The sequence below is a fragment of the Eulemur rufifrons genome, chromosome 1 (assembly GCF_041146395.1).
Source record: "Eulemur rufifrons isolate Redbay chromosome 1, OSU_ERuf_1, whole genome shotgun sequence".
NCBI lineage: Eukaryota > Metazoa > Chordata > Mammalia > Primates > Lemuridae > Eulemur > Eulemur rufifrons.
In genome coordinates, this window is record NC_090983.1 from 39,136,808 (window position 1) to 39,380,600 (window position 243,793).

The window sequence follows — 243,793 nt, forward strand, 5'->3', positions numbered from 1 at the left end:
AGAGCTTTCTCACAAAATTCTTATTAGTAATAAATTCCCTTTGCTACCACGATGACCTCATAGTTTTAAATGTTCAGTTATTTTTTTCAGCCAACTTTGGATGTGTTCTGAAGGTTTTATCTGAGCTCTTTTTTTTCCAGATACTGTACTCCTCTGGTTGACATTTGCATAGTCATTTGCATAATGTTATTCCTGATAAAGCTCTGGTTCTCTGAAGAAGAAAATTAGCAATTATTATTTTGCCACGGAATGAATGATAGCTCAGAATGTTAGCTACCAACCTCGTTTAAAAAACTTTTGAAACAGGGCATAAAAATAATATGAAGACATGTAGGATTAAAAAAATTACCATCCCATCAAGCGCAGCACAGACTCCTCTTTCAGTGATCAACGGTGTCCAAGGAAGGTCTGGAGGGAGGGGTGGAGGGGCCGAGTTGTCAGTTGCTAGAAAAGCAAAAGGAGCAGGCAGATTATTCCGAGCAAACCATTTAATGAGGGCTTTGTGAGCGTGGAGGACTGCCATGCTGTATGACAGCTGGCACTTAAGAGTCTCATTATTAAGGCAACGTAATTCTGTCCATCTGTGAGCTCAGAAAAAGGGCAGTAATGGCCCACTATGGCCCAGAGCAACACTTGGCTCTAATTACAATTTCCCCTTATTGAAAGACACTATATACATATATGCTACACACACCCATACGCACACCCATTGTCATTTAGAGACAAGGGAGGAGTTTTTATAATCTCAACCCTTCTTTTAAATGACTCCACATCTTCTCTTGGTCATTAAGAAAGGCCCCTCTTGTTCCTGAGCAAGTGCCCAGCTGCGCTTCCTCCCCAGGGTTACGGTAACAGCAAATCAAGTCACGTCAGTAGCAGGGCTGCCGCAGACGACGGGGTGAGGGAGAGGGCTTCCAGCAAAAGCTAATCGGTATCATCTCACACATCCAAAATATTAAACAACCTTAGCATTTTTCAGTGGGTTGAAAAGGCCAAGGGTCACCAATGCTGATTTATTTATGGGGTGATAGCAAACTCTGTAATAAGAGGACTCTTAAAAATAAATTTGAATTTTGTCTTATAACTGAAGTTGCAGAATATTTAGAACGTGAAATGAAAAGAAAAAAATCTGTAATTCCATTACCCAGAGATAATAATACCTTGATAATGACAACCTTTTAGTTTATGTGATATATATATATATTTGTTGAATATATACCAGTATGATACTGGTTTATAACCTGCTTTTTTCCATATAATAATATTCTGCTGATATATTTTCCTTGTTATTCAATATTAGACAATACAACATGATTTTTAATGGCTGCCTAATATTTCAATTGTAAGAATGTACCACCTTTCATTTAACTAGCCCCCTGACATTGGATTTTTAGGTTGTTTCAGGGTTTTTTGCTGTTATGTGAACTCTTTCTTAAACATAAAAAGGAATGATCAGCCAGCCACCTGGTAGTAGTCATACTTCTAGTATCTCATTGATTGAAGAAATTTCTAGAAACAAACACCTACTATTAATTTAGCAATGCTTTTCAAAAGATTATTTAATTGATTACAATAGCATCTATGCACATTTAACAAGTAGTCCCACATCCAGAGGTATAAAACCTGTTCAGTGCCCATATGCTTCCTTCATACCCTGTGAAATTATGGAGGCTCTCTGGGGGTCTCTGGCTCACAGAGGGGAAAGATTTGGTTACAATACTCATCTGGGAAGGATGTTCCATGAAGAGGTACAGAGAGGCGGGCATTAACATTTCCTCAGATTTTAGAACCACATTGATATTGGCCCCTTCAAATGAAAGGCAGGCATTAATTGGTTGTCAGAGGTCTGTATCTGTTTTATACAATGTTTAAGAAAATTCCAGACTTCAGAGTTAGAAATTGCAATTTTGAACTGGACACATCATATATAAGAAGGAAATGGGAGAAGAGAGTCTTAAGCCCTGGTTATAAGCCAAGTGCCCAGCTTGATGCTTTCACATGTATTATCACAGGGCCATGCATCTATTTGTATGAACAGCTGATGTTCAAGGTCAATATTTTGCATTAAAAAAACTAAAAAGTTTGTGCCTACCAGGAAAATTCATCTATAGCCAATTTTGAAAAAATAAAGAAGTAGGCTAGCCTCATAAGGCAGACTCGTAACCTGCATCCTAACTCTTACTTCCAAGAGGCAGAGAATGATGTAAAGGGAAGAGGAAAATCAATTTTGGAGAAGGAAAACAACCACACAAATCTGTTTTCATTGTCCACACCATTTAAACTCGGCTCATTACATTTATTTTGAGGTTTCAGCACATTTTATGCGATTTTACTACTTAAAATTCAACAGGACAACTCATTGACTATTTCAGCACTTAGTTATTTATAGGTACACAATAAAAATTAAGTACTTGTCCAAACCTACACAAATGAATTTGTAACAATTGCACAAATATCTTTCATTATCATCCAAAGTAGCAGGCCTATAAAATTTCATTATATGTTTTTTGAATTGGAATAGAATACAATTCATGATAAAGTTTTTAAGAATTCATATTTAGATAAAATATATTTTCAAAAACATAAAAATGCTTATATTTGAAAAAAAAAGTACATAAACTATGTCCAGTGTCATTGCATTTATTTTTCATTATAGCAGTGCAACCCCAGGTGTTTGTTGATATCTCCTGCTTTTAAGATTTAACTAAAATTGGTTTTGCCCCTTTCCAAATCCCATGGGGAGCTTGAGGCCATCTCCAAAATTCCCGTGCCTGCTGGGGTCTACTTTATCACCACCACTTGTGGTAGCAGGTTTCTTCTATTAAACTCGACTTCATGCAAATGTCACCATGCACGGTGCTTTTCAGATCTCTCTCCGCACCAATGCAGATGTGCAATTCAGCCATTTTTATTTTCCCCAAACACTTACACAAGGCATTAGGGTACAAGGCGAGACAACACAGATTTGGGGCAACCAAAGAGGGTAATATATATAATATATCAGCAACACAAGTTCAAATGAAGTTGCTTGTGAAAGTCCTTTGACTGCCCTGCCATAGAGATTTCTCATATTTAATTCAGGCAGTAGCTTCCTACCTGACAGTTCTTCTCTCTTCTCATTTCCTCTCTTTCCTCCCCTCTCTTCTCTTCCCAAAGCTGCACTCCTGTTCCTTTCACGTGGACGGTAATTTCACTGTCTATGTGCTGTTTCCTTCTAATGTGCCCTGAAGCCTCATTATCTGTATACTAGAGACTTATTAAGCACTTTTCCTAAACAACTACAACTACAATTTCATTCTGCCACCTTCCTCTCTCCCCACACAGCGCACACACACGCATGTAAATACACACATAGTGTGGTATATATTAAAATTTTTTTATTATATAAAATTACTTTTATAGTCAGAGAACATCATTTAAAACCTATTTTCAAATAAAAACTTCATGGCCCTTCTTCTTTTTGTTGGTCTAGAAACTGCTGGCAAAGTTGCTTGGTGAATATCCATTGTTAGAATGAATGTAAAGTGTCAGTTATAAACACTATTTATTCTTTATAATTCCCTAATGTCAAGAGAGTCAAACTCTTCATAAGATTTCTTTCTTCTTCTTCATCTTCTTTTTAAATAAGAGGAGTTTCACTCAAAGTGCCTATAGGTGTTGGGTGTGGTTATTTCTGCCAAGTTACATTCCAAATGGTTGAGATGGGGTCTGGACTATAAATAGGATCCTTAAAAAAATATGGCTTTCAAAAAAGAACACACATGTACATGTACTCACGTATTCCAAACCACATGTAGCAGGCATTTTTGGTTGCTAACACAACAGCCATCCTCCCTTCACCCTTTTTAAAACAATGGCAGAGTCCCTATTTTATTCCTGAGGCTACCCCTTTCTCATGTCCTTCAAGGGTAAATCTTGATTGGTCTAAGCCAATTGTGGTGGTACAATTTCCCTTGCTAGTGCATTTTAAGCATGGGCATGTGATCCAGTTCTTGCCAATAAGCTATGAGCAAATATCTACGGCAGGGCTTAGAAAGTGGTTTCTTCACTAAACAGAAAAGCCCAAAGAAGAGAGAATCCCTTTTTCTGCTGGATGTTTTCATGTGTGCAAATAACACGTGGAGCTACAGCAGCCATATTGTGACTATGAGTACAGCAAGCTAGGATGAGACTGACAAAAGGAGATAGCAGAGTGAAAACATAGGGAAGAAACCTGAATCCTTGATGACATCATTTTATCTTTGAATTAATCAATCTTTGAGCTGCCTCAGCACTTATTTTTCTTCGAAAAAATAAATTTCCCCCCTTATTAAGTCAGTTGAGTTTGGATATTTTGGCTTCTTGTGCCCAAACATCCTGGTATGCTGTGTTCAGCCATTGACTAAAACTAAACCCCTTTGAACACAATATCTACAATGGATCAGTGTGAGCTGCTATCACAGGGGCTGTCATTTTCATCTGCATGCTTAAAGATACCTGGCCTCATTCACCAGCCACTCTAGAATTGTTGGGTGTTTACAGTGCCTTCCTGGCAATTAATAACAGCTGTTTTGGCTCAGAAACATCACTACTATACTCTATGTGGTTTTGTTTTGTTTTGTTTTTTTCTCGATTGTACCAGACAGTTTCAGGAAGAAGAAGAGTGCTACAGAGGAGATGTGTTGGTAACATCACAGGAATGGCTCGCCTAGCCTCAGGGCCAAATTTATGGGGAAAAGAATCACCAAGGCAATCAAGGTTCTGCAATTTGATGGAGGTCACCAACAGTGGCCATTTATTCTGTCTCTTGTATGCAGACCTAAATTCAATTCAAAGATAGCAGAATGACATTTTCTAAGAAATTGACAAAGACGCCATAGTGAATATTTAAAAGACTGACTTGTTTCAAAAGAGCCTCTGTTACGCTACTCTTTCTTACTGTCCAGCCCCAGGGGTTTCCGGATCAGCAATGCAGCTTTGTCACATCATGTTCATGCTGGTTTGTAATATCTGTCTCACTAGCACCCGGCAATCAATGGTGTGGGTGTAGCCAGAAGCGGTAATGAGCAACCATGACATAAGGCACCTTCCCACCTCCTGACTGCAGGGCCCCAGGTCCCCTCTTGTGGCATGAGTAATGTCTCCCTGTTATTAATCAAAAGTATCCCCTGTTTCAAAGTTGAATTTATCCTTGCAAATAATTATAAAATATGATCTACCCTACATTATTTACAAGCCGATTATCCTTCAAAATATTACAGAAGGAAAAAAAAACCCTCTATGGATTATTTACATATCTCTCAGCTCATCTCGTGAAGGGCAAAATTTGGGAGAGCAATTTAATGTGTGCTTCTGTTAGTCTTTGTTCCTAAGTCTCCATTTAGGATCATTGACATTAATCCAATTTAAACCTCAGCAACTGATTGTGTGACCTTAACCTCTTTAAGCTCCCAAGTAAAATTAGACTAATAATTTTATTGCCAAGAGTAAGTGAAGCGCTTGGCCTAATGCTTGGCAAAAAGCAAGTGATCAATAAATATTAACTATTGTTGTCTTGTGTCATTGTTGCTAACAAAGTTCCTTGCAGAAGGAACTTTGAAGTCTCGCCAAAGAGACATAAATTTAGTTTTATCATGGTCCTTCTTTACCTTCCTTAACCATAAAATGGAAAAGAAATTCAGCTTCATATTAAAGAATTAAGAGATTTTAAACTAATGCTAAATCTTTAAGCACTAAATTTCACTGACACAATTTTTGTACTATAAAGTGTTAGATTTAAAGTTTATTTCAAAATATTTGTTCAGTTCAGAAAAGTAAAGCTTTTTTTGATAATTATAGCATGCTTCCTTTTCTTATGCAAAGAAAGACAAGGGAAAAACACGCAACAATGAGACCCCATAAGTTTCACTCTTATTTTACTAAATAGCGTACAAGCAAGAGGTGAAATTAATTCCACAAGGGGGAGACAGGTTCATGCTAAATTTCCTCAGGGAAAGCCAACAACAACAACAAAAAAAAAGAGTAAAACTATGATTCTGTTCAAGGACTTCCTGAAATTTCCAAAAAAAATTTAGGTTTAGTCATTTTCTTAAAAGGGGTCAGTATGTATGCTCTTCCCGTTATATCTCACACTCGATAGGCTATTACCGAGAAGGGTCCTGTCCAAAGAGAGCCAGGAATTGAAACCTGGTTTCCAAGTGGACCTTTCAACGAAGGCCTTTGCTCCTCCAATTTGACATGTGACACTGGGTCCCACCAACCATCCCTTTCTGCTGGCAGCCCGCGTCTGTTTCTTTCCTTCATTCGTGGTCTCCCTAGGATAGCCGGCCTCCTCTCCTTCACCGTGGGGCCGGGGGACACGGCCAGCAGAAGGGAAGAAGGGAAGCCTCCGCTGCTCTGTCCCTGTGGGACTCCCGGCTGGCGAGGGGGCACAGAGACCCCGAGCTCAGGACTTGGAGGAGGAGATACCTGAGTGAAGCAGGATCCCGGGGCGATGAGCAGCAATATCCGCTCCGGCTCAGGCTCAGCCTGCCTGTTTGACCTGCGTCCCCCCTAGCTCTGATGGGCTTTGCTCCTTCGCGCCTTAGTGTGGGTGCGCTTCCCCGCGTAGGACAGCACTAGTTTGGGGTTCATCCCCAACGGTTCCCAGAAACCTCCCGGCTTCAGGCTGCTGCCCTGTGTGCGTCCCTGCTGAAGGACGGCGAGTCGCGTCCTGGGAAGGAGCCTTCCCGACTCAGCCACTTCCTAGGTGTGGGATTTTGGCCTCGGATGCACCATTTGTTCTGTGGGGATTGTAACACTAAGTCTGCAGAGTATCACAAGGATTAAATGAGGTCAGACAAGTCAGCGATTTTCAAATCGTGCCCCAAAGAAACCAAAGAGTCTGGAAGGACATAATTTGGAGGGGGCTCCAGCAATCATATACCACCCTCTTCACACGCACGTGCACACGCTCCAACCAGAGTAGCTGGTTGGCCTTGCATAGACGAGCTTGACTCTCTCTGGATAAGAAGCCCCCTCTTCCTTCACGTGTGCTCACACGCCGACGTGCTTTAGGGCTGGGGTTTCTAGTCACCTGCCTCCACGGAGCCATTTGCAAGCCGGGCTTCCCCGGAGCTGCGCGGGAGTTCGGATCCCCCCAGCTTCACGCCTACCCCACCCCGCCCCTTAACCAGACAGGGCAGCTCCACTTCTGCAGTCTTGTATAATATTATGTGATTCTGAGTAACACTGGAAGGCAGGGAGCAGTCTAACGCTCTCGGATGGTTTGAGAAGCCCCTGGCGGAGCCCATCTGGAAACACTCGGACGGGATGAGCAGTAGAGGTGGGGCACGGTGCCCAAAAGGCCTGGGGCTGTGAGCAAGAATTGGGTGGGGCTGGGGCTTGCTAGCACAGGGGCTCAGAACACTTCTCAGTCCCAATACTTACCACTTGCCAATTGCCCGAGACTGCTTTCTTTCTTGGCTTCTGCTGGCTTCAACAAGAAGAAGCTGTTAGGCTTGAGCGGGAACATCATGAGGAGTGGGAGCGGGACAGGGGTACAGCCCGCTGGTGTGAACGGTCTGTGCCACTGTGAATGACAGAGGCTCCTCCCCCACTGTGAAACACAGCGCACTCCACATTCACGTTCCACATGTTCCCATGAGTATGCCTTGATCAGTGGGCACACACTTGGTGTGATAAAGCTTGCTCTACCTCGAGGTATTCTTAGTGAGTAGTAATTAATTTTGCCTTTTCTATCTGTAACTTTTCTGTTATTTATTTTGATTTTAACTTTTAAAAAAAATTTTCAGAATATTATGGGGGTACAAGTGTTTTGGTTACATAGATTGCTTTTGTACTGCTTGAGTCAAAGTTATAAGTGTGCCCATCACCCAGATAGTGTACATTATATCCATTAGGTATGATTTCACCTCTCCCCCTCCCCCACCTGCATGATTTCCTTCGAATTTTACTTCAATAGGTGCACTCATCAATAGGTGCACATGAGTGCTTTTCGGTTAGTTCCAATTTAATAGTGAGTACCCGTGGTGTTTGTTTTTCCATTCTTTAGGTATTTCACTTAGGAGAATGGTCTCCAGTTTCATCCAGATTGTTGCAAAAGGTATTAATTCGTTTTTTATGGCTGTGTAGTACTTCATGGTGTACATATACCACATTTTATTAATCCATTCATGAATTGATGGGCACTTGGGTTGATTCCACATCTTTGCGATTGTGAATTGTACCACAATAAACATTCTAGTGCAGGTTTCTTTTTGATAAAATGACTTCTTTTCCTTTGGGTAACATTTTGATTTAAATTGTTTAATTTGTCACCCAAAATATAGAATTATGTCACTCAAAAGGAAAAAGCAACCCAAGTGACCATCAACAGATAAGTGATAAACAAAATGTGTTTATACACATACATACAATGTTGTGTTATTCAGCTTTAAAAAGGAAGGAAATTGTGACATATGCTACAACATTAATAAACCTTGAGGATATTATGGTAAGTGAATAAGGCAGTCACAAAAGGACAAATACAGTATGATTACATTTATGTGAAGTACCCAGAGTGGTCAAATTGATACAGACAGGAAGTAGGACGATTGTTTCCAGGGTTTGGGAAGAGAAAGGAATGGGGAGTTAGTGTTTAATGGGTGCAGAGTTTCAGCTTTGGAAGATAAATAAACCTCTGGAGATGGAAGGTGGTGATGGTTACACAACGATGTGAATGTACTTTAATACTGAACTGTATACTTAAAAATGGTTAGAATGGCAAATTTTACACTATGAATATTTTACTACAGTAAAAGTTTTTTAAATGTTTGGTTATGAAATATTTCAAACACACAGAAAAGTACATAAAATTACAGCCACTGATATAAGCCCCTGGATTTAATGAACACATTTTGCCATGTTTGCTTCTCTTTTTTGAAGAAATAAATCATCACAGATGCAGCTAAACCTTCCCTCCTCACTCCATTCATTGCATTCCTCTTTCTCCTCCTTCCTATGTATAATATATTTTAATATTTTACTATATGAGAACATGTAATATTGTTTTGTGTGATGTTTAAATCAGACAAAGGATAATGGCTTTTGCAACTTGCTTTTTTTTACCCATTTTTTGGAGTTTTTTCCACGTTGATCTGTGTAGTCCATTCATTTTTAAGTCCTGAATATTATTCCATTGTTTGAAACCCCTATTGATGGATATTTAGGTTGCTTCTACCTTTCTGCAGTCACTACATGCGCTGCAGTGAATAGCCTATCCTGTGCCTGTCACCCTGAATGCATGTATAAGAGTGTCTCTGGTGCACAGTTCTGCAGTGGAAACTTTGGGTCGTAAAGGATGCAAATTTTCCACCTCACTGGAAATTGTCAAGTAGATCTTTGAAGTGGTTGCACAATTTGAATTCCCACCTTCACTGAAAAACTTCTTGTTTCCCCCGTTGCCCTCACCAAAATTTGGTATTATTACTTCTTTCCCCAAAAACTAATGGGTGTGAAGTGATATCTCATTGTGAATTTAATTTGCATTTCCCCTCTGCCCAAATAAGTGAGAGTGAACAAGTTTTCACAATTTTACTGCACATTCTAGTTTTTTTCTTTGATAAATTGCCAGCTTTTTATATGTCATAGTTTCCAGAAGGGCAAGGATAGTCCATATTATTCATAGTTGTAAACTCATTATCTAGCCCAACGCCTGGCACGTAACAGGTAGGCATAAGCATGTGCTAAATGAATGAATTGCCAGACACTCTGAGAAGTGCTAGGTAAAAATATTATTTAAAAATCTTTAATGACAGTAAGTGCTATAATTACTCCTGACCTTGTGGTTCATGGAGGTTAAATAATTTGCCAAGGCTGCATAGTTAATACATGGTGGAACCTGGATTCAAACCCTGGTCTGTCTCATGCCAGATCTCACACCCTTAATATTATACTACAACATCCTCCCTCCCCTTGAAACTCAGCTGAGAGACAACAATAATGAACAAATGCATTAAGAATCCTTGATGCTGTTAACAAGTCTTTGTTATAACTTAGCTACTTTATCTTGATTAAATCTCTCAAGAAAATAAAAATGTGTTTCAACGTCTGAAAGTACATTTGCTTTTGGAAAGTATCAAAGGATTTTATTAATTTGGAGGCCATGTACCAGGAGGGAAAAAAATACCCCCATTTAAAACAAAAGCTGGTGCCGGCTGCTGCTGCTTCTAGATAGTTTATATCTGCAGCCCATACATTTCACCTAGACAGGAAGCTTACACACCCAACTGCCTATGAAATAGCTCTTCATGATGTCTAAAAGACATGTCAAATTCCTCTCTCCAAAATCCAACTCTAGTCACCACCTCCCCTGAATCTCTTCCATCCCCAGTATTCTCATCCCAATTGATGACAGCTCCATCCTTCCAGTTGCTCAGAATAAAAACCCTGGAGGCATCTTTACCGTGTTCTTCCTTTCCCAGCTCACATCTGTCCCCTCAGCATATCATGCAGGCTCTCCCCTCACAACATATGCAAAATGCAACCACTGCTCACCACCGTCCACTTCATCGCTCTCGTCTTAGCACCTTTGTCTCTGCATTAGTTTCCTAACAGGAGTCCCTGCTTCTTTCTTTGCCTCCAACCATCTATTCGCAACACAGCAGTCAGAGTCATCCTCTTAAAACTCAGATCCTGGTCCTCCTCTTCTAAAAAGCCCACAATGGCTCTCCATTTCATTCAATCTGAAAGCTAGAATCCTTACAATGGCCACAGGCTCCACATAATCGAGCTCCCCCTTCCTTCCCTGAGCTCAACTCCTGCCACCCTCCCCTCACTTGCTCCTCTCTGGCCACAATGACCTCCTTGCTGCCCCTTGCTTGGGGGACTCCTGCCTTGGGGCCTTCGAGAAGGCTTGGAGAGCCGCTCCCCCGATTGCCACACAGCTCTTTTCCGCTCCTTCTTCAGGTCTTTGCTGGGACCTCACTTTTTCAAGAAGTTCATCGTAAGCTCCCCATTAAATACATAACTTGATTCTCCCTTCAATTCCAAACTCTGTACTCCTAAATCCTCTGCTCTAATATTTCTCTTTTCCATGTCACTTATCACATTCTCGTGTGACATATATTAATACCGTGTATTTAATTAATAATGACTGTCTCCCCCCACTAGAATAATAAGCTCCTTGAGGGCAAGGATAATTTTTGCTTTGTTCACTGATGTACCCCAATCAGCTAGAACAGTGTTTGGCATCCAGTTAATGCCAAACTATCTGAATGAATGAATACCGTTTGCCTACCCTAGAGCCGCTCTCCTCATCTCTTTCTTTCTAAGAAAATCTGTCTTAATGGAGAGAATATACCATCCCTAGAGAACAAATCACAGTCTCTACCAATAACTGGTCTTGAGGTAGGCATGTAGCCCCATTTTTGGAAATCTAAAAGTTACATTTCAAAGACTCTTTTGCAGCTAGAATAGAGGCATATGACCTTAGTTTTATCAAATGGATATAATGCTATTGAACTTGGATCATGTAAGTGGGCACTATGGCTGATATCCTGGCATCCATGGGGATGAAGGAATCTGATTCTTATGGCTCATCGGTGGTGGGGTTCTGAAATCATAGCTGCTGCAAGGTAGGTGGCAGTCTCAGGCACGCTTCCTCTCTAACAGCCCTATATCTTGGTTGGGCATCGCCCCTACTGGCATTGTCCCTCACTGTGCTGTTCCTGATTAGAAAGACTATTTTCTGGCTTTCCAAGAAATTCTATGAACTATGTACTCTTCTTTAATATATTCTTTTCATTTCAAATAACTAGAGTGGATTGAGATATCTGTAACTAAGAAATGCGACTGATACAGGCTTTTCTTTGTTTCTCGCCTTACTGCTTTTCCTCCTATGAACACTGTTTTGTAAGGCTGTCATTTCCAGTGATGTAGCAGCATCTTGTAACCATGAGGTAATGTGCTTGAGGAAGAGAGTTGGACTCTCAGGTTGGTGCCACTGAAGACATCATTAAATCTTCCAATTAGCCTGAGGACTCATTACCTCTAGGCTTCTTGCAACATGATAATCAGTGTCATAGTGATTTAGCAAACAGTGTATTTTCTGGTATTTCAGTGGAACACATACCGTTATAAGTTGTACGTAGTCTTTAGTCCTATAGAAGATCTTTTTGTGCTTTTGTTTTGGTTTTGATTGGAAAAAGGAAGGACCCCTAAGCATGCCCTGAATGTATAAGAATGGGATAGAAAGAGCACTGGATTTATCCGCCTAATGGAGGTAGAAGGACTTGGCATTTCTGTGGATATCTCGGAGTAAGAAGTGAGACATATGTGCAGATTCTAGAGAGAGAAAGAAGTCACTTCTGCCCAGTTTGTAGCACGCTGGGAAGAGCACACTCCCACCATAACAATAAGAAAAAACTGAATAAGCCACAAAAAATCATAATTTTCTTGAACCCAGCTGAGGACACAGAGAAACCGATAAACCTAAAATCTAAGGAAAGACAGGCCCCTTCAAGGAGATGAGATGCAAGCACTGGCTCAAGACAGCAAGGAGGAGACACGGGATACCACACACACAGGTAAGGGGAATTCAGCTAAAGCGTTTGAGTTGCAAAGTGCCGATTATGATTCCCAGGGATACCACAAACACAAAGGAAGATTGTACCCACACACAGGCTCTTCTCCACAAACCCCCACATCACACCAGGTACTCATAAGAAAGACTGAAGGTAGGCGGGGAACTGAGCAAGCCTCATTTGGGTGTGGGTGTCTCGAGGACAGGAGTGGCTGCCACAGTGGGAAAATCACAAACCCTGCCTGGACCCAGCTCCCCTGTGGAAAAAAAGTCCTAAGCTGCTGGGTGAATAGAAGAAACCTTATTACTCCCAGAGCACAGAAAATAGAAAGGAAAGGAACACTTCCCAAATAATTTTATGAGATAAGCATTACCCAATACCAAAATCAGACAAAGATATCACGACAAAAGGAAGTTATAGGCCAATACCGCACATGAGTATAGATGTACAAATCTTCAAATCAATATTAGACAATTGAATCCAGAAATAAGAATAGCACAGTATATGAAGCGGGGTTTATCCCAGGAATATAATGTTGTTTCAATATTTGAAAATCAGTAATGTTATTCACCATATCAAAAGACCAAAACAGGAAAACTGCATGATCCTTTCAATAGATTCAGGAAACGCATTTGACAGTATTTAACATCTATTCATGTTAAAATTCAAGGGAACTTTCTGGATTTGATAAAGGACATCACATCTATTTAAAAATCTATAGCTAACATGATACCTAGTGGTGCCTGACTAAATGCTTTCCCTCTGAGATGAAGAGGCAAGGATATTTGCTCCCATCACTCCTATCAACATTCTACTGGAGGATTTAACTAGCATAATAAGACAAGGAAAAAAATAGCATACAGGTTGGCAAGGAAAAAATAAAGCTATTGCTATCTGCAGACATTTTTCTCTACTTAGAAAATCCCAAAGTCTCCAAATATGAACTAGAAGTAATGAGTGAGTTTAGCAGGTTTGTACAAGGTCAATATATAAAAAATCAATAGTATTTCTTAGCAATGAACAATTGGAAATTGATAATGAATGAGTGTAGCAAAGTTGAAGGATACAAGGTAAATACATAAAAATCAATTTTATTTTTATACAATTAACAATTGGAAATTTTATTTTTTAAATGTACCATTTATAATAGCATTAAAAACATGAAATAGGTACAAATTTAACTAAATATGTGGAATATATGTATACTGAAATTACAAAGCACCGATGAAAGAAACCAAAGACCTAAGTAAATGGAGAGATTTTCTGTGCTCAGAGAGCCAATGACTCAACACTGTTGTTAATTCTCCCCAAATTGATCTAAAGATTCAACTTAAATCAAAATCACAACAGGATATTTTATAGAAAATGTACAAGCTGATATTAAAATTTACATGGAAAAGCCAAGAAGTTAGAATAGCCAAAACAATTTTGAAAAAGAACAAAGTTGTGAAGTCTTAATCTACCTGATTTTAAGACTTTCTATGAAACAAAATTAATATAAACTATGTGGTATTAGTGAAAGCAGACATCAACAGAACAGAACAGAATAAAGAGTTCAGAAATAGAGCCATACATATATGGTCAATTGATTTTTGGCAAAGATTCCAAGGTAATTTTACAGAGAAAGGATAATATTTTCAACAAATTATGATGGACCAATCTTACATTCTATGGGAAAAAATAAACCTTGACATATAACTCACACCATATACAAAAGTGGATTTAAAGATAAATATTAAAACTGAAACTACAAACTTTATAGGAGAAAATATTTATCACTTTGAGTTAGGCAAAACATCTTTAGATACCACAGTAAAACCATAATCCATAAAAGAAAAAATAGATTATAATTAATCAAAATGTAAAACTTTTGCTCTTTGAGATACACAATTAAGGAAATGAATCAACAAGAACAGACTGGGAGAAATATTTAAAAAACACATGTCAGAGGAAGTATTTATACCTAGAATTTATAATGAACCCTCAAAACTCAATAATAAGAAAACAAACCACCCAATTTATTTTAAAATGGGCAATGCGATTGGTTACCCATAAAAAGAATACTTCCTTCCAGTTTCTGGTCATGCTATCTAAAGCCCATTCCTCCCCTGAATAACTCCTAGGCCTATTGCAAGAAGCCCTTCCTATGTTTCCCTGGCCTCCCCACTGTCACTGGCCATTGGTCCTCCTGCCTCCTGCTAGTCTCAGCCATGCCACTTTTTCCCCTAAACTCTAGTAGGTCTTGGACTGGATAAATGGAAGGATGGTCCATGAAGCCTCAAGCGTCTGCCAAACTCCTTCCAAGGGAAGCAACCCCAACCAATGTCCCTGCTTTCTCTTGCTATTCCCCACCTGATATACTTGAAGTGAAACCAATACTTCTTCCCTTGTCTCAGTTGATTGGTATAAAGACCAGTGCTCTTGATGAGGGTCTTAACGTGAGCTGGACCATGAAGACCAACTACCCAAAGATAGCTCCTTACTAAGGTAGTCTTGGCAAGATGACCCAACTAAATCCTCCTTGGTTAGAAAGCAAAATGAGCCAAATAAGCAGAGAAAGGAGAGCCACTGGACCTTAGCAGTTCACTTGAACTGCTTCTTATGAATGTGTATTGAAGAAATGGAAGCTGGGTGACATTCCCATATTTCCTTGTAATAAAACTGCATGTCTAATATGGAAAAAAAAATAAGCAAAAGATTTGAACCAACACTTCACCAAAGAAGACACATGGGTGGCACATAAACACATGAAAAGATGTGCAACAGTATTGGTCATTAGGGAAAGGCAAATGAAAACCACAATGAGATACCACTACACCTTCTTTAGAATTGCTGTTAAAAAAAAAACTGACAATATCAATTGCTGATGAGGATGTAGATCAAATGAAAATTTCATACATTGCTGGTGGGAATCCAATATGGCACAACCACTATTAAAAGCTGTTTGTCAGTTTCCTATAAAGTTAAGCATACACTTACTTCATGTTTCAGCAATTTCATTCCTAGATATTTAGTCAAGAGAAATGAAAACTTATGCTTACACAAAAACTAGTATGCATATGTTTATAGTGGTTTTATTCATATATACTAAAAATAAGAAACAGTTCAAATGTCTTTCAACTAGCAAATGGATGAAAAAAAAAAAAGAAAGAAAAGACTATGGTATGTCCATATAATGCAATACTATTCAGCAATAAGAATGAACAAATCATGCAACAATATGAAATGAGTCTCAAATTCATTATGCTAAGTAAATGAAACTTATACTGTATGATTCCTTCTTACTCCTTTTTATGACATTCTCAAAAAGGCAAAAATATAGGAATGGAAAACAGATCAGTGGTAGCCAACGGGTGGGGGTGAAGTGAGTGAGTGACTAGAAAGGAGCACAGGGGAATTTAGGGGGGGTGATGGAAATGTTCTGTGCCTTGATTGTGGTGATGGTTATACAAATGTAGCATTTGTCAAAAATTCATAAAACTTCTGTACACTAAAAGGGTGTATTTTACCATATATAAACTATACCTGACGTTAAAAAGAAAGAGAGAGGAAGGAAGAGGAGGAGGAGAGGGAGGTGAAAGAGGAGGAGAAGATGATGGTGACAGGTAATCCAGGACTTTGCGGAGATTAGAAATCCTCCAAGATCAAATGGCTAAGACATTTTAAGAAAGTGATGTCTAAATTTCATTTCCATCCTTGGCTACCCCAACCCTTAAAAAAATGTCTTTTACCCAAACAGCATAGTGAGAAATTCAGCAACAGAATGAAGTCCAATGTAGCAGCCTTGCCTGCATCACTGCTACACTAAGGCCAGTAATAAGAACAGGACATCAGAATCCACCGGGCACCGGGATTCAGGTAATTGGGGGTCTAAGCGGGAGTTACAGCCAGGGGACATCAGAAAAGTGGGCTGGTTTGGACTGACCCTTGAGTAGAAATGGGATAATCTCCTCTTTTCTCCAAAGCTAGCAGAGAAGATAACCCTTGAATGGATATAGGAAGACTTGGATTATAATTCTCAAAAAACAATCCAGAAATGCAAATGTTTTCCTCTATTACATACCATCAAGTTGAATTAAATTAACTTTTCACAATGGAAGTATAAACACAGCCCTAATTCAAGAATTCACTTATTGTTTTCCGGCATCATGAATTATCACCACTACAGCAGGTTGGTTAAACCTTTGTTCGACTTAAAGTTACACGAATATCAAAATCAATCTTTCCGTGGACTGCTAACAAATATGATGTCAATACTTTTAGCTCATTTTATATAAAATGAATGACATCTTTTGATTTTTTTTTTTAACAATGTAAGATTCGACTTAGACAGGAATTCTAATGCTGATCTTTAGAAAAACTTTCTTATAAATCAGTTAGGTTCAGGATTTTATTTGATTTAGGTCAGCTTTTCATAAACAGGTACCCTAAGGATAACTAGTTCTATTCATAAGCTTAAAAAGAGAGAGTAGCAGCTTGGTCAAGTCAGTTTAGAAAATGTAGCACGGCATTTCCCCTGGGTGCTCATGGTGCACGTCAGTATGTTAGACACTCCCAGAAACCTTTCAGTGGGGAAGCTTGTTTAACTGTGTTCTCTCTAGCAGATCGTGAGCACCATGTTGGCTGGGACCAGGTAGATTTTGCTCAGTGCCCCGTATTCCTGACACAAGGAGACACTCTGTAACTTTTTTTTTTTTTTCAACTTGAATGAAGCCAGTATTTCCCACACTTTTTTTGACCAGAGAATTCTTTCTTGCTGTAACATCTGTTAACAGCCTGCATATCAGTGTTGTCAGGAATTGCTGATTTAGCTATTTGAAAACATTAAAATCAATGCACAATTTAAAAGAAAAATTTACTTTGTCCAAAAAGAATAAAAAACAGGAAATTTTTATCAAAAACACTTGATGTCCTAACTGGCAGATGTAGTCACATCCTTCCTCGTCCGTTTAGTGTTCAGCTAGAATGTGGTGCGTTAAACAGGTTTTGAATTGGGGAGCTTTTCTTTCTCAGGCATCAGGAAGTTCATTCAAATGATATTATGACTTTTCACCACTGTCAGTTCACGTTTTTAAATGACAGGGGGAAAATAATAATGTGAGAAGCTACAAATTATGTATTTTCTAGGGGTTGGAAAAGTTCAGTTAATCATAGTCCTTTTAAGATTGATTTTCACAACTTATCTGATCCCAGAATGGTCTGGAAATAGGAACTGTCAAAATAGATTAAGGAAGCCAGTCTTCAGCTCTGTAGATCAATTAGTCAACAGGATACCAAAAGTCTTGTAGTGCAGCTCAGGTTTTTTGGGGGAGATAGGAGAGGGTTGAGCGGGGAGCAGATGGTGTTGCAAAGGCTTAGGAAAGGCATTGGGATGACAGAGCATTGTCTCCCGCTAGGATATACGGCTCTCAGGTTTTCCCCACCCCCCTCACTGTCCTTTGCTGTCAGAGTTAGGAACATTCTTGCTTTCACCTGAGGAATCTTACAGGGAGGTGCTGACACATATATTGGCCTGCACAGAATGAGAACACTTCCTGGTTCCTCCTTTGCCACATGGGTTTCGCTGTGGATTGCCAAAAGCAGGGAGAGGCAAGTGAATGGGACTGCCCCAGGCTCACTGTTCCTGGAGACCAGGGATCAGTCAGGGGAACAGAGTCACCATAGGTTAAAGGATTGATTTCCTGTAGGAATTAGGGCTTTCACAGGGTGAGAGGAGCTGGGCCAGGGTGAGTGGGAGGATGAGAGAAGGCGCTACCAACTGAGTCACACAGAGGAGTCAATCCCATTCCATGGACTGAAGTGGGATGGAGAAGGGGAGGCTCACAGAGAGGTCTGGGGGAACCTCTTGCCTCTCCTGCCTCTGTGGGTCAGCAGAGCAGGTGGGCTGGAAGAACTAGATGCAGAGCAGAGTGAGGACAAGTTTTGTCTGCCTGTCACCACATATGACCCCGAAAAGAACCTTCAGAATGTAGTGGCCATTGCCTCTCTTCCTCCTTTGAAATCTCACACAAATTCCATTCTGGCCAACTCTAACCCAACTCCTGCAAGGAAAGGGATTTTGCAAAACAAAGTTCCCAGCTCAGACAAGTTGACACAGCACAATCCACCGCACGGAATCTGTGCACTGCGCAGGCTGAAGACATGCAACGTGCATGAAGCCCCTCTGGCAGAAAGATCAGTCCAGGTCAAGCTCCAAATAGCTCCACAAGCTTCTCTGCTTGTCGGTCTTTGTGGCTCCTGTTTTTTCCAGGATGGCACTGAAGACATTGTCTTTGCCCAGTGGCGCTGAGCATCAGAATATTGCCAAACCTCAACAAGTTTCAATAAAGTATGATTTGCAAAAGAATATTCTATCCTCTCCAAATACTCTACTTCCAACTACCAGATGGCCCACCTTGTAGCTTCCATGGCAAAAGCTCTAGACTCACAGTCGTCAGCTCAGGCCTTGACTAGCAAATTATGTAACTTCAAGTAAATTACCTGGTCTTTCTGCCTCAGTTTCTCTATCTCCCATTTGAGAAGATGGAGAAGATTATTCCAGAGGAAATTTCTAGTTCAAACATTATATAACGCTACAACTGTGGAAACCTGGTCTGGAGAGGCGAGTGTGCCATTTCATGCAGAGAATAAAAATCCACCAAAGAAAACCTTGAGCATGAGGAAAAGCCAAGGCAGGAGTCATCTTTTCTCATTAGCAGCACCGGATTCCGCCACCTCAGCTGGATGCTGTTTAGTCATCTACACTAATAACCTCCGTTCCCAGCTCCAAGCTGCTGCCCGGGCCTAGGCTGAAGTCTCTGTGGTTATGAGTCACAAACTCCTAGAGCCAGGAATCGAAACGAGACCGCAAAAGGCAATTTGCCTTCCATAGCTGGCTTCCTAAGGACTGGTTTCTTCCCAGAGAGAAAGGGGTGGTTTATGAAATATCACATAGTATTTCCTCATAAGCTCATGGATCCAGAAATGAATTCCTAATTCTCCAATTGGAAAAAGCTAGATTTTTGGTTTTAGTTCTTATTATCTGTCACTAGATCCGCAGCTTCTCGTGGGACATTAGGTCTTAGCAAATGCCAACGCTGAACAGAACACAAACATTGATACAGTCTGCTCCTATCTGGGAAGTGAGATGAGGCTACTTGTCCTTTTGGCATTTCCCCTTGCTAAATTTTAAGACATGGGCTCAAAACGAGGTTTTGCACTATCTGCAAACTCTAAGGGCCATGCTTCACCCCTACAGGTTTGCTCGCACTAGCTCCTCGCTGACAGCTCTCTCCCCGCCGCTGCTGTGTGAGAGATCAGGAAGGAGGCGCTGCCAGCTCTGCTTGGACAGTACTGCACCCAGGTCAGCCTGCACTCCCTAATCTCAAAGTGTGAGAGGCAACAATGCAGTTTGCAGGCTGTAAAGAGAGCTTTGGACAGAGAGGATCAAAGGTTGGACAGAAATGGAAATCCAAGTGGTGTCTTCCACACAGCCAGCACAATGGCCCCAGGGCATGGGGAGAAGGAGCTGCGTGGACAGTGTCACTTCCAGGATTTGGCCAAGGGATATAAAGGGCAAGGCTGAGGGTGGGAGTGTGATCCTGGGAACCCAAAATCAGTGCATGAGAGGATGGAAGCACAGAAAAGAATGAGGGAGGAGGCCAAAGAGAAGTGAGGAAGACCACAAGGAAGCTGGACGTGATTTAAAGATACAGAAGATATTACGTGAGTGATGCTCTTGCTCGAAGCCTGGAACATACTGTTTCTTCTAAGACATCCCAAGGGAAGGGGACAGAAGGGGGATGGTTTATTCAGAGCATCCATTTCCCTTTCAGCTTCCCTGGGGAGGTAACATTTGTGCTGATCTGAAAGGCTGAGTTGGCGTGAGTTAGTGATACCACACCCTGCGAAGCCAGAGTCCAGGACCCAAGCCTGGCCTCACTGCTTGCTAGTTGTGTCTATTTAGGCCTTGCCGTGCCTCAGTTTCCTCACTTATAAAGTTCATTCATGCAACAAATCTTTGCTGAGCATTGCGATGTACCAAGCAGCATTATGGTGAATAAAACAAACAGAAATCCCTTCTCCCTGTAGCTTACCTTCTAGTGGATGAGAATAATAATAATAGTGCCCACCTCATGGGGTTGTCATGAGGACTAAGCAGTGAATACACATCAAGCACATAAAACAGCCCATAATAAATGCTCAAGAAATGCTGGCTGTTATTATGATGAGGTGGGCAGCAAAGGTGAGGGGTTTCAGTCAGAGGCGGGAAAAGATGCAGTAAGTATAGAAATGGCAAGACGTTAATTATGGCCACGGTGGACACCTGGAGAAAGATAAAGTTGGGTGGCTGATTTAGGGGTGACGGTTCCCTGACCCCTCAGCCACTCCTTTCATATCTTGAGAGGCGTTAGGGTTCAGGCTCTGGAGTTGGAATCTCAGCTCAGTTGCTCACCAACTTGCTTAGTTATGTGACTTTAGGTAAGTGACTGGAGCTCTCTGTGCCTGTTTCCTCACCTATAAATGTTGAGACCCACTTCACAAAGTCAAGGAGAAGATTAAGTGAGTTAATCCCTGTTAAGCTCTTAGAACCCACTGTCTATTCAATTCAGGAAGCATTTAATACACCTAAGCTGCAATGAATCATCCTCATGATTATTTCTGTCATCTTCCCCAACTCTCTAGTCTAAGCATATGCACTACGATAATATTTTATTCTTGTTCTTTGCCTTTCTGTCCATCCCCAGCGGAAGTTGCCAGGAAGCTCTGCTCTTCCTTGCGTTGGGCCTTTCCAATACTTCCTTCCTCTCCTAGGGATCCCTTTCTCATCTAGGCCCTTGCTCTTTGATCCAAGGATAGGGCAGCACATTCCCAGTTGGCTTTTTTTTTTCCTTAAGCCGTCTTTTACCTCAGTCTGTTTTTCACAAAGATGCCAGAATAATCTTTCTCAAAGAGAATTGTCCACATGTTCAGGAATCTATATCGTCTATTGCACATCTTAGCCTTATTTTGGCTTTCGAAGTCATTTCATTAGCTCTACCACCCCTAACCACCACCACACTGTCCTACATCCCCCAAGCCCCAGGGTGGCTAGCTCAGGTGCAAGGTGGGAAAAGGTACCTTGTCCTCAAGACATTTGACTGCCATCTGCAGCAAAACTGTTGCTATCAGCCAGGGTCTCATTGGGAAACAGATGGTGTGTTTAAATTGGGTAATTTAAGGACAGTTTAATAAAATAAACTATTTACAAAGCTATGGGCAGGATTTAGAGAAACAAATATAGTACCTCGGAACTTGTAACAGTTGGAAGCCATTATCACCCACTAGGCATGAGGGTTCAAGGGCAGGGCACAATTACCACAATCTGAGAAAGGGAGCTGTATGGAAAGGTTTGTTGGACAAGAACTGTGACCTTCAGCAGAGGGATGTGGCCAACCCACCGTGACCCAGTAAAGAGAGAATTAGGGGAAGAAATACTCCCACTTCACATTCCTTTTGCCCTCTCATCTTCTCTGAATCCAATCAGAAGCCAGAGAGCAAGGCAGCACACAGGGAAACTCCTTGGGACACAGAGAAAGGTGAAGCATAAAGAGAGGACCAGAAGGAATAAATAGGAGACGCTCAGCATAATTGTAATAATAAATGAAAATCTGTGATGAGCCTATTGTTGGACAATGAACAACCTGCACAAACAGATACAGCAGCCTTGCCCCTGCACTGTAACCATGATTACTTTTACCTCCACCCACAATTACACTCCCACCCCCCATCTTCACCACCAAGGCCTGTATTTGAGCCAAAGATACCTTTGTGCAAATTAGAAAAAGACACCCCCTTCTCAAAATACTTGACTTTCACTGGCAAATTATTAGAACATACTGAGTTTATTAGGATAAGACATCTTATAGGCATCTGTCAGAAAGTATTTATTACTATCAAGACACAAATCTACTATGGCTACAATGTGAACAAAAAACTCATGACTTCAGGGTGGTAGCTGAGGAGTTCTAAAGACCCACTTGCCTAAGAAACAAGCAAAACTGGTAGAAACTATTAAAAAACATTTAAAGTCCTAAGAACACATAGCAAATGAAGAAAAAATTATTTTTAAAAATATACTAAAATTTGATTTCAAAAACATAGGGATTCTTGACATTTGAGCCATGGCCAACAAGCTCTCCTACCCCTCCTGCCCCTTGTAGCTCAGCTTGACCAAAGTGCCACTCTGGGCAGGTGTGGCCAAGAAGATGTAGCCTCCTCTCCCCTCAACCCCAGGGTTACTGTATCTACTAGATAGGGCAAGCCACAACACATCTGATCCCTCTAATCCTGAGTTGAAAGGCTAAATTCCTGGTGAATGCAGCTCCTGGGACTCTCTTCTGTCACCCAGTCACCACTCATAGGACAGAGGATCTTACTCTCACCCTAGTTTGCACAGGTTCTACTCTGGAAGATGCAAGCCGAGAAGACCAGAGGCTGTCACCCCATCCAGGGCCCAGAATAGTTGCTTAGAGATTTTAAACAGGAGAAGAGGAAGTCCATAAGAAAGGGAGCTCTTAGCAATCCCCAAGAAATTGACTTTATATGAAACAAAGTATAGGGAAAACAATAGCTCTTTTTAATTACGAGTAACAAGCTAAAGATACAGACCACCTAGTTCACCAGAGAGGACCAGGGAAGGAGATAGCTATGAAGAGCCCTTCTAGAGTCATTTTTAAAAACTCAAAAACTATCTTCGCAAAAGCATCTGAATTTAATTGGATCAAACTGCTGAGCAATTTATGTACCAGAGCATTGTCATAAAACAATAGAGCAATCAGCCAGTAATTAATGGAGTCTAACAGCTGAATATAACATCAATTGAGGCAGACTACACAGAGATCTGGGAAAGAGACAAAGAAAGTCTTGCTAAAACCACTGTCACCCCAAGGTGATTGTGTACGCATCCTAGACAGCACCCTCCAAGGAGCAACACCAAAGGCTCCCCACTGTAAGGGAAATAGACTGCACTAAAATAGCCTAGCTAACTTACTCAACAAATAAGCAAAAGCAAGCCCCAGAGATGAGGGAGGGAAATTGATATCCAGAGTTGCCACAGCGTGTAACCTAAAATAATTTTCAACAAAAAATTACAAGACAGGCAAAGAAAGAGGAAAGTGTGACTCATGTGCAGGCAAGAGAAAGTCCCGTGATAGGGCTCAGATGTTGTATTTAATAGACAAAGACTTCAAAGTAATCATTAGAAAAATGTTCAAAGAACTAAAGCAAGCCATGCTTAAAGAAGTCAAGGTAGGTAAGATAATAATGTTTCATCAAATCAAGAATATAAATAAAGAGACAAAAATTATATAAAAAAAGAACTAAATGGAAATTCTGGAGTTGAAAAGTATAGTAACTGAAGCAAAAAATTCATGTAGAGGGGCTTAGTAGATTTGAGCTGGTAGAAGAAATAATCAGCAAACTTGAAGATAGATGGATAAAGATTGCACAATCTAAAGAACAGAGAAAAGATTAAATGAAGAGAAATGAATAGAGTCTTAGAAAAATTTGAGACACCTTTAAGTGCACCAACACATATGGATGTTCCAGAAAGAAAGGAAAGAGAAAGGAGCGGGGAAAAAATATTCTTGGAAATAGTGGCTGAAAACTTCCCAATATGAATGTCACCACTTTAGATGCAATTCTTTTTGTGTGGCACACAACCTCCACAGCTATACGTAGTATTCCTGAGTTCACCACCACCACCGCCATCTGTGCATCCCTTTTTCTTTTTCAAGAGAGCAGTTCTGCACTAGCCAGGTGAGTCTCCACACTGTCACCTAAACTTGCTCTAGTCATTCTAGTCCACATGTCTTTTCTCTGACATCTTTTATTTCTGATTTACCTTTTTGGTTTCTTTTATCAGCATAAACCCATCATTTTTCCCAAGCCTCCCTAGTTTATGTATTTTTATCTAATTGCTTATATTGCTTACATGTTTCCTGATGGCTGTTCTATCATTTTAATTATCCAAATAATGTTCATTGAATGCCCATTATGTTTCAGGCATTGTACTAGGCATAGCAAAGAACAAGACAAAGACCCTGCCCTCATTATTCTACACACAAGTAAACCAATAAATAGAATAATTTTTGATAGCAATAGATGCTATGTAGACTGTAAAGGAGGGTGACAGAGATTACTTAGAAGAAGAGGGCTATTTTACATAGTATCTGGAGAGGCTTCACTGACATGTGAGCAGAGACTGCATGTGGACAAGGAGCCAGCCAGGTGAGAATATGGAGAAAGAGCTTTCCAGGCAGGGGAAACAGCAGAGGTGAAGGTTTGAGGGAGGAGCATTCATGATGGGTCTGAAGCAGAGTGAGGAGGACAGTGTGATTGGAGAGTAGCAAGCCAGCAGGAAAAGGGGAGGAGATGGAGTTGGAGGAGTGGCGGGGCCGCCATCGTGCAGGGCCACATTGATGTGCCTTGTTTCCCCTTGGGATGTCAGTCTGGGAGTGCCAGACACTGGCCACTTCCTGAAATACCCAAGTCCTGCCTCATTCCCTACCCAGGGTCTATCTGTCCAGTGAAAGAGGGACAGTTTCCATCCTCAGGCCTCAGAGTCCCTGTTCTTGAAACTGAGGACTGTTAGAGCCAGGAGTGAGTGCCAGCTTCCCCCGGGCACAGGGAGAATGGTAACAGGGGCTAGACATCAGCAGTGGTCCACGCAGAATGGCAGGACCCCCAGTAAGCTGACAGCTAGAATACATTTATTGTAATATTATTTACCACACACCTAACTGGTGTCAAGTCCTTTATATACACAATGCCATTTAAACTTGACCACAACCTGTGAAGGCGGGGCAGGGAAAACATGGGAAGGGACAAGAAGGGAAGTCCCCCCAGGGTGCTGAGAGTACCCTCAAGCTGCAGAATCTTGGCTGAGGTATATCTGGCAGGAAAGCCCCAGGAGCATATAAAATCTTAAACCCTTTGATCAGTGGCTTTTCTGAAAACCAGCCCTCCCTCTGCCTGCCCGAAGTGTGGAGGTTTGAGAAGTCTTATTAAAGGCCTTTCAAAAAAGCTCCATGTTGTGGAGCATCTGCTTCTGGTGTGTGAGAGATTACACAGTGAGTGATCTTGGCCAGGGGACCTAGCCAGCTCCAGGCTCCACTGGGGAGACGGGACTTCAAAAGGGAGGCACTCAATTAAGGAAACAGCCTTTCCTGGATGTGGCTCTGAATCTCATTTCCAGCAAAAGCTCCTCTGGTTAATGATAAGAAGCCCCAGATAAGAGCCTGCTTGTCGCCTGAATGGCTTCCTTCCTGAGCAAGGGGAAAAAAGGAAAGAAAAAGATTAGCACAGGCATCAGGCTCCTAATTTAGCTTCCCTTCTGGTAAAAGAAATAAATAAATAGGCAACAAAGAGCCTTTTACCATCCGAGGCTGTTTGGATTTCTCTTCTTGCACTGCCCCATTCAGGGTGTGTTTTGTTTTGTTAAGGTTGACCCTCTGCATTGTGGGGCATTGTGTCCTTTTTCTATAGAACGCACTTAATGGATTAAATCTGCACCGAGTCAGTGGCAACCAGACATCCATTAGAGAGGTCTATTTACATGCAGCCCCTTCTGCAGTTTTTGAAAAGCACAGATTTTAAAAAAAATGCTGGAAAATACGATCATTAGAGTCCTTTGTGCCTGTCGGCCCCCACCTCTTTACAACCCTCCATCTGCTGGGGGGAGGGGAAGGCACTGCGTAAGGTTGTGTGGATGGAACCTTGGAAGGCTGGGGTGGCTTCTGGGTGAAAAGGACAGTCAATACCAGGGAAGCGAAGCATACAAGCCTCCTGGTTCTCAATGGCTTTCCATTCCTGCCACTGATGTCATCCTTGTGAGTTCATGGATATTGCTCTGAACAATCCGATTTAGAACAACTTTGAAAATTTTTTACAAAAAGCAAGATGACCTCATTTAAAATTTGAGAGTCAACCCTATACTTAACATCAGTGGAGTCCTGGGCCAGACAGTAGCTGACAGAATGCTTCAGGAATTTTACATCTCCTATTCTGGATAGGATTTGCATGGGTGAATTTTCAAAGAAATGACTATGTTATTATTTGTAACCTTTTAAAATCTACACATAGAGGACTCTGTCTTTTGCTTTTAGTGCGCTTTGTGATCTCTGTTGTTGTTGTTGCTCTTGTTGTTGTTAAATTTTTAGGGACAGAGTCTTGCTTGTCACCCAGGCTAGAGTGCAGTGGCACAATCATAACTCCCTGCAGCCTCGAACTCCTAGGCTCAAGTGATCCTCCCACCCCAGCCTTCAAAGTAGCTGGGACTACAGGCCAATGCCACCATGCCCAGCTAATTTCTTTTTATTTTTTTGTAGAGAGAGGGTCTTACTATATTGCCCAGGCTGGCCTCAAACTTTTGGCCTCAAGTGATCCTCCCTGCCTCCGCCTCCAAAGTGCTGAGATTACAGGCATGAGCCACCATACCTGACTTACTTTGTTATCTTTATATGTTTAACATTGTGTAGACACATCTCTACACAATGGAGAAGGCTGGTCACGAACACTGAGTTAATGTCTTTTCTAGGTCACATTCATTATGAATACCGAAATAGGATATTTGTCTGATTTACAGAAATCACACACCTGAGAGAGAATGCTAAATCAAGGTTCTCATCTCAAATCACTTTTTAAAGTAGAAAGGTTTAAGTATTATAAAATATACAATTAATAAAAATTCAAAAAGCTTTTGTTAAGTTGTGTTGACAGCCTAAGGCAAAATGAAAATCTATTCAATTCAATAAATATTTATTGACTAACTATGCTAGATGCTTCTGGGAATATTAAGATAAATTTAACATGAATGAATGTCAAGTCCTCCATTTAGGTTCAATCAATTGTATAAACTCACAATACAGGTAGATGGATGAATTAATAAGGAGTTCACTCGAAAAAGACCTTGAACCTATGAGGTGACTGGAAAATAGCTCCTGAAGCCTTGGGCTGCACCTATTGAGGTACAATATCTAGATAAAAAGGGATATTTTCTCAGTCTCGTGCCTGGTGGGAGCATGGGCTTGAGTATTACATGCATTCTGGGCATTACAGTACTCTGTGCTATGTTTTGAAGAGGACTTTGACAAAGTAGAATCTAAGCAAAGGAAGCCACACGTGTGGTCAAGGGTCTTGGAAAACATGTCACATGAGGAACAGTTGAGGGAATGGAGACTGTTTACCTTAAAAAGATCAAGTTTAGGGAAGATTTGCAATCGTAGAATTGTAGAGTGAGAATGACCTACTCTACACCTCTTACCTAAGCCCCATCCTTTACAGATGAGAAAACAGTCCCCCAAAAGGGAAATGCCTTGCTGGTCTCCATCCACAGTCTTGCCTATGCCTGGCAGTTTTATTCCTGTAGTACCAGTGCTCATTATATAGCTCAGTTTGTGCTTCTGGTCAGTTGGTCAATTTTTGTCATCAGAAGGATGAGCCTTCCCTGCCCTTAAAACTGTTTGTGTTGGAAAGAGGAGGCCAAGAGTTCTTCTTCCTTCATCCTTTGCCTGGCAAATTCCTGCTCATCCTTCAAGACAGCTCACATATTATCTTGTCTCTGAGCCCTGACTTCCAGTCCTCCATTGAAAATTAATTATTCTCTCCCATCATTTCCCACAGCTTTCTGAAAATATCTCACTGTAGCATCTTTCTTATTGAATTGTAATTGTCTATTACATGGATGTCCATCCTCCCACTAGCTCTGAGCATCTGGTCCAGCATGACTGAAAATGTCCTCAGTGATATATTAAAATAAAAGACATGCAAATTGTAGCACAGTTTTACACATATGAAATTGTTAAGATACACATAAATACTATAATCAATAAGTATGGTACATCACCTTATGAGGACCTGAAGTTTGCATGTGAAAGTAGGTGTCAGAATGGTTGTAGTGGTGATATTGTGAAGTGGTAAAATAGGGTTATCTGAAAAAGAACGGAATGTTGTAACAGACGTGCCTGGGTGTGGCTTCATAGTTCTCCCATCAAATCGGCACTGAACATCACAGTTAAGTGATCTCTCTCAGCCTTGAATCCTGGGGCGGGTTTTTCTTCCTTTGAAACATAGATTCTCCAAGGTATGCATTTGTCATAGTTACCTATTTCATCAAAATTGCAAATTTGGTCCAATGTATAGCCATCTTCATTAATTTCTGCATTGCTGGAAATTCTTCTGCAGCTTCTCGTGTGCCTGACAGCTGGAGGCTTTAGAAATTGCAGCCATGTTTGAAATCACTAACCCAGGCATTAGTCGCATGAAAAGAAGTCATTTCTGAAGGACTAGAGGATTGGTGATTTCCATTTGAGTTCTTTGTGTACAGATTGTGCTTTCTCATGAGAAAGGCTGTTTCTGATTTTTTTCACTATTTAGTCTTTAATCCACATATTCAATTATCTTTCCCATTTCTTCTGTATCTTTCGGCCTTGTTCTATTGACCTCACAGTACTCAAAGTTGTTCGAAGCATAGATTTTTTTAAATCTTATTTTTGTAGCATTGTCTGTCATTGTCTGCAAGGTGGATTCTTTTATGTCTGTTGCTCAGGAGATGTCATGTACAGCAAATCCTTGTTTTGCATGACCCAATGTCGACAGAAACTCATATCAGAACTTTGTCCTTGCTAAGATATGTCAGTTACCACAAAACCATGCAAAGGAAGTACATGATTCCTTCCAATCTGCATAAGTTTCAATGAACATGGTACTGTGCAAAGCAAGATTGCCTGTATTCTCTCTCTCTTTTTTTTTTTTTTTTAAAAAAGCACATTATTTCAAGTTTCTCCTCAATACTTAACTATTTGTCCTTTTGCATGCACTGCTTAGTGTTTTTGAAGTAGGACACCTACACATGTTTGGGATGTAAAATGAATGTATAATATAGAAAAGTTCACAAGGGTGAAAGAATAGCCAAACCCAACCTTACAGCATAACACACAATGTGAACTGAGATAGTAATAGATGTTTTGTGCACAGGAGCATTTTGTGTATCCCTATGTGGCTCAGTGGGGTGCACTCTTCTGCACTCACCTAGTGTTTCTTATCAACGAAACTGTGTAAAGCAAAGGTGAAATTAGTGTTATGCTCAAATTATTCCCTAATATATCAATCGTGTTGGAACAAATTCGCAATTTAAAAATAATTGTTATAGCAGAACTGTGTTGAATTTGAGATGCCTATTGTCATGCAAATGGAGGCATTGAATAGGCATTTGTCTAGAATTCAAGGAAGAGATCAAAGCTGGGAGTATAAATTAAAGAGCCATCAGTTTATACACATATTTAGATCCACAAAAATCATCCAGGGATGGAGTATAGATGGAGAAGAGACTCAGACTGAGTTACTCCAACTTTTAGGGGTTAGAGAGAGAAGGAGCAACTAGCAAAGGAGCCCGAGAGAGGGTAGCCTGAGATGTAGGAGTTAAGACTGAAGATTGTTCTAGAAACAAAGGCATTAAGGTGTTTCAAGGAGAAAGGAACGATCAGCTTTGTTAAATGCTACTAAGTCAAACAAGGTGAGGACGGAAAATTGATAATTGGATTTAGCCATGCAGAGGTCATTGGTTACCTTTAAAATAAAAGTTTTGGTGGAGTTACAGGAGCAAAAGTTTGATTGATTGCAGAGGGTTCAAGAGAGAAAGGAAGGAGAGAAATTGCAGACAGTATAGGTAACTACATCAAGGAGAGCAGAGAATTGGGGAAACAACCGACATGGGATATGGTGTCAAAAGAGATTTGTTTCGTTTTGTTTTTAGAGATAGGAGAAAGCATAGCAGACTTGTATGGTGTTGGAAATGTTAATAGTAAGGGTCAAGGGAAAAATTGATGATGCCCTGAGGAGAGGAAAGAATCGTAGGAGGTCAGCCGTTCAGTGAATGAGAGGGATGGATGGGATCCAGGGCCCGAGTGGAGGAGTTGGCTGCGCATAGGAGTGAGGACAGCTGGTCCATGGTGAGGAGAGGGAAGGCGGAGAAAGGAGGCGCAGGGCTGGGCAGGTATGTCTGTAGGTGGCAGGAGCCCCTCATAGCTTCTTTTTTATCAGTAAAATAAGAAGCAAGTTCATCAACTGAGAAAAGATTTGGAGGGCAGGGGAATTGGGGAGAGGTATGAAAGTATGAAACAGATTTCTAGGAAGTTGGAATAAACTACGGAAATGTAGTAAGATGGCAGCAGTAGGGACCCAGCAGAAATTAGCGTCCATGAGAGGATAAATGAGGTGATCAGGTATGTGGAATAGTGCCTGGTACATCGTAATAGCTCAATCACTGGTAGCCATTTATTATTATTATTATTATTATATCACATTCTTTACTCTTAGGAGATTCTAAGAAATCTTAAAAGGGAGGAGGGAGATTCAACACTGAACTAATGTAGCTTCTTACAAAAATTTTCCATTACCATTTCCCACCACGAGCCCTTGCTTTTAACTAGATCGGGGTTTAGTCTGACTGATTTAGTCACTTGCTGCTGTGCAGACTGTGCAGGCTGTGCTGTGCTGCTGTGCACAATTCTGGGGGTGCCATTCGCGTTCAGTGGGACTCAGGTTGAGCTTCCATTGCACCCTCTGTCCCTGGCAACAGTAGTCGATCTCATGGTAGACACGTGAGCCAATCAGATTCTTTCCCTATGTTGCTACGTGGAGTTGAGAGAGTTTTCTTCCTCTTGGGTTGCCTAAGCTGGGGGAGGCTGTATATCATTGTCTAGCAAGTGCTTTCAACTGATTTTTTGTGTATCTCCAACTAATGCTCTCCTTTGCTTCTTTAGAACATACTGAACGATGCCCACAGCACTTTGAATACTCACTGTTTCTAGGGTACTCTCTTGTTTTCCTAATTCTGCTCCTACTAATTGAGTTACATACATAGCAAGAATCAACTGCATTTGTTGCCAAACCTGTTTAGGATCCTGGTCTTTACTTATAATTACATAACATGATATTTGCAGTGTAAATCAAAGATAGATGAGTGTGTAAAGAGAGTTGTGCCTATGAAAATAAAGTCAAATGCTTTGGAAAGACTTGATAAAAGCAGAGTATTACACAGTAATTATTACAGTATTATTGTGATCACTTTAAGTGTGGGCAAGAAAACCTTAAAAGATTGAAAAAATTAGCCAGGCATGGCAGTGCACACCTGTAGTCCCAGCCACTCGGGAGGCTGATGGCTTGAGCCCAGGGTTCGAGGCTGCAGTGCGCTATGAGCAGCCTTGGCAACATAGCAAGACTCCATCTCTTACGGGAAAAAAAAAAAGAATTTTAAAAAATCATAAAAATTTATATTTAAAAGCATCAGTAAGTTCTCCCTCCACTATAAAGAAACCAAAACTAAATATCATAGACAATATATATATGGAATGGTTTATGTAAGAAAGACAACTCAGAACTCTATTCAGAGAGAATTTGGTTCTTCATTAAAAGATTAGGGAACATACGTACATTAAAATGTTTTTGACTAAAATAAAATGTTTAAGATATGTACATATCATTTTTATGATTTTATGCTTTAATCAACTTTTTTAATTCACCTACCAACTCTCAGTCCTGCTCCCATAAGATAAGAATGATCCTATGGCAGCTCTTAATAGCTGTATGTTCCAAATTCACTAAGAGGCCAAATAGGGACAGTGGAGGGTCCCAATAAATAAATGTCACCCCAGGGCCGGCACTGGATCAGTCTAGAGTTAGGATTCACAGGTCGTACAGACAAACAGCAGCAGTAGAGGTGACCACTGATCCTGGGGGAGAGGCTTTCTGCTGTCTGCTTGATTTTATGCTGCTAATAGGGCCCGAGTAGCCTCAGGCCTCAAGCTGCTACCCAGAGGCAGAAGGATGTAAGAAGCCTCAAGGTGAATCTTGCCCCAATTCCAGAAAGAGCTAGAGATGCTGAGATTAATTCACATTGTGAGATTTTAACATTAATTTTTTCGCATGTAGGCCAGGCTTGTTAAACAAAATTATTTGAAGTAGGAAAACAAAATACCCTCCGTTTTGGAAAAATTATACCAGGCATGATTCATGACCTAGAGACTTTTTCTGTACTTAAAAACAAAACTATATATACTCAATGCCAGTGGGCCCAGGAAAGGATTTTAATCCCTATTCAAATGCCACATCAAAAAAGCAAACCTCACACACCCACCTTGTACTTAATCCTGTATGATCATAGGTTTTAAAGTTCTCATCACTTTTATTAAAAGTCAAAGGCCTATTTTATGTATCTTGAGAATTGTGCCAGAAAGTTAGATTGATCACTGGTACAACCAAAGTTTAACTGAATTCTTTGCTATATTCGGGGTTAAGTCACCATGGTTTTATGAGGCTTTCTTAGGCAATCTGATTACCCTTAGGTAAAATTATACTTGGCAATCAACTGTTACTTTTCTGAAGACATCTACTTGCTATACAGCAGAATTAGATAGTAATTCTGGAAGCTGAATTTTTGTATTTCATTAAGCAATTTTGCAATCAAATGTTCCATTTGCTTGGACAGATACTAACCTACTGAGCCTCCAATGTTATTAATACCTGTTTAGTACACTGGCTTATATTTGCTTAGGGCTCTGTGCAATCAATTTCTCCATCTATAGAAGACAGTAATTATAATAAATATGTAGAAGGATCTGAAAGCATAACAAAGTCCCTCCAGTGTATTTGGATTTGCACCTCAATGGAAATCTGACCTCATAGTTCCAAAGACAAGTGACAAGTTCAATCCCAGGAAGCTTCCTAGTGATCTTAAAATTACAATTGAATGTTTTTGGGAGCAATTAAGTTGTAATCTTTCATTCATTCATTGGTTTTCTCCCTTCAACATCAAACATATCTGAAGGTTTTACGTGGCAGATATAAAGATGAGATAGGACATGCTTATATGAAAACTTAGAACAAGAGCTCAATTACTTTATAAAAAACAAGTAGCAACAAGGCAATCCATTTCTAGTTGCCAGCCAAGAGGTGTTGTACAATAAGTGTCATGAATTAAAAGGAGAAATGGATCCTCATAAGTTAGTGTGCCGGATGATCTCCAGGAAAAGTTAGGACTTGAGCAGGGTCCTGAAGAGTACACTAGAATCAGGCAGGTACAGGCATAGGATGCTTCAGGGAAAGGGGAGAACAAGGCATGGGGTGGTAGACATGACCATGCCTGTTAGGGAATATAGACTAGTTTAGCTCTCTGGCACAGAAGGCTTGAGAAAGGTAGCTGTTAGTGACTGAACTGGTTTGCATATGGTAGGTACCTACTATATTTTTGTTTAACTTACTTGAAGGCACAGTGGAGGAGAGCCTTGAATGCCAGCTTTCAGGTCATGGAAAGTCTTTGACATCTCTTGAGGAGGGGCCTGGCAGGATGGAATTACGTCAACAGGAATAACATAACATAAGTCTGGATTGGGCCAATCCATGCATTAGCCCCAGCCATTGGTTCAGGAAAGTGGAATCCAAATTTATCCATGCAAAGTGAATCCATAGATTTCTACATGATGTCTGGGAGAAACATAGGCCTCTGTTGTGACAAAATTCTGGGCAATGAGATATAAGTTGAAGTTTCAGAGTGGGACTTCCAAGAAAACTCCCTAAAAGGTCAGACGCTACAGGTATGTACCTTTTATGACTCTTTCTGCTTTTCCCTTCATTCCTAAAAAGTGGAAGTGCAGGCTGGAGCCAAGAAAGAAGGGCCAGGAGACTTACTGGGACCTCGGCCTTGATGATGTTGAGCTACCCAACCAATACCAGCAAATATTTACCCACTTCTTACTTATTACAAGAGAAAACTAATGCCTGTCTTGTTAAAGCCACTGTTATTTGGATTTTGTGTCACAGACAGCTAATCCAACCTCTGCTCACTTCTCAACCTTAATTCTCCAATCTCTTTGCCCCCCTCTCAGTCCTTCATCCTGCTCTTGTACTTTCTGCTCTAGCAGCAGCAAACTACTTTCAATTCTGTCAACAGCCATACATTCTCACCCACACGACTTTTATATGCTATTCCCTTATCTCCTCTCTCACCCGCAAACTCTTCTCCTGGTTAATTGCTATTCAGCATTTAGGTCTCATCAGAGATGGTATAATACTTCTTCCTTGGAGATGTCATTTTCCCACCCTCTCCCCCCCAGCCCCCCATCTGGATATAAAGCCTTCCTGTCTATTCCAAAGCATGTGTTACTCTCCATAAGAAAAGCAATACATCAAAGGGGCTCTTCTGAGAATGCCAAGGCTTCAATATGCTCAACATATGGGAAAAGCACAGTGAGGTAGCAAGGTGTACACATCCAGGTTAGCTGTCTAGTTTCAGTCTTCCCCAGACAGCCTCGCTGCCTGACAACCCAGCAGAGATCATGGGAAGTGCTGGATTCCATTACTCCCAAGAGATGATCTTTTACCCAATAGAGTGGAGAACAAAAAATGGAGCAAGTTCATTCTCATCCTTTACCATGCTGATCTGATAGTCCATTCAAACCACAGGCAGGCTCGGCTAACATGCTGTGATATAAAAGAGCCAGCAGATGCTGCTGTCAATTTTATTCTGGTTTCCAACCTTCATAGCAATTTATTTTTCACTTAGACAAGAAGCAGTTGTGGGTGGATCATTTTTCTCTACCTTGCATTTTTTTCCCTTTCTCTTCTCTGAACAGTGGTCAGCCCTATTCTTATAGTCTCCAGGAAGGTTTGTAGCAGGGCTGGAACAGAAGTAGCCTACAAGAAGGTCTGGCTTTGTCAGATCTTCCTTTGTCTTCCTTAAGGAAGAGCTCCATCTCCTCTCTTCCTCTTTCTGCCCAGACCAGAAGAGGATCTCCTGTCCTGTTTGTGTGGAGAAAAATAAGGAGAAAATGGGAGAGAGAAAGTGAGTGGGAATGAGATGGAGACAGAGTTGAAGTCAGAGAGTGAGAGCCAGGAGCAGAGGGCAACAGTGCTGCCCTTTCCAGAAGCTCTAAGGGAAAATGGCAGCATATGCATCTGGGAAGAGATCACATGTTTCTGTGCAAACATCCCCCACCCCAGGCGTGGCTTGGAAACAGCAAAGAGCCACCAGGCCTGCAGGCCTTGTGCAGACAAGAACAATGGACATCATTGTGGCAGTGTGTATGGATGAACAGAAGCTGTTCTCCTGCCCTCCCACCTCTCCTTCCTGAGGTCTTAGAACTTCATGGTATCAAAGATCTCTGGCATCTACACTGCAAAGATGGAGGAGAAGCACAGGAAAGATGAAGGTTGTCAGGACAATTTCACATGGTTGTGTTGGTTGTGTCCTGCAAAAAAGTACATGGCCAAGGGATGGGAATACAGGGTGGGTGAAATCCAGTGTGTTCTCTTGCTCGGAGCCCTGCACCTAGGGGAAGAAGCTTTATGTAATTTGCCCACCCAGGCTGGGTTTTGTGATTCTACTACCTGGAAGAGGTGCTTTTGGGAACTCATGTGCTAGTGGAGCCCTAAAAGTTAATTACTCCTACCCAACCACAGTCAGAATTTTTTTTTTTTTTTTTAGAAATAGAGTCATACTATGTTCCCCAGGCTGATCTCAAACTCCTGGCCTCAAGGAATTCTCCCACCTCAGCCTCCCAAAGTGCTGGGATAATAGGCATGAGCCAACACACCCAGTCCAGAGTTAGAAAGTAACTTAAGTTATAGACAAGTTCTATTTTTCACACCTGAATTGTGAATGAGATCCATATCCACTACATAATATTTGCCAGGCCTACCTGATGGATTGCTGAGAAAATCAAATGAGATAATGTATGTAAAGAAACTGCTTGAAGACTGGTGAAATGCATACAAATTTATGACATTATCAACAGCTTTGAGCTTTTGGGCCAGAACACATCCTTTTGTGTAGGATTTATAAGTATAAAACATTAAATTGTTCTTGGTTGCACTTTACTCAGAAGTGAGAAAGGCTAAGCCTACAAAACTGCTTATGCACTTTACTTATGCCATTGCAATTTTGGCTCGTGGAATTGTCATTCTAGCCCCTTAGATCATTTATTTGTTTAACAAAGACAATGCATGTTCTATGTACTACTAAATAAACATTGATGTTCATGGCACTAAACTTAAAAATATAAAGTACCCTGAAACTTTATTAAATCATTCTCAGAGGACTCAGAAAAGCAAACTTTCGCAACACCAAAATAACTTCCTTTGCTGGAACACCAGAACAGGTTTAAAAGGAAAATATTGTATGAATATAAAACTAAATGGTTTTGCCCTACATTGTCACAGTAAGTTGAACCATATCCATAGAGCTGTACACAGGAACTCTATTTTTGGAATGGAATCCAATAAAACTTCTATTTTGACTTCATAAAGATCTTTCTCTGTTTTCCATTCCTACCTCGTTTTATTTTTTAAGCTGTAACTAAAATTAGTAAAAAATTTTTTGAGACATGTAAATTCATTTAGAAAGTAGTTCTGCTGTACAATATTTTTTTGGTATCAATTTCAGTGAACTCACTCTCTCCCCTTATTCTTTTGTTAAAGATGATGGAAGCTGGTAGGAGGAAGAACTTGGGGGTAGGGGGGTGTTTGGAGCCTTAGGACGGGCCGTGACAGGAAGTCCCAGTGGAGCAGCCCGCAGCTACAGGAAGTGAGGAGCCTTTCTTCCCAGAGTCTTCTGCAGCTGTGTGGATTCAGGAGGCCACATTCCTGAGCCGACCTCCACTTAGTAACTCTAACCAACAAGGCTCCAAACTTTGTCCCCAAAGTTGTAAGAATATTTTCTGATTTTAAAAGAAGTTTGACTTCTCACCAATGAGAAGCCAGCCTCTGTGTGGGCTCCACCCCCTGAAGAGCCTTGGGGTCTCCTCTCCTTGAGCAAACTGTCGCCTGGGCCTGTTCCCAGGCACAAGGTGGAAGGGCTTGGTGAAACTAACCAATCTTAAAAGAAAGAATAGTGAACCAAAAGTCTGGCAGATTTTACACATTCTTACCATCTGCCATGTTCTCTTAGTAAAAGTTTACTGTCTCAGGGGATTCCAAACAGGTTTGATAAAAATTTGTATTAGTAATAGTAATAAAAAAAATGTTAACTGGTTAGAGGAAGCAGAAGTTATTGGCCTAGAGGCTGGAGATACGTGTGTGCCTATATATAAAACACATGTTTTATATATATATATATAAATATATCATTTTAGAACATGACTTTCTAATATCCAGAGTGGGATAAAATGCCCTAGCAAGATATGTTTACCTTTGACCTTCAGATAACAGATGTGATTTCAAGCCTTTTTTAACAGGTGATATACCTTTAAACAGAAAGAAACATGCTAAGTTGGAAAAGAATTTTTTCAGTGGTGGAAATGGGATGCTCTCAAAACTATTGCCTTTGTTTCCAACTTTACAGTGCTGAACTGCCAAATATATTAGGGCCTTCAGGGAAACCATAAAAACTCATCATTTAAAGGCACATTAATTCTTCTAGGTCACTGGGTGTCATTAAGTAAATTACTGGTTCAAAACATCTTAAGATGCCTTTGGGGCCTGAAAGGATATATGCTGTTGTCAGAGAAGCACCAGAACCCCTGGATGGTTGGCCATCTTTCCGTCCTCCCTGGAAATATCAGGATCAATCTATTTTAAACCCATGTTTAATGCCAGGAGGTTGCTGTGTATCCATGCCAGGAGCCAGCTTTTGCTGAATTGCAACTGTGTACTTTGTAAGGGCTTGATACAACTGACTCTTCACCCTGAAATACTCCTAACATTAGACCAGATTTCTCAAACTTTTTTTCTTTATTGCTCTCCTAGGGAGCCCTTTTAGACATTTTTTTTTTTTTTTCCAATCACGAGCCCCTCCCCAGGAATTTAAATACTAAGGAGTAAGACTTTGTTGGGTAGGGTAGAGCCATAGACCATTGTAATATTTAAGTTACTGACCTTGTTGAAAGCGTGTGCATTAGACCAGGGCTTCTCAGCCTTGGCACTATTGGCATCTGGGGTCTGATCATTCTTTGCTATGGGTGCTGACCACACACAGTGAGATGTTCATAGCAGGATATTTAGAGCAACCCTGGCCTCTACACCCTAGACACCAGTGGCACCCTCTCCTGAGCTGTGACAACCAAAAATATCTCCAGACATTGCCAAATGTCCTTTGGGAGACAAAATTGCCCCTATTTAAGGACCACTGAATCAGATATGTAAACAAGAAAGAGGTACATCAAAGTGTCGGAAAATTCAGAATAGCATTTTTGACAAACTGCAGGAAAGGCAAATTTTAAATGTGAACTAAGGGAAAGGCTAGGAAAGAGAAGGTGAAAAGCAGAGGACAGTACTGTGGCCAGAAGAGTGAAGTGAGAAAGCGGGAAAGGCCACGCTGTGTGGGGGCAGGGGGAGGCGATGGCTGGGAAATCAGGCGCCGACCTCACTCTGCCCTCGGGGCTCCCACCACGTTGTGGGCCTGATGGCAATTTGTTTGCTTATGTTTCATTTATAACTCTGTGGATTGTTTTCTTGACTTTTAATCATCTGCTCTGCCTCTTTTAGTGGCAGATCCCTAGGGAAGTATTGGCAGTGCTTGTCCCGGGCTGAGCTGCTAGGCACTCAGGCCTCAGGTCTAGCTGGAGTCACCTGAGTGGGTGAGAACTTCGACTTCCTTGCCAATCCCTTTTGTAATCAGTAGCACTCATCCCTTCTTGATTGATTCTCAACAAGTGAAGATACGATCTAGACCAGTCATATGCAAACAGCCCCACCCTGCACCCACCCACACCCACACACACACACACACACACAGAGTATGATTGGGCTTTAATCTGTTTGATGGGTGTTTGTAAGATTTTATTTGAAGAAAAAAATCCTACACTTAAAATAAAAACATTTGGGGACTGTTGTAACATCCTAGAACCTAATTTTGCATGTAGTACTGAGAAAAGAACTAAAGGTATCAGAACAAACACAAATAAAATACTGAACATCAGCCTTATTACATCTTATCCCAAGGAGCCCTGTGGATCTGAGGGACCCCATTTGAAAACCAGCAATCAAGATGGTTTTGTTGTTAGGGACCCTCTATACTGATGACAGACCCGCCCAAGGATGGGCATCAATGACTTCGCATCACCTGTAACAGCCCTATACAGATGGGCATGATTCGATTTCACCTCTACCTGTAAAAGCTGGGGAAGACTGAGAAGATTTAGGAAAGTACAGCAGAAATGGGTAAAAATAAGAATCAGAAGAAAAAGATTAAAGAATGTTAATTTTTTTCTTAAAAGGGAAAGGCCAAGAGATGATTTAATGTAGAAAAGGAAGAAGATGGTTAATAGTTTAAGGGCTTTCTAGTTATAATGAATCTTACAGACAGTTAACCTTTATAGTAAATGAGAGTGGAAGGCTACTATTTGGCCCCTAGTAGTCATTCTTCCCCTTCTTCCCTGGTAATAAAATTTGCATCTGGGCTGATAGCCATGCAAAATAAATACTACATTTTCTAGTCACCTTGTATGTGGCCCTTTATCTAAGTTCTGATTCTGAGGATAAATGTTTTTGAGATCCTTTATTCTTAGCTTCTGTCCTTTTTGCTGCTGGCTAGAGAGTAGACATAGTAGCTGAATTAGAAGCAACCTTATTGGACTTCATGTGACCTTGGAAATGAAGGCTACTAAGGACAGAATCACAAGATGAAAGGAATCTTGGTCCCTACAGGCTTGGAGTGCCAAAGTCACTCTGGACCAACCTCCAGACATACAGATGAGAGATAAAGAAACTTTTATCTCGTTTGAGCCTTTATTATTTGGGATTTTTCTGTCACTCTTACTTTACCTAATCCCAACTCATGAATTTAGATAATGGCCATTATCCTCCTCTCCAGATGAGAAAATTGAAGCTCCAAGTTACTAAGTAACACAAACCCATGCAACTAACAAATGAACACCAAAGTCCATGTGCTTTGCAGTATACTGTGTTTAAATTACTGTGTAAATTTAGAACTAGATGATAGAATGACACTTACTATTGCTGTTCTCCATTTCTGGGACAAATAGAACATAGATTATCTTACAGTAAGAGTTTGGTAAACCTGTCTTATCACCTGATTCCTAATTAGAAGAAGCCACGCTCCATCAGTGAATATGTATCTAGGTTAAAGTACAGACCTGTGTGAGAAAGAGGATGATCCAAAGTTATTCAGTCTTCATTGCCCAAATGTCCCATGAGCATCTCCTAACCGCCAGGCACTGTTCTGGCACTGGGGAGACAGCAATGAACAAAATAAACAAAAACTTCTGCCCTCATATGGCTCATTTTTTTTCCAGTAGAAGGAGACAGACAATAAATAAAATGATAGTAGATTGATATTTTAGGTGGTAGTAAGTGTTGTGAAGAAAACTAAAGCAAAGAAGGGAGTTAAGGAATACCAGCATTAGTAGCGATGGTAGTGGGGGGCGGAGCAGGAGTTGCACTGAAAACGGAATGTTCAGGGAAGGCCTCGCTGGGAAGGTGACATTTGAACCAAGACCTAAAGTTGGTGAAGGAGTGAGTAAGGTGGATATGTGAAGGAAGAGCATTTTAGGCAGGTGGAACAGCCAGGACTAAGGCCCTGGGACAGGAGTGTGCCTGCTGTATGTTAGCATAACAAGGAAGCAGGGCATGAGATCTGAAAATGGTCAGAAAGATAGTGATGGCAAAGGGCTTTGCAGGTCATTGGAAAGAACTTGGCTTTTACTCTGAATGAGGCGAGAAATAGAGGGTTCTGATCAGAAAAGGCAACTGATTGTACTTAAATATTACAAGGAGACTGCCATGTAGAAAATGGACAAAGAAGCAAGAGTGGCTGCAAGAAGAGTTGGGCAGCTACTGCAATGCTCTAGGTGGGAAATGATGGCAGATTCTGGTTCTAGGAATGGCAGAATAACAAGTATCAGACTAAACCTCTCACAGAGAACAATTATAAACTCTGGACAAAATATATTGTTTTAAAAAATTTAAGGCACTGTAAAGTTACCAAAGCAGGAATAAACTGCAAAAAATTCAACCCTTAAAAGAAAGGAACTATGCCAAGTATAATTGTGGATTGTCACTGGATGGCAAGCTTCAGTCCATATGGCAGCTGGAGCTCACTCAGAAAGGACAGTCTTACTGACTTCAGGAGACAGAGCACAAAGTTCTGGGATGGTAAGAGCAAATGAAAATTGAGCAGAGAAATCTTAGAAAAAACATAATCGAGTGGGGGTCCCAAAAATCTGCATATAAATTCCATGCAACTTCTTGGATGATCCCTGAACTATAAAAACATCAGGCAGATTCAAAGATCCATGGAAAACAGTAAATAAAAAAGCCATGACAGGCCGGGTGCTGTGGCTCACACCTATAATCCTAGCACTCTGGGAAGCCAAGGTGGGAGGATTACTTGAGCTCAGGAGTTTGAGACCAGGCTGAGCAAGAGAGAGACCCCATCTCTATTAAAAATAGAAAAATTAGCCGGGCATCGTGGCACCTGCCTGTAGTCCCAGCCACTCTAGAGGCTGAGGCAGTAGGATTGCTTGAGCCCAGGAGTTTGAGGTTGCTGTGAGCTAGGCTGATGCCATGGCACTCTACTCAGGGCAACAGACTGAGACTCGGTCTTAAAAAACCCAACCAACCAAACAAAAGAAAACCCATGACAACTGACTAGAGATTTTAACTATTACTCACAGAAGCAGGGGAGGGCAGAATTTGAAGTTCAAGTTCAGGTAGGTTAATTGTCTGTTCAAATAACTGGATAACAGAATCCAAGAATCTTCACCACATATAATCCCCAATGTCTAGTAAGCAATCCAAATTACTAGACGTGTGAAGAAACAGAAAAATGTGATTCACACTCAAGAAAAAAAGTAAAAAATAGAAACTTTGATTCTAATATGACCAGATATTAAAATTAACAGTCCAGAGCTTTAAAGCAGTTCTGATAAACGTGCAGAAGGACTTAAAGTAAAATGTAGTCATAATTATTGGTGACTCTAAACAGAGAAATGGAAACTACAAAAAAGGAGAAAGTTTTAGAATTGAAAATTACATCTCAAAAAAAAATTCATTAAGATGGAGTTAAAAATAAACTGGAGATAGAAGAAGGAAGTTTGTCAGTGAACTTCAAGATAGATCAATAGAAATGATCCAATCCATGGGACAGATAGAAAAAAGCATTTGCTTTTTTTAATGACTAGAGTTTAAGGGACTTATGAGACAATATCAAGCAGTATAATATCTATGTATTTAAAGTTATGGAAGGAGAAGAGAGAGAGTGTAGATCAGTAGACCTGCACTACTAAAATAACAAGAGAAGGTTTTTGTCAGACTGAAGGGAAGTGACACCAGATGGAAATACAGACTTACAGGAAGGAATGAAGAGCACTGAAATAGTAAATATGTTGGTAAAAAATTTTTTAAAGCTTTTTTTCTCCTACTTATTCTAAAGATTGCTCACTTTTTAGAGTAAAGGATATAATATTGCATTATTATATTATGGGGTTTATAACATATGTAGATATAAAATACTTGAGAATGATAACCCGAAGACAGAAGGAGGTGATTGAACGTAGACTGCTGTAAGGCTCTTACATTTTACCTAAAGCTGTATAATGTTAACTCTAAATAGATTGATAATTTAAGGATACGTATTGTAATTACCAGAGTAACCTCTAAAAAAATACAAAGATGTATAACGAAAGAGCCAATAGAGGCATTGAATGGGAATACTAAAATATATCTGATTAACCACCTTCCTCCCTCCAAAAAAGGCAGGAAAAGTAGAACTGAGGGGAGGGTGTTTGGAAATACAAATCGGACAAATAGAAAACAACTATCAAAAATGGTGGAACTAAGTTCGACCTTATCAATAAATATGTTAAACGTAAAATGATGTAAATAAACTAAATACTCCAATAAAAGGTGGGATATAGTCAGACTAGAAAAAAGGCAAGACTGCACGTGTGTTGTTTATAAGAGACACACTATAAAGACACAGATAAGCTGAAAGTAAAAGAATGGAAAAGGTATACTATGCAAATTGTAAGCATGCGAAAATCAGAGTGTGTATATTAATATCAGACATTGGGGTCCTCTATTAATACATAGGGATATTACCAGAGACAAAGCCTGTCATAATGATAAAACAAAGTCATCACAAAGGCATAATCATAAATGCATATGCACTTAATAACAGAGCTCCAAAATGCATGAAGCAAAAACTTATAGAACTTAAGGAAGAAATAGAAAAACCTTCAATCAGAATTGGGGCTTTTAACAATCCCTTTTCAGTAACCACAGAGCAACCAGAGCAGCTAGAACAACAACAACAACAAAAATTAATAAGAGTATAGACGATCTGAACAACCCTATCAACAACCTAACCTCATTGATGTTTATAGAACACTACGTCCAACAATTCCAGAATATGCACTTTCCTCAAGTGTACTTGGAACACTCACCAAGAGAGAACTTATGCTGGGCCATAAGCTAAATATCAGTGTACTTCATAGCACTGAAATCCTACAGAGTATGTTTCTGATCACATGTAATTAAATTAGAAATTAATAACAGTAAGATACTTAGAAAAGCCCCAAATATTTGGAAAATGTGCAATATAATTATAAATAACATGTGGGTCTAACAAGTTATTACAGGAGAAATTAGAAAATATTTCAAACTGAATGATAAGAAAATATATTTGTGGGATGCATCTCAGTCAGTTCTTAAAGGAAATTTATAGCTATAGCTGCTTATATTAAAAAAAGACAACAGATTTAAAATCAGTGCTCTAAGCTCTACATTAAGAAGACAGAGAAATAAAAGCAAATTAAACTGAAAGCATAAGAAAGGAAATAATAAAAAGTAGAAATCAATGAAATAGAAAATGGATTAAAAATAAAGAAAATCAGCAAAGCCAAAATATGATTCTTGAAAGAATTGATGAAATGTTAAAAAACCTTTGCAAAAGTGATTGAGAAAAAGAGAGCAAACAAATTACCAATATCAGTATGGAAATGTACTTTATTAAGGGATAAAAAGGGCATATTATAAATAACTCTATGACAATACCCTCAACCACTTAGGAGACATGATCAAATTCTTTCAAAAACAACTTTCAAAAACTGACAAGAGTAAAATAGAAAATAGCCCATAACTACCTACTGAACTCATTTCCCAAATATTCCCACAACAGAAACTGTAGTCCTCAATGGTTTTACAACTGAAATTTAGTAAACATTTAAAATAAATAATACCAATCCAACACTAACTCTTACAGAAAACAGAGAGAGAGGGAACACTTCTCAGCTCATTTTATGAGGCCAGTATAACTCTGCTAAGAAACCATCATAAGAAGAGAAAATTACAGAACAATATCTTTCATGAACACAAGAAAATTCCTTACAAAAGAGTAGGAAATCAAACCCAGCAATACATAAAAAGAATAATACTTCATGACCAAATGGGGTCTATCCCAGGAATATAAAGTTGGTTTAACATTCAAAAATCATGTACTATAATTAACAGAATTAAAAATTAGAATTAAGGAGAAACATATATCATGTTAATCGACAGAGAAAAAGCATCAATAAATTCAAAACCCATTCATGATTTTTTATAAAAATCAACAAACTTGGAATGTAAGGAATCTTCTCAGTTTGATAAGGGGCATCTACAAAGAAAAATCTACAGGTAACATCATACTTTATGATATATTAACGTTTTCCCTCTAGGATCAGGAACAAAGCAAGGTTTTTCATTCTTGCTTCTATTTAATATTTAACATTGACTAGAGGGTTTAGCCAATTTAATCAGAGAAATAAAAGTCATAAATATTGGAAATTCAGAAGTAAAACTCTCTATTCACAGATAATATGATTATTTATGTAGATAATCCTAAGGAATTTATGTAGCAGACATACCCTAAGGCAAGGGTCCCCAACCTATGGTGAGTTATATAATTATTTCATTATATATTACAATGTAATAATGATAATAGAAATAAAGTACATAATAAGTGTAATGCACTTGAATTGTTCCCAAACCATCCCCCTATCTCTTCTCCCCTCCCCCCATCTCCACCCCCCCCCCCCCCCCCCCCCGTCCATAGAAAAATTGTCTTCTGTGAAAACAGTCCCTGGTACCAAAAAAGTTGGGGACCACTGCCCTAAGATACCCCAGTGAGTTATAATCCTTTTATAATCCCCTCCTCTTGGCTATGTCGAACCTGCAATTTGCTTTAGAATTATGGCAAAGGTGCTGAATCACTTCTGTGATTATGCTACATTAGATAAGACTGTCTCAGCAGAATGCAGGGAGAGGTTCTCCTACTGGTCTCCAAGAAATAGACCACCATGTCCTGAGAAGCCGATGAGAATGCCACATGGAAGAAACAGAGCAGCCTCAAGGTGCTGAGAGCAGCCCCTGGAGGACAGACAACCAGCAAGAAAACAGAGACCACAGTCCTACAATTACAAGGACTAAATTCTGCCAACACTCACACGAGTTCAGAAGAGGCCCCCAGCTCTAGAAAGGAACACACCACAGCTGACACCTTGAGTGCAACCTTGCAAGACCCTCATCAGAGGGCTCAGCTAAGCCATGCCCAGATGCGTAAACCATGGAAACCGTGGGATAACACATATGCCTTGTTTTAAGCTACCAAGTTTGTCGTTATTTGCTATGCAATAATACAAAATTCATGTAGTAACTATGAGAATTAATATGTGAATTTTGCAAGGTTACAGGATTACCAAGTCAATATACAAAAATTAATTGTATTTCTATACACTAGTTGCAAATAACTGAAAAACAAAATTTTAAGAATTCCGTTTAGAATATCCTCAAAAACTGTAAAATCATTTTAAATAATTTTGTTTAAATATGTGAGATTTCTATACCCAAAACTACAAAACCTGGCTGGGAGAAATTGAAGAAGACCTAAGTCAATGGAGAAACATACCATGTCGACAACTTGGGAATGAGTTCTCTTGCCCACCATTTTCTTGCAATGTAAGATGTGCTGCACTTCCTGGAATTCCCCTTTAAAACAGAGGCATTTCCCCAGCTGCTTGGAGTATTGGCAGGTGATGGTCCTCAGCTGACCATCTTTCTTGGAATTGCTCTCAGCTGATGACGGCCCTTGCCGATTGTGCCTCCAGGGTGGGGAGAGGCTTTTTTCAATGAATGGTGCATGCAGGGATAAACGGTCATAGCCCCCTTCCCTTAAGGTGGGACAACTTTGAAGGGCCCATCCCAGCTTCAGAGCTCTTTGTAGAATGAGCTGAGGCCCTTGTTGCAACTGTGTTGTAGTTCAACATCCCCCTCTGCCTGTTGCAATTCTGCTTCCCTCACCCCTCACAGGTATTTCTAAAAGCACTCCTCAATAAACTGCTTCCAAATCTCAGAGTCTTAGCATCTGTTTCCTGGGACCATGACCTAATGCATTACCTAAATTGATCCATAGATTTAAATGCAATTCCAAGCAAAATCCCACAAAATTATTTTCTAGAAATAGGTAAGTTGATTATAAAATGTATAGAAAATGTGAAAGACCTAGAAGAGTCCAAGTAGTCTTAAAAAATATAGGCAAAGATAGAGAACACACACAATCTAATTTCAAATCTCACTAAAATTAAAGGAATCAAGTAATGCAATATTGGCATAAGGCTGTATAAGTAAATCAGTGGAACAGAATAGAGAGTCCAGAAATAACCCAATATGGTCAATTGATTTTTGACATGGGCACCAGTGTGACAATTTAATGGAGAAATACAAGTCTTTTCAACACATGGTGCTGGTACAATTGGATAACTATATAGAAAAAATGAATCTCAACTCCTTTATACCACATACAAGAATTAATTTGAGATGAATTATAGACCTTAATGTAAGATACTAAAAAATTTCTAGATAAAAAACAAAATAGAATATTTTTACAACCTTAGAGTAGGCAAAGATTTCTCAGAGAGGACACAAAATGCATCAAACATAAAAAGAAAACCTGATAAATTGAACTTCATTAAAATTAAAAACTTCTTACCAAAAATCAGCATTAAGAAAATAAAAAGGCAAGCCATCAGATAGAGAAAATATTTGCCATACATATATCTGACAAAGAACTTCAATCCAGAATGCACAGAAACTCCTACAAATCAATAATAAAAACACAAAAAACTCAGTGAAAATAATGAGCAAAATATCTGGGCAGACCTTCATAAAGGTATACAAATGGCCAATAAGAACACGAAAAGATGATCAATAGCATTTGTCATCAGGGACATGTTTATTTAAACCACAATGATAACTCCAAAATTCGGGGCCAAAGCAATTGGAAGGAAGAAGTAACTATTTATTGGGATGGGAAAATGGTGGGTGGAGAAAGTTTGTGGAGGTGGAAATCAGGAATCTGATCTGGGACATAGTAAGTTTGAGACATATGTTAGCCAGCCAAATAGAGCTGTTCAGTAGGCCACTGGAATATATGTTTGGAGTTTGGGGGAGAAGTCTGGGCTACAAATATAACTTTGGTAGTCATCAGTTTATTTAAAGCCATGAGATGATGTAGGGAATTAACATAGAAGATTGGATTCTGAAACATTCTTGATGAAGACCTTCCCCTTCTAAATCTATAAATGGCATGTAAATCCGCAGTCTGTATTTAGCTATTTGCATACTCATGGGGAGTTCACTATGTTCCCCTGTCTAATTTATTCACTTAAACTTTATAATACAAGCATTTATTGAATATCTTCAGTGTGCAGGGCCCTGTCTCCATGTGTCTATCACGCAAGAACCAACATGTCTCAAAGATTCCACCTAGGTGATATGAATTAGTAGGGAGCATAAATAAACAATCTAGAGTCATGTATCTTGTCATGCTGCCTAACTGATTCACAGAAATTTATTGCCCTGATAAATTGCAAAGATGTTTTAGGTAATATTGAGCAACGCCTTTGCAAGAGAAAACACATAGCTCTATTTTCTCACCACTTCTGGGAGATCAAGGGACAAAGTTTATCACTGTTTTGTTTACTGGTTTTTTAAAAATAAATCTGCTGTTCATGAAAGGTTACAATAAATTGAAGAAAACTTAACCCAAAATCCTCTAGAAGTGAGTTTTCTAGGTCAAATCAACCCACGACCTCTGTGAGGCATTGCCTTCCCAAACTAAACAGTTATGGAAAAATTTACTCAGTCTTTTGGTTGTTTTGTCTTCTTTATTTTCATGTTGCTTTTTAAATTTTATTGTAAAATAAAACACTAATATGGAAAACCACACAAATCAAATGTATGGCTTAATGAATTATTATAAGGCAAACACCTCCAAGATCATGAAACAGAACTTTCCCAATCACCCTGCAGTCCCTTTGATGTGCCCAGCCCCAATCACAGCCCCTCCTTTCTCCATGAATAACCTCTATCCTGACTTGTTCCTTTTGTCTCTGTATTTCCTGCAAATTGGAAGTTGAATCCAGAGACCAGGTCAGACTCAGGTTCCATCGCCTTGACAACCCCCTAGGTGCTGTTTTTGGAGACCACTGGGAACGTAATACCTAGTGGTCTCTCCTTTTGTGATTTTAGAAACTGTTGATACTTAATGCCTATAGCTACTGAATGGAGGTTGCAAAATGGTAATATTCTAATTCTATCACTTCGTTTTCCTTTATTAGTTAGAATACTTTCACAAAGAGATGCTTCCACTTATCCACTGTTTGGTTACACAGTGAAATAGTTCATATAGGAAAGGGAGGATAAATGTTTGGTTCTTTAGCTCTGTTTACCAAAATAATGATTTGGTTTTCTATCAATCCTCCAAAAGTAGTAATTACTTTTCATATCAGTATGAAATTGTGAATTTAAACGTAGTTGATGAATTTCAATCCATTGCAATTATCATTACTAACTCAAACTTTCCATCTCTGGCCAATGGGAACCTCTTCAAGTTGACTCCTAAGTCCTTTAGACATGACCCCAGTAGTCTTTGATAGCTTCCTTGCCATTTGATATGACAAAATGTTCCAGAGTCTTCTTGTTTATTTCCTGCATTACACCTGGAATCAGCAATTTTTCCAAAGAGAACTGGTACCTTGTAGTGATGAATGGTATTGCAAGACCACAATCTGGATGGCAGATGTGCTCATTGCTACTGTGAAGGTTGTTATTTCTAGATCTTTTCAGTGGACATATCTGGTAATAAAATAAGATAAAGAACCTCATGGGTTTATATTGATACTTCCCATTCAGTTTTGAGATCACAGAGATTTTACTTAACATCTTCTCTACTACTTAAGTATCACCTTTCTGCTATACCAAGAATCCTGTTTCTCAAGGGACAAAGGAGAATGGTAGAGTTGAATATCTCATAACTATTCATTTGTTTTATTCCATATCATATACATAAGTCTCAGAAGAGCAATATTAAGACTAAAACCAATATGATCAATGAAATTATTCTCCCCCTTTCTATTTTAAACAGTTGTACAATATCAACACTATCAGAGGATATAGCCTTAAGCATTCTTTCTTAGCTCTCACTTAATCATAGTTCTAGGGAACCTATGTACTTCACCAACCTATGTAGCTCACCAACAGTCCTTATATTATGATATTTGTCTAGTTATTTTATCTGAATCTCATTTTTTTAGAGATTTCTCAGGAAGTGTTCATGGGAACAGTATTCCCTAAGTTCCATCTGTGCCCATTATACTTGAAAGTTTCGTGCTAGATATAAAATCTTATTCACACTTGTTTTCTTGAGGATCTTAAATATGTTAATCTCTATTTTATTGCATAGAGTATTAGTGTCAAAAAGTATAATAATCTAATTTTCTTTTCCTTATAAATCACACACTCCTTTTTTCTAGGTATCAAGGAATGTCTTCTTTTTTTTTTAAGTTGCGTGATTCGACTAGAATATATCTTGGTATTGGTCATTCTGGGTCAATATTCTCAGGGTAGATGATGTGCTTTTTCAATATTTAGTTTCAAATCTTTTTAAAATTTATTTTCAGGAAAGTTCTCAAATTATCTGTATGTTCTATCTTCTCTGCTTATCTTCAATATTTATCATCGTCTCTCAAATCCTTTGTCTTTCTTCATTTCCTTTTTCTTGTTTAGTTTTAAAATATTTTATATTTTAATTTTTTTCATTTTTAAATAATTTCATACTGGCAAAAAACGTTGTAAAAAACAGTACAAAGAATTCTGGTCTACTGTTTACCTAGTTTCCCCAAATGTTAACATCTTACATAAACATAGTACATTTTATCAAACTCAGGAAATTAACACAGATGTAACTCTATTATCTAATCTACAGAACTTATTCAAATTTTAACTGTTTGATTAGTGTCTTTTTTAAAATCAGAATTTAGTCCAACATTATACGTTGTATTTAGTTGTCTGTCTTTTTAGTCTCCTTTAACTCTGAACAGTTACTCCATCTTTCCTTGTGCGTATTTTGAAAATTGTTGGCTAGTGATTTTGCAGACGTCCCTCCCATTTGGGTTATCTGCTGTTTCCTCATGATTAAGTTTAGGTCAGGATTTCTCAATTTATTTGACATTTTGGACTTGGTAATTCTTTGTTGTAGAAGGCTGTCTTCTGCATTGTATTTATTGTACATTTAACAGCATCCTTGGCCGTCACCCACTCAAGGTCAATAGCACTCTTCTAGTCTTGACTTTCAAAAATGTCTCTAGATGCAGGTGGGAAAGGGGAGGAGGAGATGGGTAAGCTCACACCTAACAGGTGCGGTGCATGTTGTTTAGGGGATCGGCACACTTGTAGCTCTGACTCGGGTGTTGCAAAGGCAATTTATGTAACCAAAGCATTTGTGTACCCCTGTAAATATTCTGAAATAAAACAAAAACAAAATGTCTCTAGACATTTCAAATCTCCTGAGTGTGGGAGGAAATTAATCCTAGGATATGTATTTTGGGCAAGAATACTACAGAAGCAATATGTGTCCTCCTGATAGCATTGTATCAGGAGGCACAATTTGTTCCATTACTGGTAATGTTAACTTTTGATCACTTGATTAAAGTGGTCCTACCAGATTTCTCCACTTAAATTTAACGTTTTTTTCCTGTATAAATAATGTGTCATGTAAGACTATACAAATATATTCTGCTTCTTACTGTGCGTTCACCTACTAATTTTGGCATCCATTGATGATTTTTGCATGAAACAGCTATTACTGTAGTTTTTGCCAATAATTCCTTCTACATTTATCACTTATACAGTCATGTGCCACATGATGACGTTTTGCTCAACAACAGACTACATACACAATAGTGGTCCCATAAGATTATAATTCTATATCTTTACTGTATGTGTATCTATGTTTAGATACACAAATACCATTGTGTTACAATTGCCTACAGTATTCAGTACAGGTGTGTAGCCTAGGAACACTAGGCTATACTGTCTGGGTTTGCGTAAGTACACGTTATGTTTGCACAGCAATGAAATTGCCTAAGGATGCATTTCTCAGAACATATCCCTATCGTGAAGTGACACATAGTTGTACTTCTGTGTTAGGAAAGTCTTCCCTTTTCTTCCATTTATCTCTTCATTTGATTATGTATTTATATTAGTATGAACTCATGCATTCTCATTTTATGTTTATAATCCATTACTGTACTATCATTATTCATTTTGTTGCTCAAATTGTCCAAGATATGGTCATTGGGAGGCCCTTAAAATTGACTTTTTTTTTAAAACTTTGCTCATTTTACTGATGTGTAAAATGCAACCTAAGTGTAAAATAAGACAAGTTCTCCATCCTTCATCAGATTGCTGCACCCGAGTCTCCCACGTGGACATTCTGGACCTGCCCTGCGGCCAGGCTACCAGGTTCAGACTTTATTAGTAGATGATGGTGATGATTTTTTTCCATCAGGACAAACCAAAACAAACAAAAAAAGCCAGGAATGAGTTGATCAGGTCTGCAAATAAGAAAACTTCACTGTGACAGCTTGAAGTTTGGAAACTGGAGACGGGTAAGGCAGTGAGCACAGAAGGGGGAGGTGTTTTAAGAGGAGGGAGGTGCTACAGTTCAGATGTGAAAAGAGAGATCTGTGTAAAATATCTCAATAATTTTTTACATTGATTTCATGTTCAAATGAGAAGATTTTGGATATATGGATCAAATAAAATATATTAAATATATTATTGAAATTAATTTCACTTTATTCTTTTTACTTTTTTAATGTGGTCATTAGAAAATTTAAAATTACATATATGAATTGCATTCATGGCTTACATTATATATATATATATATATATATATATTTTTTTTTTTTTTTTTTTTTTTGAGACAGAGTCTAGTCACCTGGGCTAGAGTGCCGTGGTGTCAGCCTAGCTCACAGCAACCTGAAACTCCTGGGCTCAAGCAATCCTCCTGCCTCAGCCTCCCGAGTAGCTGGGACTACAGGCATGCGCCACCATGCCCAGCTAATTTTTTTTCTATATATTTTTAGTTGTCCAGCTAATTTCTTTCTATTTTTTTTAGTAGAGACGGGGTCTCACTCTTGCTCAGGCTGGTCTCGAACTCCCGATCCCAAACAATCCACCCGCCTCGGCCTCCCAGAGTGCTAGGATTACAGGCGTGAGCCACCCCGCCTGGCCGGCTTACCTTATATTTCTATTGGACAGTGTTGGTGTATATATATATATATATATATATATAGCATTTTTTGTGATTAATTTATCAATATTAATGTACATTTTAAAATTTTATTTAAAAATTTAAGTTGACTTTTTTTAAGGGCTATCTGGAGCATCGTTAAGAGTTCAGAAAAACAAAAATTACAATGAAAAAACATATGGGTAGTGAAAGGGTTATAAGAACAGGGAATCAGCACTTTGTGTCCAAAAACTTTAGCAATTTTCCCAGCTCGCTGAATTGTGGGAACTCAGCTTTTCCAGCGAATAAATATCCTATTTTTAACATTTTTATTATACAATTTGTCACAGGCTGTCTCATGAGAGTATCAACAATCAGTTTCAAACAGAATCCAACCACAAGCATTTCTCCACATGTGACTCGGAACATCTGGCCTGCTGGAGTCCTCCTTCACGTCAGGCGGTGCCGGCAGTCTGACTTTGAGTCCCCCACGCCTCACTCTTTGTCATACTTCCCACACTGGAAACAAGGCGGGGGGACACCAGCTTTAAGAGGCCAGCCTTCGGCAGGTCTGAGTCCTCGGCTTCTACTCCTCCTCACGTACACTGCACACCCTTCTCATGGAGGCAGGCGGTGCATTCCATGGCTATCACTGACTCCATGATTTATGTGGCATTTTCCCTAATGGGTTGAGATGAAAGCTTTGGTCTAGGAAAAAAACCAAAAAATCAGTCAGCACCTCCAAGCTGAAGAGATTGTAATACCTGCACTGAGCAGAATGCTTCAAGGAGGCTCACGTTCTTAAGAAGCACAGCGCTGCCGTGTTGCCCATACCTTCACATAATGAATAAAAGGTTTATGACTGGAAAAATGAAGAAAGGCAAATGTGCTCATTCAGCTGGGGTGATCGCAGCAATGAAAGACGCCGAGAGAGGGCGATCTAGTGGGACATGAGAATTATGCAAAGGGACCCCCACAGTCTTACCTCCCCTCTCAGCAATGCCACTCTTTTTGAAAAGTCAGAAACCGCACTTTAAAAATTCACTGATATTGTTGGCTACCTGAAAAAGCTCCGTGGTAAATTCTTTCCGAAGGGGAAGAGAAATCCTTAATGAAGTGAAAACTGTCCCTAAATTACGTTTCACAAGTGCAGGTGTCAATACCAGTTTTTCTTTAAATGAGGGGTACATGCAGAAGAGTCTCGTTCATATAAGAGGTAGACTCTTCAGAACAGCATCTGTTTAGTAAATAAATGCTTGTTTGACACTTTGGCTCTCCCATGTTCAGTAGGAAGACACACTACACCTCTCACCATTCCGTGATTCACATAGTTGTACGCTTAGGTGCTCTTGGCTACGATAACAAGATGCATAATAAAACATCTGTCTCAGCAGAAAATGGATTTTGTCTTTAAAAGGATCATTATCAACATATGTGAAAATATTTAAGCAGAATTAATATGAATAAAAAATTAACTGGAAGATTAAATGTATTTGAATGAATATATGCCATTTTTTCATTATCAAAATCAATGTACTTGTTGCATTTTGCCACACTCATAATTGTATAAAATAAATGACAGAGAAGATAGTGAAAGTTTCAACTTAAGTTAGGTCCAGTTTAGAGTCACTGCTACCATAACTTTAATTAAAGTCTTTTAACTTCAATGACAATGTAATATGTAGCATATGTACATATCGTGTACATAAGGCACAATTTTGATTTCCAGGAGTTTGTGGGGAATATTATACACTTTTATGTCATTACCTAGTTTTTATAATATTCCTTTCTGTGAGTATTTAATGGATAAATGAATAAATGAACGAATGAAAGGGAAGCAATAATGTAAGAAGATGAAGAAAATAAAAGAAATTCTGCAAAAGTAACATAGTATTTATATTGGGAAGACTTTCTCATAATACACCTTTTAATTTTAATACCTAACAAGAATTCATGTGACTTGTTGAAAAGGTTTGCCCACCTTTTCTAGTTGGTAAATAGTCTTCCACATCAACAGAGGTGACAGCTGTTTGTTTGTTTGGTTTTTTCCTTTGGAAGAGGAGAAGCCTGAGGGATGGGCAGCCCCTAAACTGGGAAGGAGACAGAACTGACACACTGCAGGGCCATGGTCAAGTTCTCTTTCTTGATAATGATGTTGGGCGATTGAGTAGATGAAATATTTATTTACATCTTTTTTTTTTTTTTAAAGAGCTAGGTTATTAACACTCTGCAATTCTTCTTTCAACAGTTCATTGGGTTTTGTCTATGCTGAAATTCCCTTTATGCAGATAGGCTGTATTTCAAGAGTTTATTTTTTTGTTAGAGACCATGAATATCTTTTTCCATAAAAATTGTTCTAAAAGGTGGTTGGATCCCTATGCTCATCCCCAAAGCCTATTCATGTCCTGTGGTTTTGAAACACCTCATGTTTGCAGTGACACATAATTGAAAATAATACTACTTGTCATTGAGAGAGAAATAACTAATATTTTATTTATAAAGTAAAATAAGAAATATTTCCACTTGAAAACTGGCACTTCAGGAGAAGTTTACACTAGAAAAAGATGAGGAGATAGACTATATGTATTTTTAAGGACTTTAGAGTTTGAGCATACTTTTTTTTCTAATTTCAGTTAAAATGCTTTTTCTTTTATTTCGATGAGGATAATTTGATGTAATCATCAATTAGAATGTAACCTGCAGGAGCCCAGGGACTTGTCAATTTTATTTGCCATTATTTCCTCAGCACCTAGAACAGTATCTGACAGAGATCAATATTAATTGCATTCATTCATTCAATAATTTTGCAAATACCTATTGAGTGTCTGCCACTACATAGAAAAATTGGAATAGAAAAAAAGAAGTTGTGAAAAACCGAAGTCTCTACCTTCGTGGAGTTACCCTTTTGTAGGGGGGGAGAGAAAATCATAAAAGAATCTCAGTAATGAATGCAAACATTTAAAAAAGTTAGCTAAGTGCTCTAAAGCTGTGGTCCCAAACCCCGGGGCTGCAGACTGGTACTGGTCCGTGGCCTGTCAGGAACTGGGCTGTACAGCAGGATATGAGTGGCAGCGAGTTAGAGAAGATTCATCCGGATTTACAGCAACTCCCCATCCCTCGGGTCACTGTATAAGCTCCCCCTCCTGTCAGAGCAGCAATGGCATTAGATTTTCACAGGCGCGCAAACCCTACTGTAAACTGCACGTTCGAGGGATCTGGGTTGCGCACTCCCTATGAGAATCTAACGCCTGATGAGCTAGATGGAGCTGTGGCAGTGATGCTAGCTCTGGGGAGCAGCTGCAAATACAGATTATCGTTAGCAGAGAGGTTTGACTGCACAGTAAATGTAATGTGCTTGAATCATCATGAAACAATTCTCCCCAAGTCTATGGAAAAATTGTCTTCCGTGAAACCAGTCCCTGGTGCTAAAAAGGTTTAGAGTCTAAAGGAAAGTTATTTCACCATGATTAGCACATTTTGGTTCAAAGATTGCATGAAGTTGAAGAAACATAATTCTCCTATGGAGGGGCGAGAGGGAAGGAGGTTATACGAGTGTGCACGTACAGAACAGTGTGAGCTTTCCAGAGAGGCAGCGATTGCAGCTGAGAGAACAGCAAGCAGGAATGGAGTGCCAATTGCTGTCATGTACGACGCCCCCGCGTGGGGCTGGAGTGAAAATCAGTGGTGGTGGGGGTGGCGGAGATGTCCTCCCAGGGCAGGCAGCCATGCCATCCAGAGTGGTCAGCAGGCATGGAATGGAAGGGGGTGGTGAAGGCAGTTTCATTCAAATACGCAAGATGTTTCATGACTTAGAAAGTTCCCATGTTGAGTCTTTCCAAAAAGTTAATTTTAAAATTTAGAGAAATAACTTTTGATTTAAAAAAACTATTTTTATAATTGAGTTCTAGAAAACTAATTGGAAAGATAAATGTAAGGAATAATCAAACACTATTTATCCATTAGAGAGTATGTTAAGACATGCAGCTTGAGCAGCCTCTTTGCCATTGCAGAATATTTCCTCTCACTTATAGTCTCCGGCCCAACCCCCCATGCTTTGCCCTGCCTTGCGTGCTGCTCTGTACACACAGCTTGGCCATATCCCTGTCTCCACCAGGTCATCCTCAGTTCTGCCATCTCTCTCCCCCTACTTCGCCATCAATCTGGCAGACAGGCCTAGAGCCACAAAGGGTAACACCAGTCCACTCAGCGGAGAGCAATGGAGCATTTTCCTGATGGCATGAAAGGAAGCTACATGTCTCCAGTAGCAGGGAAGGAATTAACAGTGACCCCTGGGGGCCTGACATCTGGGACTTTGCTTGGTTGAGTTGGTGGATACAATCCAAGCTGGCATCATGGAACTCTATTTTGTTCTTTTTGCTTTTTTCAAATTTTAACCCAAGTGTTATGATATTTGAGGGACAGGGCATATTATTTTTAAGGAGGGTAGAAAAATGCAGCATTATGTTGCAAAACAGTTACAAAAATATCTCCAGTACTTCCTGATTAGATGCATCACAGATGGGGAGGTCCAGTCCGCCTGTTTGCAAGATGAGGTTAAAGTTCAAGAAAATAAGCACATAGGGAGGTTTTATGTTTCTCTTCTTTTTAACCATATACCCACGTACATATGCATACAGGCATGTTCTCACACGCACACCATCTTTGGAACTAAGGATTCTGGGCACTTTTTATTTTGGAAAACAACTTAGCCACAAGAGACACTGAATCATATATACATATAGTTTCACAGAATAAAATACGTTTGATTGTTTTAAATATCCGTCCGTTAGTCTCAAGCAAATGGAAATCATAGCGATAGTACTGCTAAGGCAAGAAAGGCCCCATATCTAACATTTAAATGGAAATAAGGCGTCCCATGTTGAATGAGTGACAGAAATAGGTCTATATAGTTAGCTTCTTTAGCATCAATGTTTTAAAGGGGAACAGTAGTAAATGATTCCCTTACAAATCTTAAATGAAGCATAAGTAAAACTCTGCAGATGCAATTGTTTCTCTTTACGGTCCAAAGCACCAGCTGTGTAGGTTCAAGGGCCATTTGGAGCTCGGGTGGCAGCTTGCCAGTGGGTCCCGTCTCTATCAGCTGTCATTCACACCAAGTGCTGGAGGACATGCTTAAGATGCTAAAATCACTGCTCTCTTCGTCCCAGCTCCAGCAGTCGAAAAAATATTTTCAATCTGTAGCCATTTTTGTAGAAAACCTATCTGATCACGATTCTAATTTTCTTCTGCAACAGAATTATTTTATTAGTGGGTCTAGAAAATAAGAGGGAGGTAACAGAAAAATTAATAGCCTACTTAAAAAAAACCGTCCATGCCTGTGCTGTACAGAATATACTTATCAACAACAAAATCTATCCCCAGGGATAAGCATGCCTTTTTTAGGCACATTCTCAAAAGTTTAGGATTTTTGTAAATTTTCTTTCTCATCATTCCACTTTTTCTCCCAATAGCTTGTTTTTTGTTTTTCTCTAACTGGAAGTGGCTTCCAATATGTCAGCTCCCCCAGAAGTGAAGAACTCCAGGCTGTCACATTGACAAGCATCGTGTTCCATTCTGGAGGCTGCATTTTAGGAGAGACACTGACTACCCTGAGTGCAGGCCAGCTAGGGCCTGGATTCATATCGTACATGGAGAAGAAATAGAGGGTATCAAGCCTATGCTTTCTGAACAGGATGTGGTTGTCATGTTCAAGAGAGTGACCCACCAGAGTGGCCTCAGAAAAGAACCAAGGCAGAAGTCACAGTTGCAGTTTTCATACCGTTCTTCAATCAAATTTTCATTGGTGACACATTTTACCGTGTGCAATTTTAGTGTTAATTAAATATTGCGTTACTAATTTTTCATGAGAAAACTATGAGTAACACCCCTCACATATGTGATTGCTTCAGGGTCAAACACCAATGCCAGTAATTTGGGTTCCTACATAGCATTTGTCCTGAGACGCTTGAGGGGTGGAGAGACAAGGGCAAAGTGAGCATTAACCAAGGTGTATCCTTGATCAACAAGCTTCTACTGAAGCATGTGCTGCAAAGGCTGTGTGTGTGTGTATAAACCAAGAGTCAGATCTAATGACACTAACTCTAGAAGTAACTTCCAATCTACTCCAAAATGTTCTCCCCAAAAGATAAATGATGCTAAGGCCCTCGAGTCTCAGCAGTACAAATCTGTACAAATACCCATCATTACGTTGTTTATCAGAGGTAGCTGGCATTGGCTTACTTCAGCCTCATGAAACCTAATTTGTTTCTCTTAACCTTCCTATTAAATAAATGGTATGTGTTGCGAGCAGCCACAATTGTTCTAAAAACAAAACAAAACAACATGCAGTGCCTCGTTCTTAGACAGACTTAAACATTATTTTGAAAGTGAGTACACAGGCACTATCAATTTAAAATAACAATTTTCCCCAAGAGCTGAAATATCTGAATTCCCTATGTCTTTTCAGGCAGTTGGCGGTCTCTGTTCCTTCCTCTTCCCTTTGGAAGAAATCAGGAGAGTACATAGAACCTCAACTTGTCTGAAAAAGCATTGAATCTAAGAAAGGGCCATCTGAAATAAGGCCTGGCTTACCTGACAAATCATTCTTCTACATGCGTTAAGTTAAATAAGCAGGAGGCCACTAACCTGAGGGTGTCTCTGGACTTTGAGTTCCTACACATGGAACTGCAGCCTAACCGTAGAATGGAAACAAACTAAAACTTAGGAGTTTAATAAACAGCCGAATTTCAGCCAATCACAGGCTACCAACTCATCACATCGTGTCCAAATAAGGCGATGCCTCGCTGTAGCCAATCAGGTGATCTCTCTACTTTGCTTTTGCATCCAGTCTGTAAATTCTCGCTTCTTACACTGCTGAGTGGAGCTCTTTGACCCTATTCTGATTGAGTGCTGCCTGACTAAGCAATTGTTCTTTGTTCAAATAAAACTCTGCTAAATTTAATTTGTCTAAAGTTTTCTTCTAATACCTGCAATGGGCTTCCCTCTTCCTTGGACATCTATGCCGGTTCTTCCACAAAAAGGGGGTCCTGTGGACTCAAGTAATAATTTCATGGAGGAGGGGAAGACACAATGTGTTTCTGAAATGGGTGACCACGCTGCATGATAGTTTATACTTGGGACATGAAGATAAAATTTTGTTTTGGAATATGCACCATCTTAATTAGCTTAGAGATAACTCTTATAATACCAGAAAAAATAAAGACCAGGGAAAAACTTATTTAATTATCATATCAATGTTACTTTACTCAGGAAAGACCCACAAGAGAGAAAGTTTCTTTCTGAAACATTTTTTGGAGCTTCAAGAACTGCAAAACACAAATCTGCTGTGCCCAATACCTGCCAGAGGGATGGTCCACAGGAATGGAAGGTGAGCCCCATAAACAGGTGTTACAGAAAGGCATAGGTGTGGGTCCGGGGGAGGGGAGTGGGAATTGAATTACTGTAAATAAGTATCTTTGGGAAAATCAGGCTTGAAGATTCAACTGGATGACTTTGGTGAACAAGGACAATGAAAGCTTCATGTTTAAGGGGACTAGAATGCTCAGGAAGGGCAGAGGGTTAGATATGGAAAAGAAGTTATGTTTCTGTCTGCTCTATTTATTGAACAATTTACTATGCGTCAGGCACTACCAATTTTGGCTTCCACACTGAGGTACCATCTTTCCTGTACTTTTTTTTTTAATTGCAGCATCTTACATTAATATCCACCACTATAAATTCATAAATGAAAACTCAAGAGTTGGGGCATATTTTCCTAATCCTCCTAGGGGAGCTTGTAGGAGTGGAAAAACAAGAAGAAATAGATTGTAGTCTAGACCTGTCAGTAACCATAAAATCTTGGACTCATCATTGAATCTTTCTGGGCCCCAATTTTTCTTATCTTTAAAGTGAAGAGATTGGAAAGTATAGATTGGCAATTTCCAGATTTTGGAGTTTTTGTTAAGTTCACGTGAACCAAGTATATTGTCTGTTGACTGTATTAAATAAGACTTGTAAACATATGTAATGCCATTTTCCAAACCTATTTAGATGTGCTATAAGAAAATGCAAATTTACTTGTCTTCAACTTTAAACATTATGTATTTGGCCCAATTAAAAGATGCAAAAAGCATGACTACCACTACATAGGTGTTAATGAAGAAATTAAAAATGGGTCTTCATACTAGAAATTATTGGGAATCACCCAACTATATGAGATTGATAATCTCTTAAAATTCTGTTTCATTGATATTCTTGAAACCCTAAGTGTAAAGGGAAAATATTCTTTTTAGACAAACATCAAAAGTGCTTTCTTTTACTAGTACAGTCTTCGGCATCCAGATGCTAAATCAAGATGGCAATCTCTGAGACACTCTTGATGTACCTTTATTTGAGCGGCAGAATAGGGTTTCTGCCAAGCCATCAACTGGCATTTCTGGCTAATGACACATATTTGGCAAGGCCGGTTGAGATGAAGAGCAAAATTGCTCATTCAGGGATCTAATTTAGGTCTAAAAGCATTCCATTAGCTCAATGGAAAGAACAAATGGTGATGCAGTTATTGGAAAATGAGCGACTTGATCACTCGAAATAGGACTTGATGGCAAAATTAGAAGAATTTAAATCTCTACACTCAACATAAAGTAGTTCCTATTACTAGAATGTACCATGTCTCAGCAGAAAATATAATGAAATCCCAAAGGGATTTCCCCAAAGATGATGTATTCAAAGACGGGTTTGCTTTGGGAGGCCAGTGGAAACCATGTGACTAATGATTACTTACTACAATGCAAGATGTGTAGAGCAGACCCGTATCCATTTTCCTAATTTGCCACATGTGCTCTTCAGAAATGACAGGGATACGAATGGTGTGTCCGCATTTATACCTATCAAATCACACTTCTGAAATAAATTTTTCAAACAAACTTTGCCTGTGTGTCTGGTTGGTTTGGGGACAATTCAAGACACAACACATGGCATCTTCATCTGTGGGGCTTTTTTTTAGTGAAAAGAACAAATCAGTGGGTGGATTTCCTTCCCTTTTAATAATGTTCCAGCAACAGCTCCCAAGTGCTTTTCATTTAATGTTACCAGATCCCATTTCTTTTTCAGATCCAAGTCCAATTTGTGCTAGGAAGTAAAGACAGCTGTTGCCAAATAGCCTCTGAGATGATCAGAAAGACTAGATGCCAACTATTACCATTTCCTGGATCTCTACATTAATTTGTTCATAACAATACAAACACAAGAACTTTTGCCGCATTTATATTCAAAGTCACAATAAAGTGAAGGTATGTTCCAACAAAGACACCTAGGCACCTATGAATATCTTCCCTTTTATTTTTGTTTATAGTTACCCAAAGGCTATAAAATAATGCTTGAGATAATAGTAAGTTTTCTCTCCTGTGTACATGGCATGATCTCAATACTGCCAGGCTTGGCCATCTGAGTAGAAAGTTATTTGATTTTCTCCCATCAGAAAATATTAGGTAGTTTTACATGAAAGAGCGCTCTGCCCCAACTAGTAGATAAAGCTCTATCCTCTAAGAGCTTCTATTCTAAAAGCTGTTGTTATCAAACTCCAGAAAATCCATTTTCACTCATTTTAGGGGCTGTATCAAGGAGAATGAGTCTTGATTGATGCTCTGGTTAAATATGTCACTGTCCCATTCCAAAAGTTTGGATTTAAGAGACAACAGAATGGCAATATTACCACACTAGTTATATTGCTGAATAAACAAAGAAGGTAAATTTGGAGCTAAGGACTACTTTCAGGTTCTAGAAGACTGGGGGAAAATTTTTACTTCCTGACGTGTAATGCCTTAACAACTCTCCTCACCTCCTTTCAGTATATGAGTTTAGATGGATACAGAACTTATTCATTTCCTATTTGACTTTTCCAAGCAATTGATTCTTATTGGTATATAGAAAATGAGTAAATTAAACATATTTTCCTTTGACTATAATTTGCCCCTCATGAAAAAAAAATATGATGTATATATGCCTTTATTGCTGCTAAAACAGTTCATCTGCCTTTTTGGTACTATTCCTCCCTGTCAATTAAAATCCCAATTTCAGGAAAGCTGAGCTGGCAAAGATTATTTTTAAAAAGGCAATTCTGAATTTAACTAGCTCAGAGCTGCACACAAAAAAAATGGATTGGGTGATTACCGGGAAATAATTTAGTACATCTTTTTTTAATTAAAAAAAATGTGGAGGGTATAGAAAAGCCAAACAAAGATATGGACTCCACCTCTGGTGCCATCTGGCCTCATCTATAAACTATTATCATTGTGTAAGATAACCAACTGTAATATTTAAAGAATTAGAAAAACCCTCAGAGGTCTCTCATCAATCCAAGAGAGGGAAACAGGCAGTCTCACCTAAAAACTAAGAAAACATTCACATGCACTTACATAAGACAGTAATTTTAGGAAGACATTATGGAAAATTTAAAAGGAGGATGACTAGTAATATGGATAAAAACCACTGAGTCAATGGAAAACCAAAATATCACACAGAATGAGAAGTTCTTAATTTACTTCAAGGAAATATCTAGTATTTTCCCCGTATGATCCAATTAGGAACTCCCATGCTCAAATCCCTGTGGCTAAAGGGAAGAGCTTATTTTATGTTCCTAATTTAAGAACTCCGATGAACTATCACTGTTCCACATATCTGAAAGTGCATATTTATTAGTTTTAATGCTTTCCCCCGACTCTTATCACCAAAGCTTACAACCTGTCACTAGGAGTTATGAATTTCACTTTTAAGCCACTATGCCAACATATTTCAAAGCTACAATAATGAACACAGTTCAGTGTTGACACAAAGATAGATAAACAATGCAACAGAAGACAGAAACTACAAACAGTGCAGTGGGGCCAGGTTGGGCCTTCGCAGTAAAAGGTGCTGGGCTCGCTGGTTATCCACACAGGGAAAACATAAATCTTGATCCCTTAGGCCATTAAAAAAAAGCAACTCCATATGAACTGAAAATCTACACGTGAAAGGTAAAACAATAAAGCTTCTACAAGAAAACATAGGCATATATCCTTCATAACCTTGGGTAAGCAAATATTTCTTAAACAGGAAGCAAAATGTACTAACCATAAAGGAAAGAATTGATAAACTGTACACTAAAATAGAATTTCTGTTCATCAAAAGACACTAAGAAGAGAAGAAAAAAGGTAACCACACACTGTGAGAAGATACTTGCCACTCACATAAAGATCTCATATTCGAAATATATGTAGAACTACAAATCAAAAAGAAAAAATAGACAACAGAAAAATTGGCAAAATACTTCAGCTGACACTTCATAAAAGGTGGTATCCAAACAGCCAATACTGAAAAGGTGATTGAGCTCATTTAATCATTGGGAAAATAAAAATTAAGGCTAAGATCCACCAGAAAGATCAGCATTTAAGACTGACAACAGCAGGTACGGCAAGGATGTAGAGCAACTGCAACTCTCAGACACTGCTGATGGAGCATCAATGGTACAGCTCCCTTGGAAGCCACCTGGATAGAATCTGCTAAGACTGAACATAAGCGTATCCTGTGATCTAGCAGTTCTGCCTACATACATTCACCAAAAGACATGTACCAGAACGTCTGTTGCAGCACTATGTACAATAGCCACATGGCCATCAACAGCTACAAGGATCACAAAATGGCAGTCTGTGCACATGATGAATTATTACACAGCCAGGAGGATGAACAAACTTAGCTATGTGCAAAAATATGAATGAATTTCACAATGTTGAACACATTGTTGAATGAAAGCCAGGCAGAAGACTACATATTGTATGATTCCACTTACATAAAGTTTTAAAATGGGCACAATTAATATATGGTACTAGAAAACAAGATCAAAGTTACTTTTGTAGGGGATTATGACTGGGATGGAGAAGGGAGCTTCTGGCTGCTATCTTTGGGGTGCCTCTTGTATTGGGTGCTAGTTATTAATACATGGATGGATTCACTTCCATGTACACATTTCTGATGTGTATGTCATTATAAGGTTTATTTTTAAAGAGAATATGCCAGTTCTATCTATCAGTGAGCCCATTTCCCACCCCCCTCCAAAAAAAGAGAAGAAAAGAAAAATAAAGTTGGGGTGAATATAATTGAAATCAGGTAGCTGGTTTATCTTTCCTTCTCTCAGTACTGCCAGGCCTTTGGGTGAATATGTCATTAAATTCTGTTCCCCATTCTCTTTTTAAAACACTGAGAAGTTGAGACTATTTTCCTTGGTTGTAAAGTTAGATTTCTGTTGAATTTTATGGAACTTCGCACAGGGGATCTGGCCACCATGCCAGTGAGAAAAAAGTTAATGAGGAAGAGATTGTGGCGTATGCTGTACTGTGATTAATTCCAGATTTTGAAAATAATCTTCAAACCAAAGAAAAAGGCAAACATTCCAAGGTTTGGAAGAAACCAACTCAAAACAATTAATTTTCTCTCGTGTGGCTATTGAAATAGAAGCTGATGAGACCAGAGAGCAAGTGCGAGCTCATCAATGTCACGGCTTCCTAGGGTTTAGCTGACAAAAACCTGAGAATCAAAGAGCACATAATAGAATTATTAAAACGAGATACAAAGAAAGAGCTCCTCCAATGATAATAACCTAAAGGAAAACCTTCAAATGGATAATGAAAGCTTACAGCTGTTTTTCTCACCAGGAGGAAAGAAAAGCTGAAGAAGGACTGCCCTTCATTCTATTCCCTGTTACCCTCTACCCTTGTGCCTCTAATTGTTTTAGAATTTGAGTGCCACAGTATTCATGGAAAACAATGCCCAGCTTAAAAACAAAGCCCCTTAATACAATGCGTTAATGAATTTACTAAATCCTTCCCCAGCAACATACACCATTTAAAAAAGTACTTACTATTTGAAGATTCCAAGAAGTCTAAGAAATACCTTACCTATTATATGAAAAACAACAGATAAGAAAAAAAAAAGTTTATCTTTTGTATTTGGCTTAAAAGAATTTTAAATCATGTTCTCATTATCATAATTATATTCAATTACATGAACTTGAGAGTTCTCAGCATATTAATTGAAATGGTGTAATAATAAAACAGTTCATTCTCTTAGATCTCAGCCAAATCCTCAATATTGAAGATGTGCTTATGATTCTCAGAACTCTTACCCTGCTTCTTCACCGTTACAGACACATCCCATCGCCCCTGGAGTATGAGCAAAGGTTTTCCTACTTGAGCTGAAGACCTTACATCTGAGTTCTGGGTCCCAGTTATTATTCCAAGGGTGTGAGATACAAAACCGTAACCAGTTATTATAGGATAACTATTCCCATATTCCTTTCTTGTCCTGGGGTAGATGGATACCAAAGTCAAGAACAACTACATCAATCACACTGCATACCTTGGCAACTACCGTGGTCTGATTTTTGGTGCTCATTATCTGTTTACTTTTTTCAAGTGTAACATCTGTTAGTCATTCCAGGGACTGGGCAACCTTCTAAGTGATGGCTGAGAACAAGTTAGGGCTGTGTGGCTAGGCCAGAATATACAGGAATTCTGGAGTGCCACCAATACTTCAACTCTCCATTGCAGGACAGTGACAGAAACCCAAAGACAAAGGAGTCTCAGTTGCTTGCCCATTGTAATAGGGTGATGCTATAGTTACCTGCAACCTCTAGTCAGGCATTGACGTGGTGAGCAACACTGGCTGTTGTGGCCAACAATGCCGTGTACAGCCAGAGAGAAGCTCTAGACCAGTGGTTCTCATACTTGGGCGTGAATCAGAATCACCAGAGGGGACTTCTTAGACGTAGACTGCTGTGCACAGCTACAGAGAAGTGCTAGTATTTTTCTTAATAGTTCTCAAACTTTAATGTGTGTGAATCATGGAGATTTTCTTGAAAATGACTGTTTTTAAACTCTATTCTGGAAATTCTCATTCAGTTGGTACAGGGGATGGCCCAGGAATTGGCATGGGTTTTTTGTTTGTTTTTTTTAACATTATCATTTTTTTAAACAAGCTTTCCTTGTGGTTTTGACACAAATTGACGCTTGGTGACATTTTGGAAAATACTCCTCTATAGTGGGTCACCTGGGCCGTGGGGGCTCTCTCCTCATTTCTAGTGTGGTCAAGTTATTCATATTACTGCTCTCCCTAGTGGGGAATGTGAAGCGCTTTCACCTTGGGACGCAAGGAAGCTTTCTGGCTGAAGTTCAGCAAAACTATCCCACCAAGTAAAGTCTCAACTCATGTATACTGAGTTCCGTGATCAGAATCGTTGAACACTTCAGTGGCAAGGCTGTAAGTGCTGGACGAAGAGGACGACCTTCCCCGACAGAGGAGGACCGTTCTGTGGTCAAGGGTATATGAGTAGCTGCGCTCCCCAGCTAGAACCTCCAAATAAGCTCTCAAAAGCAACTACAAACAATGGTTAACTTTTTGGGGGATGGGTGGGAATTGAGAGATGGGTGAATGATAAGAGAATTTGTATTCTACACCTTCTTATACTTGTATGTTGAACAATGTGAATGTATTACATATTTTAAAAAACATTTAAAAAACCCCACTCAGTCCCAAATTCTACTCACCTGTATTAATCTACCACTTGAGGCATATGGCGGAGAAGAATGAAAGTAATTATATCCTCTACCTGTACCAATAAACACAAAGTACAAAAAGGAAAAGAAAATCCCCAGGAAATATTTTCAATGAATGTTTTGGTTTATAAAAAGATAAGTGAAATTCAGTTTCACAGAGAACATATAATGTTTGGATTGCAAAACCTTTCTGTGTGATGATACATTGACACACAACATACAAAAGTAGCTCGACATACAAAAATACAGCTGAGATCCAGCAAATGGCACCAAATTTAGAACAATTTTATTATTTAACATAATACCAATGTATATACATTATCCTCCCAAATAAGAAACAATTTGATTCCAAAGTTTAAAATGCAGTTTCCAAAATGAATTCTTATTGTAAATTTGAAGAAAGAAAGAAAGCCCTGCAAATTACACAAACCTAATTTTGATCCTTGACTAAAATATGCACCCTGTACCAATCACCTTTCTCATACAAAAATGTATATTATAAATAAAACTTTCAAAAAAGATCTTGGATGTTTTATTGCACATCATACAGAATGTTTACCACTATCTGAAAGGCTTTTAGCCCTTTGCTGTGTTAGCTGTTTAAAATATCTACTCAAACTTGGGTGAAAACAATCCTCTGCAGGTATTAGTGTACCTAGGATCATATATGATGTTTGCCAGAAACAGGAACATCTACTCTTACTGCACCACTTCTGTCACTTCTTCTAAAATAAGAATGACTTCTGTTTCCTACTGTTTAAAAATAATTACAGGAGATCTAAACAGATTAAAAGTCCTGTTCAAATGTCATTTTTCTTTTTTTCAAACAGAAACCACATGGAGAGGGGTTTTACTTAGTCATACATTTCTACTCCCTCCTAGGACCAGCCCTTCTTGAAGCACACATTGTTAAAGATCATACTACAGAGTTCCTAATAATGCTGTCCACCATGAACAGTTATTGTTTTGGTCTCAACATTTTCAAACCTTCTTAGCGGTTGTTAAACCAGCACAAACCAGCCAGAATGGAATGGCCTTAAAAACAAAAAGGTTCCCTAGTAAGTTTCCATACCATCTAGCACAGTGCCTAGCACACAGTAGGCATTGAATAAATATTTGATGAATGCATGTACTATCTTTTAAGACCATTTCCTACACTTATATGTATTAATGATTTATGAGTAATATGTTGACTTAGGGTACACAGATCTAACATCATGACTAAACAAAGAACACATATGACATGAAAACAGACACTGTTAGTTTCTACAATCCTGCTCCAGGACAGAATGTGTATTTGAAAGGTTAAAACTATTCCAATAATAAAAATTGATTAGTCAAATATTTTTATTTCACCAAAGGACTCTTAACAGTTAGCCTTTGGCCATTCCCAAACATACCATGAACCCCAAACAAAACAAAACAAAACCAAATTGCACCATTACAAAGAAACAAGTCCATGAAAGTAGAGAGGAGGCGCTAGTTAAGGGACAGCAACTTCAAGCAGACGGTTGTTTTTTCGTTTGCAGGTTGGGACACTCCCATTTTTCTGGTTGCCCTGAATAAACTTCACACAAACTTTGTCTTGTCTGAACTGTACCAGGAACCTAGGAGAAAAGAATAAAACAAATGAAAGAAAAGTATGCACAAAATAGTGATTACAGTAACACTAGCTTTTATATTTTAATAGACATTGATCTTGACAAGTACAGGCTGAGCATCCTTAACTTATCCAAAAATCCCAAATCTGAAATTTTTTGAGCACCAACATGAAGCTCAAAGGAAATGCTTGCTTGAGTGTTTCGAATTTCAGATTTTTGGATTGATGCTGAACCAGTTAAGTATAATGCAAATAATAGTTATGTGCTGCATAAAGACATTTTGGTCAACTATGGACCTCACATACAATGGTGGTCTCATAAGATTATGATGCAGCTGAAAAATTCCTTTCACCTATTGACTGTGCAGCTATCCCAGTGTTGTAGAGCAATACACTGCTCACATGTTTGTGGTGATGCTGGTGTAAACAAACCTCCTTGGCTGCCAGTCATATAAAAATATAGCATATACAATTATGCACAGTACATAATACTTGACAATGATAATGAACGACTATGTTACTGGTTTATGTATTTACTATACTATACTCTTGTCATTTTGGAGTATACTCCTTCTACTTATTAAAAAAAAAGTTAACTGTAAACCAGGCTCAGGCAGGTCCTCCAGGAGCTATTCCAGAAGAAGGCATTGTCATCATAGGACATGACAGCTCCATATGTGTTACTACCCCTGAAGACCTTCCCAGGGGGACAAGATATGGAGGTGGAGGACAGTGATATTGCTGATCCTAACCCCGTGTACACCTAGGCTAATGTGTGTGTGTCTGTGTCTTAGTTTTTAACAAAAAAGTAAAAAATAAAAAAATTACAAATAAAAAAGAGATTATAGAGTAAGGATATAAAGAAAGAAAATATTTTTGTACAGCTATACAATGCATTTGTGTTTTAAGTGTTATTATAATACAAAGCAGTCAAAAAGTTAAAAAAAATTAAAAAGTTTATAGAGTAAAAAAGTTACAGTGAGCTAAGGTTAATTTATTATTGAAGAAAGAAAAATATTTTCATTATAAATTTAGCGTAGCCTAAGTGTCCAGTGTTTATTAAAGTCTACAGCAGTGTAGAATAGTGTCCTAGGCCTTCACATTCACTCACCACTCACTCACAGACTCACACAGAGCAACTTTCAGTCCTGCAAGTTCCATTCATGGTAAGTGTCCTAGACAGGTGTACCATTTTTTATCTTTGATACCATATTTTTACTGTACCTTTTCTATGTTTAGATACACAAATACTTATCATTGTGTTACACCTGCTCACAGAACAGCAATACGCTGTACAGGTTTGTAGCCTAGGAGCAATAGGCTATACCATATAGCCCTGGTGTGTGATAAGGTATAGCAACTATGTTTGTGTAAGTACATTCTATGATGTTCACAAAATGATGAAATTGCCTAATGATGTCTTTCTCAGAACATATCCCTGTCATTAAATGACTTGTGACTGTATTCCAAAATCTGAAAAAACCCGAAATCTGAAACACTTCTGGTCCCAACCATTCCAAATAAGGGGGACTCAATCTCTATCACCCCTTCCCGTTAGCACTTCTTACACTGAATTATATCACTGCATATTATTTCTTGTAGTTAGCTATCATTTAGCCCTAAGTAAACTGAGGTTTATTATCTCATCATATTCCAATAAAGTAAGAAAAGCTAAAAATAATTATTTCCATGTTTCAAATGGGAAGACCAACATGTTATATTTCCATTTTTCTCCATTTTTGCATGGCAAAAATACAAATTGGGACGAGATCCCATTGCATTATCAAGAAACTGAGAAAATAAAGAATTTCAGAAAAGAAGCCATCGGAGGCCCTCTAGATGATAGTTTCTAAACACTCGTTACTCATACTTCCTACATAATTTTTGTCACATCTGTATTAATATGCTAATAGTTATCTCTAAATAAATATATTTCAAAATTATAGTAGCCTACAGAATAAGGATAAAATCATGAATTTGATCTTCCATGTATTTTTTTAATACCTATTAAAATATTTATATAAAATTATAAATATATTTACAAATCCATCTAAAACCATCTCTTATACCACAGTGGCACATGACACATAGAGGGAAACCATATCTTAGTCCAGATCTTTCCTTTCACAGACCAGCAGGGGCCAAGTGGCTGTCCACAGATTATTCTTCCCCCTCCCCCGCGCTGGTGCTGTGAGGGGCACCCAGCTGTGTGCAGCCGGATCCCTGCCCTGAAGGGCAGCTTCACTGGGTGGGCACAAAAGTTGCATGGCTGGGCCAGAAACCAGGTCTTCCCATCTTAAAACTGGTGATCTTTTCTTTGCGGCCGCCACAATCAGCATAATGTTACGCCATTTTCCATATGTTTCTCGGAGAACAGTTTTCTGAGTTAATGGCACATTATTAAATGAGTCAACCTAACCTCCACCGACTGACCACTGACTTGGCTGACATCCATAGCAACAGCAAGGATCTAAACAGCTCTGCTCTTTATACGTCAGTTTCAGTTTCAAGGTCTGAAGAGGCCATCTTTTGCAAATGTTATCTACTGTGGTGAAACCTAACATACGAACTAATTCATGAGTTGTTTTATAAGGATAGTACTTCTGATCTTTTAAATGGGTTGTTTCTTTTTAACTCAAAAGTACTGGGGAAAAAAAAAAAAACAGCTATAGTTCCAGATTAGCCAATCTGAGATACGCCTCTGGCATGCATACTTACATCTACGTGCCTCAAAGAAAGAAACATCTTTCAAGTTTAACACAAATTCACACATTTAAAAAATACTCTTACATTTTAATTTTCAAAGACCATTTGTAGTGTAATAAATGTACAGGAACTTCTTTCTCCAATAACTTTAGCATCCATTAATTATCTCCATATTTACAAATCATGATCAAGATTCATGCTAGAAACAACAAGAGCTAAAATGTACTGAGTGTTTACCATTACACACTGCTCTTGGCCATTTACACATATTATTAGCTCAGCTTTAAGACAATCCTAGGAGGTTAAGTACTCTTATTTATCCCTATTATTTATCACTACTATTTCACAGAAGAGAACTGAAAATCGTCCTCCAGCAAATAATAACATAGACGTATTATTTCATAGCATTAATACCAGTTAGAATTTCAAAGTAAAAGGAACACAGACTAGTTGCTTGTATTTAAATTATTCAGAAAAACAATTGTATAACTTAAATGATATATATATGTGTGCAGGGGGGAGTACCTATATATATACATGTGTATATACATATATTTAAAATGTTTAATAGAAAAAATTCACTTTATGAATATGTTCTGAGAAAGGCATCATTAGGCAATTTCATCATTGTGCAGACATCATAGAGTGTACTTACACAAACCTAGATGGTGTAGCCTACTACACACCTAGGCTGTATGGTACAGCCCATTACTCCTAGCCTACAAACCTGTACAGTATGTGACTGTACTTTATACTGTAGGTACTATAACACAAGGGTAAGTATTTGTATATCTGAACATAATGAAACATAGAAAAGGTACAGTAAAAATATGGTGTAAAAGATTAAAAAATTGTATACTCATATAGAACACTTAACCATGAATGGAGCTTGCAAGACCGGAAGTTGCTCTGTGTGAGTCCGTGAGTGAGCGGTGAGTGAGTGTGAAGGCCTGTATGCTATTGCAGATTTTATAAACACTGTATACTTAGGCTACACTAAATTTAAAAAAAATATTTTTCTTTCTTCAATAATAAATTAACTTTAGCTCACTATAATTTTTATACTTTATAAACTTTTTAATTTTTTAACTTTTTGACTTTTTTGGATTAACACTTAGCTTAAAACAAACACATTGTACAGCCGTACAAAGATATTTTCTTTCTTTATATTCTTACTCTATAAGCTTTTTTCTATTTTTAATATTTTATGTTTTAAACTTTTTTGTTAAAAACTAAGACACACACACACACACACACACACACGCACACCCCTTAGTCTAGGCCTAGCCAGGGTCAGGGCTGTCCCCATCACTGTCTTCCACATCCACAGCTTGTCCCACTGGAATATCCTCAGGGGCAATAACAGTGTGGAGCTGTCATCCCCTAGGATAACATGCCTTCTTTCGAAATACCTCCTGAAGGACCTGCCTGAGGCTGTTGTATAGTAAACTTTTTTTTATATATAGAAATAAATATAATAATGAAATAAAATAATGATAAAAAGTAGAGTATAGTAAATACATAAACCAGTAACATTGTGGTTTATTATCATTGTCAAATATGTACTGTACGTAATTACATGTGCTATACTTTTATATGACCAGCAGCGCAGTAGATTGTCTACACCAGCATCGCCACAAACATGTGAGTGATACCCTGCACTATGACATTGTGACAGCTACAATGTCACTAGGTGATAGGAATTTATCAGCTTCATTATAATCGTACAGGACCACTGTTGTACATGTGGTCCATTGCTGACTGAAACATCATTATGCAGTGTATGACTGTATTATACATCTTGCAGGTTATCCTTAAAATGTAATCTATTTACAGATTGAACAGTCTGGAAGTTTAAGGAGTGGAATTACAAGGCAGTTGAGTCTCTCAACGAATTAAATTCTCACTTCTGCATGTACAGGTTAAAACTGCACTGAAGAATAAACAAAACTTTGACTCTCTTCCCATGACATCCAGTTTATCCATAATGATTACAGAAACTGGGTTTGTTAGGGTAACTACCACTTCTGAAAAGGACACCTCAAAGAGGGGTTAGTCACTGAACTGCATGCAGTTTTCAATACTGGTTCTACACAGCTGGCAGTGAAATGGAGTGAAGCCATTCAGGGAAGACGTACACAGGCACAGGCACCTCTGCCTACGAGCTCCCTGGGGTTACGGAACAGAGGCTGCTCTGGAAACCTCCTCTCCAGGCTTCCAGTGCCACCTGGGAAGGGATCCATGGGTGCTACGCAAGGTTCCATCAGCTGTTTGACTTTTATGAGACCAATCGATAATTAGGAAGTGGAGAAGGAAAAGTATTATAAAGCTATCAAATGTTTGTTTTCTTCAAATGGCCCACTGTAAATCTTCATTCAGACAACTAATTTACTGAAGGCTTATTTCACCCAGAATATCACATGCCCTCTGTGATGGGGCAGGGTCCCTGCATTGTTTCCGAGGCTGCATGCCCTGAGCACAAGTGCTGAGAGCCACTGGAGGGGTTCTGTGGTTGACTGCATTTAGGGAACACAGCACACGCTATCCTCCCAAATCCCCCCCAGAGAGTCACAGTGTGCCACAAGATTTTACAGGCTCCGAGAAGTGCTGTAGTAAAGATTTTAAATTTCCACCAGAGAGCATGTTTTTCACAATGCATCGTTATTAATGTCCTGTTAGAGTAGTGTTCTTAGAATATCAGTTTGGGATATGCTTAAAAGTAGCAATCCTTTGTGGCCTGGATTTTGGTGTGATTTCTTTTCCCTATAAAGATGACCTTACTAATGTAGTGGGCCAACTATGATGCCGCTTCATCCAGCCATACACACACACACACACATACACCCCCACCCCGAGAAGCTTCTGCACCTGAAATACATATAATCTTCCCATGATGAGTGGGAATTAGCAGTCCCACCAAAGCCCATTATCCCAAATTATGAAACATTTCAACTAAAGGGATTTGAAAGCTCTAACAGGCCCTAACATGTTAAAACCTTAATTAACTGGAACCCAACCAACCATTATCTTTTTTCCTAATATTCTTTGTTTTATGAGAAAGGCCTCATTAACAAGAGAAGTTATTTAGTCCAAATAGCAATTTCCAATGTAGAGTATACGTAAAGCCCAATCTCCTACCCAATCTAAGCAACATTCTTAGTGTTCAATGAGAATTTAAGATAAGCCTTTAGCACTGCAGATCCTAACACATCAAAGAGAGTTTGACTTACAGAGGGACAAAAATGAATATGAATTTATTTTAGAAAGACTTTTAGGAAAAGATGAAACAGAACAGACTTTTTAAAACTAGAAAATAAGATCATTTCCTGAGCAATCTGGTTTATACAAATTTTTACTACCCATGCTTAGAAGTATATAAGCAGGTAGTAAACAATTTATTAAAAGGTAACTAATTAAGCATCAATCAATCTAATAACTCAACTCATCCAGACAACTCATAGATAGATTCACTAAATGGGAAGATGCCCCAACCTGTATGCAAATAATCAGCCTCTATAATCAGAACCTTAACAGGAAGTTAAAAAAGTGAATTTCAAATTTATATACGTCTTAGCACTATTCAATATGGAATCCTTATGAATAACTGTAGATATCCATGTGTGAAAAGAAAAGGTCATTTCAAATCTAGCCATTTGGAACACTACAATGTCAGGTATCTGAAGGCAGGGACGTGGTCAGTGGCATTCACTGTCCATTTATCACGTAGAACAGCTACTGGACACATACCTGGGACTTAACAACTACTTGCTGTGTTACGGAATGAAATCAAAGATCTGAAATCAATGAAACCATAAAGCTGAAAGTGAAAAGGCACATTCAAACAGTAATGAACATACTCATCGGAAATTTCAATATTGAGCTTCTGTTTGGTTTGGCTGAGAGTCGTGCGATAGAGCTTGGTGGCCATTTCAATCAGATGGTCACTGCTGAAGAGAAAGTCTCCTTTACTGGCTGCTTCTGAGCCCTAAAAGGACAAACCAAGAGGTAGACTATCATAATTAAAGACACCTTGGGAGGTAAACGCTCACAGGCTTGGCCAAGAATGTATTTACAGTCTCTCTAAAACTTCAGACACTGGAGTCCATTCTCCCAAAGTAAACAATAATGACAAGAGCAGTCTTTCTTCCAACTTGCTCAGAGCACCTCATAACGTCTCCTAACCCCTTGTTATCCAAAGCTGGTCGATGGACCAGAAGCACCACCTGCGTCGCCTGGGAGCTTGTTAGAAAAGCAGACTCTCAGGCCCTACAGCAGCCCCACCGAGTGTGAATCCCTGACAAGATCCCCGGGTGATGTGTTCATACACTCAGGTTCAGAGAGTGCTGACCTCACCTGCGACTCATTCTGGAGGAGATGGCTGAAAAACTCCTCAGTGGTTTGGTTAAAAAAATAAAAAATAGGCCGGGCGCGGTGGCTCACGCCTGTAATCCTAGCACTCTGGGAGGCCGAGGCGGGTGGATTGCTCGAGGTCAGGAGTTCGAGACCAGCCTGAGCAAGAGTGAGACCCCGTCTCTACTAAAAATAGAAAGAAATTATATGGACAACTAAAATATATATATACAAAAAAATGAGCCGGGCATGGTGGCACATGCCTGTAGTCCCAGCTACTCGGGAGGCTGAGGCAGGAGGATCGCTTAAGCCCAGGAGTTTGAGGTTGCTGTGAGCTAGACTGATGCCACGGCACTCACTCTAGCCCGGGCAACAGAGTGAGACTCTGTCTCAAAAAAAAAAAAAAATAAATAAAAAAAATAAAAAAAAAATAAAAAATAAAAAAAATAACAACAACACTTCCACCAAATATCCTAGGGCAGAGGCTCTAAACCTTAGCTACACAAGGGAGTCACTTGGAGGAGTCTGCAAAAAATCTGACGCTTCTGCCCCATTCTGAGAAATTCTGATTTAACTGTACTAGAAACATGGCCTGGGCATCAGCATTTTTAACATTCCCAAGCTGTTAAAATGTGTAATTTTAACACACTGAGGTTGAGAATTACTGTTCTAGGATTTGATATGCCCCCTTTAAGGTAAGATCCACAGTGGGGAAAACAGACTGAGGTAAGTTTTTAAGATTTTTCTAAGTTTAGAGTCAGCCAGAGAGTGGCACTATTAGCTAGACACATATGCCTAAATATGATTAATATTTCCTAACACTTGTTTATTCAGTGACTAAGTGTTATGTGACAGGCAGTGTCCATACAGTATCTTACTTAATCCTATGACAATGCTATGAAGTAGGTACTATTATTATCCCCATTTTACAGATATGCACACAAAAGTTAAATGACTTAAATGACTTGGCCAATGTCATTATAAAGTTAGTGAGACCAATTCCAGAGCCTACACTTAACCACTTCATTCAAGTCAGGAGGTCCTGGTTAAGCTAAAGGCAACAAACATCAAAAAAATCTTTAGGTCAAAATTAGTCTTCCTCGTTAGTATAGTGGTGAGTATCCCCGCCTGTCAAAATTATTAGGCTATTATTTTATTATGGTTGTATCCTTTAATACAAACCCCCAAATTAAAGATGAACAAGAAGACATTTACTAAGTTGACACAAACAAGAAACGACAGGAGAAAACATAATTTAAAACATCTTAATATTTTTATGTGTTAGTCTCAAAAAGCCAAGTGAACAAGTCAACAAAAGTGATTACATTTATTCAACTATTGAAAAACCAAGCCTGAGATCTCACATAGGGGCGAATATAGCCAAAATTTGTAAATCAGCGAGGAGGTTATATAGACTTCAGGCAATAGGATTAGTCAGATGTGGAAATTTTTAAACCAATGCCCAAGAGGTTGGACAAATGCAGAAATCTTTCAGTCAAGTCACTAGTTGAAACTTTACCTCTTTGAGGTGCACAGCGAAGAAGCCATCATTTTGTGAGCTCATTGACACCTTGGTCACATCCACCAAGGGAACCTCAGACTTGATTTGTCCAGACTTTTGATCAGCAAGAAGGAGATTATTATTTGTTAAGAGGAAAATCCGGGATGTACTCTAAAACAAAGCAAAGAAGGATGTAAAACAATGATCAAAAATATCCAAAAATGATCCATGAATTTAAAGCATTATTTATTTGCAGAAATGTATATTTTATTCTAATATCTTTCAACAAGCACACCTATGTTAACCAAGAACACACTAAAAAAACATAGATAATATATTTTAATTTATAAAAATTTCAGAAAACATGCAAAATCCTACCTAAGCTTAAAGGTAAGGGGAAATAGCACCCCCCTCACAGTTATCTCTACCAAGAACATGAAATGCAAATTTTAACATTTAGAAAACTAAGGATTACTGTCCCAACCAACAAACACTTCTTAACAGTCTTCAGGGTTAGCATTTTTACCTTCCCATTAGCACGGTTAATTTTGTTCACAACTTCAGCAATGATGATCTTTTCTTCAATGGCATCTTTGAGTTTCTTATACTTGGGGTTCTTGTTGATTTCCAGGTAAGCCCCTTGGAATGGCTGCCCAACACTAAAGGAAAAAATTCCTGCACGTTAGAAACCATTTCAAACGGAAGTACTACTGGGAAAGGGAAACAGGTCAGCCGATTCTAAGGAGTAGCTGATAACTTCATAAAAAGTTATTTCAATTTATTTTACATATTACATTTTTACCTATTCTAAATATAAGTTAGAAAAGAAACTATAAACCTATTTTAAATATATTATTGATGTGATCATGGCATTTGGTAGGTAGGACTTTGATAACGATCTTATCACATGGAACAATCAGAACAGAAATCACTCACAAGAACAAAAGCTAAGACTCAAATGCATAGCCTCATATGAAAGAAAAGGCAATTTCTTCTAATCTCTTAATATAAAGCTAACAGCTGCCCACAAAGGATTTACTAACGCCTTCAAACAATATGTGGCAATGAAAAAAAGAGCTGAAATCATTACCATCACCTGCTCCAAAGAAAAATTTCATTTTCTTGCAGAGAATAAAAAAATCAGTAGGCTTTCTGGGAAAGAATGGATCCAGGGCAATCACTTTAGAAAAAAACTAGAGAGCGTTTACTGTTACCATGTAATCCTGGTTCTAAATAGTCAATACAGCTGGTCCCCAACCTACCATGGTTCAACTTATGATTTTCAACTTTACAATGGTGTCCGTATAACCCCAATGTTTTTAACTTTCTGTATTCCATAAACTACATGAGCTATTCAATACTTTATTGTGTTGGATGATTTTGCCCAACTGTAGACTAATGTAAGTGTTCTGAGCATGTTTAAGGTAGGCAGGGTAGGTTAGGTGTATTAAATGCATTTTCAATTTATGATATTTTCAACTTCGATGAATTTACCAGGGTATAACCCCATCAGAAGTCAAGGATCATCTGTATACCAGAAGGGAATCAAGCCTCTCCTCCTAGGATATGTCTCTAAAGGGACAGAAATAACTGCAGCCAACATTCAGAATCAGAGCAGGTTTTTTTTCCCCAACAAATTCTCTCCAAGAGGCCTAACTGTGCCCTTATCATTAAGATGCTGATTTCCCTAAATACTCATGGGGGGACTCTCTTAGGAGAGCATTAAAGACACCAAGAAAAAACTGCTGCTTCAAGCGATCTACAAGCTTTATTTTGAGCTACAAAGATCTGGCAATTTGCAAATATGACTTTAAATGCTTGTGTTGTGGGTGGAGGATTAGGGAAGAAAAATCCACGTAGGTGGTCAATGTTTCACAGCTCCCAGGATGTAAAAGGCCGACTGACTCCCATAAGAGCTGCCACTTTCCAGAGTGGTGGGAGGGTAAATTATTCCACCTCCCTCGCTGCTGTGGGGTGAGTGTGGACACCATCCCTGAAAACTGATAAAACTACCCAAAAAGGACTTGGCCTGAAGTTAACTTTTAAAAATTCATATTCAAATGTATTTTAAATAATAAAAAATGCTAACAGCCTTTTAATTTGTTTCTTCAAAAATGTATTTTCCAGCCTGCAGTTTCTGAAGAGTCACGTGCAGGGAATGTTCATTAAGAAGGCTACTCTCTAATTTTAAAATGTATAAAGAAAAAGTTCAATAAAATTAGTTGCTGAAGCAAGCATATAGACAATTTTCCTGTTCGAATGTGTTTTATGTAATAGGCACTTTGGACAACTTTAGACTTAGCTACTGTGTTTGCCTTAAGGGAATAAAGCAGCCAAATCAGCCAACCCAGGAAACTGTGCAATTTAAAGTACTTAAACCCAATGAGTCTGGCAACTTATGTTCACTTAAACCTTTAAAAGGGAGCTCTTTCAAATGTGCGTGGAGATACAGAGAATATAAATATAACATATGTAATAAATGTGAATATACTTAGCATATAATACATTGTTGTTTCTAGGCCATTCTTTGGGAGAAGCTAAAAGTTGTTATAGATTTGGCTTGAAATTGTACAATCTACTTTTTATAATAAAATAAAAAATAAATAAATTAAAAAAATAAAAATTTATAAATATTGAATGAAAAGGGATAGAAATTCTGCAGGGACACGATGAATGTAGGAGATGTAAGAATACTCAGATAAGTAGTCTTTACCAAGGACTTCACTTGTTAAACTTGTGACTGGTGTTCCTTCTTGTTCTGAGTACGTGGTGTTCACAGTAAAGGAACTGAACTTGCTGCACAGGCCCCTGAAGCCATGTCCAGTGAGTCAGCAGACCAAAGGGCACCACGGACCAGGGCTTAAGCACACTCAAAGGTACTCCACTGGCTCACTCTTTCATTGACCTTACAAATGAACTTCTCACCTGGCTTGTTAAGGCAGGGAGACTAGAATGGCAATTAGAGTATACCACCCACAAAAATTTGGCTGGTCTTCGAAAACTATGAAAAACTAACAGGAATTTACAATGCAAATTTATCTTAATAGCCTACACAATTTTTATTTTAAATGACTTCTATTTATTTAATAAAGTATTCAAGCTAATGTCAATGAAGTAAAACCAACAATGGCAACTTCATTTCATTAAAGTATGCTAAGGAAGCCACTGCTCGAATGTGTTACATGTATTCATATCCAGCTAATTATATTATAAAAAGACTCACAAAATCACTCATTTAAGACTGAAATCAAACTCTACCAGAAGAGACCTATAAATATATTCGAGAAACTTTTAAATTACTGACTTTGAGGGGTAAAGCAAAGACATAATACCTGGATGGGTATAAAGCCTTCTTGTCTTTGAAGAGTTCACTGGCTTCTAGTTTCTCTTCATAAATAAGTTTCTGCTGGTCTGTGAATTGGTCCCTGTATTTTTTACACTGTGTGATATAAGAAGAACAAAACAAAGCATTACTTATATAAATAAATCATTACTCATTGTTAAATATACTAAGCCAATTTAACAGCAACAAGGATAAGACTGAAGGTGTACAAAATATTCACTTAAAAGGCCAAAAACTTTTTGCCTTTGTTGGTTTTAAAAAGTTCATCTTGGAAAATGTCATGAAGACTATTATTTGTATGCAGAATTTGGGATGCTTCTTACCAGGGCCTAGCTGGCCTGGGCCCTGCAAGGAGGACTACTATTTCCTCCTACTGTGATGTCCGTCCCTGCAGATCACCTAGTCCTGAGGCTGTCGCTCTTCTAGAGAGACTCATAGTAAAAATCACTGTGCACCACAACCCAGTGCACACGTTTCCACACACACATACAGACAATTTACATAAAAGCTTCTCAAAACAATACCTATCCTCTCTACATGTCGTGCGTGCTGCTGTTTTCTATTCTATTTCCTTTATAAACGCTGGCAGTGATCTACTAAATTGATTTCATGACTCACAAATATGCTATGACCTATAGTTTGAAAACCACCGCTCCCAATCCGCCCCCCCCCCCCACACTACCATTTTGCAATGTGGACATGGAATCTTAGAAATCCCACCTCGCTGTGATTCTGAGGCTGCAATGAGAGGAGACAGGGATGGCCAGAGGAGCTGGGCCAGGTTTTTTATTAATAGATAAGCGTTCCAAGACATTCAGTTACAGGTGGGGCCGAGCACCACCGAAATAACTGCAGGAAGAAATGTTAGGCAGCACAGACCCCAGCATCAGCAGCTCCCCAGCTTTATTTCTGGAAATAGTTTCTGTGTCAGATTCAAAAGGGGAGACAAACAATGGAGAGGCTGGTGAATCTGGCCAGACTGGCTCATGGTTACGGGACAAAACCCAGAATCCAGTTCCATATGTTGTGCTGGTATCACTCATCGTACTAATTAGCGATAACGTCACTCCACACATACGTGGTTCGGATACACAAAGAACAAGCCCACACTCCTGGGCAGGAAAGAGCTTCCTGGAAGATGTACCCACTGATCATTCATTTAGTAAATACCAGCCCTTCCATCTAATGGTTTTATTACATCTGATAACCATATATATTTAGCATTTCACATATCAACTGACTAAGTTATTGAAATACAGTCACCATCTCTACAAATGCCCCATGCTGGGCAGTGTTCTCCTGTAAAATAAAGAGATCTAAAATAAAACCAGCATAAAACAGATTGTCAGCTTCCCTTTACTTCAGGTAGAAGAAGTTTTAATGTCTTTTAGGGACTTTAAAGGCCTTTTTCCCAGTCCATCAAAGTGTGTGAGTGTTCACATGTATATCTGATGAGTATATGTTCAATAAATCTGATAAAGTAAATAATTGGTAGAATTTCTTTATGTCACTTGAAGGTGTTCCTATCGTATTCCTTCTGATAAAGACAGGAACAAACAAACAAAAACTGAACTAGGTGAAAGCCACGGGAACCGGAATGGACAGGCAAAGCGGGCGTGCGCTTTGCTTTCCAACCAGGCGGAGAGGCAGCCGCGCGGCTGACGCAGGACTCTCACAGAAAGTCACACATGGTGTGTGGCTCAAAATTACCAAAGTTCTCAAGTAATTCTCTTCAAGGCAAAGCAAGAATGTGTTCAAAATTTGATTTTACATAAGAGTTCTCAAACACTCAAAATATATGATAAGAAGTCTCTGGAAAAAAAATATGACTTTTTTTTTTTACCCTCCACAAGTGGAAAATCCTTTTTAGCTCCTTGTGAGTAGAATCTAAGAACAGATAAGGTCTTGATGGCCAATTCTTGTCTATTGGAGATAACGAAGGCATCTTATTTTTCATTTCTAAGAAGTATTTTTGCACCTGTATTGGGTTTGACAGAAAATACAAGAAAATGAGGAAAATATACCAGAAAAGACATTGCTTTACATATACTATGATCAATCTTTAGTGGAATTTATCAGGTTTTACTCCATAAAATTTTCTTTCTTTCTTTTCTTTTTTCCTGTAGCAACAGGGTCTGGCTATGTTGCCCAGGCTGGTCTTTAACTCCTGAACTCAAGTGATCCTCCTGCCTTGGCCTCCCACAATACTAGGATTACAGGCATGAGCCACTATGCCAGGCCAAGTCCATAAAACTTTGTAACTCATCTAGGAAGTCTCTATTCCACTCTTTCATACTGGTTGGGGAAATATGAGCTCCACCAAATGGTTAAAAGAAGAACACTAACACTCATATTAACACTAATACTAATACCAGCTAATACTATAGAGCTGTATTGTCCAAAAGGTAGCCACAAGTCACATGGCCTATTTATATTTAAATTTTAAGTAAATACAATTAAATAAAATAAAAAATCCAGTCACATTGGTTACATTTCAAGTACTCAATAACCACATGAGCTAGTGACTGCTCTATTGTTATGGGACATTTTTATCACTGCAGAAAGTTCTATCGGACAGGGTTGCTCGAGAGTACTTAATGTGCGCCAGGCAGTGAAAGAGCTTTGTATCATCACTCCATTTTAATCCTCACACCAATCAGCTCTATGAGGTTAGTGCTATTATTATTTCCATTTTACAGATGAAAAACAAGGCTCACAGAAGTAACTTGCTCAAGTCACAAATCTATAAGCAGCAGTGCAGGCTGGCTGCAGAGTTTGCAGTCTGTTCACCATCACACATACTTCTCTGGAAGACAGAGAACTCCAAATCCATGCTGGCAGAGTTGCACAGCCTTTCTTTCTTTCACCCTCTATGCACTAACTTGGTTGCCAGCCTTGCCCTGCTGCTGCTCATGGCTGCAAGTTTAATAGGGCAAGACCCTGGCTTACTTGGGTTCACTTTCCCCAAAGTTCTCTCTCTGTCAAACAAGGAAAACGTTTTATTAATCATGTACAGGCCAATAACAACTCTTTCTGACACAATTTTACCTGAATTTGCTGGGAGAGGATAAAAAAAGATTACTAACTCTCAGCATCACGGTTATGATTTAATCATTATCCAAAAATGTCACTTTTGTCAATTAAAGAAAGACACATTTTATTGAGGTGATGCTATTAAGTACTTTAATAATGCTAATTAATCATATACAGAAAGTGTTCACTTACAATTCTCTGAAGTGTAAACTCATAGATTTTCTTTCCGGCATTGGCTCTGAAGAATTTCCTGTACTCCCTACGTACCTTTAGAAAGAAGAGGCAGATTATAGTGGTTAACATGTGGCTGGCGCGTGTCCATAACGATACATCTCTCTCAAAAATGACAATGAAAATGTGTAGGACAAGTAAATTTACAAGTGTTCTCTCCAGATTTAATAATATAATGGAAGCACATTCACACAGTGGCTCTTAAGTCAGAGAGAAAGAAATTGAGAAACGTAAAGTGAGAACACCATAATGAATTGATGTTTTAAATCCTCTTAGTGGTTTTCGAAGAACTTGATGATTTGACTAGAAACATTTTAAAGGCACAGCTGCAAACTCATCACAAATTAAAATACATTTCAGAAAATACTATCTAAGGTAATTTTCCCTTCAGATTGCTTTTTAAAAGCAAAAAAAAAAAAAAGTCCGAAGAACTGTACTGCGGTTTCCAAAAGCCTTTCATATGAAGACAGGACGTTAGCATCACACATTGAGAACTGAATGTGGCTATGAATAAGAATTTTAAAAGAAGCTTTTAAACTACCATTATCTTCCATTTGATTGCATTAATTTTTCTCTCTTAACTCTACTCCCACCAAACTTTATACTTAATGCTATCACGGAACTTAAAACATCATATATAGTTTTACTTCGCATACTTTTTCCTTGCTACGCTGTCATATTTACTTCATATACTGATAATGTTTAATCAACAACAGTAATTAAATGAAGTATTTGCTGAATAAAAGATACAGTAACATTCTGAAATCGAAGGAAAAATATTTTAAACATTTATCACCATCCCACTATAAATGGGAAAGTCAGAATTTAGCAAAATATTAGCCTATTTGAATAATTCAGACATTATATATCTTTTCCTTTTTTTATCTTCAGTTTTCTGGGTTTAACTGCATATGCTCAAAATATTTCTACATTAGGGGTTGAAAGGTAACAACCTATTACTCAAATTCCGTTTGTAGATAAATGTTTTATATGTATATTTTTAAGCTAAGAACTTAATAGTCGGGTTCTGACTGCTCCACTGACCAGCTCTTCTCTCCCTCCCTTGGGCCTCCCTATTCCCTGAGACACAACAGCATTAAAATTAGGCCAGTTAATAACCCTATAATGATCTCTTAGCGTTCAAGTGAAAAGAAGAGTTGCATGTCTTTCACTTTAAATCAAAAGCTAGAAATGATTAAGCTTCATGTGGAAGGCATGACAAAAGCCGGATAGGCCAAATGCTAGGCCTCTTGCGTCAAACAGTTAGCCAAGTTGGAATGCAAAGGAAACCGTTCTTGAAGGAAACTCAAAGTGCTACTCCAGTGAACACGTGAATGATAAGAAAGTGAAACAGCCTTATTGCTGATATGGAGAAAGTTTGAGTGGTCTGGACAGAAGATCAAACCACCTACAATATTCCCTTATGCCAAGGCCTAACCCAGAGTAAGGCCCTAATTCTCTTCAATTCTATTAACGCTGAGAGAGGTGAGGAAGCTGCAGAAGAAAAGTTTAAAGCTAGCACAGGTTGGTTCGTGAGGTTTAAGAAAAGAAGCCGTCCCTATAACATAAAATTGCAAGGTAAAGCAGCAAGTAATGTAGAGGCTACAGCAAGTTATTTAGAAGCTCTAGCTAAGATCACTGATGAAGGTAGGTACATTAAACAACAGATTTTCAATGTAGATGAAACAGCCTTTTATCGGAAGACGATTCCCTCTTGGACTTTAATAGCTAAAGAGGAGAAGCCAATGCCTAGCTTCAAAGCTTCAAAGGACAGGCTGACTCCACTGCTAGAGGCTAATGCCACTGATACCTTTAAGTTGAAGCCAATGCTCGTTTACCATTCTGAAAATCCTAAGGCCTTTAAGAATTATGCTAAGTCTACTCTGCCTGGGCCTCTATAAATGGAACAACAAAGCCTGGATGACAGCACATCTGTTTACAGCATGATTTACTGACTATTTTTAGCCTACTGTTAAGACCTACTGCTCAGAAAAAAAGATTTTTTTCAAAATGTTACTGCTCATTGACAATGCAACCTAGTCACCCAACAGCTCTGACAGAGATGTACAAGAAGCTTAACAATTGTTTTCAGGCCTGCAACATCTATTTTGCAGCCCATGGATCAAGGAGTAATTTTGACTTTGAAGTCTTATTATTTAAGAAATACGTGTTGTAAGGCTATAGGTGCCACAGACAGTGATTTCTCTGATGGATCTAGGCAAAGTAAATTGAAAACTTTCTGGAAAGGATTCACCATTCTAGATGCCCTTAAGAACCTAAGTGATTCATGGAAGGAGGTCGAACTGGCAACATATGAATAGGAGTTTGGAAGAGGTTGATTCCAACCCTCAGGGATGACTTTGAGGGGCTCAAGACTTCAGTGGGGAAAGTAACCACAGATGTGGTAGAAACAGCAAGAGAACTAGAATTAGAAGTGGAGCCTAAAGATGTGCCTGAATTGCTGCAATCTCATGATAAAACTTGAATGGATCAGAAGCTGCTTCTTAGGGATGAGGAAAGTGGTTTCTACTCCTGGTGAAGATGTTATGAACACCGTTGAAATAACAACAAAGGATTCAGAATATTCCATAAACTTAGTTGATAATGCAGGAACAGAGTTTGAGAGGATTGACTTTAATTTTGAAAAAAGTTCTACTGTGGGTAAAATGCTGTCAAACAGCATCACACACTACAGAGAAATCTTTAGTGACAGGAAAAGTCAATCAATGTGGCAAACCTCATTGTCTTATTTTAAGAAATCGCCACAGCCACCTCAACTTTCAGCATCCACCACCCTGATCAGTCAGCAGAAATCAACATAGAGGCAAGACCCTCCACCAGCAAAAAGATTACAACTCACTGAAGGTTCAGATGATCACTAGCATATTTTTTAGCAATAAAGTATTTTTTCATTAAGGTATATACATTGGCTTTTTAGATATAAACCTACTGCACACTTAATAGACTATAGTATAGCATAAACATAACTTTCATACGCACTGGGAAACCAAAAAATTTCTGTGACTCACTTTATTGCAATATTTGCTTTACCGCAGTGGTCTGGAACTGAACCTGCAATACCTCTGACGTATGCCTGTATTCATATGCTGGTTACAGTTTATCATTTCTCTTCTAGCCACAAAGTTGTTAGATTCACAAACACTTTGAATCTCAAACTTATAAAGTTAGAAAGGACAAGAAGAAAAATGTTACCTGTTAATTGGCTCCTGAAATTATAATAGCATAATAGTAGACAAGTTAAAGTGCAGTTACATGAGACCATGTCCTTAAAAGTAAACTCAAAGTCCTAACCGTATTTAGTCGAGCCTCAGTATAACTGAGCTCATAGCTACGTGTTTTTTGATACACCACAGGGCAGGTCGTTTCTTCCGAATACAACTATATACAGTAAGAGCCCAGCCCAGTGACAATATGCTGACATATATAATGGTGCCCTTCTTGGGCACCAGGAGTTCTAAAGGGTCCGTTGCACTTTGTAATCATTTCTGCAAAAAAAAAAAATCAAATCATTTCAAAGGGCAAAACTATCACTCATAATAACATAATTCTCATAATTCTCTTTTGGGAAAAACAAGTATAAAACTATTGTATTTTTGGACTTCAAATGAGTTGAATCTTATTTCATAACAATAATAATGGCAACATATTCAAATAATGCTGTTTTCTTGGAAACTGGGGAAAAAAGTTATGTCTAGAGGAAGCCCTATTAACTTCTGCTAAAATAACATTTACCTACAAACTAAATTTGCTTTGTAGGTTGCTAGTGCACATCCCTAATGTAAAGACATTTTGAAATCATATGCAGTTAAACCCAGAAAACTGTAGATAAACATATTACTGATGGAAATCATTATAGAGAGTAAAAATCCTTACTTGATGTTGTTTTTTTCCTTTCTTTCATGAAAATCAGAATGCAAATTAGAAGATGTGAATAAAATGGGAAAATGTTTACTTTTGTTTGGCTTTTAAAAAAACAGTTATAGAATTTGTTAAGAATTCTTCAGATAGAACATTTGTTAAAATTCATATTTAAGTTACTTCTTAATTATTTCAAATATTACTTGATGAATATTCAGTATAATCAAAAAGGATAATTTACTAGAAGTTTATAGGCTCAACTTGCAGGAAAAAATGCAGATTGTTCAAAGCAGAATTCAGGGATATTTCTAATAGTTGTTCAGATTCAGAATCAATGATTTCTCACATAATATTCAAATATTTAGAATTTTTAGAATGTCATAGGATTAAAAATAAAAATAATAATGAGGAATAGTGTCAAAAAGGGACCTAATTATCCCCAAAAGGCAATAGAGATGGCTCCTTATGATGATTAGTTATTGAATATTTCAGGAAGATCAAATCTTTATATTGTCTGAAGATTTTTCAGAGCTCAGAGTCTTATTCTAAAGGTTTCCAGAGCTCAGAGTCATATTTACTTATATGTACTACTGCTCACATAAGTGTATCCTACTAGTAAACACCACTTTGAAATATGCCCTGTCTTAATCACAAGGCATTTGAATTTAAAGTTCTCTTTAACCTGAATGATCCACTGATCTCTGACTACGGTCTCATTCATTATAATCCATAAGTTTACTGATGCAAACTCCTTTGGTTTTTACGCTGAACAATTAGAATCATGTTGCTTTGAAGAAAGCACCATTCCAGCCAGCCATCATTGGAGCAGAATAGGCAGATACAGGAAAACAAAAGCCTGGCATCACCAGGCTGGCCACTGTGGGTGTAGGTCGGCTTCTAGCTCAACTATTGTCACTCTGTCTCACGGATTAGGAAAAAAAACAACTGTACACTCAAAAAGATAACATAAAATAAAACTTGGACAACATCATATTGTTATTACTTTACACCTATTATTTAAAGAAACAGAAATCACAATAACATCAGAAAAAATATTAGTGCACAGGTTTCTTCTCAAAAAGAAACAAAATTAGGCAAGGTGACATTCTACATGTGCAGACCATCAGCAAGCATAATCAATAGTTTTCTCGGGGTTAGTAGGTGCTAGGCTTTATGGATTTCACCCTGGACAGAAAGAAGTGGTTGAGGAAGTACCTTCAGTCCAAGCCAGTAAGCCCAAATGACAGCAACTGCATGCTTACGCCTAGCCTCCTCCTTCAAGCGTTTCAATTCCCTTCGAGCCTAGAACGTTTTAGATAGTAAATAAAAGAGACAGCCCAATGCAGACAGCACACCAAACAGAAGAGCCAATTTACGAATAAGGATTCCAGAATGACAGAGGAACAGTGCATAATCATTTATACCCGAGAACAGTGTCAGCTGGTGCAGCGCTTGTATTTTCAGTGCATTGAGGTTCTGTTCCAGAGAAGGGCAATCTGTGCGGTGTACCCAGGGTAACCACCTCCTGCCCCTTTGCTTCCATTCTTGTCCTTTCTTCTCTCCTGTTCTCTCTCCCTCTTTGCTCCCTTCTCCACACCCTCTCCCTCCCTCCCTATCAGACTTGGAACTCTGAGGGGCAGGACTAATGATTCCACTAGACCTCCCTTCGCTGACAGCACATGGGGCTTAAGAAGCTATGCACTCCTGTCTGAGTTCATTCATTTGGACGGATGAAAAGCCAACTGTTGTGAACAACCATTTAGAACACTGGAAGCAATAAGGTTGTTTTTCTGAAGTGCAAACAAAACCCAAAACTAACAAAACTCAAAAATTCTTTCCAGTTAAAAAATGGGAAGTAACCATGTATAAAAATCCCAATTTTACCTAAGGCCCCAAACAGGGAAATAATATACTGAGGATTGAAGCAAGACAAAAAGTAAAACACAACTTTCAGGTTTAAAAAATTACTCTCAGGGAAAAATTAATCTTAGGCATGCTATTTTAAAAGACAGAAATAGGCATTCATTTTTCAATATATTATAGTGCTACGAGTGGGAAATGAGCTCACTGAATGGAGAAATCCCAGCAATAACTGTCTCAGAGTCCTTGTGCCTCTGGGAGGACTTTCCCCTCGGTTGACTAAAGGAACTAGTTTGTGCTTCGCCGACTTTCAGGGAAAACATAAATGAACAACTTTGGTCAATTTTTGGCAAATTAAGCTCTTTATGCAGGCAAATATTGACTTTTCTCGTTTTTTCTCATAACATAGGCTTACAATGTTGACAAGGTACACTTAAAAACACAGGACTCTGTTGATATTTGTGTTTCTAACTGGAATACACATTTTTAGCAAAGATGACCTTTGATTTTCTAAGTAACGAAAACATCTAAAAATCTCGTCCCTTGGGGTATGTGAAATGTTCACAGAGCCCACGGCTATGCCTGGGGATTAGTGAGAGTATTTCAGGAGGCCTTTGTTTCTGAAAACAAACAGCTGATGCTGAAATTCCTGCAATTCTTCAGTGGCAATTATAGCTAGCTTTGCATGAACATGGTTTTCTGTTAAATCACAGATGATAATTCTTTGCACATGTAATATTTTGCTTGTAATAATCAATAGCTGCCATGGTGAGGCAAAAAAACAATTTCATTAATGGATTAGTTTTTTTAAGGCATGTGTTAAAGGTATTTGCATTGTCAAAATATTGCAGAGAACTGATTCAAGCCCACATCTTAATATTCCCAACATGCCCTCTCCCCAGTATCCCTAAATAACTGCTAGCATATATGGGGTGGGGGAGAAACTAAACATGCATGTTACTTAAGAATTTTTAAAAAAAGAGCAACTATACTAGTGCCTGATTAGTAAGCAATTAGTTTTTTTGGCCTACAGATGCCTAAGCTTCCTAGGCACACTACTGATACTAACATCTCCAGGTTTATTCAATCTGGCTGCTAGGACATGCACCAGTGTGAGCCACTATTCATGTAGTCATTCACCCCCTGATATGCTAGAGATAAAGATGGATTACGGCAGAATTCCAAGACGGAGTGTTGGGATGTGTGCATCAAGTACCTTAGATCCAAGCCAGTAAGCCCAAATAACTGCAATAGCATGTTTATTCCTAGCCTCCTCCTTCAGCCGTCTCAGTTCCCTTCGCGCCTGTGATGCATGTGAAAAGGAGTTACAGAAAAGTTTAAGGCAGGAAAGGTTACTGCTGGTTCCCAATGGAGCAAGAAAAAGAAAGACACCGGTCACCACCAAATGGTAAATGCAAAAGTGTGTGCCACCACCCCACACCAAAACGTTGGAAAGAGCAGGAGGCAGATGCGTGCTCAGTAGCTTAAGCCAGTGAAACGTTTTCTGCCCCCGAAGCCGAGGCTCCGTGGTTGTACGCGATGTCACTCCCGACCCACCACTGTCCTCAGGGGGTCTGGCTTACCTGGGTCCCGTGCCAGTACGCTGCGATGGTCGTGACTGCCTCCTGACAGCGCTTTTGATGCTTCAGTTCCCGCAGGATTTTTCGAGCCTAAGGCGCAGAATCACCCAAAAAAGAGAATGTTAAAGAAAGTGGAATTCATAGTGACTTGGAAAAAAGACCTGAGAGATGGCAGTCCCAACACTATGCTCCACTTTAAAGAGAAGATGTAGGTGCCCAGCTCAACACTTGCTGACAAGGTGGTCAAGCATGACAGTGTAAGTCCCACTCCAGACTGGGACAGCAGCCTCCCGTGCCCTCATAGGCAACAGGAAAAATCTGACCACAGCAACGCCAGCTGGGGCACACCAACGGGAGGGAACAGTTCTCAGAATGTGGACGGAGGATTTCCAGTGATCCTCCAAAGTCCACTGTATCTCTTCTGTCATTACGGTCTGGACTATAACTGTAGCTGTCCTTTTTAAGGAAAAGAGATTTGTAAACATTTGCTAAAACAAAATGATTTAACTGATCTAAAACCAGTGGCTCCTTCCAGTAGTTACTGGAAACCGATTTTATGGGGGCCGAGAGGACACCTGGTTTGGTAGTGGACTTTGGTTCCCGCCTCTGAAGTCTCTGACCTATACACTGGACCAGGGTGCAGGCCCAGTCAGATCAGGCAAGAACCCGCAGGCAGCAGTTTCATGTACTCTACATGCCTGGACTTGTGTTTTGGCATCTGCCATGGGACAACCCCTGAGCCCTTGGGTTGTCCAGGGCCCAGGCAAAGGTCAACCAATGCCACTGGACGCCCGGCCCACCCTCGACCCTCCGAAGGGGCTGCAGTCCTGGCCACTACCTTGAAGTATGCCTTCTGCATCCAGACCACTGCACAAAATCTCCTAATGGCAAAGTGGTCAGAACAGGCCCTGAAGTACCTTTGACCTAGAGCAAGGGTCAGGGAACCTTTTCCATAAGGTGCCAGAAGGTAAATACTTTTGGCTTTATAGGTTATGCAGTCGGTCTCTACCACAACTACCTGACTTTGCTACTGCAGCACTAGAGTAGCCAGACAATCTGTGGAATAAATGAAGGTGGTTGTCTCCTGATAAAACTTTACGTACACTGAAATCTGTATTTCATGTAATTTTCACATCAAGAACTCTTCTTTTGCTTCTTTTTTTTAACAATAGTTTAAAAATATAAAAACCATTCTTAGCTTGCAGGTTGTATGATAACAGGCAGCAAGGCTAGATTGGGCCTGTGGGCCATAGTTCACTGAGCCCCAAACCAAGCCTTAGCAGGAAGGACCTGAAACCAGGTCCCCCACTGTGACCGCTTCCCCAGCCTCCCACCATTAGACCTGGCCAGAACTCAGATCTTTCAGTCATTATGGGGCAGCCCACAGGATGGTCGCCGGGAAGTTATGGAAGTCACTGGCTGGGGGTGCTGAAGCAATGTCAGTCTGGAAGGACTTGCAGGTGTGAAGCAAGGGCCGTGGGACAGCCTTCTGGACTACAGCTTCTCTTGCAAACACGGGGCAAGGGGATACTGAAATCACGTACAGTATTATTTCAAGGACTTCCTGCTTAGAGAACAAAGCTCTTAAAAAGAAAGCTGGTTACAAGGAAGCAGCCAAGACGTGGTCACCAGGGTCCCCACTTGGCTCATAATATTTACTCTTTCCATCTGACTGTTTCCAGGGGAGGCAGGAGACGGAGGAGCCCTCCCCTGCAGGGCGAGCCTGAAGACATCATCCTTTGTGAAGAACCCAAAAGCCCCAGATAAATAAAGCACACTTATTTTAAACTCACCTTCCAACCCCGGATATAAGACTGAATCACCAAGGCAGAACTCTTTATCTGCTGATACCTCTTTAGTTGCTGTAGGACAAAAGGGGACAATGTTGGATACGTTGTAGTTACATATTGTAATGTGGACAGTACAAGGATTGATAAAAGCTATTTGCTCACTTAGTGCAACTGACTTGTGACCATCCACATACCTTCTGGAAACCAATATGCAAAGAAACCAAAATATGAAACAGTCCAGAATGATCACAGTTACTCCAAGGTATGCTTCGAGGATGCTGAATATAATAATTTCTAAACGGCTCAGGACCCAGCATTATTATCATCTGTTCTTCGTGTTATGCTGTTATAATACAGGGCAGCAGATCCTTGGTAAATGCACATTGAATGAACACACACTGAGTTCTGCAACGGCTTTTGAGTGTTCTCACTTCTTTCTGCCATTTCTCACTACGCTACTTACTGGGCCCACCTCTAACCTTCCCAGTTTCTTTTAGGTTTGCTGTTTTTACTCTGCCTCAAGCTGAGAAATTGGCTAAAAATGTAAATAAACTGATATAAATCAAATAAGTATTAAACATATTGAGTTCCTACTCTACATAAGGCATTTTCATAAAACCATGGGGTTATGACAAGCATCTGACTCCATCCCTGCCCTCAAGGACTTGCAGGGGACACAAGCCAACAGTGTAGACAGTGCCCTAGCTCGGGTGCAGCAGGCGCTGCTTCCAGGTGGGGTGGGTTAGAGAAAACCCAGTGAGGTCCAGGCTTGGGCTCCACAAGCTCGACACCCAGAGGCCTCTCTTACTCTAGGGCTGATGCCTCGGAGGGTGGAGGCCGTCAGAACACTCTCCTTCGAAAAGAGAGCTCTTACAGGACTCAGTCTGCCATATACACTGGAACGTGGGCATCTACGATGAAAATACACAGCATTTCATGGTACTAAAGTGACGCTGTGAATCTCTCGCTTTGGGAGTGCTAGATGGCCCAGCTCCCACTCTGAGGTGCCAGAGAGGCCTGCCAGGATTCTGGAACAGCAGAGGTCACGGAGGGTGATTTCCCAATAGACAGGCAGCAGAACAAAAGAGGATGCCAGGGAGAAAAGCCAGAGGACCCCGAGACCCGCACAAGTCACCTGTCTTCTCTGGGCCTCAGTTTCCTCCCTCAGCTGCCAAATGAGGAGCTGGGAAATCGCTAAGATTCCTCCCAGAGTAACATTCCACAGATGTGTGAACAAGCCACACCTACAATATCTGACCACCTCTTCTGACATCCATTTGGTACCTCTGTTTTCTTTTTAAATTCTTAAATGGCTTGAAAATAACTATATCTCATTTGAAAATTCATCTGTAGGAGTGATGAAATATCACAAAATACGGAAAAATAATCAGTACCTGAAAATTATTCAGAAAATCTTTGAGTTATTTAGCTGAGGGAAAATAGTGAGTTTAATCACTGGCTTGAGTAACATGTAGTTAACTAGTTGAAGTATTTAGTTCAAATTTTGAAAGAGCTATAACACTAGAGTGAGGTTAACGCTTCTCTAAAAACTGGGCCATTATTTGTTTCCATTCTCCAGTTAATGCCGCTCATAACTCCTACCATTGTGAGTTAATGACATATGGACCCGTTTTTTCATCTGGTGATAAAAAGCTCTATATTGGGAGGGGGAGTACAAACACTTTGCTTTGCCTGTTCCTTCTCAACCCTCTGATCAAACTGCCCCTCCCAGAAGGTCGTCCTCCACCATCCTATCTGAAGGTATAGCCTGTCTCCCCATTATTCTTTTTAAAATTATTTTATTATTTTCATTTTTAAAACTGTTTTCCTTTTTTTTTTTCTCTTTTTCAGAGATGGGGTCTCACTCTGTCACCCAGCCTGAAGTGCAGTGGCACAATCATAGCTCACTGTAGCCTCCAATGCCTGGGCTCAAGCGATCCTCCCACCTCAGCCTCCCAAGTAGCTGGGACGATAGGGACGCACCACTGGGCCCGGCTAATTTTTTTTTTTTTTTTATAGAGATGAGGTCTTGCTATGTTGCCTAGGCTGGAGATTTTCTTAATAACCTCAAAATAAGAAATGATAAAAAGGGCTCCTTAAAGACTATTTGTTGGTCTTCCCTCTCTCAGGCAAATAGAAAACAGAGCATCATGAATCCACAGCAGAATAAAGGAGCACTGCTATGTGCACAGAGGAGAATCCACTGCCACCAGGCTGAGTGACAACAGCCTCTGTGCCTTTACAGAACACATACGAATGACCATTATTCATGTGGCTGGACAGGTTCATACTTTAAGACTTATACTGCTGGTTATACTCTTTTAACTAGAGTAATTTTAAAGATGCTCTTTGAAAGACAAAGCCAATTTTCTTTAATGATTTCAGTATCTCATTCATTTCTAAAGCTTGGAAATACTACACTAAACTGTATTATGTGAGAATAGGTCAGCATAAATTATTCTTGATTATACATTGCCTTATAGCAAAACATCTCTATGGCTGAGAAAGACGAAGCATATGATTAAAAAAAGAAAAAGAAGTGAGTGCAAATTTAATTCATATTCCAACTCACTCTGCAGTAAAACAAAAGCGCAGAATGAAAAGCTCCCGAAGCACTATTCTTGTCACTAAAATGTATTCCATGAGAACACAACCCAGTTCATGCTAGCTTAGGGGCAAACCTTCAGGCTTCTCTCAAACCTGTGGTATGCCTCCAGCAAAACATTACCACCAAGTTAAGAAGGAAATTCCAGAAAGAAATTCCACATTAATAAACATACTACATTATTGAATCTTTTCCCATAGATAATATGGCCAGATACCTGAGGGCTAAAGAGAATCTAATCCTTTAATCAAAACCAGAATTCTACTAAAACACGGCATTCGCTTTCTGGATTTAAAGCCATTTTCAATACTGTCATTATAAATGGAGAACAGTCAACTGTTCTGGAAAATGGACCCAAAGATAGTCAAAAGGTTAAATGACATTGTCCCTTCCAACAGGATGACCAAATTGAAGATGCAAATTTCCCACTATATATATTTAGATCAGTGGGAGGCAATGTGGTGTAGCAAACTTGAGCTCTGAAATTGTCTTGGATTCAAATCCCAGCTCTGCCACTTACAGCTGTGTGGCCGTGGGGGACAAGTTACTTAACAGCTCAGTACCTTAGTTTTCTCATCTTTACAAATAGAACCATAAGAGCACCTATCTATCTCATGAGGTTGCTGGGAGAATTAAATATGTAAAAATTACGTACGTAGTAAGTACATAGCAAATGCTGGCAAATTAGCATCGTTATTACAAATTAAAAGTGACCGGGACTCGTACCGCGTATCTCCTGTACCAGGCAGCAATCACGATCTGGCTTTTCTTCATTAGCAGGAAGTGTGTGCGGCATTTCCACCCCCGATAAATCTTCTGAATGAGCGTGGCCAAGTCCTCGAGCCTTTGCTTCCTCAAGTCTTCTAATTTGAAAAGCTAATAAGAAATGTTAGATGGATTTATCAATAATCCCCCAAAACTTTACAGCATAGGAATTTTCATGAAGTAAAATGCCACAATGTTGGAGACAACCACATTGAGGAAAAAAAAATTGAATAATCATATTAATTATACACGAGATGGATAACAGCCCATGAGAAAATGATTTTGATGAAGTCATGAAAAATGCACAATTTTTATTCCAGTGATGCAGAATTTATAACAAATCAGAGAGAGGCTGAAGGGAGCTTAAGTCTACCTTCACACTGTCTACAAGGATGCAAATTACTAACGGAAAGCAGATGCTGGCAAATTTTCTCTCTTAAACAATTTAAATACTAATGCATTCCCAAATCTCTAAATTTCCAAATGACCAATCAACTGCTATACTAATATACTTCATGCTCATCTATTCATTTACATAAAGGTTCCCTTAGGGTTCTATGAGGTAGAATTTCATTTTATTTTTTGGGGGACAGGGTCTTGCTGTGTTGCCCAGGCTGGAATGCAGCAGCGTGATCATTCCTGCAGCCTCGAACTCCTGGGATCAAATGATCCTCCCACTTCAGCCTCCCAAGTAGCTGGGACTATAGGCACACACAACCACACCCAGCTAATTTATTTTTATTTTTATTTTTTGTAGACACAGGGTCTCACTATGTTGCCCAGGCTGGTCTTGAACTCCTGGCCTCAAGTGATCCTCCCATCTTAGCCTCCCAAGGTGCTGGGATTACAGGTGTGAGCTACTGTGCCTGGCCTAAGAGGTAAAATTTTAAAAGCGTTCTTTTTAACTTTAAAAAAATTTTCATTTGAGTACCTTCAAGTATCTCTAAATAAGAGGGCTACAGTTCCTAAAATTATTGCATAATTCAGATGTTACAAATACAGACTGAATTTTCCCCTAGTTGGTATGAATTCAGGAGATTTTATTGTTGTAGTAAGAGTTTCTTTATAATTTCTTAAGTGTTGTACAATCTATCAGACCAAAGACTGAGAGTTCATAAAAATTACATGTTTTTCCACTATCCCTCATTTGCTCCATCCTCTTGGACGTTTGCAGATGAACACAAGACTGTGGCATTTGTGGCACCATCTCGGGTAATGTTACAAAGTTAAATATCTTTTAAGAACTTGCCTATATGATTCTAACTTAAGTTCAGAGTGTGCAAGTTTTGGTTACATACTGTTCTTGGGTTTCGGATGAAGATCTTTGATCTACCAAAGGAGTATTCTTCCACAGGAATCTCTAATTCATTAAACAGGACCTCCACACCAGACCTTAAAAAAATAAAAACAGTTTTCTGAGTTACAAAAATAGTTTTATCTTAGCTTATGTCATGATATCAGGTTCTCTGTGGTATAAAAAATAGCTTCATTTCCAAGTATAACTGCTTTTTCAGTAATAATCCTTTTATCAAAGAATTTTCAAAACTGAATTCCATAAATGAAACCAAACCTGGTAAACACTAAAAAGGCAAATTTGGGTTCAGAACTATGTATTCTAAGAAAACATGGTATTAAAGCCAATTTCTTGATTGCACTAGCAGAGACAATAACACTTCTATCAAATATATCCATAATGATGTACCAACCAGGGACACTCAGAACCCACTCAGTTAATTCTTGAAAACATTGTAGACATTGTTCCTGCCCCTGAGGGTGTGCTAAGTGCCAGCCCAGTGGGATGCGGAAGAACGTGAGCCATACATGGTGGGAGCAAGGCCTGGACCTGGCTCTGACCTGCACATCCTGGACCCTGGCTTTCTAAAATGAAACCTCGCTCCACCACCTATGGACTAGGTGGCAGGCAGGGAGTAAGTACGTGTTCCGTATTATGGTGCACGTTTTCCATAACACCCTGGAAATCAGCAGTGGGAACTGAAACAGTACCCAGATCCAACATTATTAGGTATTAGAGACCACACCATATGTCTGGAGTTTCTATATCTTCTTATTACGCAGAACGAATGTCTTAATACTGTTGATGTTCCTGAGAAAGGCCAGGTCCACTGAGAATGTGGAGGCAACACAAGCACAGTGAAATGAAAATCCCTAAGTTCCTGCCCAGGCCCATGAAACATGCACGTTAGCCCTCCTGTAGTATTCTGGAGAGAGCTTCCGCAGCCCGCAGAGGGCAAGGAAGGTCACTGCACAGGCAAGGCCTGATTTCTCTCCTGCAGTGGCAGCACGAACGTTCTTTCTGCACATGGAGAGCTCACAGGGCATGGGGACACTCCTTGGATGGGCCTGCAGTGTCCAGCACTGAGCTGGGACTGAATGGGTCAGACAATTCAGGGCAGACCAGCTGAAAGCTGTATGGCCCGATCTTCAATCCAGCTTTCCCAGCAACAGCGCTGACCCTGTGAATCCCATCTGCTCCTGCCACCTAATTCTCAACTAGCGCAGACCTGGGCAAACAGGGAGACCTTCACCCCCCCCCCCCCACCGACTCTCTCTGGGGGTAAATTCCTCATGGGAAAAGTGGCAAGCTGAGAATGGCAATTCCGTGCCTCTAACTTTGCCCTTCTAGGATTCTACACAAATATATATATGTCAACTACAAAACGCCTCCTACGAATTTACCATGGGCATATTTTAACAATTGTATTGACACACAAGTTCCAAGTGTGGATTCTGTAAGTCCTATTTTGGCATTAAGAAAATTGAGACCTCGACAATTAATCAAGAATTAGCACAAAATGGTACCGTGATAGAAAAGGGTCCAAGACAGAGGTTACACCCAATTTTTCATAGAATTCTGGTTTACCTAACATCATACGGGGAAAAAGCGTGTTATTTGTATACTTTAAATATTCATTAGTAGGTGTGGTCAATGGATTTCTTACCTTGCTGGTCCTTTCCAGTGGGGCCACGTTTGCTTACACAGCATTTTGTACCGTTCCAGGCAAGGCTCGTAGGCCTGCCTGAAGGCGTAGCCGGCCCTCCTCACTCGGACATTCTCCAAGAGGCCCAGGTACCTGATCTGATGACATACCAGAGCCTCGCTGAAGATGTGTGCTGCTTTTTTATCATTCGGTTTGATACACCTAAGAGATTACAAAGATTTTGGGTTTTAAACTCTGCCTCTTAAGGATTTAACTGCCTATATTTTACAAAGTATTATATATGATTGTTTCATGGTACAATAATATGTTCTTCCTGGGAAACCTAGTCATTTCTTTTGAAATGATTTCAAATCATTTTACGAGAACCTAAAAATAAATATAATACTGCATATACAGCGGTCACAAAAAAGAAAAAACTACCACTATAGGTGACAACATGCATGAGAATCATTAACATTTCATTGGGTGAAAAAAGTGTCAGAAGAGTACATGTGTGATTCCATTGATAGTTCAAGCAAAGCTAATCTGTGTTTAGAAACCAGTATTGCTGTGCCCTCTGGGGAGAGGTAGTGGTGGGGACAGACATGGAAACAGCACAAGGGAACTTTTTGGGATGATGGAAATGTTTTACATCTTGGTCTGGATGGGGTAACACAAGTGTATACCTATGTAAAAATTCAACAAGCTGCACATTTAAGGTTCATATCCTTTACTATATATATAAAATACCTCAATAAAAAGATAAAAATCGTTGTTGCTTCCCTAGGTCTGTTCTTTTTAATCAGGGTACTTTGCTGCCCAGGGAAGATTACATTTCCCAGCCTCCTTTGCAAGTAGGTGTGGCCATGCCAGCAAATTCTGACCACTATTGGGATCAGAAAGGAAGTAAGGTCTGTAGATTATGGTCTGTGTCCTTAAAGGAAAAGATGGGCTCTCCCCCGGTCTTGTTTAGTTTACTGCTGGCTGCAAATGTTGACATGGTGGACAGCCATCTTTGACCACGCAGATGAAGAAAACAGCTGAGAAATGGCAGAGCCACAGAATAAAAGAAGCTGTCTGATTAGCTCTGGAGTCCTTACATTTGGAAGTTATGTAAGAAATAAATGTCAATCTTGTTTAAGTCATTGTTGGTTTTGGATCATATTACAGTAATCCCTGTGCCCTAAGTAATAGGACGGTTAAACACTTATGATTACGGCTGCCTGACTACAAGTGTCAAATAAGATATATGGACAATATCATCTTATCTATTAATAGTTTGGCCTTGGTGTTATGCTTTTTGTTTTACCATTTATAAAAATAATGTCCACGCTTTGGGTTAAACAAAGATAGACAGATAGATCAATGGAACAGCCTAGTGAGTTCAGACCCCTACATATACATTCAACTGATGCTAAAGGCACCAAAGCAAATAAATGAAAAAATAGATTATATTCTTTTCAGTATATAGTGGCAGAGCAACAGGATATCCACATGCAGGAAAAATAGACCTAAATATGAAATCTGAAATTACAAAGCTCTAGAAGAAAATATGACAATATATTCACAACCTTGGGGTCTATTAATTAACATTTCTTAGGAAGACATAAAAACCACGAAAATGGAGGGAAATAAAAGAACTTTTTGAGGTGATAGAAATGTTTTATGTCTTGACCTGGGTGGTGGCTACCAAAAAGTATATGTAATCATTAAAAAATTAATTGAACTGTTCATCTAAGATCTGTGCATATCGCTTCATGTAAATGATACCTCAATAAAATATAGTAAAATGCAAAAAAAATTCACTCAGTTGAGATAACAAGAGCAACTAATCACAGAAAGTTTCCTAGGTTTTTTTTTTTTTTTTTTTTTAAAGAGACAGGGTATCATTCTATCAACCAGGCTAGAGTGCAGTGGCATGATCATAACTCACTGCAGCCCAAACTCCTGGGCTTCAAGCAATCCTCCTGCCTCAGCCACCCAAGTAGCTGGTACTACAGGCACACACCACCCCCTCAGCTAATTCTTTTTATTTTTTGTAGAGATGGGGTCTTGCTATGTTGCCCAGGCTGGTCTCAAACTCCTGGGCTCAAGTGATCCCCCTGCCTTGGCCTCCCAAAGTGCTGGGATTATAGGCATGAGCCACCATGCCCAGATGGTCTTGGCTTTTTTTATTTTTTGAAACTAGAATCTTCTCCCAATATATGTTCTAATCTGACTGCAATCAAATCTGGAGATTTTGGCTACTTATATTTCTACTAATATAAATATCAGGTAAACAAGCCAAGCACAGAAATGTTCTCCACTCTAGTTTCCTCCTAACTGAATCTTCAAAGACAACTATAGAAAGTATTTGTGGGCATGGGTGTGCTATCTGAAATCTGACCCATCAGACACATATCTTCTATGATCTAGCTCCCCAAATACACACAACAAACTGTAATACTAGTTGGTCTTTACTGAATTTTAAGATAGTTATACCTAAGATGCTCTAGAAGTAGGAAAAAAAAAAAAGACCAGAGATTTTTAAAGAAGATCTTTCTATTGTTTTTAAAACATTCGGATTGCTTTTAGAAATCATTGCCTTCTCCAGGCCTACACGTGTCACAGGGAAGAAAGAGGTGCATGTCCCCTAACAAGCACCAGAGTTGCAACTAAAGCTCCACTTGTTTCAGTGCTCTCCTCTAAATTAATGTAACAAGAATTCAAAATGAAGCCAACAAAAGAGTTTTCTGCAAAACCCTGCTCAGAAAAAACATTTATATTTTGTTTCTTAATGTGTCGTTAAAAAAAATATTAAACACACAGAAAGTTGAAAACCCCTAGATGCCAAAGACTGAGTTTCATTAAGTATCATTATCATCCCCCCAACTTTTTTTTTCTTCATTTTTTTTTTTTAACTTTCTTATTTTGAGGGAAAGGACAGTGGAGAATTTTTTTAAGCCAACCCCAGATATTATTTCATCTGTAAGTACATCGGGTATCCTCTGCTTGAGCTACACTCAGATTTAAGCAAACAGGAACATGATATTCCTTCGGAGCGCTCTCACATTTGAACTGTCAGAGAATTTTATATGCCAGAAATACCTAATGTAGTTTGGGTTCTTGGTCTGTAGGTTTTTCATCAGAGTGGCCACGGATGCCTTGAACTGAGAGCCTGCAGTCGGAGGCCTTTTCAGGTTGATCTTGGTGGGATTCCCTTCGGGGAACAAAGACTTGATGAGGGCGTGGCTGGCCTTCCACATAGCCTGGGATAGGTCTCGATAGAGGAGGTCGTTGTTTTTGTCAACAAATCCTTCCACCTGGTACAGCACCTATGAGCAGCACACAGAACTCAACACTGGCACACTGCACGCTATAATGTCAAACAACTGTTAAAAATATTCCAACGCTATCCACACTGCAGCCTCTTCCCTCACCACCAAAAAGTCCCCGACACATTAGTCACACTCTATATCGAATTCACCTCCAAGTTTAAATTCCATCTGTCTAAATCACAGAAGAGATCAAAATAAATTCTATTACCATTCAGGATTTGCAAGAATAAACTCCAAAAATGTTATCATAACATTTTCAAAGGATTTGAGATTTTTTTGGTGTCTGAACATATTTTGAGGTTTTACTTTTATTTTTTAGTTCTCATGTGCCAATTCTAGTCTGTTTAAAAGCAGACAGGGGAAAACAGAAATAACACTAAGATTTTCATAGACATCCTGAAGCAGCAGAGAAACAGATCAGAGATGTATCTTCTAATAATCTAAGCTAATTAAAAAAAGAAGTACCAAGCTTTAATATTTTGAAATTAAAGATAATTCATATGACACATACTTAATTTTTATAAATACATAATTAAAATTTTTTCCCTTTGAAGTTTACAATCTTTTAAGAAAGGAAGTATTAACTATAATCAATATTTTAGGATTCTAAGTATCATTATATTTTAATTATCAATTAATCTATTATCAAGATTGTTTTTAACATTTTCTTTATATAAGATGATATGAAATTAATTTCCCCAAATGGTAACCATGTAAGTTCTTTCTTAAAAAAGTAATATTTCCCCCAGTATCATTTCAAAATTTCAATCTAAGAATTTATTATTTTTGCTAAATGGCTTGTACTTTTAAAACCTTATTGTAAGTCTTTGGTGACATCTAATTTTTACTGGCAAATCTCCTTTAATAATATTGAGAGATATTTTTTATAGGATAGCATATAGCTTGAAAATAATAAAATCAATTTTTAAAAATATATTTGGACTTTTCATTAAGTTCACTGGCTTTGCTTTCAGTTCTCCATATTAGTGAGATTTTGCTCCCCATGGCCCAGATTCTATTTCTATTGAACACTTATTGAGTCAACTATGTCAGCAGTGCAATTCGTCCTCACAACTCAGCATTATCACTGAGGACGCCCATCTCTCGGGCACCGCCTCCTCGCAGGAAGGGCTCAGCAGGCCTGGCTCTGGGCTGGTGCTCACGGCTGCCCCATACCTTGCCAGCATAATGCTGGATTCGGAAGCAGCTGTGAGGCAGCGTCGTGTCGTTGAGGAACCGAGAGCACTTGCTCATCCTGCTCTCGAAGTGCTGGTGGGTGGCGCAGACCTGGTTCAGCTTTTCTAGGAAGGTCTCGTCAGTGACCGTGCCAGGCCTCAGGCACTCTTCATCCAGCATGGCCAGGATTCCGTTTGTGTTCTGGGAGAAAGGAAATAAAAAAGTCACCTTCCTTCCTCACCGTATTGTTTTAGTAGTTATTCCTAATTACACCATCAAACACAATTAACTTAGTCATAAGAAAATTCTGCTCAGTTACAACGAAAAGCAGGGAATCAAAAACAAATAACAAAAGCCACAGGAAGTAGCTTTTTTCCCAAGTGTCCCCAGGTGTGTGTGTGGCGGGGGCGAGGAATGTGTCTGTCTCAGTCTCTCCCCACCCACAGAACAGGACGCGGGAGTGACCTCAGCCACCTGAGCCAGCTGATGACTGAAATTCATACTATTATAAAAAGTTAAACTGCAAAGATTCAAAACCAAATCTAAAAGCCAGAAACCAATGTGACAATACAGCCTCTATAACATGTTACAAATCACAAAGCAGTCTCCTAAGTCCATTATTTGAGTCACAGCTTAAGAAAGAAATTGGTTTTGTTTCCAAATTCTTCATGTGTTCAAAATAAAGTTTATTTTCTAGTGAAAAAAAGCTGTGATTTGGAGTACTGCTCTTAATGATCATTGCAATCAAACTGTTTCCAAGAATACCTCTTTAGAATAGCATGCCTGTTTTATATAGAAAAACATAAGTGAAAATTTATTTGTTGCACGTTCAGATCCTGTGATCATATTTATTCCAAGAGCAGTCAGCCCTAAACTGAATCAGAAATCAGGAAGCTTTTACTTTGCTAAATCATGGCTGAGGTTCCTTGGATTGCCCCTACAAGCTCACAAGTCTTAATTCCAAAAACAATCCACTCCACTGACCATCAACCCCACCCACTTCCACCAGGGCCAAGTCCCCTGTTCCTCTCCCCTTTTACTCACAAAGCCATGACATCCTCTGACCAGCAGTTACTTATTCCACACAAAACCCAGGGGAAGTGTGGACTCTCAGGAATCAAGTGTGTTCATAACATCCCCAGAATAAACTTTATTGTTTAATGATGCTGGAAGGAAACATTTCCTTTATGTACCCAGGCTCCTATGTGAACATGAGTTTCTTCAATCATGTGTGCAAGGGGATTTTTGGCTGAGATAATCTAGCTGAATTAAGTATATTACCACTGTTCTTTCCCTTCTCCTCTTCTTAAGGGAGAATAATTAAATGCAATGTTATGTTTATAAAGGAAAACATACTAGTCAAGAATTTTGAAAATTAAAGTTCGTACAGCAAATTACCTTCTTCACAAAATTTACCAGGAAATCCACTGATTTTCTGGATTTCAGACTACAGTTTTAAATTGCTTATGTGGAATGTTAGTCTTCCCATTTCAACACTGTTCAGATTTTCTAAAACAAAGTTTAATTTTTATTGAAAAAGAGTGATGATTTAGAATATTGCTTTTAATGTACAATTTATTCAAAGATGCAACTTTCAGGAGTATCTTGAATATTGAAGAAAAAAATAATGGCTAATTAAGTCATTTCCAAAAGGGCTTGTTAAAGATGAAAAGAAAATGGTCTGCTATACATTCAGGGCCTGTGACGGTACTCCCGAAACACAGCATTCCCCTACCGCTGACTGCTAAAAAGACTGTAGGACGATGACGTTTACACATTGTCTCAAATTACTTTATCAAGGTCAGAAGCACTAGTAATCCTAAGCATAACATAACAGTTTCCTGGTTTTCACACACAAATCAGTCTTCCAACAATTAATTCATTTATGATAAACTACAGAATACGATCTAAAAACAAAAATCTTAGATGCAGAAGCTTACTAAAAATTATCCAATAATTTTTCATTCTTTAAGCTTTTTCACATACACACACGGATTCGGGTCATCTGAAAACTTCCAGGGTCCTTGGCCACCTGCAGTCACACACGCAGTACCCTCTGCAACGGTCTCGGAATCAGTGCTCGGTCGGTACCTGAGCCACTTCTGGGGTCCCACTTAATTCAGCTCCAGAGATGGTCCCTTTATCCCTTTTTATCTTAATGTAGACAGTATGTTAAGAGGTCACTAGAGTTTTAAAAATGAAATGGGTATTCTGATTTGGCAAAACACTGGGTGGCTGCTCAGAGCCTACTCTCGCCAAGTGCCCACGTTCCCAGGAGCCACGGATTGGACCTGGCTCCAACTGCACAAAAAAGGCCGGTGTATTTAAAGGCCTGGTGTCTGAAGGTCATAAAAGGGCTCTGTAATATGGCAACAGGCTGGTCCTGGGGGACCCAGACTAAGTATCAAAATGTCCAGCTGTTTATACATGTGTTCGAGAACTGTATATGATCTCTTAGGGCTACAATAAAGTCTCCAGAACCCTGTAGTCCCTTAAAAAAAAAAGTGTAAAACAGTGATAATACTAATGCTTAAAAATTGAAGGCTGTGAGAATATTTATAATTAGTGAATTATATTACTAAAAAGACATTCTTTAGAAAACTGTACCTAAGTACTCACATTTTCTATTAGGTCACATATGATAGCATTATTGAAGTAGTCAATGTGAGTCCACTCTATGTCCTAAAATATAAAACAGAACAAAATCAAATCACATATGATAAAGCCACAATACCACCATCCATAAAACACACTTTGCCTATCTTATCATATCTCACTTCTTCTCCGAATTTATTTCCTTTATAGAATCAATGCTGCAAATGTCATACTCAGTTCCCAAAACTTTCTTAATGCAGCAACCCACTGCTGACATAATCTGATTGAAGTGCATGCCCTTGACCTATTCTGAAACTGTCTCCCATTCCACTCTCCCATCTGTAGCAATTTCCCATGCACTTCACTGGCCCTGGGCCAAATATTTACTCAACAGGCCCTTGGGTCAATATTACTTTGTGTATACTTACAGTGTTTATAAGGAAATAAGTTAGAACTTGATCCCAAGAATTTAAGGCCCAGATTTTTCTGTTCTTAGTTTGTAATCACAAGGAAAAAATTAATTTTAGAGTCAATCTTATGTTGCAGGGAAGTTAACTATTTCAAGTGTTAAAAAAAAAAGCCCTGTGTCAAGACTAAGTATTCACATGTTCAACATAAGGAAAGACAAGAAAACCTATCCACCGGTTTTAATGCTAGCTACAAAGCCAAATCTGTAAGGCCAAATGTAATCATTCTGTGTCTGCTTACACTTTGTCTATAAGTATAAACATTTATTTTTCTTCTAAGGGGAGAGAATTTAATTCATACAGCAATCTAGGAATCTTCCTATATACTCTTAGAAGTGTTTTAGACAATCTGTACAAACTGTTTTAAGTTACACATCAAAGTTTGGGCATTCTCTATGATGAAAAGACAGGAAGAGAATGAATCTTGCTTTTAGGATGTTTATGTTACAAAAAAGTGCCAGACAAGTATAAAACATTCCTAAAGCATCAGGCATTCTAAAATCAAGATGAAATATTTATGATTTAGCTTTAGAATAAATGGGTTGTTTTACTAAGTCACTGGGGATAATAATCACATTAGAAAAATCTACATTGAAAAACAAAAGAAAAGAAGATTCTGTGTCCTTAACAGCTTAAAATGACACTAAAGAAAATGAAAAAAAAAAATAGGCAATATCATTACTAAAATATTAAAGAAATAAATGAAAAGGAAACAAAAATATAGGCCATAAAATAATCCCTCCCTTTTATTTTTTTAAAATAAATAATTTTATACCTGGAAAAAGACTGGCTATTTAAAAAAGGAAAGGGTGAAAGCCAAGTATGTGTTTTAAAAAATGCAAGGACTTTGTAAACATTAATTCTGGTTATTTCTGAATTACATTAAATGAGGTAATTCATACAAAGCACTGAATACAATACCTTGTATGTAGCAAGCATGCAATAAATGTTACCTATTTTATTATAAATTTTGAAAAGCAATGCTTTTGATTGAGATTGAGCAAAGTCTCAAAATATTTTCAAATCTCCTTATAGTGATACTATTTCTGGTATACAGTTCTTTAAGTTTTGGCCAATGCATAGTATCATGTAACCACCACCATAATTAGTCCCCAAAATTCCCTTGTGCTGTTCTTTGCAGTCATAACCCTTCCACGACTGCTATATGGGACTATTTATTTTCTTTCTTTTATTTTTTTGAGACAGGGTCTCACTATGTTGCCCAGGCTGGTCTCAAATTTCTGGGCTCAAGCAATCCTCCCATCCCAGCCTCCCAAGTAGCTGGGATTACAGCCGTGCATCACTGCACCTGGCTTCAGACTATTTTCTTAACACACTGTTATTTTTCATCATTATGGTGGAATCCAATGAGATTAGAGGCTGCCAACTGATATTTATTGAGCATCTGCTATGTGCTAGGCATCATTCTAGGCACTAGTGGCACAGTAAAAAAGAAAATCCCACTTAGCTTAGACGTCATACCAAGCAAATTTTAAAAAACCACAATCTGACTAAACTTAGATAAACCTGATTCCAGGGTCATGTTTAGACCATCTTCTGAATCTGGAATTTACATTATGAGTAACAAAGGACCAACATTTTGAAAAAGCATTTCAACATTACCTCCCGTATATACTCCTCTTGCTCTTCTTTAAGGGTAAGTTCAATGAAGATCTGTTGTAGCTTCTCATTACAATAATTAATAATGAACTGCTCAAAGCTGTTGTCCTGGATGAAGAAAATGAAAAAAGCCTTATAAATCATGTCGCTAGTTCTCCCATAACAATGACACTCAAACATCTCAATCCATGAGAAATGCCACACATGGTCTTTCAGCTTTAACTGCGGCCCAGCACACGGCTCCTAGGACAGACGCTTGCCCACTGCAGCACTCGAGGAATATGCCTCACGAGAAAGTGAATGGCGTATACACAAATGATGCAGCATTTGAAGGATGAAGATTTTTAGTTGACGGAGAAACACCCCACACATGGTTAAAAAAAAAATTTCCCTGAAGGATCAGCAAAGACACAGTGACATTTACAATTTCTATCACCAAGTCCTCAATCTTGCATTCTCAGGTGAAACTTTAGAGCTCAAGAAAGTGCTTCTGACCTGACCTCTTATCCCCCTCCACCCCCTGCCAGGGTCAGATCCCCCACTCTGACTCCTACGCCCCAGCCCTTTTTATAAAACATGTTCTATGAACATGTGTGTATGTGAGTGTACACATGTGTTGATTAGTTCCATACTCCTCTGCCTCACTAGGCCGTACCTTCCTTAAGGGCAAGGCAACCACCTTCTCTCGTCCACTGTATTCCTCGGCCTCACACAGCACCTCACACCTAGCCAGTACTCAGTATGAACTGGACGAGTGAACCAACGAATGAAGTTCCTACCAAATAGAGACCCGAGGGAATTAAACCATCAAAATCATCCCCCTAGATAGAAACGGTCTCTCTTCTCAGAAGGCCCAACACCCTTGATCACTTGTAGGTATCAGCAGTTTCCCCTTCTTACTAGGGTTATTTATCTCTTACGAATTCTCTGAGGGAAGCTCCACGCCGAAATCATTTCTGAACAATCCACAGGGCTTAGTGTATCGCTGTACATATTGAGGGCACAAAGCACATGTCTGTTGGGTGAATACATCTCACCAGGAAACACACCTTCCAGGAAGAGGTACATCTAGTACTAAAACTTGTTATTTTCACCTCTGTCTCTCCCTTTTGCCAAGTGGGAGAAAGGGACAGAATGACTCTTCTCCCACTGAGGTGGCCGGTCCTGGTCTAAGGAGCAAGGAGGGTCCCCATGCAATGGTGTAACTGAAGCTGGCTGCTCCTCGTGGATACGCAGAGCAACAGGCCTTCAGGTCTCTCCGTAAAGGGCAAAACGGAAGACGTCATAGAGTTTTCTGAAAGTTGATCTTTTAAAACCAACTTTGATCCTACTTGGGAAAATTTTTAAATGATACATCATTTATGATGCAACATCTGACCACATTTTCTCCTGGGAGTCCGCTAAGGCTTTCTAATCACCAGTGATGAACTGATCAGAGGAAGTTTTTAACTCTAAACTACAGGTGACACGTGTGAATACACTACCACTGACTTAACTTGTTAGTGCTAAATCTAGTCCGGGATAAAAGGTTGTTGGTTTTTTTTAAATTCTGAAGGTTCCTACAAAAGGGCAAACATTTATTTTCAATACTTCCAACAAATATGATCTGAGACACAAAGGGTGTTCCTCAGTACTCATTTTCACACAAATTTTTTAAAACCCTGTGCTCAAATCCTCAGAGCTAAGGATTGTGATTAGAAACGGAAGTCAGTCTGGCATAGATGCCTTATTATTATTATAATTAGCATAAAGACATTTCATACATGAGAAAGTCTAGCTTTTTGGTTTGTTAAAACATGTCCTTATATAATGCAACTACCACAAACGAAAAACTTACAAACAAAATTAAATTTTTAATGGCTTACAAGAACAGATCTTTGGTTTGTTTTAGAAAACAAACTCATGGTGTAAATCTTTTCTGTTATTTGGTAAGTCTGTGCCCATGGAGCAATTTCAACCCAATTATGCTAAATCATCAAGTGGCAATTAATGAGGAGAAGGAAGGGGAAAGCAACTAGTGTCCTCAGACACACTGGTGGCCATGAACAGCTTGAAGTACACTTCTAAAACAGGACTATGAAACACACAAGCAGATTAAGAAATAAGAGGCAAAGCTTCACAATTGTAACACAACTCAAGGAATAAGTCAAAGCTAAATTAAATTTGTCTTTAACCTTTAAAAATTCCTATGAATTCTATATTTCATATCCACACAGTTAATCAACAACCATTTACTGCAAAACTCACACAGCTAGAGAAGCTATCAACACAGGAGCATGCAACAGACCGGCACTGCAAACAGTTCATACTTACTGCATTCTGGTGCAAAAAGGGACAGATTACACGAAATGCAGTCAGTTCTTAATTAGCAATGAACTTCTAAAAGTAAACACTTATTGATAGTTATTCATTGTCACAAATGACAGCTTTTACCATTTAAGCTATAGTTTTAATTGGTATAACACATTAGATTAAGACACATGTCCAATCAATTCAAAAGACAGGACCACAATACCTACATTATGTATCTCAATTGTGGTTCTGCTAGGGGAGAGCTATCCAGGACAAAAATGCTTGGACTGAAATAATGATAAATCATGTAACTCAACTGAAGCCTTAAGGCTTCAGAATCTAATGCTTCTAATTCTAAATTATCAGGAAAAAGAAAATGTACATGACATTTATCCAAGGCCAACATCCACCGAGTCAGCGGCAGACCAGGTATGGTGGCTCATGCCTGTAATCCTAGCACTTTGAAAGGCTGAGGCGGGAAGATCGCTTGAGGCCAGGAGTTCAAGACCAGCCTGAGCAAGAGTGAGACCTCATCTCTATAAGAAATACAAAAATCAGCTGGGCACAGTGGCACGTGCCTGTAGTCCCAGCTACTTGGGAGGCTGAGGCAGGAGGATCACTCGAGCCCAGGAGTTTGAGGGTGTAGTGAGCTACAATGATGCCACTGCACTTTAGCCTGGACAACAGAGCAAGACCCTGTCTCAACAAAAAAAAAAAAAAGAGAGTGAGTCAGAGTTAGTTGGCAGATCACCGAATAGTGAAGAGATCCAGCAAGATCCATAAGTACCTCCTCTTTTCCGCCCCAGTGACCCAGTCCTGTGCAGTACTGTACTAAAACCTCTCCTTCAAAAATAAACAGGGTGGCAAGGAGAGAGTGTTCTCCTGGGGATGGTCAAAGAACAAAAACTTGACTCTCCAACCTTATTCTAATGCTAAAATTTAAAAAACAAAAAACCCCCAAACAGAATAGCACAATCATCAATGTAGAAATTAACTTACTTTCCCATAGAAATCAGCATCTATTGTAAACAACCTCCAAAGCCTCCAAAACATGTCAGGAATCACCAGTGTGCTAATTACTGCTGACAGTGAAGGCTAAAGATACATCTTTTGTGATCTAAGTTGTTGGCAATGTTCAAATTTGGAGGGAAATGGGACTTTACACATGATTTAAAATAACTTGCAAAAATTTAGTGAACAAACAATAACTTGCAGAAAATCAAGGAACAGCCTGGAGTTCATAGAACTCCAACTTATATAGGTCCAACACCTAGTTCCATTTATATAGGTATTAAATTAACACCAGGTTGTTCAACTTTGGTCCCCTTCCCCTTCATAAATTAGATAAACTGTGTCTAGAAATCATCACATAAATATGAAGGCCCCAGAGCAACTTTATATTTGGAGACTTTCTTTAGTTTGTCAAGAACTGTGTGAGTAGCCAGCAGTCCCTGGGCTGGGCAGCTCGCCCATGTGTGGGTCTCATGAATCAAAGACTCCAAGGAGGAAGTGGGCAGAAGCTTGTCCTCATGAATGACTCATCGCTGTCTCCAGTTTTCTACCCATGCTCCATGCATGCAATTTTTCTCTACTGTCTTAGTCACATTTATCCCTAAAGACTGAGGGATAAAAAGAAAACTTTAAGAAGCATCTTCAAACAAGTATGTCCTGGGATCTCTACGATACAATCCCTCTGAATGCAGCCCCGGCTGCTTAGAGAACACAGGTAAACAACAAGGTGTCCGGGTTCTCTGCTATTCTATTTCACAGTATATTTTGCCAACTGTAGATTGGGATAGTGAGCACTTACTATGTTTAGAAGGATATAATATACGCAAATTTGAAACTCTAGGGCTTCTTTCAAAGATTCTAGACTTTGAGTTCATCCTTTCAACATCAAAGAAACAGAAAATCATACTCCCCATAGAGTTTATAACCGGTTTATACTCACAAGTATCAATCACAAACTTTGCATGTGGAATGATTTTGAAAGATGTATCAAAAATACTGGCCTATTTATATATTCTCTTCAGCAACAGAGGAGGCTAATGGTATTTTCTACTCTTTAAGGAACACATATTTTTAAAACTCTTACACATTTAAACAATAAATACTGGAAGGAAGATAGCAAATACAGGAGGCAGCTCTATCCCCTCTGTATTTGGGATGGTGAGGTGAGGAGTGTGCAAGTGAATATTAGCATCACAAACAGTGAGCAATTCAAACACAAAGACCATGACTTATTTAAGCAAAAAGTACTGTTAATTATATAAAATGTTATACTTCAGCACTTTCATTTGAAGTCAAATTTTGGATATGACATGTCGGACTGGGTTTCCAAATTTTACATACAATGAAGTCTCTTGCATAATAGATGAAACAATAAATTCATAAATGAGATAAACTAATTTATCTATTTACAGTGAGTCATTGGGAGACTATTTACAGTGAGAAATTGGGCTATATTACTGCTGTAAAACGTGCTGTTGGTCCTAACAAAGATTTATTTGGTGTGAGGCCTTTGGCAGCCCCAGATTATAATGCCGTTCCTGCAAAAAAATACAATGTACTTAACCACAATCCATTTTTAAATATCACGATGTCAAGAAACAGGCTCCAAATCAAGAACTGATTTTTTTTCAGAAAGTAAACTTTTAAAAAATCCTCAAAACATATGAGAAAAATATTTAACATTAAGTATTCTACTCTTTTTAGATATTTATAAAATTGAAAGACTGCCTTAAGTTTTAGGAAAATTCTCTTTAAATATATAACATTTTTCTTCTAGGTATATATGCAAATATAGCAAATTTTAAGAAAAACATCCAATGTTATAGTGCTCAAATGTTTTTTTAAATAGGCTTTCATTTAAAAAGTTAGAGCAAGAGTAATGATGTGCATATATATTATGAACCACAGTTAACAGCGCCATTTTCGTTTTTAAATCTACTTTAAATTATTTCCTTTTTCTTTAACTATAAGTTCTCTAGCACATGAAGAACAAAATTGAAGACCAAAAACTAGCAGAGAAGGTGTTGACTATCATCAGAATTAAAAACAATTTAGAAAACAAATCCAATGATCAATGTACTAGGCTACATTGATTCTTGTGCAAGAGTTAGATTATTTTATTTGAAACAAGTATTTCCTCTAGCCTGTCCCATTCTTACTATATATGGGTCACTTTCAATAAGGTGTATAAAGGCACAGTTAAAAATAACTGGCACTTTGCCTGTAGGAAACTAGCTCAATTGTATGAAAAGTGAAATAATCAGCCACCACTGCCTGCTTTGGGCTACCGAACACGAATGATTAATTAGATTATGCTAGTAAACCACCTGCCAACTTTAAGATCTACCGGATAAGTACTTAGAAAAAGAGCTGAATCAATGGAGATTGCTCAACTTACTTTTGAATATTTAATATCTTTTTAAAAAAGAATAGCATTTGTTCTTTTAAGGAGATGCAACAAATACTTCTTAGAAAACATAAACCACGTTCTCAGATACAAGAATGGTGCGGAATTAGAGTATTTGGATTATAATTTTCTTCCTTAGGAAATTGGGACTTATGTTCTACTAGGATTTACAGCTAGATTTTTTTTCCCCTCTATGAATTTAATTCATATCACCTTATTTTTGGTGTCAATGTTCCACTCATCTGTTTTCCAAATTGACATCAGATCATATGCGGCCAGCAAGACAGAGCTTATTCACCCAGCTGGTACTGGAATGTTTTGCAGTCAAATCCATGTGTCATCATCCCATGGTTTAATGCATCAATTTCCCTCTTCCGTTTAGAGACGGACCAAAGGGAATGAAAGGCTTCCACCAGCTCAGCTAAAAAGCATTTTCATGGAGACTCTCAGTGGGGTCACGAGGCAGAATTAGACACATTAAAAAAAAAAAAACGTTCTGGCCCTTTATGGCCCAGTTTTTAAAGTGATGCCCAGGGTATTCTAAAAGGCAGAACTCTTAAATACTACAGCTAATTTTCACTGAAGAACACAGAAAAAAAAATGAACTTTATTTATATATCAGTTTATTTTCACTTGGGTGGAAAATATCATTTTTGCATTGATGTGGATCTGAATATTTTTCTATACCCTGACCCCTTGTACTTCAGCTTGCCGTACTTTTAAGTCCTTAATTATCTTGGTTTCCTAATGTTCAATATTATGCACTTCCTGACGTTTCCATGAGCTCTAACATTGCTGAGAATCCAGGAAAATGTAGGCTTGCATCTGGAGTGTGGATGTGAATAATTTATTAAGAGAAGAGACAAAAACTTTGTAATTCTATGTCAAGAAGTAAAAGTATCTAAAAAAGCACTTAACCAAATCTCTATTCTGACTTCCCCAAATAAATGTATTTACAAAATAAATAATAAACAGGGTATTAAAATCAAAATGCTTGAAGATTAATCTGAGATTAGGAAAATGGAGAGAATAACTAATTATAATGAAAAAACAGATCTTAATTCTCTCAAGGAACTGGGCAGGGGTGGGGGAAGAAAAACAAAGCAGTTACTGCATAGAGAAGGAAAATTAACTTTTAATGATGTTATGGCCATTTTAAGGTTTGCTATAGACATATAACTGACTGGATCTGGCCTTGGCTGAAAGCTTTGTTTATAAAGAATAAAAATGTAACTTGTTTGGTTTTAAGTTTATTATTTATGCACACATTAGATTTCTATATAGATGAACAGCAGGTAAGGCTCGATTTTGTGCAAGAGGTCAAACAGCATGAACACCACATATATTTGCAGTTTACAGTTCACTCTGAAATTTTTATCTAGTAGAGCATTTGGTCTCAACCGTGACTGCACACTGAGATCACCTTGGAACTTTAAAAATACTGCTGCGGGGGCCCCACCCCCAGAGATCCTGATATAATTAGTCTGGGTACAGCCTAGACATCTGAATTTTCAAAAGCTTCCCAGGTGATTCCAATGTGCAGCTAAGTGCAAACTTCTGAAGTAGAGTATTCCTCTGAAGAAAGGGAGAAAAGTATTTAGAAATATATTGAAGTCTCTAGTGGTAACAGTGTTGAGAAAAATGATGGTATAACTTGCAGAAGGAAGACATGTTCAGCAAGATAGGCTTGGAGAGAAAGCTGAATTGACCATATGTGAAAAATATTCCTGGATTGCTGAAGGGTATTTCACCCAGTGCTAAGTTTAAGGATGTTTTACCCAGGAACATCCAACTTCTATTCTGATTAGGTCTGTAGCAAACGTACTTTGAAAAGCAATCTAGTTTCCCGATTAGACCTTCCTCCCCAATAGGATGTATCACTGCAGCAACACGCTCTCAATCTTAAGGCCAAGCCTGTAAGCTCCAGGCAGACAAGGAACACCTCTGCTTTCTCCTGGTATCTTGTAAATAATAAATACTTGACTCAAATTGTTCATGAGGCATAACCCAGTTTCCTTAGAGTGCTGTATGGGTTCCTTTCCCATGGCTAATTAGATCTTAGGACCTACTGGAAGAGGAAGCTAAGTGGATATCCCAGCATGATACCATTATCCTATTTTTAAAAGTTTCCATGTATTATGACATGACATTAAGCACCTGCCCACTGTCTTAAAATCAATGTCTTTTTCTGGCAAAATTAAAATAAAATCAGTTTCTTTTCTTTTAGAAATATCATTGAATTCTATTCTAACTTTCTAGTGAAATCTCTGCTTACCATCTGCCCTGCTCATGAAACCATTTAAATCTAGATCAGCAATGTGCCAGGTAAGAAATATTCTTCCCTGCCAACTATAAAGAATGACTTTGACATTCTGTCCATTTAGCAACAGTGACCTGAGGTCTTGCTAGAAATAAATTAATTTGGGCAGAGTGATTTCTGAGTATACTCAAGCAATTCTCCTAACTCACAAACCTCAAATTCTTCTCTTTTACTGAAAGACTGGCAGCTTTCCTTTGCAGATTCTGCTAAAGGGGCAGCAGTACAAGCAGACTTTGTGCTGAAGAGCTGTGTGCTGGGGGCATGATGATGGACAGCTGCCAGCACACACGCGTCCATCTGGGAAGGCTCCCGATGCTGGCCAGGAGCTTGGAGTGATGACAAGGGCAGGGAGATGGGGGAGTCAGAGACCTATCACATGTTTGGTTTTCTCCTTATTTCCAGATATTGGGGAACCTGTTAGTTTGGGGGAGAAATGTAAAGACATGGTCTTGGTCTCACCCCTTGTAGGAAAGAAAAGCCATAAATGAAAACATTAGGGGCCCAGGGTTTAGGTCCTGGGCCCGCCACTATGTAGCCGTGTAACTTGGGGGCGTTACATGAACTTCAGGGCCTCGCTTTCTGATCTGTAAAATGGGAATAATACTAACAGCTACTTTGTGAGTTTCTTTTGTGAAAATTAAATCAGACCATACACACAACACTTATCATAATGCTTGCATACACTCAGTCCTTGATAAGTATTTACCACTAGCTACTAAATATGAAACATGACTGAGGGAGAACATACTATTATAAAAATGACTGTTATAAGAAAAAGTTATAAAAATGACTGGTATATGTTTTCTAGAAAGGTCAGCTGGAGAGAATACTCTGATGCTTTCTCTGTGATTCCGTGACCCTAATCTTCTGGAACATGTACATTCTTTGTGTGGTCATTCTGGGCCTAGTTACGTAAAGAAATTCACAAATCATTACTTGGGGAGAATGAAGAAAGAGGAGCCTGGTCTACTTGTTATTTCCAGGAAGCAAACTAAAATACCACTCCTAAAAGCAAGAATAAGTGTTTTAATAGGTCCTTAAAACTGCTTCTAAATGTCAAAGTTAGCAAGAAGGTGGAAAGGAAATTCTAACTTAAGTGTATGTTTAAATATTTAATTTGTAGCAAGACAGAATCACTTTTAAAAATTCACTATGAACTTCAGCAGAAAGTATGTCACCTTCTGCAGCAGAATTCATTATCACAAGATCACAGGTGGATGAGACCTGGAGGAGACTGAATGACTCGCCTAATCCAGACCCTGTGTCCCTGAGTCTGGCGGATGAAATGACCAGCTGGGTGAAGCCAGGACCCACATCTGGCCATCCCCTCCCTGGCTTTTCCCCTGGCACCAGCCTGCCTCACTTGCCAAGCAACCTACAAATGGGAAAATGACCACAGGCATAATCATGTAGCTCATGAGAAGCTTCACAATACAAACTGTAAATTTGCAATTTTAGAAGTACTAAGACAAGAAGTTCTTTTAAAACAGCACTGTCCATGGCTCTCAGCACTTAACACACAAACACACACACATACAACCAAATTTTGTTACATCTGCACAAAAGCTTATTTGTAGATTCAAAGTTATACTTATAACAAATGTCTATCAAATACAGGACTTAATTTCTAACTGTTATGCTTTACTAAAAGTGCTAGCAAGAAATTTTTTAAATCTTACCTCAAAAATTTCAAAGCCATAAATGTCCAGAACACCCATAACCTTCTTTCTCACTTTTGTTTGTGCCTTAAAAAAAGTTTCAAATTAATGGGTTAATTTAGGCATAAAATATAACATCACAAGCATCCAAGCAGCATAGACATATATTACAGGTTAACTGTGTTTCTTAACTAGAAGAATAACCGTAATTTGCTTGGTTTTATTTTAAACTTATGAGACGGGCTATTGGTATGGAATCTTTTAAAAATTTTACTAATTGGTGACTTATTCCAAGAAAGCATTAGTCTTAATTATTTAAAAAAAAAAAAAAATCACTGAATCTTACAAGAGGTAGGGCCTTTCAAAATCACCTAGTTCAACATCTCCATTTTAATGCAGAACACATTAACCTAGAGAGGTAAAGTGACCTTTTCAGCCGAATGTGTACAACTAGTTAGCAGATGAGCCAGACCAGGGATGCTGATTCTCTGAGTAACTTCACAGAAACTATTAGACTATTCACAGTGAGAGACAACACATACAGCAAAACAAAATAAACAAAATCCCTGACCAATTTCAATCTTAAGGTAAATTCTCTTTAAGGAATAACCTTTATACGTGGTAATAAATTACCTATTTACAAAATTAAACTTTCTTCAACTTAATGTTTATACTGTGAATATGATTTATTACAGCCAATTTCTTTGCTTATAGAGATGAAGTACCTTAATGCTTTCATTGATTCGATTTACCAACCATGAAAACAACCTGCTGTAGAGGTTTTTAGCCAGAGCGTCCCGGGCATAATAAGCCTATTAAAAAGAGAAAGAAAAACTTAATACCTGCAATTGCCACAATGCTTAATTTCAGTAAAATAAGGCAGATATATATATTTAAATATTTAAAGCCCTTTTATTTCAATTTCTTATCAGAACCAGTTTTTATTATACTCTGGATAAACAGCAAGCCTTTAACTGAATTAGGCAAATTGTTTACACACAGTTATATTTTTTCACATAGCAGGAAACTAATTCTAAATATTGCAAAAGCTTTCACCACAAAGATATTCATCTCAATGTTATGGAACAGAGAGAAATCAGAGGCAATTTAGAAGTCCAACAACAGAAGGTAGTAAAATACCCACTGAAAGGAATGTTACGTAGTCATCAAAGAATGATGGCTATGAAAATTAGGTAATGAAATGGAAATGCTTATGTTATGTGAAAACTAAAAAACTGTATACTTAATTCAATAACAACTACTTTTTTAAAGCCATACACATAGGAAAGGAAGCTCAAAGGAAATACATTAAAATGGCTTTGACTGATGGAATCTGTAAAATTTTTTGTCTTCATTCAACCTTTTGAGTATTTAAAAAAATTTTCCACAATGAGTTCTTAGAAGTTGTAGTATGAAATAAACCCATTTTATGTGCTTATTTATTTATTTTTAAAGCTGTCCAGAGCTACTGGACCAGAAGAAGCAGAAGACACGTATGTCTCAGTGACTCTTGGCTTGGAATGCAATGGCTGCAGAAGCGAGGTGTGGACGGGAGAAGCTAACAGCCCTCGGTATGCCAGGTGTCCCTGGTGCACAGTGAGTACCAACCAGATGTTTAATCCCAGCCCTTCTGGGGAGAGATGAGTGTCAGCAACATAAGAAGGAACCGGCCTTGGGAAGGGAAAGCTCGAGGTTATATTGCTGTTTTTAACATGCTGGCCAGATGTATATATTTTGCTGCTTGTAAGCAGAAAGTCAGGTATTACTGTCAAAATATAGAAGCATTTTTTTTATTTTATAAAAACACAACTTGTTAGATTAGGTAGGAATACCTTTCCCACATTTCTTCCTGAATGAGTGTAACGACTTTAACAACACATTCGCTTCCCTGGCAACATATCACAGCTGGAAAGAGCAACTTTTCCCTTCATCTGACACTTCTGCGCTAATCCCAAACTTTCCTCCCCCAACCTCAGAGAGTTACTCCAATCAGGCTTTGAAAATATGCCTAGGAGTTGGCAAAAAAATGGGAGGGAGTGACTCCAGAGTAGAAAATGCATATAAAATGCTAAAACAGGAAAAGCAGCCAAAATATAATTTAGATGCACATCCTTTCCCCAATACTCTTTAATCTAGTTTTTACTTTCTTAAAATAGGTAATTTAAGTGTTTAGAACAGTGCCTGGCTGAGAGTCTATAAATATATTGATATTATGACTTTTTAAATATCCTTTTCCTCTACTACTACTTCACAAGCCCTTTCCCTTTTCTGCTTGTAAATTCAAGTTATCTCAAAACACACAATCTTAAAACACCATGTATTTGTAAATAAACCCTTTTTCGTCTTAATGTCATCCAGCTTTTTTAGTTGTATGCTATCTGCTTCCAACAAACCACCATTTCAATATGCAACTGAACTGACAATGATAACTTATTCTGGTAAATTACTTTATATTTTTTAAAGTGTATTCTGAGCAAATATTAATCTTCTTTGCTTCCTTCAAACAAATTCTTTCTTATGCCAAGGGGTATCAAACTTAAATGCTTCCAGGGACTGTGTGATAGAAAAGAACAGAAAATAGTGGCTTCGTAGTGGTTAGAGGATGTATTCCAGGTTAAAGACACATTCAAAATTTAAAAAGCAAACAAACAAAACCAAAGAAAAAACTACTCTTTAGTCAAATAAAATATGCCTATCAAGCTATATCTGACCCCAGGGGCTGCCAATCCCTAACTTCTTGAGCCTGATTCATGCTACCTAATCTCCACAATAGTATCCTATAAAGCAGTAAGGGTAAGAATATTTACTCCCATTTAAGGATCTCTAATAAGGTGTGGAGAAATGAGGGAAGACACCAGGTGCACTGATTCACCACCTCGGTTTCCAAGCACACTATGAAAAGACTGCATTTCTGTAGTTGCCTAAAGCTCATAGAGGTAAATCCCAGATGGAATCTATTTCAGAGATGGCTGGGATCAGGGGTGGCCCAGGACGGTATGTGCATGGCCCACTATGCACAGACATGGTGCCTACCCTCCAGGAGCTTAGAGTGGAGTTGGGGAGATCAAACAAACACAAATGGCATAATCAGAGGGCAGGTACCAAACTTGGAAGAAAAGGGAGTTCAGAGAAGGTGGTCTCAGGGAGCCTATTTGATCAAAGAAGTCTCCTTGGGTGGGGTGCAATTGGGTGGACCATTTGGACACGCAGAAGGAATGAGCAATGGCATGGGGGGGTGATGGGCAAGCAGGAGCAAAGGCACCAGGCAAAAATAAGCATAGCATTTAGAGAACTAGCAAGGCATAAACTGAGATAAGCTGTGTAAGGTCAGATTACAGAGGGCCTTGGAAGCCAAGGACAGAGTATGTAGTAGAAGCTGAATGATAACCTCCCTCTTGAGTTTCCATTATTATAATATTCATTCTATCTGGGGAAAGATCTAAATGCCTTGGGAAAATGAGGCATGGGGCAATAAAAATGATACTGGGCCCAAGAATTGAAGCTATGAGGAAAAGCTAATAAAACAAATCACTTCTCACAGAATCAAAACCTACTGGGCAATAAGATAGGCAGAACCAGATGCCTGAACACTACCTTAAAAAAAAGAACTTGATGAAAGAGCTGAATAATTGAGGAGCTGAATTGCCAAATTCTTTTATTCCAAAGGCTAAAAAAATATGGAAAAGTTTTAACTAGTGATGTGACTAAAATAAGCTTATAAAGTAAGAGGTACCTGGGCCTGGTTTCCACAAAGGATGATTAAAAATGCAAGAGTAAAACACAATTTTAAAAAGACCCCATATATATATACTCCTAAAAAGCCTTTATAAACAACACACATTTTTCATAGTGATACTATATACTTAACAAGTCCCACTCTGGCTATTGAAAACTCTGCGGTTCTCAAAATGTGATCCTGGACCAAGAGCAGCAGCAGTGTCACCTTTAAACTTATTAGAAATACGAATTCTTCAGTCCCCCCTCAGACCCACTGAATCAAACACACCGGAGGTGCGGTCTGCAAACTGCGCTTAACAAGCCAGTCCTCTGGGGGACTGATGCGCACTCGAATTTGAAAACCACTACTGCAGGCTTTCCGCTCTCTGACTCCAGACTTCACCTTTCCAGCAACACTGCTTTGAATCCCTTCAACTTCTCTAAAGCTGTAGCCAAGCTTGACCAATCCTTTTCCTGAAACGTACTCCAAACCTGTATTTTCTCACAGTTTTTTTTTTTTGACATGCCCTTTCGCCCATTCTTTACACATGTGAACCCTTCAGTCTTGTCCATGAAGTCTTCCTTAATCCCTTATTTCCCTGTTAATGGTCTCCGTCGGGGCTTGTGCTGTGCAGGCTCTCGGCACCATTTTCTTGATGCAGTCAGTCGCTCCCCATCTGACTTTGAGTGAGTCAGGTGGACTTGTACAGAGTGACAGCAGCAGCAGTCATTTAGGAGGAAGGACACATAATGGTTACAGCTAGGAAAGGACTGCTACAGACTGAATTTCCATAAAAGTTACAGTATTTGCCACAGCCAAATTAACTTACTAAAATAAGAAAGCAACACTGAAAGAAAGCTAAGGACATGCAGGCATTCTTGGGTTAGTAGGAAAGACCAGTTCAGATCAACAGAGAGAAAGCCACCCTACTGTCTTCCAAAGGCTTAACGATAGTTACAAGGAGGATGAGACAAAAGAATACCGCAGGACAAAGTAGACCTGAGTGGGAAAGGTCCTAAATGAGTCATTTTATTCTAGCCCAAATCAGCATTGATGGGTGGGAAAATGTCGAAGCCATAGGGTTAGACAAAGGGTTTACATTGAATGGGGCTCCAGAAGCCACCCGGGTACACAAGCACGCATCCATCCAACATCCATCCATTTAACCTGAAGCAGAAGGGGAGAAGACAGCTCAGATTTGTGTCTTAGAAAGACTTCACTGGCCTCAGTATGGACGTTAGAGGGGGAACAATTCAGAAAGCAGGGAGGCCAATTGGGCCACTTGACCACAAAGCTGGCTTCTCCCACTGTCTTCTCCAAATCACTAAATGGCAACTCCACGTTTCCAGTTGGTTGGGCCAAAAGCACTGAAATCACCCTTGACTCTTCTTCCTCTTCTACCACACGTCAAGCCTTCAGCAAGTCCTATTGCCTCTACCTTCAAATAATATCCAGAATGTGACCACTTCTCAATGACTGCATTGTGACCACCGGGTTCAAGCCACCATCATGTCTGGGTTAATGCATGTCTCCTCAAAGGTCCCCCACATTCACCCCTCCTTCCCCTACCCTCTGCTCTCCAGACTGCAGCCAGAGCAGCCCTTTGAAATACAAGGCATCTCACTCCTCTCCTGCTCAAAACCCTCCAGTGGTTTCCCACCTCACTCTGACCCTCCTTCCCTGCTCCTATGGATGTCCATTACTCTGCTCTACTTTTTCTCTTTGCCCGCTGCCCTTACCACCTACTAGCTTGCTACATCATTTATTTATTGTCTAGTTCCCCCTGCCAGAATTTTAAGCTCCATGGCAGTAAGGATCCCTATCTGTTTAGTTTACCGCTGTGTCCCCAATGCCTAAAACAATGCCTGGAATATAGCATGAAAGTTGAGATCATAGCCTGCAAAATAAAATTCTTGTTTATACTTATATAAAAATAGCACAGACTTTTAAAAAAACTTTCTTTTACAAATTATGTGTCACCCACCTGAGCCACGTTCAACGTAGTTGAAACTTTCTCCTGCTTGGCCTCAACTGTTCGGAAACTGAATGCCCGTTCTAGAACTGACTGATCGATGCCAGTCAACTCACAAATTTCTTTTAACTCTGTAGGGAGAGGGGGATGGACACAAAAAGTGACTGTCTATGTGTTGCAACTAGTCATTTTCAAGGCTCAGGTTGTTCTTTCTAAATCACATTCAAACTGGACAGTATAAAATGCGTAAATCAGAAAACTTAAAACTTAGCTGCAATTATATTTCAGCTCAGTTTCACTAGAAAACTTTTTTGTAACTAATGCAAAGCAAAAGTTTCACTTCTGGATTAAAAACTGGGTAGACGTTTAAAGCAAGTTTCCTAAACCAAATTGATTCTCCACTGACTTACCATTTTTATCTTTGATTTTGCTCTCATCTAAACCATTCACTCGAGATTCAGGCTTGAACTCGATGTTCCCCAGTTTCAACACTGCCGCCACGACCTCCAAGACAGACTCAGCTTCGTGGTCCATAAAGCCCACAATCTGCATGGCATTCTGGGAGAGAAAGAAAAGCACCTGTTTTCTTTTTGCATTTCTTTTTTTTAATGAATCATATTACAGAGATTTATTTCTGGGAGGAAAAAAAAAAAAACCCTTAAAAGATAAAGCTATATCTAGGTCAGTGGCTTCAAGCTGTGATTCCGGGAGCCCTAGGGGTACCCTGCGTGCTGTGGCAGAGGATCATGCAAAGAAGCCAGAAGGAAGGGGAGGCTGGGCACAGAGCCTTGGGTCCTCATTCCCACTTCAGCCACGGCGGCTCACTTTATGTGTCTTTTTACACAGGGGCTCTGCTACTAGAAACAAAACCAGACAAAAAGCTTTCATAATCCCCTACAAAGAAAACCTCCTCACTTATTTCATATATCAGAAAAATTGTGGTTTGCAAAGGGGAAGTGCCCAGTCCAAGGCACTGTGGGTAACAGGAGGCATTCATTCATTCATTCATTCACAAATGTTTTCTGGAGTGCCAGCTATGTGCCAGGCAAAGGGCTTATAAAACTGATCTTGGACTCAAGTCTTAACCAAAATCATGTCTAGGAAATCAACAGATTATTGTTTCCATATGAGGATGTTTATACAGTTTTAAAAAATGACATAGTCTAAGAGATACTTCCTCTTTGAGAACAGCTGGCTTCTTTTCCGTTTAAATGACTAGGCTACATAGCAATGGGAGTAATGTAAGATTATTTTTGTTGTTATGGAAAATTTCAAACACATACAAAAGTAGAGAGAGCAGCAAGAGAACCCTCACGTCCTTTTCCCTCACGCTCGATGATTAACTGATACCAGCCTTGTTTTATCTATAATCCAACCTCCTCTCCCTCGCTCCCCCACCACCACAGCTGTCTCATTGGGAAGTAAATCCCAGTCACCACATCACGTCATAACAGGAGTGATTTCGAAAGTGTGTGCCACATAAAGACCGAAGACAGAGCACAGTATGATTTAAAATCATTTCCTTTCTAATGAACGTGGAATGCTAATCATTCTGGTTTATGTATGAGTTTTCTAAAACTGCATAAAAACAAGATTTTCTGTCTTAAAAACTGTTTTGATTTAACATGATCCAAGGGCAGTTTTCACACTTGGAAATGAATTTGGCTATAAAAACGTTTGGAATTTAAACATTAAAAGAGTCAAACCCCAGGATAATATAATAAGAAAGCTCCTTTTGATAAAGGGTAAAATTGCATGCTCTCATAAAAGCAAAGCCTTCACAATCTTGTGTGATTTTTCAGCTAATAAAAAAATCAAGCTAATAAAAATATAATAAATTATTGTATAATTCTAAAACCTTAGGGAACATGAGTTACACTTTAAAGAAAACTCAGAATTGTTACCAGTTTCCACTGAGCAACAGAGTGGCGTCCAATTTAAAGCTTAAGGAAAGCGTTATATCTTACCCGCACGGTCCTGAAATTTGCGGCATCGTCCACTCCATTAACTTTAGCTGAGTCCAGACTCAGGTAGTTGTATCTGCTGAAATCCCGCTCGAGTTTAAGTTTATCTGTTGAATCATAAACACAGATTGATAAGTCACTTCAATAAATCTAATCATCTTTAATATCTCATTCCTATCTCATTCACGCAGATAAAAATGGGTAAATTCACACCTAATGTGTACAATGCACACTATCGGAGGATGGGCACACTTAAAACATTGACTCAAACTGTACAAAAGCAAGACATGTAACCAAAACGTTTGTACCCCCATAATATTCTGAAACTTAAAAAAAAAAATGACTTTCATACTGAGTACTGAATCAAAAGAAAAATTGATCCCCAAATATTAATAACAGCATTTTCTTAAAATCATTTTTATCATCATTGTACATTATTACAAACTCCGGTTTTTTTATAATTTTTATACTTTTTTTTGGGTAAGTCCTTTCCCATATTTCTATAATATAAAATACCTTCAGTGTACTATTTCATCATAACATATGATGTCTGCCTAGCGAATCCCTCAACATCGGTATTTGAGTTCTCTCTAGTTTATAATTAATAAATAAAGGGCAGTGATAAATGTCTTTATACAAATGGTTTTTTGGATTCATTTCAATTATTTTGTTGGGATATATTCCAAAAAGTGGTGTGACTGGGTGGTAGGCTCTGATCATTTTGTGACTCTTATTTTGGATTGCCAATTAGTCCCCCAGGAGGAGGTCCTCACTTTGAAGTGACTTCCATAGCACAAAGTAGATCAGTGACAATTCTGCTAACTTTATCCTTTTCAATATTTTACTAATACATGTAGAGTAGCTACTTCAGTGCTGTTTTAATTTGCATTTATTATTAGTGAGGATGATTTTTCCCGATTGTTGCTGACCTTCCAAACTCTTCTTGTTTGAACTATTAAATATTTGCTCAGTACTTTTCATCACTTGGCTATTGGTTATTGGCTACTGAATACTATCCTTGTGGACTTAGATACTAATTCTTTAAAATATCCAAAGGACAGATTTTTATATCTTGTGTCAGTTGCAAATGTCTTCTCCAGTATTTTAAAATCCTCACCAAGCAATTTGTTTTTATATAATTGTACTCATTTACTGCTCCCTGCTAGTATTCTTTCTCTGGATGGAATAATTATATTCTTCTATTTTATTTTTTAAATTTATGATTAGTACCTCCACTAATATCTAGCTCTTCCAACCCACCTGAGCCATATGGCACAGTATCTGGTAAAGTATATGGACACAAAGAAAATGCTCAGGTGTGGTAGAAGCAAACACATCATGTTCCTCGCTCCAACCAGAGTCATGGAACAGTCTTAAGAAGGAAAGGGCAAAGCCCATGGAGCACACTTTAAAGAAAATGCTTTAGAAAATGCTGTGACGCCAAAAATTAAAACACAGAAACAGGGACTTACTAAGGAGCTCTTCAGAGGCACCAGAAAGCAGCTGATAGAACACATGGAAGTTTCTTTCACCTCTTGGTTGTTTAACAACCCGAGATTTCTCTAGAAGATCTAAAGAGAAAAAGAATTAAATCATAGTATAGTATTCGTTTCACTTTCAAACCTACCAGACTTTTCTTTCTCCCTCTTGCTTTCTTTTTCATTTTCTATTCTGCATTAATAAAATAAAATAATAAAAGAAGCTACATTTTCAGTTCTACTTTCAGGAATAAGCACAACTCTAATGAAAAATCACCAAATTAATAAACAAGCTAGGTTCTTTTAAAAAAATGAATATGTAAAATAAGTTCCATTCAACATGCTGATTAAAGATAATATAGTTTTGGGTTTGTTTTTTGTTTGTTTGTTTGTTTAGACAGGGTCTCACTCTGTCATCAGGACTATAGTACAGTGGCATCATAGCTCACAGCAACCTCACACTCCTGGGCTTGAGTAGTCCTTCTGTCTCAGCCTCCCAAGTAGCCGGGACTACAGGCATGCACCACCACATTGGGCTAATTATTTTATTTTTTGTAGAGATGGGGTCTCGCTTTTGCTCAGGCAGATAAGAGTTTTTGTACCAATATTCTTTTGATTTTTCATGATGGCAAATTCTTCAAAATGTAACATGGCAAATTTAAGCAATAAAATACAACCATTCAGTTATGAATCCACTTAATAATTATAATGATAAAAGAATAAGTGAACACTTTTGAGATCTTATGTGCTAAGTGCTTTATAGACATTATCTCATTGAATCTCTCCAACCATTTTATAAGGTATCATTTTACAGCTTAAAACACTGGCAGTACAAGAGTATAAGTAACGCAGTAGCTGGTGGAACTAGGATTTGAAATCAGGCCATCTGATCCAAGTGAACATTCCACCTCATCCCCAAATGCCCCGTGACCTGGGAGAAGGAAAGCAGATTTTCGAGATATGTTGGAAGTCTCAGAGAATGAAAGACAGTTCTCAATTAATGGAATTTAATGTTATTTGGTAGTATACTTTCATTGACGCCAGATCATTTTAGGAAGGAAGGAAGGAAAGAAGGGAGGGAGGGAGGAAGGAAGTCTTAGCAGTATACAGCAGATAATAAAGTATGATGGAAGAAGGTATTTCCTGCCTGGAGTCCTGCTTCTCACTGACCAGTGATACAAAAGACTGTGCAGGCCTAGGCCAACTTCAGCTATAAAATTCCAAATCAGTAATGCCATTACTGAGCATTAATAACTAATTCTAGAGAATACATACATTTGATTTCCAATCAAGTTGAAATCTAAAAATACTAAAAAGGGTGGGTAAGGGAGAGAAGGATATTCAACCTCTCTAGGAATGATCATTGAACTTTAAAATGCGTATTTCTGGAACCTACACCAGCATTTGTGGAGGCACCTAGGTAGAGTTAAAGAATATATATTTGATGAATGAGAAGTCCTGGGGTGCTCCAAATACATAAGGTTGTTTATAAGAATAAAGAGATGGATTATAAGAAAACATAAAATTAAGCCAACTAAAAAAAGAAACAAAATATATAAATACAAAAATTATTAGAAACAAGATGCTGTGAATTTTTTATCTTCATCTCCAGCTCTCATATGATTGGGAAGACGGCCCATGTCCTAAAATCATAGATGGAGAATAATAAAGACTTCATGTTTAAAAAAAAAGAAAGAAAATGAGAATTGAAAAGCACAAGTGGGATATAACCTAGGGAAAAAAGGATTGTGTAATATTCCCTCTCTCTAAAGAACTGAATGTTTCCATCAATTAGTAAGTAAATACTGACAGGCAGAGCAGAAGACACTAGATAGGTAACGACCAAAAGGCAGTATGATTTTACTTATCATGTGACTGAGCTTCTATGGGATCCTACAATAGTTTTAGAAGAAAAAACCCACAGGGCGTGGCAGATTCTTCACTGAGAAGCTAATCCTCATAGGAAATTCCTCAAGTCTACAAGAAAGTAACTTGACTACATAAAAAATATAGACAAATGCTACAGCTTACTTCATCTATTCATGCACAAATTCCTTCAATCCACTCACTCCCTGCTCACCCACTATGTGCCAGGAACTACTGGGAACGAGCCCAGCACCGACTGTAAACACAAAGCCCTTCCTCTTGGCTGAAATGTGACTCCTGGTGACTCTCGCCACCCAAACCAACAGCAGCAGCTCTCTCCAAGGTGAAACGTCCAGGCCCTTAGGTGTGAGGAAGAGGTGAGCCGCTCCCCTCTCACCTTATAGCAGCAGCACCTTATAATGATGACAAATACTTGTTTGGAAGCACTTACACAATCACATTCCAAAAGAAATCGGTGGTAGTTCAAGACATGAAATAATACAAATGAAATAATGAAATGAAATGAAATGATTCAAAATGCATGTGACAAGGCTACCCTGTGCGACAGCCACACACTGGCTGGCTAATGGTTGGCCCGTTGTGAACGAATGTTCGAAGACACCAGAGAGTGCCGAATGGCAAAGCTGTAAGATCCAGCAGATCACCACCACCAAGTTAAAGATTAATACTCACTTGCGCACCATGTGAAAAGGAATGTGGGCTGAATGAACTTCTTGAACCACACACGCTGATATGATCAGCGATGACTACCATATTCAAATATGAAACATAATACTGTGAGTGTTTAAAAGGAAAGGTGCAAAGGGGAACTTCTACTGACCTTCTGCTATGCATTCGGTGCTTTTCATCTGTTATCATATTCAACCCTGAACACCTCCCCCAAGTTTGGTTTTATAATCTCTTATTTTACAGATGAGAAAATGAGGCTCACATCACACTCTTGGTAAGTGATGGAGTCAGAATTCAAAGCACTGGGCAACTAGAGTTATCGTACCTATATTCTATTAATTTCCAGCAAAAATGAATGAAAAATCCTTAAGTACTTGGAAATGCTGTACTTTATATAAGTTGCATAAAATACACGACTTCATCTTAGCAACTCAATCACAAAATGAGGAAACTTTTATTACAAAGCACTTGAAGGTTTTACCACTTACAATGCTTACTATATTACCCCAGAGCCCCCTATGGCAGTTTGTTTATGACTTTTCTCATAAGTCACAAGCTTCTAGGTAGAAAAGTAATCAAGGGAAAAATGTTTGCCCCGAAATAATTTACTAATGCTTAAAATCATTCTCTATTGGATTTTTTACTCTAAAGTGTGTATGCACCAACACAATGTAACAGCATGAAGCCGTATCAAATAATTACTCAAAGTAGAGAACATAAATTCGATTCTCTACGGGGACTCACCACCTGACCATTTTAATTTACTTAAATGTGCCCCTGACTTAAGTCAAAGCAGAGCACTGACACAGCCTTCTCTTCTGCCCTAGGTACTTCTACCACCTCTGGTTGAGCCTCTGCTAATGAGATTTAGTAAAGAAGAGTTGATACTAGATGTCAGATCTTTAGTGCAGAAGAGATATGCCAGATATTCCAATGTAGCTACTCCCCTTCTCAAGATACAAATTTAAGTTTATATTAAATTTAATATAAATTTCCATTTTAAGGAAAAAGGTCAATGTATTAAAGCCATTGTAAAGGGGAAATTAAGGGGGCAGGGACAAAGAAACAATGGAATCAGAGCTTGCCCACCCACCTACCCCACCACGTCACGGTCACCTATGAACACAAAGAGCCAGGCCATCATTTAGGGGCTTTCTTTTTTTTTTTTTTTTTTTTTGTTGAGACAGAGTCTCACTGTGTTGCCCAGGCTAGAGTGAGTGCCGTGGCATCAGCTTAGCTCACAGCAACCTCAGACTCCTCGGCTTAAGCGATCCTACTGCCTCAGCCTCCCGAGTAGCTGGGACTACAGGCGTACGCCACTATGCCCGGCTAATTTTTTCTATATAGATTTTTAGTTGTCCATATAATGTCTTTCTATTTTTAGTAGAGACGGGGTCTCGCTCTTGCTCAGGCTGGTCTCGAACTCCTGACCTCGAGCGACCCACCCGCCTCGGCCTCCCAGAGTGCTAGGATTACAGGCGTGAGCCACCGCGCCCGGCCTAGGGGCTTTCTTAGTTTTGCCTAATTACCAGCTAGTTTTGGACATGTCTGTGTGCCCGAGCATGTCATAGGCCAACCTCCCCAGGGCACAAGATGTGAAAAAAAGAAAATGTCCACCATGGTTGCATCTGCTAGAGGTTGAAGTTTTTTGAGAGGCAAAGGAATAAAATGACAAGTAATGCTAGGGAAGAAAAAAGAAAAGATCACATTACAGACTTTGTAATATAACAGAGGAAGAATTAGATAGTCTGATAAAAGTTTCTTTATTTTATGTATGATCTCTCTGGGAAAAAGAAGTGTTCCAAGTTCTTAATTAAGGCTTAAGAAAGAATCACCTTAGTTTTAGTTTTGCCAGTGAGGTCAGAAAGATAACAAAGGCCTGACTGAACGCCCATGACTCAGAACACTGACCGTCCCACGCAGACCCTGTGCCACCTCTCCAACTGCTCCAAGATGAACATCATGAAAAAGGCGTCCCAGTGGCATTTAGGCTCTTCCAATGAATTTATGCCTCTTCATTAAAGCAAACGGATACATTAAACAACAAGCATGAGCCTGTGATCTAAGTAACTATAATTTATCTACCTTTTTGTTCGTCCTACATAATCATCTCCAAAGAAACAGTATCAAATAACCAGTGAATGAATGGGCATAACTTACGGTATTTTCAACGGAAAATTCTGACTATGGACTTCTGTTTACTTATCTATTGGGGCATATATTTTAAAATCAACTCTATAGTTTTTCTGGAAATAGACAACATAATCCTCCATACTGACAATTAGGAAGGTTTACTAATGACAAATTTTAAACATTAAAAAGATGGGGTAAGTGTCTTCTCACAAATTATTCATTCACTGTGCACACGTATTACGGTAAAAGAAACCAGATGTGAATGCTGACCTCGGGCTTTCTATCGGCCCTGGTCTTATGCAGATCTCCATCTATGAGCAAGTTACAGGCTCTTAGAGATCTAAAACATCTGGCATGCTATGACATTCAAATTCTTCCCCCACCTCCATTGTACTCTGTGGCATTTTAAGAAATCAGCTTGGCCAGGCACAGTGGCTCACGCCCGTAATCCTAACACTGGGAAGATCGCTTGAGGTCAGGAGTTCGAGACCAGCCTGAGCAAGAGCAAGACCCCATCTCTACTGAAAATAGAAAAAATTAGCCAAGTGTCATGGTCATGTGCGTCTGCAGTCCCAGCTATTTGGGAGGCTAAGACAGGAGGATTGCTTGAGCCCAGGAGTGTGAGGTTGCTGTGAGCAAGGCTGATGCCACGGCACTCTAGCCCGGGCAACAGAGGGAGACTCTGTCTCAAAAAAAAAAAAAAATCAGCTTAAGGTTTTCACTCAAAAATTAGAATCCTGAAGTTAGAAAATCAGCACTAAAGATAGCTGTACATGTGGCAAAAAAAGTTCTGAAAGGATTTTTGGTATTTGTACATGAAAAATTAACTTGGACTTTAAAGTACTAAGAAAAACTTGGCTTATCATCTACTTAATTAACTACTGTTTTTTATTGGGATTTGGTTATGTATTTATAGTATATATGTATCTTCACAACAGACTTTTCTGATGCAAATTCAGTGTTTAATAATTAAAAATTTACTTACGAATATATCTGAATCTAAAATTCTAGACCCAACCCTGAAATAAAATTAATGAAATATCTAGTCTTTAATATTTTATTTTAATATAATATACTAATAAGTACAGATTCATTCCTTAATCTGTGGTTAATTTAGAGATAGCTGAATGTCTGGCTGCTTCTATATTTATATATAGTCTCATTTCATGATAAACATGTAGTTTTTTTAAGGTAGACATATTTTTGTAAAAAGAACACCAAAGTAAAACTGAGACGAAGGAAAGCATCTACTTTTATATAAAGCCATCCATTACCAAGTAACAGAATTGCTCTTTTGAAATTTCAGTTTTATTGCTATAGATACTTCACAACCAATGATTGATTATTTCTGTCTTCTTCAGGAGCTTTAAAATTCAAAATGTTAAAGAAAAACCTGGCCTTGCATTATAAACTACGTAATGTACTGCCTTAGTTTTTGATTTGCGATGCTACAGAAGACAGATTAAAAACAGAATGTTACTGAGGAACATTCACTAGCCATTGAGAACTGACTCATGTACAGGTCTCCAGCTACACCTCAGTACATATAATACAGTCCCAGAAAACAGACCAGAGCTGCCTTTAGGAAGTGCTATAACAAACACTTTCACTCCTAGTCAATGCCTTGCCATCAATAAAATCAAAGATATGACATAAAGGAAGAACAAAGCTGTAAACCTCAAACAATTTTAAATGAATAAAATTACGTTCCATATCCTGCAAAATGGCATGACTATACCACACATATGGATTAAACAGTATGCCAAGAGATAGATGGCATATAAAAGTACAAAAAAAAAAAAAAAAAAGTAAGAGAAAAGCAATTCAGTGAAGAGGTCATTGTTTCCTCCTGCTTTACCTTTCCACGTGGAAAGATCTCCATAGAGTAACCCCCCAGCCCCCGTAGAGTAACCCCCCAGCCCCCGTTAGCCCCTCGCTCACTCCTCCCCAGGGCAGGGCGGAGGACCTAGCTGAGGAGTGAGGTGTGCAGAAGGGCATGCACAGGGTGCTCAGCCCTGCGGGGTTCCCCACACCGGGCTCCACTCCGCAGTGCTGCGAGACAGACGGGCCACGCACACAAGGAGCGGCCAGTGGCTGCTGCGTGCCGTGCCGGCAGTGACTGCTAACCGCCAGCCTGCCACGGCTACTGGCACACCTGCTCGGGTGGTAAACCAAAAGCCACTTTCTTCAACCTTGCGTTTGACAGCAATAAAGCTGCTTCCTCTCCAACTTGATACTCATGCCCATTCTTCATTTGTTTCCAAACTGGCTGAGGGAAAGGATATACTATCTATCAGATCCCTGTATTACTTTTTGTAGCATAACAAATCACCCCAAAACTCAGTAGCTTGAAACAATACTATTTATTAGCTCATAATCCTGAGAGTCAACTGGGTCGTTCTGGTCTGAGCCAGCCTGGCTGATCTCTGCTGGGCTTGCTCACGATGGGCAGGCTGCCGGTGGCGGGGCTGGCAGCTGGCTGGTCTAAAATGTCCTCACCCATATGTCTGGCAGTTCACTCCATGTGTCTCTCATCACCCAGCAGACTACCCAGGCTCATTAACATGGTGGCAACAGCGAGTCCCCAAGAGCAGCAAGGGTTCTAACTCCAATACGCAAACAATTCTCAAGTCTCTAGTTGTGCTATATTTGCTAATTGTTCCATCAGCCCAAAAGAATCTCCTGGCCAAGCCTTGAGTTCCTGAGAAAGGAGACTGCACAGGGTGTGGACGCAGGATAAGGGATTATTGTGGCCATTTCTGGAAATAATCTATCAGACTGTGTCTATTAAAATGAAATGGTCACAAATTCTTTGACGCTCTTCCCGTTGAGAGGTGTCCCCTACCCCTGAAACTGGGCAAGCCTGTGCCCTCTTCTATGTAACAGAGGACAGCAGAAGTGACGTGCCACGTGATTTCCCAGGCTACTTCAGGCTTCCTCCCCGTCCTCTTGGAACACTGGCTACGAGGGTGCTCCCTCTCGGAACATGTCTCCCTCTCAGACCCTAGCCACCATGCTGGGAAAGCCCACCTGTGTTTTACCCTGCTAAGTTGTTGGCTGGGGGTAGGGGGATGTTAGGCAGCAAGAATAACCAGACACACAACAATCACAATGTTTGACTGTCTTCATCATTCACAAATCATATTTTTATCAAGTTAAGTCAGTAACAGATGAAGTTTAAATGTTGATAATTTTGTTTGCCTTTTGGGGATATTTAGAAAAACTATTTAAAGTGATCTGCATAGAATAGTAAGAACAAATAATCCAATAAAGCAGAAGCTTTATTTCTCAACAAAATTCTCACTGTGCATAATTACTTATGTGATCATTAACAAATTAATTCAACAAATATAAATTGGGTGTTAGACACTATTTTAGTTGCTGGTCATTCACCAATGAACCAGACTAAGGCTCTGTCTTTATACAGTGTATATTTGGGCTAGAGACGATAAACAAAAAAAGAATATAACAGTGAAAAAAAGCAAGCATTTATTGAGTGCTTACTATATGCCAGGCACCATTACAGGTGCTTTAGATACTAATAAATTCTTTATATGTCACTACAACCTATGAGATCAGTACTATTATTTATTCTTATTTCAAAATGAAGGGAATTAAGTAACTTGCTGTCTTTTTGCTTAGACATTGGAAACCACATGATAAACTAGTAAGAGGTGCAAAATTGGGCTCATGGATAATGCCCCAAATAATAAACCAGGAAAAGATAAGGCCTGCCTATATTTAACCAATTCCATCCTCATCTCTAGCATTTATACACCTACTGTGTGTCCAATATTACACTAGGCTCTTGACACGCTACTGTGAACAGGACAGCCACGTCTCTCGTCCCTGGTTTATGCAAGTATATGCACACCTCAAATCGTAGTTTTTTTCACAGTGTATGTTTCTCTGTGCTATTCTTTTAGAAGACAGAATCCCGTGGGACTTGTACCACATTTTCTCCACCAGTCTAAATTGCTCCCAAGCACCACAGATATAAGAAGGCACATGTGACTATTAATACCTGCAACACATTTCTAAAAGTTTCCAGTTCATAACATTAGATCCAAAATCCTTAAATACAAATGTATAAATATTATGAGACCAATAAGCTTAACAAAGTAGGGGAAATATTATTTCACATCAGCCAAACATTTGAATGTGCTTCCATATTTTATCTTCTCCACTGAAGCAAATGTTTGCCATCTTCTATTTTAGTAAAATCTCTCTTCAGTGACACTAACCTCAGGGATACATAGCTTTCAAGTGAGTTTCAAACCTAAATTTTATAGCATATCTCTCTTACAAAATGAGAGAGAAGTTACTGGGCTTTCTTTTCCACTTCCTGGGAAGACAATTCGCTTGAGTGACCTTGTGCCTGCTTCCAGGTAATAATTTTAGCCAATAACAATCTATGCTTTTACTAGGCGGCTGCTGGAAATAGAGGCAAAATAAACTTCCTACAAAATGGCAAATCTCTTCTCCTTTCTGGGCTACAAGAAGCTAACTTTTAGCAGCTTGGGGAGAATACAAGTGGGTTTTACTCATTGCTTTAAATCCCCATAAGCCAGAAGGCAACTCCCAATGACCACCTATGAGTCAGTCCTCTAGCTATACAGGATTAAATTTCCTGCTCTTACCACTAATGTACTCCTTTCCTCTCCAAAGCAAAGGGTACTCTTAAATACCAGGGTGTTCCCACTACCACAAATTTCATTGTGGGAACAAATGGTAACAAACACCATATGAAATCCATTCATGAAGATATATTAATTCTAATTGGAAAAGGACTGAGTGTTTAATATTTATTCTCCATGGATACCGAAAGCATCAGGGGACATGAAGATACTTTTGTTTAGAACTTAAACTTCAAAATTTACATCCAAAGTTATTTTTCTAATACTTATAATAAAGTAATCCTGAATTATTTTCCTAGAATCCTCAAGAGTAATATTGATTAAACCATTCCAGAATGTTTAGGTATAAATTCTACAATGAGAAACAATAGTAAGCTTATCCCATTTCAAAAACAGTTTTATTAATTAATAACTCAAGTTAATTTGTCTTGTCATAAGAAAGCACTAAAGATGCATGAATAGCTTTCGGAATAAAAGTTAATCACTCCTTAAAATGGTGCTGTTAAAACTGAGGCACACCTCTTCCTAGACGGCACTCATCAGGGTTTGCCGAACAGGTTTGGCAGGGGTTATACTCATTTCCCTTTGGTTACAGCATACGTGGTCTGCACGAGTAGTTTTGCTTCCATATTTGGGATATAAAATCACTTAACCTAAGTGGCACTACCCTACTGGATTTCATTTCACATCAAACTTTCTCTTCAAGACATTTCTCTAATTATTATACATTTTTACAAATACGGATAATCCCAACACATGGCATACAAAAGTGTGTAGTCGGGCCAACTAAAATGGAAAATTAAATTATTTAAGAACTACAGAATGCTGGAAATGGGAAGAACCATAGAATTCATCCAATTCAATTCCATTGTTTCAAAGATGAAGAAACTCTAGCCCTAGAAGGTTATGCTATGAATCATGATTCATTTTTTCTTTAAAATCAGCTGCATAGTTTGCCTAAATTACTTAAAACAATAATTTTCAAATGGCACTCCTCTGGTTCTAGGGCCGGTTAGGAAGATCTCAAGGGTCCCAGAGGGCACAGGGGTTCTGAACTGCCCACCTCCTCCTCAACTAGACCAGGTCTCATTTTACCCGTTTCATCTTTGGGGTTCAGCATAACATTTCATTTGAAGAAGAAATGCCACTTTTATAAAAAAGACTAATGAGCACACTTGAGATACTTTGGTCAACTCTGTCGTTTTTTTCTAGTCCAAACTTAGACTTTTTATTCTTTCTTTTTTTTACTTCAAAATATTAAAGAGGTAGGAATGTTTTTTGCTATATGGATACACTGTACAATGCTGAAGTCTGGGCTTTCAGTGTGAGCTAAACAACAGGTACACACAGGCACAAAGATTTTTTTCTTTCTAACAATCCCAATGGTGCCATGGGATGGTGAGACAGCAAGGGCAGCAGAGGTTCAGTACTGAGGCCCTCAAAGAACCCAGAGACCTCAGCAGGACAACCAGACTATGGCTGGGGATGCACAAAACCCTGAGTCATCACCTTAAATGTTCCAAACTAATCACAATGAAATCAACAGGAGCAGAGACCTCAGGGTAGTGCTGTGGGTACTGCAGCTCCACAGCACTGACCACAGCGCCGTATTTGTGACAGACACGGACAACCTCACGTTGCACTGTCATACCCACTTTAGAAAACTGTGGGTCTAGGGCTATTGTAAGCAGACCTCACCTGATTACGTTCGTTTTATTTTTTTTTACCTTTCACAGAGAACATTTCATTTCAACAGTCACAAATCATGTCTAAAGGAGGCTAATAAATCCGTGTTTTACCTAACAAGTGTATCACATTTGAATTACCTAAATACACTGGAAGAGAAACAAAATTTTGCAAAATAAAATTTGAAGTACAGGTCTATTCCTTTTATTAGATAAATGTTGCCCCAAAAGTTTTTAATTTAAAATTGATGATTTATATTTTGTTTTAATCATAGAATAAACATTTGATTAAAGAAAATAACCCTTGGAGGATCTTTTTCACATTGTATTGACTTTAAAGACTTACAGAATATGAAAAACAGTTGGACAAATACTTATTTCTTTATCAGACTTCTAAAATGTTTTTCAAAGGTAGAGATTTCAAGTGATCTTTAAAAAGATTTTTAATTACATTATATTACAAAGCAAGCTGGCATGCAAAGGTTAAAAGCCTAAATGTAAGACAAGGAAACATATTCTTATACCTATCTCTTAAGGGCCCAAGTATCTAAAATATTCCGCTATTCTGCTACAAATATATGTTTTACTCTTCTGAACTTCTTTGCAAAGCTTCGAGTAAAATACTCACAGTTACTTATTACTCCTCCCAGTGGATCACCTTTAAAGTCAAATTCAATATCCATATATTTGCCCTGCGAAAAAAAGATATTGTGAGTTTTCAAGTTCCATGTACTTGAAGCATTCTGTCCATGTACTTCTTAGATAATAGCATACTAAGCCCTTATTTTAATGCATTTGTTCAAATGTAATTAAGAAAAATACAGTTTATATAACCATGATGCAAAACATTATGCCCCCATAAATAATGCAACTAAATGCCCCATTAGTTCAAAGTGAATACAGCCTGTTGCTGATTTAAGAATAGATCTTCTCAGCCATCATGTGGTTCCACTTCAGATATGTGTTTCAAACTTCTGAAGGGTGTGTGTGCTCAATTCAAGAACAAAAAATGGGAAAAATAAGTAGTCCTGGTATATGCACTGTTTGGGAAGATAAATTATTTCATTTTTTTAATAGGCAAAATATGTTTTAAGCCATTCCTAGACATTCCAAACATATTAGACAGCGGATGAAATGCAATGTTCAGAGACGCTTTTGTATGTACTCAAAGCAAATACACAATTTTATGGTGTGACCAGCCCAGAATCACTTATCATTATTACATTTTTTGGCTTTTGAGCTAGATTATACACCCATATATAACCCAGGTTCATATTACACTTTATAGATGGTATCTTAAACACAAAGAAACACACACAGAGTTTAATACTGTGATTTTTAAAGAATTGGTCTATAATTGCCTAGTTAAAGAGTAACAAGTATAACAGAAAAACCCTGACAGCTGTTTCTTGTTCGGAAAAGGGTGTGTCGATCTAATAAGTAAAGTCTTAGGTTTTGCTTCATGCCCTGAGAATTACTTTAACTCTTTCTAATTTTCCAAATGATGGTAAGGAAGAAGAAACGTGATCCCAAGGAACTCAGTCAATAATGCAACTTGTGACTTTTTATTAGCTTATATGCATACTCCCTTCACCTTCTCCTGTTTCACTGTCATGGGTCATCTACCCTTTAAGTCTGTACTTATTCATAAGCAATTGTCCATTGAGCACTTCCTTGATGCTGAAGTGGGCACAGGGAAAGCAACGCACAGCTCCTGGCTTTGAGGAGCTTACTGTCTAGTGAGGAATTGAGACAGGTCAGCAGGACATTCCAGGGTGGGAGGATACATCCTAGAGTGGGTCTGGGTGCTATGCACAAAGAAACAGGGACGAAGGGAGAACGGGGAGTTGGTCCCCCACTTAAATGCAAAGTGTCAGGAGAGGTGAGGCAGCAGGCCTAAGAACTGGCATCTGTGAGGATGGTGAGTGGGGAAACATGGCTGGAGAGGGAAACCGGAACCCCTCACGACTTTGAGACATTCTTCTTGCGGCAAAGCCATGTCCTTAAAGGCTCCTAAACAAGGATGCCATGATCAGACCTGCCATCTACAAGACCACCCTGTCCAGTGTGGAACGGACGGGAAAGGAGCAAGACCAGATGTAGCAGACAGGAGGTGGCTACAGTGATTAGAGGAGAGATGTTGGTGGCTTTAAGTAGGAGTCATAAAAGAGAGAAGTAAACAAAGTTGAGAGCTACTGAGAGAGTCTCAGTGACAGGCCTGGGTTGGGATAGGAGATGAGAGAGGATAAAAAGTCCAGGAATGTGGCCCAGGCAACCGAGCGGTTAGGGAGGCCCTCCATGGTGGTGGCGGACACAGGAGGAGAAGCAGCAACAGAGGAAAGGGGGGGAGGAACGGTGGCTCTGTCCAGGGAGCTAGCAGCTGACCACGTAGGACAAGGTCATTTTGACAGGTGGTGGTCCCTGGCACAGGAGGCGACAGGACCTAGGGCACAGGTGCAGGGACTTGTGAGACCCATGACAGGAGGGAGTGTATGTAGACATATGTCCAGGTGAGGCAGCAGGAAGCGGGAGTAACTCAGTGTGATGATGATGATGATTTCTGTGAAGGGATAGGAGGTTTGAAGAGAGCAGAATAAACACTGAAGAGAATGGAACAGGAAGCCAACCCAGGCTAAACCGAGCAGTGGCCCCGAGGACGCAGCTGGCGGTGGAACAACACTTCCCGTTCAGCCACTTCCTGATGACTTGCAAAAAGCCTGCTTTTTTCTGATCATGTCACTAGGTCCATTCAGAAATAACCAGTGGCTCCCAACACCTATGACATTACCCTGTGCCCAGGAGCCTGACACTCAAAGCCCTCTGGCCTTGCCCCGTGTTCCCAGCTGTTGTCCTGCGGCTCCCTTCACAGCCTCTGGCCCAGCAGCCATGAGCTCTGGCACAGACAAGCCCATGTGGTCTCTCTCCTGGCTTCCTCGTGCTGTAACGCCAGGTCCTCCCCCTTGCCACGCTATTTTGGCACATTTAAATCTTACAGGCCCCCTCAGGACTATGCCCTGCGCCAGACTCCTCCAGCTTCTCTTTTCTGAACATGCATAAAACTTCGCCTATACTTTTCATGAAGAACTTACTATTTTATGTGTTGTGTTATAATTATTTTCAGACACATCCAATTTTTCTAACTGGTCTATAAGCTTCTTAAAAATAGGTATTCATTCATCAATAAATACTTTCTGAGCGTCCACTATGGTGCCAGGCACTGTTCTAGCTACTGAGGCCACCACAGTGCACAGGAAGGCCAGGCACTCGCTCCCGTGGCCCCTACTGGTGTCTGGGGTCAATGATCACAAAGCAAGTAAATATAGTCATTCCAGAGACTGATACATGCCTTAAAAAAATAAAAACTGGATGAAGTCAGAGTCTACGAACAGCGAAACAGAAGAGGCATTTGAGGGCAGACATAACGGTATGAGACACTTCGAGCCACGCAAGGATCTGGGGCCAGAGCGCAGCAAGTGAGAGGAAGCTCCTGGAGGCTGAGGCAGAGTGAAGGAGGGCAAGGAACAAAGATGGGGTCCTGGAAGACCAAGCCCCGGCTCATGCAGGGCCCAGCAGGCCCCGGAAGGAGTTTGAATTGTATTCTAGGAGCATGCAGGAGCCACGGGGGCCTTTCAGCAATGCAGGGATGGGACTTAAGTACAGGTCCCTCCGCTGCTGGTGGGGAAAGAATGCAGGCTGCAAGGGGAAATGCAGGAAGACCTATATTTATGTTAAAAAACAATAGTTTTTAAACCAATGAATAAATTTTGCGGGCATTTTTATTCTTATTGAATGAGGTTTGGTAATGAAATTTTTCCAACCCTATAGGTTCTGTCTTACACTCTCTGGTGCCTTGCTCAGGTCTTTGCACATAGTAGATGCTCAACACATTACCCACCCCCCCAAAGCCTTGGTTGAGAACAGTGATTTTAAAAGCCTTAAAATGCTTTTTGTCTTTTGTTGTTTTTTTTTTTTCAAAAACAGTAGGCCCCGGCCGGGCGCGGTGGCTCACGCCTGTAATCCTAGCACTCTGGGAGGCCGAGGCGGGTGGATTGCTCAAGGTCAGGAGTTCGAGACCAGCCTGAGCGAGACCCCGTCTCTACTAAAAATAGAAAGACATTATATGGACAACTAAAAATCTATATAGAAAAAATTAGCCGGGCATAGTGGCGCATGCCTGTAGTCCCAGCTACTCGGGAGGCTGAGGCAGTAGGATCGCTTAAGCCGAGGAGTCTGAGGTTGCTGTGAGCTAAGCTGATGCCACGGCACTCACTCTAGCCTGGGCAACAAAGTGAGACTCTGTCTCAACAACAAAAAAAAAAAAAAAAAAAAAAACAGTAGGCCCCTTTCTTAAAAGAAGCTCAGTATGTCAAACTAGAGATGTCATGATAGGAGGGGGACACTTTGAGGATCCTCCATGGGACCACCGGTCCCCAGTGTCAGCTACGATGAGCTTGCATCCAGAGTAACATAGCAGGTCCGTCAGATTCTCAGTAAAGAAACTCATTCTAGGTTAACCAAAGACAGTGAAGGAACAGCAAATTCCCTGGAGCACAAGTATATAGTACATAAACCACTGTTATGTACAGTAGTAACTTTAAATACTGTAGAGTCCTACTATAAAATTATAACATATATTTGGGTATATTACTAGTCAAGTCACAGACCACAAAGCAGAGAAATTGCTAAAAATTGGGCATGAAATGATTTAGCCCATAATCAGGCATTAATCTCATATCCTAATACTGGTGTTGTAATAGGATTTCTCTAAAGTTACTTAATAAGCCAAATCACCTGCCAAGCCTTTCACTTGATTTCAAATATCACTAAGTAGTAATGACCTTTTAAGCAATATGATTTTCTGCATTTTTATGGTCTATAAACTAAATATATTTGCAAATATTTTTTTTTAAAAGTGTGTGTGCATATAATTTGCAGACAGCAAAAATAAACTCTCTATCAGCAAAAATAAAATCTCTATCACATAAAGAAGCTTCATCATTGGAATTACTTCTCTCTGCCCACACTTCGCTTCTAATTCTATTTATGTAATGAGATTAGCTGTGTTACCACAACAGGAAAAGGCATGGATCAAATCGGTTACAACTTAAGGGGCTAATCTGATGGAAAAAATTCACAGCCTTGGAATTAGGAGGCTCATTTAGCCTTTCACTTTCTAAGCTATTAGAACCATCTCCTCCTGAAGTCATTCTCTTGCCTTAACCCTAATGAGGAAAAAGCCAAAAGGGATCTCAAAGAGGAAAGGGGAGAAAAGTCAGGAAGAGTCTCGGGTAGGGAGGCATAAAGGATCATTGAATATGGTGATGGCACAAGTAACGCATGTGATAAGACAGCTCATAAAGTAAACAATCTTTTTATTATAAAAATGTATAAACTTAATTAAACTACAGGAAAAAAAGAATCAACCAACTTCAAAACATGACCATCATGCTCAATTCCTCCCGCAGCTGCATCTGGGCAGCGTTTGTGTCTTTGTAAAGGCCAGAGGCACCAAATAACATGGCCCAGCTGGAGGCATCCACGCAATGTGAGGGCACATGCCCGAGAGTGGTGGGTGGGGGTGAGGCTGGAAAGGTGGGACAGGCCAGGTCCCTTGTCAGTGGAAGCAGCATTTTTCAACTCAACCAAACTCAAAACACCAATCAGCTTCAGTTTTTACTACTTAGTTCTATTCCCCGCAACCCCCACCTCCACCCCTCCACCCCTCCACCCCTGCTCCAGACCATCCTGCATTTGTTGCCAAACCTACTGATTTTACCTCTATAAAGATTCAGAATACATCCCATCCTTCCTGGGCCCTCTAAATAAGGCACAAGGGCTACAGAGTATACAAACTTGACACCCAGTTTATCTTTCTTTTTACTTAATTTGTGATTCTTAATTATGACTTCTAAATACCAACACCCTGATGAGAAATGAGTTACTCCAAATAGCCTCATTTAAATTGCTTATGGAATTTTATGGTAGAAGAAAACGTCAAGAAAACATGATAAAAATAGCTTGTTACTCCAAAAAGAACTAAAAAGGAAAATTCCAGAAAGCAAAAGAGACCTGATAGAACTTTCAGTGTCCAATAGAGATGATGTTCTTATTTTAAAAATGTGTGTATTAAGAAATATTAAATGCCTACTGGTTGTTTAAACATACGTGAGCTAAATATTAGTGTTAACACTTATGCTTATACAAATACTTACAAATCTAGAGGAGTTGTCATTCCTTACGGTTTTGGCATTTCCAAAAGCTAGTAGGAAAGAAACAGATGCATGGTTAAAGTTGACAGAAAAAATAACTTCAAGCAGAGAAATAAAGCAGATACAGTATTTGACATCTATAATTTCTGCAAACTACAACTTGTAGCAATGACATTTCGTCCAAAAATTCTACAGAAATACACTTACCAAAGTCTTAATCAGCTGCTAAAGCTTCCATATCTTATTTTAAGTTCACAGAAAAAGAGTCATCCCTATGATTCATGGAATTTTTTCAACCATTACTGTAAACTTAATCTTATCTAATTCGATACCTCTCAACACTTTTGGATAGTAGTCAATCAGTCCAGTGGCCAGCAAGCAAAGCTTCTATGCTCTTACACCATTATCATCAGTGAATGGGTTATTTCAGAGATTACTGAGTGTTATCAAAAGCTTTCTGGAACTTGAGGAAGTTTCCAGATCATGGAAACAGCATGTGAAATTTTAAATTGTTTAATTAATTTTAAAATAAGGCTACTTAAATGTGATTATTATGTAACTCTGAAATACAAAAAGAATGGAAACAAAAGTTGTTTCCAATAGGCTGAAAATGCTACAGAGTTTCATCAGTTTATGTGCATCAGACCTAAGTGAAATTTTCCAGAAAATAAAGAAAACCAAATTGGCTCATCATGCAAAAGCTATTCCGATCTTAGCTGCTTCCAGGAGACAAATCCCCCACGGGACTCCCTTTTAAATGAGGGCACATAAGAACCACAGAGTTGACACTGCCCCAGGCACAGAGTAGGCCTGTTTAACACAGGTAAGAGGCACAGGCTCAAAAAGTAAAAGGGCTGTTTCACCAATATTCACCAAGCCTGTGTACAAGAGAGGGGCAAATTAATCTAGGCCGAGGTAGTAGGGTTCAGGAGTATAACCATAAATTGTATAAGCAGAGGTGATCCCTATTGGGGGCTCTGATCCCTGTTGGGGGCTCTGCAAGCCCAGCCTGGATGTAAAGCCCACCTGTACCTTCTCAAACTTTAATGTCCAAACCAATCACTTGAGGATCTTACTAAAGCACAAACTCGGGTGTAATGAGTCTGGGACAGGCAAGAGATTTTCCATTTCTACCAAGTCCCCCACTCACCCAGACTGTTACTAGGATGTAGGGGCCACATTGTAGCTACCAAAGAATGCATGACGATGGAGTAAACAGAAATGACTCTTTGGATTAAAGGGTAGGCATCGAATCTCTGGAAGCCTCCATAACTTCTTCAAATTAAACGGGGAGAAGAGCATTAGAGTAATAAGCACTCACATGAGAACTAAGGGCCAAAAGCTGGTCTGAGTTTTGAAAGCAGTCACCTGATCAAAGAGTGAGGGTGCGGTGCTTATATAGAAGTTAATTTTACTCAGCAGCCAAGCCCGATGCGTTATATTTTGCATTAGGTGGCTTTTTTATGTTTTTTTACTTAAAAGACATAGTTGGCTCAAGTTCAGCTACAGCAAAACTTACAAAGTCAACACAGGGAAAGTTCTCTGCATCCGAGATGCTGCTTGGGCCGAGCAAGGTTCGGTAGGTCTCGACACCAAATTCTCTCTCCAGCAGAAAATATGCTGAGATGCTGCATTGAATGAGGAAAACTGCACACTAAAAATGCTCAAAAAGGATGCCTGCTGGGGAGGTCCCCACCCTTATCCCATGTCCACCACCAGCTAAAAGGCTTTCATAAATGCAACCTTGATGATGGCGTGCACCAACCTAGTTATGACATTTCTTGTGTTTTCATAGGCTAGTCCTTTGTGGTGGGTGTGAACAGGCCAGGCTGCCAAGTTAGCTAACTTGGACAACCCCAAAGTCCAGTTAGAGATGCTGGTGCATAAAGGACGGCTTATTGTGGCTTGAAGGTCAGGGGCAAGTGAAGGAATTGCTTCAAAAACACTTTATTTGGGGCACCATTTGCAAGCCATAAACCATCTTTTCATCAAACAAATCTGAGTTGCACATTACTAAACACAACCTTAAACACTAAAGCCTTTTATTATGAGCCACAGAATCAAAGACAAGAGGTCCATTATAGAACACTTGAGACACATTCCTCAATTGTTTTTTTTTAAGTTCATTGTTCTAAACATTCATTTACAGTAGCAGCTCCAGTTAAAGAGTAAAGCATTCCCATAAAAGATACTACATGCCCACAAGGAGACATTTCTTCCGTCTCCTGCACTGGAGCCTAGTTTCAAATACCACTGAATAAAGAGGCAGATTCTAATCACAGATGCAAGCGACAGCATTCCACAGCATTTCGCCTGTGCATCGCGGCATTCTTAAAATAAGCATATACAGAAATACAGCATATGCATAGCACTCTAACTTAAAAGCAAAAGACAACAAACAAAAAGTCAATATTGAAACAATAAAATGAAGAGATCCCACTTCCCATAATAGCCTCTTTCTCAGTTAAGGTACTAAAAGGGAGGAAAAATAAAAAACAAAGTAATAGCTTATTTGGCCTTTGTTTCTCTCTTAGCTATCCGGGGGTGCAGATGCACGGTGTCTCCTTGTAATAAAATGGAGAAACTGGAGCAGGAAAGTGTATCTCGGGGTCACAGTGAATGCTCAGTGTTCGGGAGCATCTCCAAAAGGGAGGGAGAGGCTGGGCCTGAGTATAAAGGACAACAGAGCAGGGTTCTGTCCCTCCACACCGGGAGAGGGGTGCCCACCTGCCCCAGAGCAGCTCTGCTTTAATCCATGTTAAATCTTGTCCTTCCATGACTTTGCTTTCACAACTTTGACCAAAAGGTTGCACCAAACTACTTCTCTCGCCCAGACATTCTAATCTGGGGTGGTTTTGACCCCCCAGGGGACATCTCGCAGTGTCAGGAGACACTTTCAATAGTAAAAAAAACTAGGGGCAGGGGTGCAAGTGCCACTGGTGAGTAGAGGTCAGAGCTGCACAGGACAGCCCTCCACAGCAAAGATGCACACAGTCCGGCAGTGCCAAGGTTGAGAAACCCCACTACCCAACAAGTGTGTTAAATGACACCAAAGACACGCTTACAGTATGAAGCGACTGTAACGGCTTGCTTTGATTTACTGTTTCCAACGTAAGAGTGGTTTATGCGGATGGTGTGTGCCATCCCCGATGGCAGTAAGGGAACTCTTCTCTGGCTTTGTCTTCTGATGGTGTTACGGACGGAATGCTTGTGTCCCCTCCAAAGTCATATGTTGGGTCTAACCCTCAATGTGATGGCACTGGGAGGTGGGGCCTTTGGGAAGTAATTAGGGTTCCATGAGATCATGATGGGTGGGGCCCTCGTAGTGGGACTATTGCTCTTATGAGAACAGATACCAGAGAGCTGGCTTGTTCTCTCTCCCCACTCCAGCACAATGAAAAGGCCATGTGAGCACACAGGGCCATGGCAGCCACCCACAAGCCAAGAGAGGAGGCCTCAGAATGAAAGCTACCTGACCAGCACACCTTGGTCTTGGGCTTCTAGCCTTCAGAAGCGTGAGAAAGTAAGTTTCTGCTGTTTAAGCCACCCAGTTTGTGTGCTTTGCTGTGGTAGCCCGAGCTGACTACAGAGAGCAAACCACGGAATCTGTGAGCTCTACAGTCAGGTTTAGGCTTCCTCTGACCCTGAAAAAACTGGTCCTTAAGTATTTCTTTGGCATAGCCTTCGTTTCCCTGACAACAAAAATAACCAGCACCAGGAGTTATCCTGAATGATAAAACAGCACTGCACTTTCAAATGCAAGTATCAATTAATTATTTTAAAGCAAAATTTAGGTAATTCAAGTAAAAATTGGGGAAAAATGGTTGTAAAGTGAGAAAGCTGCTTTCACATGAGTAAACTGTTCCCTCCACTAAGCACGTGCAGCCGAGAGTTCCTAAGACACAGCTTATTTGCTCAACAGGCCTTGGCTGAGTCTCTTCCTTCCTCCTCCCTCCAAGAACATCTCCCAGTAAACCTGGTACTTGAAGGGCCCTGAAAACTGAATCTACTGTTCGAGTCACACTGACCTAATGTAGACAAAAAAAAATCCTACCTTCCAAGACCGGGTTGGACTGTAAAAGCTGTTCTTTGACTTGATTAACTTCTGCTCCTTTTCCACAAACAGCTGCCACATAGGACATGACAAGCTTGCTGGCCTCTGTAATGAAAACAAGTCATATTAATCAATAAAGCAGAAATTTTAAAAATCTTTTTTGGGGGAGGAAATTTGGGGGAGAAGACCCACTAATAGTGCTTTCAAATGCCTTTATTCCTGGGAATAAATGTTTTGGAAAACTATTTAAATACTTGTGCTTTCTACTCAATGACATGTCATCATTATATAGTAGGAATTACACTTAAAAGTTATCACTGGGCAAAAAAATTGTTCAGTAACATAGCCAACAAAATCTCAGGAGAATTATCTTCTTAAAGCAATCAATCATTTGTATACAATTATTATATTACAGACAGATGACGCAAGCCAAAAATAACCTGGTAACATTAGTATCTTTACCAGACGTATCTTTAAAGTTTAAAAGAACTGCCCTTCCTCAAAGATATTTTCTAAATCAAACTGGTTTGCTCACAATTAGACATAATTAATTACTCTTCAACTCAATTCAAAAATTAAGCAGCTAATGTAAGGACTTGGTAACGAGAAATATAGCCATTTCAGGGCATGGTAGTTTTAACAGGCTTCACTAGTAACCCCAGGAGGTAAACTGCTAAAGAAGCCACATGAGGCATACAAAAAGTTCTTAGCTCAAACTGGTGAGGCGGACCAAATGTGTTTTGGGTTTTATCCTTTCCCTCTCAGTTCGTGTCCCCTCTCAACATCTGCCGCTTGGAACCTGATTCTTTTAACATCGAAATCCAAGGAACGTTACTAGGTATTCAAGGAAAATGAGGTCCAAGGTCAAATGAATTTGGGGCCACAGTGAGTGAGATGCAGTGAAATAAGTTTTCTTATCAAAGGGCTTCTCCTTTTCCTTGAATACCTATTAATGTTCCCTGTGGGGGCCACATTTCCCTCCACCCACCAGTTCAAGGTGGAACTCTTTCTTCTCTCTGGTCACTTCAGGATTCTTTCTTTCCAGGCTCTCTGCCTTTCCAGTTCAGGTGAGTCTGCCCTCCCAGCCAGTTCCTGACATCCTGCGCTACCTGGGCTCCAGCTCTGGGCCGGAATCCAGCTCTGTGGTCTGGCCTCTGAACCAACTCCCCACCAGGCTTCTCATCACTCTGCTTTCTCAGCAGCATTCTTCGTTCCCCATCCCCACCTACACTCACACAGACACTATGTATACACTTCTTTCTTGGCATAAATTTCTGCTCTTTCTACATGTTACACTACTAGAAGACTGAAAACAATTACAGACAAATTAACTGTCTTAGACAATGGCAAATATACAAACACACATACATACACATTCTAGATGAAAAGGTGAGTTTTCGTTTAGGCAAAGGAAATAATTATAATTATTCTGGTAATTATGGACCTTACTGTAGCCAAACCTCAAACCTCAGATTCATGGCCACACTGTGTTCTCTGGACATCCTGTCCTGGCCCAGGATGGACTTCAGGGACAAACTGCCTTGGTAGGAGTAGGGGAAATCAACCAAGAATGGGAACTCTTTGGTGGCTGCTAAAATTGATTTGGCCTCTCTAAGACCTTTTTAATGGGCAGAACAAGGTGGGATCACGTTCTTTCAGGGTCAGATTTGTTTGAAAATGGCACCAGGAACGGATCTCTTGGAATTTGTGTTGTGTTTACATCACCTGGCTATTAAACGCTAAATAAACCCACAATATCTGCTGCCACATAAAGATGGATTAATTTAAATTAAAATTAGGAATCAATTTTATTAACTTTAAAACCCATTTAAGCAATTTGAATATAATTTTTAAATATAGTTTAAGGATACAGTTCAAGTTGTTTTAAGAATTTATTTCCAGGTTGTTGAAAAGTTTCCATGTTCAGATTCTTAACTATCTTCAGGAGTTCTATTATTGGGCTCATTTTTGGAAGATGAGATTAAGAGTAATTTTCTCCAAAGTCACACTGTCTAAAAGAGACAACTCTTATAATTTTTTTCTGGACATACTTGGTCTTTAAGTCATGTACTTCATGAAATAAGCACTACTTTAGAGAAATGAGTAAACTAGGAAGGATGAATTGCAAGGTCCAAAATAGTTTAAGGAACTGTTTTCCTAATATTTCTCTATGCTGGAAACAGGAAATAATAGTTATCTCATGAGACTTTCTGCTTCATTTTCTTTTGGCTCTTCGGTGCTACAGTTCAAATAAATTTGGATCTGTGTTCAAATATTTATCTATTTATACAAATCAAATCTTTATGTAATAACGTCTATAAATGAAAAATACTAAATTTTTGAGAGGAATTAAGAATTGAATATCATCTTCCAAATTTCAAAGTCTGGCTTTTGAACTATGTAGACTGTTTAAACATAAGAATACTGGCATTTAAAATTGGCAGAATATAACAGCATTGCTTAGAATCAATTCCTAGTTCATTATTTCCTCTAACTCATAGATACTTTACATATGGAAATTCATGAACATATATATGTTTGAATATAACTTGAATCTTAAAATTCATTAATAGTCAAACAAAATACCAAGTTTTTGAGGTCAAAATCTCTTCTCACCAGAAAATAGTAGACATCTAGGGTTTAACATGTATTCTGCACTGATGGACAAATGGCCTATAATGAAATACTTCTGGATCAGAAGGTGTAGATCAGAAATAATTTCCATAAAGAACAGAAGGGGGTTATAAATGACAGTTTATGAATCTGAGGATTTTTAGGTCTTGTAAAGGTAAGAATAACTAATTTAATTCTGTATGCCCTGACATCTTACACTGTGTTGTGAATAACATACATTCTATATTATTGAGTAACTATCATAGAATCATAGTATTATATAAATTCATGTATAGTAAATTTTTTAATGAAAGAAAGCATTGTGAAATAGCAGAAGGTAAATGAGAAAGGGAAAACAAACATTTCAACGAAAGACATTGTGATCATGAGGCTACAAGGATGGGAAACTCACTCTCAAGATATTTAAACCCATGCAAGTTAAGTGTGCAGGCTCCACATGGATTCGAGCACTGTGTCAGGGAAAAAAAGATACGAATATAAGCAAGGCTTATTCTGGCCTTTTTTCACAGAGCTTCTGATAAACGTATCCAGGAGTAACAGGCATCTATGGATGTATTCACAGATAACAGGTTAATATCTTAAGTGTCACATACTGATCATATCACATGGCATCTCAGAGAAAGCCACACCTTCACTCACACACATTTATATATTATCTACCTCTTTATCTCTCCATCTCCTTGATTAAGATACCCAAGTTTTTCTAGGAACTGAGGTCTGGTAGTTCAGAGACCTAAACCTGAAGAGTAAGGATGCCTAAATCAAATAGGTCATGTTTGTGTACAATGAAACAAGCACCCTACAACCTAGAGCAACACCCTTTTTAGCAGTCCCGAGTCTGTTGTGCTACAAGATAACCCAGCTACAACGCACCCAAATAGATTAACAGTTCCAATCAGAGCACTAAAAACATGGGTCCTGCAATGAGAGATGCAGCCTCTGCTACAATGGAAGTCACAACCGGTGATGTTTTCATTGAAATGAAACTGCATGTCACCTACTTCTGAAAGAGGCCACAAAATCTCTGATGATTTATATAAAACGTGGATTGAGAGGCATCTTTCTCACATGGGGAACAAACAAAACAGAAGCCCCCTATATTTTAGCCTTGAGTTTGCGTAGCTATTCTGCTTCAATATGGATATTTCCGGCGGTGCGAAATGCTCATCGATGTTTAGGCTATAATGAGTCAGCGGCATCTCTGTCACTGACCAAGTCGGAGAACCATCACAGATGTTAAGTAGTAGAAGGTCATTTAGGGTTTAGAACCAAAGTTCTTAATGAGTAAGGCAGGCTTCATAACTCTTCTAGCAGATGGCTGAAGAGTTCCTAGAAACTGATGTAACTGTAAAATTAGAAACCAGATAATTTATGTTTTCTTATGTCAAGATCATCTTCTCAGGCCCGGCAATTTATTCTGATGTCCTTGGAAAAATGTAATTCTGATGGTTCCCTCATGTTCTGCCTCCCTGCCCCCATCGGCACTTGAAAGGTTCTCCACAAACTGCTTGTATTCATGGCAGGGAATTGTAAGTTCACTGCCTAGAAATACTTCAGCACTTTTATGAGGCCTGATGAATTTTTTATTTAGCACTGCAGTAATGAATTAAATAGCACCTAAAGGACTCAAAGAGTTCATGCCTCTCCCTAAGTGCCCACATTATAGAACTGTGCAGCTTAAGAGTGTCTCCAATGTTTAAGACCAATAACATCATCATCTGCCAAAGAGGGTTTATGACCTAGTTAAATTAATTACTTCTTATAAAATAAGCCCTCTGATACCACACGGTGGTTCTATAAAGATTCTTATTGAAAAGAGATATTATTAAGTACAGAGCATATTCCAGGGCCACGATAAATGTTAGTTATTGTCTTTCATTTACTTAGCAACACAAAATTTTTAATAAGTACATGAACATCATGTACACAGAAACAAATCCAGTGACTAAGATGTGGCATTTCAAAATGGCCTGGCATCCCTCAAAACTGAGATGAACCCCCCCCTCAAATTCCTCATACTATTGTGGCTGCAATTTCTATATTATATTCCATCATTTTATTTTCCCATAAGTAATCTCCACGAAACAGACTTGTAACAACACACAACTCTAGGCTTTAATCCATTTTATAGTCTAACGACAACTACAACCATAATACGATTTGAAAGCAATTTTTGTACCACTGCTTCCAAAAGGAAAGAAAAGTAGAAAAACACAGGAATAAGTCAGGAAACCACTGCATGTCTCTAGGGGAACGGAGACGTAGAAGACGCTGTTGGGTCTGTAAGTGAAAAGAAGAGCTCACGGGCTAGGAGCTACCAAGTGGGTAGCTGAGCAGGTCATTTCAAAGCAGAAGCTCTCAGTAGTATCCACCTCCCTGCACTAGAAGTTTCCGTGAGAATGGACAGCTGAAGCACCCAGAACTATAGCTCATCACGAGATCTAGGAAGCACAGCAGCTCAAAACTGAGAAAATACTTCAAGTGACCTCTAGCCAGTGCCACTCAGAGTATGGGCCAAGGACCAGCACTATTCAAAGTTGGCTAGTTCACAGACTATTACTGGTCTCCACAAGAGAGAGCAGGCTTTTAAAAGTTTTCGTAGCAATTTGTTAGTTTGTTTTGTCTCTTAAAACTAAAGTAAAAAATTTAGGGCTTAAATTTTCCATGGCTTCTTTTATTTCATTTTTCTATTTTATTTCACTTTTCTAGTATCGGTCAGCAGATTTGAGGGGGGCAGGGTAGAAGTGGTGCTTCCCCACCAAGGATTTGAGAGGCGCTGCTCCACAAGGCTGTGGTGCCCGCCTCCAGCCTCCAGCCTCCTGCCTGAAGCAGCCCCTGACCTTGTGGTACTGGCCTAGCAGGGAAAAGGCGATGGCCCTGGGAAGCAGCCGTCCATTCTCCAGCTTAGGACAGAGGGCAAAGGGATCCCAGGAAGGACTAAACCCAGGGAAGATGACAGGGAGAAAGGGGTTTCAGGTGGTGATCGGGGCACTGAAACCAACAGGACAAGTTATTGAGTTGAAAAATATTAAGAGAAGAGAAAACTACAAAAAAGAACAATGAACTCCCTGCTACTATTAGAGTTCTACCAAAGGAATGAGTTATTGTTTATTTTTTCCTAAGAAAAAATGAATGCCAACCCTCTGCAATGGTACCAGCAACCTCCACTCAGTTTTTCAGCAACGAGGATGCACGAGCCCACCAGGAGGCAGTGGTATAGTTAACAACTCCCTGAGAGGAGGACGTCACACACTGACATGGCTGATTGGTCGACATGCTGTCTTCTTGGGACACACGTTCCAGAGGAGATGAAGAATTGGCCAAGACCCATCAAACCAATGATCGCAACCCACTTATGATGACTCACTTAGGAACAACCTGATAATCAGAATACCCTCAAAAAAAAAAAGTGTCATTAGGCATAAAGAAGATTAACTAAACAACTAAAGAATTTAGAAACTAAAGAGGCTTAGGAATAATTTTCATCTCTTCTTCCAAGTGAAAATAAAAATGAAGCTATGTGAAGTGAACAAGTGGGCTTGGAGATACAGTCAAACGTGACCGGGGCAGGGGCAGCATCAACACAGACACCTTCAGCAAGGGACAGAGTTTCTAATGTGCCTTGACGCCATTTTTACCGGGCAACCTGGAGACAAACAAGAAGCTGCACTGCTTCTAAGAATTCAATTCCGTTTCACCTGAAAGAATTGGTCAGTGACAAGGAAGGGATAAAAGCATTCTACCAAGATGCCCATGTGCTATTAAAGTTCCTACAGGTGAAAAAAAAGATCTGAACAGCCAAAGACTGGTGTCTGTGAAAAGGAACTGTGCGTAGTCAAGACAGGCAAGAGAGAGACCCATTAGACACTGCTGCAAATAGTCTTCAAGGGAGATAATAGTTGGTGGCTGGGTCTGGAACCTCCATGAGGACACAAAGAAAAGGAAGAAACAGCCTGGCATGAGGTATATTCTAGAGATAAAACTGACAGGATAAGAAAATGGAATTGCTGTGGGAAATATAGAAAAGAAAGAAATCAAGGGTAACTCTTACATTTCTAGCTTGATAACTAGCTTGCCTAGTGGTCTCATCTACTGAAATCAGAAAGTTAGTTATAGGAGGGTATAGAAAGAAATCAAGAGTTCTGTTTTATATAGACTCAGTCTGAGATGTAGATGAGACACCCAAATGGAGATGTCAGATCAGCACTGAATATATTCGCTGGGAGATCAGGTGAGAGGTACTGACTGAAAGTATACATGTAGAAAGCATGAACATAATCAGAGAATAGCTGAGACTACCAAAGGAAAGAACACAGAGAGATAAAGATACCTAGCACTAAGCAGAACAGTCAATTAACTTTTTTAGTAGGATAACCTATATTTTCAATGAGACTGGGCAATTTCTTTGGCCTGGTCCTATTCAGTATTTTTGTGACTTACCTAACTAAAGACAGGAGGCTGGCTCCTTGGATTGGGGGATGATATTCATCCAATCATTCAAATATGCAGTGATTCCTACTGTGTACTGGGCATTAAATGAGGTAGCAGAGACACAAAACAAAATCCCTCCCTTAAAAAGACACTGGAGGCCAGTTGAAGGAGACTTAGCAACATGAGCAATGGTGGCTCAGAAAGAAACATGCTCAAGGTACAGAGATGCAGCTTAACATAGTGGATAAAAGCAGAGACTCCAGAACTATACTACCCACATTCAAAATCTCAGCTCTGCCGCTTACTCGCCGTGTAAGTTTAGGCAAATTGCTTAACCTTTCTGCATCTTGATTTTCCCATCATAAAAATGGAATAACAGAAATACTAACCTCATACATGCAATATGCTACGTAAGTACAATGCCCAGTACATGGTGAGTGCTCAGTGCAATTTAGCTACTATCATTATTACTTAACAGGATGACAATGGTCCTAAGGGAGGGGACAGAATTATAATTTGTCAGTTTCTCAAGAGGCTATAATAATGGACCAAAATTAATAAAAATAAGTCAAAGATTCTATATGCAGATTTAAAATAGTTTTGTTGATCAATACTAAATTGAGAAGATCTGACCTAACCAGAAGTTAACGTAAAAAAAACCTCTAATATCTTGTTTGGTGAAAAGACCAGTGTGAGTCAATACATGTGTTACGTTACTAGAAGCCTGGTGTCCGCATTAAGAGGGGTAACATTAATAGTTTCACCATAACCAGGACGAAACCTCAAGTCTCCTGTTTACTTCTTGGTATGCGGTTTCATGAAGCATCCAATACTCTTGTTAGAAGCTCTCATGAGCACCCTGTGTTTTTCCTTTACTACACTTACATTTTATATGTAATTTGTATATATAGGTGCATACATATGTAGGCGTACATATAGTCAAGAGCTATTGTTTATCTCCCCTACCAGACTGTAAACTTGAAAAGAGCAAGAAAGGAGTCTGGCTCACCACTGTATTACTAGTACCTAGTACAGTCCTTTTGCCAAGTAGGTACTCAGTAATTTTTTCCCTGGATGAATGAATAAATGAATGTATATAGCATGAGACATCGTTGAAGAAAAGGACATATTTAGCCCTAGGAAGACATGGTGGTTGACTTCAAATAACTGAATGAGTGTCCTGTGGAAGAGAAAGTAGACTAATTCAGTAACGTTCCAGACAGCAGACTTAAGACCAATAGGTAAAGGCAGAAGTGAACTCTAGGTAAGGAAGAACCTTCGTTAGCTGAACCTGTATGACAAATTCCGTGATGTGGTGAGCCCTCCTCCATCACGATAAAAGAATCTGGCTGTGCCATGTGGAGGATCCTAGACTAGATGGTCTACAACTAAAATCTCTTCTAACAATACGACACTGTGCTTTCTGTTACTTAAGATTCTTACCTGCCAGACCTTTTCCCTCCATTTCTGCCCACCCAGAACCTGCAAAACCCTGTAAAGAAACAGTGCACTGTGTCTCCAAAGGGCTCAAGGAAGGAGCTGGACACACTGGTCTAACCACTCTTTCTTCAGCTATGCTGGGGTGCAGGGAGGAGATACTCCTAAAGAAAGTGGAGAAAAGGAGTAAGTACAGAAGCAGAAGCCAGTTCAAGGCAGATAGTGGGCCTGTCAAGGCACAAATCTTTCTAAGAGCTTATGAATAAAATGGATTCAGTCATTTGACCCAACACCTACGGCAGATTTTCTTCTCTTGATCAACGGGGACTCAAAATGTATGTCTGATAACTAAACAGTCATGATGTTAGTTAAATTGCAACATTTAAAATCCCACCTTTACATACTATTAACAATAGAAATGACCAATTATCACATTCGTATCCATAAAACAAAAGCATTTTACAGAGGAAACTTTATGAAAATACCATCTCCCTCACCATCTTCCTCCTCCATTGACTCATCAGTTCCATTAAAAAAAACACAAAAACAAACCAATGAAAAGGACCCATGGACAACAGCAGTTTTAAGGTTCCAAGTGTGGACTCAGAGCGTGGCTCTTTTGAATCTTTCCTTTCTCATTCAAGACCATCAATCATATGAATTGCTTTTATTAAAAGAACACTTAAAAAAAAAAAGCATAACCTCTCCATTTGGGAGAAATACAAAAATCTCAATTCTTTAGGCTTTAGAGGAAAACTCTAAAGTGAAATTTAAGTACTTTTCTCGTGCCTTCCCTCACTTTTTTTTGGTTTGTTTGTTTATTAGCACAAACAGACACTGACAGAGTTTCCTCACTTTTTTAGCAAAGATAGGTTGTGCTGGAGCCTCCTAAAACCTGAATAAATTGGCATTCCTTGGGGAAGTGACTCTTACAGAGTCAAAGCACACAGGCCTTGATGTCTTGGAAGAAAGGCCTAGAATCCAGACTAGACTTCCATAGTGGTTGGAATCCCTTTGATAGGTACCTTGTTTCTTCATGTGAGAAATGAGGCAAGTCCTCCCCAGGGAACATTCCATGATCCTAATGATCCTAATCAGCCTCTTGCAAAGGAGCCTTCACGGAGGGAGGCCCTGTAAGGGGTCTTGCTAAAGAGGTCCCACATGACCCCTCTGCTATCCGCATTCTGTGAAAGCAAGGTTGATTGGTAGTAGCCTTACCTGTTTTTCCTGCTCCACTTTCCCCAGTAATGAGAATACATTGGTCTTTATCTTGATCTCGTAGGGATCTGTATGCTTCATCTGACAGGGCGAAGCTGCAAGGGATAATGGAAAAAAGTCCTTAGAATTCAGCTCGTTATCATGTGTTTATCAAATGGAACTACAAGTTCCTTAAAGGGCCATTCTAACAGGCTCTAGGAAGCAAGCTGATGCATCACATTTTACTTCCTTCAAATTCTTAAAATAAATAAATAACCTATACTTTGTGACCCATGTTACCTTTTTCCATGCATCTTCTTTTTATTTCCATGTACTTTTTTTATTTATATATATCCATAAGGTACAAGTGCAATTTTGCTACACTGATAGACTGCATTGTGGTGAAGTCAGAGTCTTCAGCGCATCCACTACTGGAGCAACACATGTTGTATCCACCAAGCAACTTCCCATCATTCACATCCCAATCCCCTCACCTCTCCAAGTCTCCATTGCCCATCATTGCACACTCTGTTTCCATGTGTACATATTATTTAGCTCCCACTTATATGTGAGAACATGTGGTATTTGTTTTTCTGTGTCTGAGTAGTTTCACTTAAGATAACGGCCTCTAGTTCTACCCATGTTGCTGCAAAAGACATGATTTCATTCCTTTTTAATGGCTGAGTAGTGTTCCATTGTGCATATATATCACATTTTCTTTATTCATTCCTCCATTGATGGACACTTAGGTTGATTCCTTATCTTTGCTCTTGTAAATAGTGTTGTGATAAACATATAGGTGCAAGTACCTTTTATGTATATTAATTTCTTTTCCTTTGGGTAAATGTCCAGCAGTGGAATTGCTGTATCGTATGGTAGTTCTATTCTTAGTTCTTTGAGAAATCTTTATTCTGTTTTCCATAGACACTGTACTAATTTACATTCCCACCAACAGTGTTTAAGAGCTCCCTTTTCTCTGCATCCTTGCCAACATCTGTTATTTTTTGTCTTTTTAGTAATAGCTATTCTTGATAAATCATTGTGGTTTTAATTTGCATTTCTCTGATGATTAGTGATGTTGAACATTTTTTCATATACTTGTTAGGTATTTGTCTTCTTTTGAAAAAATGTCTATTCATGTCCTTAGCCTACTTTTTTATGGGGTTATTTTTTGTTGTTGTTGAGTTGTTTTGAATTCCTTATAAATTCTGGATAGTAGTCCCCTGTCAGATGTATAGTGTGCAAATATTTTCTCCCATTCTGCAGGTTGTCTGTTCACTCTGTTGATTATTTGTGCAGAAGCTTTGTGGTTGAATTAAGTTCCATTTGTCTATTTTTGTTTTTATCACTTATGCTTCTGAGGTCTTGGTCATGAATTCTTTTCCTAGACCAATGTCCAGCAGAGTTTTCCCCAGGTTTTCTTCTAGTATTTTTTATAGTTTCAAGTCTACATTCAAGTCTTTAATCGATCTTGAGTTGATTTTTGCATTTGGTGAGAGATGGGGGTCCCAGTTTCATTTCTGTGTATGGCAATCCAATTTTCACAGCACCATTAATTTGGAAGGGGTGTCTTTTCCCCAGTGTATGTTCTTGTCGATTTGTCAAAGATCCGTTTGGCTATAAGTATGTGGCTTTATTTCTGGGTTCTCTATTCTCTTCTATTGATCTATTTTTATAACACAGTACTATGCTGTTTTAGTTATTATAGCCTTGTAATATAGTTTGAAGTCAGACAATATGATGCCTCCAGCTTTGTTCTTTTTGCTCAAGATTGCTTTTCCATGCATTCTCTGTTAACCAAAATGGTACTGATTCATTGTACTCTAAAAGTATGCTTTATTTAACTCACAAGCTCCATTTATGGCTCTTTTTATCAAAATCTAAGTAATTTAGAAAACCAAGGAGAAAATATGATATCACACATCTACAACTGGATAATGTTGAGATTTTTCAGTACAATACACTGGAGTTACAAAACAGTGAGAAAAAATAAAACCTTTCCAAACATTATAAAAATGCCATCAAATATCAAATAGTTGATATTATCATCACCAAGCTAAACACAAAACTACTGCAGACAAATGACAGAAACTCCAGGATCCACTAGAAGCAAAACGGTACTATTGGGTTTGCCATGATTCTTGTCTAGTCCCAGGCCCCAAGCTTGTCACCTGCCTTAGGATGACAAAAGGGTCTCTATCAAATAAGGCCAGACCAGTCCTTCTGCTGACCTTCCTGGCAAAAATTTACTAATAAGGTAAATTTTGCCCCTTCTAGTTAATTGAAAAATAATTCTGACAATATGATATTGTATTTAGTATAAAGTCCCTCTTTTAATTTATTTACTAACTTGGGGGGGGAGGTAGGTGGGGGGTGTGGAATATCCAAAGAGAAAATGCAACCCAACAGATTAAGCCCAATGATAAAGACATGTAAAACATTGCAGAGCAAGACAGGAACCTCAAAGGGGTGGGGATTGGACCTAGAGAATCTTCAAGAGGTGGAAAAACCAGTCCTAAAGAATGAATTAGCAAGATAAATGGCAAAAATAAAGGCCAAAACATTATGGAGGTAGGGGTGAGGGGTTATGAGCAGTTCCAGTAGCTGGAAGGCAAAGTATTAGCAAGAGAGGATGAGAGATAAGCTAGAAAGAAAGATGGCAGATTCCAAAGGAAGAATAGAGCTGACAAGGAGCCTCACTGCAGGACTGTACACAGGGGAATGGCAAGGTCAGAGAGTAACAGAAAGAATAACAGTGACATTTACCATGTACCAGAACTGTCTCCAAGTCCTTTATGTTTAATCATTTTAAATCTCACAAGACCAGCACAAGGCCAGGACATAACTTGCTGAGGTCACACTGCCTCAATGTGGCAAGATGGAGCCAAAACCAACCCCTGCTACTGACCATGGGATTTAGCACCTCTGCATCTTGGCTATATCACAGGGTGACAAGGGTGCATGTGAGAAAGACCAGTCTGGAGGCAGGGAGACTGGTGGAGAACTGGGATACAGGAAGAGTTTAAATCTGGCCAAGCAGATCACAGCGGGCTTTTCACACCCATCAAGGACTTCGGCTTTTCTTCAGAAGGCATGTGGAGCCATCAATATTGACAATTTATTGCACTCCTTCAATGTGCCAGGAGCTGAGTGAGGTTCAGTGAAAATGTATTCGTATTTGTATACATAACTGGATTTAATCCTCCATATGGCTCTGCAAACTAAATGTTAGCCTCTTTCAAGAAACATGGGCTTGAGAAAGGACATGAGAAGCCCACGATCCTATTCTGAGCAGAGTCATAACTCGAACCCAGAAACACTGTGAATCACATGCCCCACCCAATTGTCATGTTCTCTTACAACTATTTGTTAGCATATCTTATCTTCTGGCTGGACTATTGTGAAGCCTCAAGAAGAGCCTGGATCCCAGTCTTATTCTGTGACCCTCACATCAGTGAGTCTGTCACCTTGCATGTGTAAGTACCATATACTCTAAGTGCATTTGTTGAATACATGTATAAATAAAAAAAAAGACAGAAGAAAAATAATGAAACTATCTGGCACCAGGGTCTTTTTCAAGTAACAGGTCACTCTAGCCTGTTCTTTGGGACAGTGTACCCTGATCCCTTTCTGTCCCTCAAAGCCCTTTCAATCATTCTCTCTTCATGCAACCAAAGCCTTGCTCAAGCTCCACAGCTGCTTGTGGTCTCAGCCTTCTCCAGCGTTCTGTGCACCACTGCATAACAGGGATGGCGGGAAACACAGTGAACACAGGATGGAAAACATCCTAGAAGTGATTCCCTGTGCCCCAAATCTACAACTCACAGCCTATGTGACCTCGAGCAAATCATTCATTCTCCCTGGCTGAACTTCGGTTTCTTCATTTACAAAAACGAACCTGTATAAAAGCGCTGTGAAAGTTATAAATCCCCAAATAAATATCAGAAAATCTTTCCGTATTATAATTAGTTATGCACATATCTTCTGATCTCCTACCAGAGTATAAGCTCCCCTAAGGCAGAGCCTTTCTATCTAATTAATCTTTGTGCCAGCCACAGAGCTATGAACATAAAATGTAACCAATACCAAGTCAGGAACGAATGAACGGATGAGTGGATTCTCTCTAAGCAGTGGCAAAGTCACTACTGGAGTGAGTTAGGAAATTCATTTCTTCTATGACCTTCATGCAGGGAAGGAAAGTATTGTGTAGATTTTTTATCAGCCTTCTTCCCTTCCTGCTCCTCCAACCTCCAGACAATAGCTCTGAGATGCTGCTTTCATTATCATCATTGGCAAGAAATGCAGGAAAACACATTACAACAAATACAAAGGAAGTTTTCCAATCATACGTATTCACTGGACTCTTCGTGGATTGTTTAGTACAGGCCTCTGTCCCACACTCCCAGGACTGCAATTCAGCATTATATTTACACTATCACTAGATCCAAAATAGTGCAAACTTACTTCACACACAAATAACCACATGACACATATACATAGACACACAAGAGGCTTTGGAAGATCACCAAATGACTTTGCCATAGGTTTATTGCCAGTCAAAACACCTAAGTTGAACACATTTTTTTCTTCTCTGTCCAGACTAAAACATTTAACTGCTATCCCCAAAGACAGGGCCAGATTCATAAAATGGGGAGTATAATCTTAATTTAAGATAAAGGCTAAATGGGGGTATATACTCTTTCAGGACTCTAGAGAGCCAGTAATTTCAAATCGACATGAAAACTTACCAATTAAAGTACTTAAGCATTGGGATATGGACTTGTACTACTGACACACCCATCTCAAGTACAGTATAAATGTCATCATACTTATTTCTTATAAACACAGATCTTGACTTCACTTAAAAAAAAAAAAAATGACAAAAGGGAAGGCCCCAAAGAATATAAGCCCTCCTCCCAATCTTGCTTGTTCTTCCTCTCTGGTAACTTGAGCACGTACTCATCGCCGGTGCCAACATTTATAACTATAAACTGAAACCACATGCCAGCCTTCCAAACCACTCTATAATTAAGGAACCTAAATAAATCTTTAGAGAAGTTTTTAGTTAAAAACAGTTGTGACCCATATGCTTCGCATTATTTTGTGACCGTGTCAGCATTGTTATTTACCGCACACAGAAATGAACGGTTAAGTATACTATCGTGACGGTAACGTAAGGGGGTAAACATGCTTTTTGTCCTACCACATCAAGAGCACGGTTTCATCCACTTCTTCTGTCCTCTAGTTGAGCTCTAAGAATAGGGGCAGCCTGACGTCTAAGTGCAGTCGCCCCTTCATTTCCAGATCAGCTACACGGCTGTTCTTTGAGAGCCAAACCTTTCCCAGCGCCAAGTATGTTTCCAAACAGCTGTATCTATCACTCTTAGGTTTTCAAAGTTTGGTTTGGGGCTCATCTGTTATTTTCTGCCAGGGTGGAGTGCTGGGTTGCATGTTCAAAATTGTCTAGCTGGTATTTATGTTCCTCTCCCATCTTATTTCTGTTCAGAGTGTTAATCACAGTGGTTCTGCTTCCATGGTCGTCAGGGGAGATGGCAGGGCTTCCTTTCCCAAAACGCCATGCTCTCCACCCTGCCATTTCCTTTCTAAGCTTGCTTCACCTCAAGTGCACAGGAGAAAAGATGTCTGCAACACCCAAACACATCTAAGGCTTATGCTCTTCCAAACATGGCCCCATGTTTCAGACTCTCTGGCTCTTTGCTAGTGAGTTGCTTGAGAAATCATGCTCCAAAGCAACTCTAATCTATGCTGAGGACTTGTAGTTGGTCCTCTCCATTAGCTAAAGTGTTTAACAGAACACGATTTGTCCCAAGAAACTTTCCTGAACTTAGGTAACGGTTTCCACTTTCTTATTTCAAGTCTTCTTCTTCAAAGGGTCTCAAAATGGCATTCCCTTTGATTCAATCCTGAGTCCTAGAGTACTTTCAAATCACACTAGAGAAATTCCCTTCTGACCCTCTTAAAACAGCTCAGTCTCAAAATTCTCATCTACAAGAGAGATCTACAAATCTCGACTATTTCTTTTCCTTTCTAGCTCTGGTTCAGCCCTAAAAACTGAGTGCTTCTAAACTAAGTAACCAAAAAAACTATTTTTTAAAAATGGCTAATCTCCATGTGCTTCACCAATTCTAACTTCATATTGAACACAACAAGGGCTGAGGAAGTCCACAAGAAGGATATGGAAGAGAAGGAAAAGGAGAAAGGGAATTACGTGTGGTGTGTTTTGCACGATAACCTTGACGGGTTTTTTAATTTTGTTTTTTAAGGATAGGCACCATGTTGGCTTTCCTTGTAAAATGTTATTGTAGATATTCTTACATCTATAATTGTCTCATATTCTTAATTCAAAAACATTTGCCTACTTGAAAATATCACCTAGTTAAGTTAGTGTTATGCCCTTCCACCAGACATTCATCCTATCACATCATAAGGGAAAACTTTAGGGAAAATAAGTCTTTCTAGTTATTTATACTTTTATCCTGGAAAGCTTTACTGCAGTCTTGTCCTATGCCAGTACAAGCATGGTAAATTAACTTATTTACACAATAAAGTTGTTCCCTCATAGCCACAACATTGGTAAACATTCCAAACAATCCAAGCTTCGGAGCAAGAGATGATAAGAGAACAAAAGTAACCCTTTCTTCAAAATAAATAGCAATGGACAAAATGTACTCTATGAAGTAATAAGGAAAGAATGTGAAAATAAACATGAAGGACTGGATTAGGAGGAGATGGATGGTAAATGGACCTAAATGGTTGGAAGGTTTCTACATTTCACATAAAGTGAGACAATATTAACTCTACATGGATTCTGGAAAGTTAGGAATATATATTACAATCACCAGAACAACCACTAAAATAGTAATACAAAGAGCTATAGCCAAAATAACTAAAAAATAAGTGGAATTATAAACATTTTTAAAACTCAAATAATCCAAAAGGAGGTAGTAAAAGAGGAACAGAAACAGAGGGAACAAATAGAAAATATACAATTAAAGAGCACACTAAATACAACCATATCAATAAGTACGTTAAGTGTTAATGAACAAAATATTCCAACTAAAAGGCAGGTAATGTTAGAATGGATAGAAAAGAGATTCAACTATATGTGCCTACAGGAGTCACACTTAAAGTCATAGATAGGTTGAAAGGAAATGAGGTGGAAAAAGATATACCATACAAAAACAATTGGCCCAAAAAACAAAAAAGAGGATCTTACTTTTCTTTTTACACATCTAAACTCAAAGAAGTCCCTAGTTGCCATCCCAATATAGGAATGATGCTGGCTGGGCATGGTGGCTCACATCTGTAATCCCAGCACTTTGGGAGGCTGAGACAAGAGGACTGCTTGAGGCCAGGAGTTCGAGGCTGCAGTGAGCTATAGTCACACCACTGTACTCCAGCTTGGACAACAGGGAAAGACCCTGTTTCAGCAACAAAAAAAAAGATGCTATGCCATGGCAGAACATACTGTAGAATGCAGGTGAGAATTATCTTAAAAATGAGCTATTGTCATCTTTCTGAGAATGTTTTATCAACATTTAATTTTCTGATTTCATTTATATTCTTATATCCTAAATGTAAGTAGTCACTTTGCTTTCTTTTTGCTTTATAACTGAAAAAAGTTTGTTTGTATTGGCTACAAAACGGAATAATGTCATCAGGATAAATCACTTTAAAGTGACATCTGTTCTGGAATGACAATAGTAAAATATCAAAGCTCAAAAGTTAGGCTTTAAAATAGAACATGACAAACAGGCATAAAAAGTTTCTTCTTCCTTTAGAATCATACTGGTTTTCAAAAATCAGATCCCATAGTATTTTTGTGAAAATTCATATGTTGCCTAGGTCAACCTCAACAAACGCCACGTTTCCCATTGTTTTAATGGGTCACTCAAATATATTTTAATCTTGTCAGTCAAATGTAACCACTAAGAAGGCGTTACGTGTAAAAAAATGGTTCACATGTGTCATAATATTTTAAGAAACAACAGAAATCTCTGGATAATTGGATAAGAAATTCTCCTACTTAAATAGCATTAGAATTAATAAGCAAAGTTCTTTATTTCAAAAGTTCACATGCTAGTTATAGAAAATAATCCAAAATTTAAGGGGTGGTCTCCTTTTGAGATTTTAGAAATTTTATTTGTAATTCACATGTAATAAGGAAACTTAGGGACACACCCAGATTCTTTCAAGCCCACGGGCCTGACCATTAACTAATCATAATGGAGACCCTCAAGTCTACCAGGGCCAGGGCCAGCTTCCTAAGAGTCACTCAACAGAATAAGCACCTTTCCTTCTACCGGACTGGCAAGAAAGTGAACTTGACTCTTTGTCAAAGGTGGATTACAAACACTAGGTATTGGAGACACACATTAGGAAGTAGATAAGAGATTTAGAGAGACTAAATTACCCCAGGAAGGAAAAGGACTGGACTTAAGATATAAAAGTAGTGAGGAAACATCTGCCTTCAGGGCCTGGAAGCTGCTCTTTGGAATTTAGTAGTAACCCGTTGCTACTGAGCACTTCCTCCTGAAAACTTCAACAGCTTCAAAGAAAACATACCCAAGGCACAAAACAAACCACCAAAGGGGGAAAGTGCTCCACAGTGGAGCATCCTACTTGGGCTTGGTAAGAGGTCAAAAGCAAAGAGGCTAATTCCACTTCTTCATCTACCTTCACTACTATAGGGCCTTACCTCATAAATTGATCAAGTGTGAATGGCTTCTACTGACTTGACTTTATCCCTTAATAACGAAAATGGAAGAGTACGTGGAATCAGGGTGAGACCAACCACCAGGGCAGGGCTCCCAGAGGAGTTCATGGATACCCATGAGGTAAGAGTGCTCACTGTGAGGGTCCCGAGGATGGATGATTAAGAGAATCTGTCCTCTAGAACTGTGGTCTCCAACCCCGCGGCCACGGACCTGGCTGCAGAGCTCTGCCACCCCACCCCCCACCCCTGGTCCGTGAAAAAATTGTCTTCCATGAAACCGGTCCCTGGTGCCAAAAAAGGTTGGGGACTGCTGCAGAAGCTTAAAGCCTAACAGCAAAGACACGTAAGTCTTCCAAAAAAAAAAAAAAAAAAGGAGGTGGGAGAAAGTAATAAACAATTCTGCAACTCCTAAAGCCATTCAGAAAAGGGGAAAAAAGTCTTTTACTGAGAGAAGCATGTTAAGAAAAAGCTACACTGAACTCCAAGGCATACATAAGGACAGAGGCAAGGAGGAACCAGAGAACAAGGAGGAAGTTATGTTATTTCCCCCATCCAGAAATTAACAAAGCACACCTGATTTGGGGGAAAGAACAAATAGGAAATTAGGGCACTTAATTCGAATTCAATAAGCCCTTACAGTATTTTTAGTATCCCTTTTAACAAAAGAATTCTAACAATCATCTTTTATTACCCAACTCTCATTATTAAGTAATTGTACAGTTAGAGTTACAAGAATAGCCTTTCTGATTCAAGGTAAATACAATTTAAACAAATTCCCAACACAAACATTTGAAAACTTTTTTGCAAAATTGCTTATTTCAATTAATTTCATGGCCAATTTTTATGACTTTAGTATAGGCAATTAATTCATGGAAACACTTACCCCAAGTTATTCCAAAAACCTTCCTAATCACCCTTAAAAAGTAATGCTGAATTTAGCATTTAACTCATTAAAGTAAAAAGAATGATTTCAAGTTTTCAAAATGCTGACTGATTTTTCACGGATGTTCCCTACTGATCTAAAGCCTAAAAATGTACCACCTTGTATGCCATTTTGTGTGTCTTTTTTCTTTGTCTAACTTTGAAACACACATTCTGATCTAAGGTACTTTACATCCACATCCCAAATATTAATAGTTCAGTAAAGCGAGCTTCTCACATTTGTAACATTCAAATGTAAGCCACTGTGCCTCGTCCAATTCTGATAGCCCCAGGTGTCCGCTAGGTACACAGGATGCAATGACGCAGACGTCACAGCTTCGTGCCAGTGAAAGGGCAGGACACAGGATGGCCATGCAGAGCAGAAAGCGCTGTGCTGGGGACCTTGCATGGCACCATGTACTGCAGAAGTACAGAGAGATCTGGCTGAGGTTACCACGGAAGGCGCTGGGTGGAGATGCCATTTGAATTGGAACCCCAAATACATACTGCTTTGGTTTAAAAAAAAAAAAAAATGGAGTGAGCAGTAGTGAAAGGTTATCAACGTCTTCAAGCTTTGGTTTGTGCTTCAAGCCTCATGGGGCTGTGCAGAGGACGTTTATAAAGCACCCTGTACAGTGTTAGAAATGCAGCAGGCACTCAATAAGGGACTAAACGGCCAGCTGGGGCTAAATCTGCAGGTTTGCCTGATAGAATCACGGTCACCAGTCCACTCGTGTTCGGGAGAACCAGATCTGCAGCCATTTCATAGAGTGGCTGCAAAATTCAATTAAAGCAACCAATATGAATGATGCGCCTGAATATAAATAGATGATGCACATACATACACAGATAACATAGACCACTGGTATATACACAGTCTGAGTCTGCATATATTATCATAGAGGAAGAAAAGCGAACTGGCAAACTAATAAGAATAATATTGAGCCTTCCTGGTTAATAACTAAATTCATATCATGACACTGTAAAGGAGGATATATTCTGGAAATAATTTTAAGAGAACTCAGTACTCATTAATCCAATAAACATTTTATGTGTCAAGAGAGTGTCAGGCAGAGAAATATCATCCCTACCTTCGGGTGCTCAGTTTAGAGAAATCATGTACTATCTAACCAGAAAATAATTTAGTTATGTGAGGACAAGTCATTTGGTCTGTGTCACTTATTGAAAACAGCACAACAATAAAAACAAAAACCTTTCCCTAGAGCAAGAGAGGGATATTGGAACCAGAAAAAAAATTTTTTGAATAAAAATTTTGCTTTTCCTTTTTCATCCAGGCACCTAATACCTTTCAAATCCGCCCCTTCCTTTCCATCACCACCTTTGTCATTGACGTAGATGAGTTCCTCATTTCTGGCCTTCAGTAACCTCCTAATGGGGTTTTCTATATTCAAGCAAGACATTTTCACAAGCCATCCTGATACAATGCTGTCAAAATACAATGTCATTTTTTTTTATAACTATGGCTTTCTCCATTCCCAATCTTGTTTCCACTGCAGCCAGATTTAACTTCTTACTTTTAAATATTTCTATAAAAAATTGTTAACACTCAAAGCGAGGTTATATCAGTTCTCAGAACCAAGACTATTGTTCCAGCGTGCACGCTGATTTTCAGTGTGATGTACTTGCTTTGCTGAGGCACCAGAGGGAAGTGCTAGCAGCATGTGTGGGCACTTTCTGGGCAGTCTTGACTGAAGCGATCCTTACGCGGCCCAGGGGCTCCCGTCTCCCCCACACCCAGTTTATGATGGACCTATTCAAATAAAGTTTGCAAATTTGGGACATAGACAAAAGGTGGAAACTTTTCCTCTAGATTTACAAATAGAAAACAAATAAATTCCATTATGACTTAGCCAAATCCATGTCTTAAATCAGTGACTCAAGGGGGAAATCAGAGGCTTATGATTCAGACCATGGAGAAAGAAGGCCCCTCAGAGAATGAGCAAGCTCTGAGCTTATAGTGACTGACAGCTTTCTCTAGAAGGACCACTGGTCAACACAGGAAGGACTTCTTATGTGAACGTGTCTTCCAGAGGGTTCTCACTCCCATTCCCTCCCTCTCCCCAGTCCTGGTCCCACGCTACGGAAGGTGCTTCACTGATAAGGAAAGGGAAGCTCAAGATGCCCGGTCTGTTCTGCACATTATTTGATTACTATTTTTATGGGTTTTTTTTTTAAATGCTAAAATGTCTGCATATCAAAAGTGGCTTCCCCATGGCCACATAAAAATGGGTAAACCAAAAATACCATAAAACACTCTGCCCGCAGGCTCACTTCCTGCAGCCCTCGTCCTCCCTCCCGGAGTTATCCTCAACCACAAAGAGGTCACTCCCTCCTTCACAAGTTTCCAAGTTTCCTTTTTCCTTGACTCTCCACCATTCTCTGCCAGAGAACTTTAGGCAGGGGATGATTAGACAGCAATGCTTGAAACCTGCAATCCCCAACCCCAGGCCACAGACCTGCACCAGTCCATGGCCTGGCCACACAGTAGGAGGTGGGAGAGAGCGAGCCCGCAAAGCTTCATCCGTAATTACAGCTGCTCCCCATCGCTGGCATCACTGCATAAGTTCCTCCTCCTGTCACATCAGCAGTGGCATTAGAGTCTCACAGGAGCGCCAACCCTACCATAAATTGCATATGCGAGGGATCTAGGTTGCCGCTCCTTATGAGAATCTAATGCCTGATGATCTGAGGCAGTGAGTGATGCTAGCCCGGGGGAACAGCTGCAAATACAGATTATCATTAGCAGAGAGGATGGACTGCACAATAAATGTAATGTGCCTGAAACTATCTCCACCCCCCACCACCATCAGTGGAAAAACTGTCTTCCATGAAACCGGTTCCTGGTGCCAAAAAGGCTGGGGACCGCTGCTTTAAGCTAGAGAGAGATTCAATGTTGACACACAGAAAGTGCACTGACACTTACAAAGGGTTTCACACAGCTCTGCTATGCTTCCATCACACAGAAAGCACAGTTCCAAAATGAACCCAAATACAGAACACTCAAATATCTGCTTGGAAGTTTTTTAAGTCATGTCGATATGTCTGAAAAGCAGCCACGAGAAAATGACTGTGTCCAAATACCACATACACAGATTACAGTCTATTTGGGAGAAAGAAACACTTAAATCTGCAAGCAGCAGTTAGTATTAATTACCACATGTCTGCAGGGGGGAAAAGTCACCTGATAAAAGACTTTGGCCTTAACAATCACCAAACTTTGAGAAACTATTTAACTACTTAAACCAACACTAAGAATTTAAGAATAAAGCAAGCCCTGGAAGCTAGTGACAATCTTCCCAGAACAGCTGGATGGGGGCAAGAGACTTGGATGAGAACAGAGATTAGTCCCAGAGGCACTCGGAGATCGGCATCAGGTCCTTGGAGGATGCGCATCGTACCTATGCATGTTTTCATTACAAAACATAAGCTCGATACAAGCTTATATCTTCAATATGACAGCTTCCTTTACGTACATCCAGACTGATTTCTGGTTATCCAGAGAGGTAAAAACCAGGCAGGATATGCTCATACAAAACCCAGTCTTAAAGAACTTGATTTCTAGGGGGGAGGAAGGAATGGGTAAATTCACACCTAACAGGTATAATGCACACTATCTACCTGGGTGAAGGGCACACTTATAACTTTGACTCAAACGGTACAAAAGCAATTTATATAACCAAAACGTTCGTACCCCTGTAATAGTCTGAAATTAAAAAAAAAAAAAAAAAAAGAACTTGATTACTCACTGATGTGATACAGATTACAAAGCAAGCAAGGCTCTCTTCTGGAGCTGGCCCAGCTGTCTTTCCTGGCTCATGTCCCTGGAACTCCCTGCCTCTCACCTCATTCTAGGAGTCCCTAGCCTGTACACCCATTTATCCATCTATTACAGCCTTAGCATGTGGTGTTTTAAGTTTGGGAGACTTTTTGTTTACAGTTTCTTTCCCTTGAGAGTGGGAATTATGACTCACCATCTAAGTGCCTAGCACTGACACATGGTGTGTGCTCAGAATAAATCAGTAAAATGAATCCTAACATTGTCTTTTCTTCTATTCATGGGAAAAAAGCAATAAAATTAATATATGGCATTTTCAACATCTACGTTTGCTTACCATTTATAAATAACTAAATAAAGGGGAAACCAAAATAACTGTTATTTAAGTGTGCATATGTAAGTGTACATTCATATGCTTACAAAGAAAGAGCCCTATAGATTCAAAATACTAAAAGAATATTAAAGAGGGGAATCTATTTCATACTCTCTAGCTAAAATTCTTCATTTAGGTTATTTGTTAGAATTCAGCAATTCTCCCTAATGCTAATTGATATAAATTCTGTTTGAAGACATAGGCAAATAGTCATCTAAAATCTACTTTTATTTTTTTATTTTTTTTTTTTTTTTGAGACAGAGTCTCGCTCTGTTGCCCAGGCTAGAGTGAGTGCCGTGGCGTCAGCGTAGCTCACAGCAACCTCAAACTCCTGAGCTCAAGCGATCCTCCTGTCTCAGCCTCCCGAGTAGCTGGGACTACAGGCATGCGCCACTATGCCCAGCTAATTTTTTCTATATATATTTTTAGCTGTCCATATAATTTCTTTCTATTTTTTAGTAGAGATGGGGTCTCGCTCTTGCTCAGGCTGGTCTCGAACTCCTGAGCTCAAACGATCCGCCCACCTCGGCCTCCCAGAGTGCTAGGATTACAGGCGTGAGCCACCGCGCCTGGCCTAAAATCTACTTTTAAAAGGCAGACAAAGTGTGGTTACATTTGCACTCACAATGTTCTAGAATCCTGCCAGTTCTTAAACTAGGGAGCAAAGGCAATTTAGAGTCATCTTCAGAGCTGGCTAATGAAAATATGCTGCTTCTACCATTCATTCCTACAGTCCCCAGCTAATACACCCTATATCTGCTCCAAAAAAAGGTGTGGTCACTTCTCTAGGTCATCCTTGAGCAAATTATCACTTTCATCCTAATTTCCTTCTTGAGTTCTGTTGTCAGTATTTATCAAGTGCCTACAATCTACCAGGAACTGTGCCCAGCATCAGAGGCCAAGGTTCTCCCTCCACCACAGCCTCCTAAGAGCTACCAAGGGCTGCCATCAAAGTCCTCTTCTGCTTCTCCCCAGCAAAAGACCTCCTTCCCAGAGGAGGAATTAGAGTTTCAATGTTCCGAATTTACAATCAGAGTAACTGGGACTTGCAGATGTGAGGAACTCAAAATTTTTAATGGATGAATGGACCAGTAAGTCTTCAAAGACTTTACATGTTAAATCTGTCTAACTTAAACCACTAGGAGACTGTCTAGAAAAGCTGTAGTAACCCTTTGCTCCTCACCCATATGACTTTCTCCCCACTGAGATCTGACATGCTGTTGAATCCAATCAATTCAGTGACATGTCCTAGGACGATGCCAGAGGACCTTTGCTGGAGCTTTCTATACACTAATGGCAGGGTTAGTGGCAGGGAAGAAAATCTACAGAGATTTGGAAAGAAGCCACATGTCTCTGGAGATTTTAGAACTAAACACTTACTGAAGGGAGACATTCTGAAATTTTTAGAAACGGTCAAATAGGGAATTCCAATTCCTAAAGCCATTTTATGCCAATGGGTCTCGCCTTAGTGCTTAAGGTTAAAACACACACACACACACACACACACACACACACAACAGCTCTCTTCAAATATGTGTACTTCAAATACCTACCGATTAAGATTTTAAAATACCAATCTCTGCAGTAACTCTGCAGGCCTGAAGACTGGGAACCATCACCAAACCCTGCAGAGTCGCCTGATCACCAGAGCTAACTATAACCAGTTCCAGTCTAGAGAACTTGCTATTTGCCATATACCTATGACCCACACCTCTACGGAGATGAGGGCCATCTATTCAAACAAGTCTTGGTTTGCTTCCTAAATTTTAGAGAAAAAGATGACAGCCCAACGTACTACTCAGTGAGTTTTAAAATTAAGAATCTGGGCTGGGCGCGGTGGCTCACGCCTGTAATCCTAGCACTCTGGGAGGCTGAGGCGGGTGGATCGCTCAAGGCCAGGAGTTCAAGACCAGCCTGAGCAAGAGCGAGACCCCGTCTCTACTAAAAATAGAAAGAAATTATCTGGCCAACTAAAATATATATAGAAAAAATTAGCCGGGCATGGTGGCACATGCCTGTAGTCCCAGCCACTCGGGAGGCTGAGGCGGTAGGATCGCTTAAGCCCAGGAGTTTGAGGTTGCTGTGAGCTAGGCTGACGCCACGGCACTCACTCTAGCCTGGGCAACAAAGCGAGACTCTGTCTCAAAAAAAAAAAAAAATTAAGAATCTGTCTTTTATTGGCAACAGAGTATGTGTACTCTAGGCCCTTACCAGAGAATACGACCTCCAATGATCTGCAGACCACCTTTAATTTAAAGCCCAATTAAAAGAAAACAGAAAACAAATAAATGAACATACAAAACTATCACAGCCAACAGGAAGCACCTGAAGGAAAAACTGCAAATATCTGTTCCTTGTATTCTTCACTCTAGTCAAACCAATAAGGTAGGCACTTGTACCAGTGGTTGTCACCTTGGATGTACCTTGGAGACACTCAGGGAGCTGAAGATGCCTTGTTCCTCCTCCCCCACACCCTACAGATAATGAGGGAATTGTGCAGCAGTTCTGCAGCCAAGAATGACAGCCACCAACTTATACCTCTTACAGACTTGCTTTTCCTAAATTGCACGTTGGTGTTATGTCCTCTGCTACCACTTAGTAACATAAGAGGCAGCTATATAAAATTCTCAGTTTTCCGCAAGGAAGTCTTGGGAGGAGGTGCTACTCAGGAAGAGATCCTACACGTCTTAAGTCTCCTAAGAGAAATCCCTTTTAAACCTAACTGGCAAGGAACACTTCACTCTTTTGAGCACATCTTGCACTTTGATCTTATATGCAAAAAATAATGTTGTAACTGATCATATTTCCCTTTTTGCTTTGACTACCAGGAAATGAATAGTTCAAGCTCAGTAAGTATAGAAGACGTCGGGTATTAACTTTCACTTGGGTCTTATTTATTTTCTATGTTTCCTTTACTCTGACTTTTAGAAAGCTATTAATATTTATTTTATTATATTGACTGTAAAATAGTAAGCTGCCTCCAGTCAATTGTGAATGTGAGGGAATAATTAGTTCACATGCATATTCTTCACATATATATGAACTATAAAAAACTAACATAGTTGTTATGATTAAAATCCATGCATACAGGTAGAGCTCTTCTTTGTTTTGGTGGGGAGGGCGAGAGGATGGATGGACAGATGGATCTCCTTCACAATATACAAGCTCCCTTATAAGCATAGCTAAGAAAATTTTTTCCCAGAATATTTTCATTTATTCAGTTACAACTGTTAACATTAAAAACTATTCACAAATCTAGGAAAATCTTCAGTGTGCAAACAGACACGTGCAGGTTTACCAGAATAAAAAGACTACAATTTAAAAATTATACAGAGTCAAGAGAAACTTTGAAAGCCTATTGCCCTGACACATGTCAAGGAAGTAGGAAATCTTAATGCATGACTGTTGGGATGGATTCCCTATCTACTTAAATTGTTAGCATATTCTTAATTCTGTGTTTTACCCCCCAATCCATTACCCAACCACCTGAAACCCTCCCAACCTCTCCTGAAAAAATCCAATATTCTTCTCCTTTCTTGACAAAATAATTCTTCTGTAATCTTTTCTAAGACTTCCATATTTCTTCACCTTCCATCTTTGACCATATCCATATTTAGAAAAAGAATTTAATCAAAGTTGCCCTCACACACACTCCTGAGTACAGGGGAAATTGGCTTTTATTTATTCATCACCCATTTGGAAAACGGTGAATCCAAAAAAATTAACATTGCACTTGGCTTAAGTTTCAAAGCCATTTAGAACCATTTTATCAAAATTCCCAATAGACGAATACATGAATAAATACAGAATAGATCAGCATCTAATTTTCTAATCATCCCAACCGACATGCTGGTTCCAAGAAAATCAATAATATGAGAATTGGACAAAAGATAGATCTATTGCAATAAACCATCAAAACATTAAAACATCTTCAAATAATTACATAATCACAAATAATCAGATAATATAAACTATTTCTATAAACAATAGCAACTACTAAAAGCCTTTGTTCACAATAAACTAAAAAGTTACTAGTGTCTGTGCTGACCAGTAGTGTGAAACAAAAGGAGTAACAACAAACACATGAAAAAGGGGAACACAGTTTTACTTTCGTAGAAATGCAATCAAATAAGATTAAAATGGAAATGTTGAAACATATCATGATTAGTTATTATGAGGAAAAAAAATACTTGAAAATACTTTAAGAGGGCTTTCTTTCTAAATTACACTACTGAACTCATGTTTAAATTCATGAAGAAGCTTGCTTTACATGTACCCATGAGTTGAATTATCAAACAGTAGTGATGCTACTGAAACAATCATAGCAGACAAGAGACCATCTCACGTATTTACTAAATCCCATTCCGTTTTCTGCTTCCTGGGCACAAGGAGAGACTGTGTCTCCCAGCTTCCTTGGCCAGTAGGCTGAGCCCACGTGACTGTGCACTGGCCAGTGAAGGCCGCCCATGCTTTCTCTTCACCTCCCACAGCAATTAGAAGCCATGTGGTCCAGATGCTGCCACGACAATACAGAAGCAGCCTGGATAGCTGAGTCACCTCAGAGAAGAGCCTCTAGGGACAGCCATGTGACCCCCAACAGACTGTGCCATCAGTGAGAGACAGAGCTGGGCTGTGCTCTGCCTTCAGCTATGAAGAAAGCCTGTTACACAAGCAGAATCTACCTCATTCTGATGAACACATCTCTCATACCCCACTACAAGACCTTAAACACACTAAAGCTATAACTTCAAGTTTCATCTATGGCAGGTGGGAGTTTTGTTAGCAACCAGCACAGAACAGCTGACGGCTAAACGTGAGTATTTCCTGAGTACCACCATGTACCTAAAACCAGGCCTCTCAGGTGAGGTGTGGGCACCCCATGACATGCCCAAGATGAGCCACTGGAGCACGGATATAAAATATTAGAACTTCTATTTAAACGTCTTTATTCATCACTTAAAAAAAATTCCTGTTCTTGTATGTTTTATAATGTACACAATACATTAGGATAGTGGTACTTGAAGTTAACTATAGCTAAGCAAACAAACCCAGGTGACTTCTTAAGATCACTGATCTTGAGGCAACAAAGTAAGTATGTATAATGCATGGCTCCTGCTCAAAAGATGTTTATTCTTATAGAAATCCAATACTTAAATAGGCAACAATTAAGGAGATATATAAGATGGTATATGATAAAGGGCCATATACTTGTGACATAATGCATGGTATGGACCACAGGGAAGAGGCTTCGAAATGGAGGTGGTACCCCAGATACATCTTGAAAGAGGAGGAGGATTTGAATACGTGGGGAGGAGTGGAATGAATACAACAGAATACTACACCAGGGTGAAAGGAGAAGAAATGAAACAAACAGTGGGACAAAGGAAACAGTAGGCAAAAGGGGCAAAGTGAAGAAAAACTTAACAACTGATCACTAGCTAGAAATTTATCAAAATCAAGTTCTCTACTTCACAGCCAGAATTTTTACTTAGGACAGATTTTAATTTTAAAAGTCCTACTAAAGATCAATGCCACATATATGCAAACATCAAAGAAAATTTAAAGTCCCTAAATACAGAAAATGACAAAGATTTTCAAGTTTTAAAATTCATTTATGCTACCTAAATTCTGCCTGCAACACAAAGTATTGCACTTGCAATCATATCATATTGGTATAATGAAAGTTAAGTAATGTTACGGAAAAGAAGCAAATGTTCAAAGCGTTACAGACCACTTTCTATTTGTTTTAGGAATACTGCCCAAAAAAGCACCCATACACACGTTCCTACACTTCCTCCTTCCTTATACGCACGTTCCAGGTAATGAGTAACCAGAGAGCAGTGACTCACCCATATCATGTAATCTTAAATAGCTACATGTGTTCCTTTTATAATTTATGCCTTTAAAATCTTTATACTTCAGTAACAGTTTCCTTTAATACATTTCCCCAACCTCAGATGAGATTTTGCCATTTTGATTGTCCCTGTTTTTAGCCATAATGCCATTCACATGGACAAAATATGCACAAGACTCTGCTATTAGTAATAGCCAAGGCAAGGATAAGTATAGACAGGAGAAACAGCAACAATATGTGGCCAAATGTGAGGTAGGGTGTGAGAACAATTAAAGCCATGGCTTAAATACTAGCAACTTCTAAAGAAACATTCAGGAGCCCTTAACAACCCAATATTTCATGAAAATATAGAAGATACAAGTAGAAATGGATCCCTCCATTCTTAACCGGGGAGCCTAAGGTCTTCAGTAGGTAACCTGAGATGAGGCCTGCGTGTATTTCCCAAAGGTAGAGGGCCATGGTGCAAACCTTCCAAACCTTCCCTCCCTCCAGGTGCTACCTGAATTCTGGCTGTTGATGTAGGCCGAAGGAAAAAGATTTGTAGCAAATGCGTACATTCTAACATATTCCTCCATTGCTAAATTTGCGTGCAATTAAGCTACACTATTTACAAGGCTTCGAATGTTCCTGCTATAATTGAGAATATTCTTCTTAGACCTCAAGCTGACCACCTGTGCATCCAGACATTAAACACTAACATCCACAGGGCAGGGTTTCATATGCAAAGAAGTGTGCATCCTCCATAGCAGTCAATAAAGGTTTAAATCAAAATGCATTGTATCAAATATTCCCCCTCCTAAATAACATTATGATTCATCACCAATAGTAACTAGAGGTTTTGTCATAAAACATAAATAAATTCACATCTGTTTACACTTGTCATTTCAACATCCAGCCATTCGTCACTCTTTCATTAAAACATTGCACTTAAACACATACATCTAGGCATAGTTAACAAGTCTGAAAATTTTTTCCAGTTGGTGACTGAAATGCAAGATGGCAAGTTTTCCAGACACATAAGTTTGTAATTTTAAGTAATTCTCTTATCCCAAACTCTCCACCTATTACTCTGGAGTAAGCTTCATAATCCTTCAATTCTCCCAATGACTCAAGCAGACTGGTATTTGAATGTTTTATTAAAATTAAAAAATAGTTCTACATGCTTAACTCAAATACCTTTTCCCTTTCCTAACACCCTGGTTCATTAAGCCACAGCCAAAACTGTCTTTTGCTTTATCTTCTATAAACTACAATGGCCACCTACATCAAGAATTCCTTCTGTAAGACTCGGCACAGGTGGCACCTTCAGAATCTCTGAACCCACCAATTTTTCTGTGCTTCCAACTTATTCCTTGTGTTTGCAAATATGCTGTTATATTAAACTGACCTGTTTATGTGGCCAGCCACCCTCAACTAGACTGAAAGATCCTTGAAGACGAAGACCATGTCTTCTATACACAGTTTCTAACAAACAGTAGGCTCCCAAATTCATTCGTTCACTCACTCACTCACTCCACAAGTATTTACAGAGTGGCTGCTGCGTGCCAGGCAGTGTTCTAATTCCTGTGGATACAGGGATGTGTACAATAAACAAAGCTCCTGCTCTCAAGGAGGTGACATTCTAATGCAGGGGACAAACGATAAACAAATGGACATACAATGAAATGTCAGGTAATGACAAATGCTCCGAAGAAGAAGAGTAAAGTAGTCTAAGAGAATAATGGGTGATTGGGGTGGGAACTGCTATTTCACGTATAGTCACAGAACGCCCTGACCACCAAGCCGTTTCCTGACTGATGTAAGCCCCCCTCTGCAGGGGAAGAGCAATGCTGAGAGTGTCCGGCAAGTTCGAGGAGCAGCAAGGAGGCCAGTATGGCTGGGGTCAGGGGGTGAGGAGCCACACTTGCATTCAGGGAGGTGGCCAGTGCCCGGCACCCAGATCAAGGGGAGCCCTGCGGGCCACACGGGACCTGCTGCGGGTGTCTGAGCAGCAAAGAAAAGCCCTATGATGGACACCTTATAAGAAGATCACTCTAGGAGCAGCATAACATCTGTGGAGAAAAGACAGTTGGGGAGTGAGGGGCAAGAGGAGGAAACAACAGGAGAGGTGACACTGGGAGGCCACCACAAATAATCCACCTGAAACAGGGTGGTGGCCTGGACACGCATGGTGGCTGTGGAGGTGATGAGGCTGACCAAACTGGGATGCACAAGGCCTGATGATGGACTGAGAATGGGTGCGAGACAAGGAAGAAAAGGTTTGTGTCACGAGTAACCAAAGGATGAGGCTGCCGCTGACACGGTGAGAAAGAGGAGAGGACGCGGGACAGTCCTAAGTCTGGCTGGAAGCATGTGAGTGTGACATGCCTCTTAGCCACCCAAGGAGACGCTGCAGAGCTAACGTAGCCGAACCGCCCGCAGCCCAGGGGAGAGGTCCAGCGGCGGATCCACACCAGGGAGCAGCATCGGCACACGAGGGGCGTTAAAACTCACGTGGGCTCTGGTAAGCGATGCGTCCGCAGGAGGAAAGACAAGGGCCCCGAGCTGAGCCCTCCCTCAGACGTGCCAAGGGCACACGGAGGCTGGAGATGGAGCTGCCAGTGGGGTGGGGCAAACGGGGAAGCTGGAGGCCGGAAAGCCGAATTTAAACAAGGGTTTCAGGAAGGAGTTGGTCCCATGGTCAAATGTTAACTCACAACTAAAGGAAGAGGAGGATTCGAAATTGACCCCTGGATGTGACAGCATGGAGGTCACGCTAACCTTAAAAAGAACAGCTTTAGTGGAGTGGGGAAATGCAAGCCCAATCTGAGTGAATTTACGAAAGAAAAGGAGATAAAAGGGAGACAACAAGCACGCCCAGCTTTTTTCGAAGAGCTTTGTAATAAAAGGAAATAAACGGTGCGATAGCTAGAGATGCAGCATCAAGGGAAACACTGCAACACACGTCACTGAGAATAGAAGAGGGAGAAGCAAGACAACAAACGGTGCAGGAGAGAGGGGAGACAAGGACAGCGAGACGTCCTTAAGGACCCGAGAGGGGCCGGGTGGGATCCCGGCACTCGTGCCAGAGATGCGGGCTGGGCAGTTGCATCTCTGCGACACTCAACACGTTTACTGAACTGAACTGCTGAACTACCCTTTGACATTTCTTGGAAAAAGAAGACTCACTAATTCAGGTTTTTAGGACACCATCCAGACATTCCAACCTTAACCTGGCTTCAGGAAGCCAACCAGCATTGAGTGTTAGTATTTCCCTACGAGCTTTCTGAGACTTCTTAAGAACAATGTATGTGCATGTCCACATCTGTGGTACAAAAAGAAATACATGTAGACTTTGTCTCAGGCCCCTGGCAATAAGCTCCTAAAACCATTGGAATTTCCTGAGTGACAGGAGCCTTCTATTTTTCATAACATTCCCCTTTCGCCCTTACCTGAGGTTATGCTAACAAGGTGACTCACAGTGGGGCCCCTAGATAGCTTCAGAAAGGGGGTGTTCACCAGATTTAAAGACCAAGCCTGGGAACTTTCAGTCCCACCTCCCCACCTCCAGGGAGGAGGAGAGGGGAGCTGAAGATTGGGTAATAAAAACTTGAACGGCAAGATTCTGGCTTGGGGGCTGGGGGGAGAGCTTCCAGGCTGGTGAGCAGACTGCTGTGCTGGGACAGTGGTACACCCAGAGCGTGGACACTCACACACACACACACACACACACACGCACGCGCGCGCACGCACACACCCCAGCCCTAGGCATCTCTTCCACTTGACTGCTCCTGTGTGGTATCCTTGATAACAAACCAGTAAATGTTAAGTGTTTTCCTGAGTTCCGGGTCGTTCTAGCAAATTCTTGAACCTGATGAAGGATCGTGGAAACCCCCGAATTTGTGGTTGTCTGGGCAGAAGTGTGAGTGGCCAGGGCATGAGGCAGTTTTGTGGGACTGTGCCTTTGGCCCGCGGGGTCTGTGCTAACTCTGACCTGTGTAGTTAATGTCAGAACTGAATCGTTGGGACACCCAGTTAGTGTCAGAGAATTGGTTGGTGTTGGAAAAAAGCCACACACCTGGTGTCAGAAATTATATTAGAAAACACAAAACATCTGCTGTTAGGCTATGGGGGGATAAAACAAACAAGAGACAAGGGCCCACGGGAAGTGACAACAGGAGGGAATGTCTCAATGTTGAAATTTAAGTAACCAGGTTTAAGGAATAAGAAAACAAGACTACAAAACCTGCACTTTCTTAAAAACGTCCCTAACAACCCTAAACGCAGAAAATATGGGGGTGGGAGGTAGCACACAAAGCTGGTCTCTTTGCTTCCCAAACCCTAAACACTTTAAGAGCAAGTTCAAATCAAAGCAGCATAGAGCCCATGAGTTAAGAGTCAGACAACTGAACATGAATAAATAATTACCTTAAAAATAAAACAGCTACACAGTGAATTAATACACTAAAGAGAAATTTGAATTTTACTTAAAACTTTTTAGAAGCTGATTTACAAAGCAGTAAATGTTGAGTGACTGAACTAAGTGGCCGGGTCCAGTCTTGGGAATTTAAGCCCATGCACACCCCTCCCTGGGTTGAGACAAAGCAGTCTGCTGCACTGGGGAGTCGGGGAGTCAGGGAGCGTGGAGGTGCCAGGGAGGAAGTCCCCAGTTCCAAGGATCCAAAGCATCGCCTGGAGCCTGGCTCTTCTGGGCGCGCACTGCCGCCTTACAAGCTGTCTCCAGGCAGGAATCTCCTGGCACGCAGGACCTGCTACTCCGTCCCCACCAGGAGCCGTGACTGGCCTCCTCCCCTCTTCAGTCAGCCATGGCATTCTGTGGCTTTACCTCTGAAATGTCCCCCCATTCCCAGATGAGCCTCCTGTCTTTGTCCCTTCTAGCCTAGATTACCGACTGAAAAAGCCTACCAGGTCCCTACACCTAAACCTCTCCTTGCGTTCCTCTTCCCCTGTGCACCCAGCACAGTCCAAACCCCAAGGCTGGTTTCTCTCTCCTTCTGCCTGGGTCAGAGTGTGCATCCTTGGCACACAAGCTCTCTGCCACCCGAGTCCGGCCTTCCTCTTCCGCCTCATCTCCCCTCCCCAGCTTGTACCCCACAGACACTTGGATCACTGACGTGCCGTTCTGTTCTGTCTCTGTCTCCCCTTCGGACCTTTGCAACTGCTGCTCCCTCCGCCTGGAACATTCTTCTCCCAGCCTGTCACAGGGCTCGGCCCTTACCCCTTGAAGATGACACATCACCATCTCAACAAGGCATTCCCAGGCCACCCTATTTAAAATGGTAAACCACAACTCCACACCCCACTGCCCTATGCCCCTTCCCTGTTTTACATTTCTCCACGGCACTTGTCATCTAAAAGACCCTTTATTTATTTACGTCTGCTGTGTACTGTCTCTCAGTGCTAGAATGTAAGCCCAACAGAACTGAGGTTTTTGTCTCTTTTATCCCCAGTATCTGCACTAGTGCCTGGCACATGTTGAATGACTGAGTCAACACTGTCTCCTCTAACTAGAAAATTCTTTCCTGGGCCTAGAATCCTACTCCTTATCCATGTGGCAAAACCCATCTCCTAGCTCCTCAGGCCGGGCTGCACCCCGACTCTCGGGGACCACACCATTTTCCGCCCACACTCAAACATTTAGGGGGTGCAAGGGGCTGCTACGCTGCCACAACAGGGAGAACTAGGCTGCCCAGGGCAGACCAGGGCACATCGCTGCCGTTCTTATGGCAGTTCTCTTTCCTCTGTGCTTATTTATTTACCAATCTGTCTCCCGCACCAGGCCTTGAATCCTTAAGGACAAATTCATCTTTGTATCCTCAGCACCTCACACATATTGTGGATGTTTAATCATGTTTCCCATGAAGGAACAATCGCGTCCACTCGGGAACCTGGGACCCCTGAGACAGGCTGGACCTGGAGCCTGGGGCTGGTGCGCCCGAGCCTGTTCCCCTTGACCCCAGCTTCTGCCCCTGCGACGGCCCCAGTCCCCAGCATTGGTTCCTCAGTCTCCTACATGGGGCCCCACACTTGCTTTGCTGAACTCTGTGTCTATTGTCCCTGGCTTTGCTGACTTCCCCGGACTGGATCAGGACGAGCATTTGCCAGCCCCTGTTCAGACAAACTCCCACAGGGCTTCCCTTGCCCTACGCACCCCGTCTCACCCCCACACGAGTCCCAGCAACAGACCACGACGCCGATGCTGACCTCTGCCCTCCCGAAACACACCCTCTCTAGCAGGGCTCCCCAAGTGTGTCCAGCTGTGGTTCTCTCCATCAGGGACGAAGTATTAGACTAATCCTTTTCAGGGCCAAGGCTGCAGCGCCGCTCCTCTGGATGAAATGGATCTTTTCCAGAATGTTGTAGAATTTCTCAGGGCCTGTCAAAGACCAGTCACATTCTGGCAGGAAGCAGCTGATTTTTCTGAGAACCAAACCTTTCCTTTTAAGATTACTTCACTGAAATTGTCATGTATGTTGGTGTGAACACATGCTTGGCTTCACAAACAGCCTTTTCAAAACAAACTCTTTCAAGTCCGAGATATGCATTTGGTGAGAAAGGATATAAATTTTAATTGAGGATCTAGAAATTAGGATTCTGAGACTGCTCGGACATAACCAGAAACACTCTCCAATTAATAAACGTATTCTTACATCACAACAGTTTTCATGACAAAAACATCAGGCTGGCATCAAACCAACCTTCCTACTTGAGTTTAAAAAGCTACATAATCTGGAAGAAAAATTAGCTGACGTCTCTTTCTGCCAAGAGTATATATCCTCAAAGAAATTGGTTTGAAAATAGCCCCAATAAAGTAATACACTGGGAATAAAATTTGAGAGGCAAAGGCAGTAAGTTCAATCATGGAGCATTTGTAGAAGCTGATTGATTAAGTGCTAGGCTCAGAGATGTTTCCTGCCAGGGACTCAACCTCAGGAAGTTTTCAAGTTCAACAGTTGACCTTCACTGCCACATGCCATTGTACTGCTAATATGAAACTAGCCTCTCTGAGTCAAGAAGTTTTCAATCCTTGGTTGTCTGGAATCAAACAAATATCCCCCAAGACTGAAAGCAGACAGAGTGCCTGCCTTCCATTTATTTGACCCATCCCAGTCATGCATCAAAGGAAAAGGATACTTTTAGTTGTTGTCAAGATGGTGTCATTACACATGAGATATTCATTTAAGGCATGTAAACTGGAAGGTAAGACAGAGCTCTGATCCCCTCCTGTACAAGTTACTCATGTGGTTCAGAGATCAAAGCAGATGCAAAGCTTTGCAGACCATAACCTATCATCCACTGACGTCAACTACCTCAGAGAATGTGGCTCAAAAGGTGTTTTATAAGAACATCATTTAATGTTCATTATTTTCTTTCACCAAAGCTTCCCTTCGTCTGTTCTTCCCCTTTTTCCTCCTAATTGATGATGTGAACAATCTTGGTTTCTGAAGCCTTAAGTCAGAGTATTGTCTCCCTTCTGGAGACAGGAACTTCATTGGTTTGTTCATTGCTGTATCCCAGTGTCTAAAAGAGCCCCTGCCACATGGTAGGTAAGCTCTCAATAAATATTTGCTCAGTAAATGAATAACTTTTCTAAAGCAATAAGTACAAAGAATGCTAGCTGGGAAAACATAAAACTCTTTTCTAAAACTGGTTTTTTGGGGAGGTACTGGATCAATTAAAGGCTCAACTATTCCAAAAGTAAAATGAGAGAAATAATACAATAGCTTCAGTCACATCTCATCAACACACACACACACACACACACACACCCTTGAGAAATCACTTTTACACCCAATTATACGAGCAACCTCTATGAGAATTCAGAATCTAGTTGTCATAAGAGTTCTCAAAATAAATACAATTTTATTCACAGAATTTCATCTTCTGTTGCAGAGAAAAATATTGATTATATAAGAAGAACAATGTCTGAGTCTTCCACCTTAGAACCATAAGCTCAGCTCTGTACACTCAACCACAGCACTTGTACATTTTGAGATACAGCCAAACATGTTCTTGATAACATTTATCTGGTTCACCTTGAATGGCGTAAAAGGACGCAAAACACACAAGCGTTCTAGCAATGTCATGCACAGGCCATGGCACATGGTCCTAAAAAATCATTTCGGCACAAAGTTAGGGGTCAAAGGTTCCACAGAGGCAGAGGGCTGACATCTGGACAACTGACATTAGCACCATCCCAAATCCTCCCACTAATTACTTTCTAATTTTTAGGTGAGGTAACCAGAAAGTGTTCAAAGCCTTAAGCCATTTTTCTAAGTTTTTTAAAAGTTGTTGCTGGGTTTTTCTTTTACTAACATGGAAAGGCTACTTGCTTCAGACAGTGATCATAACGCCTGATGTAAGGCGGCCACCACATTATATCCCAACTCAAGAAGGGCACACTGCAGCTCACTCCTGAGCTGTGACCAACAGAAGGGGTTGTTGCCAGGAGCCACATCATACTCTTCCTCCTGGTGGCAAGTTCTCTCCAACGGGCATACGGACAACAAGAACAAATTGAAACCAAACAAATACTTAGGGTTGAAGAGCACCATAAAAACAGTAGTTAGCTTATGTTTTCATAAAAATGAAAAAATTCTCATTATACTGCATGAAGTTTTGAATAAATTCCTCAAATATCCTACCAAGTACATTTTGATTTCATTGAACTGTCAGATATAGCACATGTAAAATGTAATGGAAAACTATTTAAAACCTCTTTTATTCTACAGTTGTTGAACTCTTAAGAGAGGAGCCTTGAGAGCAACACAGAGACGTGCAGGATAAAGTTTCCGACCCATAGAAGCTTCTACTTCACTCAAGAGGATCACACCGACACACAATCAATCACAGTAAGAGGTGGCGTGTAAGACCATGTGAGTGGTTCCAACAACTCCGCGCAGGGCAAGTCACTTGTGGATTATGCTGGGGCTGACCAAGCCTTTCAGACAGACCACAGGAGACAGGCAGGATTTTAACAGCAGAGAAAGAGTATGGGGTAGGAGACAGGGTTTGGGGCAGGAAAAGCCACAAATGGCGGTGACTCAAGAGGAGGTTCCATGAGGGACAGCAGTAGGGTTGGGGGCTGGGAAGAGAGCTAAGGCTGGACTGTAGAGGGCCCTAGACACTAGGCCAAGGAACTGGGAGTAATAGGGAGCCCATGAAGGTTTCTGGGAAGGGGAGTAACATGATCTGATTTTAGGAAGATCCATCTGTTGGTGATAAACCGAATCAACTGATTCAAGGTCAAAATGTAATCACCCAACAAAAGGCCATTGGATTCGGTAACTAAAATATCTGAAGGTGCACTCTCGCAGTGTTATTCCAACTAAGTGGAAGGAGATTAAGTACCAGTTGAGTGAAGTATCCCTCATCTGAAATGCCGGGCACCAGAAGTGCTTTGGATTTCAAATTTTTTCAGATTTTAGAATATTTGCAATTATACAAAATGATTTTGGGGATGGGACCGAAGTCTAAACAAGAAATTCATTTATGTTTCCTATACACCTTACACACATAGCCTGAAAGTAATTTTATTTTTCCCTTGGGGACCCTGAGTACACTCTGTGTTGTGTGCCTGCACTTTAACTGCAACCTGTCACAGGAGGTCAGGTGTGGAATTTTTCACTTGTGGCATTAGGTCAGTGCTCAGGTTTCTGATTTTGTAGCATTTCAGATTTCAGATTTTCAAATTAGGAATGCTCAACCTGTAGTTCAATTATTTCCCTCATCTCTCCCTTCTCATTCTTTCCTATCTATAAGGTTTCACAATCTGAGGAGAGGTAGCTCTCAATGGATCCAATGACTGCGTTGTCTGAAATGCACTAAGTCCTCTATGGGACACATAAGAAAAAGTTCTTATTTTCAAAGAATTTAAAAATCACACTGCAAAGACATTCCTTACACAATTAGAAACACAAATGGTGTAGACTTTGTCACCCAGGGGAGTCACATTTCCCTGGGGATGCCACCCAATGATATCAAAGGTGCAGCTTAACACACAAAGGGGGAGACAGAAAGTTCAAAGAAGGACGGGAGCTGAAGAAGAGGGGTCCAGTGGAGGAGTTTGATGTCTGGGGAACTAAAAGTCCCACGTATGACAACAGAAAACTGTTTTTGGAAGAATACAGGTAAAAAAACAATCTATTTTTATTTCACTCATTTATACATTTCCACGATCTGAAAGTCACATACTTGTGTGTATTTACATGGAATGTAAATATTTTTAATTGTCTGAAATTTAAAGAAAAATAAATTCCAGACACCTTCAAAACATATGAATTACAAGGAAAATAATCTGGATGCTTTTGTAGACTAACAGTGAGCAGCTCAAATTTGAGTAAGCAGCTCAAATTAAATTCCAAATGTAATTTGGGGTAAGTTTACTGGCAAAGGTTTCAAAGTATATAGTCCGAGCAGCTGCTTAAATTGTTTTCTATTCAAATTGGAACCAAACTCTTGAAATGTTTACTGTAAGAGTGCATCAAAAGCTAAAGTCATCTTACCCCCTTATACCACAAATATCCTATTTGAGAATGCCAGGCTGAGTGTTAGTAGGGAACCAAGTTAGCATTGATCCTGTTTCAAGATACTATCAAAGATGGACATTCACAACAAATAATGCAGGAAGATGCATTAAAGGCAGTGAAAATGTCCTACCGTGGAGAAAATGGTGAGAAAGAGCATGTGTAAGAGTGTGAGAAATGTGTCCCACATATTTTATTATTACAGTGATTATTATAATTATCACTGCTAATAGCAGCAACTATCCTTTCCTATGGGGCTATGGCAGATTCCATGCTAAGCACTTTACATATACCAGATAACTGTATTATCTAAATATCAACTATGTATTTTTCCCTCCCCAAAATCCTATGATTTTGTAGTAAGTATTTTCCCACTGAACAGAGTAAATTACTTAATTTCTCTCAGTTGAAGTTTCTTCAAGTAATTTGTTCAAAACTGCATAGTTTGTAAATAGAAGAGCTGGGACTTAAACCCAAGTCCTGTTCAATACATTCTTACTGAACCCTTCCTATTAATATATTCCAGGTCAAATAATCCTTAAACACATGTTAAATTGTAACTGTGACAAGAGCAATAGATCTGGCCTCAGCAGGAAGGTTCTTCCCCTAGAAGGTCTACTGTGATCTGAGTCTGGAGGAAGAGCAGGAGTTGGTTTGGGGAAGGAGGAGGGAAAAGCATTCCAGGCAGAAGGCACAGAATATGCGAAGAGGCTGCGGTGGGAGGGAGTGTGATGAGGGGGAAATCTGAAAGAACAAAGCAAGATGGGGAGGGGGTATGATGGGAATCTGGCAAATTCAAATGCATTAGGTAAAAATGTACCTTGCACATCACATACAGTGTTTTATAGGCCACAGTAAGAAGCTTCTTTCTCTATCCTAAGCACACAGAGAATTTATTTTATTTTATTTTATTGCTGGTAGTGACTGTTTCCTCACAGGTGAGGAGGGTGAACTAGGGTAGCAGGGCCATGCTGCCTCCCACAAGAATCCTTCAGGGGCAGGGATAAAAATGGATATTCTGGAGTATAAACTTCTATGTTCTAGAATAGACTTCTAAACATTCTCTGTCTGTACAAACGTATACCTAAACACCCCCAAAGTGAAGATTTAAACCGTAAATGGAAAAATGGCATGTGGGAAAGTTGACATAGGTAAACTGAGGCACCATCAAGATTATCTTGGAGGCTTGGGGTGCAGGAACACAGGTGACCCAAGGGTGGTGGGATGGACATGCACAGGAAGAGGCCCCGTCGGAATAAGACAAACCCATTTCCAGCTGAGGAGCAGCAGGTCGCTGTGTTCACACCCGGCTCCACTCCCACCAGCCCCACCAGCCGTGTAGCTTCTGATAAGTCACTCAATCTTTCTGTGACAAGATCCCCATTTGTAATAGTGTCCACCTCATAGAACTGAAAATGAAATAAGTTATAATACATGGAAAGTATTTAGAGCAGTGCCTGCACATAGTGAGTACTCAATAAATACTAGCTATTATTATTACTGCAACTACTATTATGGTAAAAGATCATGATTTGTGGTAAGCAGTTAAGAAAGAAAAGAAAAACATTTCTAAGTATGCATCTGAGACAACATATCCTCAAACTCATATGTGCCTAAGAATCACCTGGAAACCTTGAGAAAAATGTAGATTCCTGGATAGGTCAGAGGTAAGACCTAGGAAATCAGATTTTTCATAAGCCCCTGAGGGATTCTGACACAGCTGGTCCAAACACCACACTTTGATAAGCAGGGCTTTAAGGCCTAGAATTTAAAATAAACATTCAGATATCAATTAAGGTATTTCATCACAGGGGCTTAACTAGAAGAATAACTTTAAAAAACAAATTTTGGATTTTATGTTCTTAAAGAAAAATGAAACAGGATCACTTGCAAAATATACTTCCAGAAGAAGATTGAATAATCAGAATCTGCTTGGTTGATAAAATATATAACATTTAGTTTTTAAAAACCATTTGTGCAAATTTAAATAATAAAAAATCCTTAGTTCCAAGCAGTCCAAATAAGTCACTATGAGCTGCATTATCAAGAGCAACTAAAATAAATATCTGGACAGTGGTACATAGATACTCCTTAATTATTAAATTTTATTTTCTATCAAAAATAATAGAACCAGTCTTTAATCATACAGAGAAAATCCTTTTCTGCTAGGACACAACTAAGACTTTCTGCAGGTTCTTTCACTTTAGTTCAGGGTTTCTCAACCTCAGCACTATTGACATTGTAAACAGATAACTGTTTATTGTGGAAGGCTGTCATGTGATGCTTAGCAGCATCTCTGACCCCGACCCCCTAGTAGCACCCTCCTACCCCCAGCTGTGACAACCAAAAATGTCTCCAGACATTGTCAAATGTCCCCTGGGGGGCAAAATCGCCCCTGCTTGAGACTGAAAATGTCTGAACTCTAGAAGTGACCACAAGTTGGCAGCTTAACCATTTTCAAGTTCCCCCCTACCAATATCCCAATGACCAATTTAAGTCTTTCCACTGTCCAGACATTTTCTGAACATTTTCCCATCGATATTTATGTGCACATATATTTATGTACATGTCAGGACCATTTGCGGTTTTCAATGTTCTGAGAGAAAGAGGCCAATGCTATTGTTAAAAGGTAATAACAATGGTGGCAATGACAAGTCAGGTCAATGACAAGTCACGCCTTATATGCTGCTTGACACTTTCCAAGGCACTGTTGCATATATCAGTCCCAGTCCAGAGTTCAGCAGTAGTCCTCAAATATTCTAAGTCCACATTCAACAGTTTATCACACAAAAAACATTATGCTGCATCTGCCAACGCCCCTCGGCACGACATCACGGGCCTCCTGAGTGAATAACTATAATAAGAACATGAATTCTGGTAAAGCACTCCCATGCCACAGGAGAGGGGGCAGGAAACGTTTCCGCCTAATAGCAAGTAGACAAGTCTGAGGCTCTCAACTCACTGAACAACTTGGCACAGCTCGGCAGCTTTCTCTTTCCTTTGCTTTAAACTCAAGAGCTGACAGAGTGTAAACAGTGAACAGATTCGTCTTGAGTATCACTCCATGGAACGTAACTTGAGAAAGGAAAAGTTTAAGGTGTTCTTTATGATAATTTCTGGGTATTCTCCTAATTTTTTTCAGTGTCAGACATTTTTATTTGGGGAATCAAAAGTTCTAGGGCCTAATATCCCAGTTCTGCCACTGACCCACCAAACCTAAGAAAATCTTCCCAGTAGTATTTTTCAATCATTCATACTAGAAAACAAAATTCTAGTGGTATAAATAGGCAGAGTCATTTCAGTGTCTCTCAGGCACTTCAACGAAGAATTCACCTTGAAGGAACAAAGAGAATCTACAGGTTTTGTGAAGGGATTATTTACACTAACATGTGACCTTCAGAAAAATCAAACAAGTGGCTAACTCCAGGGAAGGTGAAATCACCGGCCTACGGCACACATCTGGGGAACAACATCCCTGAAGACTATAAACAGAAGGTATTGCTCAGTCCTTCTACCCAAACACAATCACACAGCCCAACACTTGGGGTCGTTCTGGCCCAAAAAGACTATGAAAACACTGCTTGGACTCTATCATAATAAACAATGCACATTCCTGTTTTATTTGCAAAAATAATTAGGAACAGCTGCTACTGACACAGAATTTTGAACAGAAAATATTTTACATACTGAACCCAAATATTTCAGAAGTGAAAGAGTCTGACATCAAATGAAGTATTCTGCTTCTTTTTTTTAATTTAAAATAAGGCATAACAATTAACATCTAAACTCCTCTATCTGATTTTTTTTTTAAACTGACAAAAACATTTTCCTGAGACTCATAGGAGACAGCTGCACACATCTGTCGACTATACATCTCTAGAGTAAAAAAAAAAAAAACTTAATGCTTTAGTTTCATACTTACATGTGAGGACTCAGTTCATAAAAATTTCTATTCCTGTAATCTTCCACTTTCTCTGGTGAATAAATGGGCAAGGAGCGGTATGGGTTAACAGATATAACCACACTTCCAATGTATGTCTGTAAAAGAAAGAACAAAACATGCCCCTTAGCACACAGGACGTATTTTAACATCTTAAACTTTAGTGTTGTATATGGTTTCAACCTTTTAAAATCAACACTAGGTCTCCCTTCACCATTCATTTTACACTTTTCAAAAATATGTTGCATCTCTGATGACAGACAGTCAACCATGCTTATTCGTTTTGCTGATAAATGGAAAGCACAGATTTATACATTAAAAATACTTCTGAAATAAATCTCTACAATAATTTATGGCTCTGGATAACAGCTCTCCAAAGCCTGTCATACTTCCCCAAAATTTTGTCACCACCAACTACTGCTAATTATAAGCAAGAGCCGTGCTCTGCCAGCTCTGGTTAGAGCTGTTGTTCCCTTCTTCTCTCATCTTTATCCACCTGTCTCAGCCAACAGGAACCCAGGGTTTCCCCTCCTCGCCACCCACACCCATACCTAACCAACAGGGCCTTCGCTTCCATTCTGCACCTCCATAAATCCGTCAATCCCTACGACAGACTCAGATTAGGTACAACTCAATGTTAGACCTACAGTTATCCTCTGGGAATTCGAACAACATAATTTCATATATATTTAATGTACTAGAAGATCAGAATTTGAATGTCAAATTTAAATATAACATCAAATTTACATATAATGTAAAATTGAAATGTACCTTCTTAGGCATCTATGTTATATTTTAGCAGATGCTAACCTCTCGCACTAAACACTAAACCAGAACACAATTCCTCCTCCTTTCCACTTCAACCCTAAACTCCTAGCAGCACCAGTGGTGCTGGTTTAGTTCATTTTATACAATGCCTAGCACAGAGCCACAAGCAAAAGTCACTAACTGTAACTCATCTTGGCAGCTCCATTTTTTTTGTTTCAGTTTCAACATCATAGAGATGGAGGGTGGGGGAGATGCCAAAAAAAAAAAAAAAAAGCCTATGTAAGTGATAAAACCTTTAAAAAGAAAAAGGCTCATAAAAGAAAGAAAGAAACAATGGGGAAAAAGTCACCTTCAACTTCCCACCTGTCCAATGTCAACCCACAAAAGGTAGTATTTTTTTTTAGAGCAACAAGTTTTTCCAGTATTGCCACCATAGAGATTCAAGGAGACTGTCAGATCTTTCTAGAGAATTAAAAAGAATAGAAAACGAAGGAACAGTAGAAATGTTCTACTGATTTTTTTGTTACATGGATCACAAGGATTTTAATTACAAAAGACTTTCCCCCAATTTGGAAAACTGAACAGGTCACATATATACTTTCATCCTATAAGAACATAATCTTGTCAAGAGTGGACAAGACTGCCATTGTGAAAGAAAAATTGCAATTTCCATGTAATTTTTTTCTAACATTCTATCATGAGGACCTGATTAATTTGGCCTGACAAAGATGGCAAGATTTTCTCAAGAAGGTTTCCTGGTCACCATCACACTGCAACCCACCTGGGCAGGTAGAAGGGCGATGCTTGACACTGAATAACTGTCTGAATAGCTTCCAACTAAAACGTTAGAATTAGCTGGATTGGCAAGTATGAAAATATAACCATTGGTTATTCCTTTAGCATCTGCTGATTAAAAGACCAGCCTTCTTTAGGTAGGAAAGTACTACTTGAATCCTTGTCCCTTTTTAGGTAATTTCTTGAATGTAATAATTTTTAAAATATATAGATTTGCTGTTAGCAGAGAAACCAATTACTGAGTTGGTCTTTAAAACCAAACTTCACTGTGGATTAATCCTTGATAAAAATCTGCTCTGTGGCATTCTTGCATGAAGAACAAACTGCTGCCTCAAATTCAAAATCAAAAGCCACACTACTAATTTGTAAGTTTCTCTCTGTTACTTGTGACTCTTAAACATACTGAATTATGTGTGCTTTTTCCCCCATCACCTAGAACAATGCCTGGCGCACTGATGATGTGCAATAAATATTTGTTAACTGAACGACTGATCCACACAGGGTGCGTTCATCACCATGGAAGCAGAGGGTACAAGCCACTGACTCACATACAATTATTTTTGTGTTGAAGTATAATACCAAACATACTATTTACAGTTCCTAGTATTTATTAAGCCTTTTTGCTATGTGTTGCCACTGAATAAATCCTTAAACTATATCTTTTCCCCCTCAGTTTCCCTGTCCAAGTCTGGTAGATTATTACCAAAAATGCCCAGAACAATTCCTTCCATCCTTGCATGCACACCCTATTTGTAATGTGACTTTGTGACTCTTACTATCAAGAGGTAGAGTTTATTTCTCCACCCCTTGAATCTGGACTTGTCCGTGTGAGTTGACTTAACCACAGGGACATTAGTAAATGAGACATAAGTAGAGGCTTGAAAAGTATTTGTTTATTAAGATGTGCCCCCTTTTTTATGACGGTGGCTGGAAGCCATGGTATGAATGAGCTTGAGCAAGCCCGCTGGAGAGGCCCCACGGAGAGCCGAGGTCCCCGACCTAACCCTGCTATGAGACGTATGAGTGACGCCATCCTAAACCATCTAGCCCTCTCTTAGGCCACCAGATGCCGAAAGCCACATGAGTGATCCCAGGTGAGACCAGCAGACTTACAAAGCTGAACTCAGCCTAAATTGCTTTCCCAGGGAATTATGAACAAATAAATGGCTGTTGTTTTAAGCCATTAATTTTTGAGGGTGGTTTGTTATTATACAAAGTAACAATAACTGACGCACCTACATGGCTCTACAAACCAAAAATGGGGCCAAGCAGGACAAGCCTTATCATCCAAATAAGCAAACAAAAGAAAATGCATTCTCTCTCCATTCCATTTTATGTATATGGTTCAGGTACGTATCCACTAACCCTGAACTCCCAACAGGTTTGTCCTCTCCTATGTTACCTGTCCTCACTGTTTGAGTTTCTTGAAGGTTCTATGTGCATTAGCCAAAGATTTAAATATCTCCGCATGTGCCAGTAGAATAACAGAAATGTTCAGTCGCAACCCTCCTCCCTCTGAGACACAGAAAGACGCAGAAAGACATTCCTGGCAGCAGCTGTGTGTGGTTTAAAATCCTACTCTAGTTTTAGGCAGCCACCCCTTCTACTTTCAGGTAACTGCAGCACCAGAATAAACCTGCTTTTCAGGGATCAGAACAATGGTGACCAGATAGTTTGTTTTTACATAAATTAACTCCTGGACTTGTGAATGTGATATAACATTTCTTTTTCTAACAAACAACTGCCTACTATTTAAAGTTAGTATTTTCTTATTTCATCATGCTGTAAAAAGGAGGATGAACTAACTCGTTGCTAAGTAACCACCACAGCCACTGCCTGGCTGACCACCTCCATGCTCCTGGACCTCTGCACCCCAAGTCCTCAGGCACGCACACACCACGACCAACATGGCAATGGAAAGCTCCCCGTCCCACCGCCCTGTGGGACAGCCTCTGACATCCAGGAGGGAAAGGGAAGGGGGAGGGAAAGAAAAGGAACCAAGAGAGAAAGAGAAGAGAAAGGGAAGAGGGAGAGTAAAAGGCTCCACCTTTCTGTAAGTGGCACATTCAGTTAGCAAGGTCATCTTTCCCTTCTCAAGGGCAGATGTTAAGTCCAGAATGTATAAACATTCTTAAGTCAAAACCATCTCTGTCTTCCTAGTTCAACATTCCAAAACAGATGTCTTGTGAATAACCAAATAATACTTGAGCAATAATACTATCATGATTACCATGAAAACAGAAGTCTTTTCTGGAGGACTTGCAAGCCACCAACTTCCACTCTCCAAACCACCATTCAGAACTCAAAAGAAAGGCCTGAGTAGTCAAAATATATAACCCAAAGGCCATGTGTTTTATTGCATAGAAAAGTTCCTCCAGAACTCAGTCCTCAGAGATTTCATTTCAACGGTCTGGGCAGAGCCCAGGAATCTGTATTTTTTAAAGAGACCCCAGACAAACAAATGTGGAGCCAGAGCTGAAAACCACTGCTTGTCGCCCTCACCTGCAGGACACTCAGGCTCAGCAGGCTTTACTCCCAATAGCGACAACCTGCTAGAGCCACTGTTGGCCTAGCTTCTGTCTCACTTTCGCCTTTAAATATCCCTGTATAATTAATTTTGAAAACATTTTGAAAAGAAAAGAAAAATCTTTCTAGCCTCACTTTCGTTTTAGCCACATTTCTAATAAACTGGGCATATGGTATCTCAACACATGACAGAAAAACAGCAGCAACATCTGTAAACTGGGGGAGGCAAAAAGGGCCTTCTACAGCAGCGCATTTCAAATATTTGATTATGACTTATGGTAACAAAATTTTCATCACAACCAACTATGCATATGTGTGTCTATTTATATGCAACACATACGCGAGATTAAAAACTTCACAAAACCAAAAATACTCTTATTTTCTATGTGAGGAGAGAGGTATGGATATTTTTTGTTCTATTCTATTTATTACAAATTTTTTTTTTTTAACTGCTGGCCCTCGCCCACTAAATGGTTTCCATGAGCCATTAATGAAATGAAACTTGCAGTTTAAAAAATAATGCTACAGAGCACTCCTTAATCCTTTATTTAGTTTGCTCATCCCTTTCTGATACCAATGGAAGCTATGAACCTTCTCCTTGGAAAAACACACATGCACATAAAAGTTGGCATACACTGGATATACTAGGTTAAGAACTCCCACCGTAAGGGAAGAAACAGTGGTCACTAACAGAAAAGGAAGAGAGAAAGAAAGAGAGAGAGATTGGGGGGGGGGGTGAGGGGGGGCAAACAAAGAAAGAAGAAAAAAGTAATCATAATAACACTAAAAGTATGATTGGACAGCCCCATGGCTCAGCAGGCCCTGAGTGCTCTACTATAATCCTGAGTGAGAACACAGCACAACAATCAATGGCCAAAGTGAGAGAGTATTCTGGTTTCGACAACAAGGTTATACGCAATACATTTAGGAAGGATACTTAACCGAAAAATTCAGTATTAAAGCATGGCTTTAATATTTTGTGAGTCTCGCTAATGGGGAACATTCCTCCACAAAGCCAGATAAGTGAAACATCGGTATATGTACATAGAAAAGTCAGAATAGTTTTCACGTCTTTTATATCATAATTCTTCCCAGGGCAAGATAAAGATCTTGAAAAGCCCTAAACCCTGAAAGTTTACATTTCAATTCTCTATATGAAATTTAAAATAAATTATAACTAAACTATAAAATACATGTAAGAAAATCCTGCAATGACCTGTTTGCACCACAATGACTACTTTGGCACTTTTTTGAAATATCAAATTCTTCCAAAACATATTTTTAAAACCTCTGCTCTGCTGGGGCTCTAACCAGGAATCCAATCTGCCTACCTACCAGCTTCCTTATTTTCTTCAGAATAAACTTATTTGTTTACACATCTCCAGAGTGCCGTAAAAACTCATCCCCAAACCTATTAAAGTGCTGGCATAGAATATACACTTAAGTACCTTTTTACTGAGCAATTCCTAAAGCCCCATGAGATAGATATGAATTCTCTATCTTAATGTCCACAACAATGGAGCACAAAGAAGTTAAGTGATATGACCACATTAGCTAGCAGAAGTGAAATTAAGAGTGGCCAAGAATCTGTTCTCTTTCATTAGAGCACACGATCTATCTGTTAGGTCTGGGAAACTTTGGCAAAAAGTGGCCAAGAAGAATGCCTGATCCCAGGAAGCTCGTGTAGTACAATGCCACACAAAGCATCTCCAACCTTTGTATAAGAAAGTGCTCCTCTGTTGGGCAAAAGCCTTGTGTTTGACCATCTGAGGAATGCTGACATCCTTTTACCACCAGGAATAAACAACACGGCAGAAAGGAAAAGATCTTCTAGTCACAGGGAAAATCTTTTTATCCCAACAGAAAAGATTTAACCATAATCATCCTTTGACTTCAGAGAAATAATTCAGGAAAGTGGCAATGTAGCAAGCAATGATTACTTAAATATCTTAGGCCGGGCGCGGTGGCTCACGCCTGTAATCCCAGCACTCTGGGAGGCCGAGGTGGGCGGATCGTTTGAGCTCAGGAGTTCGAGACCAGCCTGAGCAAGAGCGAGACCCCATCTCTACTAAAAAAATAGAAAGAAATTATATAGACAGCTAAATATACATATAGAAAAAATTAGCCGGGCATGGTGGCGCATGCCTGTAGTCCCAGCTACTCGGGAGGCTGAGGCAGGAGGATCACTTGAGCCCAGGAGTTTGAGGTTGCTGTGAGCTAGGCTGACGCCACGGCACTCACATTAGCCTGGGCAACAGAGTGAGACTCTGTCTCAAAAAAAAAAAAAAAACAATTGATACCAAAAAACTAAAAAAAAAAAAAAGAAAAGAAAAAATAAATATCTTAATACTATTTAGTCTAAAATGACATCAAAGAAATATTAAGGAAGGTGTAGGAGTCCTCTAGGACTGACTGAGTCTCCAAGAGTCTCCGAGTCATGTTACTTTCATCTCTGAAGTAATAATGGTTTAAATCCAAGAGGAGCCAGGACTCAAGTAAAAATAACCCATCACAAGGCTGCACTATCACACTGACTGCTAGACTGAGTTTAGGCTACAGTCATTTAACAAGCAAGCAACAAATATATTAAGGGCTAACTTTAGACAAACATCATGTTAGGCATCACTGGGGAACATAAGAAGCTCCCATGGTCTGTGCACCTGAGGAGTTTATAATATAGCTTAGGCAGTAATTTTTTTAGATACAAAACACAAAATTTAAGAATTAACTAACTACTCTAGACACTAAAACCAATGAAATAAGATTTAAGTGATTCTTGGCTGAGACATTAGATTATCTCACCATCTAAATGAGTGCTCTGAGTGTAGATGAAGGAAAGGTCACTATGAACCGCAGAGGTCTAAGAAAACTCGAGGAAGACAGACTTGAGCGGGTCTAAAAGGACGGGCATGATTCCAGCAAAGAAGATTTCCTCCAAAGAGTGGCCTATGAGATTTTAGGTTTTAGGTTACAGTTGAACTCACACACATACATACACCTTTTTTTTTTTTTTTTAATTTTGCTAAGATAATTGTCTCCTTCAAAATATATTTTTTTAAAGTAGGAATTGCCAGGGACTCGGATATTTGCCTACCCATGTTCACAGTAGCCTTATTCACAATAGCCAAGAGGGGAAAGCAACCCAAGTGTCCATCGACAGATGAATGCAGAAACAAAATGTGGCAGACGCATGCAATGGAAAACCATTCAGCCTTAAAAAGGAAGAAAATTCTGACACATGCTACGATATGAGTTAAAACATGAACAGAGGCAGAAAAGCCTACCTGAGCACATTCCAGAGAGAAGGAATGGAACAGCTTCCCTAGACCAAAGACGTCCTGTGAGTAATTAAGGCAGGGATCAAACTGTAAAGAGCCCTGAATTTCAGGGCTAGTAGCCTAAGCTTCCATCTGAAAACAGTTTTGAAGTGGAAACTCAGTGTGTGGTGAGAGGCTTAGATGATGAAACTGATGGAATCTGAAGCCAGGTCATCCTGCCTTAAGTACGGTATTTGGGCTCTTTACTCCAATTCTATGTCATCTTGTATCAATGATGCTTCAATGTATTTGAAATAGTGTGTAAACCCTGGCTCCAAATTATCTAGCAAAATTCTGTTTTGTGTGAATTTGGGCATATTATTTAACTTCTCCATGTCCCAGTGTCCTCGCCTATACAAGAAAAAGAATACTATTAATAGTTCCTTCCTCATCTAATTCTGAGGATTAAACAAGATTGTGTGTCAAAGCACCAAACACAGCACCTGACATACAGCAAGAGCATTACCTACTATAATTATATAAATTCAACTGGGCTCTGATGGAATCTATTGGCCACTGTAAATAGCCAAACCAGGACTTGAAAGCCTATATAAAATATGTTAAAACCTCAGCTAAATTCATTAACGAGTCCTATCATACCAAAGTCTTGAAGACTCTTACGAAATGGTCTTGGTACACAGGAAACTGATGAGTTATCAGATGAGCAAGTGAGGTATGTCTTAGCAAAACTAATATTTAACACATTGACTGCCACACTAGAAAAAAAACTTTTTCCCTTGGGGTCACGATGTTTTATTATAAAAATAAAATAAAAACTTTGAAAACAAAACAATCCTTTCTAATTTAATGAAAAATTTACTTTTTATTGTTTTCTGTGTATGAGTTATAAGCAACTTGAAAAATAGTTCACAGCTCCCAAGGTAAAAGATACATGAGTTAACATATGTTTCACGAGGCCCTGGGCTCAAAACTAGCGTGAGTTAAATACAACTCACATGGCAGTTAATGTGTTAAAGCCTGGAATACTGAGGAAATGACTATACAAGACAAGCTGGTGGGAATCTTCAGAAATGACAATATGCTATTTACTCACTTCATGATGAGGAATCTACCCTCTTCCTGGGTCTTGGATCCTGGGAATTTGATCACAAGACATTAAAATATTATATGCCACTGTTTTTAATTAGATTTCTGTAAGACTTCTCAAATTCCCTTTCAGAAGGCCTTTGTCTTAATTGGTTTAAGACATGGTATGGTTTACCAAACGTCTTCACTGTTTTCTAGACACAGTTCAAAATTGTGCAAAACAGCCTAAGCGAATATAAGATCATAACAGATTTAGGTGTCCATCTGAGCTTTACATTTTAAAAAATGTAATCAATTCAGCACACACATCTCACATCTCCAGTCTCAGAAACATATTTGTGATGCATATGCAATAAATATATAAAACTGATGCTAACAATCTATTTTTACAGGAAAGAGACTGGAGGTATTAGAAGGTTTTAAATAACTTGCCCAAGGTCTCACCATTAGGAAGGCAGAGGTAGAGTTCCATCCCAAAGCTCTACGTCAAAGTCCAGACTCTAGAACAAAGAATGGTGACTTGCTCAGGCTCGGTCAGCTGCATGGCACACAGGCAGGTTTACTGTAATAATGAACATGCCCAGGAACCCCTGAAAACCTGTCACCAAGCTACAAAAAAAGTTGGTCCCCAAGGGTGATTACGGGGTCCAGGGCAGCTGTATGGACCAAGGCAACACGAGGCTGTGAAGATTTCCTCTCCAGTCCTAAGTCAACGTGCCTCCTCCCCACCCAAGTTTCTGCTTCTTCCGGGCCTGCCACTAGCTGATTTGCTCACTTTCTACTCCACAGGCAGTCCACTTCACAGACTCTTAGTCACAGTTTTTGCGTGTTCATGGCTCATCCCAGCCTCTCTCGACATCATCACTGCCAGCATCTCGCTTTCCGGGATATGTTATTTTTTTTAGTATTTCTCCATTCAGAGTTTAGGTAAAGAATCTAGCCCTATTTATCTTTTTCTAGGCTGTGCTTTAAATCACTAGCCTTAGATCAGGAGCCCACACTTAGAGCAAAAGGTTCCACAAGCCATGGCGGCCAACGGCAGCCACAGGCCTGTCAGGCACAGTCACTGCTATCTAGTCCAAGACATGCCTACACTACCATCATATTATATCCTCATGCTCCTGGGTGCCGGTCATTTCAGACTATGAATTAAAGAACTATATATGAGTTCCATGCCACGCTGAAATACTGGCTAAAAATATCACCTTGGGCAGCCTAATTTTAGAGCAGGATGAGACAATACTTCCATATTGTCTTTGAGATAAACTCTGTCATGAGACAACTAATTTCCAAATATATACCATTCTCTAGACCTAATAAAACTTTCTCATCCAAGGTACAGTGTGGTCAAGTGTTATAGGTATATTACTTGCTACAAGCTACAACTCTTGAAAATATAATGTGGTTAATTCCAAGTAGTAACACAACAAGGCCGGGCGCAGTGGCGCATGCCTGTAATCCCAGTACTCTGAGCGGCTGAGGTGGAAGGATTGCTTGAGCCCAGGAATTTGAGGTTGCAGTGAGCTATGAATATGATGACACCACTGCACTCTATCCAGGCGACAGAGCGAGACTCTGCCTCAAAAAAAAAAAAAGTAGTAATACAACTAAAATGAAATCTGTGCAATGAATATCAAAAAGGAAGGGAGTAACAGAGGGAAAGAGGAAGGCAGGGAAAGGCAAAAAGAAAAAGAACCTAGTTAAAGAATACCTTAGTTTCTGAAACCCTAAAGAAAAGTCATTCTGGGTTTCCAAGCTTGGCAGTCATGGCACCTACCATGTACTCCACTCCTACTATGTGCCAGGTACCAGACTAACATGCCCCTTCGTCCCCACCACAACTCAGCAAGGTTAAGTACCACGATGACCACTCCATGGACAACAGAACCTCTATTACTTACAATGATCACAGTGGTTGTCAGTGGCCAAGGTTCAAACTTAGGTCTGTCTGCCAAAACCCATGCCTTTCCCAACATGCCACGTCATATCTCACCCTCCACTCCTTCCAAAGCAGAGTTCAAAAAACAAAATAGCCCCTCTTTAGAAATTAGGATTATCATTACAATGTATCTGCACTACAGGTATAGCAGACAGCAATGCATATATGCATATGTAGAGGGGACAGTTGAAGTGGTGACATGTCCCTTGTGCTGAGTTGCTCCTTCTTCCTCTTCAGCCTTGTGTCCATAAAGGTGAGGACCATTTGCAGCTGCCAGTCACCTGCCATCCTGGGAACATGATGAAGAACACTCTCCTCCCAATACCTTCTCCCCCCTTCCAGAAGAGGGAAGAATCATCCTCATGGCTGTTATCACTTTCCTTTGACTTGTGAGCACCATGTAATGATCAGTAGAACCTTAGAAATGAACACATTTGCTCCATGTCACATCAGTTCCTGTGGCACTACTGAGCGCTAACTCAATACGTGGCAAAAAAGCTGATTATCATTTCAATGATTTGTCCAGGCCATTCTCAGACTGCCTTGTTCTAAGCCTACCTATTCTTCAGTACATACCCAATTATTTTGAAAACTGAAAGGGCTTTCATATTAGTGGTATTATTAATGCTCATAGCAACCGCGTAAAGTTAGCAGAACTATCATTGAGAGCACGGCCCTAGAGCCAGACTTCCTGGGTGTGAATCCTACTCGCTCGCTGTGTGACCTCAAACAAGTTATTTAGCCTTTCTGAGCCTAGTTTCCTCATATGTAAAATGAAGATAATTTAAAAACCTACAGTGCATTGGACTCCAGTAAGAATTAAAGGAACTAATGCATGTAAAGTGCTCAGAACAGCACCTGGTACCACTAAGGATGTAATAAACATTTGTTCTTAGCATTTATCAATTTACCAATGAGAAACCAGTCTCGGAGGAGTTATGGGACTTGTCCAAGGTCTCAAAGACAGTCAATGGCAGAGCCAGGGCTGGAGCTCAGGTCTTTGCTTCTTAGTGCCACCACACTGCTTCCAAAAGATGACACTCCTACGGACCTGACGTCAGGCCTTAATTTCTTCCAAATCAAATCTCAAGTATGGCTTCAACCAGAATATTTAAGTTAATATGTTACAAAGATTATACAAATATTTCAAGTCTTATATAGTGCCTACATGATAAAAAAACTCTCTAAGGTTGATAAACGACAGATAAATGTGTGCCAACTTTGAAAGTTCTAAGAAGAAGAAATTTTCCAATCACCATAGGTTTTAAGAAAGCTTGCAGGGGTTGAAACTGGCAAGTTACTACCCAAAATGACTGTTATTATAAAACTGTCCAAAAGATAGACTTTGCCCAGAAATTAGACACAACATTTCTCTTCAGCATCATGATCTGCCATCTTTCACCAGCTTTATCGAGACTTCCAGCGCTGCAGCTCCAGTCCAAACACCCAACCACACTCTGGAAAGCACGTACAGCCTGCGCTCCAGGTCTGCCTTAACTGTCTACCTTCTCAGCGAGCCAAGGAAGCTGAGCGGGGCTGACGGTGAACCACTCACTCACCATCAGGATTAGGCACCCCCTGTTAACAGGGCTGGGATCCCTCCTCATTTCCCTCCATGGTCTAGGTGGCATTTGGAGGTAGCATTAAAGACTGCTCTTGTTCCAATCAAACCTTGTTGAATCTGGGTTCTCTGGGTAAAGGTCCAGCCATCTAAACAAAAGAGAACCTCCTCCTACTTCCATTTCTGGAATGAGAAAATTAGTTTTTAATCAAACTAACATAATCTTAAAGATGACCTACCACCCTATTAACCACTACTCACGCTGAAAATGCCCTGCAGTATGAAAGGAAGAAAACTACGTTTTTATGTTACGTATTTGAATTTTTTTTCAAAAGCATTTGTTAATTTTGTAATTAAAAAAAAACTTTGTAAAGGAAATTAAAAAAAAAAAACCTGGAGAACAGCTGGGTAGCAGGAATAACAATCAGTTGGACATTTGAACTCCAGCCCTGCTCTCTGTCAACAACTCCATGAGCCTGGAAAAGGCACAGGCCCCGAGCCTCAGGTGAGACTGCAGCCCTGCCAACACCTGGACCTACCTGGTAAGACCCTCAGCAGAACACCCAGCTAAGCCAGGCCTCAACTCGGAGATAATAAATGTCTGTTACTATAAGTCACTAAGTTTGTAGCAATTTGTTTTGCAGCAAGAGAACACTAATATGCCAAATTCCCAGGAATATTTATTATACTCATAAGGTGAGATTTTCATATGTATAAATGAAAAGTATTTTTGAAATGTCAAATAAATTATGTTTAACCAATATTATTTTCATTAACTCTGCAACATTTTAAACTAAATATACAGTATTTATGTCTGGAGTATATTTCATAAAACTATCTGATCCCATCCCTTCTGGGAATCCCAATTCTAGTACTAACTTCTAAAAAATAACACAATTTTTCCTAGACTTCTAAGTAGTCACTCTTACAACTAAAATTGGTTTAACATAAGCTCCTAAAATTGGACTCATTCAGACCCCTATATCTCAATGATCCCCAGCCTGACAATTCAGATAGAAACAAACTAAATTTACTGGAGGGCACCAAAAATACTTCTTGCCAGAGAACAGACACCTTGGTTCTTTAGATTCCAAATTTGTCCTGGGCCTTGTTATCACCTAAATTGCAGCTTTCCTGTTCCCAAACAGAACCGCAGTCCTGACCAGTCCCCCTAAAAACAGAACACATCTGGCTGGACCTCAGCTCTGCCATCTCCCACACCACAATAAAAGTCCACATGAAGTCCCGCCACCATCCCGTCTGACCTGGGGGCGGGGGTGAGGAGGCCGGAAGAAGGTCTGACAAAGGACAGAAAGCATACAGAAAAGCAGTGCTCGGAATGTCACGACCAGCACTTCCCAGCCAGTGACCCCACACACAGCCTGCCAGAGCACACGGCACGTCCTGCAGCTGGGCCCAGCTTGAACTGCACGCTGCCAAGAGGGAGGAACAAAAGCAAGCAGAGTCTCTGTCTCTGTGTGTCACCCCATCCGCGCAACATTTCCCTCTATCTCCTCTCACCTGATCCTCCTCCGTCTCCACAGCCCTAACTGCAAAGACCCCGTCAATATCTGCAACTGTCCCAGATTTAAAGACCCAACCTGGCCACAAACAGCTATGAACCCACTCGGTGCTATTTAAATAAGTGTGTGAACCTGCCTAAGAGTGAAGAACAGATATTCCTGGAGCAGGCATCTTACTCAAAGAAGGGTTGCAAGCAGTACATTAGACCGAAGCAAACCCATATGCAGTAGTGCGGCCATCCCCAACCCCTGGGCCACAGACCAGTACTGGTCCACGGCCTGTTAGGAACCTGGTCGCACAGCAGGAGGTGAGTGGTGAGCAAGCAAAGCTTCATCTGTATTTAGAGCCGCTCCCCATCTCCCTCCTTCAGCCCGACCCGGGTCCGTGGAAAAACTGTCTTCCATGAAACTGGTCCCTGGTGCCAAAAAGGTTGGGGACCACTGCATTAGAGATCAGAATAAAACTTGGAATTACTTTTGGAAGCAAACATTTCAGCAAAATTTCCCTAAAGCACACAGACTTCAAGTATGCCCCCGAGTCCCTGCAGAAGCTATTTACTCTTCTCTGCCATTGGAAGCTCACCAGGAGAAGAGTTTGATAACCATGCCTGTGGTTTACCAGAAGCCTAGGGCTCAAGTGACAAATGCTTCCCGGGGGCACATCCTTTAGCCTGGTATCAACACCAATAACGCCACTTATTACAGAATTCCCCACCACACCAGTGAGGGCTGTACAGCAGGTGGGCTCCTCGGCAGGCATGGCCCTTTCCCTCCTCCTAGCACGTGGACAGATATAAGTGGTTGGGTATCCCCTTTTCACACACAGCCCGTCTACTTTGAACAAAGCTGACCCAACCCTGGTCCTAAACATCCCTTTCTTAGGCCACTCAGCTCACTCCCACCGCCTGGTCACAGTCGACGGTTTGAGGAAGGTATGTGACTCACACAGCCTAACCAGGGTAAATCTCAGACTCTGACTCGAGCACTAGAATAGAGCATTGACTCTTCCAGACAGCACGGCGTACGAATGCAACGCATGGAATGCTGCAGCTGCTTTGGCACTACGAAGCCTCGGAATGAAGTAACAGCCAAGGAAGGTAAAGCAGATCGCAGGAAACAAAGTCCCTGGTGATATCGGAGAGCCACAATATCAAACCAATTCTGAAAGCAGAACTACTTGCGGACTGTCAGGTATACAAGTGAATAAATCTCCTCGTGTTGCTTAAACCAGGCTGGGGTAGGTGTGACTTCCAACAAACACATCCTGACACTTCTGACCAGCTTCACACAGCCTCATCCTACAAAGAGCCTCAGGTTTAGTGCGACAGAATGACAAGGGAGTCTACTTCCAGAGCCAGCTGGCTGCAGATCCAGAGGTTCCCTAGGGGTTGTGAATGCTCTAGAGCATCCGTACCTTATATCCAGGCGCAATGCAAACCCTCATGAGAGCTCTGTGAAGGCAGGAACTATTTTTTATTTCTAAATATGTGAGGGGAAAAAGAGGAAGAGTAGATGGATGGCAGGATGGAAGAACAGAGCCCCCCGAAGGCAAGCTGGTTCACACAGGAGGTTGCTGAGGCTCTGGGTGTACCCAGAGTTCAAAACTCGGGGCCAAGGGTCCTTCCGTTCACTAGTCCCCTTATCAACCATGTCTCTGAACCTACAAATGACCGTTCAATACGCTCACATGATGGATCATCCTAAATGGTCACCCACTTTTCTAGTATGACAGAGCGACTATAAAAGAGATTTTTTTGGTAACTACATCTTCATTTGCTGGGAAAGAATTAAAAAACAAAGCAAAGGACAAAACAGTAAAATGTTGCATTGTCATATTAACTTAGCCTTGGGCATCAAGCTAAACAATTTTGTGGCAACCCATGAACAAAAGCAAAGCAGGAGTATTATCAGAATAAGGGCCAGAAATAGATTTCCCAAGGGTAAGATACATGACATGTGGGGCTGGGGAGTATGGTAATCAAATTTATCGTGCAGCATTTTTTAATTACAAAAGCAATATATGCTTTTGTAATTAAGTCTCAAAATACAGAGGTCTAAAAGAGTAACCTTTTCTGTTCTCACACCCCATCCCACCCCACCGTGTACACAAAAGTAACATATCTTTCTGTGTTTGCGTACAAATACACACAAACATATGTACATATTCATACCTCTCCCCATTTTTTCTTTGGGGAAAAAATAAAAAAATGTGTGCTTTCCTTTTATAACTCTGTCTTTATAACTAGGCTGGAGTGCAGCAGCAAGATAACAGCTCACTGCGGCCTTGAACTCCTAGGTTTAAATCATTCCCTTTCCTCAGCTTCATGAACAGCTAGAACTACAGGTACATGCCACCACATCCAGCTAATTTTTTTAGAGACAGGGTCTTCCTATGTTGTCCAGGTTGGTCTCAAACTCCTGGCCTCAAGCAATGCTCCCACCTTAGCCTCCTGAGTTGCTGGGATTACAGGCGTGAGACACTGTGCCTGGCTCTTCCGCAACCCCCATTTATTTAAAAAAAATAGGATCATACTATACACATTACTCTACAATCTGCTTTTTTTTCACTTAAAATAGAGAACATCTAGCTCATCAACATGACGCGTGTTTAAAGTTATAAAAGGAAGGCACACATCTCATAGAAATAGTAGCCCTAAAGTATCATGGAAAACATTAATTGATGTGAATAACTGGAAGCTGAAATCAATTTTCTGCTTTTGTTTTACAACCAGAAAGGGCATTCCAAAAATAATTTTGAAAATAAAATTATGTAGGACTGAAACCCAGACATTTTGTCTGCTAAAGACTTATGAATGTTAACACTTGGCATTTTGTTAAAAAGGGGATTGTTTAATTTTTAGTGGCCACAACAAATCAGGTATCTGAATGCACGTAATGTTCTACTCTCCATCCTATTTTCAATTCATCTAAAAGTGAACTGTGCTTTTTAGAGCCAAAAAGAAAAATAATCAGCAACATTAGTTACAATATAATTGATTCCCCTTATCTCCATCTCAAAGACCAACGTTTAAGGTTTGTCTTTTATTCGATACTAGACCATGCTTTCAATTAAAGCTGGAGAATCGTCAGGCTTTCCCACCTGAAAGCAAAACTGCTACACTTGGAGGGAATGTGACACCAGGCCACACTGCCAAACCAAACAATGCCACCTCCCTGCTCTGCAGCAGCATTTTCTACCTTTTCCATTTGGATCAGCACTTTATTTATTTTTGAGACAGGGTCTCACTCTGTTGCCCAGGCTGGAGTGCAGTGGTATCATCATAGCTCACTGTAGCCTCAAACTCCTGGGCTCGAGTGACCCTCCTGCCTCAGCCTCCTGAGTAGCTGGGACTATAGGCATGTGACACCATACCCAGCTTATTTTTTTCTTTTCTTTCTTTTTTATTTATTTATTTATTTTTTTTTTTTAGAAGCAGGGTCTTGCTATGTTGCTCAGGCTGGTCTTAAACTCCTGACCTCAAGCAATCCTTCTGCCTCAGCCTCCCAAATTGCTAGGATTACAGGTGTGACTCACCGCACCTGGCCTTGGATCAGCACTTACACCTCAGTTTAGTATCCAGTTATCAAATTAATATTCCCAAAGCAGTATTCACATGTCTCATGTTACCATCAACCTCCTCCCAACTCTAACAATATGAATTGGGAAGGATTAAAAGTTCAATTCCTACATTATGACCACTATTTCGTAAAGAAATGAATTATCCAAAGTTATCCTTGAAACATGATTGGTGCTATGGTCTGAATGTTTGTGTCCCTCCAAAATTCTTATATTGAAACATAGTCACCAATATGCTGGCTTTGGGAGGTGGGCCCTTTGAGAGGAAAATAGGTCACAGAGGTGTCACCACATGATTGGGATTAGAGCCCTTACCAAAGAGGCCACAGAGAGCTTCCCCCTTCCACCCTGTGAGGACTCAGTGGGAAGACAATCATCTGTGAACCAGAAAGCAGTCCCTCACCAGACAACGAATCTGCCAGCCCCTTCGTCTTGGGCTTCCCAGACTCCAGAACTGTGACCGATAAATTTCCGTTGTCTATAACCTACCCAGTTTATGGATTTTATGTTACAGCAGCTCAGACAGACTAAGACAGCTGGCTATCTACAAAGGAAAGCTGTATGTGACATAAAATAATTTAGCTTATCGTTTTGCATAGAATTTTTAAAAATACATTAGTTCCATAAAAGCTATAATTGATCCTACTTGTAACACTTTATCACCTGTCCTTTTATTTATTTACATTTCTTTCCCACATTGATAGACAGAAAAATATGAAGCATGTCTCCATAACCCAGTTCTTCTCCATGCACAGATGCACATTTTAAAAAGGAGAAAAAGAACTCAGGTACGAGGCAGGATCCATTAACCCTGCACTTCCATCCAATCCGTCCTGTTTCCTTCTCATCTAGAAGTATAGGGAAAGAATGCCCCATTTCTTTGGTTTAGTTAACAACACACTTTTATCTCCAGAGATGCAAGTTTCTATGCTTTATGCAAACTCCTGAAAAGCTACACAGAAATGTATTTTTTACTCACATTTTGTACATATTTAGAGAACTTGATAGTTAAAGTAACACTGTGAAATCCCTTATAGAGAATTTTTACAACATGAAATTTCCTCCTATTATTGTAAATAGGTATTTATGCTTTCATTTTTGTATATGGCATTATACTTTTGTATAGCAGGACATGACTAGTCCCAAATCTCCGGAGACCAAGCACATATTCTTATCTGGTAGTTTTTGCTGTCCCTACTAACTACAAATGTCAAGAAGGTTGATGTCTTTTTTTTAATAGTTCACTGCCTTGCATTTTAATGAGTAGTTTCTCAATGATTAGATTTTGTTTTTATTATGAAGGCATCCAAAAAGATGCCTCTGGATTTCAAAATTCCTTATGAACATATGTTCCTCACAGGGCAGATGCTGAAGTGTTCCACTTGCTTTAGAATGTCCTCAATATCTGACACTCTGCACACAGCTGATAACTCTATAAGCACCATTTGGAAAGCAGACTCACTTAACTAATCGATATTACTTATGTGCCAAATGCTCAAAACTCTTTCTGCGGGTACAAATATTAATACTTCTGGACTCTAAGAAACAGAGAGAAAAATGAAAAGTCTGAGAAAGAAAAGCCAGCTGTCTGCCACAAAATACAAAGTCCAAACACCACAGATGACCTTCATGTATACTCACATATATTTCATTATGGTCAAAACGCTTCTTGAGGTTGTTGATGAAGGTCTCCTCGTTGAGAGGTTCTAAAAGAACCATGTCTCCAACACCAATCATATTGTCCAGAAGCGAGGTTTTCACCTCCATTTTGGCCATGGTCTCCCGCTGCAGGAGAGAAGGAAAGGGGTCAATTTAAATAAGCAAAATTATTTCGATGGATTCTTGGCACTACTGGAGAAATGAAACCCTGGAAGTTCCAAACGCCCCTCACCTGTTTCACGAGGTGTCAGAACCTCCCCTCCCTACGAACTACGTCCGTCCGATGCTGCTGAGTTGAGTTGGTTGCCCCATCTGCCAACCCGCTGCAGCAAATGAAGCTCCTTCCCAGCCTCTCATCCCAAGCAAAGGCCACCTACTGAAAGAGCCACTAGAAAGCCATGATCTTTGTTGTCTTCCTTAAACCATCCCTTCTCCCCAGCCGAGAGCTGCAAAACTCCAGCAAAAAAACCCAGCCCAGCCCTTCCCCCAGGCCTTGCATACCAATGCCAGACTGTGAACCTGCTTCCTCCAAGACATATCCTCTGGCATTCCATGATGAAATTCAGAATGCACTTTCCCAAAATAATGTTTTGAAAAGTAATGCTGCTAACATTTATTGGTTACTTGCCACATTATCAGATACTACCCCAAGAACTTTAATGCATTAATTTAATCCTCATAATAACGCTATAAGGTAGGTATTGTTACCCCCATTTTAAGACAAGAAAATTGAAGCTCAGAGAGATTAAGAAACTTGCTATGGTTACTTAAGAGTGTTTTGCATTTGGTGTGAAAGAACCCAATCACCACTTATAACATTGCATCCATGGGAGGAAATTTTATTCCAGGTACTCGAAACGGACATATGAAGAAAAGAACACAACCCACTTGCAAATCAGAGGTTGCCAATATGATATAACCTGCCAAGAGTGACCTCCATGTTCTTAATTTTCATTCCCACAGACGTACCAGTGTAACAGCAAAATCAAATTAACATGCAATGAACAGACCAGAAATACTATAGTTTCCCTTTGGCTAGATGCAAAAGTATACCAAGTGGAAAAAAGGCACATTATAAAGGCAACATTCTACCACATTACTAATGTGTATGGTGTCACCCAGCATTGAAATGCTAAGTCCTCAAAGCTTCCAATCTGATCACCGTCAAAAGTACTAAAATTCTTTCAAATATCTGAACATACGAAAGTGGCATGTTTGTTAGAAAGGAAGTTGGCATTGGAGTACATGTGAGCATGTATGTTGTGTGTGTGTGTACATACATGTTTGTGTTAATTCTTCTAATAGGACCATAATCAAATGGTAAAATGATAAAACTAAATTCATCTGGGCTATTCCTTCTAAATGTTTCCAATACAGAAGTCAATTTTATATAACTTCAGTATACTAATACTGAATAATTTTTCAGAATACTAATAAATACTTACATATATACATGCCCCTGATATTGAGTGGGAAGTACATTTGAATTTTTTCTATTAAGGAGTCACCCGAGCATATTATGTCCTTCATAAAAAGGCTGGTCTGCTTGTTTATGTCATAGCAATTTAAATTTAAAAAATGGCCTCCTATTCTAGTCTACAACAACCAGGAGATGTCTTAGAGGCAATAGAAACTACATTTAGTTGGTCTGTTTTAAAGAGAACTGGGAAAGAAGACCAAAATGTCACACAAAAAAAAAAAAGAGAGAGAGAGAGAGAGAAAGAACTGGGAAGGGCTGGCTAGTAACTAAGTGATTCATTATTATTAACTCCTAGCAATTTATATAAATCTACAAACATATCCTTTTTTTTCTTTGACCCTACTAAAAAAAATTGGGGGGCCTCTGAAAAGCCAAAAAGAGAGACTAAGATGAAGTCAAGAGGATCTCCCATAAACAAGAACAACCAAATAAGGAACTATTTAATACTCAAAAGAAGAATAGAGTAATTTTTTGTTAATTTATGTATTTTTAATTTTGTGCCAACTACACCTGGAATAAATAGTCCCAGATATCACTTAAACCCAATAATGGGGGCCCAAAGAATGAGTTCCTGCATTTTGAAGTCGGCCAGGCTCTTTTTTCAAACAATATTTGTGGGGATGGGAGAAAGTGCCCCGCTCTGGAGATGCAGCAGGAGCCAGCCAGGGGGACAGCGGGGCCACGCCAAAGTCCCCAGACAGACGTGCACAGGAATAGCACCATGAGTGCCCAACCTCTGTCACAATAAATTAACATTTAAATCAAATTTCAAGTCCTCAGACTCATGGAATGCCAGAAGCACTCTAGCTGCGATGCATTACATGTAATTTGGCAGATGAGGGAAGAAGGCTTAGGGGCTAAGGGGGAAGTCAACCTGAGAAGGGTTTCAAAAATAACTACCTCAAACCAGCAATTTAAATTAAGCAAAGAGGTTGGATAGGAACTCTCTGCCCTGCGGTGGATTCCTGTATAGTCTATTTATAGAAATAGCTGCAGAAAGACACCAAGGCCTGCCTCACTACAGGTAACAATAATTAAGCAGCCAATCTTTCTCTGTAATTAAACCTGCTTTACAATCTTTTCCAATATAAATTCCAAGAAAGTTTGTATGAGTTCTAATTTTTACACCTCTATCCCAACTTTAGAATCCAAAGGAGAGTAGCAGGCAAAATAAATGCTGGGTTGGAGGCAGTTGGTAAAAAGTGAAAATCTCTGACAACACAACTTTTGCAAACCAAACTGAAAAGGTGACACCACGATTCATTTAGTCATTCAAGCACAGGTTTACATTTTACCTTTTAGTATCTAGGTATTATACTTTGGAGGAGGATATGCTGACAGCCTCTTTCATTCTCAACGTAAAAACAAGGCAGTAAGAAAATAGCGTGGTGGTATGTCCACATCTTCCTAAAAATGGATTGGTTTCCCATATGGTGACCACCACCTCCAACCTTGGTTTGGTTCATTTGTTCCACCAAAAGAATTCATTTGTTTTTTTCTCTGAAGGAGCTTGTTAACTAACTCAACATTTCCATAAACCAACCATCAGTGGAATTCACATCGGGTTACATGGAGAATGAAATGAGAACGTTTGCAGAGCACTGGGGATACTTTTTGTTTGATACCTACTATGGGGTGTATCTAACTTCTCCCTTCCCAAGGGCCCCCATGGGAATCCATGTGGTTCCAGGGAAGGCGATGCTACCCCATGCTCCAGGAATTAGCATGTGATCTAGGCTAAGTCAATCAACACATTCCCAACTCCCAGCCACTGTAACTTTTTCAAGGCTGGGCAAGTGACAGCTTGAGACTTTGGCTTGGATATTAGCATGAAGGTTCTCTCTACCTCTGGATGGCATGACTTGCAGATGTGACACTTGGAACTGCGGTAGCCAACTCTGCTTTCATGAGGGGGGCTGGTCCGAAGAGGAAGAATATGCATGGAGGAGGGCAGGGCGAGAAAATTACCTAGAATTATTAGTGCCAGAGCCCTGCTGGAATCCCAGGCCTCTGGATCAAATTGCACTTGAACCCCACACCCTGTCTCTCAAGTTTTCAGTCATGTAAGCCAATTAGTTCTCTTTATTGTTTAAGCTGTTCGAGGTAGACTTTCTATTATTTGCAACAGAAAGCATCTTACCTAGTAAAAGAGACAGGTACCAGGAAGTAGAGTGTTTTAAATACACTAAAAAGTAAAAACTGGTTGATCTAAGGCACAGGGTGGAGGGTAGGACTGGCAAGATGATCACCTTTTCTATATAATAGTAAAACAGCCAACTAAACCACAGCCCGGTGTGCCCTGAGACTTGGACTTTGTGCCTGCAACATTAGTGAATTTGAGAAAAATTCATTTTGATGTTGAATAGTGGAATGACCGTGCACTTCACAGAGATGTCCCATTTTGTCTAGCCTGTACACGTTCCCGCTCCTGTGTACACCTGATCTCCCATCCAGGGAGTCCCTAGTTATATGTAATCTTGTGAGAGGTAGTACCCGATTTCCATTACAGAACCCAAAGGAGACAGATCTGTTCTCTCTCCACCCCAAGACAGGCAGGAAGTGGGAACATGGCTTCTGCGCAGCTAATGACATCTTCCTGGGAGGTGACAGCCACGGCAGCAGCACAAGGACCAGGTAGTCCTGCAGCATGGCTTCTGCTATACATCCTGCTGCCCAGCCCTCCGGCCCTTCCTTGCTTCCTTGTCTATCTCCCCAGCCTGCATTGATCCTTCCAGGTCTTCCCACCCCTGTGATTCTCTGAGTCTCTATATCCTTCCTGCCTTGCCAGCAACAAAGATCCCTAACTGACATGAAACTAAGTACTGTGCCTAACATACAACATTATACCACTGTTACATGTTCATTGCTCTGTAAAACCTAACCTGTTTCTCCTAAACTTGGCAAAGGCAATCTACAAAACACAATGGCGGCGGGAGCCTTCAGAGGAGCCATGGAGGAGCCTGAAAGCAGAGTCGTTCTATCTAAGGGTGCAATTTAGGCCACCCACCAGCCTACCAACTGGTGCCAGGCAATGCCATGGCCGTGCCAGCTCTTTCCAGCTGTGTGTCCAGCCAAGAAAAACAAAATATATGATTGCAACTGTTTCTTCCCCTACCTACTCTCATCTCAGGACTTCCAAAATTACTATCTATATTTCAACATACACGAATTCATTTACTGGCATCTTTTGCAGGGTTAAACTACTGTTTAAAATATTGAAAGCATCGTTTCAAAATTTCCTCAAAATCCAAGAGAATGCAATATAAACATCCTATGTCATCTTAAAATGGCCATCTAACATTTAAATATAGTGAGTCTACCCAGTCACTAACCTTAAATTGCAAGCCACCTAGCATGTCAACCTCATCTGTGGTCGAGAACGTCAAAGACCAACATTCCCCAAGCTCTTAGCCCCCGCACACAGAGATAGCTAGACAAAACAGCATAGCCACGTGAAGTGCATGGTCATTCCACTATTCAATATCAAAATAACACTGAAAAGTTATTCCAAATTAATAATTAACTAACTTAATAATAGTTTAACAATAACTAAGATGAGATGGAGGATAAACTGAAATAAATCTCACTTTATCTGGTGGTCCTCCGTTGAATTCAAAGTTCTCAGAGTACCACAGATGAGAACAAACATATATTTTTAAGTTGAAACGCTTTTATTATAGAATTTGAAAGAATATTCACAAGTCAGATCTGAGGTTCCAATGATTAATAAGAATTAATATCAAGTCACTAACATAATTTTAAATTTGAAGGAACTTTTAAAGCAAAGCCAAAAGTCATGTGCAGGAAAACTTCATGAAAGCAGTTACCGGCCGGACGCGGTGGCTCACGCCTGTAATCCTAGCACTCTGGGAGGCCGAGGTGGGCGGATCGTTTGAGCTCAGGAGTTCGAGACCAGCCTGAGCAAGAGTGAGACCCCACCTCTACTAAAAATAGAAAGAAATTATATGGACAGCTAAAAATATATATAGAAAAAAAATTAGCCGGGCATGGTGGCGCATGCCTGTAGTCCCAGCTACTCGGGAGGCTGAGACAGGAGGATTGCTTGAGCCCAGGAGTTTGAGGTTGCTGTGAGCTAGGCTGACGCCACGGCACTCACTCTAGCCCGGGCAACAGAGTGAGACTCTGTCTCAAAAAAAAAAAAAAAAAAAGAAAGCAGTTACCTATTGCTTCAGTAACTGTAAATGATGACTTTTAAAACACACCTATTATAACATCATTAGCAATATACATCAGAGGCAGCACCTACAGGGAGTCTTGTTAGCATAGTAACAATTGTTTTTATCTGACTCCAGTTCCACTCATTAACCTCCCTGTACGGTGGTCATGTATGCATGACAGCACATTCTCTGGAGAATCAGTTCTTCGGTGTCAAGAATCACGCCTTATTCATCTTTATTTCCCTGAAAGCATAGTGCCCAGCCTCTTGCACATGGTAGCCATTCAGTGATATACAAAGGGAAAACAAGTATGCAAATTTACAACTGACAACTGAGTCACACAACAATGCATATTCTCACAGCTGCCAAGGGTTGGTTCCATCACAGCCGACCAGAAGGCAAAATAATCACTGTGGTTTCAAGCCACTTTGATCCATTCTTCCAAAAACATATTATCAACAAAGGACAGGAAACAGAATTGAGCCGCTTGGCTCCCAACAAGATCACTAATGCTTTTAAGAATAACATGAGAAACACATTTGAGTAAGAAAACTGGGCCAATGTGGCATGATTTCATGAACAAAATAACCCTCAACAAATCCTGAAGGCAAAACAAAGGCAAAAAAAGGGGCCAAGCCTATACAGGACGTGATTCAGTACCTAATATAATGAGCTAAGTGATTGAGAGAAACTGGAATTTCCTTCCTAGGTCTTTTACAACAGCACCAAATCTCATGTCTCTGAGGGGGGTTAGATTAAATTTCCATTCAGTTCAGTTCAACCAGCACTTACAGTACTGAGTCCTGTTGTGTTACTGGCATTGTGTGAAGTGCTAAGAACACACAGAACATCATGGTACCACCCCTCCCCACACCACCCCCCAGGAGCTCAAAGTCTAGCAGGTGAGGCAAGAAAACAGGCCACTTTTGAAATTTCAAAAGACCTTTTTAACGATTAAAAGTAATACATGTTCACTATAGAAAAAAATTAGAAAATGCAGATGAGCAAAAAGACTTAACCAAATTGAACACTCTTACGCTTTGGTCTAAATCCTTTTGAATTTATGAGCATCCTTTTGAAACATGACTTTTATATCCAATGAACTAGCCATCACTTCTGCTTTTATAAATTTTGATATATCATCTCGAGGTAAGAATGTGAAATAGACCCATCGGAGCTGTGAAACTGTAGAGCTACACCAGTAGCGCCCCATCACTTTTCAATTCAGCCAAACTGCACGGCCATCTGCCCCTCTGTTTTACCTTCTCCCTTCTCCCAAATTAGCAACCCATATTCATCAACAGCCTGCCCACGGACCATCTCTACCACTTGGCTGTGCTCCATACATGTCCAAAACTTACATCATCTACTACCTGACACCAAAACACCAAAACAAACAAATAAACAAACAAAAAAACCTCTTGTTTCCCTAAATCCCCAAAATCACGATTGACCCAGGTTCTCACCTTTGGTTTCTCCCTGTCTCTTCCCTTCATATCCAACCTGGCTCACTGATTGTACCTCCTTAATCACTCTGACTTCCATCCCTTCCCTCAACAGCCTTCTAAGCGGTCTCTCTGCCCTGTCTGGCCCACACTATCCAAGTCACCTTTTGAAATCACAGTCTGATCAGGCATACCCTGCTTCAAAGTCTTTAATAACTCTCTAGTGCTTTAAACCAGTACTCCAATTTCTTAGCAGATCCTCAGAACAAATTAAACACAAAGTTGCCATATGACCCAGCAACTACACTCAAAAGAAATGAAAAGCAGGAACCCAAACAGATATTCGTATACACATGTTCATTAGCAGCATTATACACAATAGCCAAAAGGTAAAAGTAACACAAGTGTCCATCGAGGGATGAATGGATAAACTAAATGTGGTACATATGCAAAACAGAACATTATTCAGCCTTATAAAAGAAGGAAATTCTGACACATGCTACAACGTAGATGAACCTTAAAGACATTATGCTAAGTGAAATAAGCCAGTCACAAAAGGACAAATACTGTATGATTCCACTTATATGAGGTTCCCAGAATAGTAAAATTCATTGAGACAGAAAGAAGAATGGTGGCTGGCAGGGGCTAGGGAGCTGCTGTTTAAAGGGTACAGAGTTTTAGTTTGGGATGATAAAAAAGCTCTAGAGATGGATGGTGGTGATGGTTGCACAAGAATGTGAATGTACTCAATGCCACTGAACTAACTGAACACTTAAGAAAAGGTTAAAAATAGAATTTTTTTTTTTTTTTTTTTGAGGCAGGGTCCTGCTCTATCACCCTGGCTGGAGTGCCATGGCATCAGCCTAGCTCACAGCAACCTCAAACTCCTGGGCTCAAGCAATCCTACTGCCTCAGCCTCCCAAGTAGCTGGGACTAAAGGCAGGCGCCACCATGCTCGGCTAATTTTTTCTATATATTTTTAGTTGTCTGGTTAATTTCTTTCTATTTTTTTAGTAGAGACAGGGTCTCACTCTTGCTCAGGCTGAACTCGAACTCCTGACCTCGAGCGATCCTCCTGCCTTGGCCTCCCAGAGTGCTAGGATTGCAGGCGTGAGCCACTGCGCCCAGCTAAAATTTTATGTTATAAATACTTTACCATAATTAAAAAAAAAAAATTCCTTAGCAGAGAACACATGGCTCCACAGCCTGACTGTTGCTTTCTCATCTCTCCCGTGAGAAGTCCCCCTACCCTAAGGCAAACTCTCACAACATGCAAAAGTGCCAAGGCCTCCAAGGACACCCTCAACCAGGCCAAGCTAACCAAGCTGTGGGTACATACTGGCCAAAACAATGGCAGCTTCCAAAGAAAGGGCTGGCATCAGGACACAGAGACTACAGGCAGCTGGCTGCACACACCAGAACAGAAGTTCATGGAGATCCAGGGAACGGGGTGTCATTCGGGGGAGCCTTGCCAGGCTCCCGCAGAGGAAGCCTGTCTGAAGAGAGGAATGAAGCACGATGACAGGCCATGTGGGGCAGACACAACAGCTGCTTTAGACGCTGGGAGTAGCTCTAGTTGTAGCCCCTCGGGAGGTTCAGCTGAGCTTCTTGTCTTAAATAAATCCCCCCAAATTAAACCAGTGTGAAGAGCCATTCATCATAGGCAGTGTGCTCTCAGCAAGGCAACTGTACAGACTGCATGCTTATGTCCCCCCAAAATCCATATGTTGAAGCCCTAACCCCTGATATGATGATAGTTGGAGGTGAGGTCTTTGGGAGATAATGAAGTTTAGATGAGATCAGGAGGGTGGGGCCCCCATGATGAGATTAGCGTCCTTATAAGAGGAGGAGGAACCAGAGCTCGCTCTTTCTCTGCAATGTGTGGACACATCTAGAAGGCAGCCATCTGCAAACCAGGAAGAGGGCCCTCACCAGAAACTGGATCTGCCAGCCACCTGATCTTGGACTTCCCAGCCTCCAGAACTGTGAGAAATGAATGTTTGTTGCTTAAGCCACCACCAGTCTTGGTGTTTTATTACAGCAGCCTGGTCAGACTATTATGCCAACTTACCTCCCTCACAACTGTTAGTCTGCCTGTCTGCTCCTCCCCTGCAGAAGGGAGGCTTGAGTTCTCAACGTGCAAAGGCCTCACTGCCTGGCAGAGTGGCTGACACCCAGGGTCCTGGTGTGTAAAGAACGCGTGCACACTAAAGAGGCACAGCCCGTTCTTCCGTCCAGGACTGTTTCCATCATCTCTACCCCTCCTGTCCAGGTCATAACTGGCAAAGGGTAATCAGAGAGCCTCAGATGACACACCAAGAACATCCTCATGAAAGACTCAAGTTAGAAACCAAAGGACAAAACACTTTCTCCGTATTCACCAACCTAAGGGGCAAGTGGAATGAAAATTAGATTCTTTTTTTTTTTTTTTTTTTTTTTTTTTGACAGAGTCTCACTCTGTTGCCCAGGCTAGAGTGAGTGCCGTGGCGTCAGCCTAGCTCACAGCAACCTCAAACTCCTGAGCTCAAGCAATCCTCCTGTCTCAGCCTCCCGAGTAGCTGGGACTACAGGCATGCACCACCATGCCCGGCTAATTTTTTCTATATATATTTTTGGCTGTCCATATAATTTCTTTCTATTTTTAGTAGAGATGAGGTCTCGCTCTTGCTCAGGCTGGTCTCGAACTCCTGAGCTCAAACGATCCGCCCACCTCGGCCTCCCAGAGTGCTAGGATTACAGGCGTGAGCCACCGCGCCCAGCCGAAAATTAGATTCTTTAGAACAACTTACTCAAGTAGCATGACTCCCGCAAGAGAGGGGGCTGGTGGGCCACACAGAACCACATGGATACTCTGCAGGGCTCCCCGAAGCACATGACAAAGTGGGCCTTGACAGGCATTTGTGAAAAGGTTCAAGTGATGCTGATTTCCATTCCTACCAACACACTTGCTTGGAGAAACTTATATAAGGTGTGTCTATTCATAGCATTTACTTCACAAATTATAGTCATCTCACTTTCCAATCCTTTATTCCACTGTTAAAGCCAACTACATATTGAGCACCCCCCTTCCTCTAAAGCTTTCTGCCAAAAATATCTAATGGATTGCCAGTAGGAGGGCTTTTGTTAGGATCTTGGATTAGGGAAGAAACAGGCACAACTACTGGGCCATTTCCATACAGTATGTTGTTGCCTTGTGTTCAAACTCTGGATAATACAAAGGACATTAAATTAACAGGCAGTGAGGAAATCAAATAGATTTGAACTGGGAGTGAAAATAAACAAACAGAAAACAGCAAATGGAAGCCCATACACCATAAAGCCTGACTCCAGCTTTAAAAAGCTCTATGAGGGAAAGTGGCAACTAACTCACCATTCCAGTTATCTAAGGGTTAACACCCCAGAGAGCACCTCTGCATAGGCCACCAGGGGTCAAGGCCAAGGTTTCCTTCTGTTTGGTTATGGAAAGGATGGCCTTACTAACAAAAGCCATCAACTAGGAGCTCAACTACTAATACCCTCCATCCTAGGCACAGGCCAGTTACCAAGGATTGAAAGACAACACCTAGAACTTCACAATTCGTAAAGTGATGGGAAAAAAGTTTTTTCCAACTGTGGAAAGTGAGTATGACAAATATAGCATCTAGACTAATTAGAAGGATTTTTGAGTCAAAAATAACAGTGGCTGCTATAACAACATGGAATGCTTTGGATTACTAACTACCAACTCTCCCTTCTGACCTATGAGCAAAATTTCGAAGTGCCTTTGTTTATAATTAAAGAGCAAGGACTCAGACCTCAGGATCCCAGGCAAAACCTCTTTTAACAGACGAAGCAGTGGCCCCAGGAGGTGTCGCACATCTGGCTTCTGGGAGAGCCAGGGTGAGGATGAAGCTTTCTTGACTGGTCTGAGAATGGTCTTTCACACCGATTATATTAAGCACACCCTTCAATCTAATTCCTAAGTTGCCAGACTCTTCAAAACACCACACGGTTTTTTAAAGAGAAGCTGCCTGTCTGCATTACAGAAGGCTGTAGCAATAGTTTACCACAGAGGACCCTTTTGATCCACCCCAATATGGTACAGCATAGGCTGTGGAACCACAGACCCAGGCTCAAATGCAAGGGAATTCACCTCTGGAATTCAAATTTCTGCTCTAAAAACTCAGGGATGACAACATCCTTCCACAGGATAGCTATGTGGACTGACTGAGAGCACACTCGCCAGATGACTTCCTCCCTTCCCAAATTCCCACTTCTGCTGACCTGGAAGAGCTTACTGACTCTTCGTCCTGTCTTCTGGGAAGTGTGTAACTAACCTAGAGAGTTGCCTCATTTGCAATCGACCTTCCATGGAATTCTAACCCCTGAGGAGGAAATGCAGCCAACATCACTGTCCCCTATAGTCATTGCCTGGACTCTGCAGGTCAGGGCAGGCATGGCTGTCAAAGGGCAGGGAAACTTCAGAGCCCTGCCCTCCCCCAAGGCCCTGCCTCCCTCTTCACCCCCTCACCTTGGACCCTGCACCTGCCTCAACCTAGAAGGTCCTGAATGGGCAGCAAGCAGCCCTGGCTTTAGGGGGAGAACCTGGAGTCATGCTATGAGGCTCACACTGTTACCAGAATTAATGAGCTAACGTCTGAAAAGAGCTACGAGTTCTTGAGGGACAAGGTAGCCAAAAACTATAAACCACTGTTACATCCAGAAACACAAACTCAGCTGTACGGAGGAACGTGCTAATTATAACCAAAGACTTTTCAATTTGTTCCCTCGAGACAGATAAAAAAAATTCCGAGAAGTCGAATGTGTTTAGATTGGCAAAGCTGAGACCCTGGAACCCCGAGGTGAATGTAAAACTGCTCAAATATAACTGGCACATCCCTATAGCTCTGATTTGTTCCTGGCGGGTGCACAGACGCCAAAGACTAGTGATTATTAAATTGAATACAGCCGCCAGGGAAAAACAAACTTCCCTTCCAAATGAATCACCTTTATTAATCAGAGGGTCCCAATCTCATTCCACGTGCTAATATTCTCACCCAAGTCTAGTCCCTTGCCCTCTCCCCCTGCTTACACAGCTTGTAGATTCATTCTTTCTGTTCTCTTTATACTCGACCAGATCATCCCATAACCCAAGGTACTACCTCATTGCAATTAAAAGTCCAATGATTTGCACCTGGTAGGCACTCACATTGGGTTTCCTGTACCCATCAGTTTTGGAGAACGCTCCAGATCAGTTCTGGAGACCCCTCCAGATCAGTTCTGGAAGACAAGCGGCTGAACAAGACACTCATATAAAATAGCCTGAATACACGGAGGTATAACTACCTTCTTTTAAAAACATGGGCCTTCCCATCCTCGGGCTCTTTTCACTGACCAAGCGGAGAAATGTACCGAATTTAGTGCCCTCTTTTTTTGGCATCCTGTAACAGACCACGGACATTAGAACGACTAGCACAGTGGATCTGGAAAAACACCCAGAAGATCCAAGTTGCAGCCCCAGTTCTACAGTTAGCTCAGAGTGAGACCTTGGGCAAAAGGTATAAAACACGTCAGCTCCCTAAGATCCTGTCCCAGCTTCCATCACTGTTGACTCAACAAAAAAGGCTCCACTCTGGAAAGACTGAGTTTCTTCATTTTGGGGTGAGCATGCATCCCGGGTCTGGTTATAAAGAATGTTAAAAACCAAAAAGTCAGCAAATGCCAGTCCACAAAAATCTTTCTCAATGACACTTACTTAGAGGCAAAGGAAAGCAGCTCTCTTTACTGTGACCTCACCATTAAAAAAAAAAAAAAAAAAAAATGTATTAAGAGTATAACCACACACAGCACAAAAGGAGAGGCACAGAACGAAGCGGACAAGTGCAGCCGCGGGGCACACGTGAACACGTGTGTTTACCAGTAACTACACGCTTAGCCACAAAATGGCATCTGCTATTCTTAAAAATTCTTGTAGTTATGAAAGCAAAAAGGAGTCTAAAGATTGCAAATTAAGAAATCTATATATAAAGGAAGAGAAAAATATGCATTACTCAACAGTGCAGCTTTGGTAAAGCCTTTGTACTTGTGGTTAAAAAAAAAAGTTTTTTAAAATAATAAAAATTCAGAAGCTTCCTCAAGCAGTTATCCACTAAAATAAAGTCTGATAAACTATGTAAACAAAGGGAGAAAGATTTATACATTTACATCAGGATTTCATGAATGTTTATTAGTTGAGAATTGATTAAACAAAAATAGTTAAGATGTTCCAAAAAAGACACTGATAATGTAAATTGAGAAGGCAAAACTACTTTGTCATTTAAGAAGAATTTTTAAAGAAAATAACTAAATCACCATGGTGGATTATTTCACCTACAATGATTAAAGTCAACATTCATAACAATTTGGAAGCATTTTGGGTCAATTTCTAGTTTTTCTAACATTAGAAGCATTACTTACTATAAAAATCAAAGACACTATAATTTACATTTATAAATGTTAACTAAACTTTAGCAATCTGCTAATTTCTGAAAGCTCTGCAGAATACAGCAGTTATTTCATATATTTATATAAGATACATACATACAAATGCCCCCCGACATACACACCTTTTCCCCCTTGAATGTAGCACACACGTTATTAACTTATAAAGCTATACAAAAGTCCATTTTTAAAGTTAATTAGCTTGACCACATATAGAGCCATATGACAAATTTTCCCAAGGGAAGTTCTGGTAAGAAATAAAATACACAACAGTGAACTACCCTGTAAAAGCCTGCTTAAGAAAAGTTCACTTCCTTCTACAAGTAGTTTATCAAAAAAGGGCTTCAAAATACATTATATTATAAATCATCAAATTCAAAGGCCTGGAAACTTAAAATTTACATTTCTGACCTTTTGCTTATCTCTCAATAGGTAGGTAGGTAGACAGGTAGAAAAACTATAGAATTCTTTTTAAATGACATACTTATAAGGTCCCCCTAGTTTAGAAATTAAAACTGCTTACCAACTTTTCTTCTCCATTGTTTTTTCCACTGATTTAACCAGCACTTTAGCAGTCAGTTCAAATGAAAGAGAGAGACAAACATTCGTTGTGACAGGGAGAACACACTAAGTACAACAAATATTTTGCACACAGATAAGAAGGGGAAAGTAGGTCAATGTCCTGTGAGTAGGAAGAAGCGGCCTCAGCTTCTATCCAGGACTGTATGATATGATTACCCATCCCGGACTCCCTTCTGTTCACAATGTCCTGCTCTGACCCACACTCCAAGCAGACACGGGCACTGGGCAGGCACGGAGGGAGGAAAGAATGAGAGACGGCTATTGCCTCCCAGGCACTTGCAGTCTGGTTAGGGAAAGAAAATCCTTAAGAGCAATATAACCAATAAAACACGTGTTCTCACAGGGCAGCCGACTCACCTCAAAATGAAGACTATAGAGGTTAACATTTATGTTTAGAAGTGGAGTTATTATGAAGGCACAGGAGGATCACAGGACGGCTGAAGAGGGGAGACTTGATCTTGGCCTTGAAGGATAAGTGGGATGTGATGAAGCAGAAAAGAACTTTGAAGCAAGAAGAACGAAACATATTCAGAGGACGGTGACTAGGCAGAAGTACAGGGTATAGGGCACTGGTGGGCAAAGAAGCCGGGGTGAAAAGTGAGCTAAGGCCTAGACCCAGTCAGCTCCGAGGAGCGGGGTGGTGGGAACGGGTGTGAGGAGAGAGGGAAGCATGGCACAGCCTCTCTAGTGTGTCCGTGCTGCAGCCATTACTGATGTCAATGCACCAAGACGGAAGACAAGTGGGACTGAGAGTCACCGGTGACAGTCTGATGGAAAATAAAATTGAGGACAGCCACTACATACAGATGACAGGAAGCCACCAAAACATTTTTGAGCAGGGATAGAGACAACAAATTTAAAGGAGGATTAAGCAGGGGACAGATAGTCTCAATCTGTTGGGAGAATGACTAGCTGCAGGGAGGACTGCTCTGCGCTCTGCTGAGCCCAGGCGCTGCATAACAGTGGGCCAACTAAGGGGGAAAACGGACTGAAATCAAGTTGTGATCCTGCGGGATTATGTCCGCCCCAAAGGGAGCCTTTTTCTAATTGCATAATGGCCCTGCAAGCTAGCAGCAGGGAATCCACCTGGAGCACAAATCCAGTAGTTCAGGAGTAAGAACTAGGGTGGTGCTAATGGAAATGAAACAAGAGGAGACGTGCAAGAGAAATCACAGATGAATCTATCATAAAAGGTGGGAAACTGATGTGATGGAGGGTGTGTGAGAGACAGAAGGGTTTAGGATAAAGTAGAGCCCCTCTTATCCAAATGCATAAAGACTGGTAGGTTGACATTTCTTCTAAGTCAGTTAAATTTAGAATTCATAAAAAAAGTTACATATCTAAATACATTATTTTAAACTAAGCCCTATAAAGTGCCAAAGACTTTTATTTGAGCATATGTACCTGTAGTACTCAGTGGTCTTTCTTTTATAAATCATCCTCAAAGCATCATCCTCCAGGTCCAATTTCCTTAAAGAACAGTGAGGCTGTGTGAAGACACCCAGGAAGCAAAGTGTGGCAGACTGCATTGCCCCTCACAAACGCCACTACGGCTCTCCATGGTTAGATCACACACCCTCGCATTGCTGGATTCAGGCACACAGCCTTCCTTCTGCTGCACGGACCCTCAGAGGGTGTCCTGAGTGGGGATAAGGACAGGACAGAGCTAAGGGCCCACCTGATCCCCAACAGAGAGTCAGAACGTGGCTTACTGCTTTGAGCCAGTAAGATTCTCGGGTTTTACACAGTCACAGCTTAACCCACCAATCCTGAATGCCTGGAAATATTAGTAAGAATAGTTTTATTTTTATGATCCTCCGAATCCTTTACAGTTATCTCGGCCACTCCTAAATTGGCTACATTTATAGAAACTCACTCTTATCAGGTGGTTTCCAAAGTATTCAAATGAATTTTTGCAGAAACAATTGTTTTCACACACATATTTAAAATCATAATATTAAACGACAATAATAAGCACACTGGCATATACAGGTTTGGGAATTAACATGGTAAAGTCTAGATGAGCATACATCTCAGCTGGTGAGAACAGACATTCAAGAAAGAGCACACTACAGGGTAGCCCTCTTTGAGAATGAGTGTTTTGGGTATCAGCAGATACACTTTACAGAGGAAAAGAGAACACCAACTAATCCAGCAAGCCTGGAGTTCGATAAGAGTTTGTACTGTTTTCTAAGGCTGGGAGTCTAGACAATTGTAAGAATGAATAGTACTATCATATTACCAGATTAGAAATCTGGTTGGCTTCTCAAAACTATATCCGACTATCGTATTTATTCTGTCCAAAAATATAGTCATAAGTGCTTAAGTCATTTAAGAAAGCACAAAAATAACTCTTCAAACCCACAACCAGACATAGAGTCAAGAGTACAGGGTCACATGTCATTCCATAACCTGGCTCTTAGAGATAGAATGAATAAACACATAAGTTACTATTAAAAACTAAATGTGAGTTTCATACTTTAACATTACATACTTCTTTAAAATTGTTAACACAGTTCTTCTCAAAGGAAATTTCACACTCTTTAAAGAGCAAAGGCTCTCAGAAAAATGTAGGTACTTCTATTCTAGGTAGCTATCCACGATTTACGTACTTTCAGAAATCTGATATTCAGCCTCTTGAACAAAAATACGATCTTCCATGTAGAAATGATATTAATATATTCCAACAGACTATTGAAAAAAACACTATATAAACACATATACACCAGAAACCCAAAACAACCAAACATAGTTTAAGTAACACATACTTACAAGTCAACCCCAAGCCCTTCACCAATACCATGCATGTAAAGGCTCCCCACTCAGCATCAAATAGGATAATGTCAACCCCTGTAGAGTTTTCATTCCAAAAGAAAAAAAAAAAAAAGCCTATCTGGAAAAAAAGACAGTAACAACATACCCTCCAAAATAATTCTGCCCCCAGACTTTGCTGGGAAAGCTACCCACTCAGTCTCATTTTAACCAAAGTAGGCTCTTGGAAGGAAAGGAACCCCTGGCTGCCCACTGCCCACCTCCGCCACTCCTCATCTTCCTTAGTGGCTTCTCCTGCCTCTGCTCGTCACAAAATGATGTTCCCCAGAGGCTACATGCCCATGATCCCTTCTTCTGGACCCCAGGCTCTGGCTTTTTCCCGAGCTCCAGGTCTTGCATTTCAACGGTCTGCTGAACCTCCCTCAACTGCCTGGATGCCGATGCCCCACATCCCAAACTGAACCCCTCACCGGGAGCCCTGCCTGTGCCACCCATTACTGACATCACACCAGCCAGGAACCCAAGAGTCACCCCAGACTCCAACTCTCCCCTCCCTTCCATCCACCCCATGGTTAAAGAGGGGTATACTGAAGAGTTCACAACCATCTTTGACCCAATCACCTCACTCTCAATATCTATTGCCTGAAAATCATCCAAATACAGAAAAGGCTGCATGGACAAAAAGGTTCATCACAGTATAATTACAACAGCAATGTAGCAGAAGCAATCCAAATGCCCAACAATAAAGGGATGTTTCAGAAAACGATGACAATCAGTGGAATAATATACAACTATAAAATTGATTTCAAAAACTCTGCAACAATATAGAAAATAGTACTATGATTACAATCGTATTTTAAAACATACACATAAAAGGCTTAGAAAGGAATATTTCAGAAATGACCATAGTTGATATTTTAGGGTGGTAGCCTCATGAGTGTCTTTTTTAACTCCATTTTCCAAACTTTCTGTAATGTTCTTAAAATGATTCTCTAATACATAATATCCAAAACAGAATTCCAGTGACCTTGGAGTTTTTCAGTGGCATGGTTTCAACCAAGGCTGAGTTTCAGGATAAATGGGAAGTTTACCATAGAATTGATGTGTCCCTTCTTCAGCTGCCTCATTCCACATCCCTGCTACATCTGTTGCAATACCAGTACAAAATCCCATAAAATAAAGTTTCCCCCTAAATCCTATTATACTTGCACCCCTCAGCATGAGATCCTCAAAATTGATTGATTCTTTCAAGAAATCCAACTGGACATATAAACAGCTGCACAACTGCAGAACTGGGTTCCCAACATCTGCCGAGGTTATTAACTGTTCTAGTAAGAAAAGATCACCATGCACAAGCAGCTGCCAAGAGAGCAATTGTAAAGCTGGAAGCTAAATCACAGAGAAGGTGAAGTCGACTATATATCAAATGTCTGACAGGCTCACTGCCTGCCAGGTAAGGAAGGGGCATTTTCTCCATCTGAGGAGTAGTCAGGTATTACATCCCAGAGTCCACGATACAAAACAGGTCACCTCTAAGAGCGTAAAATGGCACAAGTTTCCCTTAAAATTTTGCCTGTATCTTTGAGTTTGTTTTATTTTAAATTGGCAACAAATGCCAATTATTAAGGTTGAGCTGACAGTTTTATCATTATGTCTTCAATGCTCATATCCTATCCTGACACATCTAGGCTAACAACATTCTCCTCCCAACAACCTTATTCTCCTCCATGGTAGCAGTACATATGAAATGAAGATACAAGGTCGTGCCAACACCTATGTGGCTCTGTGATAAAACCTAACGAGCAGCATATACAGACCTTTCCAAAACTGCTGCCTACTTCTAAAGCGGTATACAGTCGTGTACCGCATAACCACCTTTTTGCACATACGATTGTGGTCCCATAAGATTATGATGCCCCTGAAAAATTCCTATTGTCCAGTGACATTCTAACGTAATTATTTTTCTTTTTTTCCTCAAACTCCTGGGCTCAAGTGATCCTTCTGTTTCAGCCTCCCAAGTAGCTGGAACTACAGGTGCGTGTCACCACGCCTGGCAAATTTTTCTATTTTTTGTAGAAATGGGGTCTCGCTTTTGGTCAGGCTGGTCTCAAACTCCTGAGCTCAAGCGATCCTCTTGCCTCAGCCTCCCAGAATGCTAGGATACAAGTGTAAGCCACCACACCTGGCCTACTTTTCTTTTATAAATGTAGTGCTGCCTAAGTGGACAGTGTTTATAAAGTCTACGGCGGTGTAAAGTAATGTCCTAGGCCTTCACATTCACTCCCCACTCACTCACTGACTCACCCAGAGCAACTTCCAGTCCTGCAAGCTCCATTCATGGTAAGTGTCCTATACAATTTTTTATCTTTTACACTGTATTTTTACTGTACCTTTCTTTTCTATGTTTAGATACACAAATGCTTATCATTGTGTTAAAACTGCCCACAGTATTCAGTATAGTAACATGCTGTATAGGTCTGTAGTCTATAATAGGCAGTATTACACAGCCCAGGTATGCAGTAGGCGCTACCACCTAGGTTTGTGTAAGTACACTCCATGATGTTCGCACAAGAAAATCATCTACCGACGCATTTCTCAGAGCAAATCTCCATCATTAAGTATGACTGTATGTTTCTAATTGTTTCTCAAAAGAATTCCTATAATGAATTCTTTTGAAAAACAAATACTAAATTCCAGTTATACTCATTCTATCCATCTAGACTTTACTGTAATTATACTAGGTGTCTTTAAGCAGAGAAAGAACTATCATATATATTTATGCTACATTCAAATTAGGCATTTGTAGATGGAGATAAAAAACATTATAAATTGTGTAATAAGGTATGGAAAGGAATCACCTTAATTCCAACTATTTATATATCCTCAACTAGATTTTACGTTTAACTGTGCAACCTCATTGAAATCAGCAATATTTCTCAAGTCAACAGCTCCTCAGCTGATGCTGGGCAACACTGCTGGAACCAACTACCCTCTTTGAAATCTGTGTCAGGATTATTTTGAGATACTTACAGGATGCCACTGCTCAAGAATAAATTCTCATAGATAAACAAGCTTTGCAGGAAAGCCCATTTCTCCACTCACAATTATACAAGAAGAGGAGCATAAAAGAAAAGTTGGAAAGCTCACTGAACTTTTCATGAAAGTAATTAAAATCAAGGGGCTTTTGAAGAAATTTGTCAGATTTGGCATGGTTTCTTTGTAAAAAATGTATTTTCGTGATTTTCCAGAATTCTATTCTTCCAGTTTGGAAAAGTTTAAAAATTTTGATACATACCAAAATGGTAGCAACACAAATAACCCTAAGCAAAATAGGTAAAAAGGAAAAATTTAACTTCAACATTCCCTCAATCTTCCCTTCCTTTCAGCCACCCAATCCCCTAAGATTCCTGGTGCTTTTAGGAGGCCACAGACCCGCCAGAGTTAGATAATTAGTAAGTTAACTAATCAATTAATTCTAGGTATAAGTAAATAAAGGGCAACTTAATTTAGGTTTTTGAGGGTACAAAGTTACAGCTATCTATTTTTACGATTAAAAATAAGAAATGAAACTTACGCTTTATTTTGAATTAAAGAAATGCGTGTATCATTTCTATGTGACAGCAAGTAAAAGAAGAAAGATGGGGGATTAAAAGGAGCAATTTTCAAGGCGGGGGGAGTAAGAGGACACCAAAAGAGAGGAAGTAACAGATGGCAAGAGGCCCACTAAGGGAGCACCCGAGAAAACAAAAAGGGGAAAACAATGACAGACAAAGAAGCACTCAAAGAAAGTGGGGCTTCACAAGAAACAACATTCTCATATTCTAACTTTTCCGGATGCTTCCGCTGAAGACTTTTAAATACCGTTGCAGTTCTGTACCTATAAGCACCAACAGAAAAGTGCTCCACCTGCAGACTCCATCAGAGCAGGCCTCGGATACTGCCAACCTGACCTTTCTTTTTTAAATATAATTTTATTATATCATTATTAGTACAGAGGTAACATAACCAGATTATAGATTTAGAAAATAAGAAGGGTAAAAGTAAAAGTTACTGTTAACATTTTGGTTTCTTTCTTTGCCATCTTTTTTCCCATATATTTTCCAAAAGAATAACTGGAATCCTGTATCAAATCATAAACTATATGTACTTCTGGGATTCAAAGAGATCTGAGTATCTGGTAGGGAGAGGGGAAACCAGGAATCGAAAGACTGAGTTGTAGTAACCAACATCTACACTGGGTGCTTGCTCCGTGCCTGACACTGTCCCAGGGACCACACGTGTGTTAACTCTTTTCATCCTTGTTACAACCAAAAGAAGAAGGCTCTATTATCACCCACATTTGACAGATGAAAAAATGGAGACAGACACAGATTAAGCTACAAGCCCAAGGTTACAGGCTACTAAGCAAGAGTCAAGTTTCAAAACCACTATTTTCTCCAGAGCCCAGCCCATACCCATTGCACCACACAGCTTCTCGCTACAGAGAGGACTCCCCTCAGTGTAACGCTCAGACATGTTGTCCCAGGTGCAAAGCCTTCAAGACCGAAAAGAGCATCAATTCTATATGGAATAAGGTGTGTACAACTCAGCCTGGATCCCTCCTTCCCACTTGTGGTGCCTGAGCACTCGGTGTGTGTTTGGAGAGGGTGGGAAAGGTGGAGGGGGGAGGGCTGAGACGCTGGAAGAGCCATAGGTGATCCTGCTCAAGACCCCTCCCAGGAAGGGCAGAGTGGTCTTCCAACCTGACCTCAGACAGCAATGACCCAATCCATTAGTGCAGAGCCCAGGAGGAAACTGCTGAGCAGGGCACCCCGGTGCCCAGCAGACGCCAGTACTCAATGGCCATGGCGGCAGCAGTACGCACAATGGGAGAGGGGGCTGGGGCACGGGCAGTGGCCCCATTCAAGCCTCACCACACAGGCAGCCCTCTCTTAATCCAGGCAGTTTCAATGGGGGAAGGGGGTGGAGGAGGGAGAACATACTGAACAAAAATATCTTCATTTTGTCAAAATGTACACACTATTAAATACCACTATTATGATAATTTACTAAGAAGTAATAACTTGATTTAAGTCATTGATTACTAACATTCCCATCAATGTACCACTAAGAGCAGAGTCCCATCTCAGGGCTTTTGAGCCTCTTTTACACTGTCTGGAAAGTTCTTCCTCTAATACCAACTCATCCTTCAGGCACCTGCATGAATGTTTGTTTCCTCAGACACGCTCTCCCTGGGCCCAATCTAAATTTCCCTCTCCCCAACTTTCTTTTCTTCACAGCCCCTGTCCTTTTCCTTCACGGCATCTACCCCAATTCATAAATGTATATTTATCAGTGTCCATTTCTGCAATGTCTCTCTTCCCTCAACTCCACGAGAGCAGAAACCGCATCTGTTCCGTTCCCCATGAAAGGCTCAGCACCTACTACAGTACAATGCCTGGAACATACCAGGCACCCAGACATAAGATGAACAAATGTTATTAATGTCATTAAATAACTAAAAGCCACCCTTTCTTCCTTGTCAAAGTACTACATATAACTTTAAAATTAAAGTGAATTGTGACGTTTCCAATTCACTATTCTCTATTAGAAAAGCTGCCAGACTATAGGCTCCCACAGCAAACGCAGATTTAGATGTAAACTTGACCAATCAAGAACCATTCATAAATAAATACAAAATCAATCCCTTTCTTGTACTCCAGCAACACCAACCAGAAATGTACTAAACAATTCCATTCAGAATGACCACAAAAACCATGAGGCACCCTGGCACAAATTTTACAAAAGATGTGAAGGAGTTTTACATATAAAATTATAAAATTTCACTGAAAGACATAAAAGGCCTAAATATATAGATAGGTTTATCAGGTGTGTGGATGGAAAGCCATGAAACCATAAAGATATCAATTCTCCCTGAATTTCTATTCAAATGCAATGCAATTCCAATAACACAAAATAAAAAAAAAAAAAAAAAAACACCCACGCACAAGCCACAAGCTTGGAGAATATAGGCACAAGGTAACCTGTGGGGAAACAGAAGAATGGGATGTGTATGTGATGTATCCACTGACACAAATATGGAAAATGGTATTTTGCATCAATTCCAATAATTTAACTATGATAGGTGTGTAATGTTACTTTCAGTATTGTATTGTGTTTCAAATATTTTCTCTTTTTTTAAGCTGTGAAACAGTGACACAAGTTCAGAAGAGCAAGAGCATCCCAAATTCCAGGGAAAACTGATAAAGATGGGAACAAAGCTGGGTACAGAAAAGATGTGTCGGTAAGACAGGTGGAGAGGGAGGATTCCAGAGTAAAGGAAAGGTCCAGGAGAACAAGGAGGTAAAAAAGCATAAGACGTGGCTCACACAGAATACATATTCCCTTAGAAAGCCAGGCAGTGATGGATCTAAAAATCATAAAGTGAAGTGACTGTTGCAGTGTTATCCAAAAATGATCCCCCTAAAAAGTGGTACAATGGTAACGTAAGTTGGGACGTGTCAGTGCCATATCTTCCTCTTGGCAAATTCACAGTGCATAGTCACAAACAAAAGGCCATGAGAAGTCCCTCTACAAACAAAATTTATTTAAAATGCTGTTTAATCCAGCAATTCCAACATGTACGTGGCCAAGGAACCCCTTTTTATACTAACATCTACTAACTTTATAGGTTTTTTATTCCCCAACCTACTAACTTTTCCTATAACAACCCACTTTAAGTAACGCTGCACCATCATAACCCAGCCTTTTCAAGGTCTGAACCAGAATGGGGGCTTAAGGATTTCAAGAGAAAAGGCAAAAATGAGACAGAATACACTAAACATGGTGACTAACTGGTTAAACGTAAGGGTCACAGAAAACGGGAAGTAGGTGATGCTCCTGAAATCCAAAGTCAAGATGATGATGAAAAGGCTATTAGCACAAACAGTGAAATCAAAAGGGGGTCAACTATTAGGTAATAGGTCCTAAGCCTGGAATTAGATGGGTTTGGAAACACAGGGAGATATCTGCCTAGAAAGAAAATTAAGCAACAGGTTAAAAGACTTGGAGTCAAGTTCCCAGATCTGTCTCCCATTAATTTTATAAGCTGAGCAGGTCTCAAGGACAACGAAGTGGCTACAGCAATGACCTTTAAGGGCCCTTTCAATTATAACATTCTAGTATTCCAAAAACTGGGGATTTGAAATCAAAATCCCAATATAATCAAGTTCTGTCTTTAAAGAAGGTATGAAATGCACAGAATATAGGATAAAAATAAACAATTCAAGATGAATTTAAATATACACAGGAGAGGTTTTTAAGAGACTACATAATTATGGATATTCAAGAGACATCCCTGAACCCTTCTAAAGCTGACATCAAGGAGTCTAACTCCGCTTCCCTCCCCCAATGTCACCGAATATTTGCAGAAGACTAAAGCAAATAAGCCCTGAATCTGACCCAATGTGGAGGTTCATATATTTTTATGAATACATCTCAATACCCTAAAGATTTCAGGCAAGTGAAAACTTTCTCCTAGATGGCTCACTACATCAGGGGTAGATCACAACTGCAGTCTGCCTTTTTTTTATGTCTGTAAGCAGACTCCACGAGGACTATAAAAAATAATTAGCCACGCAAATTGGCATAGGCCTAATGTTTATGAAAATGAAGGTTTTCCTAAAAGCATTTAGGCTATAGCTCCAAAATGAATGAAACAATGACAATCCTTCTGAAGCACTTCCAAGGGAAAAAATGATCAGCTAGGACCCAAGCGTATCTGCAGTCTGAACACCCCAAACAGTCCTTCAGGGTCTAATATAGAATTTAAAAGGAAGCAGCACTAAGGGAAGAGAGAAGGTATATACTGGAAAATGGAAGTGGGGCCAGCAGAATTCTTGCAATCAAGGTTCTTTGTGTATTTCTGTGGGTTTTTCTTTTTTATTGCAATGTGAAAATGCTTTCATGAAACCAGTGAAAATGATAGGCAAATATAGTACACATACTATAACAAAACCAATAGCTAATAATCTGTACCACTGTCCTTTCAATTCAATTTTCTAAAAACCCTTTAAGGATATTGAATTCTTTTTTTTTAAACAAGTTTTAAAACCTGTAATGCACAATTCTGAATTGCAACTTTCATTATAACACAGCAACATTAAGCCATCGTTGCCATTTCAAAGCATCCTGAGTCCAGGAAGGATTGGACTGAAAGTCCCTGGAAGGCAGAGATTTGGTTTCCTCTTAGGCCTCTCTGGGCTACCAAGGCAAGACAGGCACCTGGTATTTTTAGAAGTTTATCAGATGCTTACCTGATAAGAATCATGTCGCTTTTCACTTTCCTGAAATTTCCAAAACTGGCTACCTTGAAAAACTATACATTCCAGACCACCTTTCCTCTTTCCCACCTTGTTCAAAGTCTTGTTCAAAGTCTTACCCACTGAGCCCCAGCTCTGCAATGGCCCTCGAACCATTTCACTCACACATCTCAGACCCTGAGCTCCGACTGGATGCCTAGCAGCAAACTGCTCACAGGTAGACTGGAGATCAGAGATCAGACAAACTCCCTGCAAACTCCCAGATGGCAATCTCATGCCTGCAGAAAAAGACAGGGCCAGGAGGGACTGGCTCCTCAGTCGCTCTCCAGCAGGCTGAATCTTGTTTCAGGCTGATCTTATCTCACTAAGTCTCCCTCATTCAGGGGAGGAAAATGATGCTGGGCCCCCGGAGCCAAGCAAATAGCCAGAAAAGGAGAATCTGAGGAAGAGTTCAACCAATTCTCCCAGCTCTGGAGTAGCCAAGTAAACTGGCAGGAACCCTGATTCCAGGTGACAAAGGAAACAAGCCAGGAAGGATGAGACTCTCAGGTGGGCTCTCCCTCTAACTCCTTAAAACAAACTCCTTAAAAGTGGCTCAAGCCAGGGCAGTGGCTCACACATGTAATCCTAACATTTCGGGAGACTGAGGCAGGAGGATCACTTGAGGCCAGGAGTTCAAGATCAGCCTGGGCAATAGCAAGACCCCATCTCTAAAAAAAAATGAAAATAAAAAATTAGCCAGCCTTAGTAGCATGCACTTATAGTCCCAGCTACTCGGGAGGCTGAGGCAGGAGGATCACTGGAGCCTAGGAGTTTGAAGTTGCTGCGAGCTATGATGACGCCACTGCACTCTAGCCCAGAAGACAGAGCAAGACCCTGTCTCAAGAACAACAATAAAAATAAGCGGCCCAAAGCATCAAAGTACTTGCCCAAAGCTTCAAAGCACTCTCCACCTTCTGGTGGCATTGTGTTGTTCTAGAAAGCAAGTGGTGTTTGGGGATTGATCTCTGGGCTCGTGACTTAAATCCCTCATTTATAAGTATCTCCTACTATAGGAAAGTGATGAGGATGAAATGAAATAACCTATAAAAACCCAGCAAGAGGCCCGACGCAAAGCAAGCACCCAATACTTAATAAACAGTAGCATGAATATCGTATAACACAATATGAATGATTCATTCTTTGGGGACTTGGCATTTCTTGTCCACAAAAGCCTTTTAAAATGCAAATATGCCCAGAGTCTATTAACAGCCTTAGTAGGGGTGAATTGACAGGCATGTTGAACACAGGATGAGACAGGGATGCTGGCAGGTGTGGAGAGAAGAGAGTGGGAGCGTACCAAGGACTTGCCGTGTGCTGGTGCAGACATTGTTATTCAAACCTTCTCCTATAGGAATAGTCCTGTATATACCAGTTTTTGGCCCTTGGGGGCTCGAACCTGAACTCTTTCACATCATCGGAGGTTGGAGGAAATAAAACCAAGGACGGAGAAGGAGCTGGCACCTGCATTCAGCTTCCTTTCACTCTCTTGCTTCTGTTTGTTTTCAGCTTTTGTCTCTGAAGCATGTGTTGCCCTGGCCTTGGTCACCACAGCTGTCACAGTCATTTTCTTCATTTCACCAACATCCACTCTCTGAGCACACCCATCTGCCCTGCTATGACGTCCTTGGAGGCACAATGGAGTTCCTTTCTTGCTTTTGAAAGGTGACTAATGCATTGCCTTGCACCAACTGTGTGCTTAATAAAATATGAACGGATGAAGGTACTGAGAACTGAAATGACCTACAAAAGGCTATAAAAGTGCTTTGCTGCTGAGCACCCTTCTTCCTGCCCCACGTTGCTTCTCAGCTGGTAAACTCGAAGGTGCCCAGCTGTTGGAACTCAGCAAACCATGTGTCTGCCTCCCCTCAAGAGGTAAACTTCTAACACACCCAGTGGAGGAGAATTTAATAGCACGAGGTGGCTAAAGTTACTATCACCTACACCACAGAACTTGAAGACTCCAAATGGTGTCCTACCTTGAAATAAAATAAACAAGTAAAGGCAGAACTTCCAGTTTTCAAAGTCTTATCTTAGAAACAAACAACGAATATTGACTTTTCCATATGCCCAGGAGCATTCTGAGGAATCCACAAACAATTCACTGATGCCAAGTGTTAAACTCCATTCTGCTCCTACTCCTGGAGGTCACTCGTAGGTCAAGGTCTGATGCCTCCTGCCCAGCACCACTCTCCAAGAACGGATACCACTTCAATTCCCTTCTCATGTTGACGCCTAAACTAGTTCACTTCCCCTGTGGGGAAGGGATGAGGACAGAAATCATGTGGAATGTGTGTTCCCACAGAGCTCAGAAATTTGATGATCTCAGAGGATATTGTAAAGAAAGACCCTTGACACTTCCCTAAGGAAGAATGTCTTCTGTCAAAGGCTACTGCCAGGACAAAAGCATGTGCTGGGAAAATCTATGGCCTGCTGCTGTGTGTGTTTCCAATTCTGATGTCCCACTTCCTCTTTATAATCACATTCCTTCCCTCCTTATTTCTCTCCTAAAAAGACACTGCGGCATTGGGTCTCAGTTAAGAAGCAAAGTGCAGTGTTCTATTAAAGGCTGTAAGATAAAAAGGGCTTAAAATGGATTTCAATAAACATAAAAGACTTGAATACTACATAAGATCTACTCCATTCTACCACTTTTAAATGTTTGAAAAAAAGAATTTATTTTTAAATGTTGGCAAGCCTAACGTTTTAAAAATAAAGTTCCATTCACTTAAAGCTTATGCATACAGGCCATAACATGTAGCTTTTTAACAATACAGTTTTAGGAGTTGTGAAGTCACTAACCTGGCCTTCCAAACCTCTCTCGCAGTGGTTTTAGGAAGGATCAATTACAATATGTGTGAAAGTGATTTGAAATCTGCAAAGGGCTAATCAACTAGATAGTCAAATTGCTGAATATCATACCATACAGTATATGCTTAAAGAGTATGGACTTTGAAATCAAGAGTTCAAATCATCTCTACCACTTACTAGTTTTTTTTTAATTTCAAAGTATTATGGGGGTACAAATATTTTTGGTTACATGGATCCCTTTTATAATGCTTGAGTCACGGTTATAAGTGTGCCCGTCCACCACTTACTAGTTAACTACACGAGTACAGAAGGTCCCCCATTTACGACGGTTCGATTTACAATTTTTTGATTTTACGATGAGGAGAGAACAATAGGCATTCAGTAGAAACTGTACTTAGAATTTTGAATTTTTACCTCTTCTGGAGCTAGCGATATGCAGTATGACAATCTGTGGCAAGGCCGGGCAGTGGCAGCAAGTCACCAGCCCTGCTCCCAGTCAGCCAGGACAAACGACCCATACTCCACACCTCATACAACACATCTGTGTGGCCAGGTGATTTTTCCCACTTGTAGGCTGAGTGTTCTGAGCACCTTTAAGGTAGGCTAAGCTAAGCTATTATGTTTAGTAGGCTGGGTGTACTAAATGCACTTTAGACTTAACGATATTTTCAACTTATGATGGACTTAATCAGGACATAACCCCACCATAAGTCTAGGACCATCTGTACAGTGTAAGAGGCAAGTTACTTAACTCCTCTAGACCTCAGTTTCAACTGTAAAACGGAGATAATGCCCACTTCATCAAGTCGTTGTAAGGATGAATACAGTAATGCATGTAAAACTCTCGGCATATAATAAAAACATGCTCAATGATAGCTTTAATTATTGTTAGGCTATTTAATTAAAATCCAAATGTTCAGCTATTGAAAATAGTTGAAGGGAGGTGGAAGAGAAGAGAATCTTATTCAAAGAAAGACAAATGCTAAAAACATGGATGCTACAGGCTGAGGATCCCTTCTTAGCCAAACACCACCCACCCACCTCACCCCCACTGATGTCAGATGCTCCTCCTGGCTTTGCATAACTGTGCAGCAATCAGGGAAAGTTAGTCTTTAACTCCAGGCTTGACAAAGTGATGATTCATCCTGAGAAGGGGGTGCAGCCTGTTGCCAGCCTTAACACACAATCAGGCATCCACTGGGACAGCCAGAGACCAGAGACCAGAGACCAGCTATTTAAGGATTCCCCTATCCATGTCCCAGTAGCAGTCATGTTCCTATTCTTTGCAGTAATGTTCCTATACTTTGCGTTTTGTTAACATATAGACCAATGAGTACTTGAGAGGAATTCCATTGTTTTGTATTTCACAAAACATTTCACAACATAAATGAAAAGTACAAAACAGTAAGTCAACAATAACAAAAGTCTTCCTCTCTTAGCTGCTCTGGCACAATGCTTTGCCAGGCAGTACGTTAGTTATAATGACAAACAGCTTGACGGTTGGACACCATCCCATTTCAACTTCACTGATCACAATGGCTCCTGAGGACAAGTCCTAATGTTTTTCAGCCTGGCCTGAAAATGTGACCACATTCCCCAAGAAAAAGACAAACCCTCAGCAGTAGCTTGTACAGCTCTTTTCCATTACCACTCAGTGGGCAGGACACATTTTTTCCCCCAAAGCAAGCTCCTAATTCGCCTTCTAAGGTTAAGAGGCTTTCAAACTTGGTTTATCTTAAAGTGACTGGCCAACAGGGTGGTTTCACGGTGGACCCCCTGCTTGTCAAAGAGGCAGCATGGGGCCACTTCCCAGACCTGTCTGCAACAGGATTACTATAACGAAATGTCTCCTAAATTATCACCACAGTAATTCAAACCTTCAGTCTGGCTTTGGGATCCTTCCACCAGTGTCCCATAGGCACAAACCATGAATGCCTGGAAATGTCAGTCTCCTCCCAAAACAGTTTTGCTTGGAATACCCCATTCAGAAAACACAAATCATTCAATCCCCCATGGCTCCCTCCCAAGGTCAGCCAATCCTTTGGGGACTCTTGATTTCAATCTAGAAAAGGGTCACTTAACAAATGCCTGACATATTACATTTAATTCTACCTCCCTCTTAAAAAAAAAAAAAAAAAAAAAAAAGCCCAACACAATGGAGAGTGTTCTCTTTCTTATTCCAGATGATCTTCACATGGAGAGTGAAAGCCCAGAACACTTGAATGCCACAGCTCCTCAGCTCAAAACCCAAACGATGGTGAGTGTGATGTATTTTCTGGAATAGATTGTAAAAGGGTTTTTCAATTGTGTTACATAACCTGACTCATTTATTGAGCACTGTCTAATTTTCTGGTGGTTTGACCCCCTCAAACATTCCCGGAAAATTGCTATACTATATCACAATGGAAAAAATTATTTTATGTCAAAATTGATTCGATAAAATTTGTCTCCTACCCATTCGAGCCAATATCCACTGGCCACAAACACACTCCTACAGGCACACATATACACACAAATACCCTGATTCATAGCAAAATTTTTAGAAACGCTCTTTTAAAAAAGCCTTCTTCCATTGTAACTAACAAGATTTGCTTTCAGCAAACTAACATTGAGAGTGCCTAGAACTCAAGAAACACACAACTTGTTGCAGCAATACACACTCGGCCTCGGCCTGAACAAAGCACTACAAATAAGCTCCAGAAACCCACAGGGCCCTCGGACAAAACGTTGTGTGTTTGTAATTAACTCTGCAGCGCACTTTCATCACCTCCTCCCAACCCTATTCCCGGTCCCAGCACCCTCCAGGGCTCCCGTTCCTAATCTGGTTTGCATTCCAGCCCCGCCCCCTTCCCCTTCCCCTTCCCTCTCCGGGACGGTGAATCAATCCCATCCCGGGCAGGAAACGGGACCCAGGGCAGCCCCCTCCGCTGCGGCGGAACAAAGGAGGAAAGCGCAGCTGCACGCGCAGGGAGCCCCCCGGCGTCCGGGCCCCAGCTCCCCCGCCGCCGCCGGGGCACACCGCACCTGAACCCCACTCCCCAGGACGCCCCATTGTTCTCCCTCCGCTTTCCTTCCCGGAGGAAGCTACACGTTGTCGCTCCATAGAACCAGGGGCCAGGAAACAGCTGTGGGCCAGAGGGATGGAGGGAGTGTGGGTGAGCAGGAGGACAACCAGGACTCCACTTTACCCACAGGTACCAGGGGCACCGGGCAAAGTAAGAGCAACTTAGTTTACAAGCCCTTCTTCTCTCCCGCCGCCCCCGAAGCCACTGCGGAGTCATGACCACCCTCGCGACCTGCAGCGTCCGCGGGTTCTCGCCGCAGCGCCGATCGCCCCGAGGAGGGAGCGTCAGACCCCAATGACCCGCGCCCGCGGGCTGCGACGGGGCCACAGAGACCGCGCGGGCACAAAGGCGCGGGGCGTGCGCTTCACCGCGCCTCGGGGGCCGCGGCCAGACCGAGCGGGAAGGGCAGGAGACGGAGGGAAAGCGCTCGCGCTACCTCGCCGGGCGCCACTCCTCCTCCACGTCGTCCTCGCTCTCCGGCGGCGCTCGGGGACACGAGCCCAATCCTAGGCTGCGGGGCTCCCGCCGCGGCTGATCGGCGAATGCTGTCCCGCGGCTGCCGGCCCACTGTGCGCCCCGCGCTCCGGCACCGCCTCCACGCACCGTGGCTGAGGCTCCCGCGCGCACCGGCTGCAGAGTGCTCGGCTGCGGCGGGAGGCGCCCGGCCACTCCCCTCTCCCCGCTGACGGAGGGGCCGGCCGAGGGGCGGGGGCGGCGACCTCGCAGCCTGGGATTCGCCCCTCCGCGCGCAGGCAGGACCGGGAGCCACCGCCTCCCGAGCCGACTCACCTCCGGGCGCCCGGTGCCGGCTGCACAGCGCCACCCGGTGAGCGCGGGCGGCAGCCTCCGCGCCTCGGGTTCCTGCGGCCCGACCCTCCGCGCCCCGGGCGAGGCTAGGTGGGACCAGGACTGGAAAGCAGAGGGAAGGAGAGGCGTCCGTCACA

At 40.1% G+C, this 243,793-nt stretch overlaps 1 protein-coding gene across 4 annotated transcripts; it reads right to left on the reverse strand.

Moving 5' to 3' along the window:
- Positions 1 to 67,923: 67,923 nt before the first annotated feature.
- Positions 67,924 to 243,455, reverse strand: MYO1B (myosin IB). Of its 4 annotated transcripts, none has more exons than XM_069490627.1 (31): positions 243,286 to 243,455; positions 211,701 to 211,844; positions 192,989 to 193,104; positions 158,881 to 158,975; positions 149,161 to 149,265; positions 145,110 to 145,156; positions 139,526 to 139,589; positions 127,881 to 127,979; positions 126,412 to 126,515; positions 124,855 to 125,002; positions 124,457 to 124,575; positions 119,480 to 119,566; positions 118,776 to 118,841; positions 109,070 to 109,174; positions 107,004 to 107,066; positions 104,385 to 104,585; positions 102,979 to 103,205; positions 99,913 to 100,113; positions 98,251 to 98,344; positions 96,914 to 97,063; positions 93,586 to 93,654; positions 91,796 to 91,882; positions 91,429 to 91,515; positions 89,568 to 89,654; positions 84,435 to 84,509; positions 83,053 to 83,187; positions 81,199 to 81,305; positions 78,393 to 78,525; positions 77,885 to 78,037; positions 75,873 to 76,000; positions 67,924 to 69,316 (listed from the first exon to the last, which is right to left on the reverse strand). In XM_069490627.1, exons 2-31 carry the CDS (start codon positions 211,833 to 211,835, stop codon positions 69,193 to 69,195), a joined length of 3,411 nt encoding a protein of 1,136 aa, XP_069346728.1. In that variant the 5' UTR covers positions 211,836 to 211,844; positions 243,286 to 243,455; the 3' UTR covers positions 67,924 to 69,192. The 4 variants fall into 4 exon arrangements, with proteins under 4 accessions (XP_069346728.1, XP_069346484.1, XP_069346564.1 ...); XM_069490383.1 differs by lacking the exon at positions 243,286 to 243,455 and adding an exon at positions 225,804 to 225,889; XM_069490463.1 differs by lacking the exons at positions 91,429 to 91,515; positions 243,286 to 243,455 and adding an exon at positions 225,804 to 225,889.
- Positions 243,456 to 243,793: the final 338 nt, after the last annotated feature.

Coding starts and splice junctions, on each gene's coding strand:
- MYO1B (XM_069490627.1), bottom strand. CDS start 211,835: ATGGCCAAAATGGAGGTGAAAACCTCGCTTCTGGACAATATGATTGGT. Junction 98,345..99,912: donor CACTGGAAAGGACCAGCAAG/GTAAGAAATCCA, acceptor TATTTTTTTAAG/GTCTGGTGTGGAGGTCCTGT. Junction 84,510..89,567: donor CTTACTGGCTTGGACTGAAG/GTACTTCCTCAA, acceptor TTCTTTCTAAAG/GTACGTAGGGAGTACAGGAA.